The sequence below is a fragment of the Equus przewalskii genome, chromosome 16 (genome assembly GCF_037783145.1).
Source record: "Equus przewalskii isolate Varuska chromosome 16, EquPr2, whole genome shotgun sequence".
NCBI classification, from domain to species: Eukaryota; Metazoa; Chordata; class Mammalia; order Perissodactyla; family Equidae; genus Equus; species Equus przewalskii.
In genome coordinates this window covers 9,608,015-9,884,810 of record NC_091846.1, presented here as the reverse complement: position 1 = coordinate 9,884,810, position 276,796 = coordinate 9,608,015, and the positions used below count along the sequence as shown (strand labels likewise).

Sequence of the window (276,796 nt, the reverse complement as noted above, 5' to 3'; positions counted from 1 at the left end):
ACGGTCACACAGCAAGGTGAAACATGGTACTCAAAGACCTGTCAGACTCCAAAGCCAGTGAGACCTAGCTGTTTTATGGAGGCCCTGTGGCCTAGGCAAGCGGTCCAAGGCCACATGTTAACCTGGAGAAGGAGCCAAGTGGCAAACCCAAGGAAGAGGACAGCCCTCCTACATCTTGCGGTGTGCCATAACCAAGTGAGAAACAATCTGACTGTGGAGGTGCCCCTGTCCCAGCCAAGGGATAGTCTCTCACATCCCTGATCCAGCTCAAAAGGGAGAGTACAGCACAACACCGTCGTGAGCAATAAATAGCTGCTGAGAATGGTGTTGCTCGCATAGTAAAAGGAACACTTTGGCAAGCCCTGAGTTTCCTAACAGGAACCAGAGACTGTAAGCTAAGTGGAGACATTCTGCCAAATGCCCAGGGCCCACTGGCAAGTAGTCTTCTCAGAGGCCACAAAAGTCCCCAACAGAACCACCCACCAGTGTCTCCCAAGTGTGGGATCCTCCCCTCTGGAGCGTCCATGAGCAGCTGTCAGCAGGCTGCAAACCATGTGCTGGGGCCCGGGACGCCTGTGGCTCTTGGGCAGCTAGCTGCCAGGAGGCAAGGAGAGTAGGAAAGAATGAATGAAAATGGATCATTAGGGCTGGACGATAATGGAATCGCTCATCCCACTGGTTTCCACACTTGGGGATGACACCCCACACTTACTCCTCAAATCTCCCTCTGCTTGTCCCACCCCTTCACCCTGGGACCTGGAAAAGCCTGTCTGTGAGGAGGGGGATAGAGCCCTTCCCTGCCCAAGTGTCTTTCTCAGGAGACAGGACAAAGGATGGCCTGGCTTCTCCGTCCAAAGGAACCGAGAGAGGCTCTCAGCTCTTCGTGAATCTCTGAGCACTCAGCTCAGGTCTTTGAAGGTTAGTCCGTCCATCACTTCCCCTGATGCTTAGTCAGTATCTGTTCATAAAGAGCGGGGGCTGGAAGTTACCTCGACAGGGTAGCTGTCAGGGACACCACAGTTATTTAATGCAAGGCAGGTAAGAATCCCCTGGCTGATTGCTAGGAGTGTGACCCGTGATTCAGATTTATGGAACAAAACTTGAGAAGAAACTTTACTCAGAAGTAGGTGGAGCTGGATGTAGGGCCTGGGACAACTCCAGCTGCCCAACACTGCTTCGGGGAGCCTCGGCTCTTCAAACCACTGCATGAGGCCCTGTCCCCAGGTAGATTTGTAGGGGACGTGTAGAAGATGCCCCCAAAACACACACGCGCGCACACACCACCCCCCCACCCCCCCCAACCAGCGCCTCAGAGACAGCCAACAGCTTGGATGTTCCTAAGGCTCCTCAAGGTGCCTAAAGATTTCCCCGATTCAGAGGTATTCAGATCTCCTGTGTATGCCGTGAGACCTGTGGTTAAATGCTAGCGCTTTTTTTCTGTTGGCTTCCTAGAGCTGTACAACGCCCTGGCTCACAGTGAAGCCAGCTCTACGTAGTTCTTGCAGGATCGTCCAGGCATGTCAGGGCCGCCCCTCTCACAGGGCTCTGGTGTGGGAGGGGAGAGAGAGGCAGTGTTGGGATGGAGGGGATTGGGAACTACCCCACAGCTGGGGCCAGTGCCCCTTCAGCCCCATCTGCGCCAGAGCTGTAACTCCTTCACCTCCACAGTCCTATGTGACAGGAAGTGATTTCTGTCCCTTTTTTGGGTACCTCTTGCTTCAACAGCCTTCCCCAGACCAAACACACCCCAGACGAGCGTGTTCTACTGTGGGGTCAAGAACAGTGCAATGTGGGAGAGCCAGCAGTTGCAACGTTATCTCACTTACTCATTTCCTTGTACCAAGCAGAGAGGAAGCCTCACAGATTCAGGTCTGCAGAAGGACAGTGCGGAGACTTCCTCTTTCCAACCCCTGGGTCACTCCACTTAATCTGCCTCCTACCACACCCCTGCTGCTTGGTATTCTAGCCCCTTCCCCTCGTTAGAAAGTTAATCTTCCCCTCTGCCACCTGGAGCACCTCCACCCCCCCCCCATCTCCCATCCCCCATCCCCAGAAGATACCCCTTCTCCTGTCTTGGAAAATCCAGCACCTCAGGCTTTGCTCAGATGCACACAGAGCCTTTCCTCTCCCCAACCTTTGCCAATTGATTCAGGATTGAAGAAAATGGAAGGCAGGAAACAGGATTTGTGGGCTCACGTCCCCAGGCACGGCTGGAGGGAAGTGGACCTGCCTACAGCTCTGTGTCTTTGTGAGTCCACTTCTTCCTCTCCAACTGGAGCTGGGCTCTGGTGCAAGAGCGATGGAGGTGTTTCATTCCAGTTCAGAGTCCCCAGCAATGAGGCAGCAGCAGGCAGCCTCCGTTGTTATCCAGAGAAGCAACCCAGTCTAGTCTGACATGAAGAAAACATATTCTTCCTGTTAACATGGCTTTGATCCTGGACCTTACAAAATAATAATCCTGGCATCTTGGTCCTGGTTCACCTTACAAACTCCATGACACGTCTTAGCAACTATTACCAGTTGAATTGTGTCCCCTAAAAAGATACTTTCAAGTGCCAACTCCTGGAACCTCAGAATGTGATCTTATTGCAGATAGGGTCATTACAGATGTAATTAGTTAAGATCAGGTCATATTGGAGTAGGGTGGGCCCTTATCCAGTATGACTTGTGTTCTTAGAAGAAGAGGAGAGAAGACAGAGACAGCCACATGAGGGAGAAGGCCATGTGACAACAGAGGCAGAGACTGGAGTGATACCTCTACAAGACAAGGAACTCCAAGGATGGTAGGCAACCCCAGAAGCTATGAGAAAAGCATGGAACAGATTTTGCCCTAGAGTCTTCAGAGAGAGGATGGCCCTGCCAACAACTTGATTTTGGACTTCTAACCTCCAGAATTGTAAGACAATAAATTTCCGTTGTGTAAAGTCTCCCAGTTCATGTTATATTGTTACGGAAGCTCTAGGGAACTAACACAGCAGTCAGTAAGGATGGAACCAGCTCAGATTGTTTCTTTACAATCCCCAAATCTCCCCGTGATAGGAGATGCTTGTGTCTCAATTCATCCCACCAACTGGAAAATTGTTTGGGTTGAGGCCTGCTGTGCTCTTGCCTGGTTACTGCCACTCAACTCAATCTCTTCTAGGAACAGCGATGGGATGCTATTAAAGACTAAACAAATGACTCAACAGCAGGCAGTGGAAGTGGATTTACAAGAACTGCAGGCAAGAAATGGTATAATATCCATACTGGAAACGTGAGCAATGCCTGCTTTGGGACATGGTAAGACAGTCACCCTGCAAGAACCCTTCACTCTGTCACTAAGTGAAGAGAGAGAAGGTTCTGAACAGAAGTGTGCTGTGCTCGCAGACATCTCTGGGACCCAAACATTTTCTATAAGGCTTTCTCTGGCTTTGAATTTCTAAGACATTGATTAATTTAAGGTATTAACAATGCAGGAATTGTTCGAAGATTCAAAATTCACGAATTTAATTAATGATCTGAATAAGAGATTGCTGTTTATATTGCAAATGGGGTAGCCTTGCAGATGAGAGGTTGTGTCTTTTGAAAAACTCCCTTCATGAATCTTACACCCTCCTCTGTACCCTTTGTGAGGTTGAGAAACACTGATATAGAATTACTGAAGAAGTAAAACACAGTAAGAAAATATATTCTGGATGTTTCTCTTTGTCCTCACTCTTCACTTTTATCCCAAGCAGACATCTGGGAGAGGGGAAGGGGGTTGGAGCCCATCTACTCCCTCCCCACCTTGTAGCATCCTCGAGGTTTAGGTGAGATTGACCCACCTCCAGCTCCAAGGGTGGGTTCTGATTTGCCCAAGCTAATAGGTCTAATCCTCCCCTTTTGTCACAGTCATCGGTTCACTACTGCAGCCAGTGCAGAGCATGAAAAGAGTCATCTCCCCAGGCTCCATTACCACTAGGGGTGGTAGTACGATCAGTTCTGGTCAATAAGACGTAAACAGGATTCTAGCTGGGCACTCAGGAAGGTTTTTATGATGGTTTGGGTTTTTTTTTTTTGCTTCTGATTAAAAAAAGAGACTCAGCCAGCCCCTTAGCCTGTTTGATCCCTTCTTCCTACCAGGAGCTAGAATGTGAAGCAAAAGACACAGCAGTCATCTCAATCCCTGAAAACCAAAGTCCACTTGCCCAAGATGGGGGAGCAGAAAGAATCTAGAAGGAGGCTGGCCCTAATCAGATGACTCCCTTGAACAGCTTCACCAGCCCTGGCCCACCTATCTCTAGAAACAAAATAACCCTATCTGAATCAAGAGAGTGGAAATTGCCATAAGAGCAGACAAGTAGATCAATAGAACTAATAGAGAGTCCAGAAAACCAAAACATTAATACCTGATCTACTGAACTTCATCCAAATTTCAAGTTTCCACTCCTCAAAAGACATTGAGAATATGAAAAAGGAGACAAACTCTGGCAGAAAATATTCACAATACATTTATCAGACAAAGTGCTTGAATTCAAAATATATACACTGCTATAAATGAAAAATAAAGGAAAATAAGGAAAAAGACAACCCAATGTTTTTAAAGAATGAGCAAAAAGACTAATGAACATGTCACAGGAAGCTATAGAAATGGCCGAGAAGCACAGGAAAAGATGGTCAACATCATTAGTCATCCCAGAACTGTAATTACAACCCCAGTGAGACTTCACATCCACTAGGATGGCTGAAATATTTAAAATTGCCAACACTAAATGTTGGTGAGCATGAGGAGCACCTGGAGCTCTCATCCCTCATCTGTTACACACTCATCCAGGAGTGTAAATTAGTACGGCCACTTGGAAAAATGGGTGGACAGTTGCTTATATAGTAAATTTGCGCCTATTTATTACCTAACCATTTTACTTCTGGTTATTTACCCCAGAAAAATGAAAACATATAAATTAAAGACTTGTAGAAGAATGTTCTGACCACTTTATTCATAATAGGCCAAAACTGAAAATAGTCCAAAGATTTATCAACAAGCGGATGGGTAAATAAACTGTAGTAGACTTATTCAATAGAATACTACTCAGCAATGAAAAGGAAAAAATACTGACACATTCAACAACATGAATGAATCTCATGAACGCTTCATTGAATAAAAGAAGTCAAACACAAAAGAATACATTCTCTATTATTCTATTTACATGAAATTCTAGAAAAAGCAAAACTAAGCTATGGTGACAGAAATCAGAACCACGGTTGCCCAGAGGAAGGGGTCAAGCTTGACAAGAAAAGAACATAAGATAAGTTTCTAGGGTGATAAAAATGTTTTATATTTTGATGGAATGGTTCCACATAGCTACATTATCTTTTGAAACTTCATTGAACTATACACTTAAAATGTGTGGAATTTATATCATGTAAACAATACCTCCAAAGAAATATTACTCTATTTGGTTAAGCCCCTGCCATCAGGTTTCTGTCGATGCAGCCAATGCAATCCCTCACCGATTTAGAGAGAAAAAATTAGAGTAAAAGATAAAAATAATAAAGGGGAAATGAAGAATCAACAGAAGGCAGTGTGGTGTGCAGTGTGACCTCCCTTCACAAGGCCTTAAACTTTCAAAAGCATGGTAAAATTAATTGCATTACTCACATGGTTTAATTGGATTTTCTTGGGCAAGTGGGTGGGAGACTACTGAAAAGTCTGTGTGTACAAGTTGTGTTGGGTAGAAATGGGACCAAACGTGTTTATTCCTGAGTGGGGACTCAGGGCCAAGGGGAGGTAAGCTAGCAAGCATTCCAGGCATCGTGGGACCAGCTTTAGAAACTCACGGCCAGGAAATTGGGTGTGTGAGCTAAATGTGCCTAAATCGCTGAACTTCCCAGAGGCCCAAACTAGCATGAGTGAGACTTGCTGAACGGAGAGGAGGGGTTTACACCTGGTGCTTTGACTCCTTTTGAGGTCCCACTGGCATTTCTGTCCCTGTCCTAGTTTCCAGTAATTACATTCTACAGTCATTTGGTTCTAGCTCAAAGCAGTTTTCACAGCAAGATGGAACCCTCTTGTGGAAGATCTCTTCCCTCGCCCATATGTTACTACCCAACATGTACAGTCTTGTCCTTGGCTCCAGGGCAGACATTCTCCCAAATCCTCTTCTATACCCCCAGCCCAGCCCAACTGACTCTCCGGGAACAAAATCCTGCACTTGTCCATCTGCACTACATCCATCCAGGGTAGACTTATGTAGGGCCTTCACATCATTAGCAACAAGACCTTGTGTTCCGATCCCAAAGCATTCTCCAGCATCCATTGCAGTTCCCATGGAAAAACAACAACAACGTTCTATTACTAATACCTACTGCAGTTCCCAGGGCAGACACCAGGCAAATGCTCTTGATGATGATGGTGATTATGATGATGATTATATCCCCCAAATAGTGGTTCGTTTTCTTCTATTTTTGATAGAGTCATGGATCTGCCAGAAAAGCTTTGCTTTAGAAAGTAAGAAATTGTGCTCCTCAAACTCCGGCTCAGCAACAACAGGGATTGTGACGCTTCTGGGGGAAAAATCAGTGGCTCTGCTTAAGGGGTAATTCGTATCCTGGACCCTCCAGGTTTCTTTCAGAGGAGAGAAACCCATTCTCCAGCAGAAATGTCCCCAAGGAGACTTCTGGCTCCTTTCCCCCCGCTCTCTCTCACACTCTCCCTTTGGAAGATACGGATTATTGATTGGAAAGCTAGGGGAAGAGCTGGGCATGTGCAAATTGTAGTATATTTATTTCTTATATATTTATTCCATAGAATACTACCTAGCAATAAAAGGGAAAAAACTACAGATCCATTCAACAACATGGATGATTCAGAACCCCAAAATTCCGGGGAACCACATTAGCTCAGAGTGACAATTGATACTGTTTGCTGTACACTAATTCCCCCTCAAACCATGAAGGGGGCCCTGCCTGTCCCGGGCAGCTTCATTGGCATTCTTTTTTCGTTTTTTAAAATTGTTTTATTGAGGTCATATTGGTATATAACATTGAGTAATTTCAGGTGTACATTATTGTAGATCAGTTTCTATACAGACAGCACCATGTTCACCACCAACAGACCAGTTTTTATCTGTCACCATACATATGTGCCCCTTTACCCCGTTCGCCTTCCCCCAACCCCTTTCTCCTCTGGTAACCACTGATCTCTCCTCCTTATCTACGTGTTTGTTTCTCTCCCACATATGAATGAAATCATACAGTGGTTGTCTTTCTCTGGCTTATTTCACTTAACGTCGTACCCTCAAGGACCATCCACGTTGTCACAAATGGCACAGTTTTGTCCTTTTTATGGCTGTGGTATTCTGTTGTATATACATACATATACCACATCTTCCTTATCCACTCTTCTGTTGATTGACACGTGGTTTTGAGCTGCTGCTATGCCTTGTTCACGCAGAGCACTAAGGTGTCACTTGGCCCTCACTTGACGCCAATGCTCTGTTATGTACTAAACCCATCTCTCATCTTTTTCATAAGTCCACAACCACTTTTAAAACTGCCACTTGGCATCCATATGATTATAAACACGTTTGTGGGTATGGGTCCTGCGGTAGCAAGGTTGTACTCCTATATAAGGGGGTCATCCAGATAACATAGAATGTGCTTATCTCAATCTGTTTCGAGTATTATAACCACCAAAACACACAATTTAAAAATTCTTGTGGAGCACCCTCACAGCTCTGGGACTACAGTCATGTGCATTCTCCCACCCTCCACCTTGGCCAGGGAGTGAAGACCCCGTTTCAGAAACTCTTCAAATTTCCCGCCATGCATTCTTGCTTTGCCCCAAGTCAGACTGTATTTGATGCAACAAACCATGTTATGGACCCCAAAGGGGTTTGCTCAGGCCTGCTCTAGGATCTATAAAGGCAATATTTGTGTCCTGGTGGTTTTCTAACATTACCCAGCCAGGTATTACCTTCTGGCTTGGCGTAACTGTCACATAAGGCAATCACACGAGAACCTTCCTTCCACTTGGGATTTATGGACAGGCTTTTTTATTTTTCAGCTTCTGGTTTGCAGAGCAGTTGGCAGGCCTTGGCAACAGGATAGAAAAGAGTAGACAGAGGCCTTCTGTAAAACCTGGGGTCTGACTTCCTCTCCCCTAGCAGATTGGCACTGCAACAGACTCGCACTTGTCAGGCCCAGCTGAAGTTCCCTCCTCCGTGGGTCACTGGCTGTCAGCTGGAGAACAAGTTCCAGGAAGTGGCTGCTGCTCTTCAGGCTCAGAAAGGCCACACGCTAAAAATATTGATGGCAGAGGCTGTCACAGGGAACCCTTGGCAGTGAGGAAGACGTACTGTGAAATGGAACAGCCCTGTCCTTCAGAGAAAGGCTTCTCAACGAGCCCCCTCTGTGAAGGAGCCGGGTGCCCAGCCTCCACTGAGCTCTGAGCATAGGGAGCACTCCTCACTGGGAGCTGGATATCTCCACTTCTTTACTCCTGCCCGTCCCGGAGCCTGAACCAGTACTCACTTCTGTAGTTCCTCTTTGGGTAAATGAGATCACAGCTCTCCCATGTTCTTGGGCTCAAAACAAGGAGTGGTCCTTCACTGTTTCTTTGCACTCATGCCCCACATTGACTGTCCCGCAGATCTCATCCCTAAGGTGTCTCTTTCCGTTCTCCCCCACAGTGTCTCCATTCAGCCTCTCTCACCACCTCCTGTCTCGACTATTGCAGTGGCCTCTTAAATTACCTACCTGCCTCCAGTCTTTCCTTTTGACAACTCATATTATCGACATCATCAGAATTACCATCTTTTGTGTGTTTTAAAAAACAGTGTCCCCATTTTCCACAAGTGCAGCTCCTTGAAAATCAAAGCTTTTCCCAAACTGTTCCTCAACCCTCCATTTCTGTATGAGGATCCACAGCGGCATAACAAATTACCCCCAAAATTAGTGACTGAAAGCAACAACAAAACATGTATTATCTCTCAGTATCTGTGGGTCAGAAACTCAGGAACGTCTTAAGTGAGCAGTTCTGGCTCAAGGTCTTTCATGAGGTTTCTGTCAAGATGTCATCTGGGACCGCAGTCATCCAGAGCCTTGACCTAGTGCTGGAAGGTCAGCTTCCAAGATAGCTCGCTCAGATGGACAGTAAGCAGTGTTGGCTGTTGGCAGGAGACCTCAGTTCCTTCCCCATATGGGTATCTCCCTAGGCTGCTTGTGCATCCTCCTGACAAGGTGGCTGGCTTTCCCCAGAGCTGGCAATCCAAAAGTCAGTAAGGGAAGTGGCAACATCTTCCATGACACAGTCTTAGAAGTCACACATCATCACTTCCACCATATTTAATTGGTCACACAGGCAACCCCTGATACAATGTTGGGGGGACTACAAAAGAGCAGGAATACCAGGAGGTAAGGATCATTGGGTGCCATCTTGGAGGCTGGCTCCCAATTTTCCACCCTGACCCTCATCCTTCCATCCTGTGCTCCCTGCATTGTAGCCACTCAACTGATCCTCCTCCCACCTCTACCCGACAAAATCCTACCTATCCTGCCACAGCTCACTCTGCAGGAAGGCCTCGCAGATCCCACAAGCTTTAATAAATTCCTCCTCTCCTGGTTCACCTAGCACTTCGACTTCTATCACACTCTGCCTTGTATTATAGTTAGGTGCAGACGTATCTTCCTCCAAATGATTAAAATCTCCTCAATGAGAGAACCCTTGACTTATTCTCATTTTCACCCAGTTCTTGGCAAAGTGCTTGGAGAAAAGGATGCTGTATAAAAATTTATGAAACTGAATTGCCTGTCCTTCCTGTCAGGGTTACTGGTTGGGCTAACTCCTGAAAGAAAAGAAGATATTTCATTTAGCATCATAGTGTACGCCTACTATGTGCTGGCTGTTGGGGATAGACATGGTCCTTGCTTCCAAAGAGTTTCAGCCTAGTGAAAGACATAAATTCTCACAAATGACTGGACAAATGACATCACATTTAAAAATCTCTACTCTATCAACTCAGTACATCAGAATATTCCCAACAGTATTTTTCAAAATATTCTACCTAGATTTTATGGCCCAATCTTTCCACTTTCTTCTCAGCCTTTTTGTGATGCTTCTTATTCATTCATTCATTCATCTCCCTACTCACCCATTTATAGACTCAACAAACCCTTCCAGAGTAAGTTACTGTGGGGATTCAAAGATAAACACGGTGAAGTTTCTCCTTTTAAGAACTTTGCAGTCCAATGGAGGAGACAAACAGATACACAAATGACGATAATGCAACTGCTAGCACAAGGAAAAGGACTAGCAGAACAGCAACAGATTCCAACAGTGACTCAGAAGACGCTCCTCCGCTCCCAGGGTGAGGGGAAGAGCCCTCGCGTCTGCAGTAGTAGCTACTGGAAGCAACAGGAACCACCACAAATGACATCAGAGACAAACAACTGTGTCTTTTTTGTCCAGCAAGATCTGGACACCATCCCCTGGTCCCCAGAACAGAACATCTTTGCCAACCTCTCCCTCTTTCTATGCAGGGAACCGAGAGCCGAGAAAGAACATAGGAACATTCACTAGGTGAGAAGTCTCAGCAGGATGCCTCCTCCCCCGGGAAATGGATCAGTCCCCATCTCAGACTGCCAGTGCTGTCCTTGCCCACACTGAACAGGGGTGGCCAGCCTGGAGAGTATGGTATACTGGTGATTCAATACGTGTGACCTTAATGAATCTAGACCTGCTGATCTTCTAAGAAGAAGGGAAAAAACGAAAACATGCTCCGATATTAATTCCCAGGGAATCAGTAATATTCCTATAGTCACTGTATTTTTTTGAACCGTGAATAAGAACACCTGGGCAGCCCCATTGTTTGGCACATGGGTCCAGTAATGGGATGGAATATTTTACTTCATTGTTGTCCTGGAACCATGGGACATATGATTGTTAAAATAAACCTCATAAATGCTCATTTATTTTTAATGCATGTATTTTAATGCGTGTGAAATATATCATACACATAAAAAGGATTTATAAGATATATGCACAGTTTAAAGCTTAATAAAATGAACACCACGTACCCACCACCCCACTCAAGAAATGCATGTCAGTTTGTTACTAATAATGACTTAATATTTTCTGACTACTTATTACGTGCCAGGCACTGTTCTAAGCACTTTACATATATTACGTGGTGGATCCTCACAACAACCTCATAAGTTGGGGACTATCATCATTTCACAAATGAGATGCAAGCCTCAATTGGGAGCATGCCCAAGGACACAGAGATAATAAGTGGGTGAGCTGGGGTGGAAACCTACACAGTCTGACTCTAACAGCCACACTTCTAATCGCTACTCTATACAGAGGCTCTTCGTTGTACAGAATTTGGGGACAAATTGGGCATAAAATGAAATTTTGTATGCAAGCCAAATGTCTTCACTGACTCCTACTCTTACGTGGAGAGTTTGGAGCAGAACCAGGAGAGAAGTGCTGGAGCAGAGTGAGCTCAGGACCGGGCAGCGAGAGGAGCCAAGGAGCGGGGGAGGGGGCGGACAGAGAAAACATTTATTCCCGGCTCTGCAGCCTACGGAGGAGAGGGGTTTGGAGAAGAGTAGACATGTCGGCGACACATTCTTTCTTCCCTTTCATGTCCCTCCATCAGTGCCCCAATTGTTCAGTTACTATCTCCTGTCTCCCATAAAGAGGTAAGATCGTGGTTTACTAGTTTGAAAGCCTACAAAAATTATCCCAAAAGCTTTCTGACTACTTCCCCCTTCTGTCTCCTCAGTTCCCCACAACACCCTCCTCTTTGCAAGTGATGAGAGCATGAAGGATTCCTTCGCCAAGACGCGTGAACAGAGGCCTTCACAGGGTGAACAGAAAGGGAAAACTAATTTTTGGCAATATGGTCCATTTTCCTCTGTATATTTGCTCACAGAACACAATACACTACAATCCAACAATACCTGCCATGAGCAGCTTTTGCTGGATTTAAACTAGGCATTCAAGCTGACTTTTCTCCATATTCCTTCTTTAACATGCCCCCTTCCACTTATTTGAGGGAAAGTGGCCCTCTCACTTCCTCTCCTTGTAGAAATCACCTTAAAGGAAAACGTCAAATACTTCAGTTCCTGAAATAGTCAACAGCATCCCAAGAATAAGTGTCCAGGCTACTCTCTAGCATGGCAATGGGTTGTGAAAGCAAAGAGTCTGAACTCGGGCCTCTTCCCCCCACCCCCTGGGTCACTGACCCCCCCGGGTCTTCATGACAATGACTTGGAGGGAAAGCGGGAGAAACACCTTGATAACTCGTGGACTAGCAGGAAGCCTTTGCACGGAGAAGTGATCTCCTATCCTTACCAGGAGGTAGGACCCAGATTGGGTCTCAGTGACATCCTTCTGCGACGAGGGGCTCTCCGGATACACAGAAGGCATTGACTGTCCACAGGGAGGAGGAGCCCGGCAGAAGAGGGAAGCTCTCATCTGAAATAGAGTCCTGGAGAACAAGAATGCCCTTCCAGAACAGGTGGGAGGCTATGAGGCTTCCCCTGCTGGCATCTGGGGGGTCACAGGCAACTGTGTGTGTCCTGGCATTTAGCCATATTGGCCACCTTTAGCAGAACTCGGTGCACCAGCACATCTGATGAGGGGGGAGAGCAGCTACCCGGGCCAGCTGAGGGTGGACACACACTTTCTGGGGGGCCCTGAGAAGTAGAGGTTATGGACTTTTCTCACCTTCAATAACACTTCTTTGGGACACATTTTGGCAGAAGAGGATCAGCAACTTTATAAAATGTCACAGAAAATGTTTGTTCCGGTTTCCAGATGGGGTTCAAGCCAAGGGAAGAGCAGGTGATGGCAGCTCATGCCACAGGCACCTCTGGCCCAGAGGTTACAACAACAGCCTCCCTGTGAGCCGGCCCAGGGCCCTGTCACAGAACCAAGAGCCAACTGGCAGTTCGTTCCTACAAAAAAATTCCTGGGAAACCAGATCTGGGCTGTGGTTGCCAAACACCAGCAAATTTAAAGGATATAAAGGCAGAAACCCAGGGCAGGGGAAGAAGGGACGATAAAAAAAATCTCATTATCCATGCGCATGCCTGGGTCATGAGACAGACACATATGCCTCATGTTGTTTCACATTAAACTGCAAATTTTATCCTGAAAGAGCCAAAAATATTACAGCCAGAACAGTCATGAGGATTTTTTATTCTACAAATAACTTTTAAGAAAAAAAGGGTTTCAATCAATGTATTTATTTTCATCTTAGTAGGGCCTCATGCAAGGGGCCGTGACCTCTTTTTTGCCAAAAGTCTGAAATCCGAGTATTGGTGGGAATAAAATGAAAGATCTTTCTAAATGACCCAGCTGTAGAATGACAGACAAAGACAAGACAGGTCAGAGGTTTTGCGAGTCTGCAGCGGGCTGGTGAGAGGGAGCCTGCGCTGCCCCCCTGGGCTCTGTGTCAGCCCGCTCTCCCAACCCCTTCCCCTTCCGTGGGGCTCACACTACTCCCTGCCCCTTCTCTGCGACTTCCGCTTTCTTCCTCCCACTCACTCTCCACTCCATGAGCTATATTTGTCTTTCCTGGCACACCCGTTCTTAAAATGACTTTCCATTTCCGACGCCCAAATCCCTCTCCTTTCCACTCTTTGGAACTCAGAGAGCTCATCGCAAAAGTGTAATAGCTGGTTCCAACTGCCAAAGCATGGCACATGTCTGTGCATTGACGTGGGTAGGCAAGGTACGGACATGAACAACACTGGGTCCTCTTGGCCCCAGACAACTTCCAATCTAGAAAAGGAAGCTGAAGGAGGGTCAGTCACTGAAATCCAGGCAGAGAGGGCTAAGGCACACTATAAAGGCACAGAGTTAAAAATGTGGGTGAGCAGGCATGGTGGGGCATCCAGATTAATTCTGCAGACAGGGAGGGGGTTCCTGCAGGGGGTGAAAACTGAGCCAAAAGGCGGGGGCCCCCCTTTCTTATGTCTGACGTCTCATGTGAGACTGCTAAACAGAAAGTTTGGAGAACAGATTTCCACGTCTTCAACAAGGCAGAGAGAATGGGTTGTTGGAGAGATTCAGCACCCAGTTGCATAACTGTGGGAGCCCCCAGCTCTGTGCACACCTAGACTGTTGGCTCCACACCAGGTCACACAGCCAGCTTTACATGCGCCAGGATTTTGGCCAAAAGTGCAGCCGCCGCCCCAGACCCCCCATCCACAGCTCTGACGGAGATCACCAGAAGGAGAGCAGAGGAGAGGCTGTAGATCTTCCCTTCCGTGACCTGGAGTTGAGATCACAGACACAGCAGGCCCCTCAGTGTGTTTCACGCCTGCCCCAGGCCCACCCGTGGGGGGCTTCCAGCAAGCCTGTCCTTCAGTACTGACTCGTGACGAAAGGCCAGGTGGGGAAGTGGAGAGAGAGAGAGAGAAAGAGAAAGAGAGCAGAGGATTCTTTCAAGAATCGGCCCTTGAGCAAACCACTTCCCCTCTCTGGGCCTCAGTTTCCTCATCCGTAAAGTGAGAAAGTTGTTCTTGCCAGTTCTGACTTGACAGGCTGTCTTCTGTTTCCTTCCTGTTCTCCCTCAGCGTGTCTTTCTCTTCCAATGAGATAGGACTGCTCCCCAATTCCTGGAAGCCACTTCTCACCATCTGTTTATCATTCATCTTCCGTAACATGAGCTCTCTCTCCCCTTTCCCCCTCCCTTCCCCGTGCCTGCTCATGCTTTTCTTCATCTTCCCCTTCCTTTACTCATTCGTTCTCAAAACTTTGGCTTTTCCCTCCCCCTGCCTGGGCTTTACTGGGGGAAGCAGCCAGACAGGATTGTCCATGCTGTGTTACTTCGGCCCGGCTCTTCTGAGGTTTCCCTCCTTCCTTCCAGCGGCTCTCGGTGGGCACTCATACACACAGATACAGGAAGTGCAGCTTTCAAACTGTCTGCTCAGCACTTGTGGGACAGCCCTCTGATTTTTCAGTGGGTGCAAGAAAGAGCCATTAACCCCAGCCTCTGGAATTTAGAATCTCAGAAAGGCCGGCAGAGCCGGGTTGAGGGAATGGCCTTTTTTAAAAAAAATAATGGTTAAGATTTCAAGGAAGAGTTAACCCAGCTTTTGCAAGACAGAATCTGGGGTCCCTGGAGGCGGCACCTAGAGGAGGGTCTGACACTAGCACCCAGTCACGGGTTGATGGTCGGCAGAATGAATGATTCTGTTGCAGAGGACAATTCCTCCTTTTAGAACCGTTGTCAGAGAAATGGGCTTTTTTAGGATACACTCCATACGGAAAGACAGTAAAACAATGCTGTGCATGTAAAATACATTTCCCTTTGGATCCTTTTGCTGGAAGCTTCCTCCCTGCCTTCGTTCTCCTGAAGGAGCTCCTAAAAGAGCCCTGAGTGAGCACATGCTGGAACGACTTGGAAATGAACGCAGGCTGCCTAAGGTAACCCAACTCTCCTGCATTTTGCCTTTTCTCCATTCCCTCCCCTGCAGCTTCTCCAGTCTCCCTGAGAACAAGACTGAGAAGCAACTGCCCATCAGAACTCCTAGCCCCACCTGAAAGACACACCCACTATGCAGGGAGGAATTCTTAAATAAATGTGATAAATTTACCTGCTCTTATCACCTGTGTTAGTCTTCATCTCTCCCTACATGAGACTCCTTCCGCATTCGTGTTCTGTCGCCACTCACCCAGCATTGAATAAACGCTGCCTTTTTATTATTTTAATCCTTTTAATGTACATGTCCCATCTCCCCAACCAAACTGCAGGTTGCTCAGGAACATGGACTGCGTCTCGCTCGCCTCTGTAACCCTGGCACCTGTCGACATGTCTAATTCATGGTTGGCGGATTCTGTTTTTCTTTTTTCTTTTGGTTTATTACACAAATAAAACATGCTCACGGTAGGATTATGTGTTTATTGGCAGAGTAAATCACCACAGAATGAAATGCACAGCCTCCAAAGCAATTAAAGAAATGCAAATTTTTAGAAATGAAGATATTCTCATACTTGTATTAAATTAAGACAAATCAATAAAAATGATAAAATGCTATGCAAGAATGATTATGAAAGAGAGTCTCCTTCTACAGCACTGGAGGGGTGCTGTCCTCTGGTTCAAGACTGATGGAACACTGCCTGGCAACATCTAACAGGAAGTATAACAGTCCTCAAGGCCTTTAACCTGGGATGTGCATATTAAACTTGGCATGGGAACCTCTGCAGCCAGACGAGTGGGTCTGCCCCTGTGGGGCAGGGCGTGTGTGAGAAGCAGGCCTGCAGTGGCGGAGAGTGTGGGGCCTCTGCAGCAGGGTGAATGAGTCTGCTTCAGTGGATCGGAGCACGATCATGGAGCAGGATTGTGTTGACAGAGTGGGTGGGCCTGTGGGCAGTGGGGCTCATCAGCTGAAGCAGACTTGTGCTTCTCAAACAGTCACACCAGGGATCGGCCCCACCATCCAACATCTGAAATAATTGAGTGCTCTCATGCCTGGGGCTGGCCCCACCCAACTACACTCCTGAAAGAGCTGACAACAGCCTTGCAGGCCAGAGGCCTACAGCAATCATAAGCCCCTGAGCCAAGCAACCAACCATGCTGGGGGCCTACTAACTTAACAGAAAAACTGCAACAGTAATGTGCTCTTAGACCTTGCAGCCAGCTGTGCTGGGGCTCCCCCTAGCTGATAAAGTGACTGAAGAGACCATAGCAGCCACATGCAGCTGAGCATTACAAGTAGCCAGCCAGGGGGACAGCCTAGCCTCCCTGGGCACCTGCAGCAAGAGCAACCCTGCCACAACAGAAGGACACATGCAGCCCACACAGGGGACACTCATGGAACATTTGGAACTGGTGACAAAAGGGAAGCACATTGATGGGCCTCATAAGGCATCTCTTACATAAGGCCACTTCTCCAAGATCAGGAGACATAGTTGAGCTACCTAATATATAGATATAAGCACAGAGAAAGAGGCAAAATGAGGAGACAAAGGAATACATTCCAAATAAGGGAATAGGACAAATCCTCAGAAAAAGAACTAAACAAAACAGAGATAAACAACCTACGTGTAAAGAGTACAAACTAATAGTCATAAAGATGCTCACTGATCTTGGGAGAAGAATGGATGGATTCAGTGAGAACTTCAACAAAGAATTGAAAAATATAAAAAAGAACTAATCAGAAATGAAGAATACAACACTGGAAATGAAAAATTCACTAGAGGGACTCAATAGCAGAGTAGATAATACAGAGGAATGGATCAGTGAGCTGGATGAAAGAACAGAGGAAATCACCCAAGCTGAATAGATAAAAGAAAAAAGGAATTAAAAAGAACAAGGACAGCCTAAGAGAACTCTGGAACAATATCAAGTGCACTAACATCCATATTATAGGTGTCCCAGAAGGAGAAGAGAGAGACAAAGGAGCAGAGAGTCTACTTGAAGAAATAACAGCTGAAAACTTTCCTAACCTAAGGAAGGAAACAGACATCCATGTACAGGAAGCACAGAGAGCACCAAACAAAATAAACCCAAAGAGACCCAAACCAAGACACATTATAATGAAAATGTTAAAGAGTTTTTTTGGCAGGTTCTCCCAATGACTTTCACTTACATCTCACTGGCCACTCCTCTCTGCAAGGAAAGCTGGGGTGTATTATTTAGCTGCCACTCCCAACAATATAGGGGTTCTGTTAGTAAGGAAGCAAGATAATTTGAGTATTAAGTATTCATCTAGCAGTTTCTGCCTCTCCAACCAAACAGAGCTTTCTATAAATTTTTGGAAGATGCAAGACAAAATGAAGCAAGCTGCCTGATGAAGCCCAAAGAGAAAACACAGCCTAATTTTCTGTGGTTGCTGCAGAGATGCTGGAAGCTGACCTACCTAATAGAACCCTGGCATGTTTCTGGGCTCAGAGTCAGTAGCTGGGATAGAGGGCGGAAGTAAGAAGCGGGCTGAAAACAGAGGGATTACACAAATGTCTCCTATGGGCAACTACCTTTTTGACACCATTGTCCCAATCACTGCCCAGAGAGCTGGCAGTCAGCATCTACTCCCAGGGAAAACAAGACAAAACCCAAAGATATTGAATGAAACATTCAAGGAGAGCTAAGACTCTGGAATAGGTAGTACATTCAGTGAAAGTCCTGCAGGCTGAAGCATAAGACCCCCCGCCCTCTCGTACCCATGCAACAAGAAGAGGTTGCTCTGAAAATGGAACAGTCAGAGAACCACTAAAGACTGCTTATAAATTTAAAAACTCTGCCTACCACAAATATAAGTATTAATAGTAGGAAGAGGATAGGTGGACTGGCAGAGTAAATCTTCATATTGAAGAGTTAAAAGATAATGTCAAAGCCTTCTAAATAAGTAAATAGAAGTAAAAACATAGAATGCAGAGTTATGAAGGTAACCACACAAACTAAATAAAGAAACTGTTTTAGAAAAAAAGAAAGAAAAACATTGCCTCTGAGTTGTGAATTCAAAGAGAGAGGGAGAGGTGGGAGACTATGACTTTCCAGCGTAACCTGCTCTATTATTTGATCTATTGCCATGCACATGTATCACAGTAATAAAAATAAATGGAAAATGGGGGATGGCCCCATGGCTGAGTGGTTAAGTTCACGCTCTCTGCTGCAAGCGGCCCAGTGCCTCGTTGGTTCGAATCCTGGGCATGGACATGGCACTGTTCATCAAACCACGCTGAGGCAGCGTCCCACATGCCACAACTAGAAGGACCCGCAACGAAGAATATACAACTATGTACCGGGGGCTTTGGGGAGAAAAAAAGGAAAAAAATAAAATCTTTAAAAAAAATAAATAAATAAATGGAAAAAATCAAATAGGAGGATTGTGTCTCCAGTAATGAGGTTTGGAAATTCCATCATACCATAGGCTTCAAAGACCTGCTTTGTAAGACTCAGCAGTGTCAGTCAGTTACTAGGAGACAGTAGCTACCTGGTCAGACACTGTTCACAAGATGCTGTAAGATGGGACCACTTCAAGTAATTGTAACAATAAAAGCAAACACTTATTGATGCTTACTGGATGCCAGGACTCTTCCAAGAGTTTTATTTGCCTCTCTCTTTTAATTCTCATAACAATTCTAAGGCCAAGGTGTTTTTATTATCATCTCCATTATACAGATGAGGACACTAAGGCAGAGAAGTAAAGAAAGATGCCCAGGTGCACAGGGCAGTAAAGTGGTGTGATGGAATTTGAAGAGCCTGCCAGCAAGGGTGCAACCCTAACCACAGTGCTATGCTGCCTGTAAGCTAGTGCCCCACATATTATCTGAAAAAATACTGGGCCATAAGGATAGTGGCAGGTGAGCCCTACATTCTGTTACTAAAGTTAAATTCACATAATGGGCACTGACTTTTCTTATAGCCTCATTGCTTTGCCCAAGAAACACCAGGCCCTGCCTGCTGTCAGCATGCACCATCTGAGAAGCGACCATTTGGGGAATCCCAGTGACTTATGCCTCTTGATGTTAAAATGCTATTCTCTTTAGCTCACTGCCATGATTGGGAGCCTTTGTTGGATCCCTTTTAAGACCCCAAATAAAGCCCCAACTCCACCATTTACACAGGTCCTCTCCACTCATCAGCCCACTCTGTTGTATCTTCCATCCAATCTCTTTCTTGTCCCTAGAAGTCCTCATCATTCCTCCCTCCACCCCACCCAAATCAAACTCTCAACCCGCAGCATTTTCTGCCACATTCCTTGTATGTATCGCTTAACCAGTGCCTTGATTTTATAATTTAACTATAAAAGCCCCAACCAAGAAAGGCAAACATCTGGGACCTTGTGGCTCTCCAAAATGAGAAGAGCCTTACAGAAGATTATGTTTCCCGTAAAATGCAAATCCATGCTAGCACAACAGGCCCCAAGGAGAGGTCAACGTCCAGCATCAGGCTACTTTCGCTCACTAGCCCGAGGGACTGGCTCCACTGTGAGACAGCCGCAATGCTCAGCACAGATCACGGCCCTTCACGACTCTGGGCAACAGCTGAAACTTTGAAGGTTCCATCCTGCTGTGCTGCATCTAGCAGGAGCAAGTGTAGGTTCTGACCCAATTACTCCCAACCAGGGCTGACGCGTTCCCTCTGGGAAGTGGCTCTCACATATTTGGTCTCAGGACTCCTTCACACTCTTAAAAAGTACTGAGGACTCCAAGAGGTTTTATTTATGCGAGGTACATCTACCAATACTTACTGCATCAGAAATTAAAACTGAAGTATTTTTAAAATATTTATGTATATTATGTTATGTTTTAAAATTACAATAAAAAACTTATTGCATGTTAACCTAAATAACACATTTCTATGAAAAATAACTATATTTTCCAAAACAAGAAAATAGTGAGAAGCATGGCATTGTTTTACATTTTGACAAATCTCTTTAATGTCTAGTTAAATTGAAGATAACTGGATTCTCCTATTTTCTTCTACATTCAATGTTGCATTATTACATGTCTTGAAGCCTGGAAAACAGCACTGTACACGTGCGAAAAAATGAGAGTGAAAAACGGCAAATAACATCTTAGGGTTATGACGTTAGTTTTAATTTCACAGATCCCCTGAGAGGTCTCAGGAGCACCCAGCGGTTCCTGCAGCACGTTTTGAGACTGGCTACCCTAAAGAGTGTTTGGAAACAGGTGCGGGCATTTTCGGTTGTCCCAGTTAGTTGGGGAGAGGGATGGCCAGATTTGCTGAACAGCCTGCACAGCTCCAGGCGGTCCTACAAGGGAATAATGGCCCAGCCCCACAACGGGACGCTCAGTAGGGAAACTGTGACTCAGTGCTTTGGGGGAGGTGATCTGGGCTGTTGCATATTCACCACAGCATAACTCTGTAGGAGCTTAATAAATCTTTCTGCATTTGTCAAATGGGCGTGGTGGAACCAAACTGCTGACCGAGAAGGTTCACCTGATAATGAGTCTAAATCTCATCGTGTAATCTGCTAACCACCACATGAGGTATAACAGAAATTACTGCACGTCCCAGGCAACGTCCAACCAAACAATCCAGAAGTTGTTAGTCACATAGTTTTCTTCATTTGCTGTTTAAAAGCCCTGCTGGACCACTGACGGGTTATCTGTGCCAGGCAGTACCCCTTTGTGGGAACCACTTCTTCCCAGGAACAAGAGCGAGGCTCCAGGTGTGAAGGGGCTGCCTGACACAGAGAGCGCAAGCACAGGCGGTGCTCTTGTATATTTCGGTGGAAAATCTCTAAGATAACTTCTGTTCAGGTAGTGTCCTGTGGTTTGTTTTTTAAACCATATTGTAAATCAGAAATCTGACTCTTTGTGGAGTCAGTGGGATTAATAGGGCTTTCAGGTTCTGAGTGCTAGTCTGAAAGGCCCTGCTTTCTGTGAGCTGCGCTGGAGACTGGATTCAGAATGCAGAATTCGCACCCGGCCACCTTCACCAGTTCTCTGGGTGGAATCGATAGCTCTACTCCTGGGTGCCTTTTGATAGTAATTATCATCGATAAACCTTATTACTTTCATCATTTATTTTGCTTTTTTCAGAAAGACCTTAATTGTATTTTGATTTTATATCTACCAACTTCCCTTTGAGGTTGGTAGAAGAGGATATTGTTATCTATTTTCTTTTTCTTTTTTCAAAAGCTATTTCAAAAAAGGCTGTTAAAATTTTAAGAAAAATAAAAGGTCCTTTGTCATCTTTCAGGCACTCCCACTCTCCAAAGACGGCTGTTAAATGTTTTAGTGTGTCTCCTTCAAGGTCTTTTGGCACTCGTACACAAATATGTACACGTGCATTTATCTATACACATGTATTATACTACACATACATTTCCCCTAAATTCTACTAGAAAAGCACTGAATGTATGGATTAATTTTAAGAGAATTTGCATCTTACAGTATTTTAAATCTTCCCATCTATGTACAAACTCACACAAACTCTCAACCTGTGTGATCAAGTCAAACGAGAAACTTCTAAGAGAGAGAGCTGGAACTAAAGGTGTTATTTCTACACTAACCACATCTTTCATGGTTTTGACAGGGAGTTCTCACTTGTCTTTTTAAATATTGTTAGGAAATATTTCAAATATAAAGATCAGTTAAAATAAAATAACAGCAACCTACAAAATGGGAGAAAATATTTGCAAATCATATATCTGATAAGGGTTTAATATCCAGAATATATAAGAAATTCATACAACTCAACAACAACAAAAAACAAGCAACCTGATTAAAAAATGGGCAAAAGAGTTGAACAATCCCTAATCTTGGGGGATGGACCTGTGTTTAACTTTGGTATTTATTACTCCATTAGAGCCCAGACACTGAAGTTACTTATTAACTTGTGGGTTTCTATCCCATAGAGAAAGAAACTCCATTAACCAGTTTTGCATCTAATATCACAATCTTATTCTAGCATTCTTTTCTCAGAATGCTCACAAATACTCAGCTTCTCAAAATGCTCTACAAACCAGCTTTTCCAAACACTCATTTCCTCCTTGAAGCATAATAAATCTTTGATACATGTTCATTCTTTAAAAAAAAATAAGGGCAAAAGAGTTGAATAGACAACCCTCCAAAGAAGGCTTAGAAATGGCCAACAAGCGTATGAAAAGATGCTCAACATCACTAATCATCAGAGAAATGCAGATCAAAACCACAATGAGATATCCCCTCACACCCATTAGGATGGTCACTGTCAAAAGAACAGAAGATAACAACTGTCGGCAAAAATGCAGAAAAATTGGAACCCTTGTGCACTGTTGGTGGGAATGTAAAATGGTGTCGCCATTATGAAAAACAGTATAGAGGTTCCTCAAAAAATCAAAAATAGAACTACCATATGATCTAGCAATCCCACTCCTGGGTATACAGCCAAAAGAATTCAAAGCAGGATCTCAAAGACATATTTGCACACCTATGTTCATCGTAGCATTATTCACAATAGCCAAGAGGTGGAAGCAACCTAAATGCACATTAGCAGATGAACGGACAAAAAAATGTGGCACTTACACATATATACATACACATATGTACATATATATTATATATGTATGTATAATGCAGATTTTAAAAAAAAGGAAATCCTGACACATGCAATGACATGGATGAATCTTGAGGACATTATGCTAAGTGAAAGAAGCCAGTCACAAAAGGACAAATACTATATGATTCCACTCATACAGTGTCTGAAGTAGTCAAATTCATTTAAACAGAATAAAATGGTGGTTGCCAACAGCTTGGAGGAGAGGGAAACGGAGAATTGTTGTTTAATGGGTGTAGAGTTCCCGTTTTGCAAGATGGAAAAGTTCTGGAGTTCTGTTATACAACGATGCGAATATGCTCGACAAGGCTGGACTGGAAACTTAGAACTTGTGAAGACGGTAAATTTTTTGTTATGTGTGTTTTTACCACAATAAAAAAATAAAAAATCTGTGCACTCATCCTTGTGTACTATCAAATCCTAACATTTTACGATACCTCCTTCAGATTTTTTTCCAAGAACAAAAGGTGGCAGGCAGGGGTGGGGCCTCCTGTCTCCCTCTTCAGAGGCATCTACTTTCTTGGACTTGGTTTCTATCATTCCTATGCGTGCTTGATACTTTGACCACATGTGTACGTACCCATAATACATAGCATTCTTTTGCCTATTTACTGCCTTTATATAAATGGTACCATACTGTACCTATCTTTTTTGCAACATTACATCTTTAGATTTACACACATTGGCAAATAAAGATTCAATCCATCATTAAAACTGCCATATAGTATTGCAATGTGCAAATATACCACGTTTATTGATCCACCACCCTTTTGAGGAGTATTTGAGTCGTTTAAACTGTTGCACTGTTATGAACAATACCGTATCGAATCACCTGGTATATATCCTTGTATCCGTGTCTCCAGTTGTGAAACCTCTACCCTGGAGGAAATGAGTCTCTTCCATATCACGGGGATACTGACAAATTGTTCTCCAGGGCATGTGCACCAGTTTTCATGCACAAAAGATGAAAGTGCCCAGTACTCCACATCCACACCAACTGAGTCTGTCAGGCTTCTTAAATTCTGCCAATATGATGGGTGTGAAATAACATCTCATTACAGTTCTGTGTTTCCCAGATGATGAGAAGAGTGGAGTGCCTTCTCTTGAGTTTACTGACAATATGGATTTCCTCTTCATTGATGTTTTGCCTGCTTTTCTGTTTTGTCATTTGTCTTCCACCAGTTGGTAGCACTCTTTATGAATTCTGGATACCAGGGCTTTGTTGGTTACATGAGTTACAAATTCTTTTCCCGGTCTTGATTTGTCTTTTAAATTTGCTTATTTTTTGCTTACTTGTTTAACAAAAGTTTTACTACATTTTAATCAAATACATCCACCCTTTCTTTTATGTTTATACTTACTATGTTGTGTTTATGAAATCCTTTCTTATCCTGAGGTCATCATTCTGTCTTTCTTAGGGCAGAGAGTAATGGTTCAGTAAATATTTGCTGAGTAAATGAATTCTTTCTAGGTTCTTGATCTCCTGGAAATTGCACAAATCCAATTTTTATTTTGTACAAGGATCTTCCTCATACAAACAAATTTTTATTGCAAAATTGGACTTAAAAATTTTAAACGGGTTGATATCACTTATCTAATGAGGCCAAGCTAAGTATGCCTTTCTTCATGCACATGTAAGTGGACTACCAGCGAGGATAACTAATTATTCTTCTTCGCAAAAGATACACTTGAGAAATAAGATTTTAAAATATAGTAATAGTAAATTAGAAATCAGAAAGAAAACCTCATTAGTAAGGGCTACAGCCATAAAACAGGGCACCTAGAACAGCCCACATGTTCAAAAATTTTGTTGAGCATCTATTATGTGGCAGACCTGTAAAGAGAGTTGTAGAACTTCTTTCTTTAAAAAAAAAAAGAAAAAGTCATGCAATCATTAGATGTCATGCACAGTAAATTCTTAATGCCAGAGTTACTGCCATCTATGGCACCAAGTCAGTTTTTCCAACACACATGTGCTTATATCAACATCACCCTTTTGCTTTTCCCTTCGTAAAGCCTTTGTCTTTCGCTTCCTTTCCATTCTTCACTGCCCCCATCCTAATAACGCCTTCTCACTTCCCATCTGGTTTACTGAAATAGTTACACGGAACTAGTCTTCCTACTTCCAGCTTCTCTCGCCAGATGAACCTTCCCCGAACCTTGCTGTTATCAAGACTCTCTTCTGGTCAAAACTTTCGGTGCATCCTCGCTGCACATTGTATAAATGTACCACAGTAATTTATACATTGTCCCTTTGATGAGTGTTTATTTAAAATTTCCCACTACTGTGAATACTGTTCATAATGCAGGTTTTTAGCCTGGTACTTAAGGCTCTCCATACTGTCACCGGTTAGCTTTCTTTATGCCCCACCACACTACTAAATCCTCTGCTTGTGCTCGGCTGATCTTCTGTTCTCACATCCATGCCTCTGTTCCTTCTCCTCACCATCTAAAGGATCCTGCCAAGGACCAGCCCAAGGCCCCTTCCTCCTGGCTCCTTTACTGCCTGCTCAGTGATAATTCCCACCTCCGATCCTAAAGCATTTACCATCTGTGCCACACAGGTGGCACTTACTGCCTTGAAATTTTTTTACGTATCTTCTGGTTCCAGAAGTAGATTAAAGTGATCTGTGGCCAGGAATGATGTCTCAGAGAGTCTTGGGCAGAGGAGAGATCCCTGAAGCATCTAGCCCAGTTCCTTATGAGATTCAATAAGTATCTACTGTCATTTAGCCCAAAATGTATTAAATATTTCATAGCACATTTGCAAATTTAAAAAAAAAAAGTCTTAATATTCTCCTGTAGGTTGGGGTTATTCTTCCCAAATGGAAACAACTCACTGTAAACAAGAAAAAAGATTAGCGCAAAGAAGTGCCTTTAAAAATTAAAAAGAATATAAAGGTCACCTAAAATCTAAATTCTTTTTAAATGAAAGCATATTCATCACTGAAGAGTCTCACACTGTAAACTTCCCCACAGGCGTGGATCGTGTGTTCCTCAGGCACCCTGTTCTCAAAGGGGGAAAGGGATCAGCATCGACAGTTACACCGTGCTTGGCAGAGCCGCACGAGCGCGCAGAGCTGACTGCCCGAGTCACCTCCTCGCAGCCTGGCCCTCCTCTGCCCCCAGATGGAGGCTATCGGGCCGAGAACAAGCACCTACCCCCCTCTATCTGTAATGCAGGAAACTGCTGCTGCCTTTCCTCGGGGGCCCGTGAAAGTACCGCTTACTGCGAATGCGTGAGATACCAGTGAAACGGGGTCAGGAAGAAAATAAAAATCTCCACCCAGAGATAACCACTAATAATGTTTTGAAGAATTTTCCAAACATTACACACACACCCCCCACACAGAATTTGGTTCATGCCTTCCATACAACGTGAGAGGCTGTATGGGTCAAGGTCACAAGCGTGGTGGCTGGAGCCTGACTCCAGGGCTGAAACCTGGCCCTACCCTTCACCAGCTCTGTAATCCGAACAAACTGCTCTCTGCACACATCCCCTCACCTGTGACGTTCGAATTAAGCAAGAGAATCTGCCTCCAAGGGGTGCTGTGGCTTAAATGAGGTGATATACATAGAGTGTTTCCAAAGCATGAGCACACATGAAAGAACTAGGCTACTGTGTTACCATGCCATACGGTCCTCCAACCTACCTTTGCACTTGACATTCTATCATGACCCTGCTGTCAAATACTCGTTGAAAATATTATTTTTATGATTATATGTTCTGTATCCTACCTTTTTTTACTTCACACTTTATCACGACTATATGTTTTGAAATATCCTTTGCAAACACTATTTCAGACGTCTATAGAATTAATACTCTATTTTCGAAATATCACACAATTCATCATTTTCTCTCGTTGCTGGACATTTAAGTTGTTTCCTATTTATCACTATTATAAGCAATACTGTGATGATACACTTAAAGCTTTGGTCACACCTCTGCTTGCTTCCCTAGGATAGATTTTTCACGCAGAATTTCTAGAATGATAGGGTATAAACATTGTTTAACGTTCAGATTACCAAGCTGCTACCCAAAAGTAATACACCAAGTTCCCTCTCCTCACTCCTGTGGGAGAGTGGCCGCTAACAGGGCCCTTGGTAGCATGTTAGTACTATCCCTTTTTCTTCTTTGCTATTGGGGAAAAGGAAAATTTTTATTTCACTCAGGTTTTCAAATCAAATTTTGACTTTGATTACCAATGAGGCTAAACTTTTATGATTATATTGGTCATGTGTATTTCTTTTTTTTTTTTTTTAAAGATTTTATTTTTTCCTTTTTCTCCCCAAAGCCCCCCGGTACATAGTTGTGTATTCTTCGTTGTGGGTTCCTCTAGTTGTGGCATGTGGGACGCTGCCTCAGCGTGGTCTGACGAGCAGTGCCATGTCCGCGCCCAGGATTCGAACCGACGAAACACTGGGCCGCCTGCAGCGGAGCACGCGAACTTAACCACTCGGCCACGGGGCCAGCCCCTGGTCATGTGTATTTCTTCTTTGGGAAATATTCTGTTTGTGTCGCCATTTTGGGGGGTTTGTTCAATTTTTTTAGTTGAGTTGTAAAGAGGTATTTTTCATATTAATTGATAAGTGCTCCTTATATATTAGGAATTTAATTTTTCTGTCACATTTTATTTCTTCCAGTTTACTTTATGACTTATGGTTTTCATTTCCACATTGATCAGTACGTCGTTATTGCGTGCCTGCCATGTGCCAGCTCTGTTGTAGGTGCTGGGGATTCAGCAGGGAGCAAAGCCAACCAAAATCTCTGCCCTTGGAGAGCTTACACTGCAGTGGGAGCTTCTAGTTGGGTGTGTAATTTGAAGGGATGGACCATCCAGTTCCTAGAATGCCTGTTTTGTAGTTTGATAAGAACTTATAGTTACTTAAGCACAATTGGCATATTAATGCCATCTTCCTTTCAGAAAACCATTGTACCCACATGAATATGGAGGAAGAGACCCCAGAGCTCAGCCTAGCACAGAAGATTAGATAATATTTTCAAACAAGTACTACTGGAAGGACACAGACTTTCAGATGGCACTTGAGGCGTCAAGAGCAACTTGGTGGTTATTTCCTTCTTTTCCTTCCACGCAGGTGCCTCTAAAACTTCACCACCACTTGTACATCCCACAGTCCGGGGCTGGAGAAATGCAGGCGTGCAGGTGGGGCTGATGAGAATAGAGAAGTGTGGGGTCCTATGGTAGTCAGCTCGGGCTACGATAACAAAGTATTATAGCCTGGGTGGCTTAGCAACAACAGAAATTTACTTCTCACAGTTCTGGAGGCTGCAAGTCTGGGGTCAGAGCGCGAGCCTGGTCAGGTTTTGGTGGGGGCCCTCTTCTGGGCTGCAGACTGCTGACGTCTCATTGTATCCTCACATGATGGAAAGAGTCCAGCTAGCTCTCCAGCCTCTTCTTAAAAGGGCACTAATCCCCCTCATGAGAGCTCCATCCAAAGGCCCTGCCTCCAATGCCATCGAATTGGAGATTAGATTTCAACATGTGAATTTTGGAGGACACAAACAGTCAGTCCCTAACAGGTTGCATGCGAGAGGGACTGTGCCAGGAATGACTTACGGAATGGCTGATGCCACACAGCCAATTTCACAAGAGATTTCCTTCTCTCAACAGAGGCACAGGAGAGCCATGGGACCTGCAATAGGAGCAAAATTGCCTCTTCAGCACCTATGTGCACCTGTGACTCAATGACCAGACGAGTGACCGCCCCCAAAAGCCTCAGCATTTGGAAACGACTCCAGGGAAGAGGACAGGGGGAATCCTGAACTGACTGAGATTACATTTTTGGCAGCAGCAGAATAGGGAATCAAAATAGAAATTGAATGGCATTGCAGAAAAATAAAGTTCTATTTCCTACACATCTGAAAGATCTCACTGTGTTTTTAAGAAAAATCACAAAAAAAGAGATGTTTGTTTAAACACTTAAATAAGAAATTTCCACGGTCCTTAAGAAGAAATTGAAAATGGAAAAATGCATTGAATTATCATGATTTTAAGTTAACTTTTAAAAATGTAGTTTGGAAAACATTACCCATTCCGATATTTCTAAGGAGGGGGTCACCAATTCCTTCTTCACTTGTTGGTCATTCACAAGCACCACACATGTAAATATCCCTACAGGGTCAGGATAAACATAACTGACTCCAAAAGTTGCCCAGCACAGATGAGCAAGAACCTCAGGACAGCAGGATGTCTACAAGGTCCTCACAGAAGACTCCATCTCCTCTCCTCGCATGGCACAGGCTCAACTCTTCAGGGCCACCTTAGCCCTCTCCCTCCTCTCTTTTGTCCGAAACTGGCCTCCATCACTTTCAGCTTCCTCCTCGCTGAAGCAAAGCCGGCTCTTGCTAGGAGGAAGCCAATAGAGCAAGAGTCGTAGAACCCAGATTCAAAAGAAGGGTTCAGAAAAGATGCTCAACATCGCTAATCATTAGGGAAACGTAAATCAAAACCACAATGAGATGACAGTTCACATCCATTAGAATGGCTATTACAAAAAAAAAAAGAAAATAAGTATTAGTGAGGATGTGGAGAAACAGAAACCCTTCGGCACTGTTGGTGGGAATGTGAAATGGTGCAGCTGCTGTGGGAAATGGTATGGTGGTCCCTCCAAAAATTAAAAATAGAATGACCATATGATTCATCTTTTGTACTTCTGGATATATACCCACAAGAACTGAGAGCAAAGTGTTGAAGAGATGCTTGCACACCCACATTGAATGCAGCATTATTCACAATAACCAAAACGTGGAAGCAACCCACGCGTCTATCAACAGATGAATGGGTAAAGAAAACGAGGTACATAATTCAACGGAACGTAATTCAGCCTTAAAAAGGTACGAAATTCTGACACATCCTACAACATGGATGACTGTGAAGACAGTATGCTAAGTGAAACAAGATAGTCACAAAAGGACAAATACTGTACAATTCCACTTACATGAGGTATCTAGAGCAGTCAAATCAGAGACAGAAAGTAGAACAGCGGTTTCCAGGGACTGGGGGAAGAGGGGAAGGAGGACGTAGCGCTTAATGGGTAAAGAGTTGCACCCTAGGGAGATGAAAAAGTTCTGAAGCTGGATAGTGATGGTTGCACAGCAGTGTGAATGTACTTAATGCCAGTGAATTGTATACTTAAAGAAAAAGGGGTGAAATAGTGAGAAAGGAACTAGGAAGAGGGGGAGAGGGAGAGGACAGAGGCAAAGGAGGAGAGAGGGAAGGTCTCCCTCACAGGTCAAATTGCATGGACACATGGAAGACGCAGGCCTGGATTTACTATGTGGAGAGTTACAGCGAATTCCCCCATTCTGTAGGGTGAGGAGAAGGGAGGAGCCGGTCCCAGATGAGCTCTACTGATGGGCCATCCAGATGAAAAATGGCACGACGCTAACTCTCCCACCTGCCTCCTTCACAGATACTGCCGCATCCTGGATTTCAATGGGCTCAATTCGGAAGTCAGGGAAAGGGAAGCCTTCAGGGCTCATCTCAAACTAAGAGGCATCTCTTCATTGCCAGTGCCTCCGTAGGGCCCTTTCTGAAGTCCCCTAACCATGCGTTCTCAAACGGAGTCCATGTACCTCCAAAGGGGATAAAAATTAGTTATTAGGACGTGAGAAAAGCGTTGCCCTTTTTACGTACCAAGCACAGATACGCATACGGGAAATTCACAGACACGCGGTAAATGCGTGGTATTAGCATTTTACGGCTGGGATGGTAATGGGGGGGGAGCCTAAGGGGGAGGGGCACCAACACGCGCGCGCACACGCACACGCACGAAGGGTGACAAACTGCCCGACGGTCGGGCCTGACAGACGCGGCTCCCAGTCCTCGCGCCCACGCAGCACCGGCCTCTCCTGGCGCAGGATTTACCGTACTCTGCCTGGCAAGACCCCTGTCCCAAGCTCCCCCCACCGACGGGGCGGCACGTCCACGTGGCCACGGTGACGGTCCCCCGCGGCGCACAGCACGCGGCCGGCCCGCAGCTCTCCTGCGCGGACCCGGGGGACGCGCCCTCGCAGCCTGGAGCGTGGGGGGCGGGCTTTGTCCCCGGAAGGGCTTGCACCACAGCCCCAACGCCCTCCGTGGCCGCCGCGGGCTCAGCCTTCTCCTTCCCGCCCCCGCGGCGGGGCCGCCGCAGCCTCGGCTCCTCGCGCCGCCTCCCCGCGGTGCCCGCGCGGCAGCGCCCGGGGCGGCGAGAGCCACCGCGGCCGCGGGAATCTGTACACGCCGCGCGGCCGGCTGGGTAGCTGGGTCTCTGTGGCGCAATCGGTTAGCGCGTTCGGCTGTTAACCGAAAGGTTGGTGGTTCGAGCCCACCCAGGGACGGCAGCGCTTGTTTTCCTGAGACTGTCTCTATAGAGATTCATTTTAAAACGGCAACCATGAGATTTTTAATCAAATAGGTGTAAGACGCTACCATGTTTCTAGGGCGGAGGAGGACAGTGCTCTCTTAACATAGTTGGCACCTAACGTGGGTGGATCTAAGAGTGACACTGCTTCTGGATTGGCAGCCCATGCGTTGTGAGTTCTCTTCCTACCGTATATCCAGGGGAAATTTGCATATATTCTTTAGGAGACCTGCCGAAGATTGTTCACCAACAGCAGTAATTGTAATGCAAACCGCCCCCCCACCACCAAAAAAACAATTGCCCATTGACAGGTGACTGAATAAATACCATTGGTTTCTCAGAAAATCTGATACCACCAAGAAGCAAATGAAGTCATTCAATATTGCCTTATCTACTGCCAAAAAGATTTGAGGAGCCCTACAGATGAAAACATCAGAGGAGACATCTAAAAGTATGTGGAAGCTTGAAAATCCTAAGAAACTATTTGCTAAATTAAGCAGTTATAGTTTTAGGACAATGGAATTGAATTTAGGCAAAGGCATTAATGTTTACTTTAGATGGCTGACAGAATTTTCCCTGAAATTAAACTAGCAGAAATTGTTTGTACGGGTTCCTGTTATAAGGTCCCAAATGACATATTTTCAACTCTGGTCTCACAGAAGACACAAACATTTTTCAACTGATGTTTCACATAAGACTTTCTATGAAGATAGAACCATAAGATAATATGATAACATAGTGATAGAGTTTCATTTCTGCCAAGATTGGGGTCTTGTGGTAGGTGCTTTGTCTTATCGTGGATAACTTATCATGGATAGAATTGAGAGACCTAGCAGAAGGCATAGTTAACTCTCTCACTAGGCTCTCTCTTAGGGAATGCCTTGGCAAATGCTGGCTGATCATTATTTATCAAATAATTGTTGATCATACAATATCCTCTGTTGTCTAGTTAGGAGCCCTGACTAGGAGACACAATGTTGCACTGAGAGTGGAATTCCAGTCAGAGTAACAGGTAGCCCTTAAAAATGTTCTTAGATAAGGGCCTTTCTGATGCTCCTCAAAATTCCAAACCTTCCACCTACACTTAAGGATAGCTTACAGTGGAAACAACAAGATGATGGGAAATTAGGTCATAAGGTCATTTATACACTGCTCAAATCTAGTCTAACATTTCAAGATGAAGAAGGTATAATATTTGCTGTTGCTAAAGTTATGGGGACTTAGAAATCATGGCCTTCCACTTTGAAGCTGAGTATATTTATGCTAGGTTATAAGCTCCTCGAAGGAAGAGAGCATTTTCTGTTGTTAAGGATCATTTTAGATTCCGAAGGCTTTCCTTCAGGATACAGTTCAAATTCTTGAGTTTAGCACACAAAGGCTTTCATGATTCACAGCCTTGTCTCCTACCATGCTCCTGCATGGAACATTCTAGTGGTTATTAGCACTTACCAGGAGTTCCTTGAATGGCCCACCCTGCCTTATACCTGAAGGTACCTTTCCCTTTGCCCTCATGTGCCCTTCCCCACCCCCACTCTACTTACGTGGGCAACATGTGTTGAGGAGTCACCTCCTCAGGGAAGCCTCTCCTGACTGCCTCCATCTGATTTAGACGTCCCTCCTCTATGCATTGGTCTCACCGCCCTGAAACCAGGGAGTTCCTTGTCACCTACGCTGGAACAGGAACTCCTTGAGAGTAAGGACCATGTCTTCTTTCACAGTGCCTGCTCATCTAGCACAGGCCTGTCACATAGCACATACCCAGGACAGAAGCAGTCCCTGCCTTCTCTGCTAATGTGGTTAACAGAGATGGACAGTCAGATAAAAATGCCTATGATGAAGTGTCACTATGAGGGCCACAGAAAAATGTTCCCAGGCAGTGAAGGAGGAAGTCAACATAGATAGTCCGGATTGTGTCCTCAGGGAGGATTTGAAACAAGCCTGAAAGATCTGGACAGGCCGGAAGGTAGGGGAGGGGCATCTAAGGCTGGGGAAATTGCTGGACAAGATGGGGGGCAGGGGTTAGGAGATGAGCATAACCAGTATGTAGGACAAGTGTACTTAAATAGGATGCAGTGAAAATGTTCTTAGCTTGTGGAAGGGCCCTGAAGACCAAGACCAAGGGATGAGGCTAGACTTTACCCTGTAAAGTAAGGGAGTAATTGTTAAAGATTTCTCTTTCAAGACATCAGAAATCTGTTTTAGGTGGTTGGTCTGGGAACAACAATGTAGGGGAGATAAGAGATCAGAGAACACTTAAGATGAAATTATATTTCAAAGGAGAGGCAATGAAGCTCAGGCTGAGGTGGGTGTAGAAAGAAGGCAGGGACGTAATTCATGGGAACATCGGACAAGATTTAGGGACCGAAACAGCAGGGAAGTGTTGAAGATGATGCCTGGTGACCTGGGTGACCCTGAAAATGGTGAAACTATTGCTTGATATAGGGAATTTAGAGGCATCTTAAAGAAATCTTGAAATTAGAAAAATTATAAATTGTCCATACTCTTAGTTTACCTTACTTGGGCTGATTGTCTATCGTGGAGTTCATCTAAGAACGTAGTCCCAGAAACAATCTTCATTTTTTTAAGTTTAACTTCATTTTAAGTTAAACTTCATTTATTCAAGATAAACTTTCCAAGAGACTGCTTAGGGGTCCACGAGGCCCTGTGCAAATCTGAATGAGAACCTAAGGAACCTCCCCAGGATGTACATATTCACAGATAAAACTTTATTTACAATGTCCAAGGGAGTCACAGACCCTCTGGAACAGTGTTCTTGGCCCCCAGATTTTGAAGCCCAGTGTGCATTTTATTTATTCAATTTCTATTCTAATTACTGATAAAGGTCATAAAACTTGTCAAATCCAAAGTATTTAGGAGTGGAAAAGTTACTAAACTGAAGATTTTAAGAATCTTCAATAGATTCTTAACAGAATCTATTGACAGGTGATTGAATAAATACCATTGGTTTCTCAGAAAATCTGATACCACCAAGAAGCAAATGAAGTCATTCAATATTGCCTTATCTACTGCCAAAAGGATTTGAGGAGCCCTACAGATGAAAACATCAGAGGAGACATCTAAAAGTATGTGGAAGCTTGAAAATCCTAAGAAACTATTTGCTAAATTAAGCAGTTACAGTTTTAGGACAACGGAATTGAATTTAGGCAAAGGCATTAATGTTTACTTTAGATGGCTGACAGAATTTTCCCTGAAATTAAACTAGCAGAAATTTGGTTTCTAGAATAGTCTAATACTACTGACAAGTCACAAAGAGAAACCAATTTTTTTTCCTGAGCAATTAAGTAGATATATAAAATTAGCAATAAAGGACCTGAGACAAAATAAGCTGCCTTGAGGTTTTAACACAATGCTGTATTATTACAATCTGGAAGGACTGGATGAGAAGGGCTTTAATATATTGATCCTTTCAGCGTCCCTTCTATAGGGAGTTATACCATCAGCAGATACCAATTTGTAGTTACCCCCTCATAGGAATTGAGCCATTTTTCATTGCTTTTCTTTTTTCAGTTAAAACAAAGCAAGAAAAATTATTGCCTGTCCAAGTTGACTCAAACTAGTTATTCCCAAACAAGTAAATCAAATACACACTTTAAAATAAGGAGATCCTCAACTACCTTAGTAATAAACTGAGAAGTAGATTATTACAGATTATTATATGTATGTGTGAGCATAATGATTATTTATACTTAATTGAATAATATATTCACTTATACTAGAGGATAGGTTGGTCTGATAATTGGAATTCACTATAATAAATACTACATAGGTGAAAATCTGCGATGGATAAGACTTACTATAGAACTGAGGTTTTAAATATAGAATTTCTCTGTTAATTACCAAGCACAGGGATTCTTTACAATAACCACAAGTTCCACAGCCAGTGGGACATCGGTTTACAACTGCAAACATCACGCATCCTGCTGAATCGGCCTGGCGTAGTTGCCTCAGGGCTGTGGGAAGCGTTAAATACCAGGTGAGCTGTAGAGACACTTGAACTTCCCCAGCATATTTCGATAATCTCTGCTCCAAGCCCAGTGGGAAGGCTATAAGAAAGAGGAGGCTGGCGAGCTATTAAGTGTCTGCTATAACTAAACAGAAAATACATTTCCATTTTGAGATTTGAAGAATTTCACAGGAGTTCCTTTTCTTCTGGTGACCTCTTGCTTCTGTGGGTTATATTTAATCTCCTGATTATTTTAAACTTCTCCAGTACCAGATTTATTGTCACTTTAGCACTTTTTGCTATCTTGCCGAAGTTAATAAGCGCCTTTTCGTGGATCTGCTTTATTTAGAAGCATCCTGGTGCCTTTTGGCCCTGCTTGCCTCTTCTGTGTCTTCCTGAGGGAACACTGGTGGGGGAGAAGCAAGAGGGCCTGTCACAGACAAGCTCGCCGAGCAGGCCTGTTTCAGAGCCCACCGACTGTGGGTGGCTCTCCACCTGTAGCAGGAGAGCCCACAGGAGGAGTTGCCCCGGAAACTGCTCAGAATGAAGTAATTCGTTTACCGTCATTTCTTTGGGATGTTTTCTCTAATGCACCAGATTGACCTACCATTCCTCCTCTTTCTCCCCTGCTGTAACATATACATATAGATCAATATGTCTTGGCCCCCAGACTCTAAGTTTGGAGAAACCAGTCCATTTTGTGTTGTTTGCATTTGTGTTACCCAGCAAAACTAAAATTAACTAAACTTATTGTGGTAATCATTTCACAATATATGTAAGCCAAACCATTGTGCACCTTCCACTTATACAGTGATGTATGTCAATGATATCTCACTAAAACTAGAAGAAACAAAACCAAAAAACTCTAATAAATTGTATGTTCCACTTTGCATACACTTTTTCTGCAGAGTGCATTATTGCAGTAATGTTAACTGGAAGAAAAATCAGCTAAAATTTAATAGACTTTCGTCCTAGCATTTTTTTCTGGAAAAATTGATATTTACGCTGTTCATCATTCTATAACTGATCACTAAATTTTTTCCACATAACTTCAACATACTACAGGAACTGAATGTTTAATAAATTTAGTATGAAGGACATGTGAATGGTGTATTCTGGATGGGTCAAGAACAGTTCGGTGACTCAGTGAATGGTATTTGAACAAATTTACTATGGGAGATAAAAGAAACCTCAATGCAACACACCAAAATATATTCCAAAAGAATCAAAGATTCATGACAAAAAAAAAAAGGAAAAGAAAAGAAACCTAGTTTCATTAGAAGATTATATGTAAATATTTATATATTTCTTTGGTGGAAATGACCTTGCTAAAAAACATAATCCCAAAAGGAAAAGACTGAAATAATGTAAAACTTCTGTTGAACTATTAAAAATGATGGTCAACTGGAAACGAGAATTGCCACGTGACAGAAAAGTTTAATACCTTTATACTTAAAGGGTGCATATAAATTAGTAAGACTCCAATGCAGCCACCGCAGGACTGAAGGGAGGCCCACAGAGCTCCCTGTGCTCCTATTCAGACACCTTGCTCCCACTCTCCCCCTTCAAAAACACTCCCGCCTTGCCTCACCTCTCAAACTGCCCAAGAGGGATCCTATAATTAGAACTCATGATGCTCCCAATTGCCTTTCCCCAAGAGATCCAACCATAACCTGCGCTCTTGTTTATCTCTGTCGCCCTGTGAACTCGAAGCCTCCTGGGACATTAGACTCTACATCTAATGCCAGTCTCCCACTCCTCCCCAACACCTTAAGCCTCCCACAGTCCTCTGGAATGCACGGTCTGTCACTGACAGGAACTCCGTGTCCTCAACTTCTGTAAGCAGTCTCTTCCCAGCCATTGTGCTAAGTGAAATCTCAATATCCTCTGATGAAACAGCTTCCCCTACAGCCCTGACAAGTGGTGGCTGTTTTGTCTTCCTGGTTCCTTTTTGCTGTTTCAACCAGTTTCCCCATCTTCCTTATAACTCTCCAGTGCCTTTGAAGCACAAACCGTTATACTGAACTACCCATACTGTTCCTTTTCCTGCCATCAGCCATTTTCAAGGAATTCTGCCTTTTCTTGAGTTTAGCTCCTGGCTTGCTGTATATTTCTTTCCACCAGGACTCCTGCTGCCATTGAAATGATTTTGCCTTCCACAAAACTAGCCATACACCATCCCGGCCTCTTGGTTCCTTCATCTCCTCGCTTTTCATGGTCTTCTCATCCAATCTTGGCCATGCACTTTCCTTGTCATACTTTAGAACTCGTCGTCACCAATAACTAACTGCACTGTCTCCAAGAGCTCAATTTCAAGCACACCACTTCCTAACCAGTTTACTTCCTCCACTAAAATCCCACTCTGGTGGTCTTTGAACCCACCTCAAATCCATGGAGATCTGCCACCACTTTTTAAATGACCATCACCTGTCCCATGTCCCTACTTTTCTCCTTATCCATCACTATAATAATTTTCCTTGCCTAAAACCTTAATTCCTTTTCTCCTGTGTCCCATTTGTCTGACAATAACTGGCTTACTCTCCCACTTACTCTCTGTCCTGCACCTGAGCAGCAAACATGATTGGAGAAAAATGTGACCATCTTAGCTGGTCTCAGTTAAATTTATAACCATAAACCTCTGGTGGGCTCTCAGCACTGCCCAGCGAGCCTACTACTACTCTGAAGCCTATTCAATTAGCTTTAGAGACTAATAATTCAAACCTCTCTTCCTCAATCTTCAACTCCTCCTCCCCTCATACCCTCAGCTGATAATTTTGCTATATCCCTGAGAAAATAATCACAAGACCTTTCTCATTCTCTAATCATCAAATATCCTAACATCTGTATCCACATACTTTGTCTTCCCTAGTATTAAAGTGGATAAACTCTTCTAGCTCTTAAGGTCACACCCTCCTCCTTTCATATACTGGATCCTATCCCTGGAGAAATTTCCTCCTGCAACTGTTCCTTCTCTCATCTACAACATCCATTTCTCTTTCCACGGAACATTCAGATCCACACATAAACATATTATGACATGTCCCATCTTAAAATCATTAACAAAAACCTTGACTTTAGGTTCCCTTACCAGACACCAGGTAAATGTTTCAAGAGAATGGCTCTATAGCTGTGCTTTCTCACCATCTCCTCTCTCTTGAACCCACTCACTCTTATTCTCACAGTTCCACTGAACTGTCCTTGCAAGTTACCGTGGAGTGCCCTATTATCAAAGTCAATGGTCAATTCTCAGTCCTCACATTACTCCTCAGCTGCATCTGGCAGATCAGCACCAGATCTGACAGAGTAGCATCACACCCTCCTTCTTAAAAGCCTTCCTTCCCTTGATTTTCAGGACACCACGCACATCTGGTTTTCTTCTTACTCTTCCTTTTGTTACCCAGAGCTGTTTTTAACTCCCTAGAGGACCCATCCTATATCATGACATTAAACATGATCCACGCATTCATAATTCCAAAATGAGTATCTCCAGTCTCTGCCTCTCTCCTGAGCCCCAGCACTGCAGATCCATCTTCCTATTAAACTATCTCCACTTGGAAGTCTAATAGGAATCTTACACTTAACATATCCAAAATTGAATTAAATTCTTTCCTAAGTTAAATTTTTTCCTTCCCAGGCCTGTCCCGTCTTGGTAAATAGCACAACTCATTTGCTCAGGCAACCAAACCTGAGCTTCATCTTTCACTCTTTCTACCCCACATCCAACCCATCAACACATCCTTTGAAACACAATAATAATCCAACTACTTTTTAACACCCTCACAGCCATCACCCTAGTTTAAACTCTAAGGAGGCTGTAATGGACTAGGACTTCTAGTCTGACCAACTGTACTCATTCTCCTCACTTCAGTGATCCTTTTAAAACTCAGACTAGATCATGTTACTCCCTTGCCTGAAACCTTCCAGTGGCTTCCCCTTATTCTCAGGCATAGACGAGGTCCTCACTATGGCCCACAAAGACCTACAAGATCTGGCTTTTGCCAACCTCATTAACCTCATGTTCTAATTCTCCTTCCCTTGCTCACTCTGCTCAACCACAATGGCCTCTTCCCTGTTCTCAATCATGCCAAGGACCTTCGCTTCTCAGGACTTTTGTTCTTCCTGGAATGCCTTTAGTCCAGTCACTCGACCAGCTCCCTAATTTCACTGAAGTCCCCTGCTCAAACGTCACCCACCTCCAAGAAACCTTCCAAATCTACTCAGTCTAAAATAGTCCTCCCATTCACTCACCCATTTTTTTCCTCCATAATGCCATCTAATGTTACGCAGTCAATCCTCATTATTCTCAGATTATGTATTTGTGAATTTGTCTACTTTCTAAAATTTATTTGTAACCCTAAAATCAATACTCACAGTGCTTTCATGGTCATTTATGGACATGCATAGAGCAGTGAACACATGCGCGTTCCCAACTGAGGTCTAAGTCGATCCTTGGCCTTTCTGTTTCAACCTTCATATTGTAAACAACGTTCTTTTCACAGTATATTTAGTGCCACATTTTTTGCTTTTTTTGTGCTTTGGTGATTTCACTGCTTAAAACGGCCTCCAAGTGGAGGGCTAAAGTGCTGCCTAGTGTTCCTAAGTGTAAGAAAGGTGTGACGTGCCTTAGCGAGAAAAATAACGTGTTAGACAAGCTTCATTCAGGCATGAGTTCGAGTGCTGCTGGCCTTGTGTTCAATGTTAATACATCAACAATATATATTACATAAGGTATCTTTAAACAAAAACACACAAAAAACAAGGTTTGTTGATCAGGTGACACAAATGTCGTGACCATTTTTGGCCTTACTTAACTCTGTATTTCCCCTGGGAGCAATGGTTCAGTATTTGCTAACTTAGTGTTCACGGTGACGTGACAGAACTACCGCAAATAACGAGAATCGAATTATCTCCTATTACCACCTAACACTACATATCTATCTCCTTGTTTGGAAGGCAAACTCCTCAAGGGTACCAATTTCCTCTTCTTACTGCCTTATGTTTGTGGTTTACTGCAGTGCTTGGCAGCACTTAGCGAAAATCTAGAAATACATGAATGAATAACAAGGATGGAAAAGCAATTCAAAGAAACTCAACTGGCCAAGAGTTACAGAAAATATTCAACCTCACTAGTAATCATGGAAATGTAAACAAAAACAGCCAAGGGTTTTTTTTCTTTTTTTCCCCTTAATTCTACTACCTCGTGTTGGAAAGAGTCTGGGGAAGCCAATCATGCCATCATTAAAAGACTTTGCGAGTGCATATCCTCTGACCCCGCAATTCTACTTAATTCCACAGAAAATAAGATGTGAATCTGTGCAAAAATTTACCAACAAGGATAATCACTGCAGTGCAATTAATAATAGCAATACAAATCACTTCAAAATCTAAGACTGGTGAAACAACAGAAATCCACACAATGTAACCTATGTAGCTATTGAAAAGTTGTCAAAAACTCTAAGATGAAAAATGCTCATTAAACATTAAGTAAAAATAGATCATACAATCAGCTACAATACAATCTCATTTTTATTTCTTAAAGTCCACATGCATAAAAATATGAAAATGTCTGCTGTAGTTATTACCACTAATGGGTAACATGGATGATCAAAATCCATGTTTTTCTGTATCTTCCCAGTTTTTTCTTACAATAAACATGCATTACTTTTGTAATCAGAAAAAAGGGAGGAGATTTGGGAGTAAATCTGACAAATCAATTATGAATTACTGAGTCCCTGGCAAAGTATTCTACCCCAAGGCTGCCACCAACTAAAATCACTATAGCAGTGGTGCTGTCTGGGCATCCAAACTCTGAATAAGGCTTGAGGTGAAACATATCGACAAGTTCAGCACTTCTAACTGCTGGGGTTACCACTCTACTCAATCCCAGCTCTACAACTCACTAGCTCTGTGCTGTTCCTTTGTCTGTTAAACGTGATAAACGTATCTTGCTCATAGGAATGTTGAGGTTTAAATGAATTAATGTTTTATATATAACAGAATCCAAGAAATAGCAAGTCTTATAAGCACTAGCTCTTATTTTCTCCCAAAACAGAACTGTTGGATGATGTCCCATTCTGGTTACATGTCCTGGGGAGAAAGATGGTATTTATGATAACATAAACTCTTTGCACATCAACACAAAAAACAGATTACTTTTTCCTGTTACAGATCATTTATTGATCATTTAACGTTACTTAAACTTCTATAGTTACAAGCTTTCCTGCCATCTTTTGTAAGAAGAGAAAAAGGAGACAAGTCGTATGGAGAAAGTTTACATTCCACAGCACTCTACTGGTATAAGAAACATGCCTAGGCTATTATATGACCACAGAACCATAGCAAAACAGTCATGCATTCGTATACCATACATAGTGACCCAAGTTTGTATAAACTAGTGTTTTTCCTCAACCAATGTAACCAAAATTTAAAATGTATAACTTTAATGTACCCAACTGTACAAATCGCCAGAAAGTAGACACTACTTTTCATTTTTAACATTTTGAAATCCTCATTCTCCTACAAGTACAAAATAAAACCAACAAGGAGAACAAATTCCTGATCATTTTAATTTGTAAAACAGATTACATATTTTATGGTCAGAACCAAGGTAAAACCTTCAGTAGCTTATATTTTGTTCATGACAAGGCCAGTGCATAAACACTACCTGAAACATAGTAAGTTTTTCCAAGAGCAATAATAAATATTAAAATAAAGAGTTAATAAGCATTCAACAACTCTCAAAAAGATATTCATCAAAATGAGGTAAGTCTAACGTGTCATTTGCTAAAGAATTTAATGCTGAAGTAGAAAAAAACTCATCAAAAATATCAGTCTTCATGGAACTTTCCAAGTTCAATGTTCTAACGCCAGCATTATTTATGAATGAGTCTGGCTGAACTTCACTCTGAGTTTTCTTGGTGGGGCTGCAATAGTTATGGTCCTGTCTCAAATGTGCATTTTGGGGGGTATCATTTAAGTCACTAGGCACTGGTGCTGGGATATGGTTGTCTCCCATTTCTAAATACCTAAAGTCAGCCTCCCCATTTTCCGAGAGCTCTGCTGAAACAATAGTTGTTGGAGACAATAACTCTGCTAAAATTTCTTCATGAGTCTGACTGCTGTACGAGGAAATACTAGGAGCTGTGGTGCCCCCAGATTTATTATCGGCAATATCAATTTGATCCTGTAGTTCTTTTAACAAGTCTTCTATTGATCCACAGTCATTTGGAGACCCGCAATGGGACCCATGTTCTAAATTTTCACTTGGATGTGTTCCATTTTGAGGGGAAGACATTAGAGCAGCTAGTTTCTTCTTTTTCGCCTTAAGTTTTTTAAGAAGTTTTAGACGAAGTTTATGAATCTGACCCTCCACTAAGTCTCCATGGTTTGCCGAAGAAACACCACCTTCACTTCCATGAGAACTGTGGTTGAGGTGAGCTCCAGATGAGGTGTTTTCACATTTCTTCAAAACTTCCGAATGTGCAGTAACACTTGCATGCAGCTGAGAAGCTGGGCTACCTGAAGGAAGACTTGGTGGAGGGTTACTAACTGGAGGCGGCTTACTTGAACATTTATGAGCTTTCTTGGATGTCCGGTTAGCCTTTTGCTTTATACCTTTAGTTTTAAAGCCACCAAAATTACTTGCCCCCTTAACTGAAGGCTGCAAATCAGTTATAGTGTTTCTATTATGAGCTGAAACACAGGGTGGCATAAAAGAAGCACCCTTACTTAATAAACCTTTCACCCAACTTCCCACAAATGGTTTCTTCTGATTTTCTTTCAGAGATGGACTCTGTAATGACTTAGCTGTTATGGTTTGAGAAAATGCTGCAGTTTCCTCTTTCTTCAAATTAGATACCTGAGATGTAACAAGTTGTTCTGGTTTTAATTTCTCAGTTTTTGGTGAAAGGAATTGTTGTAATGGAGCATCCTTCTCTAGGACAACTGTACCCTCAAATTCTACTGACTTTACTTCCTGCATAGCATCAGTAGCATGAACATTATTCACAGACTTAGTAATTACAGTATCTTCTGTATTCAGCTGTACTAATTGCACGTTTGTATTTACAAATTGAGATGGAAAGCTTAAATCCACAAATTGGTCTTGGGTAAGCTTCTCCTTACATGGAGCTGATACTAAAGAAGCTGTTAGTGACTCTTGCGATTGCAAAGTGTTTGTTTTGATAACTCCTGCATTTTCTGCCACAGGTTTATCTTCTAACAGGAAACCTTCAGGGTTAACCTGTATTTCTTCAAGTGTCAAAGGTAAAATATTGTCAACCAAATCTTCTGGACCTGAAAGTAAATTATTTTCATGAGCTACAGCTTCATCTTGTGCAAGAGTATTAAGAGCAACTGACATATTTGTAGGGTGAGTTCCTGAGGATGTTTCAGCTGAGGCGGCATGGCCCAGAGAACACAATGCTGGAGATGCTTGTTTCTCATCACCGACAGCGTGCTCATCATTAGCCTTTTTAAGTGCAGGGCAGGCAGATGCTTTATTTGTCACTTGAGATGTTTTCCTTTCCCAAATAACAATATGTATCTCTGAAACAGAAACTTCAAATTTCTCATGCCTTTCAGAACATGAACCTTTTAAGTCATCACATTCCAGCCAACTTCCTAGGGGATGGGGAAAGAAAGTGAAAGAGGTTTAGACATTCAAAAACCACCATCGTAGGTTAATGTTCTTCTGGCCTTTTTAACTGCTGTATCAGTGAATATCCAGCAAAGAAGAACACTGAAAATATGGCCTTATCCTTATGTCACCATTTTTCTCTGCCAAATGTTAAAGTCCTTATTTGGATAACAAAAGTTACGGACTAATATCCAGAAATTTGAAAAACTGAGGCAGTTTTTACTCTTTCCTAAAATACCCATAAAAATCAAGAAAGAGTATATTTAACTTTTAGGACTTCGAATACGGTATTACCTAGTTTATCCATCATCAGAAAATAAACAATTCTTCCATATATATGAATTTTAAAGATAAATGAAGCTTGTTACCTCAAGTACCAACATTTGTTTCAATTCTTATTTCTTTTTTTGGTTTAAAAAAAAAAAGCTTAGGTATCCAGGTGTCTGCTCTCATTTTATTTCTGAACTTCTGTTTTCTCATTTGTCAAGTGGGAATGAGGTGATGGATGACAAAGGAAGAGGTTAACCCTCCTCTACACACAGAAGAGACCTAAACACAACCATTCACTAAGTTTATGTGGATACACCTTTATAAACTACCTGAACCCACTACTTTTATTCTATACCCAGTAAAATTCTGAGAACCTCTTGTTTGCCTAGGTCAGTGGTTCTCTGACACACACATCAGAATCACCTGATTAGTATTTGGGCCCAAATCCCCAGAGACTGAGTCACTGGTCTGGGGGAGAGCCAGGACATTTCTTATAAGCTAACCATATGATTTTTATACGCTGTCAGGGTTAGAAAATATCTAACCTCTTCTACCTGAAGAATATTTTTCATTCCCTGGAATGCAATAGAAAATTAAAATAAGTTTCTTAATTTTTGTTTACATTACTGAGAACCTGCCATCCAGTTCTGAGGTAGGGTACAACTTTAAGGTGATAATTATATTTATAACATGAGTTTCAGTTTGCAACATGCTTTTATAAAACGTTAGTGTGTCATCCAGCCAAACCATCCCCAGGAGAAAAATATCAAATATGTAAAATGTTCAGCCAATAGAAAATGTAAAAATAGAAAATATCAAAGTGACCCCTTACCAATGGCCTGATGTAATACCTAAAGGGATTGGGTTATCTTGTCTAACACAAAGTGAACATTGTGAGGAAAAACAACTTAATAGTAAACCACATTAGATAAATGGAACGGAAAAATTAGCAAAATTCCTGAGTTGTACTTTAACCTTCTCATGAAAAGTTTAATTATTTAAATAAAGGCTTTACCTTGACTGTAGCTGTTAGCAAACTATGGATTTCAGACATTCTATTTCACAGTGAGAGAAGGCTACATAGTCTGTAATGTCTAATAGTCCTAAATGTTTACTTTTATTCATATTACTAACAACCGCAAACTAAGCAAAATTTGTTTTATTTTTTTCTTTCTTAATTAAAAACCTTCAGTATATGGTGCACTTTCTTTTTAAAAGAAGTGCAAGGTTATATGTCTAAAAAATAAAAATTGCCACTATTTTCTATACTAAACATGTAACAAAAAACAAAAAATAAAAGATATTAAGTAAACCATCAGTAGTATACAATCTTATTCTTTGTCTAAACAAGAAATATGCATATGTAAACCCATAAACATGCTGATATAAGCAAAGGAAAAAGTTAGGATGATTCTAAACCACAGTGACAGGTAGAGGAGAGGAGGGGCAGAAGAATTAAAGGCAAGGGCCAGAGGAGAGAGAAGAGTCAAGGCAGAGTTTGTCTTTAAAAAAAAACAAAAAACAAACGGGAGTGTAGTCTGCCTATTATCAAAAAATAAAAACGTTTAAACACTTACCATCAGCATCTAAAATCCATGTTATAAAATGATTATTTGCTTGGTACTGAATTACAGAAGTTATCTGGTAAAGACAGCCTTCAAAGTGAAATGAATAGTGCTGCAAGTCATCACGTGGTAAGCCTTCTACAAAGTGCACCATGAAGATGGGAGACACTCTGGGAGAGAAAGGCAAGAGAAGCCAAACAAATTTAATGCCATGTGTCTGGTTAGACAAAAGATGGTCTGAAGCAAATAAGTCACACATAACATTTTCAAGGCTAACTGCACTAATTTTTCTTGAGAACCTCCAGATGCGTGCCTAAATTAGAAATGGAGAGCTCGCTCTAAGAAGCATGTAACAGTAAACCCTTCTCAGAGTGGTAACACTGACAGTTGGAAGCCATCATGCAATAAGGCTCTAACACAGACCATTAAACAAAAATTGCTCTGTAAGCCGCAATGCTGCTTTGGCTTAAAGATCTCTTGGTAACTACTTTAGAGAATAAAGGAAAAAATCCAGACCTTTTAGAATTTTCTTTGGCATCAAGGGCCCAAACTGCTTTTGTCAGACAGGACAGGTAATATGTGAAACACCAAAACCTAAGATATTCAAACAAACACTTTAAAAACCTCAACATGCTAATAATTTGGTCTATTTCTTTCAATTATCTCAGGAAACAGAGAAATCAAATTAAAATTTCTACTTAGGAAAAGTTGAATTTGTAACTAAGTAGAGAAGAAAATACAACATATTGGTTGATTTACTATAAACTTCAAGACATCCATAATTCCAAAAATATACTTTATCATTACAATAACATGTTGAACCAAAAAAAAAGAACTCAAAGAGATTGGCCTGAAATAACTAAATTTAACAACTCTCAAGATTTAAGAAAAATGTTGAATATCTCTTTTCACAATATTTAAACAGCTGTCAAAACTTACTAAGCTTATCAAAATTTATTCAGCTGAAATGAATGTGAATCAATGTCCAAAATGCAGATTATTCAGACAGACAACGGATAATTTGTAAATTATCCCTTGTCAATCATTCTGTCAGAGAATAATCAAGTCTTCAAAATGGAAATAACTATGAAAAGTCCTGCAAAGTGTGTATAACGCTAAACTCCTACTGTTCTTTGAGATCATACCTATTTCATCGATCTAAGATGCCACTGATTATAAACTATACCACTATGAAAGAATACTGCCAATTAAACTATACCATGCCATCAATTTTTAGATGTATTCTCATTTCAAATATGTTAAAATGTGAAGAGCGTGTCTGAGCCAAATGATCCACAGAAAAACTAGAGATAGATCCTCTCAGCTGCATATGCAGGCTTTAGACACCTATCTGACTCTTTAAGTACTAATATTTAGTCCTCTTGGCCTCAAGATATATAGCTTCTGAGGCTAGTAACTAAAACATTCTTTTGTTGATCCCTAGACTTGGCAATCTCACTAGTTTCCTGCCTTATTTGTGTGAGTTTACACGTGGAAAATATTCAATAGGCAGCATTTCTTTCTTAATGGCATATTTAAAAAGTGGTACAACTTATAAATGACGGCAAATAAAATAAAGCACATGCCTCCTCCTCCTTTTCTAGTTTATTTTCCTGTCTGGGTCCCCTAGAAGTCATAGCAGTCTCCTACTCATAATTCTGGCTCGTCTCATTCCCAGCCTCTCAGGTAAGGAGAGAACTTTATCACTAGTTTGGCAATAGATTTTGTTCTCAGGCTTCTTCCTACCCGCAATGCCTGGAGTGTCAAAGATGATGCTCAGAGCTGGAGAGAGCAAGCGAGGTTCTGCCTCAACCGTAAGAAAATTGGATGGGACAGTTAACAGAACTGGAACCAAGAATCCCAAGAGATTTCAAGCTGAGATCCATTTGCATTTACCTCCCAAACATGAGGTTGAACTCCTATTCTAAGAATCTACCCTCATGAAAAGAACAGAAAACAGAAAAGAGAGAAAGCAAGCACAAGGGAACTCAGCTAACTGTTCTGCTACCCAAAGCCAGCAAGGGAACACCAGATCTCTGTCCCACAAAGAGCAGCCACAGTCTGTGCTAATGACCTGGAGTACAAGTTTGTGATTTTCATACCAGCTAATGTAATGCAATAATTCATAGTTTAGAAAATGCAAGTTTAACAATGTGCATACATGTACTTCAGAACTGGAATAATGCAGGCTTTAGGCAGAAAAATCTGCAAATGTAATTTTTAAACCTCATTACATTTTAGATCTATTTCAGATTTTATGACAAAAAAAGAAAAATATGAGAAGGTGTAATTCAAATAATTAGAATTGGTTCATATTAATTGTAAATAAGAAAATACATCTTTAGAAAAATTCCATTGTTCAACAAAGGTTTACAAACTGTTCTCTGGAGGTAGTTCAAGGCTCTCATAAATAATAAAGCATTTTCTGCCAAACAATGACTTTAGTTATGAAACATAATTTTAATTATTTTATATTATCAGTATTCCATCCAAAACGTTTAGGGAAGAGTATAGTTTTAAAAGTCTCAATCTCTTAAAAAAAGTCTCAAAATCACTGTATAAGACACTTCAATACAAGCTCTATAACAACAGAAATGTCTTATTTCTCTTCTTACCACTCCCTTATCCTTCACAAATAATTGTTAAAAAAAAAAAAAAATCACTGTTAAAACTGAAGTTTAAATAAACAAACTTTTCAAATGACAATCCAGGATAGTGTATGACCAGATTCCTAATGGAGATCATGGCAGTAATGAGAGGTTCATTTCAAGAATTTGTGAAGTAAAATTAAATCAGATTTCTAAGCTGGTGCTCTGTCACCATGCTCTGAATATAATTCCTAAACAATTTAGATTAAAAAAAGTACAGATTTGGACCTGCTGGATAGCATTCATCTGATTTATCAATGAACTCAAAAAAGAGTGCATGGGAAGAGTCCACAGGAACATATCAGAGATGTAGATTACCTGAGACAAGGTGTTCAGGGAACTTACAACACTGTTAGTTTTTACAATATGGTAAGATTAAATTATGCATGATTATCATGATAGGCTTTACTTTTAAGTTATCCCCAAAATTATATTAAATTTGTTTCTAAATTCTATTAGATACCCACAAATCAAATTAGACAAATTTCAAAGTTAAAAACTATAAAGGACTTTATAAAGGCCTTGTCATTTAAAATGTAAGTGAAATTTTATATACTAGTTCAATTTACTTTTGAATACAGTATATGTCTAAATTATAAATTCTGCTTATAAACTGGCTCAGTAGAACTCTAAACACATTTCCTGTTGAAACACTGTTACACCTACCAGATGCATTTCCAGATCAGAGCATGAATTTTTAATGTAAGTAAAGCAACGTATTTGTATAATTAAAAATTATATGTTGCAATGGCCCAATTAACAGATCAAACAAAATCGTAGTATGAGTTTATCTTCAACGCTGGGGTTTGAGAAAAAGCAGGTATAAACTCTTAGCTGAAATTATATACACCAAGAAACCTCAAGCAATCCAACGGCCCAGTGCAGGGTGGCAGCCAGCCACACCTGCTGCACCTCTACCTCCTCCTGATCAAGGAGAGGGCTTAAAAAGGAAGGGCTCCCTCAACACTCAGATCTCTCAGCTGGGACCCCAGACTGCCAAGACAGATTATGGACTTCTGGTTAAAGATATTGCCCCTTCTTTCCCACTCTGCCCTCCCACTCCAATGATATCCAATGAGAGGGAAGGACAAAAAGGGTAATAAACCAAAAGGGCAAAAAAGGGGAAAGGAGCCATGAGCAAACAAGAAGACAATAAACGTCTGGAATACAAAAAGCAAACAGAAAAGTGGTAACTGAGATGGCAGAATGCAGGAAGAGATGACATCAGTGCTACAGAGGGGCACACTGATGAGAAGAGCTTACATGTCCCACAGAACCCCTAAAAGACTCAACATTTATAGGCAACAGATGCTGAAGAATGTGGGGGTAAGGCCCTGGGCTGAAAACTGGGATAATGACAGAAAGTGTGTCTAAATAGCACTCCCATGCACCAGGCCCAGAAAGGAACCAGTATAGACTGGAATACTGGAGCAGAAGGACGAAAGGCAGCAGAAGAGAGGTTTCCAGAAAAAAAAGAAGGGGAGGAGGACTCAAAAACTGTGAAGCATTTGAGTGTTTAGAAAATTTATTGATAGGTGTTTGAAGAATTTGGAAAAAAATTCACAATGTGTACATTAAGAAAGCAAATGAAAACACAAGGCTATTATAATTCCAGGAAAAATAAAGAGTTATAAAAGAAATGAAACATACGTTTACTGCTTGGCTGGAGAGGGAATATATGTATATGCATAATAAACAGTGAGTACTGATTTAACCAAAAATGTAATCATCTTGGAAGGGCAGGGAGAGGTTAAACAGAGATGGGTCCAGGTGTTGGGGTAAGAGCGCTAGTCCTCAACTCCTGTATAAGGAGAAAACTGTATAAAGGTGGAGTAAGCGTATTGTTTTAAAATGTCAAAGTAAATACTACCTGAAAGGTTTAAAGTAGATGCCTGGAGATGGGGTGGGCGGGGCACTGCTCTTTTTTCCTTTCAAGCCTTGGCACTATTAGCTTAACAAAGAATTTATTACTTGGATGAAAACAAACCTTCCAGAAAGATTCTGAGGGGTGTCTTGGCACAGTGAAGGGCATCAGAAAAGGTAAGAGAAGGTCATCATCAGTGCTTCTTTACTGTATCAAATTAGACCTCAAAACATTTCCTTGTAGAGATAAGGACTACTGAAAATAAAGGTTAAAGAGGATGTATACGTGTGTGAGTGTAGTAACAAAAGAGAGACAAACTGCCTAAAATGGAATCCACCTGTGAGTATAAAGATATGGGGCTCCTGGTAACACTAGAAAAGGTAATTCTGACCAGTACTCCCACTGAGGACAAAGAAAAGCTGGCAAAATATAACAAAAACACATCTGCTCAAGGGCAGCAGAAAGCTTATAAGAGGATGAAGAATTAGCAGGCTGAGATCTGGGAGAAGATGAAAATTCAGACAGATGAAATTAGATTAAGGAAATCCCAAAATTCTAGTGACTCTAGGCACTTGGCAGAGCAGAGAAAAACGGAAGTTTAACATCCTTAAAGGGAGAAAAAAGGCAAAAGAAGGAAAGACACTAGAAGAGTGGGGTCAGACAGTCACCCTAAGTGAGCCGTTCAGTGGTATTTTGCCTGAGACAGCTTGTTTATCGGCCAGAGTTCCTGACAGAGACATTTTGGCAACTGATAAATATACGTTAACTCAAACTTCTGAAAAGTAGGGCTGTAGTCATCACTTTCAATACTACACATTAAGAAAAGAAATCTAAATCCACCTTTCTTTTGTTCTAAAAATAGTAAGGCAATTTTAACTCACTTTTCCAGTACCATTTTCCTTATCTGTGACTTATTGTTGCAACTGTTACATGGACCAAAATGGGCAGCATTAAGTGGGTGCCACTCAGGGATGACATTTGTAAAGGTAACCAGATTCTTCATACATCTATATGAAAAGAAGACATAACTTAAATGAATTTAAATTCTTTTACATTAATTTAAATCAATGTTTAAAATAAAAGATACTTTCCTATTCCCCCAAATCATATAATAATCTGCCAACATTCCTCCCTAACCCTAGTAAAGCTCTCTGTGAAGGTTGTTCACATTAATTACCCACAGTTCTTCAGCTACGAGATTAAGAAAATGTTAAAGGCAGGGTTTCTCAAGAGTGATCCCACTGACACTTTGCAGTTGGTAACTCTTTGCTGTGGGGCACTGGCCTGTGCATTATAGGATATTTAGCATGATTCCTGGCCTCTTACACACTAGATGCCAGTAACAGCCTCCAATTGTAGCAACCAATCTGTAGCTATCTTCAGGCATTGCCAAATGTTCCATGGGGTGCAAAATAGCCCCTAGTTGAGAATGACTGTTCTCAGGTTTTCAAATTTATTAAGAGTTCACCGCATACTCAAAAAGTTCAAAATCTGGCTATCCACTGTTGACAACCAAAAATGAAAAGGGGCATTTCCAAATATATAAAGGAATACATACAACTTAATTTTCTTTTCACAAGTTACACAAGTTCTAAATTTACACTTTAATCTGAATACTTGATAGCAACAGCCATCTAAAAAGATGATCTTTAAAGATGTACACTGCACCTCAACTGGAGTTGCTTTAATATCTTTAAGAGAGCAATTATTTATTACCTAAGAGACACCAGCTTCTCTTCTAAACAATAACACTGATAAATCATAAGTAAGATAAACAAAGGCTGTTAAAAATACATCAGTTCTCAGGGAAGCTAACATTTTAAAAGCAAAGCAGCATAAGGCTATCAACAAATGCACTGACTGTATTTCTGCTAAATTCTCGGATCTCAAAGATAATCGTTAAGTAAAAGCTCTTATTTTTTAGTTTATAAAAGGGAGTTTGTCTCAGCAAATAAGTGCTAATGCTCCACATGACATCTAATGTTTTGGAGCACTGACTATGTGCAAGGCAGGGCACTGTGCTCAGCACTCCTCTTCCAAACAATCCTAAGTGACAGGTACTTTTCCTATCCACATCGTACAGATGAGGAAAGGGGAGTACAGAGGGCACATCAGACGACACATGACACACTTGAGATTTAAATCCAGGGAGTCCATGTTCTTAACTGCCTCCAGAATACACTTTCTAAATCAAGGAAAAGCTCTTAAACCGGCACTGAAAACAGCAGCACAAAAACAAATGAGTTTGCTGGATATTCTTCCATCAGATTAAATGGAAGTAAGTTTTAAGCTATGATATACTAAAAACTATTTAATGAAATGCCACTTCATTTTAGCTTTTTCTCTATAACTACTTTTCTTTTTAGAACAAAGGAATAAAAAAAACGGCAAACCCCAGTGGCTGGTGGCTTCTTTCCCTTGAGCTCTCAGAGTTTTTCTATATAACTCCAAAATGCATTTATCACCTTGTCTTCAAAGTAAGTTAAAGCAGCCAACAAACCAAAATAACTACTCAGTCACTAGCCCTCTATTATGTGTTTATATATTATCTTCCTAACTAACTAGTCTGAATTTGGCCAGGACAAAGATTATTTCTGTTGAGTTCCTGGCACATAGAATATACTCAATGAAAAGCTGTCAAACAACTGAGATGTGGATTTTGGAAAAGCTATAATTAAGCTGATTTTAACCATCAAGCTTGTTTATATTATTTAAAATCCAGGTGGTGATTAGGGAGTAAAGCAGAGTGAGCAAGAAAGTCTTAGAGGCCAGAAAACCTAAGCCCGAATTTAGCCCCTTACTAGTGTGTCACCTTGGGCATCTGTTTAACCCCTTTCAAGCTTCCATTTCCACGTTTGTCAAATGAGGAGAAAAGCATATAATTCATATAAATCAATGCTAGCAGACCTGGAAACACATATTTGTTCTCATACTCACTCACTCACACAAAATTATTTAAGTCCTAGGTATGAGTGAAATGCTAATTCTCACTCTATTCTAGTACTTTTGAGCTAACTGGAAAAAACAAATGTTTTCTGGTTCTCCTGCTTGCATTCCCTAAAGCATTCTCTCAGATTCGACTCTCCTTGACTGATCCCTAAATACCTAAAAATAACCTCAATTTAGATAATGAATATCTAAGTAACATTTTTCTCTCACATTTTTATTTAATAACTTTGGGAGACTCCAAATTTTCTAATTTACTTGTAGGTAAGTTTGAGAAAAGAGGAAAAGATTTATCTCTATTATAATAATTTGAATAAATGACCTATAGAACCAGTTTGGTAATCTTTTTAACTGCCAGCCAGCAACTTTCTCATATACAAAGTGAGGGTATCATGTCTGATGAAAACTTTCTCTCCCTGACTCCTCTTGTAAAATCTAATTTCTCTCCTTATTATGTGGTGGGTATGTGGAAGCAAAAGAAACCTGCAGCTGCTTTCTTCCCCATGCTTCCTCCCAAGTACCAGTCTCAGGACCGTGCACATCACTCATGGTCCCTCTGGTCCTCACCTAGAGGCCAGGGAAGTAGAAAGCATGGCTGAGACAGCTCACGTGTAGGAAGATTCTGGTGGTGGCTGGTCTTTCATGGGACTAAGGGAAGGAATGGGAAAGGGTAAGTTACCTCTGAGAATTGCTGCCAGACTCTGGGAGCCTAACATCAGTTTCCATGATGTTAAAAACATAAAGGAAAAACCCTAATCTCTAACAGAGGGGTAAACAAAACACCTACAGTTTCAAGGAATTCTGAGAGGTATTCTTACTCAGCAGGGAATCCAGCGGAGAGTGGAGAGGAATGTGCTACTTTTCCCATTTGTCCCCACTTCCCACTAAGAAATTCTTAAGAAAACTCCTACTAGTAATCTATCAAACCTTGGGGGTTTTTTGTTCCTCCAGCTTAAACAAGCAAACAAACAGCATTTCTGCCACTGAAATTTTTCCTCTCAACCTCAATGGTGGAGAGACTTCAAGATATGGTGGGAAATTTTATCAAGGGTAGCAGGAACCAGGTATAAAGCAGTGCTACAAGGGGAAGCACATTTTATTCAAATTTTATTACTTGGAATCACTTTCAACAGAATGAATCTGTTTTTAAGAAACAGAAAAACTAACCTGTTTTGATACTTGTGTCCACACTGTGAACATTCAAAGTTCCAAGAAAAAGAATACGTGAAGAGCTTTTCAATGTGTGGTTCAATTTTTAAGAGCAGAGGAAATGCAAACACGGGGCTTTCCATGTCACCTTCAAAAGGAAAAGAAAAAATTATTGCTCATAATTAACTAAAAAAGAAAATCAACCAAAGTTATGAACTGTTGTCTTTTCTCACTATGTTCACAGTACGAATATATGTGAACACATATATGACAGAGTAAGCTGGGTGAGGGGAAGTTTTTGAAGCATTTTTCTAAAAATGTGCATCACAAAGATTTAATTATCACTTCAGTCCATAATTTTTCTTGGTGGATGCTTACAAAAATTTCTTATGACAAACAACACAAAAGACACATACTGTCTTCTCAGATCTTTTTAGCTTTCCTCAGGAAAAAACTCCCTCAGAACTGTAACAGCCCTAGAGCATTATAAAAATGAAAAAAAATTGTAAATTATTTGCTACAGATACTAAAAATAAACACTGTAGAATAATTTCAGACTTGGACAAAAACATTTAAAAATCATTTCTATTCTGACCCTCTTGTTCTACATGTGGAAAGAGCACGACACACAAGGGCTAAAAGACAGCCTCAAATCTCCCGACTCCTTGTCTACCACTCTTCTTAATCTTTTAACAATTAAACTTAAACAACTTTAAGACTAGAAGAGATTGAAGTTTGTTGTCATTAAGACAAAAACTGAAGGGTGAATGCTGTCTTCCAGTTTTGAGATCAGCAAGCAGCTTGTTCAATAGGAGGATTTACATTCCTCTCTTACATTCATTCTCCAATCAGGTTCTTTCCTTCCTATCTCAGGGGAGCTTAGATGCTGCCTTACGGATTTGGCCCGAGAGCAAATAGAGTCCTTCCATCCCTCATCTCCCTCCCCTGGGACACTCTCACTTCCATCGTCAAGCTCTCCTCCTAGTCTGGAATGACAGTTGCCCAGAACATAGCCAGGAAGAGTCACAGTAGGTGTTATTGCCTAAGTATACTCTATAAATATCAGTAGTTACAAAGCCTATTTTAATAGTCACCTTTGTGGTACAGTCCCATTGCTATTTTTGTACAAAAACATAAAATCAAAACGTTTTTTATAAGTAGAAAGAAATATAAATCAGTCTCCTAAAAAAGAACATACGCAACACCATATGTGTAAACAGTGCATAGTATAGCATGAGTCTGTGATTAGTTATGAGCCTTTAAATGCTTACTCTAGGGGCCGGCCCTGTGGCCAAGTGGTTAAGTTTGTGCACTCTGCTTTGGCAGCCCGGGGTTTGCCAGTCTGGATTCTGGATGTGGACCTATGCACTGCTGATCAAACCATACTGCAGCGGCATCCCACACAGAAGAACTAGAACGACTTACAACTAGAATATACAACTATGTACTGGGGCTTTGGGGAGGGAAAGAAAAAAAAAAAGAGGAAGATTGGCAACAGATGTTAACTCACGGCCAATCTTCCAAAAACAAAAAAAGATGCTTACTTTATTGTAACTAAATATTAATTTAAAAATTAAATAATTTATACTTCATAATGACAATAGAATCTTCAGGTCTAAGAATACATAAAGTTCTCAATGAATCAAAATAAAAGAGCTCAAAACACACTATTAAATAAGTTATATCATTACAGATCATTTTAAGTAATTTATATAGCTCCTAAACCAATCTTAATTATTTTTTCCTTTGATTACAAATTTTATAGGTTAACATAAAGGATCCTACGTGAAAACATATAATACAAATGCCCAATTCCAATTTTTATAACCTCCTGCATAAATTAGTTAAGTGGTTTCTTTGCCTTGACTATCTTAACCCCAACTCCTAAATTTGCATCGTTTTTCCCTAAAATACCTTCATTTGCCACAAAGCACACCTTTCAGTGAGTGCTATCTAGCTATTCGGGTTTTCTCTTCTGCTAATTGCTCATTAATGTCTTCTGGCCACTCTTCTATCAGATTGTCTTTTTTTTAAACTGACGTATGAGAGTTCCTTATAAGATATCCTGGATATCAGTTCTCTGTTCTATCTTCGCCCAGAGGTTTTAAACTTCAATGTAATCACATTTACCAATCTTTCATGTATCTTATTTAAGAAATTCTTCCCCATGAGTGATAAAATATTCACCTATATTTTCTTTCAAAGTTTCACAACTCTGCTTTTCATGTTTATGTCTTTAAATATGCTCAAGTTTCTTCTGATTATGGTGGGCCGTAGGGATCTAACTTTCCCCCCGTATCAAGAACCAATTGTCCCAGCACCATTTACTGAACAGCCTTTTCTTTCCCCACTATTATCTGCATCACCACTTCTGTCACGGTATGAAGTAACCAAAAGGGGAGGGTCCTGATCTGGACTCACTAATTTGTTCTACTGGTACAAAATACTCAGAGACTAAATTACTCTTTAGACCTACATAAATAAGTAAAAACTGTAGCAATATTAGCTTTTTCCTTAAAAAAAAAAAAAGAATATAGACAGAGGGAAAGAAAACACCAAATTGAAGATAGTAGTTACCTTTATGAGGAGGTAAGGAAGAAATGGGAGAGACACAAAAGGGTCTTCAGCTGTATTTGTTATAGTTCTTAAATTGTGGGGAAGGAGTGCAGAGAGGATAGTTTACAATGTTTTTTTTAAAAATAATCAAAATGATGAAGTAGCTGATCTTAAAAATGTAACCAACATACAGGATCAGTATAGATTCTACTTCTCTTTCTTTAGTACTTTAAAATACACATTAGGGGCTGTTCCCATGGCCAAGTGGTTAAGTTCACGCGCTCTGCTTCAGGCGGCCCAGGGTTTCGCTGGTTTGGATCCTGAGCGCAGATATGGCACTGCTCGTCAGGCCATGCTGAGGCAGTGTCCCACATGCCACAACTAAAATATACAACCATGTATATTTTTTTTTTAAAAAAAAAAGATTGGTAATAGTTGTTAGCTCAGGTGCCAATCTTTAAAAAAACAAAAAAAAAACCACATTAATTTTCAGAATGAGGACACACACTCTAAGACTTCAAAGTGCTCTCTGAAGTAAAGATTAGATATCATTAATAAGATCTTAAGCTCTAATATAGTACCTATCACTGCTGAATGAGTAGTACGAAACAAGAGAGGGATTCTATTGCAGTAGAAGGGCTGTATGCTTACCCACTTGTTATGACTGTACAAACAATAATTTAAAAATTCCTTCTCTGTTGGAGAAAAGCAGGCCCAAGATGGCATTGGAGCAAGATGCAACCTTGTCCAAGTATAATCATCAGGGATAAGAAGGGGGTGACTCAAGCTGGGGGGAAACTGTTCTTTAATTCAATTGGGAATTGGAGTGGGGACCCTGAATGAAACATCTCAGGTCACTCCAGGAGGGAAATGATACTGGCAAAATGCAACATGGGAGCCCCTCAGTCTACACTCTGGTGATCTTATGGATGAAGCTCCTTTGAAATGAGTATTACTCAACAGATCAGTGGTTGGGGTGAGGAAAGAGGCTGACTACAAAGGAGACTGGGGAAAATTTTTAGGGAGATAGCACTGTCCTATATCTTGACCGTGGTAATGGTTATACAACCGAATACATTTAAAAAAGGTTTTACTGTATGTAACTTACACTTTGATAATAAGAAAAAAAAGAATTATTCATCCCATCTGAGATCCCACCTGATGATAAATTAGAACAGCCCTTTATACAGAGAGGAGGCAATGAGAAAGATCTGGCATATGGAAAATCAGTTTATTATCATAAGAACAGAGTAAACTTATACATGTAGGAGCTCGCAAAAAACAACAGTAAAATTAGGGGACAGAACTGTGGGACAAAGAAGTAGGAAATATTATCATGCAAAAAAGACACTGCTTCCAGATACAGTATCTGGGTCTGATGAAATAAATGATGCTCGTTGAGAAAAACTTGAAGGCAGTGATATTTTACATAATTTAATATGGGTAATACACTAATAGGGGTATCATATATCCTGCTACTATAACACAACAGGAAAGTTAATACAAGGATAAAGAGAAATAAAACAAAAAGACATTCCCCTCAAAACAAATTGTTACCAGCTCCTTTTTGCAATACTACAAAAACTTAGAGAGACCCAGAAACTCTAGCACCCTTGCTCCACTCTGCTTCCAGAGGCCCAAACCTCAAGTCAACAATTGAGGACAAAAGTCTCATTCTTGTGCCCTTTTTAAAGGTAAGAGAGCTTTCCCGAAAGGTCATCAGTATATTTCTCCTCATGTTCCATTAGCAAAAAACTGTTACCATGCGTCCATTCCTAAACCAATCACTGGCAGGGGAGTAGAACTGCTATGGCTGGTTTAGACCAGAGTTCTCAACCCTGTCAACCCATAAGAATCACGCGGGGACTTCAAAAAATTACTGATACCTGAGCTCCATCCCTGAGATTCTTATTTAATGGTCCCCTAGCACTAGTATTTACTTTTAAATTCTCCAGGTGCTTTTTAATGAACAGTCAAGGTTGAAAATATTGGATTAGTCTCCTGGTGGAAAGTACTGGAGAAGCAACCAATGGTGTACCCCCTGAGAATTCGCCTAGTTCTGAGAACATCCTCTCTCAAGGGGTGGAACAGACGCCTGCATGTTTATATGGAACAGCTGTGCCTACCAATGATTTAACCAGGCATAGATGCTTAAGTGAAACTACCCAGATTCTCTCTCCCAAGAATGTGATCATCCAAAGTAATAAAACAGTATTATATTTCCTTACAATGTAAGTATTTCTTTATGGTAGATGAGCAATACAGTTAAATCACACAAATTACTTACCTAATGTGCATCTAAGCTGAGGCTGAAGCCTAATAAAAATTTCATCTCTGACTTCATTCAGACAGGTCTCTATCTTTGCAAATATTTCGGAAGTAAGTTTTTTACAATCTCCATCTAAAAATATAGAACATTATCAATTTCTCATCAATTTGTATCTTTTCACAAAAAATTAAGACATTACCAAGAATGAAGGTTTATCAGAGTCAATAAATTTTGCAGAGACAAAATGGAAAATACAAAATTTCCTTAATTCTTCCTCCTCTCTCTGTGGTATACCATATATAGTCCCTCAATATTTGTTAACAACACAATATCATCAATACTGACTGTGTGGGCCAACATCATTCTGCCTGAGTAAAATCTCAGTGAAAGCCTTTCTCATCCAAATAATCACAGGCCTAGCATTAGAGCTAAGCTTTCAGATATTCTGCCTAGCTTTGAACCAGCTGAAGCTCTCTCTTTACATGTGATTATTACTCACGCTAGAGGCATCTAATCATTTATTCCTCTTTGCATAACTTTTATTGAACGTACCTAGATCATAGGAGCAGATAAATTCATAAGGAGTCTTAATAAAGTTATGATTATTTCCCAAACTAAGAATTGGTATATTTCCCTCCTTCCATCTTTCTTTGGAGGGGGTGTGAAACGGTCTTCAATGACATCATAGTGTTTATACAATTCCATATCCTACTTTTTCCCCAACACAAATTTGCTTCATTAAAAACTTTGTAGGTTAGGGGCCAGCCCGGTGGCCGAGTGGTTAAGTTCGTGCGCTCCACTTCGGCAACCCAGAGTTTCACAGGTTCAGATTCTGGGTGCGGACATGGCATCGCTCACCAAGCCATGCTGAGGCGGTGTCCCACATGCCCCAACTAGAAAAACTCACAACTAAAATACACAACTGTGTACTGGGGGGATTTGGGGAGAAAAAGGAAAAAATAAAATCTTTAAAAGGAAAAAAACAAAGTCTCCCTTTAAAAAAAAAGCAAACTTTGCAGGTTAGTTATTACACTTTGACTTAACCAGTTTTATTAACCATTCCTCTATTGCTGGACATTTAAGTTCTTTTTTCAATAAATATTACCACGATAAATGTCTTTGGGCATATATCTGTTCATGTTTTGGATCATTTCTTTAGGGGAAAAGTCCTCAAAATGGACTTACTGTGACAGAAAACTATCCAAGATTAATAAGAAAATTATTTTGAATAAAAGCCTCCATATACATTTGACTCTAGTTACTCTTAAGCTACAAATAAATCCTTTCACTCAAATCTCTTACTAACAAATAATTCATACAGCCTGATCACACTCTGCTTATGTTTCACTATGAAAATATCTAGAATCTCCTATAATATGAAGTAAGCATTAACCAGAATTTTTGTTATCTGACCATGCCAAAAAAAAGAGAAAACCTACAATTCAAAGTAATGCAGCTCAAACTAATGTGATTACAACCATATTATAAAAACTACAATTATTCTGTAAAAAGTTAATATAAGATTAAAATATGAAATTAAAATTAATTCAACATTCAGGTCAAAATTTGAATGAGAGGTATGCTCTTTGGAAATAATCAAACAACCATCACTTACTCAGTAGTGGGGTTCCTGTAATTACAGAAAACAGGAATAGAAGAAAAGGCAAAGGCAGAAATACTTGTGAGAAAATGAATCTTAAAAATTGCAAAAAAATTAAATCTCAAAGAAACTCAAGTTGAAACAAAATATTTCTTATCTAACCAAATTATAACTCGTTAAATGTTTATACCCAAAGGTGATTAAGAGTGCTCGGGATGTTTTCTTCTACATGTGAAAACAGAATTATGTGTTGGTATAACCCTTCTGGAAAGCCATTCAGAAAGACTCTTTATATTCATATTTTAATATCCCTTCTAGGAAATAATCAGCAATGGATTCAAAGGACATATGGATATCTGTCATGAGGTTTATTCATAATAGTAAAAAATGGTAAGCAGCCTGAACGTTCAACAACGGAGAAACAACATACAAAATTAATTTAAAGACTGTATGACCAGTCACACTGAATAAACGCAAAGCTTGTTGTCCTACCAGACAGCAAGACCTAAAAAGCCCTAATTATTAAAACAGTGTGGTATTGGTACAGGGACAAAGTGACCAAGAGAACAAAATTGAGAGTTAAGGAACAGCTGCACACATACATGGAAGGTAATATGACGAAGGTGGCATGGCAGATCAATTAAGAAAAAACTGGCTATAAAATGGGGAAAAAAAGTGGATCCTTATCACATACAAAAATTAACTCCAGTTGAATTAAGAATTTCAATGTCAAAAGCAAAACTTCATGACTTTTCAGTGAAAACATAAGTGAATGACTTTCCAGTCTTGGGGAAAGGAAAGATTTCTTTTAAAAGCCACAAACATTACCAGCTACAAAAGGAAAAATTAACAATTTCTGTACATCAAAATATAACTTTAAAAAAGTAAAAACACAAGATACAAATTGGGAGATTTAACAACACATAGCTGACATAAAAATAGCAAGGACATATAGAAATTCATACAAATCAGTAAGAACATGACAGAACAAATAGGGATAAGACACAAACAGGCATTTCACAGAAGAGGGAACATATGGTCAATCTACACATGAAAAGTTGTTCAACCTCTTTAAAATGTGAGAAAGGCAAATCAAGATCACATTTTACATCCTTCAAAGGGCAAAAATCTCCAAGTGTGAAAATAACCACGGGAGAATATATGGATCAGGAAGATCTCTTACACAGTGCTAGCGGGAGTGCTGAGTGGTACAACCACTCTGGAAAGCAACTCACCTATCTTGTAAATCTGAACTCAGAGCCTGGGATTTGGCAATTCTATCCTATAGTATATCCAAGGGAAACTCGTTCTTTACACCCCAGGAGACTTGCCTAAGAATAGTCACAGCAGCAGTATTTATAATGGCAAAAAACAACCCAATGACAGATGAATGAATAAATATACTGATATATTTACAAAATGGAAATATATACCAATGAAAATCAATGAACCACAAACAACTTCAATAGATAGATTTCTATAAAAAGAAAAAAAAAGGTCCCAGAAGACATACTGTATAATATCTTTTATAAGGTTCAAAATAAACTAAATTAGACAACATATTGTTTAGCCATACATATGTAGGAAAAACTATTAAGAAAAGAAGGCATGATGAAACACATGCCAGGATAACGATTCCCTTTAGGGAGAGGTGGAAGATGGGATGGGGAGGAATACATGGGTAGATTTAAGTCATTGGGAATATTTCAATTCATCTTGGGTTGGAAGGTAGGTTTACGGGTATCCTATTTTACAGGAAAACAAACGCAAAAATATATTCCCTCATTGGAAGAGAGATTTTGGGGGAGTTGTTGGATTATGGGTGATTTGTACTTACTTCTTTTTTCTGATTTACAGAAATCTAAAAACTCAAAATTTTACTTTGATGGACTTTGTGATGACCACCATTACCCTGACAACTAAGATACAACCACGGCCTCTTTATTCTTTACTCCTAGTTTTTGAAAAAGACGACCTTTTGGGCAGTCATGATAATGCAACTGGTATTATCTTAAGCTTCATGACACTAACCTTGAGCTCCTGGTTCCCGGGTTTCTATATAAAACAGAAGCTACTGATGGCATCTTTTCTACATGCTATGAGACAAAACTCAACATTACCTCTGTAAAAATTCAAGAGAAATAAATATTATTACCAACCTTCAACTCCATCCAATTGACTGGTGTGGAGCAGCTTATTGGCTTGATCATACTTTGTAAATAATCGCCAGAACACAGATTCCTCTTTAGAGCAGAGGTCAGTCACAGTGTTTTTTAACCCTTCCAAGTGCACCAATGCCGAGAGGATACAGTCTAACCAACAGAGAGCATAAGCATTTTTCCACTGGACACATAAAGTCTGACAAAGTGATGTACATCTGTTCTCCAACGGCATTTCCAGTCCAGATGTGCATCCTTCATTTTGAGGGGAAGTCCCTCCAGTTCTGGAAACATCAATTGTAGCAGGATCTTCTTCAGCAGCCACATCAACAATATTAGCTTCCAAAATCTCACCCTGTTCCAAGGAATCAGCTGTCCTACCTGGCTTCTGCTGACCACTGTGTAGCACATCAGGTAAGTCTGATGACGTTTCATCACATGCTGCTTCATTCTGTTTGCTGTTCAAAACTTGTTCACCATCAATAACAACACGACTTTTAGTCTTTTTGGAACATGCTACAACAGGGGAATCTTTATAGTTGGTTTCCAAGAGCTTTCTTTTTTGAGGCTTATTTGTAGTGTGACAATCTTCCAAATCAGGAGAAATTAAGTTATTAAGCGATTTAGAGCCCAAAGGATATATGCACTAGAAAGAAAAAATAAAATAATAAAAACTAAAAAATTCAAATAAACTCAAGTTTTAAAAACTTTATAGTTTCTATGTCATGAAAATTACGTTTAAAATTTTAGCACTGATTTGACATGAGAAGGTATATTATCAATCTAAATTTGAAGGAACTAGGGATAAACAATTACTCAATCAAAAATTTGGCCCCTCCAAAAATTATTTTTCCTAGTTAATTTGAACACTCAAAGGTTTAATCTGAGGTACACTAGGGTAAACTAACAAGGAAAATATACATCTTTTTGCTTTAATAAAAAAATCTAACATCTAGTGAATTAAAAAATTTCAACAATTTAAAGAAACACAATGATGAGAATTATTGTTTTGGAACAGGTACACTGCTCAACATTAAAAATTAGAAAAATATTTTCAAATTAAAAAAGCTGCACAATTTCTATGTTTCTTAATTTTCAAACTGCATATTAACCTGAGAGCACATCAGCATATCAATTTTACATCCTTATTGGATCCATGAGTCAAATTGGCTGAATTTTAATGACTTTGTCATATCTCACTATGCATTAACACAATTTCAGCCAAATATCAAAAGTGTAAACAAATCACTAAAATAATCAATGAATTTTCCCTAAGTTTGAAAACTAGAAAAAATATTTTCTAAGACAAATTCAAGAAACCTATATATCTATGTATCTACAAATCCATGTGCCCTCATTTAAAATATGCCTTCTTCTACACAAGTACGGTAGACTGCTATCTTGGTGGCCTCTAGCAAAATAAAGAACTACACTTCCTGGTAGTCATGTCCTCAGAGAGTCAGCCGCCTGCCACACAACTCTAGGCCTGGCCATGACTAGCTTTGATGGGACATTAGCAAGCATGATGCACATGGAGACCTGAAAAGCACTGGCTCATTAGGATTGTCCTCTTGGAGCTCTCCTTCTCTGGAACACTCCTTCTTAGTCCCAGCCATCATACTGTGAGGAGCCCAAGTAGCCTCGTGGAGAGACCCTCATGGAAAAGGACTGAGATCCTGGCTGACTGCCTGAGCTGAGTTCCCAGGTGGCAGCTAGCACCAGCTGCCAGCCATGCAGACATTTCAGCTGTCCCAGCCAACAGTAGGTAAAGTGTAAGAACCGCCTGGTCAACTCACAGAATCATGAGGAATAATAAGTGAAGTCATTAAGTTTTTTTAGTCACTAAGTTTTGAGGTGATTTGTTTCAAAGTAATAGGTAAATGAAATGCATTAAATCTTCTCATTTAAAATACAGCTTGTTCCATGCAAGTGAACACTATACTCATAATACTGCAATTATGAAATTCTTTAACAGGACAAGTTCTGGATTCTTCTGACTGTTACCAACTGGTTGTACATTCACCATTAACTAACAATTTGACCCTCAACTTTATTCCTTGAGATTATTTTCTAAATCTTACCAGATGTCAGAAAATGGAGAACATTTTAAAATCAATAGAAATACTTTTGTATTCAAAGAATCATAAAAAGGTATATATCCAAAAAAATTGAACGGAGGATCTCAAAGAGATATTTGCACATCAATATTCACTGCAGCATTATTCACAATAGCCAAGAAGTGAAAGCAACTCAAATGTCCATGGATGGGCAAATGGATAAAGAAAATGTGGTATAAACATACAATAGAATATTATTCAGTCTTAAAAAAGTAAGGAAGCCCTGTCATGTACTACAGCATGGATAAAACTTGAGGATCTTCTGCTAAGTATAATAAGTCATCATAAAAAGACAAATACAGCATGATTCCACTTATATGAAGTACCCAGACTAGTCAAATTCAGAGAGACAGAAAGTAGAATGGTGGTTGCCAGGGCTGGGGGAAGGGGAAGTTGCTCTTCAGTGGGTACAGAATTTCGGTTTTGCGAGATGAAAAGTTCTAGAGATCTGTCACCCAACAATGTGAATACAGCTACTAACACTCCTGAACTGTACACTTAAAAAGGGTTAAGATGGTAAATTTCATGTTGTTTTTTTAAAACTAAAAATTTTTAAAGAATTTTTTTAAAAGAGGCAAAAATTAAAAAACAAAAAATCTTGACCAATCTCAAGCAGAGTTGAGACCATGGTGTGCACATCTTACCAGCACCCCTACTCAATTAAAAACAACAATAAACCATAAAGGGCCTGGGGTTGCAAAATGTAGTGTCCTAAACGGTTTCTCCCCTACACTATTTCCAAATGTCTTCACTGACTTTTCCTTCTATAATCTGTGCTCCCATCATAGGGTCAATCTAAAATCTAATTTGTCCTTGCCCCAATTTTTCCCTTTTATAAATTAATGCTTTTGGATTTTTATTTCTTTATACCTGACTTTAGTTTCTACTTTATTTACAATGAACACATATCATTTTTATAAATAGAATAAAAGATTTCAGTGTGTCTCCAAAAGAAAGAAGTCAATAAAACAAAACCACACACAGAACATTAATTTTTTAGTCTAGTCCAACCATCTAGGACCATTTAAAATCTAATGCTGGAAAAAATCTAATGCTGCCTCTTTTACTGACATTTGGAATTGATTTTGGATTTTTCACTGTTTTTACAAAACAGGAATAAGGAAAATACACCACATTATCTTATATTCGGATAATTACCTGTAAGGTATGACCAAGACAAATTATAAAAATAATTTACATTTATTTTACAAATGAAGAAAACTAAGAAAATAAGTACTTTCTTTGGTGACTTAACACTAATGATTTAAAAGCCTTTCTATCATAAATTTCATTTTTTTAAAAAAAAGACTACATAATTAAATGTTCCAATAAAAGAATGAATAATGGAATACTCAAAAAAATAGGAAGATGAGTTAAAATTCCGTTTGAAAATACAGTCTGTGTTGTTTAATGACAGAGACACATTCTGAAAGAACGTACTGTTAAGTGATTTCGTTGTGTTGGAACATCAGAGTACACCAAAGGGAAACAAAATTCACGACCCCAAAATGGGCCTCTTTAACATGAAATTATTTTAGGCTGATTATTTTTAAGAAACAAAAGACTCAGCTTTTCTCATTACCTCATCCTTAACTGCTGCAGATGAAAAAAATCTGTCTCAGGAAGCAAGCTATCACCTTAGCATAGCGTGATGGTAAAAGGGAGGAAACGAGGAAAGGTTGTTTTGTTGGCTCCACTCTGTGTTCTTCTGTTTCTGTGTGGCCAAACACTTGTTTTCTAAACATTTGCTCCTCTTCACCTGTGAATTGCCTGTGTTCCCTTTTGAAGTCCCCGACTCTCCCTACCACTAACATCTTCTTTTGTCTTCAGCTGAGGAGGGTACTTAAGGTGAGGGTTTGGGGCTATTTTGGTGAGTTACTCAGTTTTTCTGGGTTTCCCCCATGTATATGTTATTAAACTTTTATTTGTTTTTCTCCTGTTAATCTCTCAAGTCAATTTAATTGCGAGACCAGCCAGAACTTAGAAGGTAGAGGAAAATTTCTTCCTCCTCTACTGAATTTACACAAACCTAGATGGTATAGCCTGCTACACACCTAGGCTATATGGTACTAATCTTATGGGACCAGCATCACATATTTGGTCCATTGTTGACCGAAACACTGTTAGGCAGCACATGACCGTACTTGAGAGTTTCAATTTGTTATTAATTTTGAGCTAGAGTTTGAATATTAGTGTTTTTTCCAAATTAAGAAACATATTTTAATGTAAATATCTCATTAAAAGGGGTTTCCCATGTGGTTCTTTGTAATTTAGCAACTGAAAGCAGAATATCTGGTGGACTCCAAATTTTATAATAGAACTCCAGAAAAACTAATAGTTGGATTCAAAGGTCTTATAGACCAAGGATCAGCCAACCTTACCTGAAAAGACAAGAAAAATATTTTATGCTTTGTAAGTCAGTCAGTGTCTCTGCCTGAACTGCTCAACTCTGCCACTGTAGTATAAAAGTAGCCATAGATAATACATAAATGATAGAGAGTGGCTATGTTCCCATAAAACTTTATTTATGGACACTGAAATTTGAAATTAATATAATTTTCATGTGTTAGAAAAAACTGTTCTTCTTTTCATTTTATCCCAGTCATTTAAAATGTAAAAATCAGAGGCCAGCCCATTGGCGCAGCAGTTAAGTTCGCATGTTCCGCTTCTCAGCGGCCCCAGGGTTCGCCGGTTCAGATCCCGGGTGCAGACATGGAACCGCTTGGCAAAAAGCCATGCTGTGGCAGGCGTCCCATGTATAAAGTAGAGGAAGATGGGCATGGATGTTAGCTCAGGGCCAGTCTCCCTCAGCAAAAAGAGGAGGACTGGCAGCAGTTAGCTCAGGGTTAATCTTCCTCAAAAAAAAAAATAAGTAAATAAAATGTAAAAATCATTCTTAGCCCATGGGCCATATAAAGAGTTTGCTGACTCCCAGTGTAAACCAATCTACTTCATAAAATACACTGGGCTCTTATTAATGATTAGAACATTTTCTAAAAACTAGATCAATAATTAATTACTCTAAAATTCTTTTTTACATTTGCAAAGTACATATTTAAAATTTTTGGTTATGTATCTTTCCTCATCACTTAAAAAAGAATGCTTCAAAAACTAAAAACGCAGCTAAACCATTTAACCTTAACAGCTATAAACCTATGTCCTGAACACAGGGGCTTCTCTATTCTGGTAGTCCGTGGTAAAGAACTCTACTGAAATACTACGTATTGTTCAGAACAGGAAAAAAAAGTATTTTTTTCCCTAGAATCAGTAAGATTTATTTTTTCTCTTTCCAGCGTCCATAATTCTACGACTTTATTCTGAGCTAGCTAATGAGTAAACTCTGTATAGTTGGCTGTTATGGACGAGCCGTCAAATCTAAAGTCAAGTCTTCCCCTTGCACAGAGCGCCCATGATCTGCCCCAGGGATCTCCTTCCAGCAATGCTATGACGCTTTCTCCTATTTTCCCCTCTCTCCTGGATACAACCAGCAAACATACTGTTATTTCTCCAAACTTAAAGACAAACAAAACTTCCCCCTTCAGGTACCATCTCCCATCTGAATTTCTCAATTCTTCCTCTTCCACTTTCTCTCTCTCTCACTGCAACCAGGCTTTTATCACTACTACTTTACCCAGGTTATTCCCATCAAGGTCTTCAATGACGCCCACAGTACTCTAGTCCATAGCTAGTTGAGTCCTCATCCTCAAGGTGTCACTGGCAATGACAGTTAATCATTCCTTCCTTAATTAAATATTTTTTTCACTTGACTTCCAGGACAATATACTCTCCTTCCTGGGTTTACTCCTACCTCACTGACCCCTTCTTCTCTCACTCCTCTGCTAGTTCCACTTCATCTCCCCAATCTCTTTGTGCTGGAGTATTCCAGGGCTCAGTTCTTGCAGCTCGTTATCCATACTCCTAGGTAAACTCGCCCAGTCTCATGGTTCAATTTCTACACGCTGATGACTCCCAAATGTCTATCTCCAATCTCAAACTTGCCACCTAACACCAGACACATAGATCCAACTGTTTACTCCACATACCCACAGACAGCGGACAGATGTCTCAAGCTTGACTGGTCCTGACATCCTGATCTTTCCCTTTCTCTTCGCAAAGTCTTTCTCATCTCAGTAAGTGGCAACTCCATTCTTCCAATTATTCAAGCCAAAAATCCTGGAATCATCCTTGATTCCTCCCTCTCCTACCATGTATCCCAATCTTTCAGCAAATCATTTTGGCTCTGCTTTCAAAATATACACAGAATCCAGCATGCCTCCTCCCCTCGGCCAGTACTTGCTCCCCCTGGAATACTAAACTGCCTCCCAACTAGTCTCCCTGCTTCAGGTCTTGATCTTTATACATATTTTCAACACAGAAGCCACAGTGATCCTTTTAAAATATAAGTCAGATTATGTCATTCCTCTGCCAACATCCCTACTAGCTTCTTCATTTCAGTCAGAGTAAAAGTTGGAGACCTTACAATGGCCTAAAAGGCTCCACTTGGTCCAGCCCTCTCCCCATTATTTTTCTGACCCACTTTCTATTACTCTGCTTCACTTACTCAGATCCCGCTCTGCTGGTTTCCCTGCAGTAGCACAAACATGGACACGCAACCTCCACTCTCTCAGGGCCTTGTACCTGCTACTCTCCCTGCCTTGAAGGCTCATTCCTCAGATCCGCGCATGGCTTGTTCCTCTTCATCTCATTCAGGTCTTTGCTCAAGTGTCACTTTCTCAATGAAGAGTTCCCTTCACCACTCTATTTAAAACTGCAAACTGTCTATTCGCTGACACACCAATCCCTGTGGCTTTATTTTTCTCCACAGCACTTTCCATCACCTCACACACAAAAAATGCACTTTACTTGTTTATTGTCTCTCTTACCCTAGAATATAACCTTCCTTCTTGAGGGCAAGAAATTCTTGTTTTATTCACTGTAACCTAGCATCTGGAATGGTGACAACACGGCAACACTCAAAAAGATATTTATTGAATAAAGGCAAAAAGAAATTTATTTCTATTTGTAAGAATGCCTGGGATTTTCTTCAAGTTATACCCAGCAAAAGTTTCCATCACCAATAGTGTGATTTAGTCTAGTATTTTCCAAACTTGGCTGATCATCAGAAGTTACAAAACTATAGAATTCTGGGTCAGCTCTACTGAATCAGCATCTGGGAGGGAGACCCAGAAATTTTTTAAAAGCACTCCAGGTGATTCTGAGGAACTGCTAGTTTATCTAGAATGAAACATCTCTGAAATTAGAAGGCTGTATCGTAATAACAACTCTACCACTTTATGAAGATCTTGTGTTAAGACTGTATCGTAATAACAACTCTATCACTTTATGAAGATCTTGTGTCAAGACTGTATCGTAATAACAACTCTATCACTTTATGAAGATCTTGTGTCAAGACTGTATCGTAATAACAACTCTATCACTTTATGAAGATCTTGTGTCAAGACTGTATCGTAATAACAACTCTATCACTTTATGAAGATCTTGTGTCAAGACTGTATCGTAATAACAACTCTATCACTTTATGAAGATCTTGTGTCAAGACTGTATCGTAATAACAACTCTATCACTTTATGAAGATCTCGTGTCAAGACTGTATCGTAATAACAACTCTATCACTTTATGAAGATCTCGTGTCAAGACTGTATCGTAATAACAACTCTATCACTTTATGAAGATCTCGTGTCAAGACTGTATCGTAATAACAACTCTATCACTTTATGAAGATCTCGTGTCAAGACTGTATCGTAATAACAACTCTATCACTTTATGAAGCTCTCGTGTCAAGACTGTATCGTAATAACAACTCTATCACTTTATGAAGCTCTCGTGTCAAGACTGTATCGTAATAACAACTCTATCACTTTATGAAGCTCTCGTGTCAAGACTGTATCGTAATAACAACTCTATCACTTTATGAAGATCTCGTGTCAAGACTGTATCGTAATAACAACTCTATCACTTTATGAAGATCTCGTGTCAAGACTGTATCGTAATAACAACTCTATCACTTTATGAAGATCTCGTGTCAAGACTGTATCGTAATAACAACTCTATCACTTTATGAAGATCTCGTGTCAAGACTGTATCGTAATAACAACTCTATCACTTTATGAAGATCTCGTGTCAAGACTGTATCGTAATAACAACTCTATCACTTTATGAAGATCTCGTGTCAAGACTGTATCGTAATAACAACTCTATCACTTTATGAAGATCTTGTGTCAAGACTGTATCGTAATAACAACTCTATCACTTTATGAAGCTCTTGTGTCAAGACTGTATCGTAATAACAACTCTATCACTTTATGAAGCTCTCGTGTCAAGACTGTATCGTAATAACAACTCTATCACTTTATGAAGATCTCGTGTCAAGACTGTATCGTAATAACAACTCTATCACTTTATGAAGATCTCGTGTCAAGACTGTATCGTAATAACAACTCTATCACTTTATGAAGATCTCGTGTCAAGACTGTATCGTAATAACAACTCTATCACTTTATGAAGATCTCGTGTCAAGACTGTATCGTAATAACAACTCTATCACTTTATGAAGATCTCGTGTCAAGACTGTATCGTAATAACAACTCTATCACTTTATGAAGATCTCGTGTCAAGACTGTATCGTAATAACAACTCTATCACTTTATGAAGATCTTGTGTCAAGACTGTATCGTAATAACAACTCTATCACTTTATGAAGCTCTTGTGTCAAGACTGTATCGTAATAACAACTCTATCACTTTATGAAGATCTCGTGTTAAGACTGTATCGTAATAACAACTCTATCACTTTATGAAGATCTCGTGTTAAGACTGTATCGTAATAACAACTCTATCACTTTATGAAGATCTCGTGTTAAGACTGTATCGTAATAACAACTCTATCACTTTATGAAGATCTCGTGTTAAGACTGTATCGTAATAACAACTCTATCACTTTATGAAGATCTCGTGTTAAGACTGTATCGTAATAACAACTCTATCACTTTATGAAGATCTTGTGTTAAGACTGTATCGTAATAACAACTCTATCACTTTATGAAGATCTTGTTCTTAAAGCCTCCACATTTATTTTCTTACTCATGAGAAAACCTACCTTGCAAAGTTTTGAGAATTAAACATGTATATAACAGTTTCATAAATGGTCAAGTACAATAAAATGTAGAGTACTATACAGTTTAACAAGTTCCTATTTAACAAAGTTGTAGCAGTGAGTACACATTACTATAATTAATTCTAAAAGATATTTAGTGCCTTAAATACATAATATTTAGAGACTAATAACTTTTCCATTAAGTTCCAAAGCTAATAAACCACAGATGAGGGAGTAACTACTATATACCAACAGCTAACAAGGATCCTCACAGGTTAAAAAAAATCAGTTTTAAAATGTATTTTCTCCTTTCACAAGTGAATGATAACAACAAACATGTTCATGCAATAACTCAGGAAACCAGGTCGAAAAATAATGGAAAATATTTAAAACTGTATACCAGATAGACCTAGAAATTCTGATTATCCATGTATTAAAAATGTACAGTCTAAAAAATACAAAATGAGTACAAATTTAAACACTGAACAAAAAAGCAAAAGGCTAAAACTTCCATACTATCTAAGATTAATACTTTACCTGTAGATCCTCACACAGAAAGACAGACTCTTGAAAACTAATTCGGTAAGTCTTTAAGGCTTTCAACTTTCCCTTCTCTCTACAAGCAGGGCAATACCCATCTGACGGGACTTTAGCTGAATCATAATTCTAAAAGAGAAATAAAATAAATTAAATATACACATTCCTAGATTGCATCAAATTACAAAAAGTTAAACGGAAAAGTAACCAGAAAAAATTACAATTTTCACCTAGAAGTGTCCTGGCAAAATATTTTAAACATGGCAAATAAAAGAAATGCATATAGGCTTTAAATATAGCTATTATTCCAAAAAGAATATATTGTAGTTTTAAATATTAAATTTTAAGCGTTAAGAATAGCATCAGTTTTATTTGCAAGAAAAAAAGTCATGTCAACTGCCAGGGAAAATGCATGCTCTGTATTTTCAAAGAATAGTAAACCTTAAGGTCTATGTTCTAGCTCTACTTTCACATATCAATAAAACAGAGAGGTAAACACATTACAACAATCTTTCGCCATTGCTTTAAGATTTCCGTGGAAGATACAACTTTCTAGAAGTTAATTGGTAAAATTAAAACTGAATTTAAGTCTCAAAAATAGGAGGAAAAAAAATCAAATTTGCACTGAGGCAAAAAATAAGTTCACTAACTTTTCCCAAATACCCCACCACGTGGAGTGAAGATATCCCTATATCAGTCCCTGGTCCAATCACTGGCAAACCATTTCCAATCTTCGGGGAATCCATCATTCCGAGTCATGGGCTAATTTATGCCACTTGAAACATGTCAATATCACTAAGGATTTTTCAATGAACCCTGGAAAAAAAAATTCAATAAACAATTAAATAAAAATCCTATGTACTTTGAAAAAGAGCTATGCTACTTTATAAGATGTACATATATTAAATATATTTCAAGATATCCCTAGAGTAAACATATTCTGAAACTGTAATCTTGAAGTGAAAACAAAATACTTAAATTTATAAATCTAGCAAATATGTGGGGAGAGGGCAGAGACTGGCCGTAGGACCAGTTTTCACAGAAGACTCATTTGTAAACAAATTTATCAAAACTTGTAATAGAGGTAGCTATTATTTAAAGCACTTATGTTGACCAGATTTTGTAAACCTAAGTTTTTAGAGTCTATACACAATTTGAAACAAATAAGTCAGCATTACACTAAGAAAGTACTTCAAAACCCCAGATCCATTGTGCTATTACTTGACAGGGACAAAAGAACCCCATACATTCCTACTACTTTCAACCACCAAGAATACGTCAACAACTGAGAATAATGCTACTTTTAAAAACCTGCCAACGAAATACTTTTTTGTATTAAAGTAGATGATCTGTACCAGAACAAAAACATAAACACTGTCATAGTACAAATTACACATGTAACAAGCTTGTTTTGAGTGTAGTCCCATGGAGTAGAATCACATTCAGTAAAGTCAAAGTTACGAAACTGTAGCTCAGTGTAGCAAAAGTTACTGGTGGATATGGATTTGAAATATAGGGAAAACAGACACAGGAGACTGTTAAGCAGAATGAATCACGACTTCGCAGGGACACTGTAAAACAATTTCGAGCAAAAGTCTTTTCCAAATCTAAGAATCCATGACTCTATGACAACCATCTCCCGGGAAACTGTGGCTCACAGATTCACTTTAAAAACTAGTTATGCTATTCTGTTCCAGCTGTATAAATTTTACACACTTTTGAAGGCAAGGAGTAATTTCAAAAATAAAAATACTTTTTAGAAAAGTCAGTATCAGTGAATCTCAATTTCCTATTTCTGAAGAAACATCCATAGGGCAGGGTTTCTCAACTACAGCACCACAGACATTTTGCACCAGATAATTCTTTGTTGTGAGGGACGGTCCTGTGCACTGTAGGACGTTCAGTAGCATCGATGACCTCTACTTACTAGATGCCAATGGCACTCACCCCTCAGTGGTGACAACCAAGAAAACGTCTCCAGACACTGCTAAATGTCTCCTGGGAGGCAAACCTGCCCCATTGAGAACCACTGCCAGAAAGGTAAAAACAAGTTTGATGCCTTTTCTTTTTAAGCTCCTCACAGACAACACCAATTTATCATCTTTGGCTGCTTCTATTTATAATCTACTTATACAAGGGAACTATACAGGAAAGAGTCAAACTTCCATAGTTCCCAAGTGGCTAAACAAATGGGCTCTATACCTGGAGATTCTGATTTAGAAATTTATTTGTAATACTGGTTTGTTCTAAAAATTAAATGCCATAATACATGTAAAACGCTTAGCACTTGACACATAATAAATTTTAGTTACTATTTGGTGTTAATTTTATACTTCATTTTATGTAGAAAATATACAGCACGTCTTGAATCATTCTGCAGTATTCTCAAAAGAAAAACTAGTAGGCTATATATCTTGAATAAACTGTTTTTGATGAAAATTTCCATCTGCCTGAGGGACCTAGAAAACTCTCAGCTGGTTCTCTCTCCCTCAATTATAAAAGTACAAACAGGAGGAGCCTTCAAATCTGCTCTCCTGATCCCACCACCCAACATTTTCAGTGGGAAAAGCAGGTAGGTTAATGATTGAAATTGTGAATATGCAGACCCCTCCACCCCTATAAGAAAATTCACTTAAAAAAATACCAGAGGAGGACTATTCGGGTCTTCCAAAAACGATTTACTTTGCCCTATATACAAAACCCTGGGGTGATTCTTACGACTTAATTTGTTTCTAAATGACTGCCTTTATCATCCTCCCTTCAAACATAACCTGCTCGTCCTTCTTGTTATGTCATCCAGAGTTCGGCATCTCCATGCTTCCAAACACACATACTAGAAAATCTGAGTGGTTCTTTTCTTTCTCTTCCCTCTTCACGCAGTAAAAAGTCGCCAAATCCTGCGCACAGTTCTTAGAAGCCTCTCTCCTTCCATTCCGTCCCCACGCCACATCACTGCCAAACAAGTCTTAGTCTGTCACTGCTCAGCTTAAAAGCATCTATTTACTACACAGCCTGATTAGAGGAAAGCCCAAACAGCTCAGCATGACCTAAAGGTAGCACTATGACCTAAAGCTCACTGCACGGTGAGACCAGCCTGGCTTTCCAGTCTTACCCTCCTCTATTCCACTTCACCTCCAGCATCTTTCTTCTGACGCCCCTTTTTCATCACTTCTGTGAGCCTGTGATACCCCAGAAGCGCGAATGTGAATTACTAGCCCAATATGGACCCAGTTACAGAGCAATGGACGTGTAAAGTTAGCCATGGGAATAGCGAAAGATACGCAATTAAGCCTAATGCACATTCCCGTGTGCAAAAAGGGGAAACTCAGAGAAGAAGCTGTTCGAAGAGGAGCCTTATACCCATTTGAGCTTGCCCTCCAAGACCAACGGGGCTCAGCACGTGAACTACCAAAGGTGAGGCCACAACACACTTGAAGCCGAGGAACGGAGTTGGCTTTCGGAGCCCAGCCCTGCCTGGTACCAAACCTAGCCGTCCTAAATCAGAGACGGAGAGGACCCGGAGAGATCAGTTTCAAACCCAACCCTGGAAGCCCGAGGCGGCGCGGAATTCCGTTAACCCGCCCCATCTCCACGCTCCCTTGGCGGAGAAAAAAACACTCTGGTTTCTCTTCAGCATTTACCTCTCTGAGCCCAAACGAATCTGCAACTCTAGGCGTTAATGCCGACCCTTCCCACCTGAACCTAGTCCCAGCCCCTTCCCTCTCCCAGCCTGGCCCATCCTTTCACGGTGAGCAGACTACCCCCCAGGTCGCCCCGGCTCTGTCCCCTGTCCCTGTTTTGGGAACTGAAGGAAACTGCTCCCTCCTCTCCCTTACCGGCCGTGGGCACTCCCCTTCTTCGCACTCTGCCGAACCAAACTGCTGTTCCAGGTTGAGCTCCACACCACTCAGCGCAACGTTCCCCCCACGTTCCCTTCAGTCCGCTCCTCCCCCACCGGCCTCCCCACTAGAAAAGCAACTTCCGCTTTGAGTCCGCGGCAAAAGAGTTCCCCTTCCTGCTCCGCTCGGGGCCTGGAAGGACGTCGGCGTGACGGGGAAGATGAGGACGGGAGCACTTCCGGCCGGCCTCCGCAGAGGCGTGGCTGTCAGCCCGGCTGCCGCAGCCGCAGTTTCAGCGGCGGCGACGATTAGGGGCGGGGCCGGTCGCTGCAGAGCCCGCCATATGTGAGTGGCTGGGTTTGGGGAGGCGACGTTTCTGGAAGCTGCTGGAAAGCGCTCGAGTGGCGGAGGTGACGCCGGCGGCCAGGGGGTGGGGCGTGATTAAAACTAGTGCGCGGCCGGCAGCGGAGGGATTAACGCTGAGCAAAGAGACTGGCGCGCGGCTCGCTGCGCCCTAGGCCGCGGGAGCCCGGGTCCGACGCCGGCGCGGCGCGAGCGACCTGGTGGGTGGGCGGGCGAGGGAAGGGCTGCCCGGCCGCCGCAGGCTGCGATGGAGGCCCTGGGCCGGCGCGGCCGTGCGGCGCCGCGGTCTCCAGGACTGTGGGCCGCGCGGGGCCCCCGCTGTCCGCTTTCCTAAAGCCTCGGCGAGAGCCGAGCTGCCCCAGAGTGCGTGTTCACAAAGGGTCACCACACACGGAGCTGCCCCTCCCTGTCTCCCTAAACCCCATCTTCGAGGCCAGGGGCTTTCTACCAGGATTCTGGGGTGTTCTTCCTTTCCTCCCTCCCAGATCTTCTCACGGTAAGGGGAGTAGCCAAAGCACAGGGACTTTGCTGTCCGTGACCCATCCTTTCTGGTCCGCCGCGGAGCCGTGCCTGCGGCGCCAGTTTCAGCTGCCCTGCCTTGTTTTAGCTTCAGAGACAGGAGCACTTCTCATTTAGTTCGCAAGTTTAAGGCTCTACTTTCGTAGGAAGGTCATGTGGCTTAAGGGACATCGTGACCGCGTGTGCTATTTCTGAGTCTGCATTCTGAGTCTTGGGGACAGCGTATTCCAGAAGTCCTTTCGGTCGATGTGTTCTGTGTCCTAGAATATAGACGTAGTTTCTCAGCATTTCTTTATGGAGCAACCACCATTGGTATTTTGGACTGGGTTTTTTTTTTGTTTGCTTTTTTTTTAGCGGTCTCAAACTAAATGTATTGTGGAGTAATACTGATAATTTGCGTAGGGTGGTATAGAGGAAACAGGTCTCATGTACGAAGAAATTCTTCAGGAAAGAGGATTTTAGTATTCGGTACTTCTGAATGCAAATGGCCAAGACATCCAACAGGGAGTTTGTTGTTTTTCTTCAGACTGAAAAATAGGCTGGTTAGGTTTTATTTACCGTTTTTGTTGTTGTACTAGATTATTAATGTGCTGGTGTATTTGTTGTAAGATCTAGGTAGTTGTTTCCTTAATTTTTTTTAATGAATTATGATGAAAATATGAGAAGATAGTATTTACTCCTGAAATAGTAGCCAAAACTCAGCGCTTTTCTTGTTCACCATTTTGCTAATTCCGTTTTTAGAATGGAATATGCTATTTTTTGTAATAAACTTGCTAAATATTAACTTCATAAATTGATCAAAACTCAGTTAAAATGTAGCTAAAATTTTAAGATTGAAAAAGTCGAATTGTATTAATCAAACATTGTTGTCTGCAAAGTTGATTTACAGTCTTTTAGTGCAAATTTGATTTTTTGCCAGGAAAATATATGTAATAGTAACAGAAACAAAATGGAGATGGCACTTGGGTTATGGAAAGAAAAGAAAGGATTTTACTGTGTGCTGTGTTTTGACTTCAGATCTTTTCCCCTTGTAAAAGGTAGAAAAAGTCTTATTAATACTTTATAAAAGGAAAGAGACTAATGTAGAACAATCAGGAGAGATTGATTAGAAAACGCTCCTTTTGTGTATATTGGGTAATGGTCCCAACTGGAAAAAACTGTATACATTTCTGCTTATTCCTTACCAATATGTTTGGAATGCCTCCTTCTGTGTACACTGGTCCCCAAAAAAGTGCAGTTACCTTCCAGTAGGCTTAAAGCTCATTGCCCTCATACCCTTGTCAGCAATGTGGGACGGAAGTTTTATTTACCTATTTCCATTTAAAAATTAACATGATCCAATCAGAGGGAGCTTTTATTAAAGTAATAACTAATGAGCAGCTGAAATAGGAATACAATGTTATACAATTACGATTTTTATTTATTTTTTCTGCTCTCAGAATGTCAGCTTTTGCCCCCTCTGCTAGGTTGGATTCCTTAATTATAAAACGAGTCTTCAGTCCAAACCTGGGATGTAAAAGCTCCCTGCTACGATCGCTTGTTCTGGTCTCATCAAAAAGATGTGAGTTGAGCCAGCCCCAGTGGCCTAGTGGTTAAGTTCGGTGTGCTTGGTGGGTTTAGTTCTGGGTGGACCTATATCACTCGTCTGTCAGTGGCTGTGCTGTGGCAGTGGCTCACATATAAAAAGAGGAAGATTGGCAGCAGATGTTAGCTCAGGGCAAATTGTCCTCAGAAAAAGAAAAAAGATGGGAGTTGAAGTGACTAACCATATTTTCCAGCAGCACCTTTGTGAGTACGGTTCATAATCTCTTATCTAATTCCAACATTCACGAAGCTCTGAAAAACAAAAACTTTTTAAACTTGGAGACAAAATTCATTTGGTAACAAGATATGACCTGAACTAATTAGAAGTTATTTCGTCTTTATCCCATATGTTTGATTATGGGATGCTGCCCTTGGCCACTGGTCTGTGAGGTGTTACATGATGGTCTATGTACCTGGTAACATTTTTAAATTCCAAGAATTTCTTTATTCTAAAACACATCCAGCCCCTGGGTTTTGGTTAAGGAATGCAAGCCTGTATTAATAGTTTTGGCAGTACACTTGTGCTAGGCATTTGTATATTTAAAAAATTAAAAAACTTATGACATTTTAGTTCTTGCCTTCAGTGAATTCAAGTTTAGTTAGAAGGATAGACAAAAATATGTTTATCATACTGTAATGTGTCAGTGCTAGAGATATGCACAGCCTGTTTGTAAGTGTAGCCATATAGTGACCACAAAGAAATTAGTAGTCTGAGGGTTTGAGGTTATTTTGTACTTCAGACTCTAAAATTTAGACAGAACATGACAACCCATTATGTAGCCTAAACTTCCTTGTCTCTGTTTTGCCCACATAGAATGAGAAGACAGTATGATAAGTAAGAGTCCTAGAGTAGATGTTGGAATATCTGATTTCTAATCCTAACTTTTCTGCTGTGACTTTACACAAATCACTTAATTTTAAAGGCCTCAATTTGTAGATCTATAAAGTAAAAAGTATAAACTAGGATAATCCCTTAAGGAAAGTCCCGGATAGTTCCAACATTCTACCTGCAGGTATTTACCCTTAGTACTGTGTCTACTTTTTATGTTTTCCATTAAGAACGTGATCCTCTTTCATCTCAGACTACTTTCTTGTTCATCTGAATTTTGTGTTTTCTTTTGGGTTAGATAATACATTCACATCGTTCAAAATTCAAAAGGATATGCAGCGAAGTGTCTTCTTCCACACTTGTCCCTCAGCCACCCAGTTCCTTGCCTAGGAAGGATCCATTGCTAACAGTTTCTTGTATATTTTTCAAAAAAAAAATAAATTTATGCATATACAAGCAAAGTGCTATATGTATTTTATTTTTCTTCCCTTCTTTTACATAAATGGTACATACTCTGCATAGTTTATGTACCTTATTTTTTCACTTAGTTCTGTATCATTATACAAGGCATTTCCCCATTCTTTTTATGCTGCATAATGTTCCATTGAATGCTCTATCATTTCATCAGTCCTCTCCTTTTGGACATTTAGGGTTTTCTCTGGTCTTTATTAAAAAGAATTGTGCAATGAATGACTTCGTATATTCGTTTTTCACACACATGAATATATCTGTGCCCTAGACAGCATAGCTGAATTGCGATAGTCATATAGTTGACAAAATATGTTATTTAGTAACCAATAATGTAAAAAGTCGGTAATCAGGTTCTCAGTAGTGTATTTCTTAGGGTGCCATCAGCTGTAACTTATGTGTTCTCTGTGCCTGTATGCTGGTATAATATAATGGAGTCAACACCCTATTTGGTTCTAAAGTAAACATATAAGAGAAATTACATCACCTAAATGGCTGTTTGTTCATATGAGTCTTAGATGGAGCAAGTGGATTATGTGTAGGGACCTTGTCCTAAAAAAAACAAATAAATATCTATATGTTTAGTCACTAAAATCATACAGCAGAGCAAGATTTTCAATGAAAGGCACATAAGAACTGAGACTGATGTAACAACAGATTTGTGCTTTCCAGCTCATACTCCAGGGCATATGATCATTGAGTGCTATTTAAATTGTTATTTTTCTTTTAAATTTTTTGCGAAGCACATGTAAGTTGAATTTGTGTAAGATGCAATTTCTCTCTAGTACCAAATTACCAATAAAAAAAGTAAACCTAAAGGAAGTAAACAGTTTACCCAAATTTGCATAAAAAAGCAGACCTGGGACTAGAACCTATAACCTCTAATTTCTAATCCAGGGCATTTTTCAGTATATCACATGTTCTCATAATTTAACATATAGCTCCAGCAGTAGATCTGAGAATGCCTAGTGCTTAGGGACTGTTTTAGGTGCATTTACTCTGCCTGGGCTCTAAGAGCAACCTAGAGTTCAAAAAGCAGCAGTGCATTTTTCTGATGACTCGGTCACATTCTAAAAGTAATCGTGGAAATAATCACACAACATGTTGATTAGCAATCAGGAGGTCTCCAAATCAAAAAATTAAAGCTGACATAGAGAAACACTGTTTCCTAATTGGGACATAGTTGTCTTTGAGATGAATTTATCAGTCGTAAGGACTGGAAGGAGATTCGGATTATTTGGAAACAGATAGTCGTCTATTTCTCAGAGTTCATGCCATCATTTCATTTAGCCAGGAAAATCTAAACCATCAGAAAAGGAGAAGTGGTGATAGGAACAGAGCAGAAGAATTGAGAAATAGGAGATTGGGGAGTGTGCTGGAGTAACTGTGTTCCCCTGAAGCTGGCTTTGCAACATGTGACACCCCTCCTCCCATTAGGGCTGTAACTCTGCTGGCTCTTCCCCTTCTCTTTGCTTAAATCTTGTCTTTCAGGTCTAAGCCTAAGTTTTGCTTGTCAAACTGTCCACCCTACCTGAGCAGCCCTCTACCCTCCACCCCGACTCTAATTCCTCATTACTACCTGCTGTTTATTTTCTTCATAGCATATACGCGGGTGTGTGTGTGTGTATATTTGTTACTGTCTTTCTCCCTTCTAGGTTACGAGCTCTTTGAAGGCAAGGACTACACTGTTTTGTTCACCGTTATATATACATTGCCTGGTACATAGTACCCATTTGTTAATGAATGAATGATCTTGGTGGTTTCCAATTCCCAATTTACATGGCTGACCAAACCTACTCTTGAAATGGAATGTTTTCAACAGTGTATTTCCCCATGTTCTTGTATTTGTTACTTCAGGGTTGGTTTGGAAGATGTATATCTAAGTTATATGCTCATCTTCTTACTGAGAAAAATATTAACTTATTTGTCAACAAGCTTTTATTGACTGCAAGGTACCATGCTAGATGGTGGGTCAGTACAAAAGTGAATAATGCGTAGTTCTTATCCCTAAGGAGAAGTAGAAACATGAGTAAACAAATAGCTTTCATTGAAGGCAAAATGAAATAAATACTAAATAGAGTTGTACAAGCAATATTCTGTGGCAGCAATGAAGAAAAATGATCTTAATTACAGGAAGAGCCTCACGGAGTTGAATTCTGACTTTAGTCTTGAAGAGAAAAAAGTAGAATTGAAGTCCTTATACGTGGAGAATAGAGATGGATAAATGTTTAGCTTCTTTTTTTTTTTTTTTTTTTGCTGAGGAAGATTTGCCTGAGCTAACATCCATTGCCAGTCGTCTTCTTTTTTTTTATTTGTATGTGAGCCACCACATGAGCGCTGTAGCTCCATGCCTGGGAACTGCACCTAGGCTGCCAAAGCAGAGCGCGCCGAACTTTAACCACTAGGCCACTGGGGCTGGCCCAGCTTCACTTTTTGAAAAGCCCTGAAAATAGTAGTATAGACCACAAGGAAGTCTTATAAAACATTGTCATAAAGCAATCTGTAACAATTTGAGTCATAAATAAAATTACTCTGGCCTTACACATTACACTTCTAAAATTGAGGTTAACCATAAAATTAATTTGACTGTCTGACCAGGTTGTGCTTTCCAACTAGTTGTTAAGTCCTCAGTTCAATCTAATAATTGGATTCTGGTTGCTAATTGCAGTTAGTAATTATTTAGTAAACTAATCAATTAAGACAAAACTGTCAAAAGATAAGGAATGAATTTCATTTTTTTAAAGTGATTTTTAAGCCATTAGTGACTTTAATGTATGGTTCTCTGCATCACAAGTTAAAATTTGGACTATCTTTTGATGGTCTCATTTGATTTCTTTTAAGTTTACTTTTGCTTTCCTACCTTTGTGTGTTTTCCTGAGCAATATAGACCTTCTCCTCCCCCTCTTATTTTAAAAAAAAAGAAAGAGGAGAAGCAGCGTAGGCTTTTGATTCACAGACCTGATTTCAACTTGGCCACTTATTAATCACAGTTCTGCCGCTTTCCAATTTTGTCACTTCCCACGAAATATTTAACCTCCCTGAGGCTCAATTTCATCTATAAGATGAAATATCTACTAATCCTACTCTGTCATTTAACTGGTTTCCTGACCTCAGGCAAATTGTTTAATCTGTCTGAGCCTCAGTTTTTCCATAGAAGAAATGAAATGATCTTAAATGAGGTGATATGTAGAACAGTGGCTGTCAGTTAATTAGCCCTCCACAAATGTTGGTTTCCCCTGATCCTTCTTCCATCTCGTCTAAACCCTGTATGTTCTTTAAAGTTTGCTTGAAGTTGTGTTTGCTGTAATCTTTCCTTTGCTAGCTCATAGCAGTCTCCTTTTTTCCAAAGTCATTGCACTCACTGTGTATACCTTGGATTCTTAAATTGGTTTGGATCAGCATTATATTGGGAGCATATTAAAAAATGCAGTTGCATGGGTCCCATTTCTGATTTTGTGGGTTTGGCATGGGGGTCTGGGCCTCTGTGTTTTTGCGTTTCTCCTTCAGATTTTCTGATACTCAGCAATGACCATAATTCCTTGCCTATCCATTAATTATGTGCTTCTTAGAGTTTATATTTGTTAGGTAATTCTTATTATGTAACCCTTAAGTTGTTTTAGTTTATACCACAAATATACTGCAAACTTCCCAAGGGCACAGAACACCCAGAATAGTACATTGTGCTTGGTTTAAAGGTTGATAAGTAGTGCCCTTTTCTTTCCCTGCTAAAGTTTGGATCCAGTTAAGAAATAAGATGCAAATTACAGCAGCAGTGAGCTTCCTAGTGTTGCACTCTAGAATTAAGCAGATTTAAACCTCAAGTTTCTCTGTCTACAAGAATACAGCTTGTCCTACTACATTTACTGTGTGACAGAGAGCAGACCAGAACAAATGACTCTCTTCAGTCAGGTAAATCCCAAATGGAAAGGAGAGGGGACGTGGCTGAGCCTCAGAACTTCTTCTCACCAACTTATCAGACCACTCTCTCCTGTCCTAGGGAGGAATTAGTGAGAAGGCAGAGGGCAGCCATGAATGTTACAGGAAGTTTCATGTGGAGTATGAGAGAGCTTTCTTGTACTCAGTAGGTATTTGTTAGTGGTTTTGTAAAAAATACATAGCATTACATCAGGATGCTGTTATTTTTAGTACCTAAATGAGAAGTTATAAAGTTACAAATTCTACCAGTTAAATTAGTATATATTATTGTATTGATATTCATTTGCTATGTTAAGAAATTACCCCCGAACAGCTTAAAACACAAACATTTATTATTTCACACAATTTCTTTCTTTCTTTTTTTTTTTGGTGAGGAACATTGGCCCTGAGCTAACATCTGTTGCTAATCGTCCTCTATTTTTTTCTCCCCAAAGCCCCAGCACATAGTTGTATATCCTAGTTGTAAGTCCTTCTACTTCTTCTATGTTGGATGCTGCCACAGCATGGTTTGGTGAGTGATGTGCAGGTCCACACCCAGTGTCTGAACCAGCGAACCCTGGGCCACCAAAGCGGAGTGTGCAAGCTTAACCACTACACCACCGGGCCGGCCCCTTCCACACAGTTTCTCATGGTTGGGAATCTGGGAGTGGTTTAGCTGGGTGGTTCCAGTTCAGGGTCTCTTATGTGGTTGCAGTCATCTGAAGGCTGCTTGAGTGTCCTGACAGCATGGCAGCTGGTTTCTTGCAAAAGCCAGTGATCTGAGAGGCAGAAACCACAATGTCTTGTGTAACCTAGCCTTGGAAGTGAAATGCTGTCACTGTTGCACAGCCTCACCCTGATATAGGTGGAAGGGACCTACACAAGAGTGTGAATGCCAGGAGGCAAGGTTCATTGGAGGCCATTTTGGAGGCTCCAGTTGTATAATTATATAACACAATTATTGTTTAGTTAGAGTTTATTACCTCACACTGCTTCATATGAGAACAAGTAATTTGATAATGTTTAATATCTTATTAAAATTGTTAAAATATTAATGATTGGTCTATGAAATAATTGTATTTTGGTGTATATTATTGTATGATTTTCTAGCTGGAGAGTAAGTTGAGAGGATGATTTTCCACTACTGGCCCCTCCTTCCTGTCCAGCTCTGTGTCTAACTCAGATGTTTACATGGTATGATCAGGGACTATTCTTGGTTTGCATGATCTTCCAGATAGACTGTAAAAGTTCATGGGATCTACAGGCAGACTTATATAAGGTGATAATAGCTACAGTTTTGATTTTAGTATGAATTAATAATTCTGGTCTCCTGGGAGGTGTGTCATAAAGTCTGATTCCCAGCTTCAGATTTATTCAAGTGAGGTTTTTTTGAAGTGGTAATCAGGATGAAGTAGACTAGGTGGCTAGTGAGGGTCATGTACCTCCCTGAAATAGTCCATAGGCCAAAAGAGTTGAAAACCATCACTCTAAATAAGCATCAGTGGTTTGATTAAAATTCTAATGCCAGAGCACTAAAGAAGTCCATGTAAGTGAAATAAAATGGTTAAAAATCATTAAAAATCATTAACCATTTTATTTTACTCATTTATTTCATCATATGAGATGAACTCATTTACTTTACTATTTCACTCATTTCATCATTTATTTCATTATGAACTTATTTATTGCATCGTAATTTAGATTTCTTATGCTAAATAATTTCAGGTTTTGTAAGATAGCAAAAAAATAGCAGTGTAAGTTAGAAGGAACTTGAAATGTTGAATTAAAGAGTGTAAAATTCATTTGTATAAAATTCTACTTTTGATGCTTTCCAACACTATGGAAAAGACAATAATTTGAAGATTATGGCAGAAAACATTTTAAGATAAATTGACAATGCCTAAATGTTCTTTGAAATTCTAGTCATAAATACTGATGGGTCAGTTGGCGTTTTAAGTTGCTTAAAGAAGGTTCATTAAGTTGTTTAAAGAATTTATTCATGAATGACCAGTCCTAGAAGCCCAAATATGAGAATAATCAAGTTTTTCGTCTGTGTTTAAGCTGTTTACTACCTACACAGATGAGTGCATAGAGCACACCAGCGCCAGCCACGCTGAACTGCTCTGGCTCTTAGGATTCCATTTATGGAGGCCTGTTTCACAGCAGCTTTCACCTTCCAGTGCTAAGAGGCACTCTTTTGCTAATCAGGAAAGAAATTTGAGAGAATTCATTTTAATTTCCAAATGTAATTTGCCATGATTAATCAATAAAATGCTGTTTGGTTTGGGTGCTGATTAGTTTCAGACAGGCTCTCCCATGAATTCTTACGGTAAATGGGAGGTGGTAGTATGTTTTTTCTGACTATGGAGTATATAAGCCCTGAAAGTTGCTCAGTTGAGTCTTCAGAGCTAATAGATGGCAGTTAAATGAAAAACATGTTGGAATAAATTGAGAATTTTCTGAAAATGAAAGAACAGAGAGATATAGAAAAGTTGGAAAATGTTAACTTTAGGATATTGTGCCAGGAATAATAAATATATTTACTACCCTCAAAAACTCCCCTTCCAGGAGGGAGGAGGGCAAAAGGGGTGATTAGGCACACGTGTGGTGAGGGATTATAATTAATCTTTGGGTGGTGAACGTGATGTAATCTACACAGAATTTGAAATATATTATGATGTACATCTGAAAGTTATATAATATTATAATCCAATGTTACTCCTATAACAATAAAAGTTTAAAAAGGAAAAAACGAAAACTCCCAGGACATAAGTTAAATGGCATGACAAAGAATCAAATCCGTTCTATAAGACAGATCTTTTCAAAATGTCATTAAGATAAACCAAAGAAACATGATAACCAAATGCAGTACATGGACTTGGATTAAATCCTGGTTTGAAAAAAAACTGCTATGAAACACCTACTGGGAGAATCTGAATATGCCTAGCTATAAAACGTACTAGGGAATGTATTTTTTATTTTCCTAGGTATGTTAATGGTTATTACGGTTATGTAGAAGAATGGCCTTTTTTAGGTGGTGTATCTGAAGTGTATTTAAAGGCGAAGTTGTCTTCAGTATTCAGAAATGTGTGTATATGTACATATACACACATATAGGAAAAACAAATATGATAGTGTTAACTGTTGAATCTCTGTGGTAGATATAAGGGGGTTGTCATACTATAAACTTTTCTGTATGTTTGAATATGTAAAATAATGAAAAAATCCCCCTCTAGATATTATTCTCTTTTCTCAGCTTTACAAAGGCCTCAAGAAAGTGTAACATTGTTTATAATTACTGTCTCTACCTTCCTCTACTATTAACTCTTGAATCCAGGCCAGTCAGGCTTTCATTTCTACCTTCCCACCAAAACTGCTCGTTTCCACATCATCATTGGCATCCATGTTGCCATTTGTGTTTTTCTTTTTGGCGAGGAAGATTGGCCTTGAGCTAACATCTGTGCCCATCTTCCTCTACGTATGTGGGGTGCTGCCGCAGTGTGGCTTGATGAGCAGTGCATAGGTCCATGCCCGGGATCCAAACCTGGGAACCCTGGGCCGCCGAAGCACAGCCTGCGAACTTAACCACTACGCCACTGGGCTGGCCCCTACGTTGCCATTTCTTAGTCCTCATTTTCCTCTTGACCTCTCAGCAGCATTTGACACAGTTGATATTCTTCTCCTTCATCTTTTCTTAGTATCTTTTGCAGGTTCCTCCTCTTTAAATGTTGAAATGGCTCGGAGCTCAGATCTCTTTTCAGTTTGCATTCACTACCTAAATAATGTTATCCTGTACTGTGGCCTTAAATACTATATAGATGCTAAGACCCCAAGATTGTATCTCCATTCCCAACCTCTACCCTGAACTTCAGACTCACATATCCCTCTGCCTAGCTGATGTGTTCACTTTGATGTCAAGTAGATAGACATTTCAAGTTTAATATGTCCAAAACTGAGCAGGTGAGTCCCATCAAGTCACGTCTGCTCACCCGCAATCACAATAAAGCGCCTGTTCCCTGCCTGCTGCTCCTACATTCTTCCTCATCTCAGTATGAGGCACTTCATTCTTCTGATTGCTCAGGTGAGAAACCTTGGTATCATCTTTGGTTCCTCTTTTTCCCTCACACTGTATATTTAACCCCTCAGCAAATATCGTTAGCTCTACTTGTAAAATGTATCCAGAATCTAAGCACTTCTTCAACTCTCACTACTTCAGTTTAATCCGAGCCACCATTCTATCACAGATTATAACTGTTTCTCACTCTCAGCACTATTGACATTTGGGGCCGGTAATTCTTTTTGGGGGGAGTGGGCTGTCCTGTGCATTGTAGTGTGCTTAGCAGGATCCCTAGGCTCTACTGCTAGTAGAGGATGCAAGTAGCAACTCCCTCTCCCACAGTTGCGACAACCAAAAATGTCACCAGACATCACTCAAGTGTCTTCTGGGAGGGAGGCAACACTGCCTCCACTTGAGGACTGCCGGATTATAGCAATAGCCTCCTGTTCTCCCTGCTCCCTTCCTTGACTCCCTACAGTCTGTTCTCCATTTAGCAATCAGTGTATCATGTAAAAACATAAATCAGATCATGTCATTCCTTTGCTCAAAACATTCCAGTGGCTTCCTCTCTCATCAGGATCAAATCTGTAAGTGCCTACAGATTGCACCTCTACACACGCACGCACGCACGCATGCACACACGCACGCATGCACCAGTTGAAAAGCAGCTTTTTCTCTGTGTGCAAATCGAAAAGGGTCCCCCTTCCACTAGGTGGATGCAGCCCCTTACCCTGCTTTGTTTTTGTTTACTGCATCATTTATCACCACCTTACAGTTATGTTTGTTGAGTGAATGGTAAGGTGAGAAGTACAATTGTAATAATGTATACAGGATGTACAATTTTAGTAATATGCACCAAGATAAGTGCTAAAATTTCAAGACAAACTTGGCACCTAATCTAGCCCCAGAGACTCTTGAATGGTCTCCCAGAAGAAATGATCCCTTAATAGGACTTAGGCTGGTGGTACAGAAGGACAGAAAGGTATTAACAGTACAGGGAGAAGAGAAAGATTGTAGCAAATGATTGGTTCACTTTTGAACTGACTCCAGTGGACCTCCATGAGGAGATTATTCCATCGGGCAGTTAAGACATATGAGTCTTGATCTCATCAGAGACATCTGGACTGTAGGTACAGATTTGGAAATCATCAATAAATAGGCAGAAATGAGAGACTGTTTCCATGTCAAAATTGGAAGGAAAGCGTTGAAATTTAGTCTGATAAACTAAAGAAATTCCCTAATCAAATGCCACAGAGAAAAATGGGGCGGGGTAGTGAAATGAGAGACTGCCAATGTGTTTCTCTAAAACAAGGGAAACAAATGAGATAGGGTCATTTGGTCCTCTGTACTTTAAAACTCTTTCCGTTACTTTAGTCTGTTTTAAGCTAAATAATTGTCCTTCCTCGGGGCTGGTCGAAGTGTTGATTACATCAGACAAGTAGAGCCTGCTGGCTATGACTAGTCAAGTTCTAAGGTTATTTTAACTTTTATGCATTCTAAAGATCAGTTTTCAAACTTGGAGATCTTGGGGAGGAAAAAACTTTAAAGCATGAATTATGAAATGTTCTTTTTATCTCATATTCTTTAAATTTGGGATTTTAAGCTAACATGTTTTTAGTCTAACCGTAATAGTCATCAACAGACCACCCCAAAACTTCATGGTTTTAAAAAAGGATTATTTCTCTTGATTCTGTCGGTGACTGTGAAGGTCTTCTGCTGGTCTCGCTGTGTCCACTCCTGCAGCTGCAGTCGGTTGACTGCTGGCCTGGGGCTGAGTCGTCTCAGACGGCTGTACGGACATCCCTGACAGGCAGCACCTGGACCTCCGTCTCCGTCTCCAAGAAGCCTCTCCTCATTCAGAGTCTCCCTCGAGCTCTGTGACATGGCAGCAGAAGTGTTCCAAGAGAGCAAAAGCTGAAGGCTACCAGACCTCTTAAGGCCTGGTCTCAGAGTTGTACAGCATCAGTTCTGCATTCTGCCACTCTCTTATATATGAAGATTTACTCATTTAAACCCCACAACAGTGCTATAAGAATTAAGTACCATTATTATCTTCACTCGTAAAATGAGGAAACTAAATCTCAGCACTAGGAGCTTGACCGCAGGCACCAAATAGGCAAGCCACAGAACCAGACATGAATTTTAATCTTCCCTGTCAGCGAAGTCTGTGACACTAACTTATCTGAGCCTGTTTCCTCATCTGTAAAATGGAGTAAATACTACTATACAGAATTATTTTTAACATTGAATGATTTGCTTTCTAAAGTACATAGCAGAGTGCATGATACAGAGCAGGTACTCAAAAATGTTAATTTTACTCCCTTCCTCTTACTCTTCTCATGTTTCTTTATTAGATGAGGAAATGTTTTTATACGTGCTATTTGTCTCATTAGCTTAGAAAAATTTGAATGACCTAGACTAGATTATTATTGTTAAAGGACTCTGTCATTAAAATTCCCATAGCAGAGCAGTAATAAAGGAAATTCCATTCTGATGGAATTAGTTATTTTAAGACTGTGATCTTAGCTATTCTACCCTAAGGTGTTAGTGGCTGATGATCGCTTAATATATTACTCTTCCAGAGATTATTTACATTTTCAGAAGAAATAAAATACCAGTGAAGGGATAGAATAGAAGAATTTTAGGTTTTGTGGCAAGCCAGTGAGGAAGCTGTGATTAGGAAAGGGATCTTTCAGTGGTACTCTTTGTGGTCTACCTACCACTGTGGGCCAGCCCTGGCAACGTAGCAAGTAAATCGCCACACTTCATATACAATTTATAGACTTGTATTTCTATAGAAAAAGAAAGATGCTTTTTAATTAGATCATCATGCAATATTATTTGATTTGCATATGTGACGGATAAACACAGATGCATTCATTGTACTATAAATGCAAACTATAGTGCTAACAGATTAAGGTTTGGGCTGAATTGTGTCCCCCCAAAATTCATATATTGAAGCTTTAAAACCCTGTGACTGTATTTGGAGAGAAGACCTTTAAAGAGGCAATTAAGTTAAAATGAAATCTTTAGGGTGGGCACTAATGCATTATAACTGGTGTCCTTATAGAAGAGATGAGGACACAGACACGCATGTGTACAGAGGGAAGACCACATGAGGATCCAGTGAGAAGGCAGCCATTTAGAAACCAAGGGGGAAGGCCTCAGAAGAAACCAAGCCTGCTGAAAGCTTGATCTTGGGCTTCTAGCCTCTAGAATTGTGAGAAAATAATTTTCTGTTGTATAAGCCACTCAGTCTGTGGTGTTTTGTTATGGCCCCCTGAGCAAACTAATGCAGGGCCCATTTTCTGCCCTTATGTTTGGTGTTAAGTATTTGTCATTTTTTTTCAGAACCGAAAGTTTGTGTTACAGGGAAACAAATCAGGAATAGATTTTAGGAACCTATTCTTACAAAGTAATCATATTAAGTTATATGATCTGGTATTTGAAATAGACCAGATTGGAAGTATCTTCTTATCCTTTATTTTACCACCATGGCCATAACCCCTTTTCCTTCCACTTCTCTATCCTCTTCACCCTACCATATACCACCCTATCCCATTCCAACACACATGCATGCCAGGTGTCTGGCTCTTTCACCTTCAGTCCTTGTATTCTCAGGTATATTCCTTAACAAGCTTTATTTTTCCTGAGCAACAGGAAAATCTTCCATGTTGTTTTTCTATCTTCACTTTGTGAAAAACACAGGAGTGGCCCTCCTTGAAGAGGAGAGAGGGCTTTAACATTGATGGAACTTCTATTTTATGGTATGCACTATGTTACTCACTTTACATAAACCTTCTCCTTTAGTGAGAAAACAGCAATGGCCTAATTTGGAAAAAGAGAAGGAAAAGCAATAATAAGAACCTTATGACATCACTTTGGAACTTTAAGTCTCTGGCCATTGCCCTACTTTCTGTATGCTTAGCCCTGCCATTAACAGATCCACAATACCTAGTGGTTATGAAAAGTACCTTAACTATTTAAATCTCTAGATGTAAATCATTTTGTCACATGTAAAAGCAGCATATCTTTGGGGTATGCTGGGGATTGGCCCTAGAAATAGCATGGAGGTACTAGTGCTTCTGAGAGTATGTTATTGACAGTCATAAGTAATTTGCATGTGCATGCTCTGTTTGTAATGAAGAGTAACTGAAGGGAAAATGGGAAAAGTTGCTAACCTCTGGACTAAATAGTAATTATAGTAGTCAAGAAGGGACAGCTAGCTCTAAGGACGTTGGAAGCATGCCTCGTCTGGTGTAAAATACCTTCCACCTAGTTATAAAAGAATGTGAAATTCTTTCCTTGGGCTTGGAATTCTGAAGAAAAGGAGCCCAAGGGAAAACAGGCTTGTTAGCCCTACACATCAGGGGTCATCAAACTGGCCTGTGGGGCAAATGTGGATTTAGGCCTGTTTTTGTACCTCCCTTGGGTTAAAATGATTTTTACATTTTTAAAGAGTTGTTAAAAAATAAGAATGTGTGACAGAGACCTTATACGGACCACAAAGCCTAAAATATTTGCTATCTGACTCCTTGCAGAAAAAGTTTGCCATTCCTTGCATATAGTTATAGAGGATCTGTTTTGTGTTTTCTACTGAAAGATCAGTGGTATTCTGTAAACAGTTAATTATGAGAAATCTTCCTGAACGTTTGTAGTATTTTATAGAATTAGTTAATTTTGGACCTTATGGAATGTTAAGAGATCATCTCTTCTATATTAGTCTGCTAGGACTGTTGTAACAAAGGACCACAAACTGGGTGGCTTGAACAACAGAAATTTATTGTGTCACAGTTCTGGAGGCTAGAAGTCCAAAATCAGTGGGTCAGTATGGTTGGTTCATTGTGAGGGCTGTGAAGAAAGCGTCTGTTCCATGCCTCCTCCTGGCTTCTGGTGGCTTTGGTGTTCCTTGGCTTGTACATGTATAACCCCCTCTCTGTCTTCATGTTCCACATTGCATTTTCCCTGTGTGAATTTCTGTCTCTGTGTCCAAATTTCCCGTTTTTGTATGGACACAGTTATATTGCAGCAGGGCCCACTCCAGTGGCCTTATCTTTATCACCTGCTAAAACCCCATTTCCAAATAAGGTCACATTCACAGGTACTTGGAGTTAGGCCTTCAACATCCTTTTGGAGGACAGAGTTCAATCCATAACATTTTCTGAGCCCTTGTTTTACAGATGAGAACACAGAAGAAGAGAAAGCGTAAAGAAGTTGTTCAGGTCCTACAGCCATCTAGGAGCAGAACTAGTATTAAATGTAGGTGCTCCGACTGGCCTAGTACTTGTTCACCTCCATGCTTTGTACCATCAGACACAATTGATTATAGACTAATGAGGTTAAAGTCAAGTATAGCACTTGTTTGTACTGTTGCATTATTCCAGTCATGTTTTATGTGCCTTCTACTAATTACAGAAGACGACTAAATTGCAGATGGATCAGAATTAATCCATCATTTCCATTACAGAAACGAGCACCTCTTGCATTAATTTTAGGTTAAAACCATGTTTGTATATCTAATTCAGAAAGAATTTCCAAAGGTCTGTTGTTACTACTGAGTATCTAAGCCTACATCTACAGTATATGCTAGGCAGTGGTTGTTGGAAAGTTGTAGAGACCATGCGTTGGTCTAGATCTGTGCATTGCCTGTTTCAATAGCATTTATTGGAAGGTGGCTCGTCCCGAGGTTCTAGTCACAACTCTGCTATAGGTTCTGGACTCAAGTCTCACTTATTTTGACCTTTTGCCAATCACTTTCTTAAGCCTTAATTCCCATTCTTTAAAAGAAGGGATGAGGTTTTCAAAAATCCCTTGTAATTCTAGGATTCTAAGATTCTAATTGTGTGAATGTGATAAGACCTTGCATTTGGGGTATCTATTGATTAGAGAGAGTATATTTAACTTTATAGTAAGGAGTTTATGGTAAACCTCTAATCAGACTGAGACTTATCTGGCCAACCTGGAGTAGTATGTAAGAGTGTTAATTGTGGGGCCCCAGTATCTGATTGTAATAACTGTACATAAAGCTCTCTTTGCATGCATTGTAGCGTAGTGTGTGTTTGGTTACAAGTGGGAGGAATATTGCCAGACTCTTATGTTTTCTGTTACTGGCCAGATTTCTGAGTGAAGAACTAAATTTAAAAGGTTACCCACAACTAGAAGGACCTGCAACTAAGGTATACAACTGTGTACAGGGAGGGTTTGGGGAGATAAAGCGGAAAAAAAAATTTAAAAAAATAATAAAAAATAAAAGGTTATACCCCAGAGGTACCCTAATATTTCTTAACATTGGGCATCCCAGGGAATGGAGTTTAATTGCACCTCCTTTGTTCTCCCTTGGTATTTTCTATCTGTTGTACAGTCTTTTGTGGTAGTCAGCCTCCAAGATGTCCCCCAGTGATTCTTGCCCCTTGTTATCCACGCCCTTGTGAAGTGTGCCTGCCCATACTAAATAGGATTGACCTGCGTAGCCAGTAGTATACTGTGGAAATGACAGTGCGTGACTTATGAGGCTAGGCAATAAAAGACCTTGTGGCTTCCATTTCGCTCTCTCGAATCGAATCATTCACTGTAGAAGTCAGCTGCCATGTCATGAGGACACTTAAGCAGCCCGGTGGAGAAGTCCATGTGATGAGGAATTAGGCCTCCTCCCAAAAACCAGCACTAACTTGCCTGGCATGTGAGTGAGCCACCTGGAAAGTGGCTCTTGCAGCCCTGCTCAAGCCCTCAGAGGAGTGCGGCCCCAGACGGCATCTTGTCTGCAGCTGAGCCAGCTCCAGCTGAGCCCTCCTGGTGACCTGGCCACAGAAACTTGATGAAATAATAAATGTTTATTGTTTTAAGCTACTAAGTTTTGGGGAAATATTTTATGCAACAACGGATAATGGTACCACCTTTGTTGATTCTGCCCCTTTTTTCAGATCATCGTTTTTATCTCCCACTAGATTTTTATCTACCGAAAGGTAGGTCATGTCTTAACTCACTTTTTAGGCCTCACAGAGGTTTTTACAGTCCTCTGAAAATATTTTTAATTGAATGTGATTGACTTATATAAAGGCTGGAACACCTAGATTGCAGGTATTGCTTCTGTTTGGAAAGGTTAAATTCTTCTATTCTATTTTGAAATAAATGCAATATTTTAAATAGGTTTCCTTTAAAAGAAGTTAGGATGTTTGAAAGATGTAAATCAAACAAAAATACAATTTTTTATTTGGTACTTTTTAACAAGTATCCAAACAAATAGGGGGAAAAGACTCACAGTAGAACCAGGAAAAACTCTTGGACTTGGTCATCTTTAATGACTGTACTGAGAAAAATAATATGCTTTTTTTGCTTGCTTGTTTTTATCCTTTATTTGAAAATAATTTCAAACTTGCAGATAAGTTGAAAAAAACAACACGAAGAACACCTGTGCACCTTTTACCTAGATTCACCTGTTAAGATTTGTCTCATTTGCTTTATCCTTTATGCTCCTGTGTGCTCTTGCTCTCTTTCTTTCATGCATTTGTAGGTGTATATACATGTATGTACATATATCATATTTGTATATCACATGTATATATGCATACTTGTGTATATCTGCACACACAATATTTTGATGAATGATTTAGGGGTAGCTTACATACATAATAACCCTATACTCCTAAATTCTTAAGTGCATAATTCCTAAGAATTACAGTTAACAAACTTCAGTAAGTTTAATATTGATACTTTACTGTTTGTGATCCAATTTTGTCTGTTGATCCAATAATGTCTTTGTGCCATTTTCCCCCTCCCAGTACAGGCCTGAGTATAGGGTCATGCATTGAGTTATGTATCTGTAGTCTCTTTTAATCTGTAACATTCCCATAGACTTTCGTTGTCTTTTGTGGCGTTGACATTTTGGAAGAACCTAGACCTCTCCTCCTTTTCTCTAGTAGAGTGTTCCTCATTTAGGGGCTTATCTGGTATCTCCTTGTCAGTAGATTCAGTATCCTTTTACACATTCTAAAGTGAGGGGCCGGCCCTGTGGCATAATGGTTAAGTTCGGCTCTGCCAGGTTCTTGGGTTCGGATCCTGGGTGTGGACCTATACCACTCATAAACCATCTTTGGCAGTGACCCACATATAAAGTGGAGGAAGATGGCGCCACTGTTAACTCAGGGCTAATCTTCCTCAAACAAACAAAAAAAACGGAAGATTAGCAACAGATGTTAGTTCAGGGCTAGTCTTCCTTAGCAAAAAAACAAATAGAAAGTGAGAAAAGAGTATTACATTCAAAGTGATGCGGAGTCGGTGAGCTGAGGAGTCGAAAGAAAGATTTCTTGGACTCTCAAGATCTGGCAGTAGTGCTCTTTTATTTAGAGAATAGTGTAGCATGGGGACAGGACCCATGGGCAGGCAGAGCTGCTGCGTGGGGACAGCACCCATGGGCAGTCAGAGCTCCTGCTGCTGCCCCCGCTGGCATGGGGACAGGACCCATGGGCAGGCAGAGCTGCTGTGTGGGGACAGGACCCACGGGCAGTCAGAGCTCCTGCTGCTGCCCCGAGTTGAGGGTTAGGGCTAAATTTAAGGCATAGGTGTGTGAGTCATCTCTTTACGAAGACAAAGGAAAGAACATGAAAAAAAGTTAAAGTGGTATCAGTGCAGGTGGGGTCTGGTCGTTGGGTGATCCCATGACTTTTAGACAAGAATCAAATCGGATTAAGTAAAGGTCAGAAGCCACCACCCTAAATCAGTTACATGAGATTGCCAGACAGCAACCAACTTAAGTTCTTGCCTTCCCCATTAAAAGTTTCTAGGGAAAGGTCATCTCTCTTCTTCTTCCTGGTACAGAGAGGGAGGCACCTTTACAGATAGAGATTTACCTTACAAACGTAAATGTGTCCCAACAAGGGCAAGTTCCATTCCTCAGAGCCTCCTTCCCTTTCCCAGTTTATCAAAAGCAATCAGCCCCAAACAATCCCCGATGCCAAAGAGACATATCCTGGGGTGGCCAATTTCAGGTCCCTACAAGGTCATCCCCCCTTCCTTCACAAATGCAAATGTCTCTCAAAAGGGCAAGCAAAATTCCAGTCCTCGGAGCCTGCTTCTCATGTGCAGTTTTAAAAGTAACCAGCCTAAAATCCTCATCAAAAGGATCAATTTAAAGCAAAATTTAGGTCAAACAGTTTGAAAGAATTATTAGAAGTTGAAATGGAAAACCAAAACCTGTTGTAGAATCAACTTCTTAGAAAATGTTTAGAATAAGAGACTTTTCAATCCTTCATATTGCTATAAATAGTATTGATTGGCTCAACAACTGAATTTTTAAAAGTCAAGAAATGTCTTGGTGTTAGGGTGACCTTAGGTGGTTTTATTTCACTTCATCATGAATTCAGCTCTCCAGAAAGCCAGTGGTATCTTTCTGTTGGAAACAAATTCCAACTATTGCTAAATTTATTTAACAAGCATTATTAAATTCTTATTATCTGCCAGACACTGGGTGGATCCTGGGAATACAAAGAATAAAACACAGACTTTGTATGCTATGCTCTGTATAACCAGATAACCAGAGAAGCTAACATGCCCCAGAGGACAGGAGGAGCCTCTGCTTGGATTTAGTTTGTAACTGTGCCGGAGTGGGAATGCCTGGTTGCTCCTTTCTGCCCGAAAGGAAATCCCTGTTGCTCTGATGAGAGTCACATCCATCTGCAAGAAAACTAATCTTGCTGCTGCTTGGCATTTTTACCTATTCCAGTGCATTAAAAATGACTAAATCATAGTGAATAGTTTAGTGCAGGCAATCCCTTTAAGAGACTTGGGGATAAGGTAGATTATTTCTCTTAATGCTCGAATTCTTGAATTGTTGCAATTGTTTTGTACGATATTCAATGCCCAGGAATTCACTTAAAAAATAATAGCACTAAATTTTTAATTATGTATCTATTTATGCATTGTTCCCAGCGGTATCATAGGTGAATGCTTAAACATTATTTTAAGGTGAAAAATGATTTTTAAGTCTGAAGATAAGACAACTTTTCATTTTCTAATGCTGTGACCATAGTTACAGCTTTGTTCCTGACTCTTGCCATGTGGCAGTGTCCTAGGCAGTTCGTTTTATCTGAAGACTAATGCGTTCTCAGCCATTCAACTTTGTGACTCTGGTTTCTGAAGGGAAATGTCGTTATACGTGGGTTGCCTAAAATACTACCATTTAAACTTAGAAATAAAACGCTAATGTGTGAAGCCGGGATAATTTCTAATAAGAGTACCGCTAACGATAATTTCTTTATTTTCCAGACATGTTTTAACATAGGGGAATGGGTATGGTTGTACTATTGCAGATGTTCTTTATTTTTAACTAAAATTGTATTACCTGGGAAGATTGATTTTTTTCATGTAATTCTCAATATAAGAATAAAGAAATGTAATAGTTGTCTATTCTAAATTCTGTATTGCATTTTGTTAAGACAGTTACTAAATACCAGGCCAAAGCAAAGAAGCTGTGATGTTATATTGTCAGAAATATGGCTTGAGAAGGCAGCTGGGGAACAGAAGGGAATTCAAGAAGACCCATAAATCTAACCTAAGATTGGAAGAGATTTTTTTTTAAAGAACTAACTGTATATATATCCTTGCTTCTGTCTTGGTAAATACTGACCAAAGAAAAATATTTTATTGGTAAATATGTACTTTGATCAAAATAATTGTCTGATATGACATTCATATAAGCTGACTAGTTTTGACAATTTTCCTTCTATGAAACTTGAGAGGAAGGGCTGGCCCGGTAGTGTAGTGGTTAAGTTTGCGTGCTCTGCTTCAGTGGCCCAGGGTTTGTGGGTTCAGGGCCTGGACATGGACCTACACACCACTCATCAAGCCATGCTGTGGTGGCATCCCACTTACAAAATAAAGGAAGATTGGCAAAGATGTCAGCTCAATGACCATCTTCCTCAGCCAAAAAGAGGAAGATTGGCAACAGTGTTAGCTCAGGGCCAATCTCCCTCACCGAAAAAAAAAAAAAAAAATTGAGAGGAATGGAACACAGAGACTTTTTACCCATGCAGTTTAAATTCATTTAACTATAGTATATCAATATAATTGAGGTTTTAAACTGCCCTAGTTGTTGGGCTGCCTACAGTAGGACAGTATTGTGAAGCATAAGGTAAGCTCTGAATCTGATTACAAGTGGAATGTAGATTACTTAGAGGTTTTTTCTATTTCTCTCTTATTTGATATTGTTAATAGCAATTAAGAATTGACTGGGTTGTCTTAACTTTAAAAGTCCCTGTTGCTTTGCACAGAGCTTAGAGAACAGAATGCAAAGTGTTTCAAATTCCTTAGCACAGTATAGTATACAAAACTGCCAGGTGATTTCTTTTTAAAATCAAAATTGGTTGAATACTGGAAATTTTCTATTATTCAACCTTAAAATAGGTTGCTTTGTAATATGGCTTCTGCCTCCTCACTAGCCTCCTAGCCTGCCTCAGTCCACCTTGAACTTCATCTTCTAACAGTATTAAACAGCTTGAGATTTCCTTGCTCACATTTAACTTTCATAATTTAGGGTTGCACTACCCAGTCTCGTAGCCACTACCTACATGTAGCTGTTTAAATTTAAGTTTAAATTCATGAAAATTAAATTAAAAATCCAGTTCCTGCTGCACTAGCCACATACCAAGTCCTCAGTAGCCACATGTGACTAGTAGCTACCTTGTTGGAAGGTACAGATATCAGTATTCCCATCGTCACAGAAGGTTGTGCTGGCCAGTGCTTCCTTAAAGCCTTTCGTTGCGTCTGCCCACCACAGCTTCCTCTCCTTTCTTAGCTGTTTGAAGCCTGCTCATTCTTCAAGATTTATGTCATTGGTCATTTAAAGCAAGAAACATTTCCAGCCAGTCCTGTTCGTTCCCAATTTCTGGACCTTTATGTTTGCATTTTGCATTTATCGTTGGCACTTTATTATGAGAAAATTTAGATTTATATATATGTCTTCTCTTCTAGACTGTACACTGTTCAAATTTCACCTTCTAGATATTTCTTGAATTCATCCACTTCACTCTAAATATAGTGGAAATAGTATTGTCTTAGGAATCAAACAGGTATCATTTTGAATCCTGGCCCCTCCACCTTGTGAACTTAGCTTTAATTTTGTCAAGACTCAGTTTTTTATGTATGAAATAGAAATGGTAAACCAGGCATTCGGTTTTATTAGAGGTTGTTATGAATGAATTTTTGTGTCCCTCCAAAGTTCATATGTTGAAATCCTCATCCCCAGTGTGATGGTATTAGGAGGTGGGCCTTTGGAAGGTGATGAGGTTATGAGGGTGGAGCCCTCAGAAATGGGATTAGTTCTCCCATAAAAGAAACCACAGAGAGCTCTCTAGTTCTCTCTCCACCATGTGAGGATACAAGAAGAAGATAGCAATCTGCAGCCAGAAGAGGGTTCTCACCAGAACCTGGCCATGCTGGCACCCTGATCTTGGATTTCCAGCCTCCACAACTGGGAGAAATAAATTTCTGTTGTTTGTAAGCTCCCCAGTTTATGGGATTCTGTTTTAGCAGCATGAACTAAGGTAGTGATCATATATATATATATATATATGTATATATATTACTATATATATATATGTGATCAATATATATTCTTCATATATATATGTGAAGAAAAGAAAAATGTTATTTTTTAAAAGATAAAACTGTAGCATAGACGGGAAAACCTTGTAGTTTTTAAATGACCTATTTTTTCTTCTTTCTGATTTATTTTTAAACAATTATACATCCAGCCTCCTCAGTTCTTTGAGTTTCATGAAAAGAGGGACTCTCTAGTGAAAAAATTGGGGGGCTAGACAGATGCCCATTTGCAATCTGAAGAAGATTTCACAGTGTATTCTTACCAACCATGTACTTCATAGCTGATATGACCAACTATGTATCCGATTGTGGTTCTGACACTTCATCTTGGATATCTCCTGCCACCATCTTAATTCAGGCCCTCACAACTACGTAACCTTCTAGCGAACTTCCTGAACTCCAGGTTCTCCCTGTTTTAATCCATCCTCCATGCCAAATTTACAGATCTATGTGACTCCCTTGTCTAATTTTTTTAATCTTCTATTTCCTGTGTTATCAGTGTACCCCTTTGCCTCAACTTGAAGACCTTTAGTATCCAGGCTCTACCTTAACTGTCAAACCTTTTAACCATGTAGCTTCCAGTTACTTTTTTTAATACTACAGAGGCAGATCTTTCTTACTGTCCCACGAATATTCCATGTTCAGTCCTACCTCCTAGTTTTGAATTATGTTGTACCTCTGGTTGGAAATTGCTTTCCCTTGCTTGTACATGATCTACCTATCAATCTTTCAAGATCCAACTCATATCTCATTTTCATTAAGGTTTTCATGATTGTTTTAGTTTTCGAAATCTATCTTTTCTGTACCTCATAATTTATGAGTAATACATTATCTTTACTTAAGTGTATGTATGTAATATATATTGTCTTTCCATGTTACTACATAATATTTTTAATATTACGTTATCTCTTATTTTCTGTCTAATTTGTGTTAACGTTGTTTTTGTAAGAATAGATATTATACTCTGTTTCCTTTTTATTTGCCATTGCTGAGCACATCATAAATCTTTAAGATATATTTGTTTGTTAAATACATAGGAGTAGAAGGACATGTATGTCCTTTTCTAGGAATAGAAGACATGTATGACAGTATATGATGGTAATTTTCATAGGATTTTTGTTCTGCTCAGAAACATTGTTCATTATTTATTTATTTAGCATAGTTTGGAGAATAGCCTTCCACGCTCACACTTGCTTCTTTTCAGGACATTAGTCACCACTTACTGAGCTTCTAGAAAGAATGTTGTACTGGGAACTTAGTAGCTCCCTCATTATCAGTTTGTTCCTCAGAAATGTCTCTCTGTTAGTATTTTTCCAGAATCTTCTTTTCAAGATAAAAGGAAATCCTATCATGTTGTTGATGATAAGGAAGTGCTGTAGGAGTCGATATAATAATTGTCTTATAGGAATGAGTAGTTGCTTTTCGTGGCTATTTTGTACTATTAGTACTTAGCATTATAATGAACTGTATTAGGAGATATAAAAGAAATACCTGCACCCCAAAGACATTCTGGTAGATATAAATCAAAGTTTAATAAATTACTCACTGACAGGCCGGCCTGGTGGCGCAGCAGTTAAGTTTGCTTGTTCTGCTTTGGTGGCCCGGGGTTCACCAGTTCAGATCCCGGGTGCAGACCCACGCACTGCTTGTCAAGCCATGCTGTAGCATGTGTGCCACATATAAAATAGAGTAACATGGGCATGGTTGTTAGCTCAGGGCCAGTCTTCCTCAGCAAAACGAGGAGGATTGGTGGCAGATGTTAGCTCAGGGCTAATCTTCCTCCAAAAATTAAAAAATAGAATAAATTACTCACTGAAGGTAGTTGAACTTTGTTTAAAGACCCCACTAGTCTCATTCATATGCATATGAATATATATGAATATGTATATTTGAGAAATTCAGAAAACTAAATATTTCTAATTTAAAATTATAACTTGAATGGTAAACTTTGTAGTTAACTTAACCATATCATAACAAAAGGGCTACTGTTTATAAGGTAAATACAGTATTAAAATGCAAATACTGAATTTTTCGTGGCCTCACTTAAACCTCGCAACACTGAGATGATTATCCCTATTCTAGAGATGAAGAAACTGAGATTTAGGAAAGCTAACTTTCCCTAAAATCTGTCAGCCCATATATGATAGAAAAGATTTCAAAACCAAGTCTCTTGACTCCAGAATCAAGTCTTTTGACTTTAAGCCTCGTGCTTTTAATTATTATAGCTAAACCCACCGCCTGTGTATTATTAGAGGTATATATTGTACTTTGGAAATAGAAAGGACACTTTGCCCATCCTAGTTCAAAGGGTAAGTTAAAAGGGGAAAGGGGACACCTGGGAGTGCCAGGCAGTGGGGACAGCTTTACCAAAGGCATGAGGTATGAACAGTATGGTATGTATAATAGAAATATGGAAATTTATCAACTTTATTCATTTAGTATTACCTTTGTGATCATTTTGAACTAGGGAGTAACAAGAGCTATGGCTAGTGCCTTGTAGATAAAGGGCATGGGCTTTCGTCTAAGACAAAATTCTAATAACTCCTCTGTCATTACAGCTAGCTGACTTTGGGGAAGTTCTTCAGTCTGAGCGTTAGTTTCCTTATCTGTGAAATGGGGAAAGTATAATTGCCCTAACATTGTTAGGCTTACACGATATGCATAGGGAGAACACCACAGTAGAACATGAAGGTCGATACTATTGTGGCTAATTACTTAAAAATAGATTTAGTTCTGGGTGGCAGAAAACCCTAAATTACAATGACTTAGCAAGTTGGAAATTTATTTCTTTGACCACCTAAGACTGCGTAGTGATCCAAGACTGGTGTAACATCACAAGATATCAGGAAACTAAACTGCTGGCTGCTTCTTGTACCATTTTTTACCTCAAACTTGTGGGTGATGATGGTGGCATTTGCATTCCAGGTATCAGGATAAAGAAAGATATGAAAAAAAAGGAAAAACCATACCATGTCCTCTGTCTCTTTAGGGTTCTGAAGGTAACACATGACATTTACATGTCATTGGCTAGAACTTAATGACTCCTCTACACTTAGCTGCAAGAGAAGCTGTGAGAAATACAGTCTGATTATCAGCAGCCAATACTTTAATTGCCAGTATTGGAGCTAAAAACTTCATGACGATGTAAGACAGGAAAATCCTTTGCTACATACTATGTTTATAAGGTTATAAGATTATGATTCCTTTGGCACCAATATTGGTTTGGCTCTTTGTTTTTACGAAGAAATAATCCTAAATGGAACACACAGGGAAGCCCTAGTTTTAACAAAGTAGGGAAGTTATTACTTAATGTTGAACTCTGGTTAAAAAAAGTAATCCTGGGGCCGGCCCAGTGACGCAGCGGTTAAGTGTGCATGTTCCGCTTTGGCAGCCCAGGGTTCACCGGTTCAGATCCCAGGTGCAGACATGGAACCGCTTGGTAAGCCATGCTGCAGTAGGCATCCCACATATAAAGCAGAGGAAGATGAGCACGGATGTTAGCTCAGGGCCAGTCTTCCTTAGCAAAAAGAGGAGGATTGGCAGCAAATGTTAGCTCAGGGCTGATGTTCCTCAAAAATAATAATAATAATCTTACAGGGTACAATTTTTAAAGAAAATAAATTTAAATTTAACATTTTAATCACAATAATTAGTGAGAAAAGAAATCTTAGTAAATTTGTAACAATAAATACTTATCGGACAAGCATTTATTCAATATATGAATACAGAATAGTAATGTTATTTATTGGAGGAGGTAAGGACAGGTTTGGGAGAGAAAGTCAAGTTTTGTTGTGTTTTTTTTTTTTGAGGAAGATTAGCCCTGAGCTAACTACTGCCAGTCCTCCTCTTTTTTGCTGAGGAAGCCTGGTCCTGAGCCAACACCCGTACCCATCTTCCTCTACTTTATAGTGGGATGCCTGCCAAAGCATGGCGTGCCAAGCAGTGCCATGTCCGCATGTGGGATCCGAACCGGTGAACCCTGGGCCACCAAAGCGGAACACATGTGCACTTAACCACTGTGCCACTGGGTCAGCCCGTATTTTGTTATTTTTAACGCATTAAGTTTGAGTTGACCATTAAAAGTCCAAGTGAAGGGGCCGGCCCTGTGGCCGAGTGGTTAAGTTCGCACACTCCGCTGCCGCTGGTTCGGATCCTGGGCGTGGACATGGCACCGCTCGTCAGGCCATGCTGAGGCGGAGTCCCACATGCCACAACTAGAAGCACCCACAACTAAAATATACAACTATATACTGTATATATGTATAAATGTACTGGGGGAATTTGGGGAGAAAAAGAAAGAAAAAGATTGGCAACAGTTGTTAGCTCAGATGCCAATCTTAAAAAAAAAAGTCCAAGTGGATATGAAGTAGATCAATATTTTGAGAGCCTAGGAAAAAAAATCGGGATATAATAGTGTTTTCAGCGTATATATAGTATTGAAGGCATGGGACCAAATGAGATCATCCAGAAGTACAGTGAGGGAGAAGGGAATAGGTCCAGTCCTTGAGTTACTCTTAACATTTAGAGGCCAGAGAAAGAGAATCCAATAGAAGAAGTGACCAAAAAAGTACAACAGTAGTAGAGTTGGGTATCTTTAAAAGTCAAGAGTTTCAAGGAGGGAATTAACAGCTATGTCACATGCTTCTGTGAGATGGAGTAAGATGAGGACAGGGAATGTCCGCTGGATTTGGCAACATGCACATCATTGATGGCCTTCATAAAAGCAGTTTTAGTGGAAGAGTACTGAGATTTAACACCATATTGGAGTGGGCTAAGGGTAAGTGGATCAGAAAGAAACAATTCTCTTGAGAAGTTTTGCTGTCAAGAGAAGAGAAATGGGCGGACAGGTGGAGATGAGAAGGCACAGGACCGTTTTTCACCCTTAGGTTGGGATCGAATAGAACATATTTGTATTTTAATGGAAATGAGCTGGCAGTCAGTTTAAAATCTATAGATATTGGGGCTTTGTGATGTTAAAAGAGAGATTTATACTTTAAAAGTCCCTGCAGAATCAACTGTATAATTTTCTTTATACTGGACTTAAAGTTTTAGCATTGCATTGCTTTTTATAAATGAAAAAGAGCAGTGTTTTCTGTCTAGTCATGAATATATGTTGCTAGAGAAGCTTACATTAAAGTAAGCATTTTTAAAAGCTATGTACTTGCTAAAGCACTTTCCAATGTAATGCTTCTGGTTAACCAAAACAGTAATTATTTTTATTTATGCATTTGGAAAATACCTGCAAAATACCAATATTTAATTAATTACATTTCAAAGCATATGTGGGAAAGTGAAATTATCTAAGTAGAATGTTTCATAGCTGCTCGATAAACAAATTTCTGTTAAGCACTGCTATGTTCCAGGCACTGTTTTAGGTGCTGATGATACAAGAGTGAGATGGTCTCTGCCATCAAGGAATGCTTACATTTTAGGAGGTGGGAGGAAGACAACAATCTCATACTACTTAGTATAGTACTAAGTACTAAGTGCTTGGTAAACTACAACTTAGTACTTGCGCAAATACTATGAGGAACATAAAATGGAATAATAATAGAGAGTGACTGGGATAACTACTTTTGATAAGTAGTCAAGAAAAGCCATTTTGAGGTGACCTTTGTGTTATGGCTGAATAATGGTTGAAGGAGTTTCAGAGAAAAGAGCAAGTGTAAATGTCCTGAGGCAGGATTGTGTTTGGCTGATAAAAGGAAGATAAGAAGGCTAGTGTGACTGGAATATGGAGTAACCCAGGAATAGAGTAGTAGGAGATGTTCAGAGAGTTAGGTGGGATTATTTGAGTTTTGTTTGACTAGGGTAAGGAACTTGGATTTGTTTTTGTTTTTTTTTTTAATAGGAATCCATTGAAAGGTTGTAATCAGGGAAGGGACGTGGTTATATTTGTGCTTAGAAAGACCAGTCTGAATGCTGTGTGGAACAGAGGCAAGAAGACTCATTATGAGGCATTTATAGTAGTCCAAGTGAGAGATTATGATAGTTTAGACTAAGGTTGTAACAGTGGGGATGGGGAAGAATGGTTAAATTCAGGATATACTGATGGATTGGATGTGGGATGTGAGGGAAGGAGAATCATCATATTCAGCAGAAACGTTTGTTAAGTACCTGTCCTGATGTAGTGCCATGTTGGGTAACAAATAGACAAATTGATTTAAGCAGCTATGTCCCTTTCTTCTTGGACAGTGCTTCTTCATCACTTCTTCCATTTTGGTGGTTTTTAAAGCCACCTAAATGATATCATAAAATTAATTTTCTTTCTAGTTAAAAAATAATGTATTTTTCAAACAATTTTTTAAAGGTTTTGATTGCAAAATGAAAGAAACAAGGATAAATTGTGCCAAGTCCAATAGAGGCCATTGTTTTATCAACATTCCTGTATGTTTTCTTGTTTAGGTGTCCAGCTCCCAGCGCACTGAAACATACCACATAAAGGCTTCCACAGTTCTGAACCCCCCACCTCTCTTACTCGTGTCATGTCTTGTTTTGCTCTACCGCCTCGCTGTTGACTCCAGATTTGACGCCCATTTGTTCTGGGATGATATGGTGATTCTGTTGAAAATGATAAAACACTCCCTTCAGCAAGTCCTAAGGCACTTTTTCTCCCATCTCCCTCCCCCACCTTCCCAGAAGATCTTGAGGCTTATTGAAGAAAGCACTCTTTGCCAAGGAGAACCATCTGTAGAAGCATAGTTAACAGATTATATACATAACTGAGCACTTGTTCACATGTTGAAATGGACTCAAAGCTTCTTACTGCAGAAAATTCTGACTTTGCCTGCAGGTGTCTCCCTCCTCGTTGAGTTAAGATGGCCTTATATCAAAGCAAGAGTCCTGATCAGAAATCTCAATTTCCATTATAGATTATTAGCCTTATAACCTGCTTATCTGGCTTGAAGACATGTGGTTCTGCTCTTAATCAGCAATGTGCAACACTTATACTCTCCAAGGATCAGCAAACTTTCCGTAAAGGATTTGTTATGGACTGAATGTTTTTGTCCCCCAAAATCTTTATGTTGAAATCCTACCCTGCAATGTAATGGTATTAGGAGGCAGGGCCTTTGGGAAGTAATTAGGATTAGATGAGGTTATGAGGGTTGAGCCCTCATAAATGGGATTAGTGCCTTTATAAGAGTCAAAAGAGAGCTTGTGTTGTCTCTCTGCCCTTCACTCTGTGAGGATACAGCAAGAAGTCAACCATCTGCAGCCGGGAAGAGGGCTCCCCCCAGAACCTGACTGTGCTGGCACCCTGATGTTAGACTTCCAACCTCCATTATTGTGAGAAATAAATTTCTGTTGTTTGTAAGCCACTCAGTTTATGGTATTTTGTTATAGCAGCCTGAGCTGACCAATACAGGGTCAGGTGATAAATATTTTAGTCTTTGTAGGCCATACAGCCTCTCCCACAACTACCCAACTCTGCTCTTGTAGTGCGAAAGCAGTCCTTGACAATCCAAAAATGAGTGGGAATGGCTGTGTTCTAATAAAACTTTATTTACAAAAACCAGCAGTGGGCAGCATTTGGCCCATGAGCCATTGTTTGCTAAACCTTCTCTAGGCCTTTGTTAGACGAACGGTTATACTGTTTAGCTATCTGTGCTATTTATGGAAGGTGATTAGAAGGAGCCATCATATGTCCACTTCTCTAACTAATCTAAATCATAAGATTCAGTTCTTGGATTTGATTCCCTCTTTTTTTTTTTTTTTTTTTGAGGAAGATTAGCCCTAAGCTAACTGCTGCCAGTCCTCCTCTTTTTGCTGAGGAAGACTTACCCCGAGCTAACATCCATGCCCATCTTCCTCTACTTTATATGTGGGACGCCTACTACATCATGGCATGCCACGCGGTGCCATGTCCGCACCCAGGATCCGAACCGGCAAACCCTGGGCCACTGAAGCGAAATGTGCACACTGAACTGCTGCACCACCGGGCCAGCCCCTGATTCTCTCTTGTTTGTTGAAAAAAAATTTTGTGTGTGTTAGGCAGGTAGACATACTGCTGTAAGTCTGCTTTGTCTACAATAGAAATGCCAAAGAGGAAGAATGTCTTTATGTAGCCAGTGGTTTCTAGGGAAAGGGTGTTTCGATTATGATGATCAGTGGTGATTAGCTGCATGGAATACGTAAAGACAACCTATTCTTGTCTTTATACATATCGTTGTCTTTATCAAGACAACATCAAGGGTGAAACATGATAGAAATCCTTGAAAAGAGCCAACTTTACTCTTTCTTGCCTCTTTAGGTGTCATTTAGTCTCTAATTTTATTCGGCTAATAGTTGGTAAATGTATGTTATGTGCAAGCCCTAGTGCTAGTAAATGTCTCCTGAGGAAAAAATGCCTAATATAAATGATTGGTATCTGCTTTCCTGCATGTATAGCTCATTCCCTGGCATGTAGGAGCAGCTCAATACATATTTGGGCTGAATTAATATCTCCTATTATAAATCAATAAATTGATATTGTTTGTAAATTACTCTCTTAGGGATTCAGTTAGCGTGAATCAATGGATTAGTTGATAAACAAAACAAGTCAAAGGTACTGTCCAGCCATGAATCCAAGGTGATTCCAGATAGCCTGTGATGTCTGAAGATTTTAACAAGGTTGCTGAAATCTCTCATCCTTTCTCCTACTGCCACATGACAGCACTGAAATATGCAAAAGGAAGCGATTGAGTTAAATCAATATGATAGACTCATTTAGGAAAAGAAGAAAGAGCTAATTTTGGGATTAGAACTAGGTGGAAATTTGCTGGCTAATAAAGCAGAGCTAATATTTCTTTTGGAACACCTACTAAGTTTCTGGTTTCTGGTGCTGTACTAGGACTTTTTTAAATGAAAAACTCTGTGGAATTGTAGTTATTTCTTTTTACAGATGAAAAACTGAATCCAAAGAGACGTAATTTATTTGAGAGAAGCCCTCTTTTCTCACTGTCTTTTTGTCAGAAAGAGGGGGAAAGAATAGATGGAAAAGAAAAACTTGTCAACAACTATAATAAAGATGATTGGTGCCACAAGAGAAATATGAAGACAAATAGCTGTAAAATAGCAATGCAATCATAGAAATATCTACAAACAAAATATAGTTATGCTGTTACCAAAATACAAAGTGCTGTGTGAGCCTAGAAGAGAAATTAGTTCCAGTTGGAGGTAGGAGTATTTGGCAAGCTTTCACAGAGGAAGTGACTTTTGAGTTGAACTTTGAAGAATATCCCACTGCCGTCTTGGACATCTCAAATCCACTGTGTCCATTGGTATATTCATTATTTTCCCCTTTCCCCACCTATACCAGACCTACATCTGATAGTCTTGAACATGATTACTGATGTTACCTTCACCCCTGGATCCTTCCTTTTGGGAAATGCTAGAATCATTTTACTTCCTCTCTTTCTCCTCCGATATTGGTTTGATCACATAGTTCCCATGAAGTTTTGAATAGCTGACAGTTTTTTTACAATTGATGTATTTTGTGCATAATCAAAAGCTTATCAAAAATATTTGAGTATATCAGCCTACTAATTACACGTTTTAAATTTTGTTACATTGTACACAAAAATGTCATATTTTGAAACAATTCACTTATTTTTTTCCACATTGGAAAAATACTATTCTGATATTTAAATAATGTACAGGAAATCATAAATAAGTTACTATTATAGAGAAGCTATCCTGGTATGCAGTCATGACAGTATTTTTGTTTTAAATAATACTATCCTTCTCTGAATATATTTCTTTTAATTTGTCCTTATCTCTACAGAACCATAAAATTTTAGCACTACTCTAGAATTTCTAGACAGTAATACAGTTTTGCTGCCATTTGGAGGAGCCTGCATCACAGAGTAATGAGGAGATGAGTCTGACTTGCAAAGATGACTTTGAAGTTCAGACCCCCCAGAAGAATTCTTAGTCAAAGTCCCATAATTAATGAATTGTGTCTTCTAGATTTCTCTAGTACTAAATCCAATGGAAGTTACAGTTATAACTATTTCGTAGTGATTCAAAGATATTCTTACACCACTGAAACAATAGATATTCTGAAAACTGAAAGTGAAACTGTCAGCCCTTGGCATTTATAGTTAACAAACTACTTAGAGTTTTGTTGATAGGTATCTAGGTAATTGTGAGATTAAACCAAGAGTATGGGAAGCCTCTGAGCTTTCCTAATGAAACTGTTTAAGTTTTGTTAAAATCAGTGAAGCATAATCATGGTCTCTTTTAATCCAATTTCTTAAATAATATCTATAAATACTTAATCTCTGGAGTGGTTTTAGGAGTTAGGGGAGACAGAAGTGTATGAAAATTTCATTCACTTTCTCCTTAGACCTTATGCCAGAGTTACTAAGAATTAACAAAGTTCATTGATATGAGACTCTGATGCCTTGCTCTGGTGAAATACTAGAAAAATGTTTTAAGAAGTAAAAGGCAGATATAAGAGTTAAAGGATATTTCAGTTAATTAACAGAGTTGCATTAAATAATCTTACCATGGTTGTGAAGTCTTGAATTCTAATTTTGCTTTTGCTAGTATATGCTAATTAGATATTTTAATTTAAAAATTTTTGTAATAAACAGCCCAATTTCTGTCAATAAGATGGAGAATTTGTATTTAGAATTGCCTTCAAAATTAAGTAAATTCTTATACCATTACAAAATGTAACTAAATGGTCTCTAAAGGCCAAGATGAACACTTTATCTCGGATATGTCCTTGAGTCTGTTGCTGACGTGTATGAGGAGAGAAGCGTAGTTCCTAATTGGAGTATTTATCAACACCACTTATCCCTAATACTCATGAACAGTCCTGAAATTGTTTCGTACCTGGTAACATCACATTCATCCTTTACGCTTTAACTCAAAGTCAGTTCTTTGAAGTCATGCTTACTCTCACATCATAAACTTGCACAACTAGGCCTCAAGCTGTTTTATTTCCTCCCCAGTAATATCTGCTCTTCAGGTATATATTTATACAGAAACAGCCTCAGATGTAGTCCTCATGGTCCATACAGCTAAAGACTTATGATACATTAAATTTACTGAGAGCAAATATAAACAGTTTTCCATTAAGTTATTTTTAAATATATAACTCATTACAATTGTTGGAATATAAATATTAACTACTATTACTATAATATAAAAACAATATAAAATAATAGTTGCAAAACATAACTCAAATTTATTAATTTTTGTTACTAATCTTAAACTGTTTTCATTCTTTGCTTAGACAATCCTAGTTTTCTCCAGACTGAATAGATTTAAATGTTTTTCATAAACCTGTTTGTGGCTTCAAAACCACTAGATACTATGCCATCTATTAAAAGTAGAGTTTTATTCTTGAGCTTAATTGTCCATAAAAGAACTTAGTTGTTTTTTGCTAATCCTGGAAGAGTGCTTTCCTACACTTCTATTACTTCTGTAAGTTATCAGACTTCCTACATTGTTTTTTCCTGCTGTAATCAAAAATAAAACAATACAGAATAAAATGTCTATATATGTCAAAAATTTCTTTACGACTGTGCATTTCTAGTCAGAACAAGATTTTTTTTACCACCTTCCAGCTATTCTTACTCTTTCAAATTTGAATTTATAAAAATGTAATTTATGATGAATACACACATTCAATGAGGCTGACTTTTGAACAAGACTATTTTTAAAGAGCCTATGATACTATTTTTTGAGAATTAATTTATATGGAAAATCTTACGAGGATGTGAAAATGAAAATTGCGTTTATTTATGAGGGAATCGCATGAAATCAGAGCTCCCCCAGAAAATATGGAGCATATTATCATCTCTGTGGAGCATGGGCTTTGTCTGTTTGATGTGTCTTGATAGAGTACCTAGCACAGTGGCACAAGAAGATAGACATTTAATAAAAGCTTTTAATAATCAGGACATGGACTTCCTTTGATATGAAGAAGTGACCGAAACTGCTTTTATTCTTATTGTCCCTAAAAGTGTAGGAAACAGCATTGAATACAGTGCTTGAACAAGAAAGCTGCACACAAAATCAGAAGTACACCATGTAAGAAAGTCAAGATTTAGAGGCCCAATTACATGAAGGATATGTAAGTAGGCCCCACATGTCAGTGTGTAGATGCAAATTGATTAAGTTAAGCACTGACTGAAATTGCTTTCTGAAAGCTAAGTAATCATAAAATAAGATGCAGAAGTTCAAAGTGAAAAAGTTACCTTAGACTAAGAGTAAAGTGAGAACCCAATTGTATGTTAAAGCAGTTTTGCACACTTTAAAGTTTTCACTTACATCTAGGAATTCACCAGGGATTGTTTTAAAGAATGAGAATTTGAATCATTTATCACTTGCCTTAATATAGTGTACTTGTTTAAATGGACGAGTTGCTTCTACACAATGCCTCAGACTTCTTTTTCACTCCTGCTCTGCTTGTGAGTCATCAAGACCAGGGTGCTGTCCTTCACATACCAGGAAAATGCTGTTGACCCATTGTCTTAGTCTGCTCGGGCTGCTGTAACAAATTCCCACAGGCAGGGTGGGTTAAACTACAGACATTTATTTCTCACAGTTCCGGAGGCTAGAACTCAGATCAGGGTGCCAGCATGGTCGGGTTCTGTAGAAGGCCCTCTTTCTGGTTTACAGACTGCTGTCTCTCTGTATCCTTACATGGCAGCGGGAGAGAGAGATCATCTCTCTCATGTCTCTTATAAGGGCACTAATTCCATGCATGAAGGCTCCACCCTCATGACTTAATTACCTCCCAAAGGCCCCACCTCCAAATACCCTCCCATTGGGTATGACATATGAATGTGGGGTGAACACAAACCCACATTATCCTGAAATGCAGTGGATTTGTAATCGTCTGTTTTGCTTTATCCTGTCTTCCTTCTAATTAAGCCCATGCATTTATAAACTTCTTGGCAGATTATTAGAGAACCATGGATGGCTATAGACTCTTCTTAAACCATCTTAGTTTTCCCTAGACTTGAGCAAGGATGAGCAAACATGCAGAGATGAAATGCATGACCTTTGGCCTCATTAACACAAGAACTGATTCAGCTTTTAAAGTACATAAATTTGGTTTTGGTGTCTTAAAGCATTCTTTTATATTTCTTCTCTTCTTTTTCTCCCCGCTCCACATCCTTCTCCTATCTCGTGACCTATGCTTTCTGCTCTTTATCCATCAAAGCACCCTCTGAAGGCAATATAGGAAAGGCATTACAGTCAGGCATCATTTAACAACAGGGATATGTTCTGAAAAATGCATCATTAGGCAATTTCGTCATCGTGTGAACTTCATAGAGTGACTTACACAAACCTAGTTGGTACAGCCGACTACACTCCTAGGCTGTATGGCACTAATCTTATGGGACCACCATTGTATATGCGGTCCGTCGTCGAACAGAACGTCGTTACACAGTGCATGACTGTATAGTAATTAAGAGAGGCTTTGGAAATCATGCTCAGAATAGCTCATAACCTGGCTCTCCCGCTTAGTAAATATATCATCTCAGACTAGTGAGGCAATTAACGACATTGCTTTCTCAGTTTTCTCATCTGTAAAATAGGAATAATGCCTACCTCATAGAATTCTGTAGAAGTTAAACAAGATATTGCATTTAGGATGCTTAGTACACTGCTGAGCATATAGAAATGCATACTAAATAGTGAAAAATGAAAAAGGAACTAGACTTGTGTACAGCGAAACTGCTGCATTTAACTTATCAGATAGTGTGAAAAATTCACTTTTTTAACAGAGTATAAGAACATAATCTCTAAATATGAAATTAGGAATACTACACAGTTGGTTGAAAAAGCTTTGTTTTAAAAGAGCTTATCCCAGCACCCCTATAATCGTAAGCATATGCCTGTTTTGCTGAATACAGAACTACAGACCTTTATCAACTTCTTTTTGCTACTTAAGACTTGGCTATGTCCTTGGATGAACTATTTTTTACTTTTTTACAGTGAATTAGTCTCCTAATGCTGCCACAACAAACTACCCACAAACTTAGTGGCTTAAAACAACATAAATTTATTCTTCACAGTTCTGGAGACCAGAAGTCCAAAATCAAGGTGTTGGCAGGATGGTTCCTTCTGGAGGCTGTGAGGGAGAAACCGTCCCATGCCTCTTTTCTAGCTCTGGTTGTGGCTGGCATTGCTTCGCATTGCTAGGCTTGCAGCTGCATCACTCCAATCTCTGCCTCTCTTTTCACATGGCCTTCCCCCCGTGTCTATCTCAAACATCCCTCTGCCTTTCTCTTATAAGGATGCTCATCATTGGATTTAAGGCCCACTTTAAATCCAGGATAGTCTTATGCAAGATTCTTAATTTAATTATATATGCAAAGACTATTTTTCCAAATAAGATCACATTCACAAGTTCCAGGGTTAGAAACACGGACATACCCTTTGAAGGACCACTGTTCCACCACTGTGTGAGAGAGAGAACCACAATCTGAGGACGAGAGGATGAACTGGTAAAGGAAGACTATACCTTCTGAAGATTCCACCCAGTGGGAATATTAGAGCTTCACCACCAGTGTTGTCCTGGGACCACTGAAGATTAATTTTCTAGGTATAATTAAGCCTCTGCCCAATGGGCAAGTCTTCATCTTCAGCTGCAGGGGAACTGCTGTTAGCATTTGTCCAGTTTTCTTTTTCCAGTATGTCAATGCTACCTAGTTTCTGGAGCCTATTAACTCTATCTGGGTAAAGAACAAGCAGTGAAGCTAGAAGTACGTCCTTGTGGTTTGGGCTTGAGAGCAATGATGGAATGTTCTAAGAAGCGCCAGCTAAAGAAGACATCAATAGCTATTATGAGTACCTGTTAGCCTCTTCAATCACTTCACCACCATCACCCCCTTTCAGCAAGAATTTACCACGCATCAAATGTGTGTAACTGGAAATTTGGTTAACAAGTAAATAAGTGGAGGGGATTAGTATTCTTGACATTTTTGGTTTTGTTCTGAATGGAGCACTGGAAATTGGCTACAAGGGCTGAATAAGGAAAGATAAGGAAATCACCTAATTTTATTCATCACAATAGTTTCACTTGTGACTGGAAAAAGGACGGTACTAATACAGGGCCCTTTGCCTGAGACTTAGAATTTGATCCTGGTAGCTCTACCTAAAATGGTTTGGAGTGGTAGGTCTAGTTCAAGAAAACTGAGGCTGGTAGAGAGTTGCAACACTGTCAGGTAAAACTTTCTACCAATATGCATAGCAAGCTGCCCATAAAAATAGTGAGTATTGCACAGATTTTTAAAAACAGAACTCATTTGTTTGTCAGCTAGCCTCAAAGTTAATTACTACGTTATTCCTTTTTGCATCTGTGGTTCTTATCACAGTGCCTATTAGGAGATGTTTAATCAGCCAGTTATTTAGTACATTCCGTCACTGCTCACCCTTTTAAGTTGCTATAATTGATTTCCATAAAGATCAAAATATTGAGAAAGTAAGTGACATGATCTAAATGCTGGATTAAGTAGGCACAAACTCTTTATTTTTCAGAATAACTTCCTGTTGTCTTGGTAAAAAGAAATAAATGCATGGTTTCAAGGAGAAAATTTTGTTGGTATAAATCAGATCAAGGTATTACTGCTTCAGAACAGGGGTCAGCAAACTATGGCCAGTTGGCCGGACCTGGTCTACTGCCTGTTTTTGTATGGTCTGCAGGCTAGAAGTAGTTGTTACCTTTTTAAATGGAAAAAAAACAAAAGAAGAAGATTATTTCATGACACATGAAAAGTATACGAAATTTAGACATTTCAGGGTCCACAAATAGAGTTTATTGGAACACAGCTCATTCATTTATGTATTGTTTATGGCCAGTTTCGCCCTACAATGGCAGAGTTGAGTAGTTGCAGTAGAGACATATGTGGTCCAGAAAGCCTAAACTAAATTCTGTCTGGCCCCTTTATAGAAGAAGTCTGTTGACCCCTCCTATAGTGCAGTGTTTGTCAAAATGCTGATTTTTGAACTTCAGAATGTTGAGGACTTGAGTTTGTCCCCACAATCTGTAGTTTGACCACAGGAAATTAGGGGTGCATTGTATCAATTGGCTGCCAGGCTTTCCTCCTGTGGACAGAGGGCAGTGCACAGGCACTTGTAAGCTGGGCAGACACTCGGCAGAGTTCAGCAAACGGCCAAATAGAGCTCGGCGGGCAAGCCAAGGAATGGTCTGAACAGGACACTGCCTCCGACACCACTGACATTGAACTCTCAATGCCACCTGTGGTGGGAATTATTTCTAAATTGTCCTTGCATCTTTGCAACTTAGCCTCCAGGATCTTGGCCCTGGAAGGAAGTTTCTGGTTGGCCAGACTTAGACCACATGCCCACACCTAGTTGTTAAGAGTATAGGAGAGTGAGGTACTCATTCTAATTTGCTAATTTTCAACCCATCAATCCCACTATCATGCACAAAGAGGAGATTCCCCCAAATGAGAAACCATTCTAGGCAGCTACAGGATATAAATCAAATGTCTTCTACACCTTTGCCACTCTAAGTGTGGTCCAAGGACCAGCAGTATTGGCATCACCTGGGAGCACGTTAGACATGTAGCCTCTCAGGCCCATTCCCAGACCTACTGAAACAGATTCCGAATTTTAACAAGAACCCCAGGTGATATGTATGTGCCTTAAAAATTGAGATCCAAATTAAGTCCTAATTTGGCAGGATTTCAGGCAATATGAAGTGAAAGGAAATATTCGAACAGTTCAGGGGCATATATTTTTGGCCCTGGGTGGCTACCCATAAACATGACAGCTCTGCCTGAGAACCTGCTCCCACAAGTTGTGCCTGCTTTTCGGTTTCATTCTTTCTTAGACTCTCAGATTTAACACCTCCAAAATTACAGCATTTCTCATGGCAGTGCACTAGGAGCCCTGACAGTGAAGGTGGACAGTGGGAGAGCTGGATTTAGATATATGGGTTGTTTATAGATGATGGCTTGCCTATGTGGGTCACAGGGCCAAATAATATTTTAAAGGACCAAAGGTGAGCTGTTGACCTAATATAAATTCAGAAATGGAAGCTTAGTTTGAACCCAGTCGTGGGTATGACTTAGTATGTTCCCATCTCAGTCGCTTATTTTGTAATGTTTTTTTTATGATTGGCACCTGAGCAAACATCTGTTGCCAACCTTCTTTTTTCACTTCTTCTCCCCAAAGCCCCCCAGTACATAGTTGTAATAGTTGTATATTCTAGTTGTAGGTCCTTCTGGTTGTGCTATGTGGGACGCTGCCTCGGCATGACCTAATGAGCCGTGCCATGTCTGCACCCAGGATCCGAACTGGCGAAACTTTGGGCCGAAGCAGAGCATGCAAGCTTAACCACTCGGCCATGGGGCTGGCCCCTATTTTGTAATTTTTATATAACTTACATGACCTACCTGGGCCAAAATTTTCTTATCTCTAAAGTGGGGTTAATAATAGGAGAGAGAATCTATGTAAAGGAGATACCACAGTGCCCAGCAAGAACTTTATACTCCATTAATTATAGCTATCATTTGTTTTAATTTGCTACTTAGGAGACCATGTACTTTATGCGTTAGTTAACCAAAGTGTTAGAACTTACTAACTCATTTGAAATAGAATTGTTACAACTACTAATGCTGAACGATCTGTGCTGAGTTTTAGGGTTACAGATTGTCAGGCATTCCACTTCTGTTTCTGCCTCCATTTCTGTCACCATGAGGCATCACAGAGTACACAGAGTAGAGTTGCTTATACCATCAGTTCAAATTGACCTGATGGTCAGTTTGATAAATTGCGATCATGAATATTAGAGGGATAAAAGTACGTATTTGAAAAACTGCTGAGTGTTCTAAGTGTATTCTTTAAATATGACTTGTGGAATATTGCCACTACTGACCACAGTAGAAAAATCTCAACAGAACCTTTCTGCAGGACAGAAATGATTACTCTCAGTTATCATAAACCTACTAAAATATACTTCAACAATCTTTAGAACTGAAGAAAAACAAATCTTTGCAAACACAGGGCAGTGGTTGGTATCTTAAGCATGTGCTGTCCTTAATCATTTGCCTACATTTCCTTCTAGAATCTATCACCTCAGTAAAATTGATCCTTAAAAAAAAAAAGTGTGAATTGAATTTATTTCCACAGCTAAAAGGTTTTGGGCACAATGCCCCTGAAGTTATTAAAATAAACTCTTTATTGAAAAGCAAGATAGGCTTTCCAGTTGCTATTTTAATTTTTATTGCCTTGTAAATTAAAGAGGAATGCAGTTATTGAATAGAATGCCATCTAATAAACCTTAAAAAAGTTGATAATAAATGAACTGGATACATAAAGTCAGCAGTGAGATATCTTTATCCTTAATTGATTAATACACTTCTCCTACGTAACATTTGTGTCAAAGACATCTCTAACATGAAGGTCCTGGGTTACTTTTGGCTAGAATCTAAATGTAGTTTTGCAGAGAAATAACTCTAATGGCCTTTAAAGCACATAATGTACCAAATTAAAGAAAATGTTTTAATATTGATAGTCAGACAACATTAATAATAATGGCCAGGCAGTGTAGGGGGACACCCTATCAGAAATTATGTAGGGATTTCCCCCATTCTTTAAATGAGAGAACTTCTAGATGCTTCTATAAATGCAGGAACCGATTTTGACCTTGAAGCAAATCTTTGTTGTTCTGGTAAAACATGCTTGAGTAACTGTCCTTACAATGTGCAGCTAGTAGACTTCCTGCTGTCACTGTTATGTGGAGCCTTAAGCACTGTCCTCTGGAGGCTGACACCTTATTTATTCCCCAAACTGTGTAGAACATACAACCCAGTTATAACTCTTACATAGCGTGATCATTATTAATGCTTCCTCTACTCCCTTTCCTCTTTTGGAGCTAATCTCTTATGGTTTACTGATCTTACACCTTCTATAAACCATCTTAACCATAACCCTTTTGGAATCCTCTAGTTTAGATACTAACAGAGGAAACCAGAAACTTTCTCCTTGATTTGCTCCCTGTCCGTCATCAAGGCCAAGCCCCTGCCATTGCAGTAGTAATGATAGCAGCCAATCCAGGGGCAATTCTATCATCTTTAAATGTGTTGGCCATATCCTGACCCCAGCGTCTCCAAGAATGAGGTCTGTCTTCAGGATCTATGAACTCCATGCCACCAACATTTAAACAGGCTTAAGTATCTTCTTTTTTTTTTTTTTTTTTTTTTTGAGGAAGATTAGCCCTAAGCTAACTGCTGCCAATCCTCCTCTTTTTGCTGAGGAAGACTGACCCTGAGCTAACATCCATGCCCATCTTCCTCTACTTTATATGTGGGACGCCTACCACAGCATGGCTTGCCAAGTGGTGCCATGTCCGCACCCAGGACCCGAACCAGTGAGCCCTGGGCCGCCACCGAAGCAGAACGTGCACACTTAACTGCTGCACCACCCGGCCAGCCCCTGTTCTATTTTATTAAAAAAAAAAAAACTCATCCTCAGCTGCACATTCCTTTCTAGCTATTCCTTTTTCTTTCATAACCACACTTCTTAAATGTCTTAGAAGAATGGTCTACGCTCTGTTTCCACTCACACACTTCTCACTCTCTTCTCAATCTTCAACCCAACGTCTTCTGTCTTCTTTCCTCCTACTTCACTGACTTTGCTCTAGACAGGATTGTCAGAGATTTCCTTGTCACCAATTGGTTGATATTTGGCAGCAGTCTCACTGTTATTCACTCATCCTTCCTTTTGGAAACAGCATCTTACCTTGGTTTCCCTGAGTCCACCGTCCTACCTCTCTGGTGACAGTTGCTCAGTCTCCTTTGCAAGCCTCTCGCATTCCCACCACTGCCCCACTTAATGTTTGTGCTCCTCCAGGACTTCTGGTCCTTTTTCTCTTCCCATTCAACAGACACAGGCTGTGTAATCTCAGCTACCTCTATGATTTTAATACCAGCAGACTGAGTTGCTTTCTCACTCTTCCAGACAAGGAAGCCATTGACCATTCCCACCCCTGTGAAATACTCTCTTCTTTTGGCTTCCATGATTCCAGAATGCCTTGATTTTCTTCCTGTTTTCTTTGGCAAATATTTATGAGTCATCTTAAGTCTGTCACTTTCCTACTTAAAGCACTTTAGTTATTTGAATTCAATATGAATTACAAATCCTATGATTATCTGGCTCCAACCTACTTCTCTAGAGGCTTCCTGCCTCACGCTAGCTCTAGCTATCCTCATCTTACCGATCTTTCATTTCTTCAAACACCTTGCTCTGTTTTCTCTTGCTCATATATATAACAATATGACCTAAAGCCAGTTCTGATTTGTGAGCTCCAGCCTCTGCTGATCTAAGTAGTTATTTCAAATTTCCGTCACTCTTCAGATCCTTTGATATTTTATCACTACTCTGTCTTCTGGCAGTTGACTTTCCCACTTTCTTCACAGAAAAAAAAGGGGCGGGGTGGAAATGAGGCCATCATGACAGAATTTCCTCAGCCTCTTCCTTAACACTTACAAATTTACCCCCATGGAAACCTGTCCATTCTTCCTTATTTTCTGTCCCAGGGTAAGAAATGTGCTTGCAAGCCCAATCCAGTCACTTCCCAACTTTTGAGGAATGTGTTCGAACTTCTCTGTTGATATTGGCTTTTATTTCAAGTAGTTTCATCCAACATTATACTCTTATACTTCTTGGAAAAAAACCGTCCCTTGACTCCACATTTCCTTCTCGCTACTGACCTAGCTCTGCTTCCCTTCAGATTCAAGTTTCTTGAAAGAGTGGCCTGTAATTGGATATCCCCACTTCCTGTTTAATTCCTCAACCCACTGCAGTTAGCTTCTGTTCCCAAAACTCTGATGAAATAGTTCTTCCTAAGTTGCCAATAAGCTTCCTGTTTGCCAAAACCAATGGACAGTCTTTTATCTTTATCTTTCATTGTGTCTTTGTGATACAGTAGTCCCCCCTTATCTGCAGGGAATACAATACATTCCAAGACCCCCAGTGGATGCCTAAAACTGTATAGTACTGAACCCTATGTATACTATGTTTTTTCCTATACATACATACTATGATAAAGTTTAATTTATAGATCAGGCACAGTAAGACATCAACAACAACTAATAATGGAACAATTATAACAATATACTGTAATAAAAGTGACCGTTGATCTTAGCAACCTCAGCATACGATTTTTTTCCTTTCCTTATTAAGTCGCAAACTTTCACCTTTTCACTTAAAGGAAGCACCTTACAGTTTCTCTTTGGCATATTTGCATTGTCAGCATCACTGCTCTTGCACTTTGGGGACATTATTATGTAAAATAAGGGTTACTTGAACATAAGCATTGTGGTCCCATGACAGTGGATGTGAAAGTTGAGAGGGCTGCTAAGTGACTAACAGGTAGTATACAGCATGGATACACTGTACAAAGGGATGATTCACATCCCTGGCCGGACAGAGTAGGACTGTGGGAGATTTCATCATGCTACTCAGAATGGTGTGCAATTTAAAACTTAATGAATTGTTTATTTCTGGTATTTTCCATTTAATATTTTCAGACCGCCGTTGACTGCAGATAACTGAAACCATGGAAAGCAAAACCATAGATAAGGAGGGACTACTGTATTAGATACTGCTGACCACCCCTCCTTGGAACTTTTTTCTCCTTTGATTTACATGATTCTACTTTTCCTTGGTATTTCTCCCGTCTTTCTAGCTTTTTCCTTTGCAGCTTCTTTGGGGGCTCCTCTTAGTTGATTGATTCATTCAACAAACATTTATTGAGCTAGACTCTGGAGCTTCAGTGATGAGTAGAGTATGCGCCCTGCCCTCATGGAGTTTACAGGATACAAGGAAAGAGAGACGATCAGATAATCACACAGATAACTATAAATCATTACGAATCTGGTAAGTGCTGTGAGAGCATGTGTTAGGGGCCTGATCTAGTCTTAGTGCACCTGAGATCTGAAGCATACATACAAGGCATCCGTCATACTGTACTTACTACCTTTCTTACTTTTTCAATATGAGATTTTGGTGAATGAATGCATATTCATCTTAGTCATATTCTTAATTATTTAATAACTGTCAGTCACAACCCTTTCACAATCTGCTGTTTTCAAATGGAGATATTTTTAGCCTTTTTATATACAGTCTCCTTCTCAGCCTCCTATTAGTTATGCAGAGACTGGTTTAAATACATTTTTGTAAATTTTCTTCAGTTCAGTTATGCCTTACTTGAGCAGCAACAGAACTCCACAGCATTCCAGGTGCCCATCTATTTGAAACTGAATGCCATCTCTTAAGAATTGGATTTTCCACACGTAGCTAGCTATATTTAGATCTCATGTGTTAGAGTAGGCAGCCTACTACAAGCACATCTATGAACACTCCTTTTTTTTTTTTTTTAATGATTGGCCCTGAGCTAACATCTCTTGCCAATCTTCCTCTTTTCTTTTTTTTTCCCCCCAAAGCCCCAGTACATAGTTGTATATCCTAGTTGTAAATCCATCTAGTTCTTCTATGTAGCACACCTGCCACAGCATGGCTTGATGAGCAGTGTGTAGGTCTGCACCCAGAATCCGAACCAGCAAACCCTGGGCTGCCAAAGCAGAGTGCATGAACTTAACCACTATGCCACCGGGCCAGCCACCTGAATGCTCCTTTTTGATATGCCATATTGTTGAAGAGATGTGGACAGAATACACACTTAGCTTGAGTCTGACCTTCATGGTTTCATAATTTGGACAAATTATTTGAATTTGCTGCTCAAGGAAGCATTGAAAATCAGCATTGAAATTCCAGCAATCTAACTGGGATTGGGGGTTTAACCTGTAAAATAGTCCATTGTTTTGTAAATGACCACTGTCATGGTGAGAAAGCAGTTCTCCCATGGCATGCTTCCCTAGCCATTCTACAAGCATGGAAAGCACCAGCCTTGGGGTGAGGCAGGTGCCAATCTGTGTGGGTAAGGAGTGATCGAAGACAGTGGTTCTCATGATTTTGCCCCCAACCCCGGGTACATTTGGCAGTGTGGGGGACATTTTTCATTGTCACAACTGGGTTGGTGCTACTGGCATGTAGTAGGTAGAAGCCAAGGATGTTGCTGAACATCATACAATGTAGGAGACAGACCCCCACGGCAAAGAACGATCTGGCCCAAAATGCCGATAGTGCTGAGGTTGAGAAATCCTAATCTGAAGTGTAATAATTTAGTGACTTTTCCCTTAAAGATAGATGCAAGAAACATTCACCTATTTCTAGTGAAGTACTCAAAAATTATTTTTAATTTTTTAAGATAACTATAGATTCAGAGTTTTCTGGGAAAATGTGTAGGCTATTCATTCAACTATGAACCATCTGTGGGGTTTGAACTTTAAACAAGCCTTGGTCCCTGCCCTCAAAGACATGATCCAGACTGCAGTGATAGTCTTTAAACTTTAAAGAGTGTCAGAATCACCTGGAGGCTCGTTAAAATCCAGCGCTGGGCCCCTGATCAGTGTTTCTGATTCAGTAAGTAAGGTTGGGTTGGGACCCAAGAATTTGCATTTTTAACAAGTTCCCAAGTAGTGCCAATGAAGCTGTTCCAGCATAACACTTTGAGAACCATTGCTCTAGGGGATACAGAAAAGAAAACGCCTATGGTTTTCTTATGGATGAATGTTTACGCCCCTTCCCCAAAATTCATATGTGGAAATCCTAACCCCTAATGTGCCAGTGTTAGGAGGTAGGACCTTTGGGAGGTAATTAGGTCATGAGGGTGGAGCCCTCGTTAATGGGATTAGTGCTTTTATCAGGAGAGACATGAAAATTCCTCTCTCTGCCTCCTCTCTCTCCTCTCCACCTTGTGAGGATACAACAAGATGGCCATCCATAAACCAGGAAGAGGGTTTTCACTAGAAGTTTATCATTCTGCCCTCTTGATCTTGGAAATAAATGTTTGTTGTTTAAGCCACCCAATCTATGGTAATTTGTTACAGCATCTGAGCTAAAATAGGTTTTGAAGATTAACATCTGCAGTATTCGTAGGACACTTGACAAATTTGATTGTCTCTGTCAGAATGTCTTTGGAGGAAGGAAGATTTCATAGCCCATGGCCAGATAAACTTGGTGTTTCACTGAGAACTAGTATTATTACTGAAAGCCCAGCTGTTTTAATTTATATTTCTCTAAAGCCAGCAAGGTTGACCATTTTTTCATCCTAAAAAAATGTTTACCTCTTTTTCTATGTGTATTATGTGTTCATTTCAAGTGTCTTTTTTTTTTTAAAGATTTTATTTTTCCTTTTTCTCCCAAAGCCCCCCAGTACATAGTTGTGTATTCTTAGTTGTGGGTCCTTCTAGTTGTGGCATGTGGGATGCTGCCTCAGCATGGCTCGATGAGCAGTGCCATGTCCGTGCCCAGGATTCAAACTGGCAAAACCCTGGGCTGCTGAAGCAGAACGTGCGGACTCAACCACTTGTCCACGGGGCCGGCTCCCTCAATTATCTATTTTGTATTTTCCTCCTGAGGTCTTGGTGAACAAACAGTTTTAAACTCCACAATTTTGGCTAACAGCGAGATGTAAGCTATAGACACTAGTTCTTAAAATTGAGTACTGTTCACTTTTGCCAAGTGAGCATAAACTGAATTGCATCAAATTATAGAGAACAGAGTATCTAGAATATTTTATTTTATCATTTTTACCTTTCCATTAAAAAATGTAGTCAAGCAATCAAGGTAGCAAGTCTCGAGGTAGCAAGATTCCAGATTGCCACAGTCAGAATTGACAAGAAAAGCTTTCTGTTCGGTATTTGCCTGGGAAGGCTCCAAGGGAAAGGCGAGAAGCAGCAACTCAAGTCTTTGTCCCCTCCATTATCCTTTTTTTAATGGGTTTTGCATTGGCTCGACTTTTTAAAGTTGTATGACACTAATTTAGGTATATATGTCACTACAGTTTTAACGTGGATCCTTCTCAGGCATACACGAGATGTGCCAGATGTGTGAAAAGAGGGGGTAGCCAAGCATGGGAACCTCTGGGGCACTGGTGTAACAATATTCCAGACTCAGAAACCACTTCAGCATGTACCAAGTTGATAGACCTGAGTACAAAGGAATAACTTTCTTTCTGTCTCTCTCTCCCCTCAACATCCCCTGTTCTTTCCATAACTATATTCTATGTAATTCCCTGAGTTAGAACTAGAGCCAGTGGGTGAGAGGCTGAAAAGAGGCAGTTTGACTCAGTTTAAGAAATAATTATGGGAGGAGTTCCAGTGGCCTAGAGGTTAAGTTCAGCGCGCTCCACTTTGGCGGCCCAGGTTCGGTTCCCGGGGCGCAGGCCTGCACTGCTCTGTTAGTGGCTGTCCACATACTAAAAAAGAGAAGATTGGCACGGATGTTAGCTCAGGCTGAATCTTCCTCAGCAAAAAGAAAGAAAGAATTATATAACAATAGCTTTGTCATGGTTAATGAGATTGTTTTTCTAGACGTAGAGGCACTCTTTTCCCTGGAAGTGTTTTTGCAAAGGCTGGCTGTTTGTGTAGTGGAACAGTAGTTAGAGAATTGGGTTAGATGACCTCCAAAGCCCTTTTAACTCCAAGGTCAATCTATACATCCAGGATTCTTTGATCAACGTTTATTGGAGCACAGCTATGGACAGAGCATCATAGACAAGAGATATAAAGCATGATCTCAAGAGGCACACACACATTAAAAAAATAAGTAAATAACAATACAAAATAATATAGACTAGGCATTATTATTTTAGCCCTGGAACTGGTGAGGATGACTATGACTACATTTAGAATTAAATTCTTAGAGGTTACATATATTTAGACTGATGTGCAGTGAACAAGGAATTTGTTTTACTAGAATTGGGGACCTTCTTTTTCCTAGAACACTGCTTGTATAACAATAAAGATGAAAACATGGAAAAAGGTAACCCTAAAAAAATGTGGATTCAGTACAAGTTTTATTAGCCTACAAAAACACATTATATGATTCTTACTCTTCCCCACTATACACATTTAAAATATTTACATAAAATCATAAAAAGCTATGATGTTAAAAAACATTAGCATAAGAAATAATTTGTTTTAAATTTGTTGTGTAAGTAAATTAATTTCAATGTTGTAAAGATTCGATAAATTGTTTTAATGAATTCTCTCTTTGAAGACTTTCTGGTATCTCCTGCTTGTTGACAACTATGACAGCAGTTTCCAAAAGTTTTTTCTGAGGTCTTTGCGACTTTCTGACACTTCTCCCATTGAGAAATTAGAATCTTTCTTTTGAATAATTCACATTTCCCACTAAGTGTATAAGCAACCTGGAGTATTTTCTGAGATCCATACAGGTTAATATTTCAAGCATAATAATCCTTATACATTCTGCTGTGACTATGGAGATTATGGTAAATGAATAGGAGGTTTTGAATTAAGACTACTGTTAGGTCCCAAAGCTTCAAAAATCTTAGGTAGAAATAAGGTAGCATATTCCTATGAGATATCAATGTCATACTAATTTTCTTAAGTTTCTCATCTACACATTGAGAATTTCTTCCTGAAATTTAGATTTGCTATGTTACATTATATTGTGAATGTGGCTTATCTTTTCTAAATTTAGGATGACTATTTTTAAAAATAACTCTAGGCATTGTTTATTCAGTGTATTAGTGTATTCAGTACATTCGTTAGAACTTTGATTGCTAATAAAAACAACTAATAAAAATTAGCCAAAGGAAAAGAGGGATGTAGGTAGAAAAATGCAGGTGGGCCTCCAGAAGGGAATAGACCATGGAACTAGAAGCCATCAAGACTCCAGGAAGTTCTTTCTCATGCCCTCTCTGTCTCTTGACTCTGCTTCTTCGTGAGGTGCCGTAATGGAGTACTGTGCTTCGTATTTACTTCTCTCTGTAGACCTGTGCTGCTTCATCTACATGGCAAAGTATGGCCCCTCCACAGATCCTGCATTCACCTTTTGTAGCTAAAGCCATATGAGAGGTTAACTGCCTATTTCTTGATCTTAAGTTCAGTTTCCCAAGATAAAGAATCTACTCATAGTCGAGTTGGCCACAGCTAGAGTGGGAGGATTACCAAGTCTCCTAGTAAAAGTGTGAGCATATGATCCCACCATCAAGGAATTCAGGGTAGGGATAGTAAGTTTTAAGAGAAATGGGAAGGGGGAAGATGGAAAGACATCCAACATGGTTTATTATAGTCAAATATTACTCAAAGAATTTATGTATTTTATATGTGTATATATATGGAGGGAATTTCCATCACAATCCTGCAAAATATTATTGTCTTCATTATAAACTGAGGAAAGTGTGGTTGAGAGAAGTTAAATTACCAGCCCAAGATCAGAGCTAGCGAATGACCAAACTTGGATTCAAATCCACATCTGTCGAACTCCTAAGCCCGTATTCTTTTCACTTTACCACACTGTTAGTCTGGGCTCTCCTGAGACTGTGTCAAAGACTTGGGTGCAGGTAGCTCATTTGAGAATGTGACCCCAGGGAACAGTCTATGACAAACAGGGGAATGGCCTCAGGAAGGAGGGAAAGCCAACCCAAGGATCCTTTTCAAATTGGCAACCATTGTGAATATTTGCTGCTTGATCCTGTGGGAACTTCTGAGGAACCTGACAAAATACATCTCAGGATTGGCCACCCTGGGATCTAAAGCAGGGGAAGCACTTTTCCATGAGATCCCGTCCTTCAGTGATCAAGGATGGCCCTATAGACCTTAACTGTCCGATTTCCAGATTGTGCATGCCTGAGAGCCAAGGGAATCCTCTGCCACCGCACCAGTGTAGCCCTCGGGCCAGAAACGAGAGTTCACAGCACAGGTTCAGAGCCAGATGCTGTCAGATTGCATCTCCACAAGACTGGTGGAAGCCTATGCAGGAATGGGCTCCAGTGGCAGCTCTCGAAATAAGAGTTGAAATTGAGAAGACATGAATGGTGCCCAGAAGGCTCTAAGACACGTTGACTGGTTATAACACAAGTGTGGAATGAGCATCCCGAATGTCACCATTCATTCACTCATCCATTCAGTCAACAACTAATGACATAGAATATGAAATGCAAGAGAAATTGAAATGAGTCTAATTGAATTTTAGATACTACAGAAAAAGGAAATAGACAATATGATAGAATGTGGTAAGTGCTTCAATAGAAGTATGCAAAAAGTAGTAAAACTGTAGAGGAGAGACACCTAACTCATATCTGTGAGAGTGTGTGTGTTAGAAGGTCATGTTATTTCCTAGCTTAGTCCTGAAAGGTTAATAATAGTTGGGGGGAGGAGATGGGAGAAAGATGAAAGGGGTGAAGGGGCACATGTATATGGTGACAGATGGCAACTAGACTTTTGGTGGTGAACACGATGCAGTCTATAGAGAAGTCAAAATATAATGATGTACACCTGAAACTTATATAATGTTATGAACCAATGTGGTCTCAATAAAAAATAGTAATAGTTGGGAAATTGGGGAGAAATTTGAACATTGACTGTATATTCCTATTAAATTTTAAGATTTTAATATTAAATTTCCTGAGTGTGATCATTGTACTGTGGTTATGCAAGCAAATGTCCTACTTTTAGGAGATGCATGCTGAAGAATTTAGGAGTAAAGTGTGTCTGCAACTCACAAATGATTCAGCAAAAGTAAATATGTGTTGTTGGTGAGAGAACAAATGAACACAAAAATGTGGCAAAATGTTAACAACTGATGAATGTAGGTGAAGGGTATATGGGTATTTATTGTACTGATCTTACAACTTTTTTAAATTTTCCAAAATAAAAACATTGGAGGGAAAAGTTAATTAATTGGGAGCCATGGGCAAGGGTTGGGAGAAGGTGAGGAGGAGCAATCTAGGATGAGATTGTGACAGAGACCCCCAACGTATCAGGAAGCTTGGGGCTTTTCAAAATTTATGACTGGAACATAGAGTGCTTATGGTACGTGAATGACAAAACTGACATGAGAGAAGGGGCTGGCCCAGTGGCTCAGCGGTTGTTTGCACGCTCTGCTTCAGCGGCCTGGGTTCACAGGTTTAGATCCTGGGTGCAGACCTAGCACGGCTCATCAGGCCATGCTCTGGTGGCATCCTACATAAAATAGAGGAAGATTGGCACAGATGTTAGCTCAGGGCCAGTCTTCCTCACACACACACACAGAAAAGTGAGGCAAGAGAAGGCAGGGAGCTGTGCTGGAGTATTTGGGCTGTATCCTGAAGGCATCAGGGTGACATTTAAGGATTGCACGCATCTTTTGTGTTTTAGGTGATCACATTAGCAGCAGTTTAACTAGAAAGGGACAAAATTATGGCAGAAAGATTAGTTCATATGATATTACAGTCGTTCAGATGACAAATTCTGTAGGTCTAAAGGAAAATGGTGCCGAAGATAAAGTGGAGAAGATAACTGAAACTACAAGGCAGAACAATCAACAGGACTTGGCAATCAGTTTCACTCAGTAAGTCCGTAAGAAGGCTGACTTGGTTCAGTTTGGTTCAATGAATCTTTTAAACCCAAAGAAAAAGGAAGTCTGTGGAGGGATAACATTAGTTATAGAACTTCTTTAGCCATGACTGATAAATTAAGGGGATTGGTTTATACGTCAAGGGTTTATCTTTTACCTCCATATTTAGTACTACTTGGCATATAGTAGGTATTCAGTAAGTTTTTTTAAATTGTTTTTAGAAATCATGATAGTGGATAATAAAATGCTTTCTTCAGTTGCTAGTACTCAGGGGAAATATGCTCTATATTTTGTTAATGTTTTTCCCTGAGGTCTAAGCATTTGGTGAACATCTGTCTTAAACACCTGGTTGGACTGGTTTACATGCAATCTAAAATGAACACATGCCAGGGTAGTGCCACTTAGAGTACCTGCACCTTTTAAAATCTATTGGATGTGTCTAGAATTAGTTTTGTCTTCTAAACCAGGTAGTTTATTCTCTCAGTTTAGAAAGTATAAGTATTTCAGCTTCTTAGTGAACTTAGTACATGCAAAGTAGAAAACATTTACATTTCCTATAACATGAATTTTCAAATGTAAAAATATCCTCTTGGGAATGATTCCTATGCTTGAGTAGCAGTGACAGAATGATTGTGGTACTGAAGCCAAGCTCACCTAGACATTGCAAATACTCTGACAAAAGAAGAGGCGGCCTGCGTGTGTCATCCGAAGATCCCTAGGATGGGAGCAGTTCCTTTGGTGGGTGGTGAGCTGAACAAAGAAGGAAAGTAAATGTTAGGTAGTTACACAGAGAGATTCCCTAAGTCAAGGAAACATGAAAGACGTCAGGACTCAGTTTAGATTTTCTGTCCTTGACATCCCTCCCCCACCGTATCAGGGAGACCATGTGCTCTCATCCTGTTCAGCCACAGGCTTATCACACATTATAGTAACTTATAACTATTTGCTGTCCTCCTTTCACTTTACATAAGCCCTATGAAAGCCACCCACTGTTGTGTTCCCCAGCATTTAGCATGGTGCCTAGCACAAGGTCAGTGCTCCATGGTTTTTACATATATGAATGAACATATGGGCAAATGAACATATATGACTTCCTAAAAGGATCCTGGCTCCCAATAGTCATAACAAAACTAGTATTAACTTTTCTTCATAATGAGTCAATTTAGTATTTTAGAGAAAATATCAGAGCCAGGCCTGATGGCCTAGTGGTTAAAGTTCGGTGCTCTCACTGCTTTGGAGGCCTGGGTTCAGTTCCTGGTTGCGGAACTACGCCACTGGTCATGTCAGCTGCCATGTGGCAGGGGCTCACATAGAAGAACTAGAAGGACTTATAACTAGAATATACAGCTATGTACTGGGGCTTTGGGGAGGAAGAAAAAAGAAAGAGGAAGATTGACAACAGATGTTAGCTCAGGGTGAATCTTTCCCAGCAAAAAGAAAACATAAGATTTTTTTAATAGTACATGCACACACATATTCCATTTAGAATCTTTCTAGTAAATATGAATATTAACTTGTAAAAGATATCTAAACTCATGTGCTTTAAAAATTAGTATTTATTGGGGCCGGCCCGGTGGCGCAGTGGTTAAGTTTGCATGTTCCACTTTGGCAGCCCGGGGTTCGCCAGTTCAGATCCCGGGTTCGGACATAGCACCACCTGGCAAGCCATGCTGTGGTAGGCATCCCACATATAAAGTAGAGGAAGATGGGCATGGATGTTAGCTCAGGGCCAGCCTTCCTCAGCAAAAAGAGGAGGGTTGGTAGCGGATGTTAGCTTAGGGCTAATCTTCCTCAAAAAAAAAAAAAGTTAGTATTTATTACTAAAGTATTGTTTTAGGATCTGCCAAATACAGGGATGCTGCCCCAATCTGGCCAGACCTTTCTCTGACTCTTGATTCAGATAAAACTAAAATTTCGAGACACCAAGAGAGAAAGCAGCCAAAAGGAGCTGACACTCTGACACTGTACCTTTGTTTACTATCAGGGACACTGTTAATGGTGACCGCTTCCAGCGCTCTGCACGATGGCCTTTGCTGTCCAAGGCTAGCACTTCCAGAACATCTGGTTCATTTGGTCTTAGGGACAGACCCTGAGGGGTTAGTCCACCATCCACAGCACGGCTCTGTGGGCGACTGCTTCCGTGGGAGAGATGTTCTGACTCTCATACGTCGTCCCCTGGGGCAACAACTGTAGGTCCAGACTGACAGTTATCATAATTCAGTGGAAACACTGAGAAGCAAGGAAGCATAATTCTGAGCAAAGAAGGACTGCTCTCATAAGAATTTTGCAAACAATACATATTCTCTAATTTTGTTACAATGCGTGTAATTTATCTTTTGGGAAAGAGGCAAACAGATCTTGATGTAATCTGCATACTAATCACTGCTTTTTAATGAAATATCCTTCTTAGTGGAAGAAGAAAATATTAGTGATGTCAGAGTTTCCCATAACAGATGCTTATGCCACCATTTAAAAACCTGAAACACGGGGCCGGCCCTGTGGCCGAGTGGTTAAGTTTGCACACTCCGCTTTGGCAGCCCAGAGTTTCACTGGTTCGGATCCTGGGCGCGGACATGGCACCACTCGTCAGGCCATGGAGGCGGCGTCCCACATGCCACAACTAGAAGGACGCACAACTAAATTATGCAACTATGTACTGGGGGGATTTGGGGGAAAAAAAAGCAGGAGGGAAAAAAAACCTGAAACATAGTAGTGTTCCTATTGCAAGCTGTCTTAGGAAAACACTGTTAGATAAAATGCAACAAATGATGAGAAAGGGCTTTCCATTGTAGAATAAGAATTTTTTATTTTCTCCTAAACATAGGTGTCTAACTTTTTTTTAATGTTAGAGTCCTATTTGTAAAGACCCGTGTCGCATTGTATTAGACAGCTATTGTAACAATAGTGCTGTGTAACAAATCACCTGAAATGCGGTGGTTTACATCAACATGTGTTTATTCTCATGCACAGGTCCTGAGGTTGACCGAGTTTAGCATATATAGGATGGGCTCAGGTGGGTTGCTCTGCTTCAGGCTATGGGTAAAGGACACTATCTTTAGTCAAATAAAAATAACCTTCCCCCATATTAGGTTCGTGAGGTTTTGCCACCATACATAATTATTAAACTTTCACTAAAAATGTTTAGCAACAGTATTTTTCATGAAATGAAAGGATAAAGTAAGAAAACTTATAACTAGACCAGTACCTTACCTGCAGTAAGTTCTCAAATAATATTTGTAAAAAGAATAAAGCAGTGGAATATTAAAGAAATCAGAGATGATAAAATTTTCTGAAAACTGTAACCTTTAGGAGCAAACCTTGGGGAAATTCTACTTGAATTTGAATTTGAATTTGAATTTGAATGTCGAAGCTAAGCAGCAGACTGCTTTTTCACCCATTCACTTTGTTGTTAGTTATGTTAAGAACATTCTCAGGAAGACTTCAGGTTTAACATGGGAGACTGAACATGTTTATCTCCGCTCCCTGCCTAAGATCCATTAAAATGGTAGTAAAGGAGTAGAATAGGTATAAATATATTTGGGAGGGTGGAAGACAGTTGGACAAGTGGTGATTAACAGCAGAAAGCTGAGACCTACTGGCTACAAGTGTTTTTGTTGGAGTTGGGAGTGATTAAGTCAGATTTCAAGAAATGGAGGCCTTTGAGTACCTCTGAAGTAGGGTTTGGGGCAAGGTTGGAAATTAAAGAATTAAGAGGTTATATAAAAGTAATCAAACTTTCCGATCTCCTTATCCAACAGTATACTTAGGAAACTACTTCTCCACAAGCATAAAACATGAGTTTTACTCCATCACTATCTAATAGAACTTCATGTGATGATGGAAATGTTTTATATCAGCATTGTCCATCAAGTGGCTCAGTGGTCAGTGTGGCCAGTGTGACCCAGGAACTAAATTTTTAATTTAATTTTAATTAATTTAAATTCAAATCACCACATGTGGCTAGTGGCTACCACATTGTACAGGGCAGATGTAAACTCAGAGATGGCAGGTAGTGCTGAGAACAGGCATGGATTACCTTACTGAACAACAGGGAAATTAAGTAAAATTCTTCACCCTGAAGGGTGAGATCTCTCAACTCTGTCTACTGCTTGGGGCCGAGATTGGAGGATTCCTTTCTGAGGAAACTGACCTGCTGGAGACGAAAGAGCTATAAATTCAGACATTTAGTTGTCCCGCAGCGCTGTGTCTGGCACTCTGCCTCATCACCCTACAACCCGCACTCCCTCACAGTCGGAGCTCTGAGTCAGTTTTTTAAACACCTCAGTCTTAAATATGACTAGGCAGCTAAGGATCACCACACACTTAAAGGAAATGAATACAAACATAAAGAACTGAAACCAAGATACTACAGAGAGCATAAGAAAAAAAATATTTTTACTTTTTTTAAGAAGATATTGCAACAGTGAAACAAGATCAGGATGCTATTTTAAAAATCGGGGGGAAAATTTTAATCTCTTAGACATTAAAAATATAAGATAAAAAAACCATAGAAGTATTAGAAGATAAAGTTGAGATGTTCTCCCAGAAAATAGACCAAAAAGAAAATATGAGAGAAATGTTAGGAGCATTAGAAGATCAATGCAGGAGATTCATAGCATTCCAGAAAGAAAGAATAAATAGGGGGGAAAAAAAGAGGAAGAATTTTTCAAAGAAATAATTCCAGAAAATTTCTCTAAACTGAAAAAAGTGTTCAGATCGAAAAGGTTCACTGAGTCCCCAGGCAAAAAGGGAAAAAGAGTCTCACGCCAGCCAAGAGAGATGCATACATCTGTTCAGTAGAGGCAATGTACAGAAATGGTCATGACAACACAACCAGCGATCGCCAAAAACTGAAAACAACCAAAAGTCCATCAGTATTAAAGTTGAAAGAATTAATTGTAGTATGTTCATATAATGGAACAAGAATGAATGAATTAGCGCTACACGGAACTGACACGTATGAATCTCACAAACTTAATGGTGAGTGAAAGAGAACAGTAGCAAAAGAGTACCTATTGTTTGATTTCGTTTCTATAAAAATTTTAAAACAGGCCAGCTGTTCTGTGGTGTTAGAAATTAGGATCGTAGTTACCTCTACGGGCAGGTAGTGGCTGGAAGCAGGCTCTTGATAGTACTTTGTTTCTTAATCTAGTTCCTACTTACACAGTGTGTTCATTTTGTAAAAACTCATCCAGTTGATGTTTATGCTTTGTGCTTTCTTCTGTAAGTGTGTATTTTCTTCAATAAAAAGCATACATCTCTAAGAGTTCCATACCCAAACACACTCGTAGTGAGTTTAGAACTCATATGAAATTAGAACTAGAGATAAAGAGGACATCCTAAAAGCTTAGAGTGTGGCTGAGTGGGGGTGGAGAGATAAAAGGATCAAGACAGAAGATGACTTAAGACTTCTTAAAAGTAATGTTGGAAACTACAAAACAGAGAAATGCCTATAACATTCTGAGGGAAAATTATTTTCAACTTATCAGTCAAGTGAGGAGGTAAAATAAAGACATTATATAAATGCACCCTTTCATAGGACGTTTCTGGAAGATGTACTTAACAAAATAAGAGAACAAGGAAGACAGAGAATCCAGGAAGCAGGAAACAGGGAAAGAGAATCTCCAAATTGATGGTAAAAAGAAGCGCCCAAACTGCCACCATACCACAGGCTGGCAGTGAACCTTGGTGCAGGAGGACAAGGGATCCAGAAGGAATACTGCCGAGAAGTAGCCTGAGGTGTGCGAGGAGGTTACAGTTCTGTTCGAGAGTAGGCTGATAAATGGAGATGGGTATATAGAAATCTAAGCAAGTGAAAACAAAAAAGATAATTACTAATCATAGGAAAACAAAGATGACGTCATTGTTAGTGCTGTGGAGTCGATTCTGACTCCTAGCGACCCTGTGTTCTATAGCAGAGCCAAACCCTGCCTGGTCTTTTTGCACCATCCTCTCACCTTCTGGCACTACATCAGACAGTGCTCCCCTGCTGTTCACAGGGCTTTCATGGCCAATTTGTTTGGAACTGAATGACCAGGTCCTTCTTCCTAGTCTGTCTTGGTCTGAAAGCTGAAACCTGTCCACCATGGGTGACCCTGCTGGTATTTGAAATACTGGGGGCATAGCTGTCAGCATCAAAGCAACATGCACCCGTCAAGGTATGACAACCAACAGATGGGTGGTGTGGCTCCCTCACCAGGAAACGAACCTGGGCAGCGGTGGTAAGAGCATGGGATCTTATCCACTAGACCACAAGAGTAAAGATATGCAAGAAAGAAGATGTCCTGATGGTACCCTGTAATGAACAGTGTTTATATAGTCACTTAATAATACAAGTACTGAATATTGACTTAATTTTTTAAAGTCTTCATATTAGGAAGTTAGGAGGAGAAGAAAAGTGCATTGTGTTGTAAGGCAGAAGTCGGGAAAAAAGTTTGAGTCTAATAGCCTGTTATAGGAATCAATACTATATATTCTACACATACATATTACTTTGATAATTAGTTTTTAAAACACTTATTATCAGAAGAAAAATAATTGGTCCATCTGCGACACAATGAGAATTGTTTACTGCGGTAACTTCTATTTAATTGGAGAAAATAAAGTTTTTCATTCCTTCTGAAAGGAAACCTTTAAGTGCACTTTAAATTTTTTGTCCAGTTCTGCAGAACACGGTGTTAGAAAATCAAATTCAAAACATGCTTCTGTTTTCTGAATTGTGTTATTTGCAATAATTAGAAAAGTAGACTTAGATTACTTCATGTGTGTTGCTTGGCTTTTGCCTCCAGTATATTCCTGTCCCAGTCGTGTGGGGAATAAAGGAAAAAAGTGTGTATTAATTCAAATAAGTGGGATGATAAGATATAGTAAGTATGGTACTTAGATAAGAACATCTTTGCAGTGTTTCTGCTGAGGCAATTAGTCCTGGAAACTTTTTTCCAAGGTCCCAAATGGTTAAAATGAGCATGGAGGAAAAAGATCTTCATCTTCCTCTTTTGTTACCAGCATTACTCATCCTTCTGGCTTAGAGAAAGTAGCAAAACACACACACACACTCACCTTTTAATAAAGTTTTTGATTCCCCAGAGTATTGAAGTTTAAAATAGAAGTTCTCTGGCGCTATCATGATATGCACTTTATTTTTTCTAAATCTTGACAATTATGAAACTTCAGAATGAACTGAGCAAACATGGAGATTCGCCCTTATCGTCTCTGAGTGCTGACAAAGCACAACTTCAGATGCACTCCATCAAATTCTGTTGGAGGCTTGTCAAGGCAGAGGGTGTAAAGTTTGTAATGATTCTGTGAGAAGATAGAAAGAGAAAGCCAGAAAGAGAAAGCCCCAGTGGGGAATGTTGTGCAGAGGAACGTCCTTATCCAAGTTGTCGTTATCAGGGTCCCCACAGAAAATATTGACAAGTTGTGTAATACTGACTTGTGAAATCAGTCCTCACTCAAACATCCATCTCCTCTTAACATATGTAAGCCATTAACAGTCTCTCTAGGGCTGTAAACATGAAACAATGCAAATCAAATTGATAGCAGAGTGAAAAATGCAAGCCTTCAAAAAGATGGAAGAATTCTTGAGGTCTGTGAAAGCGATGTTAGAAAACAGCTTGAATCATAGGCAAGAGTTAGCCTAATTAACGGTTATAATAGAAAATAATTGGTAAGGATGGTAACACAATAGAGGCTTCAAAAAAGAATGACACAATTATTAAAAAATTTGAAGGAGGCCCTTGGAAAATTGATGAGCCCCTCCTTGAATATTTGTGAAAAAATGACCATTTTAATGATCAAGCTATACAATAAAAACGTGAAGAGAAATGCGTTGTGCTAGCATACATTTTTGTCGGAGAAAACACACCCCCAAAAGTCAGTAATTTATTCACTTTGTTCATTCTAAGAACTGGCGTGTTGTTGCAAAAATGAAGTAAACATTTTCATATTTTTTTTTAAAGGTTGGCACCTGAGCTAACATTTGTTGCCAATCTTTTTCTTTTTCCTTCTTCTTCTCCCTGAAGCCCCCCAGTACATAGTTGTATATTCTAGTTGTAGATGCTTCTGATTATGCTATGTGGGATGCCGCCTCAGCGTGGCCTGACAGGTGGTACTGGGTCCGTGCCCAAGATCTGAACCGGTGAAGCCCTCAGCCACCAAAGCAGAGCACGCGGACTTAACCATTTGGCCACAGGGCCGGCCCCCATTTTCATAATTTTAAGTGTCATTAATTAAACCTTTTTTCCCCAAAAGATTCCTTATTACGAAATTTAGCCCTGATTTAAGTGAATTCATTTTAAGTGGCCTTTTCTGTTGTCAGTTTTTTTGGATATAAATATCTGCTGTAGCACTTTTTTCAATGTGTTATTTTATGGGTGTTTTGGTTACTTTTCACATTGATTAATGTGTCTGCTTGATGAACATGCAGCACGACTCGGTAGGGCAGCCTGTAATAAGATTTAACACCTTTTTGTATGTAAAAGTACATCCAACGCTCTGCGTACCCTTTTATTCACTTAATATTAGAGATACAGAGATGAATAAGAGATATTTCCAGCCTTCATGGAGCTCAAAGTCTAACAGGGAAAACAAAGTGATACAGACAAGAAACTATGATGCAAGAACTTGTAAAATGTACGGAGATGGCACAGAAAAAGAGATGATCTGAGGGCATACAGGCAGTGTTTTCTTTCGAGAAGAGGGACTTCAAATACCAATCTTTGAATGTTCTTTTGGCCCACTAAAGAATTGTCTTCACTGATTTGCATTTTGGTGTTCTGTCTTGGCTTTTATTAAAGGGCATTATGAGAAATAAACTATATATATATCGATATATAGATATATGTAGTGAAATTCAAACTGCATTTGCTGTAGGAAAGTGGTTTAGAGCATTGCTTTCTCCATCATTTTTGTGACGTCTACTCCCCAACACACACACATTCCCCCCATTCAAGTAGGGCCCCAAACGTGGGCATCTTGCCCTGAAGTAGACTAACTGGGAAGCCTTGGTTGAATGCAGAGGTAAAGGTCACTGGTCCTAGGGCTGAGAAAAGGGTGAATACCCCTCAAAGCCAAGAGGACAGATGAGGAAGCCCAAAGAAGAGTAAAGAGGTTTCACAAGCAGTTGAAGGCAGAAACTAGAGCAATTTCTTTAGCCAAGGAAGGTAACTGCGGCTGTTTTTATTATGGGTGATTGTGGCTGTGGACCAGATGGGAAGGCAATAATAGTTCATTGCTTATGATTCTTTTAGAATGTAGTATTAGGAAAAACCTTATATCCCTGAGGAAGTGTAGATTCTTTTCTGATAAAATTATGTGGCTGTCTCTCCCCTTTTACCTTTTTTTTAAATTGTGGTAAAATACACGTAACATAAAATGTATCGTCTTAGCCATTTTTAAGTGTCCAGTTCAGCAGTGTTAAGTATATTCACGTTGCTCTGCAATAGACCGCCAGAATTTTTTCATCTTGCAAATCTGAGACTGTAAATTCTGTGCAAACAACAACTGTGCATTTCCCCCTGCCCCCTGGCCTTGCAACCATCTCTCTGCTTTCAGTTTCTATGATTTTTGACTACTTTAGATACCTCATATAGGTGAAATCATACAGTATTCATCTTTTTTGTGCCTGGATTATCTCACTCAGCGTAATGTCCTCAAGGTTCATCCATGTTGTAGCATGTGTCAAAATTTCTTTCCTTTTTAAGGCTGAATAACATCCCATCATTTGTGTATACCACATTTTGTTTATGGACATTTAGGTTGCTTTCATCTTTTGGCCGCTGTGAATAATTTTGTTATGAACATGGGTGTAAAAATATCTCTTTGAGATACTGCCTTTGATTCTTCTGGGTATATATACCCAGAAGTGAGATTGCTGGGTTATTTGCTAATACTATTTTTAACTTTTTGAGGAACCACTATTCTGTTTTCCATGATGGCTGCACCATATTATGTTCCCACCAACAAGGGTTCCAATTTCTCCACATTCTTACCAGCACTTGTTGATCTCTCTTTTTTTGATAGTAGCCATCCTAATAGGTGTGAGGTGATATCTCATTGTGGTTTTGATTTGCATTTCTCTGATGGTTAGTGGTGTTGAGGATCTTTTCACATGCTTGTTGGCCATTTGTATATCCTCTTTGGAGAAGTGTCTATGTTTTTTTACCCATTTTTTGGGTCAGGTTATTTGATTTTTTTGTTGTTGATTTGTCGGAGTTCTTTATATATTCTGGATATTAACTCTTTATCAGATGTATGAGTTGCAAATATTTTCTCCCATTCTGAGGATTGCCTTCTCCCTCTTTTGATTGTGTTCTGTGATGCACGGAAGTTTATAAGTTTGATGTAGTCCCATTTGTCTATTTTTGCTTTTGTTGCCTGTGGGTTTTTTGGCATATGCAAGAAATAATTGCCAAATCCAGTGTCATGCAGCTTTTCTCCTAGGAGTTTTATAGTTTTAGGTCTTTAATCCACTTTGAGTTAATTTTCATGTATGGTAAAGGTAAGGATCCAACTTCATTCTTTTGTTTGTAGATATCCAGTTTTCCCAACACCCTTTTTGAAGAGACTGTCCTTTTCCCATTGAATGGTCTTGGCTCCCTTGTTGAAAATCGTTTGGCCACATGTGCGAGGGTTTGTTCCTGAGCTCTCTACTGTATTCTGTTGGTCTGTGTGTCTGTCTTTAATCCCTTTTTACCTTTGATGGTCAGGAAGCTTTCCAGATAAATTCTGGGCTCAGCTATAACATTGATCTGGACCTTCATGATTTTTCTTGCCTTGGCCTTGAACTTTTTCTCTTATTTAAGTTTTTCCTGGCCCAGATTCTTAATTCATACTTCTGTTTGATTATTATGCTGTGGCATATGTTCTTATCGTGAAGTACCCCATATCCTTTGTAGACAGAATGAGGCACACATGAATCACATAATCAATCAGTCCGTCAGACACCACCACTAGAATGATCACGATCTCACTGAAGAGGTGCGGCCTCACACTTTGAACCATACAAGAGAGAATCTGTGTCACAACATATAGGGTCAAGTATTGAGCCCTAGGAGATGGAAATGAAGACAACGTGGGGCAGATTGTCCAGGGCAGGTTGTCCTTTGGCTGAACTTCTAAAGAATGTTACTATTTGGATTGATAGCCATAGTGGTTGAAAGAACAGCTTTCCCTCAAAGAGGAGAGCCTTGTAAGACTATAATGAGAGGCAGGACTGAGCCTGGCTAGGCTGATTTGACTGAGGACTTGTGATGGCTGATATTGAGTAGGTAAAAAGGGACCAGCTCAGGAAGGAACTTGAGTACCAGAATGAAGAATTTGGATGGACCTTAATCTTCTTTACAAGCCCACTCACCTGAGGAAATAAAGACAGTCTCTTCCAGGATATAGTGCAGATTTTTCAAACTGGGGGTTTTGACCAGAATTATTTTTTATGAAAGAGAAAATTTCACAATGCTTTTCATGTCACAGATATAAGTAGTATTTCATGGCACTTCTCTCTCAGTTGCATATGTGTGTATGTATGCTGGGTCCCCAGGTGAAATGTAACCAGAAAGCTTGAAGACACCACTGTGGAAGAAACTCTGTGGGTTGTTACAGATTTTAAATCCTGAGAAGCCCTACGTTGAGCCACATCAGGACACGTCACAGTACAGTGAAGTCTCCGGGCTGTGGTAACACAAATGTCCCCCTGTGCTCCAATCCCAGCTCCTCCTGGCATGGAACATTGCAAAGTGTACCAGCTTGAGGATGTTTTGCTCGGCCCTACTCCCTACTTCTATTGAATCCTTCAGTCCACTCTCCTGAATATGAATCCATGTAGTGTACTGGGAAAAGTACATGTTTTAGACTTAGCTGGACCTGGGCTGAAGCTGTTTCAACCACTCACTAACAAAGTTATTAAGCCGCGAGCCTCAGTTGCCTCTTCTGTGAAAATGGGGGGAAATAATATCTATCTGATGGGGTTGTAGTGAAGATTTAATGTCCCCTTCAATCAAGCTATATTCTACTTCTAGGAGTATATCTACGTAAGTACTCATGTGCAAAGATTCAAATACATGATGGTTCGTTGCAATCTTATAGAACCAAAAATTTAGAAACACTCAAATATCTAATGGGTTTTTTTTTTTTAAATTATGATATATCAACAGAATGGAATACTATGCAGCTATTAAAAAGAATGAGGTAGGCCTAGATCTACTGATATGGGAAGCAATTTGCAGCACTATTAAGTAGAAAAAAAACCAGTTGTAAAACCATGATCCCATTTTTTAAAATATATAGATTTTTGGACATGCGTAAGGAAATGCTATAGTAGCATAAAGATGGCTATAGTAGTTATCTCTGGAAGTCAGAATTATGAGGGACTTTAAATTTCTGTTTTGTAAATTTTTCTGTTTTTACAATGGACATGTGTGAATTTTATATTCAGAAAAAAATTTAGCTAAATATATATATATATGCACATTTGTGCATTACCTAGCATAGTAATTCTGGGCCTTCTTGATAGCTAGTGGTTGTTATGAGAATTTGCTTTCAGCATGGGTGTTCTGCATCTTCAAATCGAATATTCCTGTAGCAGTGGAACAACTGTTGTCCCTAGGGTTTCCGTGTGAAAATACACCCTCTTTTTCTTTCCTGATAGACTCATTATAGTTGCAGCCTGTTCTCCTTTCCTCTTTATTTTCAGCTTTTATCAGTGGGCTCAGGGCACTCCTCACACGATATGCCATCATTTGTTGTAAGTTTTAAAATTATAATAGCAATTTCAGTTCATCTTAAATATTCAAACAATACTGAAGTTTATAAAGTAAAAACTTGAAGTCCCCATTCTCACAGCTGCCCTTCAGTCCCACTACCCAAAGATGGAAATGGTTCAGTCTTCAAAACTTCTGTGCATACGCAGATGTGTGTGTTTTTATTACACAAATATGATTGTATCAAGTATACCAGTAAATATCTTTCCATATCATTGATTTAAATATAGTACATTCTTTTTAAGAACCATATAATATTCTACTTTGTGAGTGTATCATAATTTATCTCCCCATTCCCCTATTCATATAATTTTTGCTGTTGCTGGCAGTGCTGCAAAAATATTTTTACATATATCTTTGCCCACTTCAGTGAGCAGATCTGTAGGATAAATTCCCACTTGTGGAATTAGTGTTGGGCAAAAGATATCGACATGAATAATAATTATCATGTTGCACTAATTTATACTTCTGCTAGCAATGAGTATATGAAGTCCCTTCCCCCACACACACACCTTCACCTATATTGTAATTATTATTATTATTTTGAAATCTTTGTCAGTCTGATATGTGAAAAATGGATCTAATTGTTTAATTTGAATTTCTTTCATTGAGTGAAGATGAACATCTCCTCGTTGCCACCACTTATTTGGAAATGTTATGCATGTTCTGCAGCTCCAACAACAGGAAGGCTGGCCTAGAGTTTGTAGTCTTGGTTAAATGGTGGTAGGGATATATTAATATACTTAGAAATGTCCAGGATAGAGCATTGAGGAAGAATAGACAGAGAAGATGGTGCAACTTAGTATGTTTATGGTTTCATTTCTGGATATTTATGGCGGGGATGAGGGACAGGTTGGATAGTGGCATATCTCCATGAACAGAAATCAATAACTGTATGGCTTCTGATTCAGCATTCCTGAGAACCTCACCTGGCCAAAATGCGTCATCTATTCCAATGCAGCTTTTTTTGAAACTATGGCAATGTTGTCCATTATTCTCTATTTACTTTTCCCCACAGAAATCTGGCATGATATTGATTCAGCACCTGGAGGATCCAAGGCTAGTTTATCAAGTCTGCATCCATCACCTAGCATACCTCATATTCCTAAGGGATTTCATGAAACTTCGTCCCAGAATCACTGCTTAAAATGGTCATGTTTCAAACCTCCGTGAAGAAACTTTTGTAAATGTGGCAAAATGTAGGCAGAGCCTTTCATGCAGAAAGAGTGTTCAGATAGCTTTGCAACCCAGTTTTTTGGTGACAGCTCAGTCACATCTTACCTCCGTAGCTGTCATTGGTAAACAGTGCATCTATAGCCCAGCGTATGTGAACTATAAAGGTTGTTCCAGTATACATATTTCCACCTTTCAGAACGAGCAGCCTCAGTAGAGGTGAAAGCTTCCTGAGCAGGGACTGTCACTCAGGGCAGCAGATAGAGAGACTGGCCTCCAGGGCACATCATGACGGGGACCCGGATGAGGAACTCACAGACACCACTGTCTTGTTCATCATTTAGGACGTCTTTACTGGTTTCCTTATCTCACGATCCAGAGATACCTAATTGTAAAAGAACGTGATTCTTTCTGACTAATCAAGGCCTCCAAAAACCATTCAGTCTCACATAAATTTTTGAGGAAGTTTGCCCTGGTTCATTTGCAGCTTCCTAGGTAGACCCAGTGGTTCTCATCTTTCTTTGTACCTATCAGCTTTTTCCCCATGGACTTCATATCTTGAGATTTCATGTTTTCCAAACACACTGAATTCACAACTAGCTCATTTTTTCTCTCTTTTTTTTAACCAAGCAAATATGTATATAACTGCACATAAGACTTCTGGTCAACCTGCAGCAACCAGTGTTACCACACAAGTTTATGTAAATTCAGTCAGAAGCAAGCGAATGTAATATGTTAGTACTTTTGTGGGTAAACATGATCTTACCCTCCCCCCACCACATAGTTATCTTCTTTATATTCCTAAAAAGGGAAGGACTCTGGACTGGGAACCTCTTAAGTTATACCTTCTAAATGGTGTGAATTTCCTTTTACCCATCTCTTTGACTTTCCCAATTAGTTTGTGGTTGGCCATGAACATGGGTAAATGGTTCAAGAACACCCACTTCCCCCCCTCCACCTGAAAAAAGACATTTCACCTTCACATTTTACTGGTGGCGGGAGCCCCAAGTCAAAAGTTTTGTGCAGAAAACAGCCTAGGAAACGAGTTGCCTGGTCACAGGCGCTGCAGCACACCGAGTTCCCTGTTTGGGATCGGGTTGTTAAGACCACAAGAGGGTGAGATGCTGTAAAAGTGTCTGCCTTTTCCAGTTTAGTTTTACCAGAGTTCATAAATCCACTGACAGTTTTCTTTAAACAGTCGTTCTCAACTTTAAATAAAATTTGAAAATAATTAACACCTGGTTTGCTTTGTTAAAACTTTGATGTGTAAGGTAGGGCAGGGGAAGGGTGTAGATTTGGGGGCTATGGAAGTCGTTCTAATATAAAGAGAAAGAACACAAGTTTTTCATAATTAGGCATATTTCATTTTGAACCCTGGCTTCACCGAATATTTGCTATGTGACCTCGGGACCGTTCCACTGAAGCCTTGGTTTGCTTCTCTGTGAGTGGGTGTACTACCACCCTGCAGTCTTGTCGTGACCATTAACGAGTGTGAAAAGGCTCAGCACAGTGCCTGGCACAGGGTCCAGGCTCAGTAAGGAGAGCTTGCCTTTCTCCTTTTCCGTCTCTTTATGCCACATTGAATCGGAGCCTTCTATTCCATCTGTGTTCAAGGGAGCTCTGGCTGCTACGTGTGATGCTGACCCGGAGGAAGTGACAGTCCATGTAGGGAGGGCAAGGGGAGGTAGAAGACAGGCAATCGGATTTTACCCTTAGAAGCAAGGCCCTGGCATTGCAGACTAGCGGACCTCTGGGGAAAGTGGGAAGAGTCCCAGCGGTGGGAGTTCTCACCCAGTCTTCAGGCTTTACTCAGCCGGGTACACTGCCCTCTCAGGGGGGCCCTGGCATCCCCTGGAGGGAGGGGAAGCAGTTCCTTCCTGGATTAGCTGAAGGGCAAGAGGAGAGTAGGTTGAGGGCTTTGTCCGTCCTCCTGCTCTGGCCAGCGCTGCTTCTCCCTGACGTTTCTCTCAGAACTAAAGCTTCAGGTCTGGCAAACAGGAGCCAACAGACCTAAGTCGTAGGTGCCAGCAACTGCCTCCCCAGTCAGGGCCTGTTCCCTTTCTGAGATAAATCCTCCTTCCCAGCTTTCTCTGCTACCTCCCTGGAGAAAGAGCGAGGGACTCGGCACATAATCCAAACCGCTGTAGACCCTGCTCTGGTGGGGATTCTTGAGATCCCAACATCTAACTACCCAGGCTCCTCCTTGGAAATGCAAGCCCTCGGCTCCTTTTGTGATCGACCTGGCCAAGAGGCCTGCATGGCAGTGAGATGCAAAAAAAAGCCCATCAGCAGCAGGGTGTGTTGAAAACACTGAAAGAAGAAATAAGTGGCTCAGGAGCAAAGACTTCAGGCTGATTGTGATCTGAGGAGCTGAGACAAAACAGTGCCAGGTGCTTCTAAATCATTACAACAGTTGTGGAAAATAGCAAGAGAATAAAAATGCTCAATCTCTTTGACCTAGCCCTCTTGCAGGAAGACAGTGGTGTAGCCTGAGCTTTGGCATCAGATAGGCCAGGCCCCTTTCTGGTCACTGTCTGGGGACAAGTGACTTCGTAGTGATAGTGGAGGTAAGACTGATGGCAGCTCTTGCTCTGCACAGTTATTGAGGTCTTCCATGTGCCAAGCACTGTTAGGTACTCTACAGCTGTTAACTCACAACAGACCCATGAAGCGGTTGCTGTTATTATTCATGTTTTATAGATGAGGAATCTGAGCACATAAGTTAAATGGTGTGCGCACAAGTGGAGCCAGTATCACTGTTTTTGGTCTAACCTCTCCCAGCCTTCATTTCTTATCTGCAAAATGGGAATAAAAAAAAAATACTATCTCGTAGAGTTGGAGAAATAATGAATAATTCACATCAAGTCGGTGGCATACCATAGGTGTTCAGTAAAGGTAAGTTGTCTTATAGGATGAGTCCTAACCAAATAATAAAAAGGAGCAAAAGGCCTTCCTTGTGTAGGAGGATGTGACCTGGAAGCCACCTTCTCCCTTTAGGTCTGTTAATATTTGCTTTCGTATGTTTAGTTGCTCTTTGTCTTGGGTGCATAAACATTACAAATGCTATATCCTCTTGATGGATTGACCCCTTTGTCATTACGTAATGATCTTCTTGGTCTCATAGTCTTTGTCTTAAAGTCTGTTTTGTCTGATCTGAGTATAGCTACCTCAGCTTTCCTTTCGTTTCCATTTGCATGGAATACCTTTTTCCATCCCTTCACTTTCAGTCTCTGTGTGTCCTTACATCTGAAGTCAGTCTTTCGTAGGCAGCATATAAATGGGTCTTGTCAAAGCCACCCTGTGTCCAAAATAGGAAACGACTTAGCAGATTATGACAGAATATTATAATATTATACAGCCACTAAAATATTTATTAAAACAATATAAAGTGGAAAGTGTTTATAATATTATGTTGGATTAATAAAGCAAAATACAAAATTGTATATGCACACTGATTACAACTATATGAAGTGTAGACAAGGGTTTGGAAGCAAAATATAATAATTAAAAGTTGTTAGATATAGGTGATTTAATGTTGTTATATACTGCCTTCCAATTTAAAAAAAAAGAAAAGGCCCAGCGAAAACCAAAGCAGTGCCAGGTGCTTCAAGTAGCAGCTGCTGTCAGCATGCTCAGGATAACGTTAGCATGTCTCAGATGTGAAAACGATACCAGTCCTTTTGACCACACCAGCATATGCAGAGAGTGGGCCCAACCAATAACATAGTTTTGTTGTTGCTATACTAAGAATGCAACGTATCTTTGGAACAAATCCCAAAAAAAAATTTTGGCTTCAGTACATATACCACATGATAGTCAACATACTGCACTCTGTAAACCCAATAAAGTTTCATGGTCTGATGATTAGAAGTCGACTTTACTAGAGAGTAAGAACGCTTTCTTTAAAGCCCTCTTCCCTTGCTCAGCTGGGGTTTAGTGACATGCAGATTTTCTTTGACTAGAAAAAGAGTGGTGCTGTAGCGCTTAACTTCCAAGGAGATTATTTCATAAAATATTGATTTTTTTTTTGCACATAAAGGAGATAGTTCATGAATAGAAAATGTAAGCATAAGCAAAAATTCTTTCATTCTCAGTTCATGAGCACAAAAAAGTAATGAATCCAGCTTGGCAACCAAGGCTGACGTCTACTATACCTGCTGGGAGGTGGGCAGAGCTGGAATATTATTCTTCCTCGGTGTTATAATTCCAAGAACAGATGTGCCAAAAAGAGACCAACCTGGATTGTGTAGCCTTTTCCTGTAGGCTGGGAAGGCAACGCCATAGACTTTGTTACGAGAGTAGACTCTTCTGCTTCTATACCTCCCAAGCTATAAGCGGGTGTTTTCCCCAAATCAGACTCATCTTACTGAGCTGTTGCAGGCCAGTGTGTCTTGTGAAAGCCAGCAGCAACATCACATCATCTAAAGTGGTGTTGCAGCACTATGTCCTGCACCAGCCCCTCAGCCTCCCCAGCTTACCCATAATCCGCCATCACTCTGGCCCTTACTCTGTAGCAGGTAGCTATCCTAGGGTTAGAATAGCCTGGTGTGGTGTGGTCTCAGATTCTAGAAGCATGTTAGTTCACACGCTATTCCTTACTGAGCCATCTTGAGCAAGTCAGTGAATCAGCCTGTGTTTGCTTCCTTGACTGTGGACAGCGAACGTTGACAGATATTGTGAGGATCCAATGAGAAAATGCAAGCAAAAGTGCTTTAAAAATAAATGCAATGGCCACAATGAGATATCAATTCACATCCAATAGGATGGCTATAATAAAAAAGACAGATAAGAACGAATGTTGACGAGGATGTGGAGAAATTGGAACCCTCATATATTGCTGGTAGGATTGTAAAATGGGGCAGCTGCTTTGGAAAACAGTCTGGCAGTTCCTCAAACGGTTAAACATAGAGTTACCCTAAGACCCAGCATTTCCACTCCTAGGTATGTGCCCAAGAGAAATGAAATACACATCTGCACGAAAACTTGTCCATTAATGTTCAGAGCAGCATTATTCATAATAGCCGAAAAATGGAAACAACCCAAGTGTTTATCAACTCATGAGCAGATAAATAAAACATAGTATATCATACAGTTGAATATCATTCAACAATAAAAGGGTATGAAGAACTGATACACACAACGTGGATAAACCTTGGAAACATTATGCTAAGTGAAAGAAGCCAGACACAAAAGGCCACATATTGTGATTCCACTTATATAAAATATCCAGAATAGGCAAAACTGTAGAGATGAAAAGTAAATTAGTTGTTGGGAGGGTTAGGAGGTGGAAGGAGTAATGGGTACTGACCGCTAATGGGTCTGGGATTTTTTTGGGGGGTGATGAAGTTGTTCTAAAATTGATTTATTGGTTATACTCTGGGAATATACTAAAAGCCATAGAATTTTGAACTTTAAATGAGTATATTGTATGGTATGTGAATTTTATCTTAATCAAGCTGTTATGGAAAAAAAAATAGGTGCAATGCAAAGGCCACTAATAATAAAACTGTATCTTCTGCAAATGACCTAACAGAGCTGAAGTCTAGCAAGGATCAATTCAGGGCTTGATGAACTTATTAGCAATATCTGTGAAATCAAGATGCATCTTATAATTGAAGATGTCTCACAATCTGTTGGCCAGGCCACTGTCAACATTGCCTACACATCGATGAACATCAAAAGCACCAGTGTCCAAACTTGGAAAATGGGTGTCAGTTGCTTGCCATGAAACCCCCAGAGGAAGAGTGGAGCACTCTTTAAATCCCTAGGAACCAAACATTTATGGGAAAGGGAGTGGGGGAAATGATAAATCATCATGTGCTTGGCAATATTCTTGAAGCAAGAATCAAAAATAGGCAAGCAAAGAGCCCAGCCCCAAGAGCTTTTTGTGCTTTTGGATTCTCTTAAGAAATGCCGCATCGCCAATGCCCTTGATGGTACAAAGGATGACATTGAGTGAATAAGCAGTGACACGGACTCTGAGTCAAACAAGTGATTCAGAAGGCTCGGACTCTGTGAACACAACTTGGAAATATTGTAAATCAATTTATTTTGCCTCTATTTTCCTTTTTATGTATGCAAAAGAGTAATAAATGTTTTAAAAATCTGTCTAAAAGAGTACCTTCAAAAAGTATAAAATAAAAATTTTAAGTGATGAGAAAGCATCATCTCATAGTTTAATTGACAGCATTTTTTTCTAAGTGCTATATAACCTTAGAATTGGAGGTCTTATATTTGATAATATTTGGTACTTATTAAAGGTAGTTCATGAGGGTAGCAGGAACTGTTTTCTAAGTTTAATGTGACATCTCTAGCTGTTTCACTGAAAAGTATTATGGTATAATTTCTGCCTCTCCAGCATTGAAATTAAATGACACTTGTTCCAGGACTTCCATAGAATTTTTGTTGTTGGTAACAGTTGTGTGCTATTTGTTTACCCCTTACTCTGTTCCAGGCTGTGCTAAGTGCTTTTCGTGCATTTTCTCATTGGCACCTAACAACATGGTACGTGGAAGGTACTATTTCCTATTTTGTAGAAAAGGCAACTGAAGTTAAGAAATATTAAATAACTCTTCCAGAGTCCTTCAGCAACTAAATGACATAGCTATGACTTGAATCCCTTTGACTCCAAAAGATTATGCCCTTGACGCTCTGCCAGAACACCTTTATGGCTGATCCTAAATTGAGTCTTAAAATCACAGACAATTAAACAAATGCAAAGGGAAGTAGGAAAAGGAAGATGGATGTAGAAGTTCTATGGTAGTTGCAGACTTCTGGCATTCTGTAATTACACTAATGGTCAACTTGGTCAACTCTGCATTTTCCAGATTACTAGAAGGAGGTCGGAGCAAAGATGAGTGAGAATCTGTAGTTACGTGGTCCTGCTTTCCCCTTCTGTAAATTCTGTTCATCAGCTGTAAAACTAATTAAGGTTCTGTCTTCCACTGTTCTTCTCCAAGCATTGTGGTTTTGCTTTTGTGTGCTGAAATACCCATGGAGAGAACTACAAAGGATTTGAGATGCAGAGCCAGAACAAGGCTATCCTATAACAAAATCCTAAGACACGGAACTTTAGAGCTAAAAAGGATCTCAGAGATTGGTGTGCATTGAAACCACCTATGAAGCTTTTCCCAGACCTGTTGAGTGAGAATCTCAAGGGAGTTGGTAGACCTGGATTCTCAGTGCTTCTCAAAATGGGCTCGCTGGACCAGCGGCATCAGCATCACCTGGGAGCCTGGTAGAAAAGCACACTCTTGGGCCCCACCCTAGACCTCTGGATCAGAGACTCTGGGGATGGGGCCCAGCAATGTGTGCTTTACCAAGCCTTCCAATAGTTCCTGAAGCCTGCTAAAGTTTGAGAACCACTGAACTAGAGCAAAAGTTTGGATAGGATCCTAAAGTTATTCCTCCTTTTTGGAAGTAAATCGCAGCTCTATTTCAAATTCAATAAAAAAAAATTTTCATATTTTATACATGAAATTTCTTTTAGCATTTATAGTATTTAAAAACCAAGGAATCCTAGCCTAAAAATCTGATCCCATTCTCCTGTTCTCCTCCTTAGCAATTAAAATTGACTAAAAATATCTTTCTTAAAGAGTTGGTTAATCTGAAGTGTTTTCTGTGTTAAATTTGTATGGTATTAGATGACAGAAACCACTTTGTTCCACTTAATTATGAAATATTTCCACTTCAGTAAGGCACAAATAGATACGTGATATCACTAAAACTATTCTAGAAAATTCCTTGGGATATTCATTTTGCTGTATAGGTATCTTGTTAATGTAGTTGTTAAAAATCACTTTTCCAATTTATTGACTCTAGAAAAAAAAATAGTGAAAAATTGCTATAGCCAATAGGGAAAGAGAGAAGACACTTTTCTGGCTCCCAAGCATCTTTAATCAATTCAATTTCTGAAACATTTCTTTCCCTGCTAATATTTTGATTTGTTACTTGGTCTGGGGAAGTGAAAAATTTGTTTAGGTCAGCATTTCCCAAATGGCATTCCTGCAGGTTGTCAAGTTGTTTCTCAAAGCAAAGATTCTATGGTAAATACATCTGGGAAATGCTGTGTTACAAAAAAGTTAAATAGGTAGATTCACTTCATGATTTCTTTGAGTTGTTAGTATGGCAGTATGTACTGTGAATCTCCAAGGGGGTATGTAGTACACAGCATTTGCCAGATTTTTTGAATAAAAATTTTGGAAACAAACCAACAAAACCTTGTTTCTAAGGACCTTCTGCATTGACATGGAAATATTTGTTTTATGCACTCCTTCTTTGTAATGGTAATTTATGCAAAGTAATTTTACCTGTAAATTCCTTTGATGATTACCTTAGTTTGTACAATACTCTACTAGCTGATTTTTGGTATCCTAAAACTAAAATATAGCCCCAGGGTATATGAAATGTACACCTAGACGCATCTCTGCTTTAAGTAACTCCTTTCATGTTTTATGAAAATATCACTTCTGGAATAATGTGTTTTAAGCAATTTAATAAGTATAAAATGAGCATGACAGATATTATTCAAATTAAAATTTATGTTAATTTTTTAAATTAAATTTTAAAGTTAAAATTTTGATAGTAGAGAAGGCCAGTTGATATTTTGACCTTATGGGTGATAAGGTAAAGTTATCTTAATTATTAATGTTTTTTCAATGAATATTTATTGAATATAATGTTATATAATGTTTTGCTCAACAATTAAGCCTTTAAGAAGAAATATTAGTTCTCTATTGCTGCCTAACAAAAATTACCACAAACAGAGGCTTCAAACAACACTCATGTATCAGTTCGAAGCTCTGCAGGTCTGAAGTCCAGCCAAGCATAGCCAGGTTCTCTGCTCATGGTATCAAGAGGCTGAAATCAAGATGTTGGCCAAACTGAGCTTTTGTCTGGAGGCTCTGGGAAGAATCCACTTGCTTCAGGTTATTGGCAGAATCCAGTTCCTTGCCACTGTGTAACTGAGGTCCCCATTTTCTTCCTGATTGTCTATAGGGCATTGCTCTCTGGTCTTAAAACCTGCTTTCAGGTCCTTTCCACATGGCCCTCTGTACCTTCAAGCCAGCAAAGGCGTGTCCAGTCTTTCCTGTGCTTTGAATCTCTGACTTCCTCTCTGCTTTTAATGATTTAATGTAATTAGGTCAGCCCCACCTGGGTAATCTCCCTTTCTTAAAGTTAACCACGTCATCTAACATAACCTAATCATGGTAATAATATCACATTCACAGATCCCACCTACATTCAAAGGGGAGACGATTCTACAAAGATAAGGGTCATGTGGGGTCATCTTAGAATTCTGCCTACCACAAAGTATAAGACACATCCGAGTTCTCCAAAGTTTTAAAATTAGTCAGGAGCTAGAGATACAAATATGAACAGAATATAAATGTTAAAATGAATAGTACAACTAGTGCTGCGGTAATTTATAGAAGGGCAACATCAGTGAAATCAATCGATTAGAAAGGCCACATAGTTAAAAAAAAAAAATTGTGCTAGACCCTGAGGGATAATAATAGCAATGTCTAACATTTGCTGAGTTATAAGTACTCTGCTGTTCACGTGTATTACCTCATTTGATCGTTACAAAAATCTTACTACAGTTATTCCCATTTTACAGTTGAGGAATCAGAAGCTTAGGAGAGGTGAAAGTGCTGGCAAGTAGCAGGACCAGGCGCAATGCCAAGGCAACGTGTTCCTTGTCACTACTCAATGTAACAAACCTTTGTTAGGTCATTACCCTGTGCTAGGCACTGTGTTAGGTGCTGTTAATACAAAACTGAGATACACTTCTTGCCCTTGGGACTTCGCACTCAGAGAGAGGGTCAAGGAAACAATCATTGCCCTAGGGTATGTGAAGTGCAATAACAGAGTAGGAATCAAGTACAATGGCTTCACAAAAAAAGGAATGATCAACTCCACTTCAGTAGGTCACCAAGGGCTTATCAGAGGAGGTGACGCTTGAGCTAGATCTAAAGAATGAATAGTTCTCCAGGAGAATGTGGAGGGTTGAGATGGACAAGGAAAAATTCCAGATATGAACAAAGGCAAGGAAGAATGAAACCATGCGGCCTGCTTAGGGAAGTGTTCATGGATCCTGGTGGTTCTGTGTCTGGGTCTTGGGTAACTGGGAAAGATAAGAGATGAGGCTGGAAAAGAAGCCAGGGATCCAGTTATAAGGGGACTTCCAGGACATAATGGCCAGTTTGGATTTATCCCATAGGTAGGAAATCCATTGAGTTGTTTTAAGTAGGAGAATAACATGGACAGAGTTTTACCCAAAAATAATAATTTTAGCATTAATGGAGGATGTATTTGAGAAGAAAAAGAGTAGAGCAGGGCGATCAGTTAGAAGACTGCCATCACAGGGTGGATGAGCGATATCAGGAGCCTGAGGTGAGAGACGGGGCAGACGGATGTGAAGGGACAATGGATAGATGATGTCTGGTGACTGATTAGATGTAGGGTATGAACAAGAAAGGATTTAGGATGCCTCCTGGGTCTGATTTAGCTTGTTTTTGGATGATGGTACCATTAACTGGCATAAGGAGGGAAAAGTAAATCCAGTGTCAGCCATATTAAGGTTCAGTTATCTGTGTTACATCCAAGTAGACGTCCAAACACGCTTGCAGGTGTTGCAGTCTTACGATGGGCACACGCACAGCCTACGGGAGCATTCACATGGCATGACTTCCTAAAGCCGATTCTAGGGAGATAGGAGTAAAAAGGAGGCAAGAGTGGAAGAGACCTTCCACAGAGCAAGTGGAGAGTGACTAGAGAGCCAAAAATGGGATAGTTGGGAGAAAATGGAATCCAGGTTAAGAGGGTTTGTATTTAATAATGTGGTTTTACAGTGGTGTACTCAGCATAGAGTGACGCAGGGACTGTGTCCAAGAGGTGAGCAGACTGTCCACTACGAGGCTTTCCCAGACACATTTTCCCTGGTCAGTTCACTATGGTCCTCAAATTCTCCAAAGGTTGTCCAAAAATTTTATTGATTTTATTTAATTGTCATTATTGTTTTTGGAGGGGAGGTGGTTCCATTTCTCAGCAGTGGCCTCTCATTAACCAAGCTCACCAAGTCTGATTAGTCACACAAATGCATACACCTGAAGGCAGCGCATTGATTTGCAGGGGGAACTATAATGGCAGTCTTTCTGGCTGACCAGGACCCGTTCTGTGGGAAACCAAACTGCTAGGAGATTGCTCTGGGATCATGAACTAGCGAGGGGATTGCTAGGTGATTCCAGTGTTCGCTAGTGTCAGAGCCTGAACTATCACATTCTCCCTTAACTGACATGGATGGACATTCTGGTTGACTTGACAGATGGATGTTGTCCACTCCTTCTGGGTCCTTAGGTTCCCTTTGCTAAGCCTTCTAGTCATATTTTTTTTCTAAGCCAGATTCATTGTTTACTTCTGCTTGCCAAATTACAATCACTTTTTAATCCTACCTCCCTGATAGTACTCCCAGCTTTTGATTGCAGTTTTAGGCTATCCCCAAGCTCTTCAGTCACTCATTGACAGAGCAGGCATTCTCTTGATTTACTCCTGCTGATTACATCCATCGTATAGAGCGTTAACCAGGTAAATCGTGGATGACAACTCTCCAGGTCTTCAGGGGCAGCCCCCAGCCACCCCCTGTGAAGAAGAGTCAGAGAGGTTAGATCAGAAGGGTAGGCTTAGATTTAAAAGTTGTTAAAAATCTGGCTGAGGAATACATGCCTTGTCCTGTGACTACGGGGGAGCCCCTGGAGGTGTGGGTTTGGGGCAGTGGGATGGCTCACTGAAATCCATGTTTGGAGGAAGGTAATCTGGGGCTGGGGGTAAACTGCGTTAGAGTAAGGAGAAAGGTCAAGAGCCCAGTTAAGAAGCTGAAACAATGGAATTAGATGGAATATGCAAGGCCAGAACTAAAATGGTAACAAAGTATGAAAGGAGTGCTGTGTGGAACAGTCATTTCAAAGAGAGGAACAAGATTTGATGACTGATGAGCTAAAGCAGATAAAAAAGAGGAAAACGTTGATATCCAGTGGTTCTCTGTATCAGCAGAAGATTGGTTCCAGGACCCCTGAGGATACCAAAATCCACAGGTGCTCAAGTTCCTTATGTAAAAGGAGGTAGTATTTGCAGATAAACTTCACATATCCTCCCATATACTTTAAACCATCTCTAGATTACTTATAATACCTAATACAATGTAAACAGTTGTTATACTGTTTTGTTTAGGGAATAATGACAAGAAAAAAAGTCTGTACATGTTCAGTGCATCTGCAACCATCGTAAGCCTTTTGATCTGTGGTTGGTTGAATCCGTGGATGCAGAACCCAGATAACAGAGGCTGACTACTATTTTTCTTTAGTTATATGATTGTTATTGGCAGTGTTTTAGGTATTTTAATTAATATTATACTTTGTTTTAGGTGTATGTTTATGTGTAAAACTTGATTATTTCAGTGTGATGAATACTCTGTCAGGTTTGGCACTCCCATCCTGGTTCACTTAGTACATTTAATAGAATGAGCAACATCTTTAAAATTCCAACCCATAGGCTAATCTAGACTATTTTCCTTTCTCAAATCTCTTCAGGAAGAAATGCTCCTGATATAAGCAGTAAGTTTTGAAGAATCAGGAATAGAACTCTGAGAGAAACACAGGGTAGTGGAGAGGAGGGGCGTGGAGGAGAATTGATCCCTCAGTCCATGAGCATTTATTAAGCACTTATAATATACCTAAGGTTGTGTGAGAGGCTGTGGAAGCTACAAAAGCTGTTTAACAGCTTCTTTTCATGAGGAGCTTAACTCCCTCTCAGGAGCCAGATCTTACTCTAAGAAACAACCAGAAGCAAGCAACATAAAATGGTATATAACTGAGCTGCTAAGGCAGTGCATAGAGATCAGCAGTGTTTACGTACAAACTGAGTGAGGGGCCTCTGGAAGCCATAGCAGCGAAAACAAGGTGAGGAGGACTAAAAAGTCATAGCTTGAAAGGAGTAGGCAAACTGGGACCGTAAGTTTAGAAACAGATTCCAGGGGATTTATCCTTTCTTTCTCTCCCCAGAGGTTTATTCTTTGCAAAACACTTTTATGTGTATTAATCTCATTTTAGCCTTGACACAATCCAGCAAGGGAGGCAAGGTGAGGATTATAAGGGAGAAAGGATTTGAGAGAGATTTATGATGTAGAAATAGCAGGATTTTATGATCAATTAATCTTATGGTTGAGGGTGAGGGAAGAGTTGAGGATGACCCGCCCCCACTCACTCATTCACTCATTAAATCACTTGGACAACAAATGCTTCTTGAGGGTCTCTTAGGTGTCCTCTCAATGCACTGATGCTGGGTTTCCAGATTCCTGGCCAGGGCTACCAGGTGGGTTAGAGTGCCATCACCTGCGACAGGAAGTGGTGGGGCACGAATACCTGATGTTGAGGTCCTTCAGATTCCCACCCTGTGCGCTCAGGCTGCCTGGGGGACACCCAGGTGAAATTCACCAGTAGGCAATTTTACAGAAAAATGTGGCTTTTTCAGGAAAGGAATCTAGGACAAGAAGTAGATTTGGAAATTATTAGCCTATAGGTGAGAGTTAAAACCGAGAGTGGGTTAGATGACGTAGGGAGATCTTGGTTAAGACACTGAACAATTCTGAGCCTCAGTTTCTATCTGTGGGCAATGAAGAAGGTAATATCTACGTCACAGGTTTATCTTGGATCATATGAATGGGCCTGGAAAACAGCAAAGCGTTATATAAATTGAAAATATTATTACTGATATTTCATCACTGTAGCATCAGCATATTCTCTAACCGAACAGCTTAGCAAATTCCTCAAATACCAAAATTTTGCACTAATATTCCTCCATTATCTCATTATCGTCAGGCCCCCAGGCAGAGGTCAAAAGTTAAATATGAATAGGTCTTGATATCTGGGCTTTGCATAGACATTAAGAATATTAGATTAATTCATAACTGTATTTTGGATATGAAAGGCATATCTGATCAGGACCGAGGCAGGAAGATCACGCCAGGCAGAGTGGTTGTGTTGTTGTTGAGCTTGATTTCTAGAAGCACAACTAATGAATGATTAATGGGCAAAAAATATTTTGAGATATTCTGACCATTGAAAAGTGAGGAGGAGGGGAAATTTAGAGAAATTTGAGAGAAAAATTCAAGTTGTGATCAGGAAACCCCCTGATAGTCAAAATGAAAGACGAGGGGGAAAGCCAGGATACCTTTAGAAAGATATTCAAAGCAACATTGAAGGGGACTAAATTTAGGAGCACGATTTTGATTGAGTACAAGGATGAAATAGGCGACAAAGAGGGTTTTTTTTAAAGGTCTGCTTTTTTTTTTTGTCATTTTCCGCTCCATAAGACTAGTTTAAAAAGTTCTTAGATTAATCTTTATTTCTTGGATGATGTTGCTATAACTAACTCCCTGGATTAGAACCTGACTGGGAATATTAAAGAACACATTTATGCTCCGTTTTTAATTTTTTATAAAGTATGATATGAGAGCAGTGGCTCAGTGTCACAGCCAGTCAGTCCATTAACTTTTCTGGCTTTTGTTAATTGATGACTGGGCACATAGGTATGTCTGCTGTGAGAGTAGCCACATATCTCAGAAGTTAAATGGGGAAGGAAGACGGGTCACCTTGTACTGGAAACTTGCTTAACTCTACTGTCAGCAAAACAAGGTGGGTAGTTTCCTGAAATTTTAGTTCTTGAGGCCTCAAAAATTCAAACTGCAATGTTAGTCTTCCTAAGACCATAGAAATTAGTGTGGAGTGTCAGTTTATTTGTGTTTTTGCAGTGACAGAAACTAAAGGAACCAGATACTTTATTCCGTCATTCAGTCATTCATCAGACATTTATTGAGGCGTTTCTATGTGCCAGACGTTGTGCTAATTGCTAGGGATACATGGATGAAGAAAAAGTCCTTGCTCTGAGGAATCTTCCAGTCTAGTGGAGACAACACCAGGGTTAAGGCCAGAGCACGCTTTGCACAGGTGGTGCCACTGTAGCTGACTCTGAAAGGATCAGCAGGAAGTGGCCAGTTGGATTAGGAGTTGAAATCCCAGACAAGGGAGAGAACTCAGTAGGGGGCTTAGAAAAGTTCACGTTGTAGTGGGAGATGGTCCTCTTACTGGCAGAAGCTTCAGTTGGAGAGTTAGTTAGGCTCAGAAGGGCCTTGCGTGTCATTCTGAAAAAACTGGATTTTTACCTTGAATGTGACAGGAAGCCTCCTGAAGAATGGTAAGGAGGCAGTCACTCTGATCTCCTTGCTTTGGGGGAAACACTTTTCTATAGACTGAGTCAGTTTGAGAGCAAGGATGGTTGTGTTCATCTTTGTACCCCCACAGTTTTCTTACAAACATTTTTGAGCTCCTTCTAAGTGAGCACCCTGAGACTCAGGGATGCAGGAGAAATAAGCCTCAGCCTCTGCCCTCTGAGGCCCAGCGGGGAGGGAGTGATGCAGACAGACAGCTGCACACCTGGGGTGAAACACTCAGCGTAAAGGACTAACAGGAGCCCGGAGCAGCGCGCCTAACTCGGTGGGGAGGCAGCAAGCCATGGGTTTCCTGAAGAAGGTGAGGCTTTGAAGAATGCATAATCTAGCCAGGCAAGGGAGAGCTGGAGGAGCTTTCAGAGAGGAGAGCAGAAGGCGCAGCGAGCAGAGGGAGGTGAGAAGCTGGAGTGTGTGTGGATGGACGACATTAGGTGTGTTGCAGAGAAATTATCCGTTGGGAGGCAGAATGACCACTGGAGCAAAGCCTGGAGGAAGTGGGGAGGAGGGGTGAAGGGTGAAAGTAGACACAATGGGCAGGAACAGGAGGGACACGTCCTCAGGTGAGACTGGAGAAAAGAAGAAAGGGTGGATGTGTCTATAGATTGGTTTAAAGAGGAGGTTAGTGATAGACAAGGTTTTAATAAACGTTTATTCAGTCAATCAAATAATAGTCTCTCCTTAGCACCACACTTGGATGGTTCAGGGAAGGCTTCTTATCTTTCCTTGGCCAAATGCTTGCTTCCTCTCCTCCTAAAGCTCTCCACAGTTGAGTAGAAAGTGCCCTTCAGTCCAGAAGCCAGAAGGAAAGTCAGCAGATCTTAAATGCTTCTAACCAAAAAGCCGCCCCTCCCCCCACCCTTGCCCCCTAGGTTTGAAATCCTTCATCACTTCACCACTCCTACCTACCAGAGGTCCCAGATGTCTCACCTGGGAGGGGGGTGGGGAAGGGCTTCAAGCCTTGCTCCACCTCCCAGCCCCAGGGTGAGGTGCTTTGTGCTGCCTCCTCATCTTTTCCTGATTCAGATGGCTGTGGCTCTCTCCGTTTCAGGCAGTTTGGCATTTCTGTGGAGACTGTTTTCTTCTCTCCTCAAATCTGTCTCCTTGTTGTCCTCTGATTACTTCCAGGAGAGGATGGAAGTAAGTGAAGAGAAAGGTGGGATGAAAAAAAGCAGGCTTGATTATAAAATGATTGTACTCACTGAGGTGGTTACAGATGAAATGATGGCTTCAAAATAATCCAGTAAATAGCAGTACAGATGAAAACAGGGTTGGCCAGGTGTTGATAACTGTCGAGGCTGGACACCGGGTTCGTGGGATTTCATTACACTCTCCTCTCTACTGTTGCATGTTTGTAATTTTCCATAATAAAAAGTTGAAAAATAAAATAGTTGGTATTTGAAAATGCTGTGAATTTACAATAATACTTCATTTTTGCCAGTTAATGTGAATAAACTTATATTACTTCCCAATCAGAAAAACTGGAGGAACTGTCTGATGAGAACATTGCTGGTTTGAATCTCTCTTTTCCTCTCTCACCTCTAATTCCAGTCTTTGACCACGTTATGTGGTATTTTCCCTCTTTGGTTTTAATCGGAATTACCCCACAACTTCATTCCTTCTGTCTGAGCATGCTTGCAAAAGGGGTACCTTCCTTTTTGGGTAACCCTTATTGTAAGGGTAACCCTTACTGTAAAGAAGTTGCCATTTAAACCTAACCCAAACCTTCCTCTGGTCTAAACTCTTCTTTCCACCCCAGCTACAACTTTGATGTGATGGGGAGTGCTGGTCGTCATACCTGTTTTTAAATTACCCCCTTGGGCGTCTCTAAATTAAAGAATCTTTTCTGTACAGCTTTTTCGTAGGTTAAAACATAGATGTTTTAAAAAGAAGTGTCTAGAGCTTCTCTAGCACTGAAAAGATGCAAAACAAATTTCAGATATAAAAGATTATTTTCGGTTGAGACCACATTGTGATTGAGAAACTTGAAGACAAGTACCTATATGAGTCAAAAGATAAGGAGCCAACTAGCAAGAACAGCGGATGTTTCGGGTGGAGCGTGTCTCACAGGCGGGGCCGAGTAGTTCACGATCAGCCTCTCTACCTGTTCCCTCCAGGCCTGCCCCACTTCATTCCACCTTCTTAGTGGCTCTGTATTTTCCTCAGGATAAAACCCAAATTTCTTAAAGGGCATGTAAGGTTACTCAGCTCTCCTTCCTGGATGCCTCAGAATTCTGCTGACTTCTCCTTGGGTGCCCCCAAAGCGTCAGTCTGTACATTACCTTGACCATTGCCTTCCCTGCTCCAAGTTCCTTAGGCTCAGGTGTAGTCTCCTTTGCCTTTGCCGTACCTGTGCTTAGCACCCAGGAGCTTCCCCAAAGAAAGCCTGGTGGCATCAGCTACCCTGAAGAACCGTAACAGCTCCAGATGAAGACAGCTAATCAAACAGACCCTTAGGCTGGCGACAGAAATGTTACTTTTCTAATAGGAGAGGAACGTTCCCCCTAAAGATATAGGACAGAATATAATAATGATTTTATTTTGTTTACTTATTTTTATTGTGTGCTCACTAGGAGACAGGCATTATGCTAAACCTTTATCTACTTTACTTTTATTTATTTTTACCTAAGCTGCTCCCCCTCCTTTACGCTCCCCCTCAACGCACACATCCCTCAAATCAGTTAAGAATGTGAACTCTGAAGCCAGTTGCCCGGATTTGAAGCCCAACTCTGCCTCTTTTTAGCTTATTAGTTTGGTGGACAAATTAGCTGTCGTCTTGTGCCTTAGTCTCCATGTTTGTAAAATGGGTGTGATAACAGTTAATACTTCATGGAACTGAGAGAACTTAAAGAGTTACTATATGTTAAACTTTTAGAACAGTGTCTTGCACATAGTAATGGTTAAATAACTGTTAACTACTAATGTTATTATTTCAAGATAATTAAACTTGCTGGGTTTTTGTGTGCTTTAAAATATTTTCTATACTTTTTTTTTCCAGTGCAGTTTTGGACTCTTAAGACTTTTTGTAAATCAACTAACTTCTCTTTATCTATTAAAATCATAGGGTTACCATAATCAATCCTATCTAATTGCAGCTGTTAGCATCCTTTTTCTAAGAAATCTGACGAGGAAGGTAGAGCTATGAAACACTCCTCTCTTTGTAGAAAGTAATCGTGAATCTATCTATGCTGACATTGAGAGAACATCTTCAACATTTAGTGCTAACTGCGAAATGAATGTTACGTATACATATACATTTATATTTCACCATAATCTAGATAAGTGAATTTTAAAATAAATTATATATATAATATTATATATATTTATAATTTAAAAATCCATTTACCTAGATTATGATGGTGGTTGCACAAACCTGCAACTATACTAAAAATCATTGAATTGTACACTTTGCCCAAGTGAATTTTATAATATGTGTATGTATATACATATATACAGTATGTACATTATATCTCAATAATGTTGTTTTAAAAATCCTATATAAGATAATCTATGTAAGTAAACAGAAAAAGTCTGGAAGAAAATACATCAAACTTTAACAGTATAACTACTATTGGAGGGGAGAAGTGACATGGGCGGGCCCTCAGGAGGACGACTTTGACTTTTTATTCTATACGCTGCTATATCTGAATGTTTTACAATGAGCATATATTTACATATTATTATATATTTTTGGTCTATTTTGTTCATGGCTGTAACTGTAGCACCTACATCGGTGCCTGCCTATAAAAGAAGTTCAATAAATATTTGTCAAGTGAATGGATAAATACATAAATTACATTTTACATGTGAAAAAAAAAGTAGTGTGCACAATAACTTGGTAAGTTTGTGTATGGCTCTCTCAAACTTGCTAATTTTTAAAATCCAATTCCAAGACAGATTTATGGAAGTGATGCTCTTCAACAATTTAAGAACTATTCTTGGAATATTCTGAATGGGTCCTGGCTTAAAAAAATTCAGGCTCTGAATTTGATTTTTGGCTGCAAAATTTGGCTATGAAAGGAGTTTCCACAGTATATCTTTTAATCAATCTGTTACAAAGCGTGTGCAATAATTATTTTTCTTATCTAATATAAGAAAATGAGATGCTGTAACTGAGGGACTATGTTACGGTTTTGCTTGTGTTCGGTACTGTCCTGGTTTAAGTTTTACTTAGACAGCAGTGGAAGTAAGTCCACTGGTAGTTTTCTATCTGAGTTAAAATCTGTGTTTGCACTTACCCTCCCTGATAAACTTGTTTTATGCAGATTAAGAGAAATACTTGTTGATAGGTATCTAAAATGCTGGAATAGTGTTGTTTATATTATTATTTAAACGTGTTTACTAATCATAGTGTGATTATTTACAATATCTGGCATATTTCATCTTGTTTGCTGAAATGGAAGTTACTTGTTATTTCTGTTTAATGCATTTATAAATATGTAAAATAATGATGTGTTTATTGTAATCTGACCTTTCCTCTAAAACAGAGATTCTTAAGCCTTCTGGAGGCCATAAACCTGTTAAGGATCTGATGAAAGTGATCAACCTTTGCACCAGAAAAATGTACACATTTGAAGCTGGTTTCAAACCTGAGATTAAAAATTTGTGTTCTTAATCATTAAAATGCATGGAGATATCCGTGGATATCTTCACATCCATAGTTTCCATACATGTTTAACTTAAAACCATGAAATTTGACCAGGGCTCCTTGCTTTTGTATTGATGGCAACTTTCACATTTAACCTGTGGCTCTTCAAGTTATCAAATTCCTATATTAAAATATCATATCCACTTCTCCAGGTATGAGGGACTCAGGTGACTCCAGGATGATTGGCAGGTGGACTTCAGATTCACGTTAACCAAACCCCAGTGGCTTGGGGCAGAGTTTAATTTTGTTTAAGTGAATTAGCAGTTTTCTGAATTCTTCAGATAAATTCATTACATAATTATTTAAAGGTGATGTAACTAAAGGGTTGACTTCTTAAGATTCCTTTCTGGTCTTGTGATCCTCAGAAGTTCGAGACTAGCAACTATGGTTTTTCAAAAAGAAGAGCGAGTACACAATTAATAAAAGGTTATTTCTTACACTTTGTGCCTCTGTGAGAACTAGAAAGGAGAATAGTGGTTTTTAAGTGTGGTTTGGGGAATGCTCATGATAATGGGAAGATCAGTGTTGGGACAGGCCACAAGGCTGTGTGAAAGACAGTGCTACAGAGAGAACTCAGTTTGAAACAAGAAAAAAGAGAAGTGGAGAAGGCATTGAATTAAGAATTAGGGACGGGGGAGAGCCGCAGTTCTTGAAAACTTATAATCAAGAGACTGTCTGGTGAAAAGCCACCCAATCTGGAGATCAGAGCTTCAATGGCCCATTTCAGACCTAAGCACACATCATTCAGTTATAATTAGTGGGAAAAGGAAGGGTTGGGGTGATTTATGGCCCAATCTTCAGGACAAAGAACTTGCTGACTTCCTACACTAAGAAACTTTTCTAGATTTGGGATATTTGAGGCAAGAATTGTTGGAATTGTAACAATTCCATAACTAGACTTGTGGGGAAAAACCCTAAGAGGATAGAGTAAATGGTGATAATCTTGCAGAGGAAACCAAACCCAGCAGTCTCCCTCAGCCCCTCCAGAAGCTATCACTCCTCTCAAGGCTCTCCCACTCCTGCTGGATCCCAGCAGAATAAGGAAACGTATATGAGAAGAGAAATTCCAAAAGAAGAACACTGAATTCGTCCAACCAGAAGTCCTTATTGACCTTAGGAGCATCTGTTTTTGTAAGTTAAAGAAAATGGAGTAAGTGGTGAATCCTAGGATGGAATAAATGTTGAATAATCACTTGAGGTGTTCAGCTGTGAGTGAGAAGAAGCGATGGGTTGGTGCAGTGATGTTGAACAAATGTCTTCCACGTTGGAGGGTCCTAGTTATATTTAAAGGAGAAGAGGAAAGAGCCAAAGGAACGAGCTAAGGGATAATTCTGGAAAAAGAAGAGATGACTGAGGACTTTCCAGTCTCTGTCTAGGATGGCAGGGCAGGAGGGCTGAACACCAGGAAGGCTGAATGCAGGAATGCCTCTTTACAGGATGGTTTTCCTGTGTAGAAGAATATTAGCACTGAATTTCTAAGAAGAGTAGAAGAGACATTCATTACGTGTAAGGCTCTGGGGATGATGAGAATGTTGACGGTGTGTGTTAGGAAGGTGGGTCTTGTTGATCTGATGGAAGGAATGTCTGTATGAAGGAATAAATAACCATCACCCTGAAGTTGACTATAAAGAAAAAAAACACTAAAACTTGTTCAATTGTCTTTCCTCTTAAATGACTCAAAGTGTCAAGGAAATTGCCTGGAAAAGCAATCCTCCACCTCATCCATTGAATATGTTGTACTTTACTTTTGAAAATTCAACAGCAAAGATGCAACGGCTTATTTATAAAGAATCTTCTCTCTCTGATAGTTTAGCTTTTTAGCTACGTAGAGAAAGGCAAGTTAGGACACTGGTTTCTTAGTCCATTTCCCTACACATTTTTTGGTGAGGCTTTATTTGATGCTCAGTGTCTGAACTGCCCGGTACTTTTACATAAATGCAGTTCCCAGATATGTGTGTTGCCAACATTTCTTGCTTCTAATCACTTGCCACAGGTGCCCAGTAGCTATCAGGGATAGAACTGATGGTTCGAGGAGGAGGCAGGCCCATGTCTCACATTGTGTGTCTAGGCAGATTGTTGAAAAGGCAATTACTTATTAGGGCCTAGAGTTGGGTCAGTAACTGATAGGAGGCCTGCAGGGAGGGGTGGGTGTGGAGGTGAGCTGCATTTGCTATCAAGAGCAGTAAACATTTCATAAATAAGCAGAATTGGTAAGGAAAAAATTCTCTCCTGTCTTCAACTCTTACCCTCTTCCTTCCTTTGGCCACCCCTCCTTCAGGTGTCTGATGGTGTCATAAAAATTTTTTTTGACAAAATAACCCTAAATGTTTGAACTTACTGCAAGTTAATATACATGAGCTTTGGAACTAAAAAGGTTGATGGCATGTTAGGCTGCATTTCAGTAGTAGAGCATCAGAAGAAAGGAGACGATAATGCCACCTTCCATCTAGAGGACTGTATTGTTTTAGGTGTCCCATTTTGAGAGAGACACTGACCAGTTTGGATCACAATCAGAGAAGAATAGCTAGAGCCACCATGTTACCTGAGGAATGGCAAAAGTCCTGGAAAAAGAAGACCCGGTCACTGTTTTCAGATATTTGAAGGGTTGTCTGCCAGGTGGAAGAGGGAAGTGTTAATTCAGTGTCGTTCTAGAGGGCAGAACTGGGAGCAATGGAAGGAAGTGACTAGAAAAGATATATTGGATTAAAATAAGAAAGAAATTTCTACTGGTTGGAGTTGTTCAAAAGTGGAATGGGAAAAAAGTTAACTGCAGAACAGCATTAGACGTATGATCCAATTTTCTCTTGAAATTGTACACAGAGGTCTTTGAGCAGTGGGGGGACAGCATCATTGCTTTAGAAAAATGATGCTAGCAGCAGGTTAGAAGGTGCACGAGAGAAGCAGGGAAGGATGGCCAGTTAATACACTATTGAAATAATCTAGGCAAGAGATGATGGGAACCTAACCTGGGCTAGTAACAATGGGCCTTCAAGGTTAGAGATGACCCAACTGTCCATCGAAGGATGACTGGATCAACAAATGTGGTTTATACATACAGTGGGATATTATTCAGCCTTAAAAAGGAAGGGAATTTTGACACATGCTATAAGTGGATGAACCTTAAAGATATTATGCTAAGTGAAATAAACCAGTCACCAAAGGACAAGTACTGTATGATTCCACGTATATGATGTACCTAGAGTAGTCACATTCTTAGAGACAGAAAGTGGAATGGTGGTTGCCACGGGCTAGGGGCAGAGAAGAAGGAGGAGTTAGTGTTTAAAGGGTATGGAGTTTCAGTTTGGGAAGATGGAGAAGTTCTCGAGATGGATGGTGGTGATGGTTGCACAACAATGTGAATGCACTTAATGCCATTGAACTGTACACCTGAAACTGGTTAAAATGGTAAATTTTTGTTATGTATATTTTGCCACAATTAAAAATACACTTCTGAATTTTTTAAAAAGAGAGAAAGAGAAATTTAAGAAAGAGTTTAAAGGTACGAAGAAGGAAGAGTGAAAGTAGTTGCCAAGCTGTCTAGCTCAGCTGACTAGGGAGATGTTGAGGCCCTTAGCCAAGAAAGAACATTAACCAAAAAGAGAAACAGGGTTGAGAGGAGATTATGAGCTCAGTTTTAGAAGTGTGAAGTTCAAGTGGCCTGAAGAACGTTCAGTTGGAGATTTTTTAAATAACTTTATTGAGATGTACACAGTAAATTGCACCTATTTAAAGTATACATTTGAAAGAGTTTTGACAGATGCATGCACACATGAATCCATCCCAACCAAGATACCAAACATTTCCATCATCCTCAAAGTTTTCTCATACCCCTTACCCTCATCCACCCCTGCCCCAGACCACAGCTAATCTGCTTTCTGCCACTTATAGATCACTTTGCATTTTCTAGAGTTTTATATAAATGGAATTATACAATATGTAATTTTTGTGTATCTGACTTATTTCACTCAGCATAATGATTTTGAGAACCATCCATGTTGTGTGTATCAGTAGTTCGTTCCTTTTTATTACTGACTGATATTCCACTGTAAAGAATTCCACAGCTTGTCTATCCATTTATTTATTATTGAGCACTTGGTCTGTTCCTAGTTTTTGACTATTACAAATAAAGCTACTGTGAACACTCCCCAGTAGAGTCTGTGTGGACATTTATTTTTGGTTCTCTTAGGTAAATACCTGGAGTGGAATAACTAGGTCGAATGGTAGGTGGATATTTAACTTTTTAAGAAACTCTTAGTTTTCCAAAATGGTTGTACCATTTTATATTCCTCCCAGCAGTTGTTCCACATCTTCATCAACACTTGGTATTGGAACTTTTTAGCTTTAGCCATTCTATTTGGTGTATAGTGGTATCTCATTGTGGTTTTAATTTGCATTTTCCTGATTACTGTGGATGTTGAACATCTTTTCATGTGCTTATCAGCCACTAATGTAACTTCTTTTGTAAAGTGTCTGTTCAGATCTTTGCCCATTTAAAAAATTGCTTCGGTTATCTCTTTCTTATTGAGCTGTAATAGTTCTTTATATATTCTGGATCCCGGTCCCTTATCAGATTTATGTATTGCAAATATTTTCCCATTCTATGCCTTACCTTTTTATTTTCTTAACAGAATATTTCTAAGAGCAAATTTTAAATTTTTGATGAAGTTCAGTTCATCAACTTTTTCTTTTATGGAAATTTGTTTTTTGTGTCCTATAGAGACATTTTTACCTCCCTCAATATTGAATAGATTTTCTCCTCTGCTTAACTCTAGGAGTTTTCTAGTTTTAAGTTTTGCATTTAGGTCTGTCATTCATTTTGAGTTAATTTTTGTGTCTAGTGTGAAGTAAGGGTCAATGTTAATTTTTTTCCCCAAATGGCTATGTAGTTGTTCCAGCAAAATTTGTTGAAAAGATTTTCCTTTCTCCCATTGATTTTCCTTACCGTCCTTGTTGAAAATCAGTTGACCATATACACGTGGGTCTATTTCCAGAGTCCCTATTCTGTTCCAGGTAGAGGTATCTAATGAGATATTTGAAATGGGAAATTAGAGCTCCTTTTATGCTGACTATCAGCAGTGTATGTTTGCCCAGCCCACAGAGAAAAGCATGTTTCCTCAGGAAAGTCTACCTACCGCCGTCAAGTTTGCTTATCAATTCTTAAATTCTTGATTGAAATATATATTTCTTATGGGCTAGAATCAGAGCCAGGACCTACAATTATAAGGCAAAGGGAAATATGAAAACTTGGATTTACACTTAGTCGAATGCACAATGGCACAAAGTATTTGGGAGACTTAATTGTTTGCAACACTAAACTTATTCATGTATTATTTCTGTGGAAAAATTTACAGGATAAAGAACTGAAAATGCCTGGAAGACAGCTTAAGAATCTGAGAACTTTCTCTGCAAAGACAATCAGGAATCTGGACATCTTTTTCTTATTTGTATTCATGCCGCATAAAGTCATCTTCCAGGGCCCCAGGATCACTTGCCGTGTTTCCTTGGCATCCGTGTAGATGTGCGGGCCTTTCTTTCTATCTCTAGGGTCCAGGAATAGCAGTGCTTTACAAAAAGGGATTCAGCCACTATCTGAGAATAGTGCTTGGCCCACCTTATAGAGGTTCAAGAAATATTTATTTTGTACCATTAAGGTTCTGTCTCTTATTTCCCTCCATGCATCTAGGTACAATGACCTGCGGAAAGAAGGAAACTGGTCCAAAAGATTAAGTTGATTATAAATAATTTTAAATAAGTATGAGAACAAGTTTGAAGACATAACAGAAGACACTAAATATGAAATTCAATTTTAGTGGATCATTTAAAAGGATAGAAGAATTTGCGAAGAACGTGTATTCAGAAGCATGTGACCGAGTGGACCCAGGGAATCCTGGGTTTTCTGTTTGTATTCGGATTTTGGCACACATCTTAGAAATGCTAACCTCTGTTCCTGATCTCAATGAGATCTATTAGGAGAAATCCATAACGACTGCTGAAACATGCTTATTTAATAACAAGTAAATTTAAAAATATATTCTAGACAAATCCTTTTCCACTTACATATGCAGTGTTCTTTGCTTTTACAATTTTAAATTTTGACCCTCTTTCCATCAGTACAAACTGCATATTCTTAGTAAGAAAAATAAAGTTAGTCAACTCAGGAATTAACTTTATATCCTTCAACAGGAGTTTTTGAAAGTGCCTGGAATTTAAAAGTTACAGGATTTTGACTGTTGAATTAACGATTTTTCTGGAGGAAGAGTGTCAAATCCACCAGTTACTAAGCCTGCTCCATAAAGTCACTCAAAAACGTATTTAGACTCCACAGCAGTAAACAGAAAGAAGAAAAATTTTCCCGACATTTGTGTTTTTGAATGCTTGCTGTGCTGAATATTTGCCCTGAACGTTCGTGTTTAACGTTTTGTCTAATTAATTGAATTCAGGTCCTCTTCTTCGGTTATTATCTATATATCTACATATCCAAATATCTACATCTGTATCTATATGTGTGTGTGTCTGTGTGTGTGTCTGTTAGCTGTGTGGAAGATGGCATAAGATATCATTAAGTTTTCTATAATTGCAAAACTTGTTTGCTGCCTGGAATCCTGTGAAGCCAATGGATGCATTTTGAGCCCTTATTCACTATTAGTTCTTGATTTACTACTTTGGACCTTTTGGGTCTGAAACTTTTTATGGTTATCTCCATGGCAGCAATTCTGATCCATTCTTGATGATGTTGCACTAACTAATTTAGCATCTAAATTAGAAAATAAAAATAATGCTGGTCAGAGTTTGTTCTGTTTAGAGTGATACTTTCCAATTTTATTGCATTTTTATTATTTTAAATTTGCCAATAGTAATGTATAATTACTTCCATTTTGGACACCATTTAGTATATAAACATAAAGTTTGTGCGACCACTTGGTATATTTGGTTGGGTCCGAAGGTTACAACAATTCTGTAACTTTTTAAAGACCTTGGCAAAATGTCTTCCCCCTTGATTTCAAATCATTATTTTGTGAGGAAAATTTAATTAGAAAAAATGTTTCTTTTCTAAGTGCAGGCCCATCCATTGAGCCAATAAAGAATTTGTTTGAAAATAATTCCCAGCTATAGAACTACTAAGAGAGTAAATTTTTTTCCCTCTAATTAGTATCTTAGATTTTTTTTTAACCAATGCCAAATGCAATGTGAGCTTAAGTTTTTTAGTTCAGTTCTAAACTTAGAACCCGTGATTTTCAAGTGGGTTCTAAATTTGGCAAAAATGTCTTCTCCCTGCCATAGTAGCTGGTGTTTTCCCATTCTTAAGGGTTCACACATCTTATTTTCTAAGCAAGCAGTACTGTTTTTCTTCACTTTTTAATAATTTTTTCCATTTTCCCTTTATGGAATATCAAATGTGATGGCACCATTTTTGGACCACAGAATAAAATAGATAGGGCAGCTTTTTGAAAGAAGAAGGGAGGAAATGGTAAAGGGGAAAAAAAGTTGTTTAGCCTGTTTCTTACAATGAAAAGACAAATACAGTACGTCTTAGATACTGAGTGACACAAAGTTTATATATAGGTTGGTAGAAATCACCAAGTCAGAATTCAATCTAGAAACTTATTTTTTCTGCAGATTTCTGCATAAGTCCAAAGAAGTCCTGGCCCCTCCCTGAGGAAAACTTGGGAAAGAATGTCCCATTCAATCACCATTTCAAGAAGTGCGTCCCACAAAGCCCTCTCGCACTGTATGCTCTTTGCTGGATGTTTAATCCCACTCCTTGCACATGAGGACACCGAGACAAAGCACAGACCTCACTGGGTGCAGAACTCAAAGCTGGTGCACTGGGGCACTGGCCTCTGTGGAGTCTAGGCTCCTCGTGTGTGGCTGTTGTAGGGGAAGCAGCCTCTTCCTCATTCTGCAAGGTGTCGGAGGGAAGGATATCAAGATCTCCCCCCAAAACAGGCACCCGCACGTCTCTCACTCACCTGCGTTTATCTCTGCCCTTCAGCTCCAGGCTCAGATCTCTCTCTGACATATTCCTTGTATCCTTTTTTCTCCCGTTCAAACCATGTTTTCATTAAAATGACCCAGAGAAAAGAAGATTGGCATGAAGAGAAAGGTGAAACGGGGCTTTTATTCCCTGCTGGGCCAAACTCTGGGGACCTGCTTCCTCAGCTGCACACCTCTGCAGTGGTATGTATCTGTTGCAGCAGCTTCTCTTCCGTCCCGTGATTACGTGGTTCCGGCATTTCTACACGTCACCCCAGCCCAGAACGACAAAGCTCAAGCTTGCTCTCTCACATAGAGCATTTCCCAGCACTTCCCTAGAGATCTTGGCAAATAGGCATCCTTGCCTTCTTCTCTGCTAGGAAGGAAGAACCATTGGGCCTCTTCTAGCAGGGGAGGCCTCCAACAACAAGAGAGCAGCCTTGACGGTCTCGTCCAACAGGTTCCCCTGCTTTATTTTTCTCTTGCTTCTGCAGTGCCAAGAGGGGAGGACTAGAATACTTAAGATATTTCCCACTCCCAGTCTTCCTGGGGACTAAGCATTCTGACTACCAGACTCCAGGCAGAAGCAGCAGTAGAATTTTCTGGGATAGATGGCCCTCCCATCCTCCATACCACTTCCATTGGCAGCTGTCTCCCCTCCCCACCCCGCAAGTGTTGGTAGAATTCCATCGACCTCAACATTCCTAGAGTGGCTGGAATTGGCTTGGTCATCCACTGTTGATGGGAATGCAGCAAAGTGAACCAGCCGATGCACTGCCCTTGTAGATCATTCGAGTCCAGAGAATAGGTGTCTCCTGCCTCTAACAGTGGCCCAAAGGGCTATTCTATGAGAAAACGTTGTTGCTCTCTACCACGTCAGCCTCAAACTTTTAGGGTTACTCCACACAACATTCTGGCTTTCCTTACAAGACATTATTTATCTGGCCTTGTCTCCAACTTCTCTGTTTTGGGCTTCAATCATCTGTCAAAGTATTTTATATTAAATAATCTAAAGGAAAGAGCATTAATTAGGCCAGGAGTCGGGAGTCATGGATTCAATCTGTACCTCTGCCATAAGGTGATGTGTGGCCCAGGGCAAGGCATTTACCTTCTCTGGGCCTAGTTCCTTCGCCTGAAACATGGAGGGGGGGAGCTGGATTTGATTATAACTGGGTTCTAAAACTTCATGAATCTTCTTTAAACCACTACTTAGTAGTATAATAAACTGCAAACAGTATTTAAAGCACTATGTAAGATAGTATTTTCCTCACAATTGTCCCTAAATTACTTTGGCCAAACTTTAAGGAATACCAGTATTTCTAGCCTTGTAGGTTTCTCCCATCTGTGCTTTCCGTGGCTGAAGTACCTTCATCATACTCCTCCCTTTTCTTCAGCTTTACTGATGGTAGATCTTCTGTCTTTTTTTCTCTCTTTTTTTTTTTTTTTTGAGGAAGATTAGGCCTGAGCTAACATCTGCTGCCAATCCTCCTCTTCTTGCTGAGGAAGATTGGCCCTGAGCTAACATCCGTGCCCATCTTCCTCCACTCTACATGTGGGACACCTGCCACAGCATGACCCGACAAGCAGTGCGTAGGTCTGCACCCGAGATCCGAACCGCCAGACCCCAGGCCACCAAAGCGGAATGTGCGAACTTAACTGCCGCACCACTGATCCAGCCCCTTATTTTCTCTTTATAAATCTACTTTTAATTAGAAAGTCTCAAAATGCTCTTGACTATTTTTGTTGCCCATCTCTAGAGAGACCCCAGCTCTGGAGAAAGTAGTATGTACTCAAGGCAGGATAATGAGGTTTTCTGTTTGTTTCCTCATGATACCCCACGGTCTGGTGGCTCTGTGACAGTAGCAGCACTCTGAGTTGGTGCCTTTTGGGGGCTGCCCACACTGTCTCTCAAGATGCCTTTCCTGTGTTATAAATAGGAGTTCAGAGTCCATCTTTTAAGTACATTTGAAATCTTTTCCCCCAAATACGTTACTCTCTGCCCCATGAGTACCTATCTCCCACGTTTGCACATGCACAGAGCCTTTTTCTCCCACTTTTTGTGCATTCGCAGAACTTTAAGAGCTCGTTTGGCTGTTTATGCCCTTGGCTCTTCATCACCTGGAAGAAGAGTCATCTACAGAATTGAAGAACTACGCTGTATATTTCCACTTCCATGTCATTTTTTTTTTTTTATGTTGAACAAAACAATAATCTCCCATACTCATCCTGATCCCTGGAAGAGAGTAGTAGTTGGTGGGGGCCGCGGTGGGGGAGGGGGGGTGAGTGAGGAACGAGGTGAATGAGGTGAAGATCCTACTTGAAGGACAGGAAAACTTAGCATTTTGTTTTGCCGTAAATTTTAGTAGCAGGTTATACAGTAGTTGGTAGCAAAGTCATGATTCGACTCACATGTCTTCACTACTTTCTCCACTTGTTGATGTTTAAGCATTTACTCATGAATTGAGTGGTTCCTCTTGGCCAGGCACTAGGCTAGGTGCTGAGAAAAGTGGTGAATAAAGCATGTCCTGCCCTTGAGGGGTTGACAGACTAGAAGGCACTTGCAGGACTGGGTGAGAATGCCAAGAGAGGAGTGGACTCGGTTCTGTGGGAGCATTGAGGGGAGCACCACACCCAGGGCTGGGCTCAGAATGGAGTGGTCAAGGGAGGCTTCTCCAAGTGGTCATTTCTAAGCTGAAAGACAAGCAGAAGTTGGATAGGTGGGGGATTATCCTGACTGAAGGAATGGCGAGTGCCTGAGGAAGCATATATGTTCCAGGACCTCTCAAGGGTTCAAGATGGTGGGAGCTTGGAGGATGGGGCTGGAGAGATAAGCAGATGCTGACCATGAATGGCCTAGGATGCTCTGCTAAGGAGTTTGATCATTCGCTTCAAGCCAGTGGGAAATCATAGAGGAATTTTTAAAGGAGGGGACTATCACCGTCAGATTGTCATATTTACTTTAGAAAAGTCGCTTGGAGTTTGCTAAGGCTAAGGCCCTGGGACATTAGATAGAAACAGTTGGAGTAGACTAAGCAGGAGCAACAAAGATGGTGGCCTTCGAAATGGAGGGAAGTGGGTAGATCAGTGACATAAATTAAAGAGGTAGAGTCCACAGGACTCAATGATTTGTTGGTTGTGGGGAGTTACGGAAAGGGAGAAATCAATGATGAGGCTTAGGTTTCCGGGCCAGGCAGCTGGGCTAGAGAGCAGCACGAGAAGGTTTTAATGGTGAGTGCAAAGGTGAATAAAGGTTGATTCTCATGGCCACCTTAGAGCAGTGCCAAGTTTCCAAGTCCTGATGGACTCAGGATGATGAGGGACTAGCCTAAGAATGAAGTGAGTCTTCTGTGCCTACCTGGTGCACTCACCTTCGGGTAAGGAGCACTGGAGCTCTACCCCTTGGCTAGATTCTCTGACCTGTCATGCGTTGCATTCTGATTTCTCCTCAATAAATGGTAAAGAACAGCGGTTTCCTCATTTCCCACATAGACCCTAGAAAGAGGCAGTGCTGCACCGTTGTTGCTACAACTGTCATTTTGCTACCTTTGGAAGGGATCTTTTTGTGACTGTTGGGTTTTAGTGCCAAAGCAGAGAATACAAGAGATGTCCATGCAGGGTATCATGTAAAGGGCTTGGGCTTTGGAGCCAGAGGGACTAGCTGGGTAGGCGTGAGCAGGCTTAATTTCCTCATCTCTAAGGAAAGTAACACCCACCTGAAGGACTTGTTGGGAGAGTTGTAACGAGATAAAGCATTGATGGTGCCTAGCTGATGGCAAATGACCAATAAATATGAGTTTCTGCCCGTGCCCAGCCCCCATCCGTGGACACTCACAGCCTGAACGACACTGTCTTCTCACTCTGGTAAAGGAAGCTCTGCACTGCACTGCCCTTTACCATCTTGCTAATAGCTGGGGGGTTTTGTTGCTATTTCTTAGAAAAGGGAGCGAAGGGAAGAGAAAAGAGAAAGGGAGAGAAGAGAGAAACGGGAAGGGGTAGGAATTAAATTTAGGAATTTTCCCTAAGTGAAAGTTTTGCCTGAAAGAGCTCCGTTAAGTGCCTAACATCAGTTCTTTCTCAACCACACACGTTAAACAACAGCTTGTGACAATGATGTGTGTCTATGGTAGCACATTTAAGACGAAGAATACTTTAATTGAGCTGGAATATCGGCTAGTGAGTAAGACAGAAGCTTCCTTTCCTTCACAGACTGACTTTGCTCCAGCAGTCTTTGTCCTTGAATCCGGAGCCCTAAGCTGTGATGTGATTGGCATCTCACTTTAGAAAAATGTAGTTCTTCCGCCTTGAGCCCTGTCCTCTCCAACTCTTTCAGCTTTTGGAGATATGCATATGAATTCTTTCTTATTACTCTTTCTGGATATAGATAGCATCTAACCCTTGCATCTAGGGCTCACAAACTCCCTCCGGCCACCTCTCTTAGATGTTGGGTAGATTCAGGGAACATTTTTGAGAGGAACACTGTTTGGCACTGGTTTCTCCTTCTGCAGCCTTCCCCCGTCCCCTTCTTGGCATTCTTTTCTTCTGTTGCTCTAGCAGTCCCTCCCCTAATCTCATTTGTATTCTTTTGCTCCATCAAAAAAAAAAAAATCCCTTTGAAAAAGATGAGAAGTTTGACTTTAGCCATTGAAGAATTTATAGCCACATAAAAATGTGCTTTGAGTCTCCTAATTGTCATTAATAGACATGTAGCTTTTGAAGACAACTTGTCACCATATAATACTTAGGTCAAGATATAGTTTTTACCTGCTGAAAGTTTACATTTCTTTAGGTAAGGTAAGAAAAGACAAAGGAAAGATATTCAACAGACTAATATTACACCTCTTTTAAAAGGTAGACAGGAAACCATAGAGATTGCCTCACACAAATCCATCCCTCTGCTTGGTATGAGATTATTGATTTCCTTAGTTACTGTTTTTCCCTGAAGTGTTGAAATAAGTGTCTTTTGATGCCTGGGCTTGAGAAAAACTTGTTCCCCAAAGCCACTTGGCAAGCATAAATCCCAGGAACTAGGTGCTTTAAGCATTGTGTTTGTAAAGCAGGAACCATTGTTGAGAGAGAAGGGTGGAGGGAGGGGGAGAGTGACGGTTCTAGGAACTATAGCAGTGGGTGGGAGTGACCAAAATACAGGGCAGTTGTCCTCACAGGGCCTGCGTCCTCACAGGGCCTTGCAGGTCGGCCTTGCCCTACCACTCCGAGCTTCACGCAGGGAATCCACCCACACTGCTCCCATCAAATCTGGAGTCATTTCATGCACTGGTTTTATCCAAATTGAAAACCTACATTAAATTTGTTGAATGCAATGAGCACACATTTTGGTGTCAAAGTGAACTTTCTACACAAGATGCACAATAACACTTGGGGGGCGTTTATGAACTTTTGTGATATCTGGTCATAGGCAGAAAAAAAATGTTAACCTCAAAAAGCATCTTTGTTGCTACACAAATGCAACCATTTAGAAACCTGGTATTATTTTGACTTTAAAGATTTTTAATAAGATACATCAATTAAAATATAAATATATTTACAAGCTTATAAACTATAACACCACCTCACACAGTAAAAAGCAAAAAAGAAAACCTGCTAAAACAGCAGTTTATAAAAATATTGCCCCCAATCATCAGGAATGGGGCAACCTAAATAGAATTGGAGCACACGAAGTTGCTAGTATCAACTGATTTTGACCAACAAAAATGACAATATGTTTTCCTCCGTGTCCCTGAAGTCAGCATACCAGAACGTAGTTTAATCTATGAAGGGAAGGGAATTCTAGACATAGTTTATTAAAACTGAGTATTGGGGCTGGCCCAGTAGCGTGGTGGTGAAGTTCATGCCCTCCGCTCTGGTGGCCCAGGGTTCGCAGGTTCGGATCCTGGACGCAGACCTACCCACCACTCATCAAGCCGTCCTGTGACTAGAAGAACTGGAAGGACTTGCAACTAGGATATACAACTGTGTACTGGGGCTTTGGGGAGAAAAAAAGAGGAAGTTTGGCAACAGATGTTAGCGCAGGGTCAATCTGCATCACATTCATGGAAAACAAACCTGAGTATCAACAATGTGATCGGTGTGGACAGATAATCGAACATCACCTTTCCTGCGAGCTAACATTTGCTGAGTACCCGTGATGGGCAAAGAGTGCTGGAGAGACAGAGGAGTAAGACAACACAATCTGTAATATATTTATATAGCTTATAAAATCTATAATAATATATTATTGTTATATTTATAACACTATAAAAGCTTTTAGAAAGGTATAACCAAAAGCGACAGTTCGAAAATGAAAGCTCATCAAGCTGAAAATTATAAACAGTGGGAGGGTTTTAAAGCACAGATGGAGTTTAGCAGCAGAGGTGGGGGAAGGACACTAGAAGCAAAAAAAACAGCGTGACCAGAAGCTGGAAGGTAGGAAAGGACAAGGTCCAGTTTGATTGGAAATTAGGAGAGCAGAGGGAGGGAAAGCGAGAGAGAAATACTGCCTTGTTAGGGAAGGCCTCGAAGGCCAGGTGAGGATTTTGTAGTTAATTTGGAAGAAAATGTTGTAATTAAATGGAAAGTTTTTAAGCAGTGGAATTTTATGCATTAGGAAAATACTAATAATACCAGTTTTTTAAATAAACTAAAATAAACAGCCAACATTTGTTGATCATTTACCATGTTCTAAGTATTTATATACTAGGCTCAGCTCTTTATGTATATGAGCTAATGTAAACTCACAACTCCCCTTCAAAGCAGCTGAGGCTCAGAGAGGTTAATTCACTTTGCCCAAGGTGATGCAGCTAGTTAGTACCCAGGCCAGGATTTTAACCTAGGGGTGTCTGGTTCCGAAGCCTCCATTCTTAACCACAAAATAATAAATGCCAGAACTAGAGTCGGTGGCAATCGAAATGATAAAAAGAAAAAGGAAACGATTCAAAAGTATTGTGACATAGGGTTATAGAATTTGACATGAAGGAAGAGGAAGAGGGGGAGTCACAGCCTCCTGGAACTGGAGCCCGTGTGGCAAGTCTGCGCGCAGGGGAATCGGGAAGAGGTGTGCTTTAGCGAGCAAACCGGTGAGCTTGAGAAACAGGTAGCGGTGGGGTCCATGATGGAGCCGAAGGCTGGAAGGGAAACTTAGGGCCATTTAGAAGAAATGGAGGTTAAAACTCCCCAGGAGTCGGTCACCCAGGTCTCTAAGAGAGAGGAGCAGCAGAGATCGTCAGAAGCGAATTATCGGGAAAGAAGGAAGCCCTTAAAGAAGACACATGGGCAGTGAGGAGAGGCGAAGAGAGCTCTCAGGTAGACGCTGACCCTTCCTCCCAACCATCACCTGATTCGGATTTGTGTTACCAGGGTGATCACCTTTTGATAACGATGGAGACACCTTTACTTTAGGGCTCTGGTAAATATGAATGATTTTTATATTTGTTGTGTATTTCCTCACAGGAAAGAGTTTCTAAAGTAATGAGGTCTGAATTTTTAAAAATTATCTGAATCTTTGAGTTTTCTATTAGCAAATTTCTTCTCTTATAAAGTTGCAGTTTTTTGTTTCCAATTATAGAAATAATATAAATTTTAGAAAACTTGGGAAATATTGAAGAGCATAAGGAGAAAACAAAGATGACCTTTTAGCAGAATTAAACACTATACATATGTTTTAGTATATCTTTCCAGTCTTTTTTGGATTCACGTACACACTTTTTTTCAAACCAAGGGTCTTTTTGAAAATAGTCTTCTCATGATAAGAGATTATGAATACTTTTTACATAGCATTAAATTGAATATTCATAACAATTTGATGGTGGCATAACAGTAATCCATCATGATGGACCAAAATTTATTTAACCAAGCTCCTCTCGTTGGACATCTAGGTTGTTTCCACATTGTAGATAATGCTGCAGTTAATATTCTTATCCATACCTTTGCGCTTTTTACTTATTTCTGATTATTTTCTATTTCCTAGAAGCAAAACCACTGGTCAAATGCCATGAATGTTTCCAAGGCAGAGTCTGTTTCTGAACGTGAATATCAATTTGCTTGTAGTACTTATATATTAGAATATAGCAAATTGTGCTATCGCCTTCCTACTTCCTTAGTTCCATTCTTGGAAGTCAAAAAGAAACTTTAGAACAAGGATCAACCACAACCTTTCAGAAAAAGCATATAAGTTCTTTGTTGTTGATTTTTTTTAAATTCACACCTTCATGAACAAGTATGGCTTGGCAGTCACCTTCTGTTTAACCCCACAAACCACTTTGGACGCTGAATGTTTTTTTGACAAAAAAGCCTGGTACCTTGGGAGGTCTTCCCAACCAGTCCAGCTCCCAACTGGCAGATGGACTCCTGCACTTCTGGCCTCTGACTTTTGTTAGAGGCAGATCCCAGGTGGGAAACCTCACCCCTGTCAGGAAGATATTTATCAGGTCGGTCAGGATTTCTCTCCCAGGCCTTGGGGATTGCAGTCATCATCTTTGCATTTCCTGGAGGTCTCTGGTCTGGAGTGCCCATTTTTGTCTTGGGTCTCCCTGGCAGAGCAAGACACTCTGCTTTCATACTTTCAGGGCCCTTCTCTGGGCTTGGGACAGTCCCAGAGTCTTGGCACCGGCTTTGCTGGGTGTGCCGGGGAGCTCTAGCTGCAGGTCCTGGACGCTGGACGTCTCTCCCGGCCTGCTCCTCTCTTCAGTCGCATCCAGTCAGCTGGCAGCACCTGCACCCATCACTGAGGGCTGACGGTACCCTCAAGGGGAGACGAGGCTTCTTTACTACAGCTCTCGGGCCAGTGGTTTGCAAACCCATGGGTGGGTTCAGAAGTAAATTTAAAATTTAAAAAAAACTCAAACTTCATCACAATAATAGTAGGTATTGTTTCCTGAAACTTTGTTCAAATTTTATATATGCAAAGTGTATGGGTCCTTTTAAAAAACCTTGAAAGACAAGGCTGTAAACTCACGTCAGGATGCCCATGAGTATGTGAAGTATACGTAGGTGGGAAAAATGTGACCATTTTTATTTTATTAGCTAGGCTAGTAACTGGAAGGTCATATGGCCAAGTGGAGAAAACTTTAGCTTTGGAATCAGAACTGGGTCAATACTGTTGCTCTCTCACTAGCTGTGTGACCTTGGACAACTTAAGAGATCTCTCTGAGCCTCCTTAGCATTATTCGTCGAAGAGATATAAACATCCTGGCCTGTAGGATCACTGTGAGGGTTAAATGAAATAATCTATGAGTAGTGCTCAACACATAGGAGACCCATGATAAATAAAGCGTATTTTCTAGGCTTTTGGCTGGGCTGTGAGACATCCTCTGCAGCACAGCCAGACTCTCTACTCCTCCTTTCAAGAGTACATGCCACCTATGATATCACCAAAAATGGTTGTTTCTCACCTGAGGGACTCCTCTAGTTCAGAGTTTTCCACTCTGTGTCCTGTGTGAGGATAATCAGTGTTTCCTATGAAAGGAATCTCTGATCAAGAAAAGTTCAGAATCGCAGCTTGTAGTCACATGAAATACTAAGGACCTGATTCAGGATTTGCAAACTCAGATGTCGACAGGGGCCTGGCGGGTAACACGATTGGGTTAAAATCACGTGCAGTCGTGTTAGAAATCAGGTGCAAGGGTTGGGGAGTGGTGGGGACTAGGGGACACAGACCCCGTTTGAGGGAGGCAGCCACTGTTTACTCCACAGGACCATCACCCTGCTGAAATGGGGATCCGAGCGTTTCAGAGCTCTGATTTTTCAAAAGGAGCCAAATATCTGGATTTTTTAATGTAAAAATGTCCAACTTTTTAAAATACTAGGTTGGCCGAATGAAACATCTGATGCCAAATGTGCATCAGATAAGGCCAGAGGCCCGCAGTTTGCACTGACTGACGTAACCTTTCATGGCTCAGCTGATTTATTACGGTCACCCCAGGCTCTCAAGAAAAACCTCCCAACGTACCCCTAGAAAGTGCTCTTTGAACCTTATTTTGTAGCAAAAAAATATACTTTAAGTACAGAATCTATAACTCCAACTGTAGACGAAATTTTCTCCTAGTGAAGAGAAAGGCCATCATTGTCACAAATTGTTAAACACCACGGCAGCAGGAAAGTATGGGGCAAAATTGGGAAGTAGGTAGCGTTCTGTCACCCCTTTCCACGTTTGTTCGGTTAACCAAAACCACTCGTAAAACATTTATTCATTTTTTAAAAAACAGCTTTATTGAGATATAATTCATATACATACAATTGAGTGGTTTTGGTATATTCACAGGGTTGGGCAACCATTACTATAATCTCATTTTAGAGCATTTTCATCCTCCTAAAAGAGACCCCATGCCCGTTAGCAGTCACTCCCCCATCCCCAACCCCTGGCAACCACTAACCTCCGTCTTTATAAATTTCCCCATTCTGGACATTTCATTTAAATGGAATCATGCAATATGTGGCCTTTCCTGTCTGGCTTCTTTCACTTAGCATAATGTTTTCAAGGTTCATCCATGTTGTAGCAGGTGTCCGTACTTCATTTCTCTCTATTGCTAAATAGTATTCAATTGTAAGGATAAACCACATTTTATTCATCCAGTCATCAGTTGATGGATATTTGGGTGGTTTCCACTTTTTGACTATTACAAATAATGCTGCTATGAATATTCATGTACAAGTTTTTGTGTGGACGTGCTTTTGTTTCTCTTGGGCACATGCCTAGGAGTGGAATGGCAGGGTCATGTGGTAACTCCATGTTTAACCTTTGGAGGAATTTCCAGATTGTTTTCCAGAGTGGCTGCACTGTTTTCCCTTCCCGCCAACAGCAGAGGAGGGTTCCAGTTTCTCCACATCCTCACTCATACTTGCTATTGTCTGTCTTGTTTATGATAGCCATCCTCATAAGTGTGCTGAGACATTTATTCTTAAGGTTTATGGCACTTTTAATAGGACAGCTGAATTTGGTCTGTTGATGAGGTTCTGAGATCAAGGCCTAAAATGGTGATCTTTTCTGAATTTAGATCATTGTTTTATAGAAACTTTTGCTGATGAGCTTTGCCCTCTTCATATGTACCATTCTTTGACTAACCAGAGAACAGGCATCTGATTAAGGACAGGTATGATATTTCTTCCTTATTCACCAGTGAAATACTGCAATTGTAGAGATATTGTTGGTATAAATTAGCTTTGGCTCCATTTTCTCTGCCTCGGCCTTCAGTGCTGCCCACAGCTGAAGCCAGTGATTTCCCCACCTGCAAGCTACCTTCGGCCAGAAAACACAGGCTGAGGCAGGAAGTACTTAAGCAGCTCAGGACGAGGTTCCTTTTCTCCACATACTGACAACTGTCACGCTGCCTCTCTGCCCTCCACCTCTGGTCTTTCTTTGTGCCTATCCATTTAGTCCTGAAACATCTTTTCAAGCTAGATAAGATATCACTAGCTCTGAGTAAGAGCTGTGGAAGCTGAACACAGACTCATGGCTAACAGAGGGCCATGCTCAGTGTCGTAGCTTGTAGTCCAGAGTTCACAAACCTTTACTCTTTACTTTTCCTGAATTCCTCTCTCTTTTGTTTTCAGCACCCTAAAAAAAACAGTTTTAAGTATGCATGATCCTTGGTATGGTTGAACTCCTCAGACATTTTGGTTTACTGTTTCTACTCCTTTTCAGAAATTGACCCTTTTTGAAAAGGAGACAACAAGAGAATTCACATAGCTTGACTTTAGGATTCTTTGCATTGGGGAGGAATTAGTATCCTTCAGCCAGTCAAAGACTTATAGCCCGTGTCTATGTTTTGTATTTTTCTTTTTACATTAGAGTTAGGAATCGAAAGCTCATTGGAAGCAACCTTTGAGCAGACATTCTTGCAGTTTTCTGTAATAAATTTTTACTTGCTTGCCATAGTTCACTCTATCCAACAAGAAATAGCCTTGGCCTAGTTGGGAACTGGTAAATACTAAAACTGTGAGTATGTGTTTGTCCACATGAGAGCTCCCTTCCAGCCCCCAAACTGCGTCTTCCTCTTTTTAAGTTTTAACAATGAGGTGCATTTGGCATCTACCCTCAATCGTAGTATTCTAACATTTACTTATTACTTATTATTCTATTTTCCTGCCTTCTGATTTAGAAAAACCCAAATGCTTATCTCCAAAGATGGAAGAGGAAGATTAAAACAATAATTTGCAGTAAGTACTCTCTCAGCTATTAATTCATTTATTCAACAAACTTTATTTGGTGCCTGCTATATGCCAGGTACCCTGCTAGGTACTTAGGATACAAAGATAAGATAAGGGATGCAGTGCAATGGGACAAGTGGACGCATACCTGGGTAATTATAATTGTGAGCACAGTAATTAAGGTACAGAATATTATGGGATCACAGAAGAGAGGCAATTCTCCTATCCTAGAGGGGATCAAGGCATGCTTCATCCATAAGCTATATTAATAAATATAATAAACTATATTAATATTAAATAAACTATTATATTAATATTAAATTAACTATATTAATGAAGATCTGTAATTCAGCTGGCTAAACTGGGCATGGGAGAGAGTGTTCAAGCTTTTTGAATCAGATAACTTTGTAATTTGGGATACAACAAACAATAACTCTAAAATAAATGCCAATTTGTGGCCCATGACTCATGTTGAAGAAGGAAAGGATCTAATAGCATAAATAAGTGAACATCAAGGTTGCAGGATTAGAGCTAGAAGTTGTCGGGTTTATTTATGTCCCTCCCTGTCTATATCATGGGAAAACAAATAGGAGAAATGTTGTGCCTGTAAGTGGAGTTTTTATGCTAGTCTCTCTGACGTGGCCTCTGTTACACTCGGGAATAAATAAAAGCATCACCCCTAGACTGGATGAAGATTAGTACTTTTGAGGCTAGGATTCTTTTTTTTTTAAAAAAAAAAAACATAATTAGATTTGCAACCGCTGTCCTCATTTAAAATTAAAATATGAAGAAAGACTCAAGGTTAACTGCACTTGAGGTTTTCTAAGTCATGGGTTTGAAGGGATCTGCATAACATAATTTTAAACCTTTAAAAAAGTTTAATCTTTACAGCAACCCTCTGATAGCCTCCATTTTATAGCTGGGAGAATTGAAGAACACAGAGGTTGAAAAACTTGCCTAAGATCAGACAGCTGGCAAGTAGCAGAGCTGGGATTGGAACCCAGGTCGGTTTAAACCCAGTGCCTATTACTGACAACATCATCCTGCTGAAATAGAAACCTCTGCGGGCCCATTGCGCTCATGTTCTGTGACCATCAACTTCCCCTGGCAGGAGTAAGCTACTACAGACAACAGGTAAAAATGTGTGGCTGGGCCAGTGCAAATCCAGCACTGCTCCTGGAAAATATTGATAGTGCCACCTTCAAATAATAGCCAAATTTTGAATCATGGATGCCACTGAAAGTGTCAGTTATTCTCATGAATATCTCATAAGGCATCGAGAAGATAAAAGAGGATTGAAATAAATATCTAGATTTGAATGAGGCATAAAATTTGATTGATTAGTAGAGAGTAGAGAAAATATGTGTGAAAGTAACACAAGTTAACTTTAGATATTTGCTTTTTAAACAATGAGTGTGCACTACACTAGTTTATATAGTCTTTAATATTATAGTCTTTTTCATGTGCATGTGTCACGTATTGTCCCTTCACCGAGACTATAATCCCTGAGACAAATCATGTATTTTTTTTTTAAAAAAGAATAAACATTAAAATCTTAGGTCAGGAAAGATTATCTAAGCCTATTCTCAAATAGCTTAATACATTTGAACAAATACATTTGGTTATGGACGCTTAGAGAGGATATAAGCAATAAAATTAACATAATAAAGTGATTTAACTTTCATCTGTTACATTTGGAGGCATTGGCTGGTAGATTTAGACGTGTATAAACATACCATTAGACAGTGAGAAAAGGGGAAGTCTGTTATAACTGAATAGGGGTGTGGTCTGCTCAGGCTAAGAAGGAATAGATAATAGTTTCGTAAAGGACTGATATAACTGTACAGTCTTCAGAACTGCCCATAATACCTAGCACGTTTTCTTTACAGACCAAATAAGTATGTCTGTTAATACCAGCCAGCTTGGTGGGTTAGAGAAACCACAGCCTGTGGATTTGGGCATGTGCACTCTCTGCCTCCATCTACTCCTCCGGGTAACAATATACCCACAACTCCTGTAATCCTAGAGCAGTTACATGGATGCACTAAGTGGTGTGATGGGAGGGAAAGATAGCATCACAAGGATTCGTTTGATTATAACAGTAATCCACACCAAGTCAAATAAAATAGCCAAACAATTAAAAATGTGGTCTCTAATGAATTTGCTAATTCTAGCGGGCCCTCACAAACATTTCCTGTTAGAGTACCCCATATCAAAACGAAGTCGCTGTGCTTTAATTACATGGAAGAATTATTTGATTTCCAGGAAGTTAAGACAGTGCTTTGTATTTAAATTAAAAGTTCTAGACATGCTGTGAAACTCGATCAAACCAAGAAAAAGAGTGAAACTGAATGCCTGTTCAGTGAGTCAAGATTTCAGCTGCTCAGCGAGCCTGACGTTCCGGCTCCTGAGCCCAGAAAAGGGGTATTTTAAAACCAGCTGACTGGATCGTGTCCCTTTCTTATGGAAAAAGCCCTGCCTTTCCAGAGGTCTAAAATGCACTGCAACCATATGCTGCTGAGGGGCTCGAATCTTGGCTGTCTTCGCTCCCCTGCACTAGCAGAGTCCCCAGTTTTCGGGGGGACGAGATCTCATACTGTCGCTCTCACTTTTGAAGGTCTGTTAAAAGTCTGGGGCCTCTTATCTCAACGGCTTTGGAAGTGAGTTTGGGGTAAGAAGGGGGGGGGAGGCCTGTGGGTGTCTCTTTTGCCTGAGGAGTTGGAGACACTTGTGGAAAAGTCAGGCCCTTTTCGCCCCGGCGGCCGCTCCGGTGTGGGGCTGGCTTGGGTTAGACACATGCACACATACACCATAGAGCTCTGCTTTCCCGTAGCAGCTGCTGCCTCTGCCTCTGCCTCTCCCGCCTCAGCCTCTTTGCCCGGCATACACACACATTCAGATTTGCGCGCTGTTTCAATCCTTGATGACGTGTCCCCGGAGACAGCCAATAGCAAACGGGCTCTGGTCAGGACAATGGGAGGTATCGGGCCAATGAGCGAGCCCCGTGAGTTGGCGGTAGCCAATAGGAGCCGCGCTGGCTGGAGAGTAATGTTACAGAGCGGAGAGAGTGAGGAGGCTGCGTCTGGCTCCCGCTCTCACAGCCATTGCAGTACATTGAGCTCCATAGAGACAGCGCCGGGGCAAGTGAGAGCCGGACGGGCACTGGGCGACTCTGTGCCTCGCTGAGGGTGAGTGTGGGGCAGCGCCGCGGCGGGGAGAGCGCCTCCGGCAGCTCCCCACCCCGCGCGGGAGCCGGATCCCCGCGGCCGGGAGCCGGCGGGGCAGGATCCACACAAAGGCAAATGAGGGGGGACCGTGGGGGGAACTGCGCACGGAGCGAGCCTCTTCTCGGGCGCCGGGAGCCCTGCCCCGCGCCCGAACCCCGGCCCCCGGGCTGCCTGAGGCGCCGCGAACCCCCAGCCCCGCGAGTTTCCACCCCCGGCGGCGTCCGCGCTGACGGGCGCAAAAAAAATTTTTTTTAATTAAAAAAATTTTTTAACGTGTTTTCGGCCCCCGGGCCGAGCGTTGGGCGGCCGGCGTGCGCGGGGGGCGGCGGGGCGGGGGGCGGCGGGCGGGCGGCGGCGGCGGCGGCGCTTCCACGGGCTGCATTGGCCGCCGCAGAGCCCGGGCGCCGGCGGCGGGCGTGCGCGGGCGGGCGGGCGGCGGGCGCTGCGGGCGGCGGCGCGGGCCCGGGGGCGGCGGCGCGGGGCCGGGCCCGCCGGCCTGAGCCCGGGCGCGGCGGCGGCGGCGGCCCGGCGGCGGGGGGAGCGGCGCCGCTGCGCTCGCTGGAACATGGCTGACTCGGCCGGCGCTGCTGGCTGGAGAGAAAACAAGGCGGGCGGGCGGGCGCGGGCGGGGGAGCTGGGCGCAGCAGTTCCGAGGCAACTTTTTTTTTCCTCTTTCCCGGCCCCGCGTCCCCCGTGCGGGGGCGGCCGGCGCGCGGGCCGCGGAGGGAGACGGGGCCGGCGGCCGCGGCCTCCCGGGGCGCCCCCTCCCCGGCCGGGGGAGGCAGGGCCGGCCCGCGCCCCCCGCCCCTCCCCCGGCCGTCATGGCCGAGTGTGTGCGCCAGAGCGCGGCGCGCACCCGCCCGCGGCGCTGCCACCCTCGCCCGCACACTCGCACTCGCACACTCACTCACACACACACACACACACACACACACACAAAGGGAAGGAGCCATGTTCGCGCTCGCGCTCGCCCTCGCGGCGGCGGCGGCGGCGCAGGCGGGGAAGACGCGCAGCGGCCATTCCGTGCGCCGGCCCGGCGGCCGCGGGCGGAGCCAGCCCCCATTTCGAGCGGGCCGCTGCTCGCCGAGCCTGACAAAATGGGGGCGGCCCGCGGGCCTGCGCGGCGGCGGCGGCGGCGGCGGCGGGCGCACGTGGCGGCCCCGGAGGCCGCGGCCCAGCCCGCCGCCTCGGCCCCGCCGCCGAAGTTCGGGGTGGGGGGTGCGGGCCCGCCCCGCGCGGCGCCCCAACTTTCGCGGTTGAAAAAAAACCCTCCCCGGCGGGGGGGGCCGGGCCGCGAGCAGGAGTGGCTTTTGTCCCTCATCCTTGTTTACTCGGAGAAACTTCAGACCGGACGTGTTTAGTCAGAAGCGAAAGACGTCTCGGGGCCAAAGCGATAGGAAACGGAGCGGCCTGGCGTGGCGGCCGCGCGCACACCGCCCCCCGCCCCGGCCCCGCCCGGCCGCCGCGCCGCGCCGCGCAGCTTTGTAAAGTAATCGCTGGGAAAACTTTGCAGGAGCGGCGGTGTAGGCCCGGGCCGCGGGGGGGGTGGGGGCCGCTCGCGCCTCTTACCTGTCTGTCCATTCCTTACGTAGTGCAGAGCCGCGAACCGGCAGCAGTAGTTTTCTGACCTCTGGTTTTGTTGGTTAAAAATGGTTTTGCACATTAAAAAAATCTTTAAACGACCAGTTGGGTGTTCATTCGGAAAAGACAGAGGCAGGCCGATAACGACCGCCGTAGGAGTGCACCATTGTGTCTGCACGGTGCCCAGGTCGCACTGGGGGACCGCTTTTTGCCTGGCATAGCCTCTCCTGGGAATTGGCCATCACTGCCATTTTCTGGTTTGGTGTTAGGGAAGGTTAATGTCACCGCAGTGTTAAATCTCCAGTCCCTCGGTTTTCATTCGCTCCCCAGGAAGTTAAAGTGCTCTTAAACGCCACGATTTCACTGCTAACGGTAAACACTTTTATTTGTCTTTTTAGAAAAATAATTAAACATGGGCAAAGGAGATCCTAAGAAGCCGAGAGGCAAAATGTCATCATATGCATTCTTTGTGCAAACTTGCCGGGAGGAGCACAAGAAGAAGCACCCAGATGCTTCAGTCAACTTCTCAGAGTTTTCTAAGAAGTGCTCAGAGAGGTGGAAGGTAAGAGGGCTCACGGCAGACTAAAGAGGTAATAAAAGAGTTAAGTCCAAATTAGGATTTTTTAAAGGCCTAGGGGCCATTTGCATAATGTGAGTGATGATGGAACAGGCTACTAAATAGCAAAGGACGCTGGTTTTATTCATTTTAATATTTTTGAGGACAGTTTATTAAAATTTTGTTTATTTTGTTATCAACTTGAGCTTACAAATAATTCTTTTGTAGACTATGTCTGCTAAAGAGAAGGGAAAATTTGAAGACATGGCAAAGGCGGACAAGGCCCGTTATGAAAGAGAAATGAAAACTTATATCCCTCCTAAAGGGGAAACAAAAAAGAAGTTCAAGGATCCCAATGCACCTAAGAGGCCTCCGTAAGTACCTTGTCTATTTTTATTTTTAAGAAGTGTTTTGCAGTAGAATCAGAAATTCAGCAAGCCACCTTGTGGGTTTGGAGTGTATAATCAAAGTTCCTTAGCTAATAGTGGCTCACGTTGGTATATTTAAGTATTGTAAGTAAAATTCCTGTTGGATGGGCGTTTTAGCTTAGAGTTTTTGAGTTAGACAGGTCGCCTCCTTCACCCAGTGTATCTCCAAAATGTAATTTTGATTTATTTCTTGAGAAATATCATCTATGTAAAATATTTAGAGTAATTTGTAGAATATTTTTTTGGAGTTCTAACAGTAGTAGTATATATTCAACTTGTAATAAAAGTTAAATTAAGTTTTGGTTATGAAGGCTATTTAGTGTATTATAATATTTGCACCCTGTCCAGCGCATGGTAGAAAATAAAGGTAGCTCTTATATAGTAATACAGTTCACATTTGATAGTTAACTTAAAATTCTAAAATGAAATTTCTATTTTTAGTTCGGCCTTTTTCTTGTTTTGTTCTGAGTATCGCCCCAAAATCAAAGGAGAGCATCCTGGCCTATCCATTGGTGATGTTGCAAAGAAACTGGGAGAGATGTGGAATAACACTGCTGCAGATGACAAGCAGCCTTATGAAAAGAAGGCTGCTAAGCTGAAGGAGAAATACGAAAAGGTAAGAAGTATGGGTTTGCTTGGTGTAATGATAGGATATGCCAGATGTTAGATGGTTATGCTTGGTACCTCATCTTAATTTCCTATTTTCTCACTGAATCTCTTTAAGAGGTCGGGGTGTAATGCAGTTTGTAGTGTATAACAGCTGCATTCAGTATGCCACTGGCTGTAGCCTTAAGTCCTTCATCTTTCCAAGAATATAGAAGATCAAATAAATTGTCAACATTTGACTCAGGCGAAGGCCATACATTTAAGCTGGTGTTGTTATCCCTCAATATCTCCAAATTTATGAAAATTTTGTTACTTTGAGTCAAATGATTAGTTATTTTAAATGGTCAGGCACACAATAGAAAAATAGGCTGGACAAAGTAATATAGACTATATCCTTCATAAATAAACCCTGAAACATTTCTGTTCCCTTGCTCTGATAACCAAAAATACCCAGCTTTACTAAGTTAGAAAGTTAGAAATCTGTTGATCTGCACAATAAGTTGATATGATAAAGAAAAAGCTACAACCCCTATACTTTGAATTGAAATAGTAAATAAAGTTAAATTTTAGTTTATTTAGTCATTCTGGAGAAATGTATCCATTTCTAGATATTTCTTAACCTAATTGCATGCTTACTGGCAAATTACCTTTGTTTCCCTTAAGACAGAATTTCCTACTATGGATTAGGGTCTGACAATATAAACCTGTAGAATGCTTTTTTGCATTCAGAAGGTGGCAGTGTCTACCCTTTAATCAAAGTCTCTACATTCTCGTTTTAAAGTAAAGTTAGGATGTGGTACATAATTGCACTTCAGTGAGGCATAACATTGCAAATATTAGACCATGTCACTCCTTGAGTTATGGATTATTAATTGCAGTTAGCTCATAGTATTTTTATATATGTTTCTCAAAGTCCGGGTTATTTTGGAGTTGGAGTGAGTCTGCAGATACGTGATATTTTAGCGCAACTGGGATCTTAGATTTTTCATATAGTTTTGCCGTGTTACTTTTATTTCTCACCTTACTTAACTGTTTTGTCTTTCCTACCACTCTTTCCTGCCCTTATTTTGGAAGGATATTGCTGCATACCGAGCTAAAGGAAAACCTGATGCAGCGAAAAAGGGAGTTGTCAAGGCTGAAAAAAGCAAGAAAAAGAAGGAAGAGGAGGAAGATGAGGAAGACGAAGAGGATGAGGAGGAGGAGGAAGATGAAGAAGATGAAGATGAAGAAGAAGATGATGATGATGAATAAGTTGGTTCTAGCGCAGTTTTTTTTTCTTGTCTATAAAGCATTTAACCCCCCTGTACACAACTCACTCCTTTTAAAGAAAAAAATTGAAATGTAAGGCTGTGTAAGATTTGTTTTTAAACTGTACAGTGTCTTTTTTTGTATAGTTAACACACTACCGAATGTGTCTTTAGATAGCCCTGTCCTGGTGGTATTTTCAATAGCCACTAACCTTGCCTGGTACAGTATGGGGGTTGTAAATTGGCATGGAAATTTAAAGCAGGTCCTTGTCGGTGCACAGCACAAATTAGTTATATATGGGGATGGTAGTTTTTTCATCTTCAGTTGTCTCTGATGCAGCTTATACAAAATAATTGTTGTTCTGTTAACTGAATACCACTCTGTAATTGCAAAAAAAAAAAGTTGCAGCTGTTTTGTTGACATTCTGAATGCTTCTAAGTAAATACAATTTTTTTTATTAGTATTGTTGTCCTTTTCGTAGGTCTGAAATTTTTCTTCTTGAGGGGAAGCTAGTCTTTTGCTTTTGCCCATTTTGGATCACATGAATTATTACAGTGTTTATCTTTTCATATAGTTAGCTGATAAAAAGCTTTTGTCTACACACCCTGCGTACTCATGATGAGGGTAATAAAAGTTGAGTTGAGACCGTTTTCATCCATAACTGAAACTCCAAAACCTTGATCTGTTGATAGCAAATTTCACATAGCCCAGTTACATTTACAAAGTGAAGAAGAACCAGTCTACTCACAGCATGGCATTATTAGAATCAAACATTTTGAAAGTCTGTCCTTGAAGGACTAATAGAAAAGTGTGTTCTAATCTTTACATGAGGACTCCACATTCTTTAACTCCCATTACCATGTAATGGCCGTTATATTTGCAGTTCCCACGTTAAAGAAGACCTGAGAATGTATCCCCAAAAGCGTGAGCTTAAAATACAAGGCTGCCATATTTTTTTCGTTGACGTTTGTCCCAGTGAAGGCTCTGGGAAAAAAAAGTGCTGGCTGTAAATGTCTTCTATGTATCTAAATATGGATTGCTTAGAAAACTAGAATCTCCATTAAAGGTATTTTTACTAATTGGGCCAACTTGTAAAATTATATGCCACATTTAAAATCAGGTATATTTTCCTATATTATGGTTTGTCCCTTTATAAATCAAATAGACGTGAGGGAAGAAGACACTATCAGTATGAATTACCCAGTTTACTTGAATTTGATTTTTCTTTACAAAACACAAGCTCATTCATTAGGATCATATGGAACAATTTGGCAATTTTTGTGGTTTTTGAGATTATCGTTCTCTTAAAGTGCCAGTGTTTTAAAATAGCGTTCTTGTAATTTTACACGCTTTTGTGATGGAGTGTTGTTTTGTTATATAATTTTGACTTGGATTCTTTCCATTTGCATTTGTTGATGTAATTTCAGGAGGAATACTGAACATCTGAGTCCTGGATGATACTAATAAACTAATAATTGCAGAGGTTTTAAAAATTAGTTAAATGGCTTTCACTTAAGATTTTAAGATTCTGTTATATACGTATTTTAATCTTGTTTCCAGTGATACCTCTTAGCAATACCGTTTAAATAAATATAAGGGCTGGTGAGGTTTTCCCCCTTAAAAATACTTGATGCTTGAGGTTAATGAGCTGACAACAGGTTTTTTCAAACATTTCAAGTGTTCTCAGAGGATGCTATATATATAAAAATGAGGAAAACTAATTTTACTTTCAGACTATTAGGTTAAACAAGAAAGTTTTTTAAAGCAAGGTACATGTAAGTAAAAAGTAGGGACAGTGACTATCAATCTAAAAGAATTAAGTTTTCTGAGCCAAATGAGAGGACCTCAATAGAAAGGCTGAAATTATGTCAAAACTTAGCAAGTTTTCAGTCAAGAGAAAGAAGTTAGGATCTCTGATTTACATGAACGCATCTGCCATCACTATAGAACCAACCTTGACATCTGTTGCTAGTAAGTGGTCCATTTAAAAGTGAATTCTGCCTCAGGGAAACTTCTTTCTAACTTCAGTGGGTGTGTCGTGACAACTTTTTTAAGATGTTGAGAATAGGAACAAGGCTTTTTTGGGTTAACTCTTACCTGGTTTCAGATCTTGACAGAAAGAAATGGACAAAAACTCTCTTCAATCAGAAAACTAACAGTTCTGTTTAGTGTTTCAACAGTATCCCCTGGAACTTGGATGTCCAAAACGCAATCGGAAGTGGGAGGCAATTTAGATAACTCAGTGTAAAGCTTTGATATGACTGTTTTTGCCAAATATTTTGGAGATGACTTTCAGTTAATGTATAGGAACCGTTTACAAACAGTTATGGCACTATATGGTATAAAGATTTTCTTAACATCAAGGAAAGATTAAACAATCAGTATAAATTTTAGTATTAAATTTTCTGCATTTAAAAAATCGGTATAAAATCATACTGATGAAAACAATCTAATTTCTTTTGGGTAAAGGTTGGGAGCTATTGCTGGTTAGTTGCTATAATTGTTCTGATGATCTTCCATCAAGGTGTTGTCAATTGCCATATTTATTAATTTTCTTAGAGTGAAGTGTGAAAAAGGAAGTCATGTGTGTGTCCTGTGCACCACAGGCTAAGAATTAAATGATAAAGATAAAAAGGTGCCTGTGTGACAGAGTAGCCATTTGACAAATATTTCCATGACTGCCTAGGGAATTGTAAATATTACTCAGACGTTAGGGTAGTATCTACCTATATTGAAAACCACTGGAGAGAAAATAGTGATTTTTGAATGAAAAGTGTGGCCAACTCCCTTGCATCACGTAATCTATGATGAAAGTTCAAATCTAGGTCTGGTAAGGCGCCATCTGAAAGGGCCTGAAATAGCTCTTCTTCAGTACTAGCCAGGCACTCTGCATATAATGGTATCACTGCAAATTTGCACAAATCAAATACAGCTTAAATCTTGGAATTAGCTGTTGCTCAAGTGTGAACCATTGGCTAGTAATTAGGCTGTTTTTATTAATAAGGGAGGGATTGTGGCAAGTTATTTAAAATTTTTCTCATTTGTGCTTTGTCACTTCCAAGTGTCTCTTGAAATGTGTTTTAAAACTACACAAAAGCCAGAAAATGGTTTGGCTACCTATGCAACAAAAGATGCAAGCTGGTTCATTTTCTCATCCTCTTCTAATAGCAAAGATGTGAACCGCAGTGCCAACACTTGCCATAACTTGGGAAATTCCCTGGGTCTGGGCCAAGTTGCTCTCTGGAGCAGTAAGGCAAAATGGTGCTCTGTTCTAGGAATTTTAACGATACACCATGGCACAGAAATATATACCACGACAGGGAACAACACAAGCATAACTTAATATGCCACCCTCCAGAATATCTAACGCCCATCTTCCAGTGAGTCAATCTGAAATGGATCCCACCTACCAGGAGGAAGTGTAATCACTTATGCCTTAAGGCATGTCCATTGGTTTGCACCTTCTCTATAGCTGAATTTATTGGTCACCCATTGGAAAAGAGGAAGTAGTAATACAGATCTGGAATCCCATGAGGAATTATGACAGACTTGTAAGTGACAAGCATGAGGAATGGTAGGCAAGAGTGGAGCATGTGGAGACTGAAAGCCAGTAATGGTCAGAAAATCAGTGCAAGAGAATTAAAGAGATCCTTGTAAATTTTTATGAAGTACTTATTTTTAGTCACATAATTCAGACATACAAGTGACATTCTATAGTATGATGCCCCATAATATATTTGATCATTCATCTACTGATATTCACCTTGTTTCCTATTTTTTGCTATTTCTAATATCTGTGTATATTTCTCTTAGGCATGTGTAGGTCTTTAGATACCTCCAAGTAGAACTGCTGAGTCAAAAGATAGGTGCATTTAAAATTTTGGCAGATATTGACAAATTGCTCCCCCAAAGGCTATACTTACTGTGAAACATTTTAACAGTGATAGTTATGATGAATCCAGAGTTTTACTGGTTATTCTTGGACTCCATGAAATAACTATCCCTTTTTAAAAGATGAGAAATTAAAATACTGAAATATTGTCGTTTGTTCAGAGCCACCCAAACACAAGGCAGAATCAGAACTGAAAGACCCTTGAGTTGACTATTGATTATTAAACTATTGAACAAAGTATCTCTCTAAAAAGTTAGTGCAATAACTAAATATTTAAGTAATCCATTGTGTGAAAAGGAGGAACTTCCTTCCCATTTTGGCATCCTCCATCCTAAATAGAAGTATCTGGTAGTTTGATCTGGGAGGACTTTTTCTAGCAGAGATTTTGTGTCAATCTTTACAGAAGCTGCAGCCAACAGTTTGGGAAAAGTGAGTTTGGCTACAAATTGTAGTCAAGGATTGTGTGGGCAGGATTCCGGGCATTAGGAGAAGATATTTGGCAAAGTGGAATGCATGCTGAGGATCTGTCTGCCTTAAATGGAATAAAGTTGACCACTGCTTCAGCTCCTTGCTGCAGACGGTACTTTAGGGTAAAGGATATATTCTAAATGAATTCATGAATGCAATTGCATTAATAGGCTTTAAAGTGGAATTAAACGTCGTTCCTTAGAGTCACATAGAATCTCTAATTAGAGGCTTTACCATATTTTTGTTCATTGGGTTTCAATTAGAGATCATCTTATGAAGTGCTCTGAACATAACTAGGTAAGAGAATAAAAGGTCCTAAAACAAAAAAAGTATGGATTGGGTGTGAGAGAGTAATGCCCAGGAAGGTGTGAAGAGTAAGAGCTTGGAGGCTAGTCGGAGCAAGGACATCACAGCCCCCGCCCCGCTCCCCAACCTGGGTTTCAGGGAAGCGCAGGCCTTGCTGGGCCTTCTGGAGTCCGCCTGGCTGGGGCTTGGGCAGAGGCCAGGCACCCTCAGGCTGAGAAGCAGGGAGGCGAACGGAGAGCCTCTTCTCACAAGAGGAACACGAGTTCCTGTTGTTTTGGAAGCCATCGACAGAATCAATTCTAGCACCAGCATAGGGTCGTCGCACATTAGAGGTACAAAGCTGTATGGGCTCTTGCAGCCAGTCTGTGTTCTTACAGGGCGGTGAGCAGAGGCCCACGGAGATTCAGAGGCTTGCTCAAGGACCAAAAGCAGCATCAAGACAATCTAGCAGTGCCAGGCTCACAGTAGGTGCAAAAAAAGTGTGAGTCCCTTCCCCTACCCTGCAGCGACAGTAACAAGAGGCAGGACGGCTTCCTCCCCGGCCCTCACGATCATGCCTGGGCTCTCCTGCCAGGGCCACAGCTGTTGCAACGCGCAGGGCAGCACTCCGTGCCATCACTCTGATGCCTCTCCAGCCTTCCGCCCTCTGTATGCTCGGACTTAAACACTTCCAGCCAAACCAAAACAAAAATACTGCCAATCCTACAGAAAGTTATAAGCTACCCAACTCTAAAGGGCTGAGAAGCACCAGAAAAATGTGTCCTGCTTATATGTCCTTACAAGTGCAGCATGAACTTCCAGAAGTAGAAGGAAAGATTGCAATACACTATGCACTACAGTGACTTTTGAAAAACTGTTTACCCTTATTATGAATGAAATTTGCATTCATTGAAAGAAAACAATGAACAAGAAAACAAAAATCCACAATCCTACTAGTCAGAAAGACTATTAACATGTTGTGTGCCCTTCTAGTTTTATGTATGTTAACATGATATATATGAAATATGTAGTTAACATTTATGTAATTTTTAAAACCATTTTAATGTGAACAATGCAGTGGCATTTAGTACATTCACAATGTTGTGCAATTACCACCTCTCTGTAGCGTCAAACATTTTCATCATCCCAAAAGGAAATCCCATACCCATTAATTCCTCCTCCCCCTCAGCCCTTGGCAGTGAGCAATCTGCATCATCTCTATGGGTTTACCTATTCGTGATATTTCACATGAATGCAATCATACAACATGTGACATTTTGTCTCTGGCCTCTTTCACTTAGCATAATTTTTCAAGATTCATCCACGTTGTAGTATGTATCAGTACTTCATTCCTTTTTATGGCTGAATAATATTCTATTGTGTGTACATAACCCAATTCATTTATCCATTCATCCATTGATGGACACTTGGCCTGTTGCTCCCTTTTAGCTATGGTGACTATAGTGCTGCTATGAACATGCGTGTATTTGTTTGAATCCCTATTTTCAACTCTTTGGGGTATACACCTAGGAGTGGAATTGCTGGATCATATGTTAATTCTATGTTTAGCTTTTTGAGGGACCACCAAACTCTTCCACAGCAGCTGAACCATTCTACATTCTCTCTAGCAATGCAGAAGCGTTCCAGTTTCTCCACAACTTCATCAACATTTCCTATTTTTCTTTCTTTTTTTAAATAATAGCCATCCGTGTGGGTGTGAAGTGGTATCTCACTGTGGTTTTGATTTGCATTTCCCTAATGACTAATGATGTCGAGCATCTTTTCATGTGCTTGTTGGCTACTTGCATATCTTCTCTGGAGAAATGTCTAATTCAAGTCCTTTGTCCATTTTTAAATTGGATTGTCTTTTGGTTGTTGTATATATATTTTTGTTTTACAAAAATGGCAATATGTTTACAAATATTCTACTTTTAAACGAGTTTTTCTGCTTCTCAGTCTGTCTTAAAAGTTTTTGTCATCATATAGTCTTATTCTGCACTGCACCATTTTTAATGCCTGCATGGTATTCCACTGAATGAAGGTAAAATACCATAAATTATCTAGTTAATCCCATATTGTTAGACCTTTGTGTAGTTTCTGATTTTTTACTATTAGGAATAAGGCTGAGATGACCATCCTTTCCTTATACCCATACCCTTGTGCCCATGATTATTTTGTTAGGTGATATATATATATTCCTCAAAGTAAAATTGCCGAATCAAAGGATGAGCTGAATTTTGTGAATTTTACCAAGCTACCTTCAGAAAGTTTTCACCAAATGTACTAACTTTTTAAAAGTCTATTCAGACAGAGTAGGGTCATGGTTTCGAAGATTTTATAAAGTTCAAGCCTACAGCATTGGGGGAATCGTGAAAGGGGTAACCCTTCAAAAGAGAGCGGATGAAAGCCAAAAACCCTGCAGAGCCACTGGGCTGAACTGTCCCTTCCCCTTTATACTTTGTTATTTTACTACTTTTCAGGTTGAAGATTAACAGAAAGAGCTTTTATATTCAAGTAATTGCAGGGCTGCAAAAAGAGAACGTGTAGATCAATTGGAATGGATGAAAAAACTTTGAAAATTTTGCAAAAGCATTAGAGCTTTCTTGCTTTTCATTTCATTGTATCACTGTTCATAATAACAATCTATGTGATTTCCAAAACTTATTAGTCATTTATATCAGAAGTTTTTTCTTTAAATAAAATTAACTGTATTTTCACATACGACATCAGGCCAGACATAGGTCAACAGTTCTTCTAGGAATGTCTTATGGAACGGTGGCAACAGGTCAACATGATATTGGATTAATTATTAAAAAAACTTATCTTCTAGTCAATCCCGCAGGAATCTATTTCATACATTGATGAGTGTTGGATTTTACATTCTGCACATCAAACCTGAAAAGCGGTGTAAATTTCACATTTCTTTTAAGAACCTAATCTTGGAGGTCAACATTGCAAAACTTAATGTCATGAATGTCACTGAGCATCTACAGATAATTATAATGGACCGCTAGAAATCTTATTAATTTTATTTTAAAAAATTAGATATGTTATTGTACAATAGCTCTATTGTAAATGTAATACTTGAAGTTAAAAAAAAATTAAGGTCTTGAGGGTTTTTAAAGAATTGCAGTTAAGAATCTACTGACAGGGACAAAAAAAAACCAAGATGCAGTTTATTCATTATTATTTTTTGCCACGTCTTCATTTTTAGGCCAAATCTAATTTTTCCTCACCTTTAGGACCAAGCAGTCTTAGTAGGCTATTAATAATAAATAATGTTTAAAACCTTACTAAAAAAATCATAAATCATTTCTATTTTGTTTTATTACAAGTATCTCTTTTTTAACGGGAAAATTATTAAGAAAGTGCTGTTGCAAACAGAAATTAAGCTCAAAATACATCTTTTTTTTTTTTTAAGGAAGATTAGCCCTGAGCTAACATCTGCTGCCAATTCTCCTCTTTTTGCTGAGGAAGACTGGCCCTGAGCTAACATCCATGCCCATCTTCCTCTACTTTTTATATGTGGGATGCCTGCCACAGCATGGCTTGCCAATCGGTGCCATGTCCGCACCCGAACCGGCGAACCCCAGGCCGCCAAAGAGGAACGTGTGCACTTAACCACTGCACCACCGGGCGGGCCCCTCAAAATACATCTTTACTAACTTTCACACCTCCACCTTCAGATGGGATGAAACAAAAAGAATGAATAAATGCGCACGCCAGAGTTTAGCATGTGACTTTACTTCTTTTTATTTAAATCTGTAGACCAAGAGTAAAGCAGGTGATACATACGTAGACTGGACCAGGAGCCTGTGATATCATATGGGAGTTTGGTGATGCTCTAGTCACACTTTGGCAAGTTAGTGGACACCACTTGGGCCAGGGATGGCGGCCAGAAGGGTCAGCAGGGTCACAGCTCTCAGCTCCAGCAGCAGCTCCCCCGTAACTGGGGATGGTGGGCCTGCTCTAGGGAACATTTTTTATGACTCCTAACATTTCTTTGATTGGCGGGAGCGACTGAGCCCCCAGTCAAAGCACTGCGTTTGAAATGAGCAGCCCCCTGAAGCCACATGCCAGAGAAAGGAAATCTGGAACCATTTTTTTCTAGAGATAAGTTACCTGCTGCTAGGTGTGGTGTGTGGCAATTTCACTGCAATAGACTTACAAGTAGTTTCTACTGATTTTCAGAAACACAAAGGAATTCCTAAAACTGCTACTCTTCCTCCCAACGGCTCGGCAATGTGGGTCTCCGTAGTTTCTGCTCTCTTTAATTCCAGGAAGGAAGGCAGTTAGGTAAGTAATGGAAACTGTCAAATGACCGTCATTCTCTTATCATGTACTCTGCATTCTTTCCCAAGACCCACTTTTAGCTAAAAATATAAAATAAAACCCATCTGGCATCACTTCAGAGAGTTAAGAGGAGAAAGTCTGAGGAAGACTTTTTAAGGAATAAACTAGCAAAACACACTCATGATAAAGCTGATCAAAATTACAATGGAAATCTAAGTTTGCCCGCAGGATGAAGATGTCTTTCAATTCTTTATAAAAGGATTTTAAAAGAAATTTTATTCATCAAAATGTGGCTGTTACAAGTATATCGTCCTCATTCAAGGTACGATTTCCCTGTGTGTGGGCGTCTTCTCACCGCCTTAAACTCGTTAGCGTGACTTTTAACGTATAAAAATGATAAAAACAGGACAAATACTCAAATGTCTTTTCCTTGAGAGAGAGTCTAAGGTATGAAGGAACCCCTCAGGTCACAAGGACATCCTTGGAACTGTAAATTCTGTGATGAGGTTGACCCCAGCCTCTCCTTTCCTCTCAAGCAGCAGAAGCTACTCAGGTAGGTTCCATGCCGTCAGTCCTTCCTGTCCTGACCCATATCTCCAGGAACACAGGTGCCTGTGGCCACCGAAGGAGCTGGTCAGAACCTCAGACATCACCAGGGTCTGGGCACATCCCACAGATCTCTCCAGAGGGGCTGTGACAGGCTCCCCCTGCCATCCCCAAAGCCTTTCTTTTCAAGTCTCCAAAAATTTGTAGGCAGTGGGGTCGGAGCCCCAGTTCCCCGTCTCCAGGCACATTACCTTCAAGCCAAGTCTCTGTGCACAAGATTTCTACTTTCCCCTTTCTATTAAAAAACCAGAGAGGGAGTCAAAATGCAATTCAAATTACGTAACTGTTTGCGGCTCTGTTCAAACGATACGGTAACATTTTTCCAATAGGGCTGTCAGTTCCAGGAGGGCTGGGCCTGCTCCTGTCTTGTTGACCGCTGGGTCACTTGTGTAGGTCCCGTAAATAAGTGCTGCATGAAGGAATTCATTTTCTACTCTGTGGCAAACTACAAGTTCGAACACGTTGGTTCTAATACTGAATAGGATATAAGTCATTTCTAGAAATTTAGGTTGACATATCCTACTACCCAGTTGCCTGGAGGGATTTGGGATAATGCTAGCAAAAAAAAATGGGGACATTTCATTATAATTATAGAGAAATAAGTTATGAACTCTGAGATCTTGGGAAGAAGGGACATTAATACGCCCCGTGAATATCATAATTTTCAGTGTCTCCAGATGTGGATATCATCATCAGAAATAACTGTCACTTTTGACAAACCTTTTCTTTTCAGCCGATTTTCTTCTTGACTATAAAATATTTAGGTTTAGAGAGCATTTGCTTTTAAACTCCTTCAGTTCCATTAATACACAAAGGTAATTTGATTAATGTCATTAAATCTTCCTTTTTTGGGCTGAATTCTTATTAAATACAACAGACTATATTGGATCTGTCACAAAGTCAAATTTGTTGGATTGAACTGAACTGAGTCTTTCTCAAATTTATTTTAACCAAGTTTTAGGTGAAAATCTTCCTCTAAATGATTGCGCTTACAATTATATTATTATAACTTTCTAGTTACCCTCTAATTTAACCTTCTTTAAATGACATGAAATTACATTACATAGTGACAAGTGGCACACATCATGTAAAGAAACTGTGAGAACCACTAATATATAGCAGATCCCACACTGTGGGTTTGGAAAATATCTAAACCCTGGGAGAATGAATTTCCTTACTCCAACATCAACCCAGTGTCTCTCCACAGGTTGATGACAACACCTCCGCCAAATGTAAAGCTGAGAAATCCAACTCCTTGATTGATGAGTGGGCAGCCTGCTCACTGGGGATTCATTCATTCGCTTATTTTATTTTCTTTTTTTGTGAGGAGGATTGGCCCTGAGCTAACATCTGTTGCCAATCTTCCTCTTTTCTTGCTTCAGGAAGATTGTCACTGAGCTAACATCTGTGCCAGTCTTCCTCCACTTCGTATGTGGAATGGCGCCACAGCACAGCTGATGAGTGGTAGTTAGGTCCATGCCCAGGATCCGAACCTGCAAAACCTGGGCCGCCAAAGTGGAGCACTTGAACTTAACCACTATGCTACTGGGCCAGCCCCATCGTTCATTTACTTAGAAAGGAGCCAGGCACTGTGCTCGGCAGGAGACACTCAGAGATACACAAAACAGACCAATGGCCTCCCTCACAACAACGTTTCCATGAGCTTCCATTTTCTAGGAGAAGGCAAATGACGAACAAGTAAACAACTACATAAGGAAGATGATTTCAGATGCTGCTAAGTGCCATGATGACAATAAAACAGGGTGACGTGACAGAGGGTGAAGGAAGGGGGGGTGGACAACTTAGTCCGGAAAGCCCTCTCGGAGGAGATGAGAGCAGGAAGTTAGTTCCTTTTCAAACTTCACTAGCAGTTCAGCTGGCGTGGACAAGGCATGGTGGTTGGCTGATGGTCAGTGAGCCCCTGGGGCAGCCCAAGCAGAAGTCACTATTCCCAACTTCCCCCGGCGTTGCCCTGGTCCGGGAAGGCCCTGACTCTTCTCCCAGTTTTCCCCTCTCCCTGTCTGCTCGTGGGTCTCACTCACACCCTCCAAGGAGAGGCCCGCGTGCAGCTCTCAGGACGTGGAGAGCTGCAAATAGCACCGACAGCTGCAGCCGGAGGTAGCTGCCCGGGAAGCGCGCCAGCTGCTGCCACCACGGGAGCCAGGCCGGCCACGGGCCTCCTCACGTCCTTGTGAGCAGCCCAGCAGAACCCTCGATGATTTAGGCCAACTCACTAGTGCAAACTAGGGCTTTTGTTTTCTTATTCGTGCACACGTGGTGATGAAGGGCAGGCAAAGAAGGAAAAGAAATGTGCCCTTAAATCTGTTCTACTGATCTTCAAGACAGCCTCAGAGGTCAGTCAGCATCAATGATGACCTCTCTTGTACAAGGTGAACGGGGGCCAGGACTATACAAGAGAGCCGATTAATAAAGAAGCAGGAATCAAATCCAGCCCTCTGTGTTCTTGGTGCATGGCCTTCTCCTCAAGATTTGTTCCATCTTTTTACATTATCTTAAAACATTTTCCTCTTGAGTCTTCTGCTGGTTACAACACTCACATTCTCCTCTTGCCACGTTCCTAAACTCAAAAATGTAAGCATGGTTTATAAAGCACCACGGCAAATTTGACCTTAAAGAAGAACATCTACAAGGAAATTGAAACAGACCCCTTCCTCTGCCCCACACAGTCAGAGCAGGGCGGGAGTCTAGGTCGCACACAGCCCCAGTCGATCTTCCCAAAGGACAGTGGGAGAGGTGACGTTCGGGAAGCAGAGCCTAGTTGGTGGCCAGGGGCTTCACCCTTCTCGAAGGTTGGTGTACATTTCTTTGCACAGGTGTGCAGCTCTGGCCCACAACAGGAGGTCCCCCTGGCAGCACTGAGCCAGGAGGCAGATGCTCGGTCCTTCTGGGCTCTACCCTTCCACGAAGACATGGATTGCTACCTCCCAGGCCCTGCCCAGTGCCGGACTGGAGTTCTGGTCCCTTTCAAGGCCAAGGCGCCTTGGCAGGAAGGCTGGAGGCCCGGGCGGATGCTGTAGGTCCGGTCTCAGATGGGCGATGCCTGGTGGGGAGTGGGACAGAGCCCTCACCCTGCCTCTCGCCCGGTGGTTGTGCTGGGTGTGACTGACGCCTCAGAAGGAGAAAAACTGCTCTCCTGAGCTAAGTGGGCTGAACAAAAAAACGCAGCTGCTGAGCCTGGCCCAGATTCTGCTCTGCCGGTCGGCCTTGGTCCTGGGGGAGCATCTCAGGGCAGTTTTAGCTCCTCTCTCAGCTTTTATGTGAAACGGAGACAAGACACAATTCAGAAATGAGTGTACAGCACCGTAATTGTCACAGGAAACGACTGCAAATGACCGTGACATTACACTGTATTTTCATCTTTCTTCCTTCTCTCTGTTTTATTTTGTTTTTCATTATGCAACAAAAAATGTTCATGTTTATTTTTTAAATGTTAAGAATTCAGCTGGTATTTAATACATGTTACTTAGGGGGCCTACCTCAAAACAAAACAAAACAAAAACAAACTTTTTAAACGAACCCACACAGGTTGACAGGTCAACACGGAAGATTGTCTGAAATAAGATTTGCAGTGACTGGGAAGCCCCATTAGAGTCTTACTCTTTTTCAATTAAATTTTAAACACACTGTAGCAACTGTCTGCTTCCTCCAGGTGGGCGTTCTGGTTCAGGCTTCCTCTCTGCTGCCATGAGTGCTTCAGGCGGCCGGCAACTCCCCGGAGAGGTGAGGAGAGCTTAATGCAGAATATTAACTCCTCTGCCTATTATTTCCATACAGCCAGGCCTGCCTCGCTCCCAGGGGCGTCAGAAATCGCTTTTGTGCGCTGTTTGGAGAGGCCTTGACATCCAGAAACAAAGAGAAGTGAAATAAACCAATGCCCCAAAGAGATAAGATAGCAACGGCCAAAGACCCAGAGAAGCTCTGAGTTGGAAGTCACTGGTTTTCAAAAGCAACTCAAGTCCAAGCTTTGGAGCGGCACTGCTTTGTGCCGGCCCTCACTCAACCACCTGCTCGTTGGGTGTCCCCGGGCAAGTGTTTAACCTCCTGTGCCACAATTTCCCCATCTGTTAAATGGGCACAATAATCATGCTGACTTCATAAGGCTTCCCCGGCATGTGTGAGTATTTAAAAAATAATCCACGTAAAGTGCCTGCCATGGTGCTTGGCACTGGGTTAGAACTCAATATATAGTCAGCTATTACTTTTTTAATAATAATAACAAATCATATAATAAATTACTAGCCTATGATAATTACTATTGTATTATTACAGACTCTCATTCTCTTCTCCATCTCCAACTTGGGCTCCTACCCCAGTGTGGAACACAGGATAGTGGCTTCATTCCTGAGGATTTGAACTTGACATTAGTGGTGCCCAGTCGCCAGGAGCTTACAGAGGTCCTGATGCCTGTGTCTCACCCCCAGGATCTGGATTTAATTGCTTTTGGGTGTGGCCCGGGCTCAGGAAGGTTTGAAAGCTCCCGGGTGATTCCAGGGTACAGCCAAGTTTGGAGACCAGGGCTTTTTGGGGTTGTCCCAATCGAAAAGCAAACAGATGTTTGCAGTTTAAATCAAATCAAAGCAGCACGTATTCCGAGCTAATGCCTCGACTCACGGTGCAGCATTAACCCTCAGCCAATCCAGCTGACTTATTTTTTCACTGAATTTAAAAGTTTTGACTGATTGGACCAATTAATTCAGTAAAACGTTTGATTCACTATAATCCTATGGCCACAGCCTCAAGTAAGCTGAATTTGTCGGGAAGCAGCTACGACTGTGTGGGTCTCTGGAAACTTTTAGATGATACGCTACCACAGAAGTTCACAGTATTTAATTCCATTCCATACATTTGCTAAGAAACTGGATTTAAATAAAAACGCTGATAGTTTTGGATTGATTTGACCAATTCATTTAGTAAAAATTTGATTTCTGAAACTCCCATAGCTACAGCCTAAAGGAAATTGAATTTTCTGGGGACCAGCTAGGATTTTCAGTGTAATTTGGGATGTAAATTACTACAGGAGGACGCATTATTTAATTCCATCCTGCACACTTGCTAACTGGATGTTAAATCAAAGCACTGATGGGTGGAATGAGATTACCGTGGTCTCATCCCTTTGATGTCCTCCTGGGGACCTCTGAAGGCATGTGGGTTGCAACTGGGTTCGGACACCACTGTCTGTGTATTATTAACCTCTTTAAAAAATTAATGAGCGTGTTGGTCCACTTAGCCCTTTGGTCATACTGATCCATCGGATGCATCCTGGGTGAGGCAGCACTTAGAGCCTCTATCAACTTCCTGTCAACATTTTCCATTAAAGGCACGAACTGCTCTATCAGAAAAAGTCCCTGAACCTCGCTGCCCAGCAGCTCCGCACCTGGCCTTGGACCTGGGGCATCCTGAACCACTTTGACTTGCCAGGCAGAGCAAAACTTTCTGGGATGGCCCCACAGTTGGACAAAACAGAATTCAACAACCACTTGTCTCCAAGTGTTTATGTTTAAAACATAAAACAGTTATCAAGTTGAAAATGAGGCCATTTTATGTGTATGGGCTACTGCTCCCCACTGCAGAGCAAGTCATTTGCTTATTAGGGTATTTATTTATGAGGGGCAAAGAAATGACATCATTAGAAAATGGAGGGCATGAGAAAAGTATTTTAAATTTTCCTTCTGATAGTTTTATGAAAAAAGGAATTTTAGCTAAAGATTGGGTAACAATTAGCTCATGGTGGTCAAAGGGTAGGAAGGGAATGAGTATTTAATAAGTGCCTACTATGTGCTAGGCTCCTTCTGTGCATAATCTTACAGCTCCTTAATCCTTACAGCAACGCCTCAAGCTAGAATCAGTCCCAATTCACAGACAGGGTAATTGAGGTTCAGAGAGATTAAGTAACTTGATCAAGGCTGCACAGTGTGAAGTCACAAAAATGGACTTGAAAGCAGGTCAGTCTGCCCCAGACCCCATGAGCTACTCATTACATGTCAGGGTGACCAACCATCCTGGTTTGCACAGGACTGAGGGACTTCCTGGAATGTGGGACTCTGTTTTAATACCATGACAGTCCCCAGAAACCAGGACGAGTTGGCTACTGTACCTGGCAACCAGAGGTTACAGTGCCCTTAGCCAAGCAGCCAGATTCCAGGCTGGAGGGAAGGACCCACCCCTGGTGGGAAGGACGCACGGGAGGCCTGGATCCCGCACTTATTTCAGAAAATAGTATGTCCGAGCAGAGTGCATTCCCACTGGAGAAAGCAAGTTAATGGCACTTCTGACGGAATTACTATATCCTTAGATCACGCAGGTCAAGGATCGGCAAGCTTTTTCCCTGAAGGGCCATTTTTCATTTTGTGGGTCACAGGGTCTCTGTCACTACTGCTCAGCTCTGTCATTGTAGTGGGAAGCGGCCACAGACAATACAGAAATGAATGGGTTGAGCTGTGTGCCAAGAAAATTGTAGTTACCAAAACCAGAGGTGGGCGGGACCCGGCCCTTGGAGAGTTTGCGAAACCCTGATGGAGATTATTAATATAGAATCCTTTGCATAGACAATGCATTTTTGAAGAAGAATTATTTCTGGAAGTGACTCTAATTAGAGTAAGGCCAGTGGGCAGTGGGGAGCTTATCTTTGGGACTAACCTCTTGATCTGTTAGCCGTGCCTACTATTTTGGAGCTGTGAAATCTGACTTTTCTAATCCTATCCAAAAATCACATCGTGTGTGGGTGTGTGAAGGCAGAAGTCTGATATCTCCCATCACAAACTTATATCCCCTGCCTTGTCTGTTGGGAGACATAAGTCACATTCATTTCTCCATTGTCATTTCAACCACTTCTTCTATTTCCAAACACCATTTAGAAAGTAATTCCTATTGCACCCTACACAAACTCAGGATATACCCATTTGCTTCAACATAGCATTTTCTTCATTGTGCGCTGGAAAGATACTACTCTATTTTTCTACTCCAAAAAGCAAATACTGTGGTTCCGCAAGAACAGCTTTGCCCATGCCACCCTTGTCTCGCGCGCGCCTTCGTCCACTCCCGGGCACTGGCTGAGCACTCGCCCTCCCGGTGAAGCAGGGAGGGGCCGCTCAGGACCCCAAGCCCCATCACAGACATGCCCCAAAGAGGAGCAGCATACAAACCAACATAGCCTCAAATGCAAAAGGGACAGTAGGTGTGGCTTGAGGACACACGAGGTATGGGGGGATGCAAATTTGGGGAAGAAATAGCAAACGGTAAGGCTTAGGCTCAGGAATAAGCCAAGCACAGAGGGGGACAATAAATAGATTTGCTCAGGAATAGAAGACGTGTTCAGCCTTTGGAGAAAGCGAGGCGTCGTAAGGAGGACACAGTTACTAAAGCAGCAGAAGCCACTGCATGTTCTCAAGCAGGAGATCAGCCGTGACAAACAGGGCGCTTTAAGCAGGGAGTCCTACTCCTGCCTGGGGCAGTCGGAGCTCGGAGGCTGCGTCAGAGTGTGGCAGTTGAAACGGAGAGTAAGGAATACAGTCACCCCCCAACCCCCTACGGAATTCCACAGGAATCAGGAGGAGGATAGCAGTGTCACTAATTCTAGAAAAATCGGGAAAAGGGGATGCTCATTTATGAAGATGACTTCAAGTTCTAGCTTGAAAAACTTCAGGTCGTTTTAAGCTCCTGAATAAAGCAGTTCTCTGGGCGATCAGGTGAGAGATCAGGGCTACGCAGACTTTAGAGAACTCCCTGTAGAGAGGGTAAGTGACCCAGGCCAGGCGCGGCCTGTGCTTCTCTTGCCACTCATCTGCTCAGTGCTCTCCGCCTAAACGCTTTCACGTTTGGCTGAGGAGAAACATGTTAGAACCAGTGTCTCTTCTGACTTCCTCCGGCTACCCAGTGCACACATTTTCAGACAACATCCACATCCGACCCTTCTCTACTAATTCTAGGTTCCCCAAATCATGGCTTTTGAGTTAACCTGTAAACTGCCTGAATTACCAGCTCTGGCTAGGCTGGGTCCTGACAACTGGCTTTGATGACGGGGGGCATCGCTCAATCCTGGCCGTCTTGCCCATACCACACCAGTCACTAAATTGGTGGCTGGCAAGCGTACACTCGACTTAGGAGAACTGAACCGAACTGCTTATGACCCTAAAAGAGAATCACTTAAAGAAGGTATTACAACAATTAAGAATACATAAACATGTATTAGATAAATATTTAGATAAAACGTGCATTAAGCTATTCTGGTTTGATGATAAAATCAGACTCAACTATTCACCTGAAAACTTTTCATAACTGTTTATCAATTTAACCCATTGACTTCAATTTGCCAAACTTACACTTGTAAGGAAGGCATTGCTATCGAAGATTATAGGGCTATCCAGCAGAGGAGAATACAGGAATAAATAATTTCGATTCTTTCTGCTTCAGTTGCTTTCCTAAATGACTTAGGAAAAAGCAACAAATTCTACTAGTGCTTTTGGGAAAGTTGACGCTATCCATTTCTTATTTAACAATGGAGTCATTAGCAAGAGAGAGAGAGGGAAGGGAGGCTGGGAGTGAGAGACTCATTATTGTATTAAACACAGATTCTGGATCTTAAGAAGCTGCACGTTTGGTTTGGCTGAAGGACATGAAAAGCCACTAAGCAAGAGAATGACATTTGCTGTGGCCAGAGTAAACAATTTTTATTTCTGTTTTCCATATGTAAGCATGTGAGTAGAACACAGCACATTTTATCTTTGTACATTTTGGGAAAACATGTAGCATTATAATCATCATCATATGAAACACATCCCTTATGCTACTAAATGTTTCCTCACTGCTCTGGGAGTGCTCGTGAGCACAGAACATGGCAGTCGGTGAGCCTATGAAGCTTCAGTACTGGGATGGAGTCTGGTAGCTCCAAACAGGGAGAACCACACTTGAATTGTCTCAGTTATGTGAAAATTTCTTCTATAATCTGTTTCCAGAATATGCGATTCAAATATCATAGTAACATCAAATATAACTCTCATGGTCAGGAAAATTTTCCTTGAGCCTCACTGAGACTTTTTTTCTGATCTCACTCAAGATGCAAATGTCTCCCACTCGCCCTAAACTCCCAGATATTTCCTCTCTCCCCCAAAGAAGACAGTTTTTAGAGGCAGAACCGCCCCCCCAAGAAATAAATATGATCAAATGCGTGCATTTCCATAGAGGTCTTTACCAAAAGTTCAGACAAATTGAGGGTCCTTTTTATGAATATTGGTCCCCTACACTCTACCAGTTACACCTGCCAGACAAGATGTTTGCAACAAACTTTATAAACTTCCACATTTTGAGAAATCACTTGTGGGTCTCAAGACTGGAAATAGAAGAAATTAACGAAAAGAAGTTACTGACAATGTACATAAAGTCTTCAACAGTGCCTGGCATATAGTACGTGCTCGATAAATATTAGAAATATTAGCTACTGTAATTTTATTATTTGGGAATATTCACATTTAATGACAAATGGCAGTATGCATATACCTATTTATAAATGTATTTATACACATATTTATGTATATAATGGACATGTGTAAACAGAAGTGCCTAACTTTTCTAATTGCCAAAAATAATCTTTGCTTGTGAATTAATCCATTGCTGTTGGCTGTTTATTTGTTCTCCTGTGGAGAGCTGGAAAGGACAGCACTAGCAGAGGTGAGAAGTGGCTCATTTATTTTAGTTAATTATTAACTTAGAAGCTTCACCATAATGATTCTTATCTTAGCATTGAAGCAGTTTTGGCCATTGATGAAATATCTAATCAATGAATTAAAATCGCAAAACCTAGGGCACAGCACCCGTTTATCACAGAATAAGGGCATTTCAGAATTAGAAGGGCCTTTAGGTGGCACCTAGAACAACGCCTTCATTTCATAAGTGAGGAAACTTGGGCCCAAAGAGCCAAGGTATCAGCCGGAGCACACGGGAACCAGCAGAGGGGCCCTTCCAAACAGGACTTCCGCCTCCCCATCCATGCTCTGTCCAGTCTCATTATCTGTGCAGCTTTTTCTCCTCTAAAAAAACAAGTCTATCTGATTATGCTGAATCTCTGTGAAGCGTTACGGTTGGATTTGCCTCCTTGCCCTCTTGTGGGTGACAGCCTTGTAAGCCTCTCAAACACAGAGAGAGGGATTATGATTCTAAAATAATTGAACTGAAGAGGCCCCTTCACCTCACCTTTTCTGCTCTGCTGTTGTAGGTATCTGAAAATATACGGGTGCCCAGTAACGTCACTTCATTGTAGAATTAAAAAGTTGACTGTTTTACCTTTGTTTTCCAAGTGGTTTTTTTTTTTGAGGAAGATTAGCCCTAAGCTAACATTTGTGCCCATTTTCCTCTGTTTTATGTATGAGACGCCTGGCACAGCATGGCTTGATAAGGGGTGCATAGGTCCATGCCCGGGATCAGAACCAGCGAACCCCAGGCGCGAAGCAGAGAGCAGGAACTTCACCACCACGCCGCTGGGCCGGTCTCTTCCAAGTGTATTTTTAAATGAAGCCTTTGAAATAGGTCACAGGTCTGTCTTTTATCTAGACACAGCATTTTTAGTGAGAATTTATTGTTGACAGTTCAGGAAAACACTCGTTTCTGCTTCTGATGTTCAGAATGGGTGGTCCAGATGGGTAAACCAGCCTAAAACCACACATGCAGAACCTAAAATGGAGCACGCGGGCTGGCGGCGCCCGAAAGCAGGATTGGGGCTCCTCTGTGTCTGCATCTCCAGTACTAAGCACAGTGTTTGGTACATGGTGGGTACTCAATCAAGTTTGTTGGACAAATTAATGAAAAAAAGCAAATTAAACTTCTGGTTCTCCAAACTCCATGGGAGTACAAGGGGACCTTAATCTGGAGGCAGGCACTGGGGCTTTCTGAGGCTGTGTCTCTCAAACTTGACGGTCTGGTGGCTACTTTGGTGGGACATAAAACCAACCAACCAGCCAAACAAAAAACCAAACATTCTTTCCAAATTTTCCATCCCCTTCTGGGAGCCCCTGCAGAACATATTTCCCCGTCTGAAGAGGCATCCTTGAGTTGTGCTGGGTGACTTGGGATTGCACCCCTGCACCCCACGACCTCCTCCAGAATGCTACGCCATCCAGAAATGCGGCCTGTGTCTTTTCTGTTCACTTCCGAGGCCAGCTGACCAGCTGCCTACAGCAGCTCCCCTCTTTGGGGTGTACCTCTGGCAAAGCCCACTTCCAAACTTCTTGCCTTAGTGGGGTTGTGTGTGGTATGGTGTTCCCATCAAGAAAAAATTAACACTTAAGTTTGCTTACTGACATTTTAGACAATTTCCTCTTTAACGAAGGCCTTGCCTCTCTCTCCTTAGAATCTCAGCCAGCCTGACTTCTGATTAAATTTGTCCATTAAGCGATGGAAGACGCTTCAGAGTGTATGCTGCTTGAAAGACGGCTCGTCAGACAACCATGTGTTGTAAAACTATTTTGTGCATGTGGCCCACTAGCAGGGAAGGCATTCCAGCACAGAGCATATGTGTGTCAGTGCTGGCAAGAGACCATGCAGGGGCATGAATATGTATTTTTTAAGGAAGGAGGAACAGTTGAGAATGGACAAAAGACACAGCCAGGGCACCCTCCCAAAGCCTACACAGTCATGCACCACATAACGACGTTTCAGTCAGCGACAGACAGCACATACGACGGTGGTCCCATAAGATTAGTACCATATCGCTTAGGTGACTAGTACGCTGTACCATCTAGGTTTGTGTAAGTCACTCTACGATGTTCCCACAATGACAAAATCACCTAATGACGCATTTCTGAGAATGTATCCCTCTTCTTAAGCGACGCATGACTGTAACTACGCCAGTAACCAAAGCTTCCTTTAGGAAAGCTCAGCTCTGCTCACTTTTAGAGAGGTGAAATTGCATCTCCAGGCATGTTTTTGAAATTTGAACACTGAGGTCTCTTTATGTCAGCATCAGCAATAAAACATCTTTATGTTGACCACTTTCTTTTCCAGAGACATCAGTAAAGAACAGGACTTGCTTCATAGGTCTGAAAAGGACACTCTGCTTCCTTTCTTAAAACCTTCCATGGTGTCGTTCCACCTTTGGTTTTGAATTATAGAAAGATGGATATTTTTGTCCCCGAGCCAAGAAGACTGTGTGCCGTGTATCTTTTACATAGCAGCTACATTTCACAAAAGAGAAGTGCTTTTCACCTGACTTTTCCCACAGCATTTAAAAAAATCTGCGCTGGACTCTGCCACATTCATTTTTTTCATCCCCAAGGCCCTACTGTGAGTCGGTGGGAGGAAAAACACTGACTTCACTTCAGCCTGGAGAGAGGTCAGCGACAGGAGCAGAAACACACGGTGACTCAGAAGACCTGCCCGGGCAGTTTCTTAATCAGTTTGAAGGTTGGCTATTTAAACAGCAGGAGATATTTATTCATTTAGGAAGTCTCTTAGGCTGTGTTTCTAAATGGTCGCCATCTAGATTAAGGGGGAAAATCAGTTTTTACTCACCACACCAAGTGAACCAAGAGAAAATAAAAATATACTCAAAAGAATTTGCAGAAAAGTTCTCTCATGATAAACCTATCATTGGTTATTAGCAAGCCAAAAAAGCCTGGCTGAAAGCCATCGCTGGCTCTGAAGTTGATTTCTTGGAGCAGGTTGGTGCCTTCACGACCGTTCCCACCCCCATCCCAAAAGTGCCACTGTGAGAGAAAAAAACGCCCCGAGCGGCAAGACCAACATCTAAGCCCAGTGAATATTTTTAAAGTGTTCTTATGTTTGGGTGAAAGCTGACTTTCCAAAATCTGGTGGCCACTTTTTCATCTTTACCTAAATGCTTGCACTACAGACAAAATGTTCGAGAATTCGAGGAGAGCAACAGGCAATTTCAGGCCCTTCTCCACCCCAGCAGTTTGGGTACCACCTTTAGGCCCATTGATGTTATTAATCAACTCAGGGCAATTATCGGTTCTAAATTAAGTTTCCCCTTTTTACATTCAGCTGTGGTTGAAATTCATATTTTCTCTGATCAATAAAATGATCTTAGAAGTGGGTTGGAATCTCCTTGGGTTTTCCACTCCTGTTGGGACACAATTCTCTTGTCCCCACTTTACCCGTCGCACGTGAAACAATTCTAGTTCCTTGAACGATCTGATCTTTTTCTAGCTCCCTCTCCAGCCAGCAGTATGACTCTTCTCTGAGCCTGCTGTGAGTTTCTCCTTACAATCTCTTGGGTAGTTTGGAAATTTACCCACACTAGCGGCCCTCACCCTCTGAATCAAAGACAAAGCAACACACACACATTGCCCAGGATGACAAGAGGAGCGGCTCCCCCCCACCCACCCCGCCCCCGGTCAGCACGTGGCCATTATCTCATACGTATGAGTACAGGTAGTCATCGGTAGGTTTCTCGGCCACTTTATCGAGCTAATTAAATTCTAAGATACTCAAAAGTTCAATAAACTGACCAGAAAACTCTTAGCCACCTAACATGTTAATAAAATGAAACCATCTCTTTGAAGAAGACACTGGCTGTGACAACAACTAGAGAAGAAAATCTCTAGAATTCTTGGCAACGTGGTGATCTAACTGCTCACCGAGACATATGGGTTTTCTCTAACTGATGATAATCACAGGGCCGGTCCTACTGGATGTAAAAAAGGGAACTTAAAAAGAAGGAAAACTTTCCTACAAGTTGAAAGTAAAAGCAGCTAGGCTGATAATAGTTTCTACAGATCTTAGATAGGAAAAATTACAGATACCAGTTTCAGTTATTAAAAAACATGAGCTTAAGCTTTTTGATCCCTTAAAGTTCCTGTTCAAAAATGTGTTCAAACACAACTTTTAACAGTGCAATTTATAAAATAATATCATATTAGATGGTAACTAGTCTTTGAGCGGTGAACATGATATAGTCTACACAGAAATAGAAATATAATGATGGGCACCTGAAATTTATATAATGTTATAAACCAATGTTACTTCAATAAAAAAAAATAAAATCTTGATTTAGCATAAGATATAAAAAAATGACAGGGGCAAGCCCAGTGGCACAGCAGTTAAGTTGATGCATTCCGCTTTGGCAGCTCAGGGTGCGTGGGTTCGGATCCCGGGTGCAGACCTACACACCACTCATCAAGCCATGCTGTGGAGGCATCCCACATACAAAATAAAGGAAGACGGGCACAGATGTTAACTCAGGGACAATCTTCCTCCAGCAAAAAGAGGAAGTTTGGCAAGAGATGTTAGCTCAGGGCCAATCTTCTTCACCAAAAAAAAAAAAAAATAATAATAATAATAAAAGCAGGAGAGTGAACAAATCTCTATGCATCTATAGTACAGGAGAAATCTTATCACCAGTTACCAAAGGGAAGTGCAGGGGGCCCAGCACACTTGTTCAAGATCTTACTGGAGAGGACATAGCAGAACAAGAACATGTCATTCAGGAGAACGAAAGCCAAGGCGCAAGAAAAGACGCAGCACTCAGAGCAGCCCAGCGAAAACTAGAGTTGGAGAAGCTACTTTTCTCGTCTGTGAAATTTGCATTTGTTTCGTTCTCTTTACCAACGCCATCTGAGCCCCTTGTACCACACCATCTGCTGTCTCCACTTTTAGCCTAAAGATACCCAAGCTACGGTGTGCATTCCAGGTATTTCAATCACTGACTGTCAGGGGAAACCTCAGTTAAAACAAAAGTGGATTTCTCACAATTGTTATTGTGGCTTGCACACGCCCAGGTTCAAATTTTTCATCCTTACCCTATCTCCCCTCTCAACCCTCACCCCCGAAAAGGAAAAGGAATAGAAAGGAATGGAGCACGTAATTTTTCTTTCAGGTTCTCTAAGTACGCCCGGGGTTCTGGTTGGACTGTGGGTCAATATCATGATGCCCGAATTCTCATTACACTAGCGTAGCCAAATCTTATGGTTTTAAAAATCCAACTGCTCTGATGGGCGGTTCCATCTATTAGTGGCCACTTTCAATGTTGCACATGTACATACTCTCAAATTAAGTTCTGATGGAGCAGCTTGAACTTGTGCTAGGCACAGCAACTTGTCCACTCGTTAGCGTGACCATCCACGGTCCAACACGTTTTAATTCTACCTATGTATTCACCAGGTGCCTAACTAAAGACTGATAACCTCGTCCAAATCAAATCGCTTGTCCTGCATTTCACAGCACAAAGTGAATCCGTGGTGCTTGATTTTGTTTCTCAAAGAATTTCCATTAACCCAGTTCATGTTTCTTAACAGGAAGTCATATAGACTTGGGAAATGATAAAATGTACGCGACTGAGAGCCAAAGATAATAACAGATAGATGTCAGATATAGAAATATACCCATGCAAAGAGACAGAAATAATACATTTGGGGGCATTATCACAAAAAGCTGCCTCTTTAAAGAAGAAAGTAAAATCATACTTCTGTACCTGAATTTTCAGAGGTAACTCACTTTGTGGAATATTCGGAATACTGAAATTTTTATGATAAAATTGAACTTGTATTTCTCTAGAACAAGCATTAGACCCAGAAAAATACAGAGAGCTCAACAAGAATGCAGCAAAATGTACCCCCCAAAATGACATATTTAAAGGCAAGATTATCTTTTACTAATAAATTATTAAAAGTACTACTTAGAATAAGTTATGGAAACTGAATGCAAAGTAGTCAGTTATTTTTATATTTGGCATAATAACTAAGAAGCTTGGAAAGGAAAGCAATATTCTAACAGAAGAAAACAAATGGGACGGCAGAGTCACCTGGCTTCTATCAAGCCTTCCGTCTAACATTCTGCCAGGAGAGAATGCACAAGTTGCATTTTTAAAAGTTAGCCTATCGTGGAAGCTTCTGGAATTTGACAATGAATGGTAGATCTGGGTTAAAGTCTGGAAGAGCGGGAGACGCTTTGATTCAAAATGCAATAGGATAACCAGAGAGCTCTCCCACCACTGACAGAATCTCGGCCGCCTAAGGGCTGTGGGGCCCTTACACAGGGTTGGGAATGACGGCCACCTGGCAGGGAGCTGCGGCAGGAGTCAGGGCAACAAGATTCCAGCAAATGTCACGGTACAGATAACAATCCAATACACAAGAATTCAAAACAGGTTGTTGACATGGCCTCGCTTCCCCAACTGGAATAGAAGTTCCACGTGGGCAGGGATTTTAATTTTGTTCACGGCCATCTCTCCAGCGTCTGGAACAGTTCCTGGCTCATAAATATTTGATGAGTGAATGAACATAAACTAAGTTTCAGAAGACAGATTTGTCGGAGGAAATTAAGTCCCACAAATATCTAGCGGGTACCGTGCTATGCTAAGCGTGCACGTGCAAGGCAGAAGCAACCGTCATAGGAGACTGCAGGATGACAGAACACACAGCGCTGGGCGGGAGGAGGGCTGATGAGGGTAACACGGAGCCTCCGGGAAGAAGACAGTAGGCACTTGGGATGGTATTAAACGATGGGTGGGAGGAAAGGCAGAAACTGGAGCCTGAACGCCAGGCCCTGGGCTTGGTATTCAGTTCCCTGAGCTCCGAGGACAGGAAGCACTTCATCTACCTTTGCATGCCTAGTGCAGGCTCAGTGCACTTCTAGGAGGCGCTCCATAAATGTCTGTGAATTGATGAGCAGGCACGAGGGAACCAGAGACAGCATCCGGTCTAGCTACAGGATCTGCATCCTGGCCAGGACCAGCCGGGGAATCGCCCAGGCTTCCTTCCTCCTTCTCTGCCTCATTCACTTGAATGGCCACGGCCAGTCCAGAACAGGGACTGTCAGGGGGAGGTCTGAGAACTCGTGCCCCAGAATTAAACACTAAAATGTCAAACCCCAGGGCCCCATTTTGGACTTCCTGAATCAAAATCCTGGGTGAGGGGCCCAGAAACTAGCATTTTAAGCAAGAATCCAGGTAAGTCTCCTGCATACCAAAGTCTGGATTCTACTAAAGTAGGATTTTTAGACAAGTAAAAAGATCTAATAAGAATGCTCTCAAGTACCCACACTAGTAACTGAAATCCCAAGGGCAAGGGAAACTAATATTTTAGGTGGTTACTGGGGACTAGGTACTGTTCAAGATGCTTTCACATGTGATTCAGTGACCCAGGAGGTAGTTTTATTATATCTGTTTTTAAGGAAACAAGCTCAAGGACAGTAGATAAGTCTCCTAACATTGCACAGCAAGTAACCAGCAGGAATCCAAAGCAGGTTTGTTTAACTCGAAAGACCATGTCCCCCCCGCCCCGATGTCTTGCTGCATATACAGAAGTGCAGAATAGAGGGAGCCGGGACATTCTGTAGCACCTGTCTTCAGGAAATGTAGAGAGTCAGTTTCTGATCAGTGCAATCAAGATGACTTTCTGGAAATCAAGATTTGACGTTTTAATTTTACATGCATTAAGCCTAGGCCTAGTGTCTAAATCATCTATGACTTTAATAATCCTAAGAAAAAGGCCGGGCAGTGGGTGAAGCAGTTTGTCTGGGGCAGAACTGGAAAACTCAGATGCACAGGGCAGACAAGCACCTTAAGAGCGAAGGCAGGGTGGGGAGAGGAGGATGACAGGGGAGGTGCTGACTGTCACATTTAGCACTGTTGCTCTGCTCCCGTCAACAGTCCTGCCCACGGGGCCAGGTATTCTCATACTTCAAAGAGGAGGCAAAGTCCAGCTTTCCACGTGAAAGATCCTGATTTTTAAACAGATAACTAACTCAAAGCTTAAAGCACACCTTGAAGGCCAAACAGGTCTGGAAAACTAGGACAGGCCAATGGAGCTCCAGTCTGCAAACTCTGGTTTGGCGTACACACATGAGGCAGTGAAGGTAAACAGAGAAACTGGGATATTGTCTAGTGAAAATGGTTTAGATCAAAGACATGTGTTCAGGCATCCTGCTCCCATGAAGGGATCTCCTGACTCTCACTAGTGCTTGTTTAGTTTGATAAAAGATGCATCACATGGTCTTCTGACAGGTGTATCAGAATGTGGCCTGGAGGCCAAAGATTCCTGAATTGAATTGGGTCTTTCTACTGCCTGCCCATTGTACGAATGGACGCCTCATTCTGGTTTTCTGAGCGATCTTCAGGTGGCATCGGCCAATTTTAAACTTATGATTCCCTGGCCTTTCAGCTCATTTTTAAAGGAAAAGCGGTACATTCCCTGGGGGAAGAACTTTCAATTTTAGTAAGCACCCCACACTGCATCTGCTTTACACTAATTGCATTTGGAGATTTTAAGTGGAACTTCTCGGTACTGAAGCGTTAAAGCTGCTTTGCCTCAGAGCAGAAATTCTCTCACACACAGAAACCTGATGACGTGTGACTGACTTAGACGATACAATGATAATGCCTTCTAACACAGGAAGTTTAGAACAACTAATAGTGCTTTCGCCCCTGCTATTATTTCATGATTTTATAATGTTAATTTATGTAGAATGACTATGAACCAGGCAATAAGTTGTTGTTTTAACATTTCCATGGCTTAAATAATCCTCCACTCTCAGTACTGGCATCGCTGTACGGGATATTTTCCTATCGATTTTATGACGGGGTTAAAAAGACACCTCTCCCTCTGTGCCTTTATTTTCGCAACGTGTATGCATTTATTTCATGTTCTCAAGTAAGGCAACGTAAAGCTACCAAAGCAGACATCATCATTAAATCAAGTTAATACAATGTCACAACGTCACCAGTCTAACGACGTTAAACGCAGTATAGACGCACGAGCATCAGTGTGAACGGATTAAAAAGGCACTTACAAGGATGACCCGCAAAGCTTCCCAGTTTCAACACCCAACAAAAAGCTTCCAGGAAGTGAAGCCGGCAGCTTCTAATCGCACTTATGTTCACGGCTAGGTTTTTTTATTGTAGCTTTCCACTGTAAAACAAAGCGCACCAAGGGAGTCTGTGGATTTTGGAGAAGAAAAGCCGCCTGTGTCCCGGAAGTCTGTCTGGAGCCGAGCGCCCGGAGCCGCGCCCCCGCCCCGAGCGGCCCGCGGGCCAACGCCGAGGGGGCGGGGCGGGGGGCGTTGAGTTTGTTGGGGTTTTATTTTTGGCTGTTTCAGGAAGGCTCCGCGGTGCTAAGCTGACCCGCCTGCCGGCTCCTGGGCTTTAGAGAAACTAAAGAACTTGCTAGTCACGCCCATATTTTCCAAAGCGTCTTCGCGGCCGCAGACCAGTGCGCGCAGCCAGCAGCGGGTCCTCCCCCTCCTCGTGCGCCCTCCCCCACTTCCTCCCTCCGCCCCTCCCCCTCCCTTCTTCACCCCTCCTCGCCGTCTCCCACCTCCTCCTTCCTCCTCCTCTCCCCCCTCCCACCTCCTTCTCCCCTCCTCTCCCCTACTCCCACTTCCTCCTTTCCCCACCCCCCCTCCTGCTACCTCCCCTTCTCCAACTTCCCCCACTTTTCTCCTCCCCCACCTCCCACCTTCTCCTTTCCCTACCTCCTCCCACTGCTCCCCCCTTCCCCTCCCCCGGCCCCCCCGGGTGGCGGGCGGCTCCGTGGTTTCGGCGTGACAGATTTGGGCAGAATGCGGTTCCAAGGCTCGCGGTCAAGAATTTGGCCGAGGAAAGTTTGCTGGCAGCCCCCTGGTGGGCACCCTCCGCCCCGGGCGGCCGGCTTGCACTCCCCGCCGGCGGCGCCTTCGCGGTTGCACGACGAGGCTGCTCTCGCAGCTCAGCACAGATCAAAGGGTGGCGATCCTGTTTGCTTTAGAGAGGAAAGCGAGGGCGCAGAGAGGGACTGAGAGGGAGAGAGGGCCCAGTTGGCGCCGGTGCCCTGGAGGACGCAAGGCCTCTAGAGCCCACTGTCTTATTGGGGTACCAGCGCAGGGGGAAGGAGGTGCGGAGATGATGGCAGAGTCCCAGGGAAGGAAAGTGTAGTATTTCTGCTGCCAGAAACGATGGCCACGTAGTCTTATTTCTCCCTTTCCCGTCTTCAGACTCAGTAGATCTTGCCACATCCAGGGCGTTTAGATCGGGTGTGACTGTGGGCCCTGTGCAGAGAGCACAGTGTCTGCTCTCCCAGGCGACAGGCCCGGCAAAGAGCAGGCACACAAAATATAGGATGCAAAAAATAACAGCTAACATGTCAGGCATTGTGCTAAGAAGTTTGTCAAATTTGTTGCGTTTAATTCTTTCAACAATCGCGTGGGTCTTAGTCCCATTTTACACATGTGGACACCGAGGCATGGATGGGCAAAGTGCCTTGGCCGTGCTCGCACAGCTCTTAGGGGCAGACCTAGGATTCCATCCTTCATCTGTCTGACTCCACAACCTGTGTTAGAATATGACAGTATTTGCTGGCGTAAGACAAGTGGTTTAGCTTGAGCATAGATTGAACTGACACCTGGTTTGGAGGACAGGCAGATTTGCAGGTGGCTATGTGCTCCGAGCTCTCCCAAACTTGTATTTCACAATGGACATAGTCACTGCATCTTCACCCCTAGGCTGTGACTGAGGCCTTTCATTAGCAGGAATCTGAACTCCAGGGCCCTCTCCAGAACTCCTACAGAGCTATTGTCTCTAGTTAACCCAAGTCTCCTTGTGGCTCATTAGGAAATTCCCTGGGCCCTAGGCTGGTATCCTTGTGCAAAATTACTGGACTATCCAATAGGATTTTTAAAAATCCCCCGAATTCCCATTCTTCTACACAGGAAATATACAATAACGAGGAGAGGGAGACCAACGTGGCAGGTTAAACTTGAAAGTTTAATGGGACCCTTGCGACACACCCAGAAACCTCTGTGGGACTATGGTGAACACCCTGAGAAAACCTCTTGTCAGAGGGTTTCGAGATACCACAAAGGAAGTTTTTTGCCTCAGTTGCTATTTTTACTACTACTTTGTATCTACATACTCATAAATCACCAGAACACGCCCTAATCCTCGCCCAAAAATGAGAGAAAGATTTGACAAGCCCAGCCCTCTAAGAAAGTCAGCGGGAATGCTGGTTCTCAAATAGAATCTTCTACACATGTTCCGATAGAGTGGAGGGAATTGGTGTTTAAGATGCTGTGTTGTGTAATAATACCTCAGGGTGCTATCTGATGGTTCATTTATTTCCAAACCTTGTACAGCTACCATATTGATAAATAAATCTCCCACAGGAGCGCTAGGAAGTTATCCTCCTGGTTATCCTTTCTCCATTTTTATAGGTTAAGAACTGAAGCCACCAAAAGGGGGCTTACTACAACCTGACGCCCAAGCCTTGTTTCTTAGGGTGGGTGGGTACGGGAGTAGGCCTGTGGCTCCCGAGGAGGAAAACCGTTCCGCGGGCCCGCTGTGGGAATAGCCGTGAATCCCTCAATGGAAGGGGCCTCAGTGGTGCCAGGCAGCTGCTCCACAAGAGAATTGGGCCATTTTCTCCAGGGGGCCCAACTCTCTCTAGTGTTTTTGTCATGACAGCCTAGGTGGTAGAAGCTGAGGCCAAGGCCGCCTCTAAGGAATGCTGCCTCCTACAGGGGTCTGACTTCAGGCTTTCCTTGTATTGAGGCGGGAGCCCTGGAGGGTGCTCAGAGGATCTCCTCCTCCCTGCAGGGCCCTCTAACGAGGAGAAGAGAATCAGGTGAGTCAAAATGAAGCAAAGCCTTGTGCGGCGCTTGAAGCCCACAGCCCACCTGGGCCCTAAGCAAGTGCAGGTGACTCAGATCTGGTTCCTCTTCTGGCCCTTGGAGCTCTTTGCTACCCTTGCACTCCTCTGCGTGCTCGACTGCCCAGGCCTGGCTGCCACTGCAATGCCCGGCGCCCCAGACCTTGCCTGGCAAATGTGCCGCTGCTGGATACCATTCCTAGTCTCATTCCCAGGGAATCCAGAGGCAAGTCTGGGCTGATACGCCCTATGAGATACAATGGGCAAGGTAGGTGTTTGCCTTTTGACTGAGACCATCTATAAACAAGGCTGGGATCCCAGGTCTGGCTCTGGGGCAGGGGAGCTCCAGGCCCTCGCCCTGGCAGCACAGTGAGGGAGGGACTCGCGGCTTTCAGCACCTCTTAAATCATCCCAGAGGGAGAGCCACTTACTTCCGCACGCACAGGCTGCCGCCGGCTCTGTCACAAGAAGATGAACTACAAGTAATAAAATCAAGATGAAGTTCTATGTAAATCTTTCCAGCTCACAAAGATTGTAGAAAGTTGGAGATGAAAAGGATATTAAAGACCTTCTAGTTCTACCTCGTCATTCTGCAGCTGTAAAAACTGAGGCCCAGGGAGGTGTATGGACTAACCCATCATCACACAGCTGCTCTGCGGCAGGAGTTGCACCAGCTTTCCGTGGCATCCTTGCCAGTCCACTAGTCTATAGCATCTTTTGACTTTTGAAAACAGTGGAAGAGAAATCAGTCCTCCAGCATCTTCACTTCCCTCTGTTTATTATTTCCAGCTGCTAAAAATGGGCACTTTTAAAAGTCGGTCGCCCTGCCAGTCATTGAGGGTCAGTGCTCTGAGGAATGCTGGTTTGCAGGAGTGGTGAATAGGCCAGTGATGGGAAGCGTAATTGCCAGCCTCCTCCCTGGCACCTGGGGATTGCTGTCATTCAAGTCCCTGGGCGTGTGCCCTCAGCAAATACTAACCCACAGAGTCAATTGCTAACTCCAGTCATCTGTACATTTGCCCTCCAGGGATGGAAAGCAGGAGGAAACGCCATTTCCTAGTCTAGTTGGCCTTGGATGGAAACGTGTTTTGGCCGGATGGAAGCCTTCAGTGAGTCGATGATGCGTATTTAGGACCTACAATCAATCCTCTCCAGGATCTTTTACAGGACCCGGCTGTAGCGAAAAACTCACCAATGCTTCTGGCTTTGCCTTTGCTTTAGTTGAGAGCTTTTGGTTGCAAGGAATCAACTTGAGCTGGCTTAATTATTAAGGGAAATATGTGGTGAGGCAGTATCTCATGAAGCCCAAGGACAGATGGCTACGAGGAAGCCAGGAAGCAGGCCTTCTCCAGCCTTCGCCTCTGCTCCACGTCTCTCTGCAATCAACTCTCCTTCCTTCTTCTCTCTGGGCAGCTGAGTGGAAGAGGATCCCTCACAACTGCCGGGTTTACACCCTCCCTACTGAAGAGGTCGGTCCCGGGTAGCTGGCTGTGCTCAATCCGAGGCCACATTCCCACGAGAGAGAATGCGGTTGGCTCAGCCTGGGTCAGGTGCACAACCTGATCCGGTCAAGGGTGGCCCCAAACAGGGTGCCCTGAGACAGGCAAGGCGGGGCGCTCACCCGCCTGGATGACTGAAGGGCAGTTCTCCCAGACAGAAAAATGACATGCAGTGGGCTGGCACTGAAAAAGTGCGACTCTCATAGGCTTCAGTCAAATTAGTTATTGACAGAGAAAAAGTGGATGGTCCGGGTGGGAGTTCTGAGGAACAGTTCAGACACTCTGAGACCTTGATGATTTGCCTCATTTCTTGAGTGATAAATTGCCTGTCATGGAGCTGTAGCTGTTTAGAGAGCAGGCCCTGCACTTGAACCCCATTCTCTGGGCTCTGTGAAGAAGGCCCATTCAGACAACCTGAGGATTTTCTTAACCTTTCAAGTGACTATATTATATATTTTCATCCTGTTGAGGTGCGTTAGCTAGATAGATACTGAAAATGAAATGAAAGTGTACTTTCAAACTTGTATGTGTTGCTTTTTATGTGTGTGTAGATAGATAGATAGATGGATAGACAGATATTCCTATACTTTTAAACACTTAACCTCTTTCCAGAAAGGACTGGCAGCATCTTCTAATGAAAACGCAGAAGAAGTACGGCCAAAAACCATTAACACTAAAAAGGAAGGAAAAGCCCAGTAGCAATCAGGCAGCAGCTGAGCAGCGTGACAGGTGATGGACAGGCTGTCATTCCCCACCTGAGCTGATGGATGACCTTCGCCCTGAAGGTTCTGATATTCTAGGCAAAGAAGAAACTGTTATGAATTGAATAGCTTTATTATTTTAAAAGTGTAAACATTTAGAACAGAGGTTCTCAAATTATAGTCCAGGGACTCCTGGGGTTCTCCAAGCCCTTTCAGGGGGTCCACAGATCACAACTATTTTAATGAAAATCCCATTCTCTTGAGTATACTGTGGAGTTTTCTAGAGGCCACATGACAGGTAATATTACCATAGATTGAAGGCAGAAGCAGAGACGAGAATCCAGCTATCTTCTACTAAGCCAGACAGTCAAGAGATTTTCAAATATTTTAAATAATGTCACTCATAATTTATTTTTATTTTGGAAAATACATTTTCACAAAACATTATGTTGGTATATTATGAGTATTGCTATTATTTCAAATTAACATTTAATTTTGGTTTTAATTTCTAATATTGCAAGTATCAATGGATATGTCCTATATAAGCAAAAACTCTTTGGGGTTCTCAACAATTTTTTAGAGTATAAAGGAGTCCTGAGAACAAAACATTTGAGAACTGTTGATCAAAAATATTACTATTATTTGTGCAACTCAGATGGTGATTTTTGCCCCAAAGGTTTCTTTCTAGAAGGCATTGGTCATGTCTACATTTGATCCCATGGCAAACTGAAATCATTTTATGACTAGATGAAGTAAGCTTTTTGTACACATGTATTCATTTATTCCTCATTTATCTGTTCAAGAAATGTTCACTGAGCACGTGTTCTACAGAGTCCAGGTACCGTGCTGACTCTGAAGACAGCGACGGGCGAGACTAACTGGCTGCATCCTCCTGGAGACTGTGATTTCGTTTGCAAAGGAGGAACAAGGATGACTTGAAAATAATCCCGGGTCAACGTCAAACCAGATGGAAACTGCTTTTGTTTATCCTCACATAAACTACCAATTTAAAGAAAATACTACTTATTTTCCTAAGTCTGAAGAGTTGAGGTTAAAGAATTTCCCGGCAGGAGCACACCATGTGCCAGGTATTGTATTCACTGATGATTCAAGTTACAGCAGCCCTAGCCTGTCATTATCGTGTTTAAAGGTATGGTTCATTTTGAGAAAATTCAGTACAGGTAAACAAAATCTACATTCGAAAGTATTATACTTGTGTTACAAAAGGGTTTTACGTCTTGGCAGAACTGGACTTTTGGAGGGAGCGATCAGTAACTTCACTGAGTGAGCAAGCGAGCAGTTCACCGCATACCTGAAACAGGACTCAAAGCACCGCCACTGACGCGCAGCCCTTCAGGTGTATGTCCAATGCGTGTAGGGAGCCAACACTGTGTCGTACAGTCAGTTACAGCAAAAAATGAGGAAGCAAGTTCTAGGGGTGGCCGGTGTCTGATGTAAGAGGAGCCTCAGGCCAGCAGGAAAAGTCCAGCGTTGGTAACAGAGAGGGGCCAAAGAAAATGTGAACTGTGAGGTGTGAGCAGACCTCCATTTCTTTGACAATGTGGTTGCGCTGGAAGGTCAAGGCAACACGTGTGAATTTCAGTATGACGTTAGGCAAAAATCTTTTACACTGGCCTGTAGAGGCGTAGGGTAGATGTGGGGTAAATTAGACTGATTTGCAGCTGGTTGAACAATCACTGCCTAAAAGTCTTGGTAATGGATCCATTTCAACTTCGATGGAAGTCTCTATTGACTCGCCACAGGACTCTAGCTGGAGCCTTACTCAGTACAATATTGTTACAAGTGATATCCTGAAGAAATCTGTTGATGACAAAGATGAGAGCAATAACTTGTGCACAAAGATGCTAGAATCGGGGTCTAAAAATATTTCTAAAGAGTGAAACAATGTGCCAAGTCTAATAAGGTAGAATTTCATATGGAAGTATTCCACCATTGGGCCCCTAAAAGCCATCCCAACAAGTTCAGGGTGGTTGAACCTGGCACGTTTAAAGGAAACCAGGATGAGGCAAATACAAAAATGTCAAAAATGTATCTGTAAAGACCTTGTTCTGAGTACGCCACCACTTGGCTTCCAGGACGTTTCCTGAAGCTCCATGACATCAGTGGGGATTAAGCCAGGGGACAGGAGGGTCAGGGTGGGAAGAAACTCGGGGAGAATAGTTCAAGAGTTCAATATGCAAAAGAAAACAACACAATAACCGGTTACCTAAAATGGAATATGAGAGGCCTCAGATGATATTCATAGAAACAGTATGTCCAGAATAAAGGAGGGGATGGTCCTGCTCTACTCTGCAAGTTAGGCCTCACCTGGAAGATTGGAGGCAATTCTGGGTTACTCCCTTATACAGAGGTAGTAACCAGCTAAAATATAGAGAGAATACAGCAACTCAGATGGAAAGGGTCTTGAAGTCATGTCACATCCCTGCTCTCAATCCTGCAGAGTGTAGCCCTGTCAAGGCCACTTGACCCCGGGCTCCCTCTCACACCTCCTTTCCTGCCTCTCTCCCCTTCCTGTCACCGCTCCTGCATGCTGGCCTCCCCAATATTCCACAGACATCCAGCATTGCTCACAGAGGGCTGTTGCCCTCTCCTGCAGTCACACGGCTCATCTCCTCAGTGGGTCAGGGCTTTGCTGATACCTCGCCTCCTCACTGGGACGCCCCTGGCCTCCCAACCTACAGCAGCACCCCATTTCCCAGTCTCTTAACTCGCTTTCCTGGCAGTGTCCTATCATTACCTGGCACTATAAATTTACTCAACTGTTTCTCTCTGTCTTCCTCGCTAGAAGGTAAGTCCCAGGAGGGCTGGGGCTTTGGTGCCCTCTTCCATCCCTTGCTCCCGGTACACCCTAGGGACTCAGTGAGCACTTTTTGAGGGACTCAATGAATAAAACGAGGCCGTACTGCAAACCCACACATCAGACTGACCCATCAGCAAGCTCCATCAGACTGGGGAGGAGCTATGTCCCCGAGGCGCCCTTCCCACCTGACCAGATGAGGGACGCTCAAGGAAAGGCACCCTGGGTATTGCAGGCTCCGTGCAAAGAAATACTTCTAAGGAAAGGAGGGGCCGCTCGCAGCATCCCAGCCACGAGGTGTGTTTCCTCAGATGTGGGAGAGCCACTTGTCAGGGATACTGTGTGGAATTTGAATTAGATAATACTTAAGACTTTTCTGTATTCCAGAATTTTGTGAGATTGTCATGGGTCAGGCCCCCTCTTTCTTGTTGAGACATTTCTGAATTTGGTCTACTGAAATCGTTTCTCTATGTGAACACATTTTCAATGTTTTGAATGTGATAATGGGATTCAATTTGTAGAAACAATGCCCATTTTCTGAAACATGGTACAGAATATGTGAGCTTTAGAGGAGAAAGACCTTGATTTCATGGGAAATTTGTGTCATTCTCTGAGAGCATCCTAAGAATGATCGAAATGTACCTAATTTTTCTTATTCCCATGTCCACTGTGCTTACTACCCTTATTAATAATCATAAATGTTGCTTTCTGAGTATCTTTCTGGATAAGACATGGCATCTGTCCCAAGGAGAATGATTTTAGCACTCAACAGCTAAGAAAGGGAAGGAATTATCCCATTGTAACTACTAGAGCAGTGTAGGTAGTCAGGAATTATCCTGGTCTGGACAGACAGACAAAAGAGTAAACAAGACTCTGGTACGCTTTTTCAATGAGGCAAAAGTTTTCTTTTTTGAAAATAGCACTAAATGCTGAGTTTTCACACAGAGCTCAGAGAACATGAAACACAGAGGTCTGTGTATTTTTATAAATTAAAACAAACAAAACAACATAGTGCTTACAGAGGACTCTGTTTCTCACTCAGGGAAAAGGCACAAAGTATCAGTGTGGAGGGAGTCCAGGAGTCTTCGAGCTGATACCGGCAGCGCTGACTTACTCCCACAGTCCTGCAGCAGGCTGCGAGCAGAGATACGGCCTGGCAGTGTGTCATGGGAATTTGTGACTGTTTCTCTGGCTGTGTGATGAGATTTTTGGCTGCCTAGAAACGTTGGTGGTTGGAACCCCCCGGGCTAGTGTTCTGTTAACCTAGTAAGTAGAAAGGAAAGTCTTTCCTGGAATTCTGAATTTTAAAAACCTGTTTCAAAAAAGCAAACAAAAAAACCCAAACATAATTTCAGCACATTCAAACAACAGCAATAATAATAATAATAACAAAAACTGAGCTATATAAAAGCTCTATAAAGAGCGAACCTTCTCCCTCCCAACATCAGCCATTTCTAGAACATAGTTTCACGAGAAGGGAAGGAAAGGAGATGGTTGTTTGATACTAGTTCCTAGGCACTTCCCAGGAAATGGGATCAGGGAAGCCGGAGCAGTCCCAAGATCAGAAATCAGGACGCTCCTCTTACTTTGTCCTGGGATACAGGACCACTGATGCTCTTCCCTGGGCATCAGCACCAGATGGTGGCTTTCCTATGAGACTCTACATCATCGGCCTGGCCTCTGGGTCTGACCCAGTGCTGCTGGCGGGGCCTCTCTCTCTCCTGGTCCCTCTTGTGCCCTACAGAGTCAATCAGTGGGATCAGGACAACTGATGGATCTTGTTCATGCTTTACTGGCCTACCGCCTCCACTGGGCTGCAAGCTCCTTAAGGACAGGGACATGTCTTATTCACCAAAGTAGCCTAGCCTACTAGTTCACCAGCACCTAGCTCAACCCCAGCCCCAAAGTCAGCCCTCAGTAAAGGTTTTTGAACTGTGCTATTAAATGAAGTGCAAAGGTCCAAACGTTAACCCTCTTCTAACCAAAGGCCGGCGTTTTCTTCCTCCAGGCTGTCTCGGATCTTCAAGTAATGGGCACCCCAAGTACGACTTGTCACTGAAAACTCAGTTCTCTGGTGGTCTGGGTAGTAAGGGCAGGGTGTGAGTCCTTAGTTACCCCTGAATCTCCCAGTGGGGCCTGGCCCCCTGTGGATGATCACTGAACATTTGTGATATAAAAGGGTAAAGTAATCGCTACTGGCCCGACTTGCGCCTACCAGGCTGCTGTCATTACCCAATAAAGGGGCCTCTTTCAAAACAAGACACGTTAGGAAACGGAACTTCCCTAAAGGGAAAAGCTGTTAGGGCAGCAGGCCCTTTTTCCTACCGCCCTCTGGGAAGCTGAGGAGAAACGGGACAAAACCTTCCAAGATCATGGTCCTGCACGGACCGATGGGCTTAAGTTGCAGAGGTGAGCGGGAGCTCCTGGCCTGGCTCATCCAACCAGACGAGCCCCAGAAACAAGAGCAGGCAGGCTGGGAGGCCAGGGAGACATTTCCTCCCGCACGTGACCGGGGAACTCCCCTCGCTCCCCGCCGGATCCCGCGCAGCCACCAAGTGTTTCAAAGGTGAGGACTGGAGAGATGTGGCGGGGGCGGGGGCGGGGGCGGGGGCGGGGGCGGGGGCGGCGGGCGGCGCGCCGCCCCGCACCCCGCTGCTCCCTCCTTCTCCGGTGCCTCCATCTGGTGAATTCACAATAGCTCCAAAGCCAGCAAAGAGACACCTGCCGGTGGGACGCGGCAGTGCGGGTCACCGCGAGCCTCCGACGCGCCAGCTAGGCCGGGAGGCCGGGGAGGGGGAGGCGGCGGCGAGGGCGCGCGCAGCACCGGCAGCTCTGCTTTGCAAGCCAGCTCTTGATTCCACCTCCACGGACACAACGTGAGCTCTTCCTTAGACGTCCTTTGAAAGATTTTAAAACAGACATATGTTCACATAGAGAGGAGCCCAAACGTCCCTCTGCCTTGGCCTTTTCGACACCAAGGCCGCCCCCACCTACTCTTCCCGGAGCTGCAGCGGGCGGAGAGAACACAAGAGCGTTCCTCCGCGATGAGCCGGCGCTTGAAAGAGAGGGCAGAGCATCGCTATTTTTCTTTTAAGCTCACTTAGGCAGCCAAATTGCTCTCTGGCAAACATTTACCCAGGCTCTGCTTCAGGCAGAGCCCTTCAACCCGTGGTTGCACCTTGTGTGTGTGTGTGTGTGTGTACCTGCCCGGGCCTCTGGGTGTATGGAAGGGTGTCCAGGGTGAAAACTGGCTTAGGAGAAGTCACGATGAAAGAAACAAGCAAAGTGCAGTGAGCACAGAGGAAGAACAGCTTAGGCTGAGCAGGGAGCTTGGGAGCACGGGCTAGCTGGAGAGGCAGGACTAACCTTGCAATTGTAATCGCTGACTTTCATTGCCACCAAGTACCAGAAGAACTCCCTGGAGGCTGAAGAAGTAGAGTCTTCTTGGGGCTGCTAGTCTGGAGCTAACACCTTCAGAATGGGGGAGTCCTTGGAAGGTGGGATGGGTGGGGCATTCCATTCTGGGAAAACAGTGGCTTAAGGTGAGATGCTTTGGGCTAGGTTGGGAAGGTGGAATAGTGCCAACGTGGCCCACAGGGAACCACCGCTGGTTCTCCACAGTCCAGGAAGTGTGTGATGGGTGCATGAACTGGTATGTGGGATGGTTAGAGCAGTGGTTCTCAGAGCAGCATTGGCCTCACCTGGGGGCCTCACCCGAGACATACTTAATGACAGTCTCGGGGGGCTCCAGCCATCAGTCTTTAATAAACCTCCCAGGTGATTCTGATGTTCTCTAAAGCTTGAAACCACTGGATTAGGAAATGGAGAATAGAGGAGCTGGCTGGGTGGCTTTCCATGGGTAGGGCAGTGAAAGCTGGGCTTCGTGAGTACAAATAAAGAGGAATAAGGGGGTACCACTGACAGGTATAGGATGTGGGAAGAGGATCCAGTTTGTGAGGGAGAGAGCACTAAATAAATGTCATTTGAGTCCTGTTGATTTAGTGTGATGGCAGGGCATCTGCATAGAAATTCCTCAAGGCAGCTGGAAGGCAGAGCCTGAAACACAGGTGGGAGAGCAGGGATGCAGTCACCTGTATGGAGCTGAAATGAAAGGAGGGGGCCAGCTCACTGAGGGAATAAGTAGAGTGAGATATGATCAGACCGAAGAGGGGAGGACACGATGGGTGGACAAGAAGTCCAAAAGCTGGAAGAGCTGGTCAGCATGGTGCCACTGAGGCAGAGAAAGGAATGAGATTCAAGAAAGAGCTGGTGGGAGGGAAGAGAAGGCCTCAGACATCAGCCGGCCTTGGACAGGGCTTTCTAATCCATTAGAGGGCTGTGGAGCAATATAGTTGTGGAACCAGCATTTAAAATAATAATAGAAAAGATACGGTGTCATGAGACTTCTGTTTAAGATATATTTTGTGGGGGGATATAACGTGATTTCTGTGGCATTCTTGCAAAACATGTATAACCTCAGTGCAATCATGAAAAAACATCAGACAAGCCGAAAAAGAGGGAGATTTGACCAAATAACTGATCAATACTCTTCAAAAGTGTCAAGGTCACAAAATCAAGAAAAAGACTGAGGAACTGTCACAGATTCAGGAGACTAAGGAGAAATGACTAAATGCAATGTGGGATCCTGGATAGGATCCTGGAGCAGAGAAGGGACATTAGTGGAAAACTGGGGTCTGTAGTTTGGTTGACAGTATTGTACTGATGTGAATTTCCTGGTTTTGACAATGGTGCCATGGTTATATGAGACGTGAATACCAGGGGAAGCTGGAGGAGGATGTCTTAGTCCGCTGGGGCCACTATAACAAAATGCCACAGACTGGGGGGGCTGATAAACAGCAGCAATTTATTCCTCACAGTTCTGGAGGTTAGAAGTCCAAGATCATGGCGCCTGCAGATTGTGTGTTTGGTGAGAGCCCACTTCCTAGTTCACGGATGGTGCCTTTTTGCAGTGTCCCAGGGGCTAGGGAGCTCTCTTTTGTAAGGGCACTAATCCTATTCATGAGAGCTCCACCCTCATAACCTCATCACCTCCCAAGGACCCCCTCCCCATTCCATCCCATCGGCCATAGGATTTAACATGGGAATTTGGAGAGGACACAAGCATTCAGACAATAGCAAGGGATATATGGAAATCCTCTCTACTATCTTTGCAGCTTTCCTGCAAATGTAAATCTAAAACTAGTTCAAAATTAAAAGTTTAAAAGCAGCATGTATTGTTGTATATGTGAACTGGGGGATTCATGATACAAAATAGGGTGAGTTGTGGTGAAAAACGTTTGAAAGCCACACTGTCTGGGGTGTGGGGGGCACATGGCCCGGGCAGTGAGGGACAGCTCCTGGAGCTGAGGTCCTAGGGGGTTGTGTGGGTGTTGTGGGGGAGGGTGAGCAGCTGTGGTCAGAGTGGGGCTGGGTTCCCACAGTGCCTTCAGGTGATTAGATACAGGCCTCAGTTCTGCTGTCTGACAGAGGCTGTGGATTCCAGGTGGAGAGGCACTCTGACCCCAGGAAGTCTGAGAGGTGAGTGGGCACGGTGGATGTTGAAGCTGTTATAACCTACAACCGCTGCTCCTGGGGAAGCTCCATGCCAGAAAGAGATGCCCTGCTACCCAGGGAAGGCTAGCACTTGATAGTCTAGGGTTGTGTTATTTCTTTGATTTTTGGGGGGAGGGGGGACGGGGTCCTAATTTCAAGTTCCTATTTCATAATCTAAGTTTCATAATCGAAGTTATGATTGAAGGCCTATTTCACAACTGAAGTTTCTCTGAATCCTAAAAGCCCTATGCAGGCAGGTAAGTGTTCCTCTTTCACAGGAAATCCTTCAAGCAACCTGGAGGAGTGAAAGGTTCTGGTAATTAATTCAATAGCTTCTAACCTGTCTTGCAAATGTATTGAGTTAGGGCAGTGGTTCTCATCTGAGGGCGATTTTGCCCCCCAGGAGACATTTGGCAATGTCTGGAGAAATTTTCAGTTGTTACAACCGGGTGTGTGTGTATGTGTGTGCATGCTGCTGGCGTCTACTGGGTAGAGGCCAGGAATGCTGTTAAACATCCTACAGTGCACAAAACAGCCCCTCCACCCCGTAACAGAAAATTACCCAATCCAAGATGTCAGTAGTGCCGAGGCTGAGAAACCCTGAGTCAGAGGAGATGAAAATCTGAGGTCTGTTTATGGTCAGGAAAGTTTCCTGGGTGCTTTTCACAAAAGAAGGGTATTAAGCTTCATTTCTTGGCTTGATTTCAAGTGGATAATTATAACCTGCCTACCTAAAATTTACACTTTAATTTTCAGTGGATATCTTTCTTCAGTTCATGCTTAAACAGGCTTCGTGGGGCTGTATTCTTGACAACAGGGCAATATTCTATGCCTAAGTGGCTTACAGATCAACAGTGGGTGAAACAATTGGTCTGTGAAGTGATTTGAAACCTTTGGGGGATAAACAGCACTAAAACAAGAGGCCTGGGATGTTGTCATCATTATTAATTATTAGTAATATTACAGTGCTCTTTCAGCCACTCTCAGGATTCCCATGGGATTCCCATTAGTGCTGAGGTCAAAACCAGACTCCTGACCTTCGGTGTAACCAGACGCGATCCAGGACTAATATGTTAGCTGTTAAAAGTGAGGAGCTCTGGCTCTGCACGGCCCTGCTGCCTCCTCCAGCGTTGGGAGAGGCTCTGCACTGGCAACTGGGAGCTTCAAAGCAAATCTTCCATCTTCTATTTGTACTCGCTGTTCCCAGATTTAGAACAGAGCGGCACATACTTGTCTATTGCTTCAAGGCAAGAGCAGAGGCTGAAGGTATTAACCAGAGGCTTGTTTCAAGCAAACCAGAGAGCCCAGAAGAAGTCAGGGCAGGCTCTGCCTTTCCCTTCCTTACATTTAAAGAGTATAATCATTCGGGGAGGGAAAACTTACCGTCAGAAGTCAGGCTGCCAACTGACTGACAAACCAAACTATTGCCTTTTTATAAGCCACACAGATTAGTTTGTAAAACCTGATTTGGCTTTTTTTTTTTAAATAATATTTTAATGTTAAACAAGCCTGGACAGCCGCAGACAAGTATAAAAGGAGCAGTTGGGTTTTCTTTGTAAGTGTTTTCTGTTTTTTTTTTTTTCAGTTTTGCTCATTTTCCCTAGGATTTCTGTCTTTAGAAAGACAGTATCAATCTCATCCTTAGTAACCTGGAGTTTTGGCAAAGTGTGACTTTTGGGATTTTCCATGATAATATACGTTGCTTCTCTGCTTGACATGTTTTCATTTAAGTAGGTTTGGAATGGACTCTCCTGGCACGATTCCTCCTTCAAAGTCCATATTATTTCATAGTACAAGTGCTGCCTTTCATATGTATGGACAAGATGCCGCAGACTTTTAATTTGATTTTTTACTAGCTGACTCATCCACACCCTCTCGCCTAGGACCTTGGAAACATGCATTTTGAAGGTGCTAGTGGAGGTGAGAGGCAGAAATGTTAGCCACGGGGCAGAGTCTGTCTTTGCAAAGCAAACTCGTATGTCCTGGGCAAAGCCTGGGCTCTGGCTCCTGGCGGGAATAATCACCACCATCGTAAGAGTTGATATTTATTGGCTATTTAGTATGTACCAATCTGAGTCCCAAGTGTTCCTGTGGAATGACTCATTTTAGACTTGCCACACTCCTTGAGGTAGGTGCTACTTGTCGCCTTCATTTTACAGCTGCGGAAACTGAGGCTCAGAGAGGTCAGGTACATTACCCAAGGTCACAGAGCAGAAAGACTCCACTGGGGTTTGAAACAAGCCATCTATCTCTTGAGCCCTTGCTCTTGACCTTTTCCCAATAAACATGATCTAAAAAACATGAATAATTTTAGCATATGATAATTATAAAGTTTGTTTTTTAAATGTTTCAAGCTTTTTTCACTTTCATTACCTCCTTTGCTCAGAAAGCATGATGGTAACTAGAATCCTGGTGTCTTTTCATAAAGATTCCATTTGGAAACAGCTAGACCCAAGCCCACACACTCCCTTTTCAGAAGGCCTACTTGAGCAAATTTGGTGCCCGAGAGACCACTTAGTTTATTTTCCTTCTCCCCAAGATGAACTGAGGTGGTGGGGTGTTTTAGGTTTTCTTTTAGTCACGCTTTTCTTTTCCTACACTTTTCCTGAACATGATGCAGTTGGTCCTCTTTGCAGTTTAGTTACGCCTCTGGCGCTGCATTGCATGAAGCATTTTACTCATGGCAGCGTTTTGGAAGCTAAGTGCATGGCAGGAACGACATATTTATCTTGGAATTGAGACTTGAGAAGCGAGTTTCTCCCTTGAACATGGCCTGAGATATATCACTTGCCCATCTTGGATTCCAGCCTCAGGTATGTAAGGGAGCCAACAGTAAATTTTAAGAGTAAAGGGGGGCAAGAAGCCATTTTCCATTAATTTAGATGAAAGCTGATGAGGTAAAGTGCAGCCATCTATCATCTCTGCGGCGTTTTGTAGTCGTATGTCCCCACACTACCTCTCCATTCACTATCCTACAGTGGGGGAAGATAAAAATGGTTCGCAAATCACCACTTTCAACAATGTCTATTCTCACTTAAGTAGGGCCACTCTGCATCAAGTTGAAACGGAACAAGTTGTTAACATACAGAGCATTCTATGCTTATGAGACATGTGGCAACCTGTCGGAATGGCCCAGGAAGCCCTTTGAAATTGGTCCCCAACTCTCCTTTCTAGCTCTAGCACCTGCCGCTTCCTGTCACACAGCTACACCAGATGGCCTGTGCCTCTTTACTCCAGGTGGGGTAAAATGCAAGTCAAGGCCACATTTCAGAATTCCAAGGACTGGTTTCCTACTTCCTCCAGGCTGCAACTTTGAGACTTAGAAACAAGACTAGGATGAGTGATGTGGTTGCAGGATGCCCAAACACGAAAGAGAGGGAATTTAAAGTCTCAGTTTAAGATAGAAGACATTTCATGCCTCTGCACGTTTCATCCATGTGGATCCCTCATCCTGGGATGCCCTCCTCTCCTCACTTTATCTTTTGAATTATATTTTTCCTTCGATATCCAATCATCTTCCAGTGAGAAGCTTTCCCCAATCCAACCCTCTGATGCAGACGCCACCTCCATGCCACCATAACATTCTGTGCTGCCCTCGGTTCCACACCACATGGAGGCCCTCCGCTTTGCTTTGCCTACCTTTACCACTATAGTCATTGATTCTGGCTGATAGTAGGGGATCAATATAGTTGTTGAATAAATGAATGAATCTTTCTTTATGACAGGGGAGCCTAATTGGGAGACAATTCAAGTCAGAAGATTACCTGATGAATACTGAAGGCATAGAATGAGCTGAGCCAGAAATGCCCAAATCCGTGTCAGAACCAGCTACCCTGTCCCATAGCCGTTGCTATTCTGCCAGGTTGTTCCAGATTCTCCAAATGCTCCATTTTTCAACTCTGTGAGCATCTCTGTCAGCTCTGGTGGTATCAAAAGGGTGCTCAAGTCTTTGGTTTTGAACTTGGCCATGATTGCAATGAAGAAAGCAACTCAAGAAGGCTCTATCTCTTATGTTGAAGAAGTTATGTTAGTTCTCACCTTGGGCTCATGAGTGGGGCTTCACCGGCTATGTGGAGTGTTCCAGTCAGGTTCTCCACGGCTGCCTCTGGGCCCCAACAATGCTGTCGGCCTGCTTTGCGAAGGGGTGTAGGAATGCTTTTGTGCTAGGACACAGCCCCCCATTAGGGGGAGAAATTTCCCCTCGGAGGCAGCTCTGCATGCAAGCAAAGGAGATGGCCTCCATCACCTGAGACAAGGGAAATGGAAACGCTCGTCTGCTCAGAACCATGCCCTCCCTGCTCACTTCTGAAATTCCCCCATCAAATCCAAGCACCTCCCCTGAGGGGCGTGTAGACCTGTCATCTATGGACCTCTCCTAACACATGAGCACTAACTAGTTGTTCCAGGACAGGCCCATTTTGACCACATACGGAGGCTGCTGAAAGCTCTGTTAGCGCAGGGAAAATGGAAATCTCTGGGCAGGATGGGAATCTGAGCTTGGACCATGGACCTTCTCTCGCCTGTGCTTTGGCCTGTCTCACTGAGGCCAGCCCTAAGAGGCTTTCAGCCAGACTCCAGCTGTGTCGGTTTATCCTCCAGTTTTGCGTGGAGGTTACTCATTACCTGCTGCGCCCTAATCAAGTGTAAGCACCTTAAACCACCCTTCAGAAGCCTTGGAGGCACTGGTCAGATGTTATCAGCGACTAATAGTGAATCTGAGCTCCCTGAGCTGCCCCGAGTGCCCCGTGCTCAGCATGAGGGCAGCCTTTCCCGTCCCCTCAGGTCCCTGTCCCTATGGGATTTCATCTCTCACACCCCAGTGCACTTTCTCTTTTCTCCTCCATGTGTCACTGGCTGCTGTCTGCCTTGAACTGGAGTTATTTCTGTACCTGTGCCTCACAGCCTCCCCACGACTTGATTTGAGCTCTGGGGGACGAGGCCATCTCCTTTCCATTTCTCTCTCCCTCGCAGCACTCAACGCAGTGTTTTACATTCAGGTGTTCAGTGTGTGCGTGTGAACTGAATTGAATGCAACAACTAGGATTTGTCTCAGCTGGCTGAGCACCACCCTTATAGACCCCTAAAGATATGGGAACTTGGGTAAGTTTTGCAGTTAAGCTGCAGTGGGCTGTCAATGGTGGGCCCATGAGAAGGCCTACACATAGCCTGGAATTTTCCAGTCTTGGATTGAAATACTCCCTCTTGCTTTCGGCCTGTGTAAACTACAAATCTTACACCAGAAGTTCCTAATTTGAGACTTGGAAAATATGACTGCTGAGTCTGTGGAGCATCCAGAATAACAATGATAATAGTAATGCCATATTCTAATAGAATATTTGTGCAGTGCCGAGCAAGAGTGCTGACTCTTCCACGTAGCATGACAAGCAAAGAGGCAGGTGGCTGAGGAAGCTGAGGCAGGATCTTTACTTATGGCTTTGTCATTCACGTGGTTTTTCCTAACGACTTTTCAGCCTGCTTGAGGTTCTCCCTGGTGGCCTCAGAACAGGTCTGACTCGCTGGAGGACTCAGGGGCCAAGTGCGCTGGCGAGCTGCAGAAGGTCTTCCACACCGGACCTGTTTCCAGGTGTGTGGCTTTCTCATGCCACTGTCACTGTTAATATAGACCGCAATTTGAGGCCATCCTACCTGCCAGCTTAACTTCTTCCAAGGAGGCCTGGGGCTTTTCCAAATGAGGGTTAGCCTTCTTTTCTAGCAGCTCAAAGGGCCCTGTTTACTTAGCATTATTAGACACAAGCTTCATATAAATACAGAATATTCTTTATGGTTTCTGGTAGCACGCACTAGCCTATTGTACGTTAAGTCATAAAGCCGACAGAGAACATTTCAAGCTTGCTGTCTACAGTCTCTCCCCTCCTGCTTCCCGGCTTCTTCCCTCACATCCTTTGAAGCCCAGCTCTGTGCTAACATCGGTCAGGTATTTCCCATGACCTTCTGCAAAATCTGTCTACTAATAAGCGAGAGAAAACTTACTTGTGTGGGCAAAAAAATTTCTCTCAAATCTAGGGCATTTTCCCCATGGCAGTGGAAATGGGTTGGGCAGTTGGAGTTTAATCCTTTATCTTCCTCCTTATGTGCTACTATTTCTCTTGCTAGCAAATCAGATGAGAGGGCTGACAGGGCTGAGTGACGGTGAGGATGGCCTGATGGAGGGGAGTCCTCACCTCTCTGGGCTGTGGGGATTACAGAACCAAGGCTAGAGGACAAGAGAGATGGCATCACAGCCCAGATGTCCATTTTTTAATTTTGTCTCCTTGGACATCAAAAGGGATAGGATTGGTGGGTAATCCCTGGGATCTGGCAGACACACAGGATGCAACTTCCAGGGCAAAGACTGTCTGAGATTACCTGAAACTCCAAAAATGTCCAGGTGATCCTCTGACACTCTTTAAAAAAATTTTTTTTTATTGTGGTAAAATATACACCACATAAAATTAACCATTTTAACATTTTTAAGTGTATAGTTCAATGGCAAATAAGTACACTTACATCATTGGGAATCAACACCATCCATCTCCAGAACTTTTTTAATCTTCCAAACCGAAACTCTGTACCCATTAAACATTAACTCGCCATTTTCTGCTCTCGCCAGGCCCTGGCAACCACCATTCTACTTTCTGTTTCTATCAATTTGACTCTAGGTACCTACCTCATCTAAGTGGAATCAGATAGTATCTGTCCTTTTGTGATGAATTTATTTCAGTTGGCATAACGCCCTCAAGGTTCACTCATGTTGTAGCACGTGTCAAAATTTCCTTCCTCCCTTTCTGCCACATCTACCATGAGAATGAAGACCATTCTCAGCAATCAGACTGTTGACATTTCAGAATATGTCAACATCTCTCTGAAGGGACGCACAGTTATTGTGAAGGGCCCAAAGGAACCCTGTGGAGGGACTTCAGTCACATCAATGTAGAACTCAGTCTCCGCGGGAAGAAAAAGAGGAGGCTCCGGGCTGATAAATGCTGGGGAAATAGAAAGGAACTGGCTGATGCGGGCACTATCTTCAGTCACGTACAGAATGTGAGGAAGGGTGTTACACGGGGCTTCCGTTACAAGCTGAGGTCTGTGTGTGCTCACTTCCCTATCAACGTGGTTATTCAGGAGAATGGGTCTCTTGTTGAGATCCGAAATTTCTTGGGTGAAAAATACATCCGCAGGGTTCAGCTGAGGCCTGGGATTGCCTGTTCAGTATCTCAAGCCTAGAAAGATGAGTTAATTCTTGAAGGAAACGACATTGAACTTGTTTCAGATTCAGCTGCTTTGACTGAGCATGCCACAACAGTTAAAAACAAGGATAGCAGAACATTTCTGGATGTTATCTATGTTTCTGAGACAGAAACAGTTCAGCGGGTGGATGAATAAGATCTAAGTTGTCTAGCTACAGAAATAGCAAGATGCTGGATGGTTCCTAAGACCTATTTATGATATTTTAAAGATCCAATAAAAGGCCTGTATTGGGAGGAAAAAACTCCCTTTCTAAAGCTGAAAAATATTCTGTTGCATGTATATACCATATTTTGTTTCCCCATTTATCCATGGACACTTGGGTTGCTTCCACCTCTTGGCTATTGTGAATAATGCCGGTATGAAAACGGGAGTCCAGTTATCTGTTTGAGTCCCTGCTTTCAATTCTTGTGCGTAAATACCCAGAAGTGGAATTGCTGGAGCCTATGGTAGTTGTATGTTTAACGTTTTGAGGGACTGCCACATTGTCTTCCACAGCGGCTGCAGCATTCTGACTCTCTTGGTAGTGCAGGTCTTTGCAAGAGGTGAGCCTGGAAAAGACATGAATTTTATTCTTTGATTTTCCAAGGACTTGCTGGGGGTGTTACCAAGTTTCTGCCTTAGGTTCCCCATCTGTGAAAGGAAGATGGCAATTACTGTTCCTCTCAGGAAAGCAAGGAGCTATGGCAAGTACTGTTGAGCTAGGCTGGGAGAAGAAGTTTGATTGAAAGCATCCTGAGTTCTCAGGGCCAGAGCCTGAGCCCTCCCTCCCTCCAGCACGAGCGCCCCTCCTGCTGATGCACAGGTCAGGGCTGGGGACGGCTGGAGGCCACGTTTGGGTGGCTAAGTTCTGATATCTGTCCTGCTTATCAGACATGGATATCAAGGGCCTTCTCTGAGGTCCTTGTATAAAGGCCCATCCTCAGCCAGGAGAACATTGTGCCTGCATTTCCTACTTTTGTTTAAGCTTGCCATCTTCCTTTACCTTTGGAGTGGTGTATAGTTCTAGAGAGAAAGCGTTCACTGAACATCCATCAAAATCCAATCAAGTTTTCATTAAGAAGGTGATACTGCATCCTTTCCCTCAGTCTTTCCTTTCCGGACCCTGGACCAACTCTTACGCAGGACGTCAGACGCTCTGCTAATTTCAGAACACACTTTCACTCTCTGATGCACATCAGGCCTGTCAGAGTAGGGAGGGCCCCATCTCTCTCTCATCAAGGAATACAAGCAGAATTGGCATACTGTCCTCTGGAAGGCTGCCTGCGGCCGCACCTCACCCCTCTGGCACTCTGGACAGGCTGGCCTTCCGGGCAGCTTCTGCCCCAGTTGCCCCGGTGTCCTCTGAGGAAGCGCTGTGGAGAGGCAGGGAGGCAGAAGGCGCTGTGCTCTGGCTAGAACTGTGCAATGCCTTGGTCACGGCTCCTCGAGCCATCACTGCCCAGCGGCATTGCTGCATTTTGAGTCACGCTGCCAGCAGCAATGAGACATCTATAGACTCTTGTCTGTGCAGGATCAGAAATGGGAGTAAGGACTCCTTGGTTCTGACCTAGCAGGTCTCTAAGAAACAAGATCACAGCTGTATCTGCCAGCAAAGATTTAACTCTTGTTTCCAAAGCATCAGCTGGCAAATTAATTAGTTCTTAGTGGCCAGCAGAGGCGGGCCCCATCTGAGCAATGGTGGTAAAGCGGGAGGGAGTCTCATGGGCTGCTCCCCATCCAGGTCCTGGGCTTGGCCTCTTGGAGATAACTTTCTCTCGTTGGAGTGAGGCTCCGTGACAGCAGGAGTATGTCCCTCGTTCACTCCTTTCTCAGCACCTGGAATAGCACCAGGCAGAGGTGGCATTCAGTCAGTATTTGTGGGATGAATGAATCCACCGCTGAAATCTGGCCCGGGCTGGAGAATGGGCTGGCCTCCTGTTCTAGAGGACAGAGCCCTTTGCAGTTCCACTCAGAGAAGGCCTTGGGCTGGAGAGAATCAGTGTTATTGCTCCTCTCTCATCTTTCTTCTGTAATTGAGTCGTCACTGAAGACTCAGAGACAGGAGAAAGCAAAACAGTGCAGGGCTCCCTCAGCTTTGTGGGGTGGGGGGCAGTATTAGAAAGCGCATAATAAGGATGTCGCCTTCTGGGTGTGTGGGGAACCCTTTTGAGGCAAATCTGCATATATTTGCATACATATATACACGCACCCTAACCTGCAAAGGGACGCCTAGCTCTTGCCACCTATGAAAAGACTAATCCTTCTATTCTCTCCAGGATGTGCTGAATCAAAACTTAACTGCTAATGTTCTAGAAATCTTAGGGGGAAAAACACAAAACGAACATGCCATTTAAATTTTAAGTTTAAAAATGTCATTTTTGGTTTACATTTTTTAAACTAGAAAAGAGCCTATCTTGAAGACTTTCCAGGGTGGGAGAAAGGGATATAGGCAAAGATAAACTCAATCCTGAACCTTCCGTTGAAAAGGAGACTGGATCTACTGTTTCCTTCTTTCTCTGTGTGCCGTGCAGTAGCTCAACCCCGTCCTAACAAGAGGGCTAACACGGCTTGGAGAAATTGGGTCTCTTCTTTTTCCAGAATCATCACACGTTTTCCGAAGGAAAAATGGACTCTCACTTTCGAAAACACAAAACCACGTTTGCTTTACGTGCCGTAGAAAAGAACTCTGCGCGCCACGCGGAGAGCAGGCTGGGCGCCGGGAGCCGGCGAGCCGCGCGCCGCGGCGTGTTGTGTAACCGGCCCGGGAATCACGTTGCACTGCCGAGTTCCACGGGCTCTTAGTGCAATAATAAGCTTGATCTTTTTATTCAAATACAAGGAGCAACCACAGCCGGCTCCAGGTCACGTGTCCTGATCACATGGTGCTCAGACGCCGAAACCGGCTGGCGATCATTAACTAGTGCTTACTCCCAGGGAGAGAATGCAGGTTTTAAAGAGACGAACTCTTATTTTTATAAAACAGCCAGGACTGCAATAGAAGGTATACAGGGTGGGCAGGATGTCTCCGTCTTGCTCAGTGCTTTGTAAGGAAAGGACAGGAGCCAACAAGTGCTCCCTAGTTTTGCTCTCCCCTAGGACTTGACAAAGTTGCCCCGCGGAGCCCCCGTTTCCAGGCCTGCAGGAGCGGCGGGCTGCAGCATCCTGGACTCGGAGCGGAGGGAGGGGCGGGCGGGCGCGTTTGGCGCTGCGCCCTCGCGCCTGGGAAATGGAGGACGGATTTCTGAAGTTAGCGGAAAGCCACGTTTTCTCTCCCTTATGAAATTCCTGCTTCTGGGTCGATGGAGTCCGGTAGGGGTGAGGGGAGGGAAAGGCATGGTGGGCTTGGGGGCGCTTCTGGAGTTTTCATTAAAGTGAACACCACCATCCAGAATGTGGCTCCTTTAAGGCTTCCTGCGGTGGGAACAGAAACTGCGAGGACTCTGCCTACCTGAAGGTTTCCTTGTTCAGTCGTTTGGGTTTAGAAAGAAGTTCTTTCCCTTTCTCGAACTTGCGTAGCGTTACTTTGTGCTTTCAAAAACTGCAATTATCAAGCTGACTTTGACTTTCGTGTAGAAGGGACAATAGTGCGAGTGAATAAAGAGTTTAGAATCTTTGCTGGAGGGAAGGCGTAGAAAAACTACAGATAAAAAGCTTTACCAGAAACTGACAGCATTTTTTTTTTTAAAACCTAGGTGTGTTTTGTTTCGCATTATACGAAGAATACTTTCCAAAAACACTGTGCAAAATGGCCTCAGCCTTACAGGAAAAACCACCCGTGATGGTCTGCAGCCTTATATCCTATTTCATTGAACTGTTTTCGGAAACAATAAATATGTAAAGAATTTCCAGTGTTCTACGTTCACTGTATCACTGAAATATATGTATTTCAGGAAATTTCCCTAGTTAGGGAGTTTGCTTGTCTCTGTTCTTTCCCCTGCTCTGCCTCTTCAAAACGATGACAGTCTGTGACCTAAAGGATGGATCCAGATCTTTTGAAGAGAATGTAAAATTTATATATACAAAATTTGATATTAAAGTATCACAAAATTCAGAAAAAATACTTATTATTTAACACACCTCTAAAATCCTTTTTATCCTGCATTTTGGAAGGCGTGTTCTTGGAGGGGCTCATATTCTTGAAAGGAGAGAACTTTAATCTTGACCAGCTGTCAATTTTAAGTGTGCCTACCATTGTACAAATTTAATGATTAGAAAAATTTTCCCCGGACCAGCTTCTGACTAGTCTGTTCTGGCTTTGTCTGTTCCACATCTTGTCTCTCCTCCCCCAGCCCACAGTATCTCTGGGGCTGACGCTGCAGGACACACTCGTGTTGTAATGTGACCTCTGGATCTGAGCCTACACATCTCCGTGCTGGGTGAGTTAACACAGTGGGCCTAGGAATATTCCTGGAAACCTTCCTTGCTCCAGAACAGCCAACAGTAACTTAACTATATAGTTTATAAATTTATAAATATCTTTACCTAAAGTAGGTATCTCTAACACAGATTCCTCTTAGCCAGGTCCCAAAAATGCCCATGCCCACTCCAAAGTCACCTGAAAGGAGGGGAAATGTGGCCAAAGAGAAGTCAGAGTAGAAAGAGGCAGTGATCTTAAACAATTACGGTCATGGTATCTTACCGCTGCCAAGTTTACGAAAGCAAATAGCCATGAATGCGTTGCTGGGGCTCCTGCGTGAGCCTCCGACGAGGGCTGTGAAGTGAGAGGGCTGGAGTCTCATTTTCATTAGCTTCATGATAACTCTGTGCCTAGTGACCCCGGCTGCATAATAAGTACATCAAAAGCAGTCATTTTCTGGGTCCTGGAATCAAAGATGGGCGTTTGAGGCAAGCTTGCTCATCTGGACAGCTTGTATGGAATGACTTGTCAGGGTAAACCCCACTTGATAAAGGGCCTCTGCTGGCCTCTGACTCAGCCCCTTGCACATTCCCCTCTCCGGCCAGGCTCCCAGCGAAAAGCAGCCTCCTGTGTATGGGTGGGGGTGGGGGTGGGGGGGCGTGGCAGGGAAGCGGCATTTGTCCCGCCTGTGTTTTGTGCCCAGCACTACCAAGTGCTTTATTACGCACGTCACACTCTTTATTCCTCAGGACGACCCTGTGAAGTGGCTGTTACAATTAGTCCTGCTCTGCAGCTGAGAAACCGAGGCAGAGAGATTGTTTCCTGCCTACAGTCACGTGGGGAGAGGTTGCAAAGCTGGCACTCAAAACCCGGTCTGTCTGACTCCCCAGGCTGGTTCCTTCGTGGCAGAACTCTGACCTTAAGCTTTTCGTGAAGTGAATGCAACATGCCTTGTTATAGTTTCCAGAGCAGAGCCGACTTTATTTGCAGCCATATCCGGTTATGGCTCCGCTTTCTTTACATCCCTTCTTGTGGAGCATGATCTCATTGCCTGCTAAAATAATTACGGAGTGGAGCCAACAGGATTCCTTGACCAGCTTTAAAGCTTCCCTCTTCCCCTCTGATGGTAATGTTCTTTCCTGCCTTCACCTGCCAGTACCCTTGAACCTTATCGACGCCATGCTTCGCTCTCCCCGTGCCACCCCATTGATTGCCCCTAGAACATGCCACCCGTCTTTATGCTGCCCAGCAGAAAGAGCCACCTTGCTGAGTCACTTGCTTAGCTTGTCAGGACAGTATTTTGAATTTGGCAAGGCTTGCCAACATTCTGTTTGTGGGGGAAAGGAGGCTGTCAGTTCAGACGATCCGTAAATGTACTAATTAGCTGGATGGAAAGAGCCCAGGTGCAGGCGGCAGCCTCTCCCGGCCAGAGGAGATAGATACCCATCGGATACAGTCTCCTGACAGCAGGAGCAGCGATTCAGCATCCCAGGCCAGGCTGCGGACAGGGACTCAAGAGCATCACTGACTCCTTTAGCTCAGGGTTTCTCAACTTCTCCAGTGCTGGAGACTGGACTGGGGGTGGGGAGTGGGGGAGCTGTCCTATGCATTGTAGGATATTTGGTAGCATCCCTCTGCTACCCAGGACTCGATCCCTCCCCCAGATTGTGACAATCAAAAATATCTTCAGACATTGTCCAAAATCACCCCTGGTCAAGAGCTACTGCGTGAGACCTGTCAGCAGACGGCCACTTCAGCTTCCAGTTGTGTTGATTCTTAAGGTGGCGGGTCAGGAGACAGAGGGGCTTTGGGCTCTCATAGGGAGGTGACCCACAGTGGGAGTGTTCTGAGTTAGACACGGGGCTCACGGTGGCAGCCCTCTTGGATGAGAGTGTTGTAAGGAAAAAGGTAAAACCTTTGAGCGTGGAAGAACACTCGTTTCTCCCCAGTCAGAGTTAACCTTAGATTGAGGGCGTTACCCAAAAAGTTTAGCTGGGTGGTTAAGAGTTCTGCAGTCAGAGACCTGGGTTTGAATCCCAGCTTAGCTCTTAATTAGCTTAACTTTGGACAAGTTACTTTACCTATCTGTGTCTTGGTTTCCTTATTTGTAATAAGGGAATGATAATATCTATACCAAAGAGTTGTTCTAAAAATTCAGTGTGATAATGCATGTGCTCGACACATAGTAAGTGCTTAACCAATGTAACTCACTTTTAAAAATTTCTGGACCAATCTTTGATTTTTTTATTTTTTATTATGTAGATAAGTAGAGTTCTACCCATACCCTCCAGGTAATTGTGTCAACCTCCTGCCTGGTCGAATGATTCTGGAAACAGTATAGCAAGCATCCACTTTAGAATCTCCTTCTAGCTCTTTCTGGGAAGTACAGATGCCCTCTCCCTGAGAACTTCTATGGTCGTCATCAAAGTTGTGCTCTCCAGAGAAAGCTCAGCTCACCACCAGTGACCCATCAGGGTTCTTGGCCTCAGGTACCATGGTCTGCAGGGTGCTTGCTCTGCTCATACTAAGCCTCAGGTGTTTTGCAAACGTTTTTAACCCCATCATGTCCATGAAAGGATTCACTGATATATTCAATTACCAACAAGAGATAATTAAAAAAAAATGGAAAACAGTGAAAATGAATGAATGTTGCCCTTGTTTACGGACCGAGTTATTCAACGTTAGGAAAGATTCTAGTTGACAAAGGGTGATTGTGTTGTGTATAGAAGCTGCCTTGCCTCTACAGTCAACAATAATCAGCAAGAGACAGGACAAGTAATAGACAAAAGCAAAAGGATCTGAAGTGTCGTGGCTCGGAGGCATCAACAGAGAGTCTGCCAGCCTCCTTCAGGAGCATGCCAGGAGTTTGTTTGAAGACTTAGAGGCTAGAGTGATGAAATGTTTGCCCCAAGCCATGGATGTTTCCTCTGTACAAGGTCCCCTTTGAATTTGCCTGAGTTCAAAGTGCAGTGGGGTGATGGATATGAAGCTGAGATTCTTACAATATTTGCAGATGTTCTCTCTCCCGATGTGATTTCAACATAGAAAAAAACGAATTTGTTGGGAGAAACTATGCCTGAGAGAATATACACCAGCTAAGAGGAGGAGCATATGCTTGATTTTAAAAGACTCCTAAGTGACAGAAATCAATCCGAGGGCTGCAAGCGTCACCCCCTCCTGGGCAACGGTGATGACAAACAGTGCGCTTAACAAAGGCTTTCAGGACTTAACCTGATTCTGTGTGGAGCTTCTGAACAAGAAGAGTCTTGCTACTGCCTGGCAGCTACTTAGTTATTTCCCCACATATGTGACATGTGAGCTCAGATTGGTAAACGTGGGGATGGTTTTTAAAATTCTCAGGGCATAAACAGATGGTATAGTTCCAACCTAGACTACTATATCATTCTGTAATCTTTTGGACGCAATAAGAGTGGCTTCCTCAGAGCTTTGAACTCTGCAGAGCTGGAGCTGAAAGCAGCTTAGAAGAGCACAGGAAAGCAGGTTCCATCCTGGTGGCTATTCGCTTCCCTTTCCTCTTCATTTTCGTAGTCCAGCAAAGTCCAAGGCCTTGGAATTCTAGCCGGATCTACTGGCTGATGTAGAAAAAATGAGCAAGGAGAATCAGCTAGGCAGCTGGCCCAGGCGTCAACTCAGGATGGACCATTCTTATTGAGCTCTGGTGCAATTTACTTTTGTAAATTCGCGTTGTTACTGAATAAACAGTCGAAGTTAGCTGTGACAGTTCAACTGAGGATGTAAGAGGACATGACATTTTAACATAGTGTGTGCTTCAAAAAACCTTTTACTTTGCAATAATTTCAGACTTCCAGAGAAGTAAATACAACAGAGGATTTTGATATGTCTCCCCTAACTCCACTGTCTGACTCGGCTAGGCCTCGCTTGGACGAATGACTTGTATGAAGCCACACAGCTAGTGACTGAAGAGCAGCTTTAGCACCTGGGACCGACTTGCCTAGTTCTATTTGTTCTCTGCCACCACAGTGCCCCTCGTTATCATTATCAAGTAACATTTAAAAAAATGCTTTGATTTGAATTACTTTAAGACTCATAAAAAGTTGCAAAAATAGTACGGAGAGAACCATGTGCCCTTCACTCAGCTTCTCCCAACAATAAAATCTTCTATAACAATAGTACGTTGTCAGAACTGGGAGCTTGACGTTGATCCAATGCTCTTGAGTCAGATACAGACCTTCAAGTAACATTTTTAACATATAACTTTGTGCATTCTGCTAAGCAAAAGCCAGAAAAAGACCGCATCTTTTCATATTAAGGAGCTTACAATCTAAACGGGCATGTAAAGATAATTCACCGAATAACAGCATGCAAATACAGCCCCAAATATATTTTCAGACCTTCTTTCAGAAAAGTGAGAGATGGTGGGGAGAGTATGGGTTTTGAACTCAGATAAATCTGGATCTGAATTCAGCTTTGCTGCTTAAGATTTGGGTGTCCCTGGGGAAAGAGTTTCCCTGAACCTCATTTGCTTGATGTAAAACACTGAATATTATTATCTACATCTTAACATGGTGAGAATTAAATTAAATTGTGTATGCTATACATAATATATATATATTATACATGTATATATACACATATATATATGTGTATATATATACACATATATATACATGTATAATATATATATATATAGAACAGGACTTGGCACATAGTAGATATTTAATAAATGGTCACCATAATAATTATTAATAAAAGAATAATCCTTAATAATCACAATTTTCTCATTGCCCTCTTGATCTCAGGTCTGGCTGAAATACCACATTGGTCTTTCTGCCTCTTAACTTACTCAGTGAGAGTTTAGCTAGAAATCGAAGAACCAGCAGCAGTTCCTTGTGAAGAAAGAGAGGCCCGGAGAGGGCAACATGACTTTCCCAATGTGGCCACGCTGGTGGGTCCTCGGATCCTCCTGCTTCCACATTAGTGTTTTAGTAAAATATGGGAAGATTGTCAAACACTGAAATAACGCACGTAATTTACCCTTTCTTTTAAAGAAACCTTTGGGGGCCAGCCCCGGTGGCCCAGCGGTTAAGTTCGGCATGCTCCACTTTGGCGGCCCAGGTTAGGTTCCCTGGTGTGCACCTACAGCACTCGTCTGTCAGTGGCCGTGCTATGGTGGGGGCTCACGTACAAAAAGAAGAAGACTGGCAACAGATGTTAGCTCAGGTGAATCTTCCTCAGGAAAAAAAAAGCTTTGGAAAATGACTATGATTCTCTTGAGTGTAGGACAGGGTCAGGGTGCATATCTAACAGCCGAAACAGTGATGCTTATCTCTCGCCCCATCATCAGTTTACAAGCAGCTCCGCTCAAGCCCAGGTTGACACATTTGCTCCTTTCCCAGTCTCCCCAGCTCCACGTTCAAGTCCAAGGGTCTTGCCCCCAAAGGGAAGTTTTCATCACAGGCACAGTAAGAATGCTTTGGAATTTAGAATCTGTGTAAATTCCTAAATGAGCTTTATTTGATTATCTGAACAAAAACGTTCACAATTCACTGTGTGAACCAGGGCCTCGGCGTTTTCAAAGGCCCACACTGGGGCCTCGCTCAGCAGGTGGTTGTCCACTCACATCCTGCTTCACACCACACCTGACTTCCTCACCTGCCTCTCTCTCACTTGAATTTCCTGCCCTTGGCATGGACAGAAAAGGGGGCTCACAAACACAGCAGGTGCTAGTTTGGTCCCACAGCGTGGAAGGAGCTGTGCCTGGAAACTTGGCCATGTATTTAAGTCATAAAGTCATGATTCTGGGGGGACTGGTGTTGGAATGTCTCCCCAGTGAGCGGGAACTAACAGGCCTCAGACCAGACTACACAAAAACCTCATTTGGGTCCACCCAAGCAGGCTGATGGGCAGACAGGACCTGAGGATAAAGAAAAAACTCCTTTGCATGTTGTCGCAAGGAATAACTTTCAGGCCTTTTTTTATGTCTTTAACCTGTCCGTCCCTCGCCCCACCTCCCAAAAGATCGCATTTCCTTCTGCCAGTTTATCTCGTCTGTGTGTGGGTTTCTTAGGGGCTCAGGTATAGCTTTTAGTAGTTTAGTAGAATTGCTAATTCAAAAAAAGTCTCTTCTATGAAGCATACAATTCACGTAACTAGAATATCCTAAAAGAAATTAGGCTATGTCTAAATTAACTGTGCCGTGTGTGGTAATATAAATGGAAAATGTGGTTTGTTATGGGCTGAATTGTGCCCTCCCCCCGTTCGTATGTGGAAGGCCTAACCCTCAGTCCCTCAGAATGTGACTGTATTTGGAGACAGGGTCTTTAAACAGGGATTAAGTTAAAATGAAATCTTTAGGGTCGGCCCTAATCCCATGTGGTTTGTGTTCTCCTCAGAAGACGAGACTAAGACGCAGACATGCGTGTGGACAGAGGAAAGACCATGTGAGGGCACAGGGAGAAGGGGGCCGTGTCCAAAGCAAGGAGGGGGGCCTCAGGAGAAACGAACTCTCTTGACACTTTGATCTTGGACCCCCAGCCTCCAGAACTGTGAGACCATAAATGTCTGTTGGTCAAGCCACCCAGTCTGTTATGGTGGCCCCAGCAGACCAATATGTGGTTTAATCATAGCTGCACTGTGATTTTAATCAATCAATCATAAAGGTTATTGGACACCTGGTTTTTAAAATCACCATGTAAATTGAGTATACTTTTGTTTTCTCTTCTTTTTAACAGCATAATTGAGTGATAATTAACATACAGTAAACTATACATACTTTAAATGTACAATCTGATAAATTTTGACTTCTAGGCTCATGAAACCACAATCAAGATAATGAACACATGTCATCTTCAAAAGTTTCCTTGAGCTCCTTTGTAATCTCTCTCTGTCCCTCCTTCTCCTTCCCCCATTTTCCAGGCCACCACTGAATCTGCTTTCTGTCATTATAGATTAATTTGCCATTTCTAGAGTTTTATATAAATGGAAGCATATAGTATGTACTCTTTTTTTGTCTAACTTCTTTCACTTTGCATAATTATTTGGACATTCATCCAGGGTGTTGTGTGTATCAAGAGGTCATTCTTTTTTATGGCTGCGTAGTATTTCACAGTAGGGCGGTACTCAGTTTATCCATTTATTTGTGAAAGGGCTCATTAAGTCTTGTTTACAGTTTCTTTCTAACAAAAAATAAGTTTTCATTTATTAATGGGAATATAAGATGTAAGTACCACATTGTCTTTATTTGCTGTCTTATCCATGTTATTTTATTTTTAAAATACGAAAATAATTATAAAAGGTTTTCTGCTGATAATAAAGGTCCCTATTGTTTTCCAAAAGGGATTTAATTTCTTAATAGTCTCCTAGAATGGGAGTTTCAAGAACATGATCTTGATTTTAATTGATTCTCGACTATAACATCTTATTATCTTTGACCATGATGGTTTTATCTCCTTTTTTTCACCTAGTTTAATCAATACTTTTGCTTACAATTTTTTGAGATTCTGTATGGAGCTGCTGTAAACATTCCTGCTCGAGTCTTTGTATGGACATATACTTTCTTTTCCTTTGGGAAAATACATAGAAGTGGAATGGTTGGATCATGTGGGAGGTGTGTTTAACTTTTTAAAAACTGCCAAACATTTCTCAAATGGCTATACCATTTTGCATTATCTCCAGCGTGCATGAGAGTTCCGGTTCCTCTCTGCCTTTGCCAATACCTGATAGAGTTGGTCTTTTTGATTTCAGTCATTCTAATAGGTATGTAGTAGTATATCATTGTGATATTAATTTGCATGTCCTTAAAGATGTTGAGCATCATTGCCATCCATATATGTTTTTTTAAATGACATCTGCTCAAATCTTTTGCCTATTTTTAATTGAGTTGTTTGTTTTCTTATTATTGAGTTTTGAGAGTTCACTATGTATTCTGGATACGGGCCTTTTGTCAGATACATACTTTGCAAATATTTTCTCCAGTCTGTGGCTTATGTTTTCATTCTCTTAATAGTGTCTTTCAAAGAGCAGAATTTTTGTTTTTATGAAATCCAATTAATCAAAATTTTTTTCATGGATTGTGCTTTTAGTGTCATAGCTAAGAAATCTTTGCCTAGTCTTCTCTCCAAGATTTTCTCCTATGTTTTCTTCAAAAAGTGTTATAGTTTTAGGTTTTACATTTAAGTTTATGGCCCTTTTTCTTTTTTTTTTGAGGAAGATTAGCCCTGAGCTAACTGCTGCCAATCCTCTTCTTTTTTGCTGAGGAAGACTGGCCCTGAGCTAGCATCCGTGCCCATCTTCCTCTACTTTATATGTGGGACGCCTACCACAGCATGGCGTGCCAAGCGGTGCCATGTCCGCACCTGGGATCCGAACGGTGAACCCCGGGCGGCTGAAGTGGAACCTGCGAACTTAGCTGCTGTGCCACCGGGCCGGCCCCTTTATGGCCTATTTTGAGTTAATTTTTATATCTGGTATGAGGTGTGAATCACAGATCATCTTTTTCTCTTTTGCATATGGATGTTCAATTGTTCAGCACTATTTGTTGAAAAGACTAGTCTTTCTCCAGTGAATTGCCTTTGTATCTTTGTCAGATATCAGTTGTCCCTATATGTATGGGTTTATTTTTGGACTTTTTAATTCTGCTCTATTGATATTTTTGTCTGTCTTTATGTTAATACCACAATGTCTTGATTGCTGTAGCTTTATAGTAAATCTTGAAATTAGGAAGTGTTAGCCCTCCAACTTTGTTCTGCTGAAGGTCCTTTGTAAATGGCATTATCATCAGTGCCTTCGTTGCCACTCAGAGATCCTTTTGGGTGGACTTAGTGAATTTCCTCTCTTTATCTCCACTGTGGCTCTTACAGACGTGTGCCCCTCTGCTCAAGCCCCTACCTTGCTCTACGCCTCTCACTGTCAGTTCTTGACTTTGCCCCCTGCTTGGTCCACACGTCCAGGTCCTCAGCTGAGAACTCCGTTAAGTGGTTTCTCTCCCCCAGCTGTAAGGTTATCTACATTTGCACTAGTCCTTACCTGCTTCCTTCCTGGCTCGGAGAACAATACAGGTTATAAGGATGATCGGATAATTATAGCTAACAAATACTGAGTTCTTTCTATGGGCCAATCACAGATACCATTTCTCATTTAATCTGCAGAATCTGTCAGATGGAGATACTGTCATTGTTCTCACTTTACAGATGAGGGACCGGAGGCAGCGAGGGTCATTCTGTTTCCCGTGGTTGTGTGGCTGGTAGGAGTTGGAGCTAGAAGTCAAGCCCAGGTCTGTCTGATTTCTGTCCTTCCTCCTGTCCCAAGCTCACAGCCTGTCAGTGCTCTCCGTCCTATCCCCTCCTGGCTCATCAAGAAGCTTGCTCCATTTGTTACCCTTCCTCTCTTTGTCTCTTCCACTTTCCCTCTCTCCTTGCTTCTTTCCATCAAGGTGATCAAACCAAAACAAGGGTCTCAACTACTGTATGAAGTTGAAGTTTTTCAAATGTTTGTCTGCGGCCAGACTTTGATTCTGCAGATTCATATGTTCACTTGCGTATTGGATATCTCATGGCCTCTCAAACATCAAAACAAAACTTACCACTTCCCTCCACACTGGCTCTTCCTCTGGTGTTCTCTGGCCAGCCAGTGGCTCTGCCAGCCACACAGTAGCCCAAGCCAGAAACTGGCAGCAGAAAGACTCAGATTTTGGTTTCAAATCCAAACTTACTAGACAGAAGACATTTGAACCTCAATTTCCCAACCTGAAAAATGGGCGTAATAATTCTATTTCACAGGGTTGCTTTCAGAGCTAAATGACCATATTAGCTGCTTAATAATAATTATTATTGTTGTCATCACTGTCATTGTTATCGTCATCACCTATTACTCCCTCCTTCTTTCTAGTAACCTTTACCTACTTGCAGTTCCACCAAAACATCCTGCACCATCATTTTAATTTCTTTGATTCTGCTATTAACTTCTGCTGGAAGGTTTTCCTGACATTCTAGACCAGTGATCACTAAAGTGCCACCCATGGGGGTGCAGGAAGAAAACAGCAGAACTTCTATTTATGTTCACTTAAAAAGTGTCTTAGGTTAAGGTTCTATTTATATGTGTTTTATAATATATTAATAGAGTAGATATAATATTTAGAAATAAGTGTAACTATTGAGGGTACGCATTCAAAATTTTTGAGAAGGACATACGATAGAAATAGTTGGGAGGTCAGCATTCTTGACGGGTTAAGGGCCCCTATTTTGTTCTTCTCCAGAACATCGTGCTGTTTTGTCGTAGTTGCTTGTCCCCCGCATGGACACCCTGAGGGCAGGGACTGTGATTCCGTCAGGGTTAAGTTGCAGACAACAGCCTCGACTCTAGTTAGTTTTAGCAGAAATGGATTCATTATAGGCTGTTGGCTTCTAGCAGAGGTTCTTAAACTTGGGCACGCATCAACATCAGCAGAAAGGCTCCTCAGAGCCCAGAGTGCTGGGCCCCACCCCCCAGAGCTTCTGATTCAGTGGGTCTATGTAGGGCCCAAGAATCTGCATTTCTATCAAGTTCTCAGGTGCTGCTGATACTGCTGGGCCAGAGACCACCCTTTGGGAACCACTGAATTACAGAATGGTGGCAAAGGCTGAAGAAGGAGGCTCCAGGTGGGGGATCTGCGCCCAAGTCCCAGAGCCACCCTGCAAAACTGGCCTGGCCAGGTAGTGCTGCACCTGCTGCTGCCACGGCTGACCCAGAAACCACACTGCCTCTGCGGCAGGCCGGAACGCTGCCCACGCAGGAAGCTGTGCTGATGCTGATGCTGATGCTGCTCAGCATCCACGAGGTTAGAGACTGACTAGACGTTAGTGCCTTTGTCACCCCTGCTGGAGAAGGTCCAAAGCACCTCCACCCTGTGCTTCTAGAGGAGCAGTGTGGTGGCCCTAACAATGCTCACGCTGCATCATGTACCAGAGTATCTGCCTGGGGTAAGTTACCATTATTATTAATCAACCTGGAAGGTTACTAGTGGAAACCCCAGGGCAAGGGAATTGGAAAATGAGGTCTTTAGCATTCCAGCCTTTAGTGCAAAGGAAATCTTGCTAGAAGGAGGGTGGAGTGGTTTTGAGTGAGGCAAGAGCAGCATCTGCTGTGAACTGTATTTTTCCTCTTGGTTCCTGGTCCAGGCCTGACCCTGAGGATGTGGCACAGAGTAGGCCCTCAGCGAATAACAGTTCCATTCTCCCTCTCCCTTCCCCTGTCTGCTGGCCTCAGTCACTCCCTACAACATGCTGCTGTGTCTTGGCTGAGGGTCTGCCCTGCTGGTAAAATCTGCCTGACTCCTGGCTGGGGTCTTCTCTCTGTCTTTCCCGGCAGTGAGGGAACATGCTAGCTGTACAGGGGGAGCCGAATTTTGCAGTAACAAGTCTGCCTGAGGCTGTTCCTGTCCAGGAGTCAGTCCCACTCCCACTTGGTTCACCTGGGATCTAGGTCACTGTGTCTTGCCCCAAGTGGTCTCTCCCCATCTCCTTCCCTCCACCTCCTCATCCCCAGAGACGGGAAGCCAGTGTGCCACCTCAGTCTTGACAGTCTCTGAGCCTGAGTCCATTCCTAGAAGGAGACCTGGTATCCTCCCACAGAGGGCTTGTGAAGGGGGTTGGAGTAACCCTCCCTCCCTGGGGCTTGCAGATCCTACAGTCGTTTCCAAAGGACCCTTTAGGCAATGGATGCAAATAGTTGAGTCCCCTGGTGGCTCCCACTACTTCAGGTCAAGGTGTCTTCTAGGCAGCTCCTAAGGCTTGCTCCACTCTCCTGAGTATGAGCCTGGAGGTGCGGGTTGGGGATAAAGTTCGGGTGTGGTGAGAGTTCAGGCAACACTTCCTTAGTCATAAGTTCCAGCCTCTTCCTTTAAGGCCACGCTGCAGTGTCACCCTCAGCCTTTGCTGACTATGACATAGCAAACTGTTTGAGAATTTTGGCAGTGCTCGTAGCGTCAGAAGCCAAGCTCTACACAGAGAGGCGGCATGACACAGCGGGAGGAGTGTAGGACTTGGAGATAGAAGGTCTCCAGGACTGAATCTTTTCTCTTCATTGACTGGTTATGTGACTCTGGACACATTGACTAATCTTTCCTTGACTCAGTTTCCCCACCTGTAAAAAGAGAAAACTCTGCCTTAGACACTTTGAGGATTTAATATAAAGTGCTTGGTACATATTGTCAAATGGCAGTGATTATTAATATTTACAGAGACGAGTACTGAAGATGGTCACAGGGCTAACAGCTTATTTGCATACGCTCATAAACTCATGTACTCATCTCAGTCAGTGGGATAGACACTATCCTTATAAACTTTACTCATTTTCTATCTCAAGTCCCATCTGGAATAAGGCAGGGCATAAAAATTATGTTTTAGCAGGCTGGCCCCATGGCCTAGTGGTTAAGTTCACCCCCCTCCACTTCGGCAGCCTGGGATTGTGGGTTTGGATCCCGGGCACAGACCTACATCACTTGTCAGCCATGTTGTCATCAGCCATGCTGTGGAGGTAACCCACATACACAACAGAGGAAGATGGGCACAGATGTTAGCTCAGGGCTAGTATTCCTCAGTCAAAAAAAAAGAGGTAGATTGGCAACAGGTGTTAGCTCACGGCAAATCTTCCTCAGGAAAAAAAGGAAGATTTTTTATATTATACATTCATTTAGGGAGTGAGCATTTCCCGTGTCAGGTGCTGGAGATCAGATCTGAAAGAGACAGCACCTGGCCTGGAGGGTCTCACAGCCAAGGGGGCGAGGCCGACACATACACATCTAATCACACTACAGTGGGACGTGTTCCGTCGTAGGATGGGCACGTGGTGCTGAGAGCCCAGAAGAGGGGTGGCCGAAGTGCAGTCCTGCAGGTCGTTGCATGCCAAGTGGAGGAGTTGGGACTCTATTGTATAGGCGATGGGGAGCCCCCTAGGAGAGACAGAGGGCTGAAATTGCATTTGGAGCCCCCATTGCTGGAGGGACGGGGGACAGGCAGGACTGCAGGCACGGAGACCACCAGTCCAGGCGAGCAGTGGTGTGGAGACCATGGGTGGATTCTGGAGCTGGCGAGAGGGACACTCAACAGGACGAGGTGACTGCCTGGATGTAGGGATAAAGCTGAGAGGCGAGGACATGGGTGACTTCTGGGATTCTGGCTCATGTGACCGGGTGGATGGTCGTGCTTTTGGCCACACTTTCTTTGAACACAACAAGATCGTGGGCTATTCTTAGGAATTCTGATTTCTATGGGTTACTTTTGGTACCAGAGTTTATTTAATTGTCCCATCTTTTCTAATACACTTACATCCCATGACTAGCAGGGGCTGTGAGTAAGAGTAGAATGAGGGCGGGAGTCTTTGCCTTTCTCCCTCCAGTGGGAAGCGATTCAGGCTAACTGATTTGCTGTTCGCTCACACAGCCTACTTGGGAAGAAAAGGGAGCGGGGGTGAGTGCTGGGCAAGGGCCCCAAACAGCCCTGCCTCAGCCACTTTACTGGCACAAATGCATTGATGAGGAAATATGTAATACTGTGTTTGTATGGGAGAAATTCAATGAGGAGAAAAGTGTTGTAAAGGTGATCTGACCAGATATTGCTCAACGGACTGGCTTAAGGAACAGGGACAGTTCTGGCTGATGCGTTTAAGGAAAAGAAATGAAAACAAAAACAGTCTGATTGTATTTTTCTCAGGTTTGGGTAAACTTGGCGGGAAGCTGTTTTCTCAGTTTGAAAAAGAATTTTTCTTTCAATTAAGATGAATGTAGAGTTTAATTACAAAGAACCCGGGTAAAGTAAGAATATACTGTGGTAGATTTTAAAAGGTAAGGGAATTCATGGTGAAAGAAGTAGGCCCTACTCTGAGACAGATGATTTGGGTGTCTTTTGCATTACTGAGCATTGAGATTTTAAGCTGCAGCGCGTATATGCTTACCGTTGGGGTGTGTGTGTTTATCTCACACCAAAGACTGAAATCTGAAGGAAGCCAGTTGCCAGGTGTGCTGTTCTGCTGCAGTGCACTGACGTGCTGTGGATTGCTGCCACGGAGTCATTTTCCACAAACATATCTTTCTGGTGTAATGCTCTCTCCCTGAAAGCAAACAACTTCTAATGCTGGATTCTGGAGTGTGCCATTAAGCCTCTCCAAACACAAATATGTCCACCACATTCTAAAGGAACGGCCCGCACAGCCACTTCTCTCTGTGACTCTGGATCCGTGCGAAACTGGGAGCTAGGGAGTATTAATGACGCACCTCTCCCCAGACACGGAGCCTCAGAACCGAGCCTTCAGATCCACACCCAAGCAGGTGGGAAGGGAGAGGAACGTTTTAGGTCGAACCCTAACTGACTGTCTTGTTAACCTGACACCACACAGCAGCCTGGGCTGAGGGTGTCCCCATGCTCCATGTGGGCTTGGGGCTCCACCGGTGGTGACTGAAAGCTGTTGGCTCCCTCTGTTCCAAACAAGGCGTGTAAAGGGACAACAGCTGAAAGGTGACTCGTAGTTTGTAACTGACTGGCTCTGCTTGACAGCCTAGGGTATCTATAATCTTTCAAAGCCACATGCAAAGCCTCCTGCACCTCGTGAATCATCCAACTGCAACATTCCTCTTTATCAGGCTGTTTGTCACCATAAAAGCTGAACGACAATAAACTCTGCCTTCCCAAGTTGTCCCTTGTACTAGACGCACGACCGCTTCAGCCTTTCTAAATTATAGCAACCGGTGTCTGCTCCACGTGGCTGGCCCCTGGGGGCTGTAATTGCAGAAGTACAACCTGGCAGTTATGTCACATGGCCCAGGAAACCGCCAGGGTACCAACGGGCTTCCTGCCAGTCGACCTTTGGCAGCTGAAGGCCCCATGCCCCATCTGCAGCCACATCTATGTGTGCACAGTTCTCTGATATTCCCAGGGCACAGTGGAGGGGCCTGTTAGAAACACTGAGTCAAAACTCAGCACCCTGAACCCTTGCTCTGCCGCCGTATCTTCTTCCTGTTAATGGAGCGACTTGGCCAGGTGTTAATTGGCAAGGGTGTTTGTTTGCTTTTGTTTTTATTAAAAAAAGAACTGTTTTTTAGGATGAGACATTTCCTACTTTTGAATTAGCTAAGAGCATGTTTCCTACTACAAATATAAGCACTATCTATACAGGGATGCAGAACGTCTTGCCCAGTTTAACCCTTGGGAACAGAGGCCTAGCTTCATGGCTCATGGGATTTGGGCCACGCGTGGCCTGTGTGGTTGAGGATGTGGTTGCTGGAGATGCTTGGCCCTGTGTCTAGTTCGTATCTCAAGCCTCAGTTTCCTCTTTTGTAAAATGAGATGTTTATGAGGAGTTGATGACATAATAGACGTAAATAACGATAGCTGGTACTTGTGCAGTCCTCACAACATCCCAGGCACCGGTCTTTCATTAACTCTAGTCCAGTGAGGGAGGGACTACTGCTATCATCCCCATCTTACAGATGAGAAGCTGAGGCACAGAAAGGTACAGACAGTAACTTGCCCAAGGTCACACACTACTAAGTGGCAGACCTGGGATTTGAACCCAAGCTTGGCTGTGGAGCCCATGTTCTTACTCAGGACATTAAACTGCCTTTCTAAGATGGCTGGTGAGGGCCATGCACTTGGTAAATACCCAGGAAATATCAGAAGGGGGTGGTGAGCAGCTTTGCCATGCCAGAGCTGTGTTTCTCTTCTCTGGACTCTGTGCTAAGAGGCTTTGGTGGCCCTTTACAGGCCTAATAGTATCGTCTGGTTCTCAAAGGGCCAGTTCCTTCTCTATGGCCACAGGAGGTTGGAGCAACCAGACGTCTGGTAGGGTGTCAAGCCAGCAGTCAGCGTGGGGATGGTAAGATGCCACCAGGCTGCTGCTGAATTGGGGCAAGCCAGCGCTGGGCTCCTCAGGTCCTGGGGGAACCTGGGGGGTTGTGTGGGAGCAGGGCTGTGGCCGGGAGGAGACACTTGACCTGTGTGTGTGTGTCTAGGGAGGTGACGGAGAACCCGAGGTGACTTCCAGTCCTGAGAAAGAGAGCTTGGGGTGGGCTGTTGGGTCCTGGCCGACGTCTCAGCTACATTCACGTGGGGAGACTGAGGAGGATAATCCAGGCTGAATGTGAGTCCTCCCCTCCGCCAGGCTGCTCTTTTAGAGACTATGGGAGATGCTGTAATAGTAAAGAGATGCCCATCAGAGGAGACACCATGTACAGGTTTTGGAGTGGCCATGACTTGGGCATTTCCTCACGGAAGGCTAGACTCGCCGACACGCCTATGCTGAAGCTTGCTTTAGATTTTTACCCTCTAGGTGACTCTGCTCAATGACTGGCCAAGGACTACTCTAGGGGCTGCCAATTCTAAGACAGTAGAAAACACAGTCCCTGCCCTCAAGGAGCTCACAGTCATTGGAGGAGACAAACACATAAGCAGACGCTGTAAACCAGTAGGGTAATCTAGGAGTAAGCAGCGGGGATGGTGGGAATTTTGGGAAGGGCATCGAGCCCTGGCAGGGGAGCGGTGGGGTCAGAGATGACTGGTGACACCTGCTGAGCGGCAGCCTTCCAGGCAAAGGAGGAGGAAGCATGATCAGGTACAGGCAACAGGGAGGCAAGGGATGAACAGTTCTGTCTAGATGGGGCTTAAAATATCAGGCGAGGTGAGGCAGCCGATGAAGGTGGGGAGGTAGGGCTTTACTGGCTTCCAGCAATGACTGTGTCATTAGATACATGAGCTGCTTTGTAAATAGACCCCTCTGACAGCAGTATGGAAGATGGCATTCGTGGGGGAAAAGGCTGAGAGACCTGTTGCATTAAATCCAGATGGAATGATGAGGGCTCGAGCTAGGACTGCGATCGTAGGAAAGCCAGCTAAATAAAATAAGCAGGATTTGATGCTTGCAGGGTTATGGGTGAAGGGTTGAGGGAGAGAGAATGAGGATTTAAGGATGGCTCCCAGTTTTCTAGCTTGGGTAGATGGTGGTACTACCCAATGAGTTTGAAATTATAGGAGAGGAACTGGGTTAGGACAGGGGATGATGAGGCCAGTCTTGAAGATGTTGAGTTTGAAGTGCCTGACGGATGTTTAGGTAGAAGGTCCAGGAGGCAGTTCCAGAGGCCTCTGCTAATGTCATTAGCATCTAGAGGATTGCTGAAACCTCGGAGGAGATGGGCTCAGCTGGGAGCGGATGGGTGCTCCAAGAAGGAGACTTTGGCAGTGCTGGCAGCCTGAGGCTGGGGTGGCAACCGCTCAAGCATCAGTTGCTGAGCAGCACAAGGCCTCTGGTGCAGACGGGGCTCCAGTGGGCCGAGATGCTGCGGCCCACACTGGCTTTGCAGGAGCATCAGGCACAGCGGGCCTGTTCCCGGCTTGGGACATTGTGTCCCAGTGTGGGTTCTATTGCAGGGCTGGGGAGAAGGGTGGGCTTGGGGAGGAGATATGAGCCCCAGCTGGCCGCTGGCCAAAGGGAATCTTTAAATGGGAACATTTAAACCATTGGTGAAACACCATTAAAGGTCTTGGTCACTGGGATCTAGGCAGAGGTTCTTAAGCAGGTGAAGGGGTGGAAGTCACCTGTCAGGCCTTTTCAAATTGTGCTTGCCCTCCTCCCACGGGCCTCTCAGATTCTCACAAGCCATAGCCTTGAGACACACTTGTGCACTATCCTCAGGGGAGGTGGCAGTATGGGTGCATTCTGAAAAAGTTCTTGGGGTGATTCTGATCCATCCCCACTGGGTGCGGGACCCCTACCGTAGGGGAAGCAGGACTGATGGGAGAGAAGGCTTGGGACCCTCTTTGTATTTTGTGCCTTGGAATTGAACCATTTTCCAACAGCACTTCAAAATGTCGTCCGCCAGCCTAACAACAGTACAATCCCACCATTTCGAATTTCTACCCTTTTATCCACGTTGTAGTAAAATAATTATATAATCCTCACTCAGGTACACTGCATCCCAGGAAGGCAAAGGGCACACCTGAAGCCATGGTGCTCTTTCTAGAACACCATGAAATATTGATGTATTTATTTTTATTAAATGCTTTAAGAAAAATTTTATGGGTGGAAAGTATGACTCTGTAACATATGTATGCAATCTAAAATTACCACCAACTGTCCATGAAAAAAAAACTCAGCCTGTCAGACCAAGCCTAATTGGTTATTTCTGTGTTTTTCTGCTAGTTTTTGTTAGCTATGCTCATTTATTTGTTCTATTGTATCAGTGTTCACTGGCAGATAAGTGGTAGCAGTTGCCAAGGCTTTAAGGAAAATTTAAGAGACAAATTTCGACTGTCTGTATTGAGGTTGAGGTGTCTTTGAGACTTGTACGATTCCACCACCCCTGAAAATTGGTAATAAACGCAATTCTTTCATTTGACCTGTAGGATCCCCGAGGGCGGCTCATGGCGTCAGCTCAGGAGGACAGTTGGAGAACCACTGACTGAAATGATGACATTTCTTGCTTCTTTAACTGTCCAGCAGCAGCTGTGTTTATATTCCTGACCCGAGTCATGGGTGAGTTTTGTGGCATATGAGGACCCCCGCCAAAATGAAGGGCGTCCCCTGGGTGTCCCAGCTCTGGAGACTTGGTCCCTGTGTTCTTCCACCCTTAACACCTCTTCCCTCAGTCACACCAACTCGGAGCCTTCCTTCCAGGCTCACTTCATAGGCCACTTGCTACAGTCATCACACCAAGGCTTGAAGGACTTAGAGAGGTTGCCTCCAGGCGCAGGCACTAGCCCAGAGTCCCACTGAGCACCTAGGGGCCGGGGAGCTCACTACTTCCCAGAGAGAAGGTTCTCATGAAGCACCTTTGGTTCCATCTCTATCTTCTGAAATCGCCAGCTCTTAAATTCTGCTTCGTGTCTGCTGTCAGCACTTTCCCCCTTATGTTATTGTTATTTGGATGCCTACCATGTCACACAGTGGTATGGGCTCAGGTTTTAGAATCATTTGGGTTAAAAACCCAACTCATGTTTACCTTCCTCATTTACCAGCTGTGTGACCTTGGCAAGTTACTTAACCTCTCTGAGCCTCAGTTATCACATATGTAAAATGAGAATAAAATTAGTGTCTATTTCAAGGATTATTATGAGCCCTAAGGTAATGGAAGGAAACTGCTTGACATACAGAAAGCTGTCAGCCTAGGTATTACTCTTAGCTCCTCTCCCAGATTACAAAATTACTGAGGGCAGGGAGCTCTTCTTGGATATCTTCAAATCCCTCCACGACAGTCAACAAAGGAATCGAACGAACGTATGGCATGAAAGAGACCCGGCTGAACAGGAGAGGCAGGAAGCTTAGATCATTATTTGAAAGACCTAAAGTCATCAGAAGGCTTAAAAATGTAATGCCGACGCTCCTGCGAAAGAAACGTGCAGAGCAGAAAATAAAACCGAGAGCGGAATGCAAAGAGCAAGGACAAGTTGGGACAGGACATGGAGAAGCGACTGGGAAAGGTCGTGCAGGGGCAGGTGCATTTCGGGGGAAGAAGGTGCAGAGACGCACCATGAGAGCGCCCATCACCGCGGTCAGAGGGCCTCGCGGAGCAGGACATGCGCCGGCTGACCTCCAGCACGTTGATAGAAAAGGAAGACGATCTTCCCACCACACAAATCGTCTTAGGAGTCTGCAAATCGCCAGGACTCTTGTCTCCTGCTAGCCTGGCTTTACAGCCGAGGACCATGATGGCAGAGCGGCGGCCTCCCAGTACGCGTCAACCGGGGACCTTGCGCCCGGCTCCCGCCGAGGCCGCGGCGCTTCCTGCCGTCCCTTTCTCTCCGCGCGGCCCCAGAGGCTCATCCGGGAGCAGGAAGTGCCTGCGTGCGTGTGCGTTTCTGCAATTAGTCTTCTAAAGAAAAAACAAAACAGAGCAAGAAAGCTGGGTGTTTAGGGTTGTTCTAAAAACTCTTAAAAGACCAGCCGTTCAATGAGGCCATGTAAGAAGGGTGGAGGCTGGGGATCCAGATTCCCGGGCTTGGAGATTTGTGGAAATTCATCTCGGGCTAGTTTATGTTTATTCTGCGCTTCAAAAATGACTTTGAAGGTTTGTTTGGAAATTCCAGCTCAGGGGAGGAGGCCCTTGGAAACTGTCACCTGTACAACCTATCTTTTGGAGAGAGAAAACCGCCCTGGGAGAGCCTGGAGGAGCAGGCGGAGGGCACAGACAGGGCCGCCCACAAATCGCGTGCCCTGGAGATCACTGGGGTGCCGGCAGCGCCGCCCGCGCCACGCTTCTCCGTGCTGCCTGTGGGGAAATGGTGTGCTCTCTTAAAGGTATTATTGAACTTGCAAGCGTGCTGAGCCGGGGCACACGGGCTGTCTCCCAACCCGCTGTCAGGGACAGGTGGAGATCGGCAAATGCTACAAAACAGGGCTTTTTTCCTCCCGGAGAGTCAGCTGTTAAACATTTACCAGCGCGCCACTGCCACTGCGTATAAACAAGATCCGAGCAACCAGTTGACCTACCGGAGCGAACAAAGAGTTTAGCGTAAAACTGTGGGCAGATAAGCAGACAAGGTTAACTGTATTTTGTATCCCTTCATTAAGGAAAGCCTGATAGGAATGCCACCTAAAGGGACTCAGCGTTAGTGCCATTTACCGCCTATCCTCGGAAGTAACAGAATGGGCTTTCATTCTTTCTTTCCTTTCTTTTTTTTTCTTTCCCTAAAATGGAGGCCTCCAGTCGCAAAACTCCCCGTTTACAGATTACACATGCCTGATGGCATGAAAAGTCCACAGGAGTCTGGTGTGAAAATTCAGGATGTTGCCTGGAACTGGTGGCCCCAGATGCTGCGGCAGTTCAGGGTGGGTGGGGAGGTCCCAGAGGTCGGGACTGCAGTTTGGTGTTCTTTTATCTCAAAGCTGAATTCTGACCCCTCTCTTTTAAACCTTGTAACAGTTTTCCTTCAGGAACCGTCTGTACCTGGAAGTGCTGAGGCCTGCAAGCAGTGCGTTCAACTTCACAGTGTACCTAGAGACAGGGCCTTTGTGTGGTTTTGGAATTGCTCTCCATGCATTCCCCAAGTCGTGAGCCTCCAGGTCCACTCCACCAGTTGACCTACTTTTTCAGCTGAAAGACAATGGCCTGGCTTCCTAAAGTCCTATGTCTATAGATTCCAGCCAGGTGGGACCCAAGGTGCCTATTGAGTTAATTTCAAAGGTGTAATGTGTAATGGAAGAAGGACGGGACGTGGAATATGGAGTTTGGAGTCAGAAGACAGGTTCAAGGCAAACTAATCTATGGTGTAGAAGTCAGACAGTGGTTAGGAGTTTACTGGAAAAGGGCACGAGGGGACTTTCTGGGTGATGGAAATGTTCCATATCCTTTCCTGGTGGTAGTTACACAAGTGTATACATTTGTCAAATTCATCAAACGACACTGAAGATCTGTGTGTTTTTTACTGAATGTAAATTATACAGCAGTTTTAAAAAGGGCAGGTTCAAGTCCTGGCCCTCTCTGCTACATACTGTACAGACCACTTCTTCATCCCTTGGCCTTGTTTTCCCACCTACAAAATGGAAGGACCACTTGTACCTGTGCTGTGGGGGATCGCGTACATTAATGAGACCGCGTGAGTCAGAATGCTCTGCAAATGATAAGCAGCCCATCCATGGTGACTCCCATTGTTATGCTTTCCAGCCAGCTGCCCTCGAGAGCAGATTACCGAGCTGGTACAAATCTGTGGGCTCTGCTTTGCAACTTCCTTGGAGATTAGTGTTTATCTGTCTATTTTAAGGAGACTCTGGAGATATCAAAATGCTGCAGAAAAGCAAATGGAATATGGATTTGCCAGGGAGAGGAGAGCAGGCTGGAAAGGAACAGCTGGGGAGAGAGCCATCAATCCAGCACGGCAGCAGGGCCAGACGGACGCCGAGAGGGAGCCGCTAAATGCCTGTGAGAGTCGTGACCAGTGAAAGCAGCGTGAGTTAAAAAAAATCACATCTTGCCAAACAAACTGGGTCACATTGGTGATGGAGTTAGTCACTGAGCAGAGACGGGAAAGCATTTTCAGGGGAAAAAGCAGAAGGTGTGGAGCCGGTGGTGACTCAGCTGGAAGTGGCAAAGGCCTCTTGGGCCTCCTGGCCTGGTTTGGTAGGTAAGTGAAAGATTCTCCACGTGGCTCCCGCTGGGCATCTTGTGGTATTTCGGTTTTGAACTTGATCTTTACTCCTAAAGGCACTCACAAACAACCTTTACATTGGAATCAAGAGCACAGCACAAATTTTAAAATGGAAAATCGTAGAGAGAAGCCAAGTTAAGCTGAGACAGGGAGAGTGGGAAGGCCATTCTGGAGTTCGCCCTCGGAATTCAAGTGGGAGGTGATGTCTGTCTGAAGGCACCCCAGCTCCTGAGGGGCGGCGCCGGCCAAGTCTTTGAATGCAGACACTTTAAAATCAAGGCAGACAGCAAATGCCCTTTGGCCACAAGATCCTATAAGATGAATGAACGACGCTGAAATCAAATTTTCAATTCTTAGTCACTAAAATAAAGCTAGAATAGGGAAAGATTCAACAGGAAGAAATAATCTACAAGAGAAATCTGATGTGTGAAATTTTGATTTTATCCTCATTATAAAAATTTTGGTGCTTTCTGCTAGATATTTCTGCCAAGAAATGTGATATGTTGAAAAAGAAGAGGAAATATACTCTGGAGGCTGTGACTATAAAAGGCTGTTTAAAGTGATCGGAATCAGTCGAGGTTCTCCCAGCAACCGTGGTTATAAAATTAGGATCTTAAACTACCAAATCTGGGTGAGAAAAAAAAACTTCAGTAAAAGCGACATCTAAATTTATGTTATATAACTTACATTTCCCCACAGTGTTTGTCTTTTCTCTGGGCACGTCAGACCTTTTATGTCGTTAATTTCCGACCCTAAGAGCCATTCCTATTGGAGCAAGGCAGCGAGATGGGGTGAGGGGGCACCGTGAGAAAGCAGGGGTGTCTTTCCTGTGACCTCTGAATTGGAAAGAGGGCGCCACGGTGAGATGCCGACATGTGCACGTGGGGTGTGTCAGTGTGTTGATGCCCGTGCTCAGGATGCTGAACAAAACCTGGGTGGGAGGAGCTTTCCCCACCCAGGCCTTTGTCTCACTGGAAATCTGATGCCTTAAACCTCCGCCTCAACCCTCAGTGACTCCAGTCTGTAGCTGTACTGCTCTGTTAGTCAGCCCGCACAGCATCTGAGACTTGGCCTTTTGCAGCCTGGTGCTAGCTCCATAGGCTTCTTCGCCCCCCTTTGTCGAGGTCTTCAGCAACAGTTGAAGCTACAACTTCTGCTCCAAGTGACTCGGGGCTGTGAATCGTCAGAGAATCCATTATTTCTCCCTGGTTTTGGAGCTGACAGACATGGGTGTGAAGCTCAGGTCCGTCGCTTATTGGCCAATTAGGAAAACTCTGTGAACACTGATTTTCTTGCCTTGAAGGATGGCACAGAGCTGATACGCATGAGCTATAATTAGCTGCTTAACATTTTTGCCAGTGACTTGAATGGACCTTGATGGTGAGATTGCCAAGTCAGCAGGCAACCAGAAACAAACAACAGACTCAAGGTCTCAAAGACTGTGTTTTTGTCCCAAATCAACTTTCCAAGTACAGAACTGGGGGACATGTGATTTAATGGCAGCACCTGTGTGATCCTGTGATATAATAAGAAATATGTATTTTGTCTTCATCCCTCGTTCCTGGTACCAGATCTTCTAAAACCCTTGGAATTTCCTGAGTGACAGGGGTGACAGGAGCATCTTTGTTATTTATAATAAGCCCCTTTCAACCATACTTGAGTTTATGCTAATGAAGTGACCCTTGTGGTGGTGGTGGTGGGGGGGTCCCTTGAGAGCTTCAGGATGGGAGCTCATCGCCTATGTGATTAGAGGGTTGGAACTTTCAGCCCCACCCCCGACCTCCAGGAAGGGGAGAGGGACCAGAGATTGAGCTAATCACCAAAGGCCAGTGATTTAATCAATCATACTTATGTAATGAAACCTCCCTAAAACCCCCTAAACCCTGGGGTTTGGAGAGCTCCTGGGTTGGTGAACACACTGAGGTCCTGGGAGGGTGACTGCCCATGGAGGGCATGGAAGCTCCCCCATCCCCCTCCCCTAATACCTTGTCCCATGTATCTCTTCCATTTGTTCATTCGTATCTTTTATAATATCCTTCACAATAAACTAGTAGTAGTGAGTAACGTGTTCGCCTGAGTTCTGTGAGTTGTTATAGGAAATTATTGAACCTGTGATAGCCAGCTGGTCAGAAGTACAGGAGGCTCTGGGACTTGTGTGTGGCATCTGAAGTGGGAGCAGTTTTGTAGGATTGAGCCCTAACCTGTGGGATCTGTGCTAACTCTGGAGGGTTGGTGTCAGAACTGAGTTAAATTGTGGAACACCTAGTCGGTGTCCAGAGATTTGGAGAATTTGTTGGTGTGGGGAAAAACTCCCACTCATTTGGTGTCAGAAGTGTTGTGAATAGAAGAAGATCATAACCTGTGAAATAGATTTAGGAGTCTGGCCCACAGTGAGCCCCTGTAGGGACAGAGCCAGGACAAGGTAATCTGATTGTGTCAGAGTTCTTTAGTTGCAAGCAATTGAGACAGACTCTGACAAACTTATTTGGAAAAGAACTTTGCTAGAAAGCTATGGAATAGTTGTTGGATGCTGAAGGGCCAACCCTCAAGAATAAGAGGAAGGGGACATTAGCAGGATTGAATGGACAGACTTTGTGTGTCCCCCACCCCATCAGAATGTCTCTGCTCCACTGTTTTTTGTTATATCATTCTCCCCAAAGCTCAAAGGCCTAAGAACCAGAGTCGGAACGGCCTAAATTGGTTTCTGTGTGCTACCATCCCAGTAGGAGGGGGCAGGGAGAATCTTGACTGAAGGGCCCTCAAGACTTCTCAGACTAAGGGAAGAGTAATTCCCCAATGGGAAATCAGGGTGCTTTCACCCAAAACAGTGGAAAGGCATGTTCGATAGGCCAAAGCAAGAGATCTCCCCTGTTAAAAGAAAGGAGCACGAAAACAATTCCATCTTACCCTTCCCTGGTCGGATCAGGTCCAGTTCTGGGCGGCACACTTTCAGAGGCCTTTGCTTGGGAAGGTGTGAAAAAGGGCAACTAAGATGGTCAACATCTGGAAAACATGACACATAAGAAATGGTTGAAACAGAATTGAGGAGATCGGACCCAAAAAAGAGAAGACTGAGGGGGCATCGAATGGCTGTCCTCAGATATCTGAAGCTCTGGTACATAGAAGAATAGTCAATTTGGTGGCTCTAAAAGGAAGAACTAAAACCAATAAACAGACTTGAAAGGGGGAGAGATTTCAGTTCAGTATTTATAGGAAAGATCTTTCAAGAAATCAACTGCTGGAAATTAAATGAGCTGGCATAAGGTAGGGAACTTTCCATCCCTGGGAAGCCTCAGTTCTTTAATTAGCAAGAGCAATAAGCACACTCCTCACTTTGGATTACAGCACACCGTGTTGTGGCCCTGCGGCTGAGGACCCTGACCTAACAGCTCTCAATGAAACAGCACTCCCTGTTTGGCCACATCTGCCGAAGAGCGCTTTCCCGTGTGTGAAGCTCCAGATGTGCACAATGTGAGTGATGAGGATGGAGAGGACAAGAAGGGGCTCCTCCAAATGTCCTTTCTAACCAACTGCCCAGGGCCACATGGTACAGGTACACCATGGGAGAGTCTCTAATTTAGAGTACTCCTTCACCCAAGGGCCTCTTTTGGGATGCGTGGCATTAACATAACCTTCATGCACCTCCCAGTGGGAATCTTGCTTTATCAGTGAACAGCATTCAACAAAAATATGTCGAGTCTCTTGGGCTATGCCTACTATTAGAAAGTAGAGTATCAGCATTGGAAGGGACTTTTGTGATTAATGGGTTTACAATGCTTGAATATATCCAATGGCATTCTTGACAAGTTTGTAACTTGGTCTCAATTTCCTTCAGACACCCAGGACCTCCTAAAGTAGTCCACACCACTTTGGGCAGTTTTGGTGACTAAAATTTTTTACTTTGGGGTAAAATCTACCTGCTGTGTGGCTATATCTGTCGATTTTTAACAATTATATCCTACAGATAGAGTCCCCATGAGCTCAGAGACACGTGCAAAGATAGTCACTGCAGCAAAGGGCCACATGGTTTCCGTGTTTCATTGGGGGACTCACTAAAACAAATTCTGGAATGTCTGTTCTGTGGAATATCGGGCAGCTGGTGAAAAATGGAGCCATTCTCATGCACTGATGATGTACAGGGAAAAAGCTTTACAGGAGTTCTTCTGCCCCGGCCATCTCTAATTCATGTTGATTTGTGAGAAAAAGGGAGTGGCTCAATAATACGTATCATCTTGTATGGTCAAAAAGAAGGATACACATAAATATATGTTTAGGTTTTATCTGGAAAGATACTGGTAACTGGTTGCCTCTGAGGAAGGAAACTGAGACTGGGTGTCGGGGTGGAAGGGAGAATTGTATGTGTATGTGTATATGTAGACATATACGTGTATTTAAATGTGTATTATGTATGTCTCCCTTCTTTTTTTTGAAATTTTTTACCCTGTGCATGTATCACTTAAAAAAAGTCTTTGAAAATCTGCCCTCCTAGGTAACAAAAACAAAAATAGACAAATGGGACTATATCAAACAAAGTCTTCTGTGCATTAAAGGAAACCATGAGCAGACTGAAAAGCCAACCTATGGAATAGGACAAAGTCTTGCAAATCATATATCCCGAACGTATAAGGAACTTCTACAAATCAACAACAAAAACAAATAACTTGATTAGAAAGTGGGCAAAGGACACAAATAGACAATTCTCCAAAGAAGATATACAAATGGCCAGTAAGCATGTGAAAAGATGTTCAACATCTTTATAGCAATGCAAATCAAAACCGCAAAGAGCTATCACCTCACACCCAGGAGGGTGGTCACTATCAAAAGAACAGAAAATAGCAAGTGTTGGCGAGGATGGGGAGAAGTTGGAGCGCTGGTGCACTGTTGGTAGGTGCAACCCAATGTAAAATGGTGCAGCCATTATGGAAGACAATATAGATTCCCTCAAAAGTTTAAAAATAAAATTACCATATGATACAGCAATCCCACTTCTGGGTATATATCCAAAAGAATTCAAATCAGGATCTTGAAGAGATAGTTGCACATCCATGTTCACTGCATTATTCACTATGATCAACAGGTGGAAGCATCTCAAATGTCAATCCACAGATGAATAGATAAATATGGTGTATACATTCAATGAAATATTATGCAGCCTTAAAAAAGAAGGAAATCCTGTCACATGCTACAATATGGATGAAGCTCAAGGATATTACGCTGAGTGAAATGTCAGTCACAAAAGGACAAATGTTGTATGATTCCACTCACCTGAAGTATCTAACATAGTCAAAATCACAGAGACAGAAAGTAGAAAGATGGTTGCCAAGGGCTGGGGGGGGGGGTGGAAATTAGTGTTTAATGAGTGTAGAGGTTCAGTTTTGCAAGATGAAAAAGTTCTAGAGATCTGTTTTTCAACAGTGTGCATATACTTAACACTACTGAAGTATAGTACACTAAAAAATGGTGAAGATGGTTCTAAAAAAAAAAAATCTTGACCTCTTAATTCCTATCACAGGGCCCACTTGGTTCTACCTCTTAAAGCTGTAGAGAATACCTTAAACTTTTTTCTACAACAGCGTGCATTTGAAGACTTCAACCATGACCGTTAAACTGATGGCCCCTTTCTTTACACGGGTTCCACCTCCGGCCTTCTGGTCATCCACCGCCCCCCCCCCCCCCCCCCCCCGCAGGCACAGAACCTCCAGCCGGGCTGCAGCAGGACCATGGGCGCCCTCCACGCCCCGAAGCCCGCACGCTGTGGGAGAGGGGCTCACAGAGGCCCCCCTGTCCAGGGAGACCCTGGGTATCTGGGGAGGGGAGGGCCTGGAGTGGGGTGTGGATGGGGAGGGAACGAAGGCTGAGTGGGCCGAGGCGAGCTCTGCTAAGCTGCGAGGCCCTGACCTCACTGCCTGAGCGTTCCCTACACACGGTGGCGAGTTTGCTAGAAAAAAAGAGAAAACCAGTATCCCTTACATTTGCACAGCTACTTTCCACTTTTTAAGGCATTTTATAAACTGTTGGGTTAAATTTGCTACTGACCACAACCCTGCAGGCAGTCAGTCAGCAACTGTTTTCCTCATTTCAGAAAGAGACGGCCCAGGGATTGAGGACCTCCTCTTGTCTTTTGAGCCTTTACTGGGTGGACCCTGTCTGTTCTGCAGCCTGCCTTTGAGTTCACAGAAAAACAAACAAATAAGCTAAACAAAAACAAAAACAAAAAAGGCCATTTGCTAAATTGCCCCAAGCCTTATACTTTTGAGAGATTGAGAATGTTTTTTAGAGAGAGCGAGGAGACAGACTGAACTGTCCCCAGATCATCACGCACATCCCGGAGGGCCAGAGGCCTTTTGTGGGGTGCCCTTGGCTGGGGCCCTCACTGAGCCCGGAGAGCTGGGCCTCTCCTTTGCCTCCACTGGCGAGAGCTGGGCCTGCCTCCAGCACCGGGTGAGAGACCGGTACACTTCCTGCCCCGTGGCCAGGGCCTGGGGCCCCCCTCCTGCAGGGGCTGGAACCCCAGAGTGGCGCTGACAGAGGTGGGAAGGCAGAGGGAGACAGGGCCTGTGGCAGGCAGGATGAAAGGGTGCGGGCCTCCGGAGGCCTCCAGCCCGCGGGCTGCCACAGGCCCTGGGCCCTTGCTGTTCCTCTCAGCCGGCACACCCCACCCCCTCACCCAGGGCTGCTCGACCGTCCGCCTCTCGCAACTTTGTTTTCCCGTTTTAGGACGCTCTTCCTGGCCATTTTAACCTAATTTCATCAGGATAAACAAGTCTGGGAAGCAGAGGACAAGTCACAGAGGAAAATTTCCTTGCAGTCTGGAGCACCAGGGGCCCCCAGGGAATGAGAACACAGCTTCCCTTCTTGCACACAGAAAAAGACGTTTTACTAGCAAAGACGCTCCCTGGCATTTCAAACTGGCAAACGCTGGGTTAGCGAGGAAAGGAGGCGGGAGAGGAAGGTGGAGGGGCTTCTGCAGGAAGTCGGCTTTCTGGCCTCTCACTGACAGATCTGGTGGCAGGCAGTGATATTTAAAATATTTAACGAGCCGGCCTGACCAATCAGAGCCTGACCTCCGAAGCCGGCTCGGGGAGGCCCCCTGCTGGGCCGTCGGTAGCCCCTTTGGTTGCAGGGTGGCGGGGAGGTGGGGAGACCCAGGGGCGGGGCCGGGGCTGTGGCTGTTTACCAACCGTGTAGAAGTGTTTCCACGTGAACACGTGGTGGGCTGTAGCATGTCACAGCAGCTGAGCCTCGGTCCTGATCGGGAGGGGATAAGAACTGGTGGGCCTGATCGCCTCTCTGACCACCGCGCGACCCCTAAGTGCTTATTCCAAATCACGACTTCCGTCAGCGGGCTCACCCAGACCCTGGCCGAATCGCAGATGGTGCCCTCCCCCACGCAGAGGCAGGCAGTGCCCGCATGCCCCGGGTGCAGCGGGGTGCCTCTGCCTGCAGAAACTCCTGCGTAGGTCTGACATCTGAGGAGCAAGCGGCTCTGGCTCTACCAGGAGGAATCTTTCTCTTGCTTTTCCACCCTCCTTCCAGGATGACGAGCAGCTGGAACATACCGGTGGAACGGATGCCTGCTCTTGCCAGGAATCCAGGGCTCTTCCTCTGCAAAGAGGAGGGGGCTGGGCTTCCACAGCCGCTGACAGATGTCTGCGGGAAGGGGCCTCCACACCTGCCAAGCCGCCAGCTTCCTTTCTCGTTCTCGAGGGCTCTGGGTAACACAAGCATTTGAAAAATGCGTCGTGTGTGCTGCGGTTTCCACTTTCCCCCAAGACCGGCTGTCTCATCTCCTGAGAGTGAAAAATCAAGCAGCTGAGTTTCCTAAGATGGGAGGCAAGAGGTGGCATGTGAAGCAATATGCATGTCGCCCGGTAGCCACGCTTCATCCCCAGCCCAGGATGGAGGTCAATGTTGGCCGCTTTGCCCTGAAAGAGGAGACCATAAAGACTCCTTTCTATTTTCACAGTCGACAACTTCTGTTCTGGGGAGGCTTGAAATGGAGCACTTCGTTTTATTTATTTCATTTCTATATATACTGCTTTTACTTCTAATACATATATGTAGTTTAAAAATTCACATGTTTACGAGGCTTATGAAAAAATCACAACCCAGTAAACTTCTCCCATACCCATGCTTACTGCTCCCACAAGCCAATCGCGGTCTGTGATTTTAGCTGTACTCCTGGTATTTACAGCAATCATTCTAAATAATATGTTTATAAAGCTGTATCCTTACTTTGTTAATTTTTCAAATAATCTGCTGACCCGTTACTGTGGAAGATGAGGGTTTAGCTTTTTCCTCCTCCCTCCTGGACACAGGTATTCATACTTCTCCCTCACTTCCCCACGGAGTTCCCATGTTTCTTCCTATCTTAGATGCCATCCGTTCTAAGATGTACCATTATTTGTGAATTACTACAAAAGAACAAAAGTGCTCCCAATTAAACTATGATCCAGTACTTTCTTGTCATATTGACTACAGGATACAGTCTGATTTTCAAAATGTTAAAATGTGGAGAATATGTACATTTTAGAATATTATGAATTATGGGACATCACAGTTTCTGATTAAATCACCGATCAGTATTTACATCATTCTGTCTATGTACATATTGTTTCACAATGGACTATAATTATATTTCTGCTCTTGTACATCTCCCCGCCCCGCCCCAGAGTTACTAACTGCCTTGTCTATTTAATTGTGTAGTTTTTTGGTATTTGTGAGTAATTCATCCCCAAACTGTCCTCAACATGATTATCACATTGGTAATCTCTTAGTTGCGTTGTGGGGACATCCTCGGGGAGCTGTCTTCCTGCTCCACGCTCAGGTTCCTCCTTGGTGCACTGCAGTTATCATCTCAGAGCTTCCCTTCAGCATCATCCCGGGAATTCTCTTTTTTTCTCTCCTGTGTTGGATCTCCTGTGTCTTGGCGCTCCTATCTTCTTTCTTGGTTAATTCTTTGTTTTGTTGGAGCACATCCTCCAGTAGCTTCCCGAGAAAGGGCTCATGGCAGGTAAATGTTTGGAGACTTTGTAAATGTCTTTATTCTACTCTTGTACTTGATAGCTTGTCTGGATATAGAAATTGACTTTGGAAATAATTTTTCTTTGTGTTAGAGGCTCCCTTCCAATGTCTGGTGATTTGCCACTGGCAATAACATGATGTGTGCATGGGCAAAGCTTGTTGATCAGTGGGCTTCCTGTCGGTGATTCTGCTGTGATCTGGATGTTTCACTGGGGGATCCGGCTAGGTCATTCTCTGTAAGTCTTTTCTCTTGGACTGGTCAGCTTTCCTAGAGATGAATCATCTAATCTTCTGCCCGTGGGGTATAAGCCTCACTACCAGCATTCTGGGAGCCAAGAGGGGGAAGAGGACAGTGGGATCTTATAATTCAAAATGCAGATGGTCATTTAATGCCCTGTTTCTGCAGTGTGTCACATGTGGATATATCTCAGTTGTGCCCACAGTTCAAATGATCTCAGCTTCAACC

The 276,796-nt window shown here is 41.9% G+C and overlaps 2 protein-coding genes, 6 long non-coding RNA genes, 1 other non-coding gene and 1 pseudogene across 26 annotated transcripts; 6 read left to right on the top strand and 4 right to left on the bottom strand.

Moving 5' to 3' along the window:
* The first annotated feature begins 31,255 nt into the window (after positions 1-31,255).
* Positions 31,256-31,329, top strand: TRNAN-GUU (transfer RNA asparagine (anticodon GUU)). The gene has a single exon. It is a non-coding gene; the product is annotated as a tRNA-Asn (tRNA).
* LOC139076316 (uncharacterized) lies at positions 31,286-36,212 on the top strand. Its single transcript, XR_011527762.1, has 4 exons — positions 31,286-31,524; positions 31,694-31,803; positions 34,326-34,435; positions 35,666-36,212. It is a non-coding gene; the product is annotated as an uncharacterized lncRNA (long non-coding RNA).
* Positions 36,213-41,469: 5,257 nt separating this feature from the next.
* USPL1 (ubiquitin specific peptidase like 1) lies at positions 41,470-76,902 on the bottom strand. 7 transcript variants are annotated; one of them, XM_008517544.2, is made up of 10 exons: positions 76,584-76,799; positions 73,398-73,563; positions 72,748-72,876; positions 62,981-63,626; positions 59,240-59,353; positions 54,415-54,544; positions 51,183-51,308; positions 46,306-46,383; positions 45,802-45,959; positions 41,470-43,938 (listed from the first exon to the last, which is right to left on the bottom strand). In XM_008517544.2, exons 2-10 carry the CDS (start codon positions 73,494-73,496, stop codon positions 42,044-42,046), a joined length of 3,375 nt encoding a protein of 1,124 aa, XP_008515766.2. In that variant the 5' UTR covers positions 73,497-73,563; positions 76,584-76,799; the 3' UTR covers positions 41,470-42,043. The 7 variants fall into 7 exon arrangements, with proteins under 7 accessions (XP_008515766.2, XP_008515774.2, XP_008515789.2 ...); XM_008517552.2 differs by lacking the exon at positions 46,306-46,383 and having other exon boundaries at positions 76,584-76,902; XM_008517567.2 differs by lacking the exon at positions 73,398-73,563.
* On the top strand, positions 76,809-192,398 carry HMGB1 (high mobility group box 1). 8 transcript variants are annotated; one of them, XM_070577920.1, is made up of 6 exons: positions 76,809-76,931; positions 184,244-184,301; positions 189,499-189,662; positions 189,885-190,030; positions 190,526-190,700; positions 191,765-192,398. In XM_070577920.1, exons 3-6 carry the CDS (start codon positions 189,513-189,515, stop codon positions 191,939-191,941), a joined length of 648 nt encoding a protein of 215 aa, XP_070434021.1. In that variant the 5' UTR covers positions 76,809-76,931; positions 184,244-184,301; positions 189,499-189,512; the 3' UTR covers positions 191,942-192,398. The 8 variants fall into 8 exon arrangements, with proteins under 8 accessions (XP_070434021.1, XP_070434019.1, XP_070434020.1 ...); XM_070577918.1 differs by having other exon boundaries at positions 76,859-76,996; XM_070577919.1 differs by lacking the exon at positions 76,809-76,931 and adding an exon at positions 77,018-77,149.
* On the bottom strand, positions 159,085-172,605 carry LOC139076315 (uncharacterized). 2 transcript variants are annotated; one of them, XR_011527760.1, is made up of 4 exons: positions 172,151-172,605; positions 160,735-160,873; positions 160,442-160,653; positions 159,085-160,317 (listed from the first exon to the last, which is right to left on the bottom strand). It is a non-coding gene; the product is annotated as an uncharacterized lncRNA (long non-coding RNA). The 2 variants fall into 2 exon arrangements; XR_011527761.1 differs by having other exon boundaries at positions 160,172-160,317; positions 160,735-160,870; positions 172,151-172,357.
* A 26,176-nt stretch (positions 192,399-218,574) lies between the features above and the next one.
* Positions 218,575-220,643, bottom strand: LOC103549267 (uncharacterized). Its single transcript, XR_544483.2, has 2 exons — positions 220,239-220,643; positions 218,575-218,845 (listed from the first exon to the last, which is right to left on the bottom strand). It is a non-coding gene; the product is annotated as an uncharacterized lncRNA (long non-coding RNA).
* Positions 220,644-230,372: 9,729 nt separating this feature from the next.
* Positions 230,373-269,370, top strand: LOC139076313 (uncharacterized). Of its 4 annotated transcripts, none has more exons than XR_011527758.1 (3): positions 230,373-230,650; positions 263,569-263,698; positions 266,085-269,370. It is a non-coding gene; the product is annotated as an uncharacterized lncRNA (long non-coding RNA). The 4 variants fall into 4 exon arrangements; XR_011527756.1 differs by lacking the exon at positions 230,373-230,650 and adding an exon at positions 230,789-230,960; XR_011527755.1 differs by lacking the exon at positions 230,373-230,650 and adding an exon at positions 245,105-245,240.
* LOC103549249 (large ribosomal subunit protein uL6-like) lies at positions 240,303-241,150 on the top strand (annotated as a pseudogene).
* On the top strand, positions 243,724-244,766 carry LOC103549255 (uncharacterized). The gene is made up of 2 exons (XR_544481.2): positions 243,724-243,865; positions 244,557-244,766. It is a non-coding gene; the product is annotated as an uncharacterized lncRNA (long non-coding RNA).
* On the bottom strand, positions 266,566-275,289 carry LOC139076314 (uncharacterized). Its single transcript, XR_011527759.1, has 3 exons — positions 274,866-275,289; positions 270,214-270,309; positions 266,566-267,617 (listed from the first exon to the last, which is right to left on the bottom strand). It is a non-coding gene; the product is annotated as an uncharacterized lncRNA (long non-coding RNA).
* Positions 275,290-276,796: the final 1,507 nt, after the last annotated feature.

Coding starts and splice junctions, on each gene's coding strand:
- USPL1 (XM_008517544.2), bottom strand. CDS start 73,496: ATGATGGATTCCCCGAAGATTGGAAATGGTTTGCCAGTGATTGGACCA. Junction 59,354..62,980: donor TCAATTGGATGGAGTTGAAG/GTTGGTAATAAT, acceptor CTATATTTTTAG/ATGGAGATTGTAAAAAACTT. Junction 46,384..51,182: donor AGGAAAATGGTACTGGAAAA/GTGAGTTAAAAT, acceptor TGAATATCTTAG/GTTTTGGTGTTTCACATATT.
- HMGB1 (XM_070577920.1), top strand. CDS start 189,513: ATGGGCAAAGGAGATCCTAAGAAGCCGAGAGGCAAAATGTCATCATAT. Junction 189,663..189,884: donor AGTGCTCAGAGAGGTGGAAG/GTAAGAGGGCTC, acceptor ATTCTTTTGTAG/ACTATGTCTGCTAAAGAGAA. Junction 190,701..191,764: donor TGAAGGAGAAATACGAAAAG/GTAAGAAGTATG, acceptor TTATTTTGGAAG/GATATTGCTGCATACCGAGC.